The sequence below is a fragment of the Ursus arctos genome, unplaced genomic scaffold, assembly GCF_023065955.2.
Source record: "Ursus arctos isolate Adak ecotype North America unplaced genomic scaffold, UrsArc2.0 scaffold_23, whole genome shotgun sequence".
Taxonomy (NCBI): domain Eukaryota; kingdom Metazoa; phylum Chordata; class Mammalia; order Carnivora; family Ursidae; genus Ursus; species Ursus arctos.
Window position 1 is genome coordinate 41,385,649 of NW_026622908.1, and position 274,105 is coordinate 41,659,753.

Below are 274,105 nucleotides of genomic sequence, written 5' to 3' on the forward strand. Positions count from 1 at the left end.
GGGTGGGAGGGTGGGGGTGGCATTTTCCCGCCTTGTTCTCTTCTAAGTCTCACTTTTTTTTTTTTTAAGATTTTATTATTTATTTGACAGGAAGAGAGAGCCCAGGTAGGCAGAGGGAGAGGGAGAAGCAGGCTCCCCGCTGAGTAGGGAGCCCCATGTGGGACTCCTAAGTCTCACTTTTAATGGAAAATCGGTTATAACCTTACAGGAAGGGGAACTTCCCACCAGGAGGGGAAATCCTAACGTGACCCCAGAGTAAGTAACCCCCCCCAACACTCAGCTACCTCGAAGAAAGAGCCCTCCCCTTCCCTTCACAAACTCTATGCTCTGTCCAGAGAGCTATGCCTTTTGGACAAACACGCCTGATTAAATGGAAACAGTGGTCATGTCTCCTCACGCCCTCCCCACGAACGTACTAGACCGCTTCAGTGACGGAAAAAAGGGGGGGATGTAAAAAGGTTAAGAACTTGACCCCTCTCTCCTGGCCAAAGAAAGCAAGAGATATTCCCTGGGCATGAGGAATAAAAAAAAAAGACCTGGCTATTTCACCCTTTGAGTTACAGCTACCAGGCCAGTCACGAGAGGGGCAAAAAGGGGCGCCTGAGTGGCTCAGTTGTTAAGCGTCTGCCTTCGGCTCAGGGCGTGATCCCGGCGTTCTGGGATCGAGCCCCACATCGGGCTCCTCTGCTGGAAGCCTGCTTCTTCCTCTCCCACTCCCCCTGCTTGTGTTCCCTCTCTCACTGGCTGTCTTTCTGTCACATAAATAAATAAAATCTTTAAAAAAAAAAAAGAGAGCGGGGCAAAGGGGAGGCAGGGTGGAGAGCTGGGAGGGGTTTGATGGCTACAAGCCTAGTCCACTTTGTTTTTGTACTGGGAACATTTGTCGCGGGCTTCTGTCACTAGAAAGGGGGTCACAGTTGGCAGAGGGCGACGGTCTTCCAGGTAACCCTTCTCCCGGTTGACAGTCTGGGGAATGCGGATGTGGCCCCACGGTTGGGGTTGGCCGGCGGAGAGGTCGATGCTGTTGGCCGTCTCATGGGATCCAGTTAGGCGCCGGGCATTATGCAGGCCCCCTCGGGATTGTAGGCTCCAGTGTGGTACTGGTGCTCGGTTTCTCGATGGACTCCTCAAGGTACTTCCAACCGTTCTCCTCTCGCGTGGCCTTGGTGTCAAAGTTGGTGTGGACACCTGCACCATCCCAGTTCCCGGCAATGCGCTCAGGATCAAAGGTCGCTATCATTCCAAAGTCTTCACAGACTCGACGCAAGATGAAAAGGGCCACCCAGAGATGATCTCCCAGGTCAATGCCTTCTCGGGGTTCTGTCTGGACTTCCCCACTGGGCGGGCATGACCTCAGCATCTGTCCCAGCAATCTTGGTGCCGGCGTGCAAGCAGGCCCAGCAGAACCTCTACAATACCCCTGCCATAGGCTTTGTCGGCTCCCACGCCCCGGTAGTACGGACCTTGGGCCCTCCCCGAACATGCTGGATTGTGGTGCTGATGGAAACCACTTAAGGCAGCAAACGCATTTCCTTTTTTCCTACTTCGCTCCTTGATCCCACTGACGGCAAGAGTTCTCGGGTCCCTCCAGGAGCCCTGATCCATTGGCGCGAGCTCTTCCCATGTCCCCTCTCCTCCCTCTGGCCCAGCCCCTTGCAAAGCCTCCCCCCAGTCCTCTCTGCCTTGGCCACCTTCACTGGGAAAAAAAGCCAGACTCTCCGCCCACCCTGCACCTGTACCCTTGACCCTGAATGTGCCTGCAGAGTCACATGACCTCACTGGTCTTGCTGTAAATTTATGATCTCAAACCTCAGCACAGCCCAGCAATCCTGCTGTCTTTCCCCGTCCCGGCCTGCTCACTCTTCCACGCTCCTAGAGAGCAATTCCTCCGTCAGCTGCAGCTCAGGCTTCCTGGAACCCTGCTCCCCCAGCCCCATCCTCGGGGCTCCTCCCTCGGTCCTCCGCATCTTTGCTCCAGTGTCGCTTCTCCATGAGATTGTCCTGCTGCTTTACCTAAACCCTGTTCCTTCACCTCCCTCAGGCTTCCTCCTCCCTTTCTCCTTCCCTGTTTCTTCATCACATCTGTCCCCATCTGACTTACCCATTATTTCTCGTCTCCCCTCTGAGGATGGAAGTCCTACTGGGATAGGGCTCTTTGTTTTATTCACCGCTCGACCCCCGGAGCCCAGGACAGAGCCTGGCACACGGGAGACACTCAGCAAATGCCTGTCAAACAGAGGAGAAGCTGACTTGAACCAGCACAGCTCCCCTAGGATTTAAGGAGTGTCTGGGACAACCTCAAGGGATCAAAAGGTGGGCTCAGACCCCCGGGAAACAGCCCCATCTGAAGGAGCCCCGGCAGGACTGCTGAGCCAGCTGTGAGGGGGGCTGCCTAACACACGTGCCCTCCTGAGATTGTGACACGGGACCCAGCAGTCCTCTGGAGCAGGGTGTTTCCGGACGATGATGCCACGGCATAGAGGGTGATGCTGTCGGGCTGCAGGGGTGCTCCCCCCTCTCAGGCAGGGAGAGCAGCCCCTTTAGGCTGGGCAGACGTTGGGGGCCTGCTGGGGTACCCCACCCTACCCTGCGCTCACAGGGCCTCTGAAGCCGGGGCGGAGGCGTGGGTCGATCGCTGGCAGTCGGCTAACAACACTCACTGGCGTGCCAACCCCTGCGCGAGGCCGCACTAGGTCCCCAGGCCTCCGAACGGCCTCCGTGGTGGCCGCTGTGCTTAACTGCGTGTGACAGACAGAGAAGCCCACGCGCTTACTCAGTAGAGGTCACGCCGGCTGGCACCGCGGCGGGGCTGAGAGGAGGACTCAGGAGCAGGGCCTCCTGTCCTCAGAGCTGCGCCACCTCTCAGCGTCGGGGCGGGGAGAGGCATCCCGGGCTGCCCCTCACAAGACTCGGAGTCATGGGGACACAGGAGGCTGATTTGCGAACCGGGCCTCAGTGCCTCGATGACAGAGAGGGCACAGCTTGCGACCCACACAGTAGCCTGCTTTGACTAGCAGCTCTGGGGAAGTGTGTGTGTGTGTGTGTGTGTGAGAGAGAGAGAGAGAGAGAGAGAGAGAGGAGACCTGGTAGCACGCTGGGGCCCACACAGCTTTGCCGTGGGATCCCCCCCTTGGAAGGGCCTTCCTGACGGGGAAGCGGGACTGTGGGCTGCTGTGTCCACAGCAGTGGCTGCAGGGCCTGCGCTCAGGGCGGACGATGCCGCGGCCTCTGGGCCATCTGTCGGAGGGACGTCTGGGGTGGAGAGACCCCTCTCCTGCAGTAGTCACGTGCCGCGCGCTTGCTCCCTCCCGGGCTCAGATGGGACCCCGCTGACCACTGTGTTGGTAGAAGCCCTTCAATGGTCCCATTGATTTAACCCTTTCACTGTCTGTCCCACAAACCCCCTCAGTCTGAGGATCAGCTGATTCCCTTTGGGAAAATAGCAACAGGGCTGCTGGTGGAGGACTGGCCTCCAAGTGGGAGGTGGGGACTCCGGGAGCCTCCCGGCGGGGAGGGAGCTGCTGACGGGTGTGAGGGCAGAAGGATGGCCACTGTCCTTTCCGCGTCCGACTACAGGACTTCTGCCCAGGGACGTAGCAGCACCCTTAGGGTTTATGGGGCTCTGAAAAAAATCACTCGGGAGGATGCTGACCCCTTTTTGTCTAATTTATTTTTTTTAAAAGATTTTATTTATTTATTTGACAGAGATAGAGACAGCCAGTGAGAGAGGAAACACAAGCAGGGGAGTGGGAGAGGAAGAAGCAGGCTCCCAGCGGAGGAGCCTGATGTGGGGCTCGATCCCAGAACGCCGGGATCACGCCCTGAGCCGAAGGCAGACGCTCAACCGCTGTGCCACCCAGGCGCCCCCCTTTTTGTCTAATTTAGCAAGCTTATTTCAGGATTCCTTCTGTTTTCTCCCTTGACTGTATATATGTGTCGATGTCTCGTTGCCTCCATTAAACTAGTTCTGTCAGCTTGCTGGCGCCATCATCTTCCTCACAAAACAAAACTGAAGCACACTCCTTTGTTGTGTGGGAATTCTCTCTCTCTCCCTCTCTCTCTCTCTCTCTCTCTCTCTCTCTGGGAACTCAGGCAGCCAGCTGCCGTGGGCGGGAAGAGGCCCACTGGGGAAGGGGTGCGGCCTCCGGACTGTCGGGTGTTGGGTGTTGGACCCTTGTGGAGCTCCCACCAGCAGTCCCCACCCCCGCCCTTGACTTGACCTCCAAAGGGGAAGAGATTTATTCAAGGTCTCAGGGCGGCTAGTGGTTCTTACCGCCCCTCCCTAGTCTCCTTCTGCCCTTTGGAGTTAGACCAAGAGACTCCGTCCTGGGCGGGGGGTGGCCCCCTTCCAGTCCCTCCCCAGCGCTTATCACTGGGACATTGCCCTTGAGGCTGACACCAACCAGACGGGGAACTTCTGGGGTGGTGGGAGCTCAAGGAGAACCAAGGATTGGGGTGGGGGACGTCAGTGGGGGCCCAGGGACCAAGCTCATTCTGGAGCTGGTGACCTCCCGCGCTACCCAACTCCCAGGGCCTACAGACATGCAGCGAGCGACGGCTCAGCTTTGGAGAAGTTTATTTCTGTGACCTGGAGAGGAGCCGCTGGCATGGCTTCCCAGGGAGGTGTCTAGTCTCCAGCCTGGGGCGCGGCCAGGGCTGACGCTGGTGTCTGTGGGTCGGGGGAGCCCCAGGCTACAGGAGGAACAGGGCTGCCTGCTGGGAGCCGGGCTGCTACAGGCACAGGCTGCTGAGTGCATGGCTGGGGAAGGTGTGCCCTTCCTTGCCACGGGCCACGGTGGGGCTGCCCGTGCACCTGGAACAGTGCCACCCCCTGGACGGCCTGGGCATCCTCCTGTAGGGCCTGGGCATCCTCTGGGAAGACCTGGGCATCCTCGGGGAAGGCCTGGACATCCTCGGGGAAGAGCTGGGCTCCGTCTGAGACAGCCTGGGCTCCCTCCAGAACAGCCTTCACTTCCTCCTCGAGGACCTTTGCTTCCTTCCTTAGGCTCTCATATGACAAGGTCGGCTGGAACGAAGGGTTGCGAGGCCCGGAGGTGGGTTCCCGACCCCAGGCAGGACTGTCGGAAGTTCCCTCACTGGGCTGGGAGGCAGGGAGGAGGCACCACAAAGAAAGGGGGTCCTGGGCTGAGGGCCTTACCAGGTTTTGCAGCCTCTCCCCCAGGGCCCGGTTGTCTGCTCGGACAGAGCTCAGTAAGTCCCAAAGTCTAGAATTGAAAGAGACCCCTTCAGCCCGCAGCCTCTTGTCCGAAGCAGCTTCCTCCACGCCCAGCACCCGCCTCCTGTGTGAGCTGTGTGACCTGAACAGCCACCTGGGAGCAGGGTCCGCTCTCGTCATGGCAAAGCCACAGGAGGGGAGGGAATGTTCTTCCCAAGTGACTGGCGCAGGAGACCCAGATGGAGATGACATGTGTTTTTTCTCTTCTTTAGCAAGAGAAGGGCCGGCCGCTCTGGGGCGCGGGTTAGCCATTCCACTCTGTTGGGCTGGAGTGGGGACCGTGACAGAATTCTGTGTGGTTCCAGGCCAGCAAGAGAGTCAAGCCTGGAACCCGCCCTGCCTGAGTGCTCTGGGTGTGAACGGAAGTGCTGACCGCTCAGATCCATGCTATGGGGGCCCACGTGCTGCCCCGAGGGACAGTGTCACGCGCTGCCCCACTCCCTAATCTCTGGCTCCAGGCAGAGATCTGACCCTGGTGTCACTACAGAGGGGCCAGTGCCCATGGAATGTCGCAGACCTAAACTCCAGAGCCTGATATCCAGAGACCAGACCCCCCACCCCTGCTGCTCCACTGACCAAACTACCCTGTCAAGTTCTTCGGCAATTAAAGGGGGGAGGTCCCTTACAGGCGGCCTGTAGACTGCTTGCAGACCAGGTGTGTCAGCATGCAGTTGACTGATGGGAAAGAGCGGTGGCCCCAAGCCCCAAGCAGTGGGGCAGGTCCTGCTCACACAGGACACTGATGCTTGGGAGGGAAGGGACCTGCTGGCCAGTAAGGAGGTCACACAGAGCAGAACAGTGAGAAGGCATGGGACGGAGGGAAGGAGGAGGGGCAAGGAAAGGTGCTCACCCACAGCCATCAAGCCCCAGGCCCTGACCTCAGTGGGGGTAAACCCTGTCACCCTATCTGCCCCCACCTGCCCCAGCCCAGCCCAGCTCACCTCATGCAATCATTCTGCAAATGGCCGATTTCCTTTGAGGTCCGCCGGGGCCCCCAGTCTTCCTTGTCCAGGAACCGGCACTCCTGGGTCTCTAAGTCCCTGGGACGCGTGCACAGGGAGGGTTCGACCAGAGGGTCTAGAGGCTGAGGGAGGGTGGGGTGGGCAGCATGGGGGGGGGAGGTGGAGGCAGCCCGAGGCACAGGGCCTGCCCCTGGGTCTCCCCTCTCCCCACCCCAGGTGGAGCCCTGGCCCAGGTCTGAATGTTAGCGGAGAGAAGCCCCCTCTGCGCTCCTCCCCTGCGCACATGCACGCGGCCTTACTCTTCAGGGTCTTTGGACTCGGTGGGCTCCGCCGTGCTCAGGAGGGTAAACAGGAAGGTCACGGTGGGTTCTGTTTGCGGGTCCGGCTTCTGCTCTGGAGTAGACGGCTCTGGGGGAGGTGTCGCGGCCCCATAGCCCAGGCAATGCCACCCTTCCTGCCACCCCTGCTCTCTGCCTTGGGAAGCCCTGGGGCTTCCTGTCACCTCTAAGCCTGGCTCCCCGGAGACCTGAGGGTCTTCTGGCTTCGGCTTCTCAACACGCTCTGCCTCTGGCTTCACCACGGGCTTGGAGTGGGCTTTCCATCTGCCCCTGGGAGACTGAAGGACACGAAGCCCAGTTGGCAGGACGTGTCTACTGTCCTGCCGGTTTCCCCCTTGCCGGCCCTGTCTGGTTTTCCTGGGGCAGCCTCCGGTCTGGAGAGCTGCCACCCCCAGTTCTGTCCAGGAAACCAGACCCCTCAAGATAAGGGTAAGCACATTTAGCAACTAAAATACAAGGACACATGGAGCGATCTGAATTTCAGATGAAAACCAAGTACTTTTAAAGGTATCAGCATATGCCATGCAATGTTTGGGAAATACTTATACTAAAAAAATGATTCATTACTTATTGGAAATTCAAATTTCGCTAGGTGGCCTGCTTTTTATCTGGCAACATGCTACATGCTAACAATATTTCATGAACTAGACTCAGTTCGTGAACTTGCAAATGCCAAGTTATCGGGTATGGGGGCACAAGGGGCGCCCTGTTGAAAGGAATCCTATAGAACCTTGTAAAAAAACTGGAGAATCCCTCCCATTTTGGGTATAGAAATTATCAACTGGACACAGAGAAGCAAATAGTGAGGCATTCAAGCCCCTGTGTTATGAACACACCCTTGCTTGTAACCCCCTAGATAGTCCGCTGTCCCCGAACAGGGGTCTGCGCAGACCGGCCAGGAGCCTCGCTTCCCAACACCAGCCCGGTGTCCCCACCTCCACGCTCTTGCGCATGCTCTCCTCCCCTCTCCGCAGGCTGAACTGGACCCGCTCTTTTCTCTCCAGAGCAAACGCGCCTCCCCTGGGACCCCCTTGGCCAGGTTCACAGGGGAGCCAGAGCTGGGCTGAGCCTGAGGATGCGTCTGTCTCTACGTGGTGGGGTTAGATGTCCCACCAAGCAGGCTTGAAATAGCAGCTTCTCCCCACGTGGCAGAAGGTCTCAAGTCAATAGATGGCATCATCCCCATTTTTCACTCCCAGATTCTTCCGAATCTTGTACATCTGCAGGCCTAACGGTGGAGGACAATCCAATCAGACAGCAGGTAGTGACCTCAGATGTGTCCTTCACGCCGAGCTCCATCTGGCCTTTGGATAGGCCCGTGGGTTGCAGCAGGGATCCCATGTCATGAGCTCTCGGCAGTACATTGAGCCTTTCCAGGTGGCCTAAAATATTGTAATTCTTGTCCACACGATGGTAACAGGATCTTGGTGGCCGGCGAATCCTGTGGGGGTGGCGGAGGGTTGCCTAACTGGGGACTCACTGAGCTCCAAGGTAATACCAATGCTCACGTCACCGGGTTTGACTTGTCCCAGGGGGAGCTGGCAGTGGGTAACGACATCTACGGAACTAACCAGGACCTTTGCCCCTGGTAACATCACTTTGGTAACTAGGCCTAAAGACATGACTCCAAAGGAAATAAAAATAATTTACACAGAGGCCAGTTTACACCAAGAAGAAAAACTGGAAGCAGGCTAAAGGGCCCCAATATAAGAAAAGGTCAGTAAGCCATGGCATGAACGTGATCGAGCACAGTTCACTGTGCAGTTAATGGTTCCCGGGAAACGCTGGTTGACCAACGGCTGTCTGGGGGACACGCCTCGGCAGGGTCCTGAGAATACAGACAGACAGGTGAGCGTGACCTGGTTCTGCCCAGGAGAAGCTCCCAGGGCCGGGGGAGGGCCCAGGTTCCCAGGTGACCCCAGCGCAGGGAGAGGTGCCTGAACAGAAGCTGGTACAGACCGCCCCGGCCACGAGAGAAAGGAGCCACACGTTGGGCTCAGAGCTCCAGGGACTCCACCACGAACGTGCTGCTTAAGCATCAAGAAGTGGGGGATCCTGGCAAGAGGAGAGCAATCCAAAAGAGGGAGCAGTTTGCGACAGGCCAGTGCCAAAGGGCACTCCCGCTGGGACATAGCGTGAGGGGGCCTGGGCCATGGCCCCCAGGGGACAAGAAGGCACCGGCGAACTTTGTGTGTTTCTGTGTGGGTTGTTGGGGCCATTAACTGGGAGGGATGAGGGAGACACTGGGGGCAGGAAGCCGAAGATCGTGGGAATGGAGAGGCAAGCACACCCTGCTCCATGTGACAGGTGTCTACACGGTGAATACCAGGGAACATGTGCAGTGCAGGAGACGCGGTTACACCACAAAAGGAAGCCTCATGATGGTCTGTATCTCTTTGAGACCCTGCTTTCCATTCTTTTGGGTGTTATACCCAGAAATGGAATTGTATCGAAGGTTGTTTTAAGCAAAGGAGAAACAGATCATATTTTGTCTTCTAGGAAACAGTCTGGCCGCAGTGTAGACAGGAGGTGAGACGTGGCTAGGAGGCCAGTGCTGTCCAATGGCTGTGGGGCAGAGGGATGTTGAAGTTAGGGCTGATGGGACGGGGTGAGGGAGAGGGTAGGGCTGCGGACGACCCCTGGGCTCCCGGATTGTGCTGCTAGGTCAGCGGGGGGATGCCGGCGGCATAGGCAGCACAGGTGAGGCGAGCTGGTGGATGAGCTGAGTTTGAGAGGACTTCTGAGTTGAAATGTAGTTCTAGAGAATAGTTCTAGATTCTGGTTCGGAGCTCAGGAGGGAGGTATGGGATGGAGATCAAGACTGGCCATGAATGAGCAAAAGCGTGGCCCAGAGAGCCTGTCCTCGTCTGGGCAGAGCCAGCAGGTTGGAAAGAGGGCCCAGGACTGAACCTGGGTGTCCTGATATTTCAGGGGAAGTCAGAGGGGCCAGCAGTGCCATGGCTGAGAGTGTGACAGACCCTACCCCGTCTCACTGATCATCAGGGGGGATGCTGGTTGCTTCTGCCTGAGAAGTAGTGGGAGTGGCCTTGGTACCTATATCCCTGGGCCTCCCTGAGCCAAGTGGGAGAATTCCAGACGGAGGGGCTGGGGCTCCCCGGAGGCCTCCTTTGCAGGCAGCCCTACCTTGTGGGAGCAGATGGGACTGCACAGAAAAAAACCCATGTGAGGGCAGAGCAATGATCACAGGCTCCTAGAGGCCAGGCTGGTAGTGCCCCGTACAAGGGGACAACCCTAGTGACACAGCCCGAAGAAGGCTTGGCTTCCTGGGTCTCCCACCTTCGCCTCTGCCGCTGCCTCGATTAAAACAGTCTTCAAATAAGCAGAAACTTTTTAATCGGGATTTTTTTTTATTCAAACAACAGCAACACAATTTTTCCTTATATTCCACAGTCTTAATTTTTCAGGGACAGAGAGAATTTGCAACGATGACATCAACTCCACATCACCTGGTGACTCCTGACTCTGCAGGACTAGGACACTTCCCAGGAGTTCCGCCCCACCAGCCGGCAAGGACAAGAATTCTTCGGCTGTCCAACTCCGGGGCATCCGCGCCCGCCCCGGCAAGGGGACTTGCTGGCGGCCAGAGTGGGTTTGACAAAGCACGAAGCAACGAACAGGTAGCCCCGGGCTCCCAGGCCTTGCAAGGGCTTTCATTAGTGCCCGCCAGGCCTGCCCTGGGGTCTCAAGTCCCCTGACTGAGCACGAGCGCATCTTCCCCGACATTCTGCAACCCATTAGCCCTGCCGCGTTCCTCGCAGCCTCTGCTGCCATGACCCTGGGAACGTCAGGAGATGCACCGGCGTGGGGGTAGCTAGAAGGTCTAGGATAAGGATTAGGGCCGTACAACCCGTTTTCCCCTCTAGAGTGTGGCAGACTCTTGGTTTTATAAGAAATAGGTATGAGTGACAAGCAGGCACCTTGGGCCACAGCCCCCTTCCCTGGGCAGGTGTCTGGTCCAGAGGCCCGGGCCTCAGTTTCCAGCAACTGGCGGCCACACCCGGACACGCAGTCTTTGCCCCAAGCAGCTAGTGCCCCAGCCGCCTGGCGTTTAACCGAACGTCTCAACAGCGGAGCACAGTGATCAAACACAGCTTCTCCGAGTAAACGCTTCTGGTCGGAGACCCAAGTCAAGGCTTCCTCCCTCCTTCAACATGTAAAATTCTAGTGTCCAGTGTCTTCCTCTCACAGACAGAACTCTCCCCAGCCCACACATTCTCTCCTGGCTCATCTACAGAATCTAAGAGGGAATCCAAGCCTCTTTACATAAATAGGCTGGTGGCTGGGAACCAGGACCCCGATGGAAAACAATGCAGGGGGAAGGCCTGAGGCCGCTGTGCCTCGGGGCTGGGGTCTGGCTGGTGCAGAGTAGTCCCTTTCCCAGCAACGGCCCAGGTCCCCGCTCACCAGCAATCCCAGCCCTCTCCCCTCCTCCGGCTGCGCCAGCAACTCCTACGCCCTAGTGTTTGGCCCAGCTGGAAAGTGGCGAGGCTCTGCTGGGAGGCAGGGAGAGGCTGGTGGGTCAGGCCAGACACAGGACAGCAGTGCGTGGCCGGGCCCAGCGAGCCCCATTTCCTGAGACGGCTGTTGCCAGCGCACGAGCCCTCAGAGGAACGCAGGCCTCACGTAGCAGCAGCTTATGTACAGGGCACGAGGCCACGTGAGGGGCCCCAAGCATCTTCCCCATGGGGAGGAGGAGCTATGCACAGGGAGGGAGAGGACGGCCAGGGACATCCCCACATCTCATTCAACCAGGAGGTCGAACTGCTCAGCAGCTTCAAACTCCGCATTCATGGCCGCAGCCCATTCATCCAGCTCAGATTTCTAGGGGGAGAGAAAAAGGGGGCAGGTGAGTGAGAAAGGGGGAAGGGGGCACGCTGGCCAGAGCACTCGTACCCAGACCCCGCAGGCACTGAGCCCCAGGCCGGCCCAAGCCCGGCGGCCTCCCGGCACGTCTGGTGCGACAGCCGAGCAAAGCCCTGGCCCTCACTCACCAGGATCTCCGGCACCTTTCTCTTCTTGCGCTTCTCCTTCACGGCTGGCGGGGAGATTCCGGGGAGAGTTGTATCTGGGGCCCAGGGCTTCACAGGGACCCTGGGGGCCTCGGCTAACTTGGAACACACCACAGGTGAGACTTGGGCCAACTCTTCTGACCCCAGCAGCCCCTCGAAACCAAAGCAAGACCGGCGGCCCGGGGTGGAAGTGGAGGCGGAGCCGAAGGTCTCCAGCCGGCTGTAGGATCGCCTGACCTTCTTGGACATTTCCAAGTCCCTGGCGTCCAGCTCTTCTTCCCTGGAGCTGGACTCAACGTTCAGGGGGTGCAGCACCGGGGTGGTGGTGGGAGTGACGGGTAGGTCACGTGCCTTGAAGAGGTCCTCCTTAGCAGGCTCCTTGCTAGGAGGGTTGTTTTCCTTCTCCAAGAAAAAAGCAATCTGCACCGGGATAGAGAGAGCGCGCCTCCTTGTTAGTTAGTGGTTATTACTTACTTCCAGAAAGGTCTGAGGAGATTTGGAGTGGAAAGACCCATAGGACACTTTAAAAGGAAAAGGGAAGACAGATCAGGCAACAAATCGGACCTTGAGACAGATGCGGGGAGGAGAAGAAAAGAAGAATCTGTCCTTGCTTCTGAGCCCACTCTGGTAATGCAAGGAGACCTCTCACCACGGGATGTTGTCAGCTCTGCCTCCCAAAAAAAGGGACCAGAATCTAGCCTCCCCTGCTGACCTCAAGCCCCCATCACATCACCTAGACCTGACTGCTCTGCCTGCTTCCACCCAGGCCCTCTGGTCCACATGTCACACAGCTGGCAACGGCTTTCCCTAACATGTCCATCCAGTCAGCGACCACTTCCCTGTCACCCGCCCAGTTCCAGGTAGTTTCTAGGCACTGGGCCTACAGCCGGGAATAAAACAGCCCTGTCTCCAGGGAGCTTCCATTCTGGTGGCGGTAAAACGGGTAATGAACAGGGAAAAATCACGTAGCACGTTAGAAGCGTTAAGTGCTTTGGAAAAAACCAGAGCGATAGCACTGGGGGTGGGTTGGGATTTTAAGTAGGTCGAGATCGACGTAGGCCTCACTGGGGGGCTGTCTGAGCTAGAACTTGAAGGAGGTGAGGGAGTGAGTCACATGGAGGTCAAGTGTTGTAGGCAGAGGGAACAGAAGGTGCCAAAGTCCTGAGGTGCGGGTATGCCTGGAAAGGTACAGGAACAAGGCCAGAGGCGAGAAGAAGTGAGGAGAGGAACTGAAGATGGGGTCGAGAGGTAATGGGGGCTGCTAGAGGGCCTTCTGTAGGACACTGGAAGGGGAGGCCCATGGAAACCCTTGGTCTGAGACCCAGGGAGCCACGGCAAGGTTGTGAATGGGGAAAGGCCTAGTCTCACATGTGTATTAAGAGGTTCACATGCTGGCTCCTTAAAATTCCACTCTCAGTTCAAATGCTGCTTCCTCGGAGAAGCCATTTCTTACCACAGAACAGGGACCAGCCGCTCGGCCACTGCTCTTTACGTCCGCCCCAACCACCTCTCCTGTACGCTGGTCACCTATCACCCTGATGAGAACATGAGCTTCTTGAGAGCAGGAATCTTCATCTGTCTGGCTGACCCAGCCTCTGGCCAGCACCTTCCGCAGAACCCTGTGTGGGACAGGTGTTCAATACTCACTGACTTAATGTACCCAAAACGCGGCACTGAGCTTTCTGGCAACCAAGACACCATAGGCAACAGGACAAATTCAGTCACTCTTGTGGTCTAACAAGGAATGACGTTGGTTATCAAGAGAGACACTTCCTGGCTACAAACACGGGCAATCTGAGGCTTAGTAATGAGTCTGAGTAAAAGGGAAGCTGTGCAAAGCAGGGGTTAGCCCTGACGACCTCTTCCTCATCCCCTACAGCAAGCAGTCCCACAAGTCCTTTGCAGCTTCGTTTCCTCAAAAAGTCATCAAACTATCGCTCAACCCACAAGAATGAGTGATTACCACGGGAAGGCAGAAGTCCCTGCCTGCAGGACAACATGCGAGCATTCAGATTCAGAGAAGGCCTAAGGAGAAACAGGACAGTGACGGGGCACAAGTGGTCAGGGGAGCCTTCTGGGAGGTGTCCTTTCAGCGAAGTACTGTGGGATGGGAAGGTCATGTGATGAGGGGAAGGGCAGAGCATCACTCTGCCCTCACCTTACTTCAGGCCTCCGCCATCTCGTTGCAGGGTTCCTGTCCAGTCTCCTTACGTGGTCTTGGGGTCCTCAGCAGGCTGTTTCCACCCTAGTCTCCACCCAGACCCCAGAGAGATTTTTTCCGAAACACGCAAGCATGCCTTAGTGACTACCTGGTGCAAGACTCCCCAAAGGCTCCCACGGTGCCGGGGACGAAGCCCAAGCTCCTGAGTGTGGCGTTCACACCTTCTGGCTCAGCGTGCTCCATCCCCTCACAAGATCCGCCACAGACACACCAACAATCCACCGTCCTCCAGACCTCAGGATTTTCTTTGTGAATTCCAGGTGTCTGCCAACCCAGCTTCCTTTGCCCAAACACTACTACTTGTCTTTAAAGACTCAGTTGAAATATTTCTTCTTAAACAGCCACAGGGCCAGCTGGTCTGCGTTAGGGTGCCTTCATAATTCATAACATCAAGTACTTTCTTATTGCAGTCCTCAGCACGCTGTGCTGTTATCACTTGCTCATCTGTCTTTCTCCCCACTTGACGTAAGCTCCCTGTGCTTCTAAAAGGCAGCTACCATTTCTCACTTATTTTATCTGCAGGGACAGGTTTTCTGCTCACGGAATATTCTTTTCTTTCTTTTTTTTTTTTAAGATTTTATTTATTTATTCGACAGAGATAGAGACAGCCAGCGAGAGAGGGAACACAAGCAAGGGAAGTGGGAGAGGAAGAAGCAGGCTCCTAGCAGAGGAGCCTGATGTGGGGCTCGATCCCAGAATGCTGAGATCACGCCCTGAGCCGAAGGCAGACGCTTAACCGCTGTGCCACCCAGGCGCCCCTGCTCACGGAACATTCTTAATAACTTCTGCTAAAACAGTAAAAATGCTGTACACTTATCTTACAACAACCTGTTCTTGCAAATTGAGATGGACTAGAGAAAAGGAATACTTAGGACACAGCTCAGGTCTTATAGGAAGACGGTAGAGAACATCAGTACATCAAGACTTAAACTATAATATAATATAGAGGATATTACCATTTAAACTATATTATATAAACCTATAAATATAGGTTTATCAGGATGTACACCCCCCCCCCCCTCGGTCCTAAGTGGAGGAAGATCTGTACCTCAAAACTGCTCCCTGGGCAGGTGTGATCAGCCAGTACATCCTGGCCCATCTCTAGAATGCCCTGGATTTCATCCCCCTAAGCCGATAAAAATGAACTCACCCTTGGGCTCCTTCGAGGCGTGTGGACAGGCGGGATCTGTGGAGACAATAAGAATTGATAACATAGCCACCCCCAATTTTGGCTCCCAACCCACAAACCCTCTCTCAATCCTCACCTCTACAGAACGGGCTACAATCTTCTTCAAAACGATGGGCTTTCTGATTGGAGCCGCATGGGGTGCCTAGAAAAGAGGAGTGAATATGAGCTCCACGTTAGTCCAGCGGCCTCCGGGGCAGAAACTGAGGAAGCCGGGGCTCACCTTGGGCCAGATTTCAGGGAGGGTGCTCGGGAGATCAGAGCCTGATTTCCGCTGGGATCTCCGCAGAGACTGAGTAGGAGATGGGGCCACGGGCCCTGGGAAGAGAAAAAAGTTAGGACGTAGGGGAAGACTCTAGGCCTCAGAGTCTAGAGAACAGGTTCAGGAGTGAGCGAGAGAAGGTTCCCAAACAAGCTCCTTCCCGGGGGAGTGAGCCTCCTAGAGCGGTGGGGGAGGGCCTCCTCACGGGACTCCGTCCCTCAAACGGCCCGGCCCCAGGCCCCCACGCGCCTTCCGCTCACCGGAGCGCTGGGCGGCCCCTCCGGACCGCGTTCGCCTCTCGGACATGTTAGCCTTGGTCTGGATCTTGGCCGCCGTCCCTGCCGCCGGAGCTCGCGCCAACCCAGAGGGCCGACGGAGACCTAAACGTTCGAATTACCCGCTCTGCCTGGAGGAAGCGGAAGTGACGCAAGGCGGGCGGGCCGCTGTGTTCCGTTCACCGTTCAGCGGTCTTCACGTACAGCGTCACAGGGGCGGGGCCAGCGGCACGCTGTCGTCATCAGAGCGCGCCGCACCCGGAAGAGACGTGGCAGCGGAGGGATAATCGGAGCGGCCCGAGGTAGAGAGCGCAGAGCGGGAGCTCAGCTGAGCGCGTTGTCTGTCCTTCTGCGCCTCAGGCCAGCGCTCGCGCCCGTCGGGACCGGTGCGGCGGTCGATCGGTAAACACGGAGAGAGGGGTCTGTGTGGAAGGTGGGGGCGGGGCTTGGAGGGGGTGGGGCTCAGGCGGAGCCCCTGGGGGCGGGGCCGGTGATATGGGAGACTCGCTGATGGAGGGACCCGGCTGGGGGCGGGATCCAGGAGGAATGAGGGGTCACCGCAGGTGGGATTCGTTCGGGGGGCGTGTCCCGGAATGTACAGGGGCCGTGGGCAGGAATTGGGGGTTGGGGCGATTATGAGAGGTGTTTAGGGGAGTTAAGAGTGGAAACGATCTGGGCTTGTGAGTTTGTAGTGGGGGACACCGGAACCTGGCTCCCGGTCAACTCAGACCCCTTCCTCAGGGTCGAATATGGGACTTTGCAAGTGCCCCAAGAGGAAGGTGACCAATCTGTTTTGCTTCGAACACCGGGTCAACGTCTGCGAGCACTGCCTGGTAGCCAATCACGCCAAGGTGGGGCCTTCAGGGGAGGGGCTGAGCAGGGCAGTGGGTGGGCAGGTCGTATTGGTTTCCTCCAACTCCTTGAAGGGCCAGGGTTTGGAATGAAGTTCCAGGAGGTCAGGAACTTGGTATCTTTTGTGCTCGGCTCTATCTCCAGCCCTTAAGAGACTCTGGCACACTGTCGCTCAATAAATGTTTATTGATGGAACAAACGAAAGGGTGATTCTCCTCTGTGATGAGAGACAAAGAAGCAGCTGGGCTTTGAGGAGATGGGCCGGCGTTGTGACCTCTCTCTCCCACTCCAGTGCATCGTCCAGTCCTATCTGCAGTGGCTCCAAGATAGCGACTACAATCCGAACTGCCGCCTGTGCAACATACCCCTTGCCAACCGGGAGACAACCCGCCTCGTCTGTTACGGTGAGGCCTGCCCAGCTTGGTGACCAGTTTCCAGGTCCTCTCTAAGCAGCAGGGCAATGAGATCTCCCCATGCTTGGCAGGCTGGATCCCCAAATTCTAGTCCTGCTATGTTATTTACCTGCCGTGTGAGCTCAGGCAGGTCATTTTCCTAGGCCTCAATGTTTTTCCCTAAAAATTAAAGCTCCTAGTTTCTTACCTGCCCATTTTGAGGGTTGAGTGAGAGCCATTCCAACTTGTGGGTATCATTTTGGCTGTGAGCAGTAGCTGGCTGGACCAGTAGGGAGCTGAAGGCATGAGGCTTTGGACATCTGGGATCTGTTACTCATTCCAGTTGCACAGAGAGGAAGGGAGTTCCTCACAGGACAGTCAGTTAAGGGAAGTCAGCAGTCACCTATGTCATGACCTTGATTTGACTCTGGTATAAGAGACTTAACTCCATTTTTTGAAGGAGCTGGTGCAAAAGAGCTCCGTGTGTGTTTCTCAGTGTGATGAGCGTGTGCGTATATGTGCGTGAATTTAACATGTTACGACTTTACATGTGTTAATTAGTACCTTAGTACCTGTGGGTGAGTGAATGGGTAAATGTGTGTGAACGTACGAACACAGGTGTGTTGTGGGGTTGCAGGAGAATGTGTGGGTGACAGTGCTTGAGTTTTAGCAAGCGTAAGTGTATAGATGTGCATGTGTGGGAATTAGTGTGCCCACAAGTAGACGTGCAGGGGATGGTACTTGTGTCTGATTGTATGCATACAAGCACGTGTGCATTTGTGCTTGTGGGTGTGTACGTGAACACGTGTACTGTGTGCGCCTAGGAACTTTTTCTTTTTTTTAAAAGATTTTATTTATTTGACAGAGACAGCCAGCGACAGAGGGAACACAAGCAGGGGGAGTGGGAGAGGAAGAAGCAGGCTGCCAGCAGAGGAGCCTGATACGGGGCTCGATCCCACAACACTGGGATCACGCCCTGAGCCGAAGGCAGACGCCCAACGACTGAGCCCCCCAGGCGCCCCCCTAGGAACTTTTTCTGAAACTGTTCTTGATGAGTTGGTAGCCTGAGGAGCTTGTGATGAGTGCACATGTTCAGAGAGGACTCACGTTAAGAGTCGCTGACATCTTCCCATCCTAGTGGGCTTCTCCCTCCTACTGCACTGGGGATCTTGGTAGCATCTGCCTTGACTGAGTCAGGTAGTGGTGGCCAAGAAGGCTGAAGTCTTGGGGAACACTGGTGAAACAGACCTCAGTGAGGACAGGAAGGAGAAGGCTGTGGGCTTACGTGTGCGCGCGTGCACGTGTGTTCGCACGTCCATGTAGCAGGCTAGGGGCTGTTGCTGGGCTAGATGCCCTAAGTGTCGTCTTCCTCATGCCTCTCTCCCCTATTTCATGGGCCCTAAGACCTCTTCCACTGGGCCTGCCTCAATGAACGTGCCGCCCAGCTGCCCCGAAACACAGCGCCTGCTGGCTACCAGTGCCCCACCTGCAGTGGCCCCATCTTCCCCCCAACCAACCTGGCTGGCCCTGTGGCTTCCGCACTGAGAGAGAAGCTGGCCACGGTCAACTGGGCCCGGGCAGGACTGGGCCTTCCTCTGGTGAGAATCTCTCTATCTGACCGTCTGCCCTGGGTCCCACCTGGGCCAGATGGGTGGGTAGGGACCGCTCCAGGCAGGCTGGTGACATAGGCTCCTTCCTCCAGATCGATGAGGTGGTGAGCCCAGAACCCGAGCCTCTCAACACCTCTGACTTCTCTGACTGGTCTAGCTTCAATGGTAGGTGGGGGTTTGCACTGCCCTTGGGGGCCCTTGCCTCCCTCCTCTGCTGACCTCTCTCTCCTTGCCACAGCCAACGGTACCCCTGAACAGGAGGAGATAACCAGCACCTCTGCTGCCCCATCCTTCTACAGCCAAGCCCCCCGGCCCCCCGCTTCCCCGAGCCGGCCCGAGCAGCACACAGTGATCCACATGGGCGGTCCTGAGCCCTTGACTCACGGTGAGCCAGGGAATTGGCCAGTCTAGAGAAGGCTAGAAAGGGAGTGGGGTGGCTCATCGGGGGGAGCTCAGGGTTCCAGAGGCCCACCCGGGGACCCCACTCCTCATTCTTGACAGAGACATTACCTCCCCACAATTCTGAGATGTTCTGTCGGGCTGAGAGGGCAAGGAGCTCCCGCCCTCCCCACTCCCCACCCTGCTACAGGCCAGTTTCGCTGAGCCTGTGGATACCGGTGGCTCTGCCCCTGCAGCTTCAGCCCCGAGGAAGGTGTATGACACGCGGGATGATGACCGTTCACCAGGCCTCCACGGAGATTGTGATGACGACAAGTACCGTCGCCGGCCTGCCCTGGGCTGGCTGGCCCAGCTGCTCAGGTATGCAGGGCCGGGGGGCCGGGATGCCGGGAAGGGGGGGGAGAGGAAGCGAGAGCCAGCAGCCCCGGGCATGCTGATTGCATGATAAGAGGGGCTTCGTCTGGGTGACAGTAGTACCCGGTGTCTGGCTGTGCAGAGAGGCCTGAGCTCAGCTCTAGAAGTCTTGAGTCTGCTCCACTGTAGGGCTGTTTCCTCGCCTGCTAGGTAACTGAGGCTTGAGGTTGGGCTCTTTGAGGCCCCTTCCTGCTCTGACAGCACCTGAGCCTAGTGACTCTAGCGAGCCTGACAGATTCTAGTTTCCAGAAGACTTGTCGCCGCAGCTGGTTGGAGCTGCACGGTCCCCTGTGTCACAAGCGGGTGCAGGGACGAGCCCGCACACCCGAAGCAGCAAGGCTCGGGAGTGGTGGCACCAGGGCCGGAAGACAAGTGTCACGTCCGGGGTTCCTCTCCGGGCCGAGTGGCCGTCAGGGATTGGGAACCTGACCTGACTTTCCCCTCGTCCCCCCAGGAGCCGGGCTGGGTCTCGTAAGCGGCCGCTGACCCTGCTGCAGCGGGCAGGGCTGCTGCTGCTCCTGGGGCTGCTGGGCTTCCTGGCCCTCCTCGCGCTCATGTCTCGCCTGGGCCGAGCTGCAGCTGACAGCGATCCCAACCTGGACCCGCTCATGAACCCTCACATCCGTGTGGGTCCCTCCTGAGCCCTTGCTTGTAGCCGGGCCAGCCTAGGACCTGGGGCTCTGAGGTGGGGAGGTCTGGGGACTTTTTTTTCTGCTCCTCTTCTTCAAGCCTGAGACACTAAGATCCCAGGCCCAGTCAAGTCCACTAGTCGTGGCAGCTGGCTGGGCCTGGGGCCCCTGCAGGTCAAATGTTTGTGTTGACCTGCTTTCCCTGGGTCTCTAGCCTCCCACCCTCCTCCCCACGAAGGAGAGGACAGGTGGAAATAAACGACAGACTTTATTAAAACACCGAAGCCTCCTTTTCCTTCCCCCTTCTCAACCCAGTCTTCAGGCCTCAGTGGTTCTCCTGCCGGTACTGGATGGCCAGAAACTCAAGGGACAGGCGGTTGAAGAACAAGAGTCCATTTAGCGCTGGGCAGAGGAGGGAGCCCCTGTGAGCGTTCCCTGCCCACTCCCTGCCGCGTCTCGGGGATTCAAAGCTCCCCTTTCCCCCTTAGCACGACCCCCTCCCCCACTCACTTAGGATGGTCAGGGCAAAGCACCGAAGAAACTTGTCATCTGTCATCTCAGCGTAGAGTGACCCCATGGCGGCCCAGCAGATGCTGATCACCTGGGAGAACTGTAGGCCCCATCCGGTGGGAGAGTGGCCCCCTGAGACAACAGCGGGCTTTCCATCAGCCCCTGGGCCTCCCCTGATCGGCCCTTGAGCCCTGGCCCCAGTCTACCATCAGGACGACCGTGTAGCGGAAGCTCATGCGGTCATAGTGGTGGGTGATGCAGAAGTTGTACACGTCACTGGCAAAGACACCGAGGTGTATGAAGAAGAGCGTGAGGGCAGCCACAGTCAGCACCATGCCTTGTGGGAAGAAGAGCACAGCCAGCCGGTCCCGCCACCTCATCGTGGGGGCTGCGTAGACTCCAGTCAGACGGTGGAACCTGGGCAAGCCAGCGCTGTTCAGGAGAAGCAGTGGACCCCTCCGGTTCTAGAGTGAATGGTCTGGAACCGTGGTGGGATGCTAGAACCATGAGGACGTAGGAGGGGACAAGATTCTAGAATACGGGCAGGTTGCAGCCAATACAGGAGTGGTTCATGGGTGGCCAGGGGAGCTCCAGATTACAGAAGGTTGGACGGAGGGCTGAAGGTACGACCAGCAGGAGTGGTGATGAAGGGAAGGTGTACCTTCCTGTCCTGCCTGTGTGCACACTGTTCGCTCTCGTGCACGTCCTCTCACTGAGTCCTCTCGATGGTCCCACAGAAGAGGCGCTGTGGGCAGATTTCTACAGAGCGGGGCTCAGAAAAGTGGAAGGGCATGTTCTAGGTCCACAGCAAATCTTAGGCCAATGAGAGACTAGGCCCCAGATTGTAGCTGGAGGACATTCCCAGGCGAGGGGAGGCCTGGGCTGAATGGCAAAGTCCAGGGATTTGCTCTGTTCCCGAATGGAGAGGAATGAAGCAAAGGGAAGAGAGAAAAGCTTCCCCACAGCTGTCCTGGGACCTTCCCCATGCCCTCCCTAGGCATGGCCCAGAGAGCAACTGGCTTTTCCATCCTCCCCTAGAAGTCTGAGGACCTGATGCTGACCAGCTTTCCCCTCTCTGCCACCTTCAAGCACTCAGCACTTCACATCCATCACCCCTGTCCTTTCCAAGAGTCCCAGATGAGGTTGGTGGCATAAATCCCATTTTGCCCACAAATCTGAGGTACAGAGAGGGCGTGTCAGCCCAGGTGCGGCCGTGAGGGAGGGAGGCAGTACTGAGATGAAGATCCAGGTCTACCCAGGCTGTGACTGGGCAGGGACGCTTACAAGCAACAAGAAAACATTTCTTCCATATGTGGAAGAGGTGAAAACTCGAGGACTCTCAGTATCACCCAGAAAAATGGGCAGAGATGGGGTGGAGGGACACGAAACTCCCAGGAACTAGAGTAGAAGAAGGATAACTTGAACTCAGCCACCCCCATGGCGTCCTTCCTGTCTGCCTGCCCCAGAAGTTAGGTTCAAGGTCCGGCCAAGGCCCGAGGTCTCCTGCCGCATCCATGCTTGCTGCCCAGTGTCAGGCATCACAGTCCCTCAGACTCCCCATTCTGACACATTATAGGGGTGACCCCCCAGTGCTCAGCCATTGGCCCACTATTGAAACCATTGTTCGCACCTCTGTTCTCATGTGAATACAAATGAACTTTTATACATTAGGGCTTCTGGCTCAACGCCATTGAAAAATTACCCAAGTAGCGTATGACTAGGTTCTTGTAAAAGATTCGCATAATACACAAGCATACAGAGGACCTGGCAATGACCTCCCCCACCTCCTACCTACCTACCTAACAGGTAACCCCCTCAACAGTTTGGTGAGGGGGCATCTTTTGGGTCCCTTCTTGATGTCACTTCACGTACCCATGTGTACATACACAGGCACAAATTTAAAAAGCGTTAGCACCATCCCATACGTATTGTCAAGTGTAATTTGCAAAAAGTGAAAAACATGCTAGGTCTGGAATAAGCACGTAACTAAGATATATTAACCCATCAGTGAGGGGTTCCGCCTCAGTAACGTGGTAACGCATCTCGGGGACCCGGATATGGATAGGGATTTAAAGAGGAATGTTAGAGGGGCGCCTGGAACCTCAGTTGGTGAGGTGGCTGCCTTCGGGGTCCTGGGATCAAGCCCTGTGTCAGGTTCCCTGCTCAGTGGGAAGTCTGCTTCTCCCTCTCCTGGGCTCTCTCTTAAGTAAATAAAATCTCTTTGAAAAAAATAAAGGGGACTGTTAAGAGTATCATTCTAGGGGCGCCTGGGTGGCACAGCGGTTGAGCGTCTGCCTTTGGCTCAGGGCGTGATCCCGGCGTTGAGGGATCGAGCCCCACATCAGGCTCCTCTGCTATGGGCCTGCTTCTTCCTCTCCCACTCCCCCTGCTTGTGTTCCCTCTCTCACTGGCTGTCTCTATCTCTGTCAAATAAATAAATAAAATCTTAAAAAAAAAAAAAGAGTATCATTCTAGGTTAGACACAAAACTGGTTGATGTCCTACAGGACAATGAGACAGAACTTTTGTAGTTATTTTTTCCTTTTTTTTTTTTTTTTTAAGATTTTATTTATTTATTTGAGAGACCACAAGCAGGGGGAGCAGCAGAGGGAGAGGGAGAAGCAGGCTCCCCACTGAGCAGGGAGCCCGACATGGGGCTCGATCCCAGGACCCTGGGATCATGACCTGAGCTAAAGGCAGGCTCTTAACTGACTGAGCCACCCAGGCTCCCTGAAGTTATTCATTCCACCGGATACGTTTTGTATCTCTCCTGGCCAGTATCTACTTGTAATATCAGCATCTGAACATGTAATGGTAAATAGCAACATCAAATGTTCAAGGCCCCAGGATGGCACTAGCAGGACATGTTACACGCTTGGTCTTATTTCCAAATTTTGGATAATCTTTCTTGCCAATATTCTGCAATTTTTTTTAAGTTTATAGACTTCTCGGAGTAGATCTAAATCTTCGTACCCTCCATTTTCTTAAGATTATAGCATCATAGGCTGACACTGCATTTTTTAAACAACTTCTGAACATCCTTCGGAGCATAAATGGGACATCTGTGAACACAGATTTCAGGGGTCAGCAAACTCCTGTAAAGGACCAGATACTAAATGTTTTAGGTTTTGCCAGCCCTAAGGTCTCTGTTACAACTACTCAACACTTCTGTTGTAGGGCAAAAGCAGGCATAGATAATATATAAACAAATGGGCATGACGTATTCAAATAAAACTACAGGCACTGGAATATTTCATATAATTTCACATAATTTTCATATTTTATGAAAATTGCCTTTTAAATTGAGATAGACATTAACATTACATTATTTTCAAGGGTACAACATAATGATTTAATATTTGTGTATATTTCAAAATGATCACAATAAGTCTAGTTAACATCTGTCACCATACATAGTTAACAAAATTTTTTTTCTCCTGATGAGAACTTTTAAGATCTACTCTGATTATATATGAATTGTGCATAATTTTAACGTCATGAAATATTCTTATTTTTTTAACCATTTTGAAATGAAACAAAAACCCACCAGTCTTAGCTCACAGACCACATGGAAACAAGTGGTAGGATGTGTTTGGCCTGCAGGACCCCTGCCGAAGAATAAACAAGGTGGTTTCCATTCCAACACCCGCCCCGCCGCCAGCCCATCACAAGTAATGTTTCAAGGACCACGTCGATCAAGTCGTTTTCTCTATTAAAACTCATCGCATCTCGATTTGGTCTTCATTACCTGTCCGATGGAGCGCTGCACCTTGGTGAACCCCTGCGTTTTGTTGAAATCGGACACCTGAGAATTACCCTCCAGGTCTCCACCCAGCCCCTCACTCAGCACGGCCCACCAGTCACTGAAGATCTGCCGGGTCGGTCCTCGAAGCACCTATGTTGAGGTGCTTGGGGACTTAAAAAAAAAAAAAAAAAAAAAAAACCAGCAGCTAGGTCTGGGGGAAGCCCAGAGTCTGAAGGCAGCTCTGACCCGTGTCAGAGGACCGGCCCCGAGAAACCGTGTCCTAGAGGCCCCGCGCGCGCCGTACGTGCATCTACCCTCGCGGCCTCCTGTGAAGTCGCCCCCCCATATTAGGAATGGGGGAAACTGAGCCGCCACCCAGGTGACGAGCCAATGCCAGGATGTCAGGCACCTGCTCTCTGGCTCCATGGCCGGCGCTCCGTCCACGACGCCCCGGGACATATTTCAGGGGCCTCTGCCCGCGCGCGTGCGCGGTTGGGAGCCAGGACCCGCTTTCCTTCTGGGAGGGAAGCACCCGACCAGTTCCGCTCAATCCTTCCGCTCGAGAGGCTGGGGGAACCCAGGGCTCTCCCGGAACCTCTTGGCTCGGGGAGGAAAGGTACGGGGGAACGCTAGTCTCGAAGCACCCAGGGCTGCAGGGGGACGTTTCAGCTGAAGGACTGCCTCGTTACAACAAGAACTTTATGGCTCCCGGAAGTGCCTCCTCCCGGTCCCTTTCCCAGCCTCACGCCCGTGGGCTGCAGTTGGGGCGATGGCGGCGGCTGCCGCTGGGCCTGGCCCGGGGTCTGGACCTGGGGACTCTCCCGAGGGGCCCGAGGCAGAGGCCCCGGAGCGTCGGCGGAAGGCGCACGGGATGCTGAAGCTTTACTACGGCCTCTCGGAGGGGGAGACGGCGGGGCGCCCCCCAGGGTCGGACCCCCTGGACCCGACGGATCTCAACGGGGCGCACTTCGACCCGGAAGTGTATCTGGACAAGGTGTGTGTTTGTGTGTTGGGGGAACCAGGCCGCCGATACATTGCACCCCCAGATCACGCGTTTGACTTTGTTGCGGGGGTGAGGGAAGCAGGGGTTCCTAAAAACAAGACCACCCTCGGACCCGAAGCAGGGGCAGAGCTGGAGTCGAAGGGGAGCATGGGCAGATTTGCACCGTCCTGAAGAGGTGCGGAGTGAGGTGTCCCGGGCTGATGTTCTGATAGGCCCGGGGTAGGGGGCGTGGCCCAGGCGCTGACAGGCTCTGGACCGGGCCGTGGCTGAGTCTGAGCATGTCGAAGGCTGACAAACCCCCAACAGGGTCGAATCCAGCAGCTCCTCACCTATGCCACTGATAGGCCCCATGTCTAGGATTCCTAACAGGGGTGGGATGAGGGTTTTCTTGCACTGAAAGCCGACGAGCTAGGGACAAGCCAAGGGCCATGAGGGCCCCCGACTTGAGCATTAACACCCCGATTTCCTCCAGCTGCGTAGAGAGTGCCCCCTGGCCCAGCTGATGGACAGTGAGACAGACATGGTGCGGCAGATCCGGGCTCTGGACAGCGACATGCAGACCCTGGTCTATGAGAACTACAACAAGTTCATCTCAGCCACAGGTGATTCCCCCTGGGACACACCCTTCACAGTCCCACTTACCTGTTGTCCTGTGTTGGGGAAACCAGCAGGGGATTCAGGGGGAGGAGACCCAGATTCTAGTCCTTCCCTGACATTAATCCACTCTCACCTCTCAGAGCTTTTGTGGTCAAATGACTATAGAGGTAATAGCTGCTCTCAGAGTGTTTTCTGAGGACCAAAGGGGAGAAAAAACAAAATGAAATGTTAGACTGATATGGATTTATCTGAACCACTTAGAATCCCTGACACTAAGGATGTCTCAGGAAGGGTTCGTTTCTCTCATTAGTGGTAGCTTTTTTCTCTTGCCCAGGTCTGTCTTGAGGGTGGGCTTGTCTCTGTCTCTCTTTCTCTCTCTCCCTCCCTTCCTCTATCCCTTTCCCCCTTTTAAATTAAGCAAAGAGACAGAAAATTTGTGACATCAATGGACCCAAAGATCATGTAAAGGGGTTTTGTTCTGTTTTTCCTTCTTGCCCCACTTATTCTCTGTCCAGGACAGTGCTAGACAGTGTTGAGCTACTGCTGTCTTATGGGGGTGAAATGCACTACTCAGACTTTTGTGATAATTTTGGACCCCTGTGTACTTAGTCGTAGGGCAGATCTTGAGGGTCTGCCTGTGGTCCATGAGAATGTTGGGTGGACCTCTGTGAGGTTCATTCTGACACCTCTTACTCTACTAGTGTCACAGTGCTGGGAGTAGTCATTGTTCTTTTGTCTGATTTGAAGCAGGTCCAATGAGTAGGCACCTCTTTATTTGCTAATACCAGCATCAGCCAGCAACAAATCATAATTTCTAGGGGCGCCCGGGCGGCTCAGTTGGTTGAGAGTCCAACTCTTGATTTTGGCAACACTCTACGCTCAGTGGGGAGTCTGCTTCTCTCCCCCACCCTCTCGCCCTCTGCCCCTCCCCCACAATGCTCTTTCTCTCTAAAATAAATAAATCTTTAAAAAAAATCATCATAATTTCTGAGCTATGAAATTTCTCACAGGAGTTTTGCAAGCATTACATTTTCCATTTGTTAGAATTTGTATTGTTTTGACGTTTAGCTCTTGCTTAATCAGGATGGGTTGTTATTTTATCTTTTTCTTAAGGGAGAAAATTATAAAGTGAGTGTTGGAATCAGGGGTTCTAAATCTGTAAATACTGTAAAGTCTTCTATCCATTCATGAAGTATTCATTGAATGCCTCTTTTTTTTCCCTTTTCCTTTTTATTTCCTTCCTTCCTTTCTTTCTTTCTTTCTTTCTTTCTTTCTTTCTTTCTTTCTTTCTTTCTTTCTTTTTTTCTCTTCCTTTCTTCCTTTCTTTTTCTTTGCCAAGAGCTGCTCTGCATACGGAGGATACAGCAATGAGCCAGCTAGATCAGGCTGCTTCCTGCAGCCTGCAGTTGAGGAGACAGAGAATAAATGAATACACAAATAGAGGTGGTAGTAAGTGTGAGAAGAAGGAAATAGAGTAGGGAGAAAAGAGTAATGTGTGTGTGGGTCTGCCTTTAGCTAGGGTAAGTATGAGAAGGCCCCTCTGAGGTGGTGACGTTTGAGCAGGACCCTGATGAGAACGAACCAGCCCTGGTGGGGGAGGAAGCAGCAGGGGCAGAGGCTCTGAAGAGAGGGCATGTCAGGCATATTCAGAGTACAGCAGGGAGTTTAGGGGGAGCGAGGGAGGAGGAGAGTGGTAGGTGATAGGGTGGAGGGCTAGTGGGGACCAGATTTTATAGGAACTTGTAAGTGGTTATAAGGATCCTGCTCTTTACTCTGAATGAGATGGAATGAGAAGAATGGGGTGACCTAACTTTTGTTTTAAAAGGACCCCTCTGTCCACTCGGTGGGGAGTGGACTGTAGGGAGGCAAGGGTGGCCAAGACCCCCATCAGGCAGCTGTTGCAGCAGTCCAGGCAAGATGCCAGTGGCACGGACCACGACGGCCGCAGTGGAGAAGAGGAAGGATTCAAGATTGTTTTTGGATTGCTTTTTTGAAGGATCTGGAGTCCAGAGAAGGCCGGAACTTGAGGTACAGGGAATAAGAGGAGATCTCCCAGGGAGGAAGTATACAGAGAGAAGAGACGAGGTCTAAGGACTGAGCCCTGTGGCATCCTGACATTCAGAAGTATTGAAGAGAAGGAGGAGCTCACAAAGGAAGCAAGCATTTTGGGGAGGTTTGAGGACAATCAGGAGCATGGGTGTCTGAGCGGCCACATGAAGGAAGCATTCCAAGAAATAGAATCGATAAGCTTGGGTGAAACGTTTGTGCATGGAATGCTTATACATGGTGCCAAGAGAGAGGGAAGATGGCAGGAGCAAAGTCTTCAGGAAAGGGGAGGGGATAGAGCAGTGCATGGTTGAGGGGTTGGCCTTAGCCAAGGATCAAGAGCTCATCACTACAGCAGGGAAAGCTGAGTGTGGGCAGAGCTAGTCGGGTGGGCACGTGTTGTGGAGTTTAACCCTCAAGAGCATATGAAGGAACTTTGCCTTTTTCCATACTAAGCACTAAGCCAAGCAAGGAGTTCAGACATACGGGTGATGAGGCAGATTTGTGTTCTGGAAGGATCCCTCCAGCTGCGCTGGGAGAGGTGTCTGGAGGGAGGCCTTTTCGCTAGTCCAAGCCAGAGATTTTGGGAGCGTACGTCAGGTCGGTAGTGGTGGAGATGGACAGTGATGGGCAAACTGAGAAATATTTGTGGCAATATTGACCGGACACGGTGTTGAGAAGCAACAGCATGTGAAGAATGACCCTGAGGTTTCAGCTTGACCACAGGATGGTGGGTGTGGTGCTCAGGAAACTGCGAGAAGATCGGGTATGGGAAGAGGGACATAATGAGCTAGGGTTTGGTTTTGGCTTGGTTTTGTTTTATTATTATTTCTAAAGGGGAGCCAGGCATGAAGTGAACCTGGATGGTCTTGTGGGTCCAGATCACGGAGGCCCTTGTAGACCATGAGAAGCATTTTGGTCTTTATCATAGGAACTCTAGAGATCATGTCAGATAGTAACAGCATCTCCAGTCAGAAGGAATCTTGATGGATCTAGTCCACCCCATCTCTGCTTTCCTTAGAGTACCTCCAAGGAGTGGCCTTCTGACTGGTGCTGGAGGTGGGGAGCCTTTATTGATTGATTTTTTTAAGATTTTATTTATTTACTTGACAGAGAGAGAGACAGCCAGCGAGAGAGGGAACACAAGCAGGGGGAGTGGGAGAGGAAGAAGCAGGCTCCCAGCGGAGGAGCCTGATGTGGGGCTCGATCCTAGAACGCCGGGATCACGCCCTGAGCCGAAGGCAGCCGCTTAACGACTGAGCCGCCCAGGCGCCCCGTGGGGAGCCGTTATGGAGGGGGGATCTCGTAACGCTGAGGCCAAGGGAGTTAGAGTGAAGTGGTCTTGGAGGGAAGGTGGTGTCAGCATGACTGTACGTCCCTTTGACCGATTCATTCGTTTGTTCACTTACTTGCCAAATATTTGATCGCTTGTGTGCCAGGCACTATTCTAGGCACGAGGATGTAGCTGCAAGCCAGACAGTTCCTCAGCCGTCATAGAACATACGTTCTAGAGAAAGAGACAGATCATTTGGCTCAACGAGAGCTCTTGAAGTGAAACAGGTTACTAGAGCGAGAGTGGGCGGTGGGGCGTGGTGTGGAAAGGGTGGCAGAGAAGGGTTTCGTGAGGAGGTAACAATGAAGGTGAACAATGAAGAGCTGAGCGTGGGAGGATTTGGAGGCAGAGCGGCTCAGGCTGAGGAAACCTGTGCAGAGGCCCCGAAAACGCTCTGACCAGAGAAGAGCGACAGGATGAAGGGAGCAGGACCCGACTGCATAGGATATACATGGCGGGTGGCAAGCTTTTTCTGAGTAAAGTCCACATTTTCAGCTTTGTGGGCCCTCTGGTCTCTGCTCTTGTGGCCTGAAAGTCACTGCGGGCAGTAGGTGAATGAGTGCCGATGTCTGAGTCCCAGTGAGGCTCATTTACACCAACAGGTGTGACTTCCAGGGTGACGTCAGCAAAAATGGTGGAGCAAGTGCACTTGAAAATCTCCCTTCCATAAAAGCAACTGAAAAAACGGGCCAAAATGGTCAGAATCAACTTTTTTTCGGAACTCTAGAAATGAACCAAAGGTTTGCAACAATCTGAGGAGCCTTTATTTAAGAAAAACAGCTGAATCTTGGTAAAAGTGGCAAATTTGGTGGTGTTATTTTTCCCCGTAAAGATTTGTTTATGAGAGAGAGAGCGAGAGAGCACGAGCAGTAGGGGCAGAGGGAGAGGGAGAGAGAATCTCGAGCAGACTCCGCACCGAGCCCAACTTGGGGCTTGATCTCAGGACCCTGAGATAATGACCTGAGCCGAAACCGAGAGTCTGACGCCTAACCAACTGTACCACCCAGGCGCCCCTCCTGTGGTCTTTTACCCCACAATTTCCTCTCCAGCTCAGTAGTAACCTTGAAAAATACCCCATTATTTCTAATACTGGAGGGACCAGGATAGGGCTGGAGCTCTTTGAAAGCCTCATGCTGAAAGAACTGTCTATGTAACCTATCTGCTGGTTTCCTGAAAGACTCCACTCCCTAGGTATCTCTTTATTTGACCTGACCTTGAAGTCACCCAGTACTAAAAGCCTTTCACCAGGGGTGTTTGTCAAAAACAGTTACGGGCAATTATTGTGTCTGCCTGAAGTGATGGATAATACTTGGGGCAAACAATAGACTAACTTAAAAGCTTAAAAAGAAACGCCGAGGAGTGAGACCTCCATATTGAAATTTGAAGGTCACGTATAATGTAAGGTGGTACACGTGCTTGAAAGGCCTGAGGGGCGCCCGGGTGGCTCAGTCGTTAAGCGTCTGCCTTCGGCTCAGGGCATGCTCCCAGCGTTCTGGGATCGAGCCCCACATCAGGCTCCTCTGCTGGGAGCCTGCTTCCTCCTCTCCCACTCCCCCTGCTTGTGTTCCCTCTCTCTGGCTGTCTCTCTCTCTGTCAAATAAATAAAATCTTAAAAAGAAAATTAAGAAAGGCCTGAGAATGCTTTAAGCTCGCTCCCCTTCAGGCTCTGCGCCAGCGGTAAGCGAGGGCCAAGGTGGGTTGTAAACTGCCTGCTTGAGTGTCTAAGTTCTGCCCCAACACAGACGCGCGCGCGCACACACCCCCTCAGCAAAAACTAAAGAGATTTATTGATTCCGGGTATTTAAACAAAGCTGACCACTAAGCTAACCACGTAATGATTTCAGTGCCTATACACAAGGAAGCATACAAACTTTCTAGAATTGGTTCAGAGACTAATAGTAGAGGTTTAGTAACTCAGAAAAATAACTAAACAAGCAATAGGATTAAACAGCCACAACAACAAACTCTGGGCAGGAGAGAGAAGCTGACTTCTAGATTTACCATCTGATAGTATTTACTATGTCTGTTGTTCAACAGAACTTCTTGAGACCAGCAAATAAAGGAGAAAATCTGGCCAATACACAGGAAAAAAAAAATCAGTAGAAACTGTCTCTGAAGAAGCCCAGGCATTGAATTTACTACAGAAGGATTTAAATCTGCTATTTTTGAAAAATATTTTATTTAATTTATTTATTTGCTAGAGAGAGAGAGAGAGAACACAAGCAGGGGGAGCGGCAGGCAGAGGGAGAAGCAGGCTCCCTGCTGAGCAGGGAGCCCGATGCAGGACTCGATCCCAGAACCCTGGGATCATGACCTGAACCGAAGGCAGATGCTTAACCGACTGAGCCACACAGGTGTCCCTAAATGTGCTATTTAAAAAATATTATTTATGTATTTATTTGAGAGAGAGCGTGCATGTGTGCGCACAAGCAACGGGGAGGGGCAAAGGAAGAGGGAGAGAATGTCAAGCACGCTCTGCAGCCCAGCACAGAGCCAGATGCAGGGCTTGATCCCATGACCCCAAGATCATGACCTGAGCTGAAATCAAGAGTTGGAAGCTGAACCGACTGAGCCACCCAGCTGCCCCGGGGTAGTGTAGTCTTGTGTAACTAAGCCCTTAGCCCATAAGATCTGACACTAACTCCCAGTAAATAGTGTCACAATTAAGTTAAATTGTAGGACACCCAGTTGGTGTTGCAGAATCGCTTGGTGTGTGGAAAACCCACACATCTGGTGTCAGATGTGAAGTAGTGTTGGAGTGTTGAGAATGGAGGAGACACACAGTAGTGTCTTTTCTTCCTATAGACACCAAGAGCATAAGTAACCGAAGGAAAAACATAGGCAAACTGGACTTCATCAGAATTAAAATTTTGTGGGGGTGCCTGGGTGGCTCAGTTGGTTGAAATCCGACTCTTGATTTTGACTCAGATCATGATCTCGTGGTTGTGAGATAGAGTCCCACGTCAGGCTCCGTGCTTAGCATGGAGCCTGCTTGAGATTCTCTCTCTCCCGCTGCCCCTCCCCCTACTTGTACACACACTCTCTCTAAAAAACAAATAAAATCTTAAAAAAATTTGAAGTTTTGTGTTTTAAAGGACACTATTGAGAAAGTAAAGGATGACTCATAGAATGGGAGAAGGTATTTGTAAGTCATATATTTAACAAGGGTGTAATGTCCAGAATATATAAAGAACTTTTACAACTTAGCACTAAAAAGACAACCCTATTTGAAAATGGGCAAAGGGGGGCACCTGGGTGGCACAGTGGTTAAGCGTCTGCCTTCGGCTCAGGGCGTGATCCCACGTTATGAGATTGAGCCCCACATCAGGCTCCTCCGCTAGGAGCCTGCTTCTTCCTCTCCCACTCCCCCTGCTTGTGTTCCCTCTCTCGCTGGCTGTCTCTATCTCTATCGAATAAATAAATAAAAAATCAAAAAAAAAAAAAGAAAGAAAGAAAGAAAGAAAATGGGCAAAGGATTTGAATCGACATTTCTCCAAAGAAGATAGACAGATGACCAATGAGCACATGTAAAGTTGCTCAACATCATTAGTTATTGGGGAAATGCAAATCAAAACCACAGTGAGGGGCACCTGGGTGCTCAGTCAGTTAAGCGTCTACCTTTGGCTCAGGTCATGGTCCCAGGGTCCTGGGATCGAGCCCCACATCGGCCTTCGTGCTCATCAGGGAGCCTGTTTCCCCTCTGCCTGCCACTCCCCCCTGCTTGTTTGTTCTCTCTCTCTCTCTCTGACAAATAAATAAATAAAATCTTCAAACAAAAACCCACAGTGAGATACCACTGCCCACCCACTGGGATTTCCAGAAACTGGAATATAACACATGTTGGTGAAGACGTGGAGGATTTGGAACTCTCCTACATTACTGGTAGGAGTACAAAATGGTGTACCTGAAAATACTGTGGCCATTTCTCAAAGAGCTAAGCACAGAGTTAGCATAAGCCCCAGAAATTCCACTCATGGGAATATACTGGAGAGGACTGCCAGTGTGTTCACACAAAAGCAGGTCCGTGAATGTTCCTAGCAGCGTTATTCATAATAGCCGAAAGAAGCAATCCGAATGGCCACCAGTCGGTGGGTGGAGAAACAAATGTGTATCCACACAATGGACTATGACTCAGCCAAAAAAAAGTATGACATACTGATTCATGCTATAACGTAGAGAACCTTGAAAATGTGGTAAATGAAAGAAGCCAGGCACAAAAGGCCACATTTTGTCTAATTCCATTTCTATTAAATGTACAGAACAGGCAAATCCATAGAAATAGAAAACAGATTAGTGGTTGGCAGGGACTGAGGCATGGGGAGAAATAGGGAGTGGCTGCCAAGGGTTACAGGGCTTCTCTTTGGGCTGATGAATGTTCTGGAACAAGATCGTGATAGTGGTTGCACAATCTTGCGGGTATAGTAAAAATACTAAAAACCACTGAATTCTATGGTGTGTCGATTATATCCCAGTTAAAAACCAAAAAACTAAACAGGGATCAAGTCAGGTTTGGCCTCCAGGCTGTACTTTGCCAACATCTGGCCTCGACATTTAGTTTATGTAATAATGCATCTGTCTGTTTCAAAATTGAAAACGTCTCAAAGGTTGTACAGTGAAAAGCCTCTTCCCATTGCTCTCCCCAGGCAATGGCAAAGCAATCTTTAACAGTAAACTCTGTTGAGGATTCACAGACATACAGAAAAGTGCACGGGTCACAGGTGGACAGCTCCATGAATTTCCCAAATGGAACGTGTCTGTGCAGTCAGCACCCAGGCTGGCAAGGCCCCCTCCAGCCTCCTACCAGTTACCACCCACTCGTCTCCCAAGCTCGTATCTTGGTGTCCAAACAGTTACCATTTGCCCTACTGCAAGCTGCTTTTCTTAACAAGCTTGACATAGTTCAAGGGTATACAGTGTAGTCTTTATTACTCAGTGGTGTGGTTGTTGCTGTTGTTGTTTTTTAACATGGTACAACTTGTATTTCCATTTCAGTGGCTCTGTGCCTGTGCATTCAGCAACAATGACACCAGCAGTAGGTTTTCTTTTACTCTGTTTCAGTGACAACTTAGTTTTTGGATTTTTTTTTTTTGTTCCTTTGGAAGTCATATTCAAGTTTCCTTGAACCTAAGTGTCCCGGACCCAAACACGCACTCCAGAAAAGAATCTGCTCTTTTAATGGTATCTTTTGACAGATGTGGAAGGAGGTTATGTCAACAGGTTAAACTGCTTATAAGCGAAATCAGAATTTGGCGGGGGGGGGGGGGAGATGAAATGCCTCTTGAACTTCCTGGCTTCTCCATGACCATTAGCCCATGATCCGTCTGGTACCTCGGCTTCCATCTTCTGCCTTTGCTCTCCTTTTATTCAGTTTTTAACTGCAGGGCACTCTGTGTGCTGTGTTATTTAATTTCACTCGCCGTGGCTTGGCAATGCAATCATTTTCCAAAAAATACGAGCACCTCCAGACTGGGGCCCCACCGAGTACTATGGTCATCCCGTTTGTGTAAGCTTAGTTTGTAGTGACTTGCCTCTCTAGAGAATCATCTCTAAGAATAAGGGTGAGTGGGCTTGTGCCATGGACTCCGTTGCTAACATGAAAAGCTCGTTTCGCTAATTCACGGTCTGCCTCCTTGTGTAAATTTTTAAAATCCCTCATTGCTCCATAGATTTTAGCTCCATGGGTTCTTCTTGCGCATTTCCATTTTAGCTACTCTATTTTTCCCCTGCAACTTTTGTGTCCGTTCCCTTTTATTTTCCTTGTCATTGTCATTGATGTTTTTCTCCTCACCCTGCCTCTCTTGCTGTCTCCCCAAGCTGGGTTGCTGCCCCAGGCCTGCTTAGAGAATATTCCCATGGTCCAGGAGCCACACACAAACCAGGTATGGGTGGGAAGGCTCACAGATGACTGCACGTAGATGTTGCCAGATTCCTTTCCATAAATACCAGTTTGCACAACCACCAGCAACTAACAGAATAGCTCTTTCTAAACACCCTGGTCAACACTATTATCAACATTTTTCATCTTTGCCAATCCCGTAGGTGAAAAGTGAAAATCTCTGTGTATTTTCTTTTCTTTTTTTTAAGATTTTATTTATTTATTTGACAGAGATAGAGACAGCTGGTGAGAGCGGGAACACAGGCAGGGGGAGTGGGAGAGGAAGAAGCAGGCTCATAGCGGAGGAGCCTGATGTGGGGCTCGATCCCAGAACGCCGGGATCACGCCGTGAGCCGAAGGCAGACGCTTAACCGCTGTGCCACCCAGGCGCCCCGTATCTCTGTGTATTTTCACTTTCTCTTCTGACTGAGGTGGAACATCTCTTGCCTGTTTAAGAGCTGTTTGTTGATATCTTTGTCTGTGAACTATCTGTTCATGTCTTTTTCCTATTTTTCTATAGAGTTGTTGTTCTTTTCCATAATGATTTAGAAGAATTCTTCACATACTAAGGAAAAATAGCCCTATGTGAAATGACTTGCCGTTCTTTTTTAACTTTATATATTATTTTTTTTAAGATTATTTTTATTTGACAGAGAGAGAGCGTGCGTGAGAGAGAGCACGTGCAAGTGCACAAGCAGGGGGAGTGGCAGGCAGAGGGGGAGGGGAAAAGAAGGCTCCCTGCTTGGCCTGGATCCTAGGACCCTGGGATCATGACCTGAGCCGAAGGCAGACGTTGAACTGACTGAGCCACCCAGGCCCCCCCATAAGGGTAAATTCTGTTTTTGTAACAAATTACTCATTTCATTCAAGATTTTTAATTTCTTTACATGGAATTGAGCAAATAATTGTGATTATTCTAATTTGTGAATTGCACCCCTTATTTCTTATTTTTCCCCCTTTAAAGAAGTTAATTTAGCTAACATTTTATAAATTTTTTTATCCTTTTATTATTTTTTTTTAGTGACCCTGATCTTTGATTTATTAGTTCTCCCATTTAAAAAATGTATTAATCTTGGGGTGCCTGCGTGGCTCAGTCAGCTAAGCATCCAGCTCTTGGTTTTGGCTCAGGTCATGCTCTCAGGCTTGTGAGACTGACCCTCACGACGGGCTCTGCGCTTGGTGTGGAGTCGGCTTGAGATCCTTTCTTCCACCCCTGCTGCCCCCACTGCTCCTCCCCCCCTCCTCACACTCTAAATAAATAAATAAAATCTTTAAAAAAATGTATTAATCTCTGCTTTTAGCTTTACTTATTCCTTAATTCTGCTTTTTTAAAATGTGTAGTGTTTTTTCTAACTTATTAAGTTGAGTGTTTATTCTAATTTATTTTTATAAATATTTAAAGCTGATTTCCTCTGAACATTGCTCAAGCTGTGTTCTATACGTTCCGATCTGTAGTGTTTTCATTGCTGTTATATGCTGTTCTTTGTTTTGATTTCCCTTTTGACCCGATAGCTGATTAAAAATGAAGGTTTCTTTTCTCCAAATGATGGGGTCTCTTCGCTTTGTAGTTTTGTTATTAATTTCCAGTTCAATTGCATTGTGGTTAGAAAGTGAATTTCTTATCTTTGTAAATTTATTGGGATTTTCTGTAAGACCTAATATGCTGTGGTATATTTTATGGAATCTAAAAAGAATTCAATATAAATCAAATAGGTCGTCCATATTAGTTCTTTAGATCTTCTGTAGCCTCTCTTGGCTTTTGCCACTTGATCTGTCATGGATTGATAGAAGCGAATTAAAGTCGCCTATGACAGATATGTTTCTGCTTCATCCTTGCTTTCCTTCATGAATATATTTTTAAAGTAATCTCTATACCCAACATGGGGCTCAAAGACTCACGACCCTGAAATCAAGAGTCCCAGGCTCTACTCACTGAGCCAGCCAGGCAGCCCTCCTTAATGAATATTGATGATAGGTTCAGGAGTAGAGTTAGGGAAATTATTTGGGAAATGTTGGCTGTAGTTGGACAAGAGATAATGGTGGCTTGGAAACAAAATGTTGGAGGTAAAACTTACAGGACTTGCTGATGGAGTAAATGTGGGTTGAAGGAAAGATAAAAATTAAAAAATGACTCTGAAAATGGCCAGGAGCCAAGATGAAAAAATTTAGTGGAAGACCAGTTTTGGGGAAAGTCAAGAATTCTGTTTTGTTCATGTCATACTTTTTTTTTTTTAAGATTTTATTTATTTATTTGACAGAGAGAGACAGCCAGTGAGAGAGGGAACACAAGCAGGGGGAGTGGGAGAGGAAGAAGCAGGCTCCTAGCGGAGGAGCCTGATGCGGGGCTCGATCCCATAACGCCAGGATCACGCCCTGAGCCGATGGCAGACGCTTAACGACTGAGCCACCCAGGCGCCCCTGTTCATGTCATACTTGAATAGCCTGTTTGCCATCCCCATCAAGGTGTTAAATGGGTTGTTAGGCTGGACTCTGGTCAGACTGGAGACAGTAATGTCCACGTCACTACAGCCATGGGACTGGATGACACCCCTCAGGGAGAGGGAGGCAGAAGGCACAGATCTTTCCCCGTGCTCTGCAGATTTAGAGGGATTGGTGTTTGCTTGTAGCTTATTTGTAAAATGTGAAGCAGAGTCACCAATTGAGAGTTGGGGGCATGTATTGGAGTTTTAAGGACTCTGGAGAAAATGTTATTTTGGAAAATGGGAAAGCACAGGGTTTGGAAGGATGGGGGAACTTGAAGTCATAAATTTAAAGGAAGGCCAGTTGGCATGGTTTTATGGCTCAGTTTTAGCCGTTTGGGTGCATGGGGTGGGTGGCTGGTTGGGCTTAACCTGCTGTAAGGTTTCACTAGCAAGTAATGGAGGGAGGGGACAAGAGAGGCAAGGGGGCTTGTACATGCCCAATGACGAATGACCCTGGTGGCAGGTCAGAGATCCCGGGGAATGAGTAGGGAATTGCAGCTGTGAGAGGTGTCAGGAGTAGTGACACTGTGCTAGGGTCACTGGATCTGGAGTTCCTGGAGAGGCCAAAGGACTGTTAGAGTCGGTAGACAGGGTGAATAATCAGAGTTACAGAAGCTGAGGTCAAGGAGACGGTGGCACAGATGAGGCAGAGGCAAGCGTGCGTGGAATTGGGGAGGTCGTGAATGGAGAGTCAGGAATGTCCGAAGCGTCATCCATGTGGATGTTCTTGTCCACAAGGAGGTGACAGTGATCAGCAACTGGGAGGTGTGGCAAAGAGGACAGTAGAGATGGCAACAAGAGGGGTGTAGTTTGATGGTATGGTCTTCAAAGAAGCTGGGGTCCTAAAGGGAAGAAGAGTAGAAACTAGAAATGTCAAGGGGCCAGGCCCTGAGGTGCTGGGTGTGAAAAGAACTGTCTCCTTAGGCAGGTTTCCCTTAAGACAAAAGGGAAAAGACCCTTCAGAGAAGGTCGGCTGTGTTCCAGAAGGTGGGGTGAAAGGGCTCGGGAGGACTGGGAAGGACATAGGGTGTCTCCTCTGTGCCAGGCAGTGCGTTGGACACGGAGGAGGCCCCTCTGAAGGAGCACACAGGTTCCTGCCAAGCGCTCTGTGCCCTCCTTTGGCATCTTCTGAGCTCAGGGACTGTGGCTCCATAGGCCTCTCCCCACGCACCAGGACACGCAAGGGGTGCTCAGAAAATGTGGCCTTCCCTCTCATTTACTGTGACCAAGCACCATGGCAGCCCCTTTGGCACTCAGTCATCAATGTGACCCTTGAGGAGCTGGCTCAGGGGCATCTGGGAAGGAGGCGTGTGCGCGTGCACGTGCATGTGTGTGTGGCGGGGGGTGGCAGGGTGGGGGAGGAGCATTTGAGGGCTGCCCCCGTGCCAAGTCATCTCCTTTGCCCTCTCCCGCTCCCTTGCCCTCCCAGACACCATCCGGAAGATGAAGAACGACTTCCGGAAGATGGAGGACGAGATGGACCGGCTGGCCACCAACATGGCCGTGATCACAGACTTCAGCGCGCGCATCAGCGCCACCCTGCAGGACCGCCACGAGCGCATCACCAAGCTAGCAGGTGGGCCGGGTCCCGGAGCCGGTGCCAGAACGGGCCACCCGGGGCGCTGGGGCTCACAGCACCTGTCCCCGTCCCCCAGGGGTCCACGCACTGCTGCGGAAGCTGCAGTTCCTCTTCGAGCTGCCCTCGCGCCTCACCAAGTGCGTGGAGCTGGGCGCCTACGGGCAGGCGGTGCGCTACCAGGGCCGCGCGCGGGCCGTGCTGCAGCAGTACCAGCACCTGCCCTCCTTCCGCGCCATCCAGGACGACTGCCAGGTCATCACGGCTCGCCTGGCGCAGCAGCTGCGGCAGCGCTTCAGGTGTGGCCCGGGGACCCTGACCCACCCCGCCGGGGTCCCGGGCCTGCCGGTGGCGGTCCGTCTTCCCCACCCCCCACCCCGAATTCTGTCAGCCTGCCCTTCACCGCCACCTCCCACCTCGCAGGGAGGGCGGCTCGGGCGCACCCGAGCAGGCGGAGTGCGTGGAGCTGCTGCTGGCCCTGGGGGAGCCGGCGGAGGAGCTGTGTGACGAGTTCCTGGCGCACGCCCGGGGGCGGCTGGAGGCCGAGCTGCGGAGCTTGGAGGCAGAGCTGGGGCCCTCCCCTCCCGCTCCCGACGTGTTAGAGTTCACGGATCACGGAGGAAGTGGCTTCGTGGGTGGCCTCTGCCAAGTGGCCTCGGCCTACCAGGAGCTGTTCGCGGCCCAGGGCCCGGCGGGTGCCGAGAAGCTGGCAGCCTTCGCGCGGGAGCTGGGTGGCCGCTACTTTGCGCTAGTGGAGCGGCGGCTGGCACAGGAGCAGGGCAGCGGCGACAACTCGCTGCTGGTGCGGGCGCTGGACCGCTTCCATCGGCGCCTGCGGGCGCCTGGGGCCCTGCTGGCCGCTGCGGGGCTGGCCGAGGCCGCCACGGAGATCGTGGAGCGGGTGGCCCGGGAGCGCCTGGGCCACCACCTGCAGGGCCTGCGGGCCGCCTTCCTGGGTTGCCTGACCGACGTGCGGCAGGCTTTGGCCGCACCTCGCCTGGCTGGAAAGGAGGGCCCGGGCCTGGCCGAGTTGCTGGCCAACGTGGCCAGCTCCATCCTGAGCCACATCAAGGCCTCCCTGGCAGCTGTGCACCTCTTCACCGCCAAGGAGGTGTCTTTCTCCAACAAGCCCTACTTCCGGGTATGGCCTACCTCTGGGCATTTATCCCCCCCCCAACCCCCCTTATTCCGGGCACTCTTGTATACATCCTACAGTTTGTCAGCTATCAGGGCACACAGTCGTCGCCCAGGCACTCTGGATGTGGTTTCAGGCTGTCATAAGGAAGGCTGGCACAGCCTGGAGGGGAGGGGAAGGCTGGGAGGGCACCTGCAAACAGGGTCCCCAGCGCTGGCTTTGTCTCTTCGCACTCCACCCCTGCCCCCCAAGCAGGGGAGCTGCTCTTGGGTCCTGGAATGCAGGATGAAGCTGTCCCTTGGAGAGGGGCTAGGGCATTTAGGGTCCCAGAAGAGGGTCGCTAGCAGCCCCTGCCTGGAAGAGGGGACCCGCTATGGATCTGGGGCCCTCCTCCTCACAGGGCGAGTTCTGCAGCCAGGGTGTTCGTGAGGGCCTCATTGTGGGCTTCATCCGCTCCATGTGCCAGACGGCTCAGAGCTTCTGTGACAGCCCTGGGGAGAAGGGGGGTGCCACACCGCCTGCTCTGCTCCTGCTGCTCTCCCGCCTCTGCTTGGACTACGAGACAGCCACCGTCTCCTACGTCCTCACCCTCACTGATGAGCAGTTTCTCGTGCAGGTGAACCGCTGGCTCACAGCAGGGTGGGGGGGGGGGTCCGCCGTGGACAGTGCTGTCATGGTCAGACCCAGGCCAGCTGCCTAGGCCCAGCCCAACCTCCCCCTTGCCCAGCCCGTGCCCTGCTCCTGCTTGGCAGTGGCCCCTGAGCTGCCCCCAGCACTCACTGTCTCTCTGTCCTCTGCACCCCTGGCTCAGGACCAGTCTCCAGTGACACCCGTGAGCACACTGTGTGCGGAGGCCAGGGAGACAGCGCGGCGGTTACTGACCCACTACGTGAAGGTGCAGGGTCTGGTCATATCACAGATGCTGCGCAAGAGCGTAGAGACGCGGGACTGGCTCAGTACGCTGGAGCCCCGGAACGTGCGTGCTGTCATGAAGCGGGTGGTGGAGGACACGACGGCGATCGATGTGCAGGTGCTCCCCGCTGGCCCGGGCTGGCCAGGGGGGTCCTGATGCAGGCTGTGGGTGTGGGGGAAGCAACCCTCGGAGGATCAAGACATCAGTGCCTGCGTCTGTGGCCTCGTTCCTCCGCAGCCCTGACTTGGGGCGTCATTGCCCCCGTTTCACCTGTGAGAAGGCTGAGGTCTAGAGTCACCAGGGAATCAGGGCGGGCAGGGCTAGCACTGAAGATTGGGCCTCAGTACCAAATCTTATGTCCCGCCTTTGTCCCACTCCTCTGGTTCTATAAATAGTGACCAGGTACCAACCAGATACCAGGTCCCCACTACCCTGTGACTCTCATAACAAATGAGTTTGTAATTTAGGGTGTCCTGGGCCCTCACCCTGGGCACCTGGTGGGCTGGAGGCTCCCCTTGCTCTGGCCTCCTTGCAGTGCCTCCTTCCATCACCAGGTGGGGCTTCTGTACGAAGAGGGTGTCCGCAAGGCCCAGAGCAGCGACTCCAGCAAAAGGACCTTCTCTGTGTACAGCAGCTCTCGACAGCAGGGCCGCTATGCACCCAGCTATACACCCAGGTCTGGCTGGCCAGGGTAACCCCCCGGGGAATGGACAAAGGAGGATGGGGGTACAGGGTGGGCTCTGATTGCTTGTCTCTCCCACCATCCAGCGCCCCAATGGACACTAATCTCTTGAGCAACATCCAGAAACTGTTCTCTGAACGTATTGACGTGTTCAGCCCTGTGGAGTTCAACAAGGTCTGAAGTCCCCAGTGACCCCACCTTCCAGGGGCCCTTGGGAAGGTTGGCTGAAGCAGTCCCACACTGAGTCAGGGAGCCTAGGACTCTGTCCCCACCCAGGCTCTGTCTCTGTGGGCTGTTTCTAGGAGTGAATGGTCATCCAGAGCCCCACCATATCCCATCCCGCATCACCATATCCCACAGCCCTCTGCCCTGATCTTGGTGTGCTCCTAGCCTGGGTCTGGACGCGGATCTAGAATGCCTCTTTGGCTCTTGTTCTTGTCGTCACAGTAGTCCTGGGTCCTCCCCAGGGATTCCTGTCCACACCATAGTCTCTGCCCACATTCTAGGACCTGGTGGTCTTTTGCGTCTAACTCAGCGAGCCCCTCCGTCAGTGGTGACTCCCATCTCTGCTCCTCTGATTGTTGGGCCTTCCCTGTCTGTTCTCCAGATAATGGTGCCAACATTGCATCTGTCCCTCCCTCTTACGGGGGTCCTGGGACGTTTACACCCCATCGCAGCTCCCGGCCTCTTGCTGTCTCTCTGGCCCCTCAGGGACCCAGTGCCCCCTCCCAACACCTGCTGGCCCAGGGCTGCATTCCTCTGTCCTTGCCCGCAGGTGTCGGTGCTGACCGGCATCATCAAGATCAGCCTGAAGACGCTGCTGGAGTGTGTGCGGCTGCGCACCTTCGGGCGCTTCGGCCTGCAGCAGGTGCAGGTGGACTGTCACTTCCTGCAGCTCTACCTGTGGCGCTTCGTGGCCGATGAGGAGCTCGTGCACCTGCTCTTGGATGAAGTAGTGGCCTCGGCTGCCCTGCGCTGCCCGGACCCGGTGCCCATGGAACCCAGTGTCGTCGAAGTCATCTGCGAGCGTGGCTAGGCCGGACCGCTGCCATGCACGGGCTTGCACAGTCGCCCCAACCTCCCCATCCCCTGGTCTCCCGACGGTCCGCTGGCCCTGCCCCGCCGGCCTCAAGACCCGCTAATAAAGACGTGTTGTCTCCTCCTCCCTCTCTCTTGCGGGGGCGGGGCTGGGGGGGTGGAGTTGCGAGGTGGCTCCTGAGGCACGCGCGTCAGACCCGCCCCCCAAACCGATTGGCTGGATGGCTGGGCCCAGGATGGGCCGGGGGTGGGTCCACTTAAAGACCTCGGGACTCGAGCGGTAGTAGTCCGAGCTCAGGGATCAAGCAGGTGTCTGTGCAGCTGGCTGATCCGCGTCTCCAAGCTCATGGCCTGCGGGATGAGGTGGCCTGGGTTTCTCTGACGGACCCTTGTGTACCCTCACCCCTCTCCCGGTGGAGCGGAGACCATGGCCTCTCCTCAGGGCTCCCGGGCTCCGCTGGAATTCGGGGGACCCCTGGGTAATGGGGCGGGGGTGGAATCTGGGGTCAGGCTCCGCGAGGGCGGGGAGAACTGCAAACGGCGGTGGGGGTGGGGGTCGCAGAGGAGCAGGATCTGAGAATGGAAGGCTTTGAAGGGTCTCCAGAGGCAGAGGGATCTGGGGGTCCGGGGGACTGTCTGGGGAGGGGGCTGCGCACCGGATTTGTGGAGTGGAGGATTGTACCGAGAACAGGAGCAAGATCTTTGGGGGGAGCGAGGGGGTGGGGCCCAAGATGGAAATCAGGGAAGGGGCTGAGGGCTGACAACGGGATATGGAAGAGGGCGGTGGGAATGCTGAGGGGGCCCTGGAGACGACAGGCACCTGGGGTGGCGGCTCGGAGGGCAGTTGCGGAGGGGACGCCTGACGCCATCGCCCCCCGTCCCCAGGCGCCGCGGCGCTGATGCTGCTGCTTCCTGCCACCATGTTCCACCTGCTCCTGGTGGCCCACTCGGGCCCGGCGCGCCTCCTGGGCCCACCCCCCTACCTGCCCGGACCCGAAGTGCTGTGGAGCCCTCAGACGCTGCTGCTGTGGCTCGCCTGGCTCGGCCTTCAGGCGGCTCTCTACCTATTGCCGGCACGCAAGGTGTGGACGCGGCTCGCGGGGGAGGCGGGCGGAGGGAGGGGGCTCCGCGGGAGAGAAGACATTCTCACCCCTTACCAGAGCCGCTTTGTGCCCGCAGGTGGCCGAGGGACAGGAATTGAAGGACAAGAGTCGCCTGCGCTACCCCATTAACGGTGCTTGGACGCTGGGGGGTTGGGGGGGGGCTTGCGCTAGAGTTGCGCCAGCGGGGGTGGAGCTCTAGGCCCAGTGGAGATTAGCCCCCACCCCCAAGCTCCATTAGATGCCTATTTTACGCTCTGCGTCCCGGGTAGCCTCACTGTCCCTCTCCACAACCGTTGTTCCTCTACCCCCACCGCAGCATTTGCTCTTACACTATGAGCAGTGGTTGGGGTGACCCACTGAAAGCCAAGGGCAGGGTCATTGACGCCCCTGGGCTTTGGACTGTGTGTGTTGTTGGGGGGCGGAGTGAAGGGGAAGGGCAGAGGTGTAGGGGCTCAGCCCCCAGGACTCATTGTGTACTGTGGTTCAGGCTTCCAGGCCCTGGTGCTGACAGCCCTGTTGGTGGGCTTGGCTGTGTCGGCTGGGCTGCCTCTGGGGGCGCTCCCAGAAATGCTCCTGCCCTTGGCCTTCGCGGCCACCCTCACCGCCTTCATCTTCAGCCTCCTTCTCTATCTGAAGGCTCTGGTGGCCCCTGCCTCGGCCCTGGCACCTGGGGGGAACTCAGGTGAGAGGGGTCCCAGTAGGGTGCAGACGGAAGCAGATGGGGGTGCTGGCTTGCATCTTCAGCCTCCGTTATTCTGCAGGCAATCCCATCTACGACTTCTTCCTGGGACGGGAGCTCAACCCGCGCATCTGGTCCTTCGACTTCAAATATTTCTGTGAACTGCGGCCTGGCCTCATCGGCTGGGTATGCTGGGCACGGCTATGCGGGCCAGGAGGAGGGGTGGGATGGGTAAGCAGTGCTTGGGCAGGACAGGGCAGGGCCGCTATTGAGCAGATGCAAACTATTAATCATTCATCCCACAAATATTTGTTGAGTGCCCTGGGCACTACTCTAGGTATAAGGAGACAAAGGAGAAAAAAAGTTACAGGAAAGAAAAAAAAAAATCTCTGTCCTCATGAAGCCTACATTCTATTGGGAAAGACAGACAAAACATAAGTGAAATACATGTAGCATGGCAGGCGTGCTGCATGGTAGGGAGAAAAAGCATGGAGGGAGTTAGGTGAGCAGGTGCGACTTGAAATAAATCAAGCTCAATCTATTTTGAGGACAGGAGAGGCTGATGCTAGGCTGCCTGCTGGTCCTAGCAGTGCAGAACTTTAGACTGAGCATTGGGCGTAGCAAGCTGTCCATCACTAGTGGCCTTGAGGACATGCCAGCTGTGGTTTGGGGTTATAATCACCCATGCTGGACGGTGATCATGATTTCCCAAAGGGTCTCTTGGGCAAGGTCCCTCATGTCACCCTGGAAACTAGAAGGGAGAGGAGGCCAAGGGGCCACCATGGATCTGCACCCTGGCCTCCAAGGTGATTTCTCCGTGTGTGAAATGGGATAAAGTCAGAACTGCCTGCGAAGGTTGTGAGGATGAGAAGTGGTAACGCTAATGACAGCACCAAACCCAGTGCTACCAGGACAGGTTTACTCATGAGTATTTCCTATGTGCCAGACACATCCTGCTTTGTGCTGCCCATGCACTGTGTCAGCGAGTCCGCAGCTCCGTGAAGCAGGTCCATGATTATCTATTTTCCACAGGGGGTGGAGGAAAGGCGGGCGGGGGAGGCGGTAGAAGAGGGTAAGCACTTACCTTGAAGAGGGTAAGCAACTTGCCCAAGTGGCAAAGCGGAGATGCAAAACCAGGTCTGTTTTAATCCTCAAGCCTGAAATGTCCAGTGGCTTTCTATCTTGCTCTCCCCAAAGGAACATTACGCGACATGGTAAGAGCCCACAGGCAGGGAGCACCTCCAGAAGCATCTGTGGCAGGCTTTGCCCCGGGGTACAGGGGCTGGATCCACTCCGCAAAAGGCCGAGGACTTAGTGACTGAGAGCCGAGAGAGATAAGGGGATAGGCTGGCCACTGCCCCACCTAGGTGCTGCCACCTCCGTGGAGGCCGGCTGGGGACAGACTGCCATGTCCTCCCTCTTCCACAACCCCAGGTCCTCATCAACCTGGCCCTGCTGATGCAGGAAGCGGAACTTCGGGGGAGTCCCTCCCTGGCCATGTGGCTGGTCAATGGCTTCCAGCTACTCTATGTGGGTGATGCCCTCTGGCATGAGGTGAGGCTGGACTGTGGGAAGAGGCAGGGAGGGCATTTGAGGACCTCACGGGGACTAAGCTGGTGTGTCTGGGTCCCATCCCTGCAGGAGGCTGTTCTCACCACCATGGACATCACACACGACGGCTTTGGCTTCATGCTGGCCTTTGGGGACCTAGCCTGGGTACCCTTCACTTACAGCCTGCAGGCCCAGTTCCTGCTCCACCACCCGCAGCCCCTGGGGCTGCCCATGGCCTCAGTCATCTGCCTCATCAATGGTCGGTTAGGAGGGGGCTCCTCCTGCTTTCATTCCTTGTGTTCTGTTTCTTCAGCACTGGGGAGGTCCTAAGCCTCAGGCGCTCCTCTAACACAGGGCTGGGGCCTGGGGCCTGGGGGGTGGGGGAAGGACTGGGTCCTAGGCCTCCAGGCCGACTGGGCTGTGGGTGGATGGTCAGGGTCAGGTAGAAGGCTCTAAACCTCAACGCTGACCACTTGCTCGTGCTTTCCCCTAGCTGTTGGTTACTACATCTTCCGAGGAGCCAATTCCCAGAAGAACACCTTCCGGAAGAATCCTTCTGACCCCAGAGTGGCTGGTGAGCTGGGTTTCTAGGTGCCATGAGTGAAGGGGTGCAGCTGGGCTTCCTCCGGGTCCCCATCCCATTCCCTGTCTTTCCCCAGGCCTTGAGACCATCCCCACAGCCACGGGGCGGCAGCTGCTGGTGTCTGGGTGGTGGGGTATGGTCCGCCATCCCAACTACCTTGGAGACCTCATCATGGCTCTGGCCTGGTCCTTGCCCTGTGGTGAGTGGGTTGGGAGGGCACAGGACGGAGGCCACGCGACGCGTGTGAGGGACAGAGGTGGTGACCACAGGGTGCCCAGTCTGGGTGTGGAAGGGAGAACGGGGATGCGCCCCAGTGGAGGGAGCAGTCAGGAAGCTGGGAACGGACTCGGTGAGTGGCTGGGGGCAGACCTCCATCTGCCGAGCTGAGCCAGCGCTTTGCGGCAGACCTGGACCTTTCACCAGAGCCCCAATGTCCCTGTGAGCCATTCGAAGTGGAAACCTTCGTGAACTGGGGGCCTGCTGGGCGGTCACAGCCTCCACTTCCCCACAGGAGTGTCTCACCTGCTGCCCTATTTCTACGTCCTCTACTTCACGGCACTGCTGGTGCACCGCGAGGCCCGGGACGAGCAGCAGTGCCTGCGCAAGTACGGCCTGGCCTGGCGCGAGTACTGCCGGCGCGTGCCTTACCGAATCCTGCCCTACGTCTACTGAAGCGGCTCCACTGGCCCCCGAGCGGGGCACGTGCCCACCCAGCTGTCAGCGCAGCCAGCACCAGGCGCCTGGGCCCCACCCTGCTCTGAGCTCCAGCGAGCAGGGACCAGCAGCCTCAGAGAGGTGCTCTGGAGCAAGGAGAAAGGCAGCCAGTGCCCAAAAATGGGAGTGGAGGGGCTGCTCTGTCTCCTGGGATAAACGTCTGGAACCCGTGGTACCACTTCGCTCCCTTTCTGGGGCCAGGGTGTTTACAAACTGGCTGGGTCAGCTCTGATCCAGGACAAGCCGAGAGGTGGCTTGTGGGCCCGAGTCTGGGGGTGGGGGGGACAATAGCTGCTCCTCAGAAGCAGGCACTGCTGACAGGGCAGACCCGTCACAGCTTTATTAATGACAGATCCCAGTTCAGCCAGGGAGTTCCTCGATGAGAATTCTTGGAGCAGGTGGCAGAGGGCCTCCCCAAAGCTGCTCCAACTCCCGGGTGAGGGCTGCCACCTCATCGGCCGCCACAGCATGGGCTCGATGGGCCCTGGCACAGTCCAGGGCCAGGGGTGTGAGGGCCATCTCATTTTCATTGGTCCAAGCCAATAGAAACTGGCACTTCTTCCGCGCCCGGTAGAGGCGATCTCGCTCTTCCGTGGCCACAGCTTGCTTCCGGGCCCGGCCCAGGGTCTGTGCCAAGTGCCCCAGGGCTGCCAGCGTGTAGCCTTTCTGGTCGGTCGGGCCTCTGCCCATCAGGATGCGAGCGGCTTCGCGCATGGCACCCCATGTGCCCAGAGGCCCAGGCGGATGCTCCCCTGCTTCGAGCACCTGGGCTGCGGCCTGCAGGGCTTCCTCGGCAGAGGCGAAGACCTGCTGCGCACCCAGGGTTCCGGAAACACCTAGCAGCGTGGCACAGAAGTCCGAGAGCAGCGCATCGTCGCCGCCGTGATACAAGGCAAGAGTGTGCGCGTAGGCGAACAGCACGTTGGGCAGCTGGAAGCGCACGAGCGGCGAGGCCGGGCTGCGGCTCAGGCTGGCCAGCGTGGGGATCCGGGTGGGTACGGTGGGCGCACAGGCCTCGGGAGCGTCTTCGAGGAACGGCTCGGCGGCGGCCTCCTTCACGGGTTCCGGTGGCGTCCTCGCGGGGGTGGGTTCCAACTCCGCAGGGTCACGGCCCGCAGCATCATCCACCTCCTCCAGAAGCCGCAGCCCGGCCCCGCGGCCCCACCACCACGGCCGCCACGGGGGCAGCAGCCGCCCGGCCTCGCCACGGCTCAGCAGCTGCTCGAAGGCCGCCTTCTCGGCCGGGGCGAGCAGCTCCCAGAACCTGGTGAGGCCGCCTGGAGCCGGGCCAGGCTCGCGGCCTGCGTCCTCGGGGTCGTCCTCGGTCTCGCGTTGCTGACGCAGCCGCCGTAGGGCGCTGGCCAGGCGGCTGGGCGAGGCGCTGCGGCCGCGGAGCTCTCCCAGCACCTGGTCCCGGTAGAAGTCTTCGGCGCAGGTGCCATGCGCCCGGTAGCAGCGCAGAGAGCAGTAGGGCACGTTACAGCGAGGACAGGTGTAGCGCGCGGGCTGGGCCTCCCCGGCCGGGCAAAAACCACAGGGCCCGGCCGGCTCCATGGCGACTGGCGCCCCGCGCCACTTGCGAACGCTCACAGGCCACGCCGGCCAACTTCCGGTGCTAATCGGTTACTTCCGGCGCCTTGCGAGGCCGACGGAGCGTAGTCAAAATCCCGAGGACTCTCGGCAACTTCCGCCTACACTCGGAAGCCAAGCCCCACCCCTCTGTCAAATAGCGTTTGAGCAGGCGCAGGAGCGGTCGGGACGCACAGGCCCCGCCCTGCGCGGTGAGGGAGGGAGGGCGAGCGCACCGGGCCGGTGCTCCGCTGGTACCAGCTTGCCCCCTAGTGGTTCCCTTTTTAGCACGATAAAGGGCCCGGGCGGAAATCGATCTTTGCGAAGCACCTACTCTAGGCCCCTAATTGCGCCAAGCCCAAGGGGGATGAGGTGCATCCCTGCGCTGGAAGGGCAGCCATTCTACTAGGGGACACAGACAAACAAAGGGGAGTGTAGAAAAAAGGTGAAGATGGACTACTTGGCCTAGACTGTGTGTGTGTGTGTGTGTGTGAGGCATTTCCCCTCTTGAGAAGAAAGCAACTTAACAGATACCTGAGCTCGTTTGTTCCCCCCCCCGCCCCGCCCCAAATCTATGGTTCATACAACGTTAAAGTGCAGAATCCATACTAGGTGCCAAAAGCACATCAAGCAGCAAAGAGATGGGGTCCTTGCTGTCCTAATGGAGCTAAGTTTGTGGTAGAGTGGGGGTGATAATCCACACAAACCATGTCAAGAGCCCTGAGGACTTGATCCGTGGCACCCACGAAAGTGAGCTCTGGTTCTTTTACCAACCCCCAGTAAGTTCTGCCTTCACACACCTTGTATTTATCTCCATATGCATCATCTATTTCCCTATCAAGATCTGGGAGGATTTGATGAACTTTAAGTCTGCTCGTTTTCTACACCCCCATTATCCCTGGTGGTCTCAGCTACTAGTCCCTTAACTGGTTCCTTAACTTTCTTGCCAGCCACCCGGAAAAATCAGCCAGAGAAAGTATTGGATCACAAGTCAGATCACATCAGGCCCTTGCTTAAACCCTTCCCTGTACTTGGTGAGCCTCCATTGCACTTGGACTCAAACCGGAACTCCTGTCCATGTCTGACAAAACCACACAGCTCTGCATAGTTCTCTGGGCTGCACCTCTCTCATCATCCAGTTGATAGGTTTCAGGCCTCACACATCCCATCTTTAGAGACCTTCCCTAGGCTGTTATGTCTGCCCACCCCAACCAGCCCTCTTTCATTAACACCCTGCTTACTTTGAGGCTCTTAACACTTGTTAACTAACTAGCTTCCTCACTTAACCCACAAGAATCAGAACGCCTAGAAGGGCGTTTCTAAAGATTACTAGAGATAAAAATAGCCTATGCGCTTGCACACTTACTATGTGGCAGGTGCTGATCTAAGACCTTCACATCCTTTGTTTATTCTTCACAGCAACTCTCAAGACATGATGGCAGAAATTAAGTAATTTTAAGGTTGGACAGTCAGAAAATAAATGAAGCAAAGATTCAAACTTAAGGTAGTCCAAGTCTAGATCCAAGGTCTTCGCCTCATGTGATACTATATTCCAAGCACCAGCTGATTCAAAAATCTTCACAGAACAAATGGGCACCCATGTTGCTAGGGGAACCTTGAATCAGTACCAAAGAATTCCACTCCCAGGAACACTCAACCAACCCACCATCCTGAGCTGCGATTAGGTTAATGAAGCTAGCTAGCCAGGCGGAGGTACAAACAAGGTTACCACAATGCCAATGTAATCAGGCAATGCTTTCTGTAGAGGCCGCTTTTAGGCCACAGGCTTGGGCAATGGAAGCCCAAGTAAGTTCTTGTAGAAGGGCCCACAGTGACCACCTAGCCGAATGCAAACAGGTCCACCAAGGCGACCCACCTCAAAACAGCCATAAGCCCTCGCTGCCCAATGGGCTGCTTACAACCAGGCATGGGTACTAAAAAAAGGTAAAGTCCCACGTATTCCCCTACCTCCTCCCCCTTAACTACAGCCCCCCCACCCCCACTCCTGGCAGAGCCTCTCCTCTGCAGTCCTGCCCGCTGCTCCCTTGCAGTGTACCCAATAAACTTCCATCTCCTGTTTTGCCTCGGGTGAATTCTTTCAGGGCCGGCACTGCTGACCTCCACCCACTAGGGTCGCCCCATACTTTCCAAAGTAGGGACATACTAGACCCCTGCCCTGGGCGCCACTAAGGCTGGTCCCAAGTTCAGGAAAGATCAGACTGGCCTTCCCTGATAGATCTTCTACTCAAACTTCTCTACTGATGCCTCCACAGTCCTCCCACAGAGGACTCCTATCTTCTGTGTAAAGAACAAGAACGGGCGTGCCTGGGTGGCTTATTCAGTTAAAGGTCTGACTCTTGGTTTCAGTTCAGATCCTGAGATGGGAGCCCTGTGTGGAACCCCATGCTCAGTGGGGGTGGGGGGGGGTCCTGCTCGAACATTCTCTTTCTCTGCCCCGCTCTTGTTCTCTCCAATCAATCATCCAAAAAACAAACAAACAAAAAGAACAAGAACAAAAAGGGATTTGGGAATTATCAAGTTATTCGCATTGGGAAATTTCAACTCTCCCCCTGAAGACTTGCCATCTGGGGTTACCAGTTTTCATGGTAAGCCTTTTCTTGTAGTTTACCACTCCTTCCCCAACCCAGCTGAGGGCCCCTGCCTCTTCCAACCTGACAGCGCCAAGACCCCAGAACCAGGCCTCTGTTCTAATAAATACACCACCAGCCCTAGAAGCCGTGTATCTCCCTGAGGCCCTGCACATGATGATGAAGCAACGAGATGACTGAACTAAGTGGCTTTATTGGGAAGAGCCAGGATTACAACGGACTTAAGAGTTGGCATTGGGACCCTTCTTCTTGCCAAAAGTGGGCACGACGTTGACAAAGCGCCGGTTGTACTGCATCCGTCGCTTGGCTCGGCCTGTCTTCTTCTTCTTTTTTTCCTGTTTAGCCACCTGGGAAAAGGAAGGGATGATCAGACCTTGGTTAACCTCTTCCATGTCTTCCCTCAGTCTTAACTCCAGGGAGGGAGAAGGCAAACAGAGGAAAGACCAAAGGTCCTGGCTTAGCTTAAAAACAAACAAAACAAAGCCCGCACATAAAAAACAAAAACCCAAAGTCTAAACACCACCACTAATACTCTCACCTACCTTGGGAGTCTGCCCTCTTACTTTCCCAGCACGGGCCAGGGAACCATGGACTTTACCTGTGGTGGGAAGGACGTAGGTAGTTAGGAGAGCAAGAAGGCCCCACCTAGCAGAATCCTTTCTCCCTCAACTCAAGCCTTTAAAGATAAACAGGGACCATCACGGAACAAGAACAAAGTTGCAAAGATATGACCTCTGACCAAGAGTGTTTAGTACAGTACGTTCCAGGATTTCACTTCAGGATTTTCCAGATGGACTTTAAACAAGAACTGAAAAGCACCTTGGAGAATCTAGTCTGGCTTGATTTTAGTGAGCAAACAAGGGACTAGTAAGTAACTGAAACAGAACTAGGCTCTGGCTCAGTCTCCCATGGACCTCTTCATGAGGAAGGTAAACAGGAAGAACCACCCTGGGGTTAAGACACTGAACTCCACACTCCACACTCATTTTGAGCTTACAAACATTTCAAAGCTCCCCAACTCACCTCCAAGCATGCGGCCGGCTACTTCCAGAGTGGTCAGAGCCTCCACTCCACACTGACCTAGGGTAGCCTCATCCTCCAGGGGCGTGCCTGCCAGGAGCACGACCTGATCTTCTGGAGCGATGCCCTCCAGCAAGGCTACATGAGCCTACGGGGGGAAAAATAAGACTCATCAGCGTTCCCGCGGGAGGGGGTGGAGATTGAAGAACACCAGAGGACTGCGCCCAGGAAGCACCACGCAGCCTTACCTTGATCTGGGCGACCGTCTCCTGGCCGGTCACCTCGAGGGTGTGTAGCTCCTGGGCGCGGACAAAGAGCTGCATGTCGGCGACTGAAGAAAGAAAGGCTGGTAAAAGAATGCTCTGGGAGAGAGGGGGTCGGGGGAAGGCAGCGGGCGGCACCGATCGCGCCGGGATATAGGTGGTCGCGGGATCTCACGTGGGTAAGGCCAGGCCTGCCAGGGAGGTCGGCTGGGACCGGAAGCTGGCCCTCAGAACACACCCTGTCCCTCTTTTATTCTCGCGCCCTCTGACTTCGCAGCCAACCTGCTATTAGGCTTCCAGATCCAGCGGTGGCCCGAATCTTACCTGAACTGCGGGCACCGCAGCCCGTACCGCGAAGATGGAGTCGAGAAAGAGGAAGAAGCAAGGGCGCGCACGTCCTCACCGCCTGCTGCGTGCCACGTCACTGCTGAGCGACCGCTAGAGCCTTTGGCTTTTGTACCGCCCACGGCAGTCCTAGCTCCACCTCTTTACGCTCTGCGCAGGCGTTCTTTTGGTTCCGGGGGCGCGCCCAGAAAGGGGTGGGACCTGGCCGGCTGCGCGCGCAGACGGCCAGTGTACGGGAACAGTTCAAGATGGCTGCGGCCATGTTCCGGGCTGCGCTGAGAGGGTGGAGAACTGGCGTCCAGCCGGGCTGCGGGCTACGGCGGCTGGTGAGAACGCTGAGCCTGGAGGTGGGGGAGGAGGGCTGCGTTGAATCTCGCTGTTATTCCTGTAACCCTGGAGCTCACGTACAAGGTAGAGGCAAGGTACAGGGCCTGCAGTGCGCCTGGCTGTGTGGGGCTTAGAACCTGATTGATGGACAACTTGGGTTAGTCAGAACTGGGAAGGGCTGCACGTCGACTCCTAATTTTTTTTTTTTTAGAGGGATGCCGTTCCACAGGGCAGGGGTCGGCCTTAGGTCATTGGCGACACTAATGGGAACCTAGAGTTCTTATGTTATACGGGCCACTTCATTCTCCTTCCCTCTTCTCGTAACCCCGGGGCCTGTCCGGACTCCAGGGCATCTATTGGGAGAAGTGTCCAAGAAGGATCCTCAGGCTGGAGGATGGGAGGACAGATTGCGGAGAATTACCTTAGGTAGATTTTTTATTAATGTCTTAATTTTTCCTAGATGGAAAAAGGGGGTAATAAAATACCTAACTTGTGTCATTGTAAGAATTAAGTCAAAACAGTCAGTGCCCGTAATACATTTAGTCCAGTGCCTGGCAGTGTTTCTATGAGGCCAAAATGTTACACGTAAGCGAGGGTCATATCGGATGATTGTGAGTGGGATTATTACGATTGCTGAAAGTGCCTAATCCAGAACTAGACTGTTTCAATAGAATACTTAGAGGAAACTTTAAAATCCTGAAAAATGCTATGTCGGTCAGACAGTAAATTGACTTTGACTTTTGAGTCCCACAGACGTTCCGAGAGAGGCGAGCCTTTCAGAGTGCCTGAATTTATTTTCCAGACTCACCTCCACCCTGGCAAACTGAAGTCTGGGGCTTTTCTATCTCCAGGCTTTTATTTATGCCATTCTTTGCACCTGTAGTGTTTCCTTTTTTTACTTAAGTTCTGTCTCTTCTTTGTTGGGTGGGTGTGTAGTGGGTGGGCCGATGGGAGCAATGGTTGTTTTTGTTTTGGGCCTCAGAGCCAGACCCAGGGGCCTCCTGATTACCCCAGCTTTGTGGAGTCTGTGGATGAATACCAGTTTGTGGAGCGCCTGTTACCCCCTACCAGCATCCCAGAGCCCCCAAAGCACGAACACTATCCCACTCCCAGTGGTTGGCAGCCACCCAGAGGTGAGCTGGGCGATGGGGATGGCTTGAGGTTTACAGGGGGGAAACCTCTCTCTCCCTACTGGTCTACCTCACCAGCTGAGGCTCTAGATTCCCCAGTGGGTTTGGGACTTGTGTGGAGGTCTCTCAGGGCTTAGCATCTGTCTCATGTTCAAGGGAGGGCCTGGGAATGCAGCCCTGTTTTACTAGTACCCATCCAGCCACACTGGCGGGATGAGGTCTTCCCATTCAGGAAAAGTGAAGCATAGAGAGAAGAGCTAAGAGTGGGACCCCCACTCCCACTCCAGTAGGCCTTGTACCATAATTGAGAGCACAGCTTGGGAGTTGGGCAGTTCTGGGTTCAAATTTGGCTCTGCTTTTCATTGCCAGTGTGATCATGAGTTAGTCATTTAGCTTCTCCCATCCTCAATTTTTAGCAAAATGGAGATAATCTGCTCAGTACATAAAGCACTTAGCACAGAGCCCGGCATGTGGTAGGGTAGGTGTTCAGTGCTGTAAATCCCCATTTCTTTGCGCCAGAGATTGATAGTAGCCTCCCTGATCCAGGGGAGAAGTGCAAGGATTGGCCTCAGATGGGGACCTAAAGATCTAGGGAGGCATGGCCCTAACTTCATTTCTCCCTGAGCACCTTCTGCCGCCAGGCCCTGTGCTGGGTCTGTGAGGTTACCAGGGCAAGCCAACTGGTCCTGGCTTAAATTTCGGGAAAGAGCAGGTCTTCTGATCTGAAATCTAGAGGTGGCTTTACCATTGGGTGCACTGATTCTCTGCAGACTGTGAGGGGAAGGGCATCGGCTAAGGTGGCATAAAGCCTGGGGAGATTTGGCTTCTCACCATTCTTCCGTATAACAGACCCCCCACCCAACTTGCCCTACTTTGTGCGGCGCTCTCGAATGCACAACATCCCCGTCTACAAGGACATCACACATGGCAACCGCCAGATGACTGTGATCCGAAAGGTGGAGGGGGACATCTGGGTAAGTGAGGGCATGGGTCAGGGGCTGATACTGACCCTTTTAGGGCTGAAGGGATGGGAGTCTACTGGAGGGGGTGGTCTGACCAGGCTTGATTTGTCATCTTCCCCACCTCCCTCCCCAGGCCCTGCAGAAGGATGTGGAAGATTTTCTGAGTCCACTGTTGGGGAAGACACCTGTCACCCAGGTCAATGAGGTGACAGGTACCCTGTGGGTCAAGGGCTACTTTGACCAGCAGCTCAAAGCCTGGCTCCTGGAGAAGGGCTTCTGAGGCCCAGCTGAGCAGCCTGCATGACAGCATCCGCCACAGACTGGAGTCCAGGGGGGTCTCAGGAGGAGGGAGGTGACTGTTGGAGCAACTAGGACGGGAAGTCTAAATGTCAGGGCTAAGAGCTTGGGCAGGGCAGAGTCAGGGCTAAAGGGCTTCAGAGCAGGCCTCGCTCACATTAAGGGGGAACGGGACCCTCTCCACAGGGGCCAGCAGTGAGGGAGGGCTGTCTGACAGTGGAGACCCTGCCTTCGTGGGAGCTCATTGGGCTCAGCTGTTCAAATTCTGGAGGTTGTTGACTGGTGAAAGTAATAGCCCAATCCATTTTAGGGGAGGGTAGCACAGGGCAAACCCACTGAGTACATTTCTTCCTTGGCCCTCAGACCCCCACCACTGCAGACATTCTCAAGCCCTTGCTCCAGGCCGGACCTGGTTTGGTGGAGGCTATGGAGAACACAGAGGACTCAGGCATGGGTCCCGGAGGTCTTCAGTTCCAAGTGCAGTGCTGGGCACAGGCATAGAGGGCTCATGTCAGCCGCTGGGCTCATTCCTCTTACCCGTGGAGAAGTAGAAGGCCCAGTCACCTTGGCTCCATTCTAGGGGAGGAGTTGGGTCTGACTGCATTTCTAGCTCCGAGAAGTTAAGCGATTAGCTTGAGCTGGTCTCTTCACAAGGGGGTGCTCAGGAGCATCCAACAGAGCGAGCCTGCCTTCCCGGCTTGCTGGCCTGGTATCAAGGCTGGACAGGGGCTCTGCAAGAAGAAACGTGCTGGCCTTTTGCCCCTGCCATCCCGTCCCACCCCCAGCCAATGAACTGTTCCACTTGCCCCATCATTGGGAGTTACAAAGGTCAGAGGCCTGAGTTCCCACCCTTATCCCACCCTCCAGCTGGTTAGGGACAAGGTTCGAAGCCTGGCTCCCCTACTTGTCCTCTGACCTAAGGCAGGGAACTTAACCTCTCTGGGACTCAGTTTTTTCATATGCTAAATGGGGATCTCTTCATCATAGTTTAATGACTTGTCTAAAAAAACCCACACCCCTGGGGACTCTGAAGTCGGCAGCCTGAGCAAGAAAGAGCAGTTTGGCACGCGGATCCCGTGACTCCAGCTCCAGCAGTCGTTAATGCGAGTCTTTATTGGCTGTATATACAATTTAAGCTATTAAAATTTGTACAATATTTACAAATTAAATAATCATCTGAAACTGTCTCCAGCAACTCTTGTAACACAGAACCGAGGGAAAAAAAGACGGGCAGGCGGGCCTCGGCTCCTGTGGTCCCTGCCTGGCCCAGTGCCTTTTCTAAACTGGAAAGCCCAGGAGCATGACACTCCTGCTCCTCTTTCCTAGGGTCAAGCATTCAAGTTCAAAGACCATTTTAAGCCAAAAGACAACAGCAAGGAAGTAGTTCCAATACTTCTAAACCCCAGAGAAGTTCTGGAAGTCGAGAAGTGGCTTCCACGGACTCTGCGGCGTGCAGTGGTTCGGGAGCAGACACATGAGCCCTCAGCCTGGCGGGAGGCTGGGCAGTGGTTGCTGGGTGAGACCAGGAACGGTCCCACGGGACAGACAAACCACAGGGAGACGGTGGCGTGGGGGGAGGGGAGGGGCACCTCAGTGCTGCCCCCCTGCTCCTCCACCCTCGAGCCCCCCTTTCCCTGGGCTGTGCAGTTGCCAGTAAGACACGGAAACACCACAGGGCATGAGTGACACAGCCACCATCACAAAGGGCTTCTAGGGAGTTTAGGTAAGAAAAGGGACAGCAGTACCAGTCTTGGTGGGTGGCCCAGGGAGCAAGTTCCTGGCCTGCCTCCAGCCCCTTAAGTTCACACATGGGATCGGGGAGCTAATACTGTTCAGCACTGAAGCGACTTCACACACACACACACACACACACACACACACAAGTGGGGCCTGGAGGGACTGCCCCTTCTCCCAGAGAGGGGTGAGGGAGTAGAGGGCTTCTCAGAGACTGCGCCTTCCTGCCTTCACGGCCCCAGCAGAACAGGCTGAAGGTGGGAGAGAAAGGCTGGAACTGACCCAAGATCCCCATGGCTGCCCAGGACTGGAAGGGCTGGAGTCAACTGGGGCCTCAGGCGTCTTTCCACTTGGCCTAGGGGATGCCACCTCCTTTGTCTCAGAGCTGGGGGTCATTACTCCCTGGTGCACAGAGAGAGGGAGCGGGCACTTGGTGGCAGGACGTGTTACAGCAAGGGCTGCTCAAGAGAGTGGAGGCAGGGGTAGGACTGGGGTAGTGTCAGTGGGCAATCGGGGACTCCAACTTCTGCAGGCGGCGGCGGCGGAGCTCCGCTGCGTCGGGCTCCCCGTCCTCAGGCAGCTCCTCCGTGCCCACTGACTCAGGAGCTGGGGACAGAGTTCCGAAGTGGGACCGAGAGAAGTTCCTTCCCCATTCCCACCCTCCACCCCCAGGCTGACCGAGACTACCTGGAGGCTTTTCAGGCTCAGGGGCTGGCGAGGAGGTTCCAGGGGATGGGGTGGTGGCCTCGGAGCTGGGGATGCTGGTGGGGGAGGCAGCGGTGACAACTGCAGGGGCCGTCTCCTCAGTGGGGCTGACAGAGGTGGCAGGCCGAGGGGGCCTAGGAAGACGAGAAGGAAGGGGCAGGTGAGGACTTGACATCCTGGCGTGATTGGGCAGTTCTTCTGCCCCTTGGAAGCCTTGCGGGGCAGCGTCAGCACTGACGTCCGTCTGCAGCCCAAGTTAGCAGCGGACACAGGCGAGCACGTGTCGTGGGAGTCATCGTGAGCCCCTGCTACAGATGGGCCGTAAAGCACTCGCTGGCGACAACTGTTGGCCTTGTTCACTCTGAAACCACAGCGTCTAGTGGGGTGCCAGGCTCCTCACGGGGCGCCCAGAGACTTTCCACTGACCAAAACCACACTCAAATCTCAGACTCCAGCTCCTCTCCAAGCCTGTGCGGTCACTGCTGTGTGCCAGGCACTCTGTGCACGTGACCTGTGGACGGGACTTAGAACTCTTCTATTCAAATAAGGTGACCGTGCTCACCGAGCAAGTGAGTGGTGGGACCAGCACTTGAACTTAGGCTAGGCTGGCTCTCGGTGACTTTTTTATTTGCTGACTCAGATCAGGGTCAGTGGTTCCCAGGCACCGGGTCACCGTATGTGAGAAGGGTAGACATGTTGAACTAAAGCCCTGAGAACGAGGACTAATTTGATTTTAGAAAAACATAAAGGAACAAGATTGGAAATCAGCTCTCTCATGAACGTCAGTCCTCCTGGGACCCAGGCAGGCCTCCGGCAGCAAGAGACACAGGCCTCGAGAACCTGGAGATCCTGGTGTGTCTACGGACAGGCCGGCCTGAATCAACGGGCGTCACAGGCCGGCAGGAGAAGGACCAAGAACCCCGGCCGGGAGCCTTCCGCGGGCGGCCGGGCACGCGCACGTACCGCAGGGAGGCGCGCACGTACCCCAGGGAGGCGAGCACGGTGAGGTACTGGTTGATCTGCAGCATGGCGGCGTCCAGCAGCGTGTGGATGTTGCGCAGGCTCTGCAGCCGCGCCTCCAGGTGCTGCCGCTCGTGGCCTTCCAGAGCCCGCAGCTCCTCCGGGGTCAGCCCGGCAAAGCCCGCGGGGGGCACGGGCATCGGGGGGAAGGCTGGAGAGAGGCGGAGGCTCAGCCTGGGCCTGACACCCCCGACCCTGCCCAGCAGCCCCGAGCGCGGCTCCGCTTACCGAACGGCGGAGGCAGGGGCATGCCCATCCAGGGAGGAGGGAAGGGGAAGCCTGGGCCGGGGCCGGCCTCCGGGGCGGGGGCGGAGCCAGGGGCCGAGGCGGCGGGGCCCGCTGTGGTGGTGGCGGCTCCACTGGGCCGAGGAAGGGCCGCTGAGGGTAAGAACAGGAAGTTGGGGAGCGTTAAGAGGCCCCCGCTGCCATTCCTCCCACCCCTTGGCTGTCACGGTCCCCAAAAGACACTCACCTGCACTGGTGGATGGAGGAGCCACAGCCTCTCCTGAGCTGGGGGGAGGTGGGACAGGTGGAAAGGGGGCCATGGGGGGCCACAGCGGGAACATGCCTGGAGGAAAGGGAGGCAGGAGGCCCTGGGGGACTGCAAAGAGAGCACAGAGCACGGGGCAGTGAGAAAAGGTCCGGAGTGAGACAGACGCAGATCACACAGAAGGGGCTGGCCCTTAGGAACTCTGTCCCTGCTCCCAAGGGCCTCTCGCAGCTCAGCACGATATGACACATGACCACGACCCGCTTCCCCGCCCAGACTGAGCTTCTAGAAGACAGGGAGTCTGATTCACCTCAGTGTTTCCCATACCCAGCTCGGGGCCAGTACTCTACAGGGCGTGTTGGATGGCCAAGTGAGGGGGCCACTCACAGTTGGGGGGCTGCGGCAGGAGTGGTGGGGGGTGAGCGGCCGGCGGGGGCCCCTGATCTGCAGGTTCCGGGGGCGGTGGTGACTGGGTCGGCAGTGATGCCCGGAGGACATCCATACGGCACGTAGGGCAGGTCTGCTGCCGCTGGAACCAGGAACGCAGGCAGCTGTGGGGTCAACACCGGGTGATGGCTAGCAGGTCCCTGGGGGCCTGCCTTCCAGAGCCTCCCCCCTGGTGTCAGGCTCCCCAGGGCCCCTCCCACCTGGTGTGGAAAATGTGGTTGCAGGGCAGTCTCTTGGCACCAGTCACCATCTCTTCTCGGCAGATGATGCAGACATTGTCCATTGCCTGGAGTTCCTCCGGGGTGGCATCCGGATACCTAGTTAGGACAGGCCAAGGACAGGTCAAGACCAGAGGTGTCTTGGGGGAGCCCGGGGCAGAGCTCGGGAGCGCAGGCGGGCCACTCACAGTGTGTTCATGTTGCGGATGGCTCGGCGAGACATGATGGCGTCTGTCACAGCCTTCTTGAACTGCCTGAAAGGCCGGTGTTGGTGAAAGTTGGGTGAGGGCGGTGCGGATAAGGGCCGGGGCAGGGGCAGGCCGGGCCGGGCCGGGCTTACCTCATGGCCAGGTACATAGGCCGGATGGCAAAGAGAGGGAAGGTGTGCACCTTGATCATGATGGTCATGAAAGCCATGTACAGCAGAACCTTGATGAAGCCTGGGGGCAAGGGGAGGTGCAGAGAACAGCAGTCGCAGGGCCTGGGGGGCGGGGCCGGGGACGCTGGTCCGGTCCGGGGAGGCCCGGGCTCTCCTCACCTGTAAACAGCTCCGTGTAGAGCATGTACACGGCCTTGTTGTCCCAGGGGTTCTCGCTCTGGAGGTCCACGGAGTGCAGTACGTACTTGATAAAGATGGTAAGCACCATGGTCATCAGGATGGCGTACTGGAGGGAGAGGGGACGCAGGGGCATGAGCACACACCTCCCCCAGGCTGCAGTCACACTGCCGGAGCCCGGGAGTCGGCGGGGCGGGGCGCCGTGAGACCAACCCGGGCTCGGCCACAGCTGCGTCCTCCCAGCTCGTCCACTCCCCAGACCTCTCCAGCCCCGCCGGCCTGTCTGCCAAATGACAGAATTAACCGTCCCTTTGTTAACGACATGGCTTTGCCGATGAAAAGATGCAGGTCAAGTGCTCAGCGCAGGGTCTAGCATACAAGCGAGCACTCGGCCAATGGGAGCTGTTAGCACCGGACACACCTCCCCAGTTGTCCATCAAGCTAATTCCTTCCCACTGTCAAGGCCAGCTCCCCCAGGGGTCCATGTGCAGGAGGCCCTCCCTGAGTGCCAGGTCAGGACTGCTCCCCCACACGTGCCTCTCTGTGCTTCCCCTCCTCCAGGGTGTCTGTGTGTGGAGGGCGGGAGCTGAGACTGACTGATGGGTGCTCCTTGGTGGCCTGCACAGGCCTGGCCCCAGAACAGGTGCTCAGTAAGGGTTTGTTGGCTTATTGAAGGCACATTCGGTGGGCTTGTCCTCCCAACCTCCCAAGCCAGTTTTACCTCAAAGCCAAACACCAGCTGCACTGAAGCCCCACGGGTCAGGATGCTGTGATAGGCATGGCTGACGAAGAGGAAGTCCAGGATACCCAGGAGGAACATAAGGGCTGTGGGGACCCCCCAGATGGGGGGTTGGTGGGGTCAGCCCAGGGCCCAACAGCCACTTCCGGCTTTAAGACCCCTCCCTCACACCCTCAAGCCCACCATGGCCCTAGCCATCTAGTCAGGTGGCACACTCCATTGACCCCAGCCCCCTGGGAACTCCAGTTTTGCCTGGGAGGGTATTAGAGCGGCCCGAGCTCCAGGTGAGGAGGCCAAGAGCTAAGGGGCTGGGCAGCTGAGAAGCCCTGGAGTGGAACAGGGCAGAGATGATGCAAATTAACTTCCCAATTTATCTTTCCTGTACAGCTGTGGGTTGAGGGGGACGCCTGTGCTCTGGGGTAGAGGACCATGGTTAGTGACTTGTCATGTTCCAATTGTCCACGGTGCCTCTTCTCCCTCCAGCTCCCTCCTCTCCCCTCCCATGGATCTCACTCACAGATAATGCGGCAGTGAAAGAGCCAGGAGATATTGGGGCTGCGTTCCATCTGAGGCAGAGCAGAAAGGGGGCCCATCAGGAAGGCCGGGGCTCACCCCACATCCCCAACCCAGCCTTCACTGTGCAAGCCTACCCACCAAGCACTCCCTGGCTCCCATCTGCTTCAGAGAACCCCCCTGACCCAACTCACAAAATCCACACGGTCCTCAGCCAGCCAGTGAAAACACTTGAGGAAGAGAAGGAGCGTGAAGAGTGCAACAAAGCGGGGGCTGAAGTCGTCCCGAAAGACAGTGAAGGCCAGACAAGTCTCAGTGACAGCATACCAGGAACGTTCCAGAAGGTGCTGGGGGGTGGACAAGGAATGATGAGGAACCCAAGACATTCTGCTTGCCCAGCCCCCTGCCCCTCACTTCTGGAGTCATGAACCTCTTACCTCCATCTCTGCTGCCCTCAGCTGTCCAAAGAACACCTTGCCCATCACTTTGCCCAAGAGAAAGACAAGGACAAAGGCCTGGATGTAGAGGACCTAGGAGTGAGAAGAGGCTATGGTTTGAGGTCACTTTCTGCTCTGCTATGTCTGGGGCTCGTCATTCGGGAACCTCCCCATGGCCCCATCCCCAATTAATTCAAAGTCAGGCAGCTAGTGGGCTACTTCGCGTCTCTCCCACTTACCTGACCTCTAGCTCCGCCCCTGCCTCAAGCGGACTCCTCCTCCCCTCCCAGGGAGTCCCCCCCACCTTGAGCCCTGAACTCACTGCCATGCTGGGGCTGGACTTGGTCAAGTACACCACAGTGGGGTAGAACTGGTGCTTGAGGTAGTAGGCATGAGCCACCACGGCCCCGGTCAGCGCCAGGCTGGCCGCCATCATCACTGCGGTGCGGAACATCGTCCTGGCCTGGAGACCTGCGTGGGGACAGGGAAGGAATGACCTGTGCGGGGCGCACGCCGTGCAAACCCAGCACAGCGCCCGACACGCAGTGTCACCGAATAGGAGGGAAAAAAAACCCGCCTCACCTCACCCTCACAGTCGTGACGTCAAGAACAGCATATGCTCCCCCGATTTTACAAATAAGAAAATGGAGGCTCAAAGGGGTTACGAGCCCACTGACGCAAGGCCTGGAGCCTGGGTCCGTCTTGTTTCAAATCTAGGGCTTTCCACGCCGCCTGCCAAGCCGCCGCCTCTAGGGAGGCTCGAGGAGAGGCGAACGTGCTGGAGGAGGGGGAACCGCTACCACGGCCTCTAAAGTGAAGATGATGGGGAGGATGCAAACGCAGAAACCTCCAGAAGCAAGAACGTGCCGCCTGGACTGGGAGAAGCCAGGCGCTGGGGGGCGCAGCCGGGCAGGCGACAGCGCCGATGACAGCTCGGCCAGGGTGGGCAGCTGCGACGCGCGCCTCGCGGGAGCGGGCGGGGTACGTCAGCCTGGAACCCTGGCGTCCACCAACCCCCGGGGCAGTGTTCTCTCGGGGGCAGCGGAGAAACGGCCGATCGCCGGGATGCAGCGCGGCACGGAGAGGGACCCGGGGCGCCCCCGCACCTGTGATCGCCAGGAGCTGCGAGCGTCGCAGGCGGGGCCCAGCCTCTGGACAGCGGCCGCGCGGACGCCGGAGGTCTACGGCGAGCTGACAAGCCGCGAGCGGGGCTGAAGGGGAGCGCCGACCCCGGAGCCCTCCAGGGGAGGGCCCAGGTCCCGACTCCCAACCACAACCCGGGCCCGACCCCGGCCGACTCACCAGGAGCCCAGCGCCGCGAGCCCGCTCGATCCCCGCGACTGCGGAGGCGGCCCCGGTTAACAACACTCCCCACCCCCTGCGAGCCGGAACTTCGGGAGTGAGACACCTCACTTCCGGTGGGGAGCAGTGCGGATCGTACCAAGTGCACCCTTCCTTTGGCCGCACCGCGCACCCTCCGTGGTGCCGGGAGCGGTGGTCCCACCACCGGATCGAGGCTTCGTGCCCAAGGCCGTAGCAAGAGATGCGACAGGCGGTCGGAGCGGAATAGGGCAGCCCGGCGGCTGGTTGGAGTCCCCCCGTTTATGAGTCCCGGATGGTATCGCCTCCGTCTCCGAGTGGACTCAACCCAGCGGAGGACTCAGGCTCTCGAGGCGGGGAGGAAGGTGGGACTTTGTGCGGACCGTACCACTTGGAGGGGAGAGCGTGCAAGGGACGGACGTTCTGGGCTTAAGAGAAATAAAATGCTTTAGAGTATCATTCCAGAAGATTTCACAACAATTTGACAATTGAGATGCCTTCCTGGAGAACTAGATTCAGAAAAGAAAAATTTGCTCCTCCACGATCACCCCCAAATTGTGTGGGAGTATGTTGGGTCCCCGTGGCTGCTACTCATTGGCCGAGATAGAGTTACGCGGACCAATAAGAAAAAGGAAAGAAATTTGCGGTCCTATGGAAAGAGAAAAGCAGGTGAGCGGTTGCTAGGCACTAAAGGCAGCGTTGCCTAGGTCTAGGTCCAACCTCAGTGGGCGGACAGCCGCCGGAGGGGGCGGGGGGCTCTGCCATCCGTGGGCGGGTGATCTGTGTCTGCCCAGGGGGAATGTTTGCTGCGCCACGAAAGGGAGGCGCAGGCTGGTGTTTCTAGGGCTAGGAAGGCAGGTATTTAACACCGTCTAATCTTGGGCTGGTGTTCTATGCAAAGGGATCGACTTCAGCTTCCCTGTGCCTACAGCTTTGCCTTCCTTGTATAGTCCACTACCGGGCCACAGTCGCAGCTACCACTGGTCTTGGGCTGCCCAGTATTTCAGTTTGTGTCTCAGTCGCAGCCAAGCCAGTCTGTTCCTTGACAGAATGAAGCCAACACGCCCAATTTGTGTCTTACCTTTTCCTCTGTCTCGTAGCAATCCAATCACTGAAGTGTATGGGCTGGGGGATGCTATGCTCATTTTGTACGTGGGACAATTGAGGTTCAGGCATTTTACAAGATCTGTTCTAGGATTGGCCTCGGGTCTGTCTGACTCTAAAGTCCTGTCCTGTTGGCCTCAGCCACCTTCACCGCCTCCTGAATTGACCTGAGCAGTTTAGCTTGTAACCTGTCACAGTGTTGGCTCCCCGACAAGGCCATGTGTTACTTTCTAGTGACTTCATCCAGTGGTCAGCTTTCAGTTCTTGCCTGACTCGACCGACCTCGCTCCTCTTTTAAAAAGTCTCCTCCCTGAGCTTCTGTGATCCCACAGGCCTCTGCTTTTCTTTCTGGCTGTGCATTTAACCCCTTTCCTCTCTGTCTTTCCCGTCTATCCTAGATGTTGGTGTCCATGTTGGCCCCTTCTGTTTGTTTTCTCTGCATAATGCCCTCTGCTTCTGTGGATTCTGTACCCCCATCATGAGCTGATGGCTTTCAGGTCCGCTCTGCAGCTGGAATACCTCCTGCTTTTAAAACATTTCGGTGTTCTTAGTCTTCCACCCCTACCCTGGCTTCAGACACCGGGGCATCTTGTTCACCTGCTCCCTCTCCATCTGTCCCCACACCCGCACTGGTCATTAAATCATTTATTCAGTTGTCTACAAATATGTGTCGGATGCAGCCTGTTCTAGGAACTTAGACAAAATAATGATCTCTGCCTTTGTGAGGTCTTACCCTGGTGGATGTGATGGGGGATAAACCCTGTACATAATATAAGTGAATCTCTACTGTGTTGGGAGGTAACGAGTAGGTGCTAAGTGCTGCCGGCAAAAAAGAGCAGAATAAAAGGGGTCAGGAGTGTGGTAGGGTGCTTGAAGCAGGTTGCAGGATCCGTGAGAAGCTGAACAAAGACTTGAAGGAGGAAGGGGCATGAACCAAAGGGATTTCTGGGTAAAGAGTCGCAGCCGGTTAAGAGCTGACCTGTCCTGGTTTGCTGGGAGGAGGCGAGTGTGGCTGGAGTGGAAACAGCAAAAGGGTTAGCAGGAGGAGGAGGAGGAGGCAGACCCAGAAGGCATTAGCCAGGACAAGGACTGTGGCTTTTACTCTGAATGACATGAGGAGCCATTGGAGGTGCTGAGTAGAGGTGTAACCTGCTCTACTTAGGTCTAAAAGGATCACCCTAGCACCTGTGTTATTGAATGTAGTGGGGTGGGGGGCAGAGGTGGGAGCAGGGAAACCAGGTAGGAGTTCTTACAGTCTGTTACTCAAGAGATGAGGTCCTGTTGAGTCAACCTCCAAAGTGTCTCTAGAAGTCATTCTTTCTTTTCCATCTTTATCTCCTGGTCTTAGTCTAGACCATCATCTTCTCATGCCTGGGCCAGTTTAACAGCCACCCAACTGGTCACCTTTCCTATACTCTACTCTCCGCTTATTGTCCCCACAGTGGCCAGAAAGATCCTCTGCCCCCTCATCTCACTCCTGACCTCCCCCCCCCACACTCTGCCCTTCAGGCATATGCCCTGTATGTGGGGACCCCCGATGTATCATACATACAAAAAAAGGTTTAAAAAGGTATTTTCACCAAATCATTATATCTATTTCAAAATTAAATAAATTCATCACGAATTAGATTTTTTACAGGGTGGAGAGGGGCAGATGGAGAGGGAGAAAGAGAATCTCTGGCAGGCTCCATGCGCAGTGCAGAACCTGTCACGGGGCTTGATCTCACCCCCCTGAGATCACAACCCGAGCTCAAACCAAGAGTCGGACATTTAACTGACTGAGCTACCCAGGCACTTCAGGCACCCCACAAATTAGATTTTTAATAAGTTAGGTAACAAATAATAATATTTGATTGGTGAGGTTAAAAAATTTAAATACTGGGTACAATAACATGTAAAATGGGAAGGAAGTTGTGATAGGAGAGAAAAAAATCCCCACGTGTCCATCAGGAAGAGAATGGTTGGATCCATCTATTCCAATAATGTTTAATGCATTGAAAAGTCAGATTTAAAAGAAAATCAGACACTTGCATGATTAAAAATAACCAAAACTAAAGGGTTTTCTATATATAGTATCATGTCATCTTCAAATAGTGAAAAATTTACTTCTTCCTCACTAATTTGAATGCCTTTGATTCCCTTTTCTTACCTGATTACGGTGGCTAGGACTTCTAGTACTATGTTGAATAAAAGTGGCTAGAGTGGACATCCTTATCTTGTTCCTGATCATAGGGGGAAGCTCCGATAAATGAATTTAGTAAGGTCAAAGGATACAAAATGAATGTACAGAAATCTGTTGCATTCCTAGACACCAATAATGAAGCAACAGAAAGAGAAAATAGCAATCCCATGTAAAATTGGACCAAAAATACTAAAATACCTAGGAAGAAACTTAAGCAAGGAAGTGAAAAACCTGTAGTCTGAAAACTATGAAACACTGATGAAAGAAATTGAAGACGATTCAGGGGCGCCTGGGTGGCACAGCGGTTGAGCGTCTGCCTTCGGCTCAGGGCGTGATCCCGGCGTTCCGGGATCGAGCCCCACATCAGGCTCCTCCGCTACGAGCCTGCTTCTTCCTCTCCCACTCCCCCTGCTTGTCTCTATCTGGCTGTCTCTCTCTCACTGGCTGTCTCTATCTCTGTCGAATAAATAAATAAAATCTTAAAAAAAAAAAAAAAGGAAATTGAAGACGATTCAAATGGAAAGATGTTTCGTGCTCAAGGATTGTAAGAACAGATATTGTTAAAATGTTCATACTACCCAAAGGAATCTACAAACATAACTCAATCCCTATCACAGAACTACAACAAATAATCCTAAAATTTGTACGGAACCACAAAAGACCCCAAATAGCCAAAACAATTTTGAAAAAGAAAAACAAAGTTGGAGGCATCACAATTCCAGATTTTGAGTCATACTGCAAAGCTGTCGTAATCAAAAAGATATGGTACTGGTACAAAACTAGATACTTCGGGGGCACCCGGGTGGCTCAGCTGGTTAAGCATCTGCCTTCGGCTCAGGTCACGATCCCAGGGTCCTGGGATCAAGCCCCGTGTTGGGCTCCCTGCTCAGTGGGAGTCTGCTGCTTCTCCCTCTCCCTCTACTCCCTGCTCGTGCTCTTTCTCTCTCAAATAAAATCTTTTCAAAAAATAGACACATTGATCAATAGAACAGGATAGAAAGCCCAGAAACAAACCCACAATTGTGTGATCAATTAATCTTTAACAGAAGAGGCAAGAGTATACAGTGGGAAAAAGAAAGTCTCTTCAATAAATGGTGTTGGGAAAACTGAACAGCTACATGCAAAAGAATGAAACTGGACCACTTTCTTACACGATACACAAAAATAAACTCGAAATAGATTAAAGATCTAAATGTGAGTCCCGAAACCACAAAAATCTTAAAAGAGAGCAAAGGCAGTCATTTCTGTGACATCATTCACAGCAACATTTTTCTAGATATGTCTCCTGAGTAAGGGAAATAAAAGCAAAAATAAACTGTTGGGACTATATAAAAATAAAAAGCTTCTGTACAGCAAAGGAAACAATCAACAAAACTAAAAGACAACCTACTGAATGGGAAAAGATATTTGCAAGTGACATATCCAGTAAAGGGTTAGAATCGAAAATATATAAAGAACTTATGCAACTCAATGCCCCCAAAACAACCCAATTAAAAAATGGGCAGAAGACATGAACAGAAACAGGCATTTCTCCAAAGAAGACACCCAGATGGCCGACAGACACTGAAAAAATGCTCAAAATCACTCATCATCAGGGAAATGCAAGTCAAAATCACAATAAGATATCACCTCACACATGTCAGAAGGACTAAAATAAAAAAAAGAAGAAACAAGTGTCGTCAAGGATGTGGAGGAAAAGGAACGCACGTGCCCTGCTGGTGGGGATGCAGACTGGTGCGGCCGCTGTGGGGAACAGTGTGGAGGTGCCTCGAAAATAAAAAATAGAGCTACCCTATGATCCAGTAATCACACTACTGGGTATTTACCCAAAGAATATGAAGACACTGATCCAACAGGATACGTGCACCCCTCTGTTTATTGCAGCACTATTGACAATAGCCAGGTGAGCCCAAGTGTCCATTGATAGATGACTGGATAAGGAAGATGTTCTATACATGCACATGGAATATTACTCAGCCATAAAAAAGAATGAATTCTTGCCATTTGCAAGAACATGGATGGAGTTAGAGAGTATAATACGAAATGAATTAAGTCAGTCAGAGAAAGACAAATACCATATGATCTCACTCATATGTGGAATTCAAGAAACAAAACAGGGGCACCTGGGTGGCACAGCGGTTAAGCGTCTGCCTTCGGCTCAGGGCGTGATCCCAGCATTATGGGATCGAGCCCCACATCAGGCTCCTCCGCTACAAGCCTGCTTCTTCCTCTCCCACTCCCCCTGCTTGTGTTCCCTCTCTTGCTGGCTGTCTCTATCTCTGTTGAATAAATAAATAAAATCTTAAAAAAAAAAAAAAAAAGAGAAACAAAACAAACAAAGGGGAAAAAAAGAGACAAACCAAAAAACAGACTCGTAACTATAGAGAACAGAGGGTTACCAGAGTGGAGGTGGGCAGGGGGATGGGGGAAATAGGTGAAGAGGATTATGAGCACACTTATCATGGTGAGCACTGAGTAATGTATAGAATTGTTTAATCACTCTGTTGTACATCTGACACTAAGATAACACTGTATGTTAACTACATTGGAATTAAAATGTAAAACTTAATAAAAAATAAAAATAAATTTAAAAATAACCCAAACTAGGGGCACCTGGGTGGCTCAGTCAGTTAAACATCTGACTCTGGCTTTCATGTATGAAAAACACATATCTAACATTATACATAATGGTAAAAGACTGAATGCTTTCCTTCTAAGATCAGATACAAGAAAAGAATGTCCACCCTTGTGACTTCTATTCAGTATTATACTGAAAGTTTTAGCCAGGTAATTAGGCAAGAAAATAAATAAAAGTCATCTAATTGGAAAGGAAGAAATAAAAGTAGGTCTATTTGCAAATGGCAGAATCTTGCATATAGAAAACCCTAAGGAATCCATCAAAAAACTATTAGAGTTAGTAAGTGAGTTCAGCAAGGTTGCAGAATAGAAGATCAATATGCAAAACTCAGTTGTAGTTTTATTCACTAGCAATGAACAATCCACAAATGAGATCAAGAAAATTCCATTCACAATGCACGAAAAAGAATAAAATGCTTATGAATAAATTGAACAAGAGAAATGTAAGACTGGTACAGTGAATAATACAAAACATTGTTGATAGAAATTAAACATCTAAATAAATGGAAAAATATCTTATAACTATGGACTACAGAACTTAATATTTTTAGATGGCTTTGTCCCCAAAATTGAAATCTAAAATTCAGCAGTCCCTGTCAAAATCCCTGCTGCCTTCATTGCAAAAATTAATGAGGTGATCTTCAAATTCATGTGGAAATGAATGAGACCCAAAATAGAGAAAACATTCTTGAGAAGGAAGAAGAAAGCTGGAGTACTCATATTCCCGATTTTAAAACTTAGTACCAAGCCACAATAATCAAGATTATGTAGTACTGACAAAAGGACAGACAAATAAAGCAATAGAGTAGAATTAAAAGTGCAGAAATAAGCACAGACACTTATGGTCACTTGATTATCAACAAGGGTGCCAACACAATGCAGTGAGGAAAAAGTAGTCTGTCAGCAAATGATGCTGGGAACCCTACCTCACACCATACAGAAGCAATTAGCTCAAAATGGATCAAAGACCTAAACGTAAGACCTAAAAGTACGAAAGTCTTAGGAAAAAACAGGCATAAATCTTCATGACCTTGGGTTAGTTAGATAATGGTTTCTTGGATATGACACGAAAAGCACAGCCTTTTAAGAAAAGCTAGATAAATCAGACATCATCAAAATTTAAAACTTTTGTGCTTCAAAAGACACCATCAGGAAATTGAAGAGACAACTCACAGAATAAAAGAAAACATTTGCAAATCATATATTTGATAAAAGATTTGTATCTAGAATGTAAAAAGAACTCTTACAACTCAGTAATAAAAAGACAACCCAATTCAAAAATGGCAAAGGATTTGAACAGAAATTTCTTCAAAGAAGACATGGCCAACAGGCACACGAAGGAAATGCAAATCCAAACCACAATGAAATCACTGCACATCCACTAGGATGGTTACAATAAGAAAGACAGGCATGAAAAGAGCAACAATAACAAGTGTTAGCAAGGATCTGGAGATACTGGTACCTTTGTGCATTTCTGGCAGGAAATCTCAGTTCTCCTCCAAACTGACCTAAAATTTCAATCTAGATCAAAAGAGTTTTTCATGGAACTTAAGAGTTTATTTTAAGATACGTATATGTGACTCTTGATCCCAGGGTTGTGGTTTCAGGCCCCACGTTGGGTGTAGAGATTACGTTATAAAACAAAGAAAAAAATGTGGGGCTCCTGGATGGCTTAGTCAATGGAGCATCCGACTGGTTTTGGCTCAGGTCATGATCTCAGGGTTGTGGGATCGAACCCCGAGTCAGGCTCTGGGCTCAGCGAGGAGTCTGCTTGAGATTTTTTCTCTCCCTCTCTCTTTGCCCTCCCTCCTGCTCTCTCTCTCTAAATAAATAAAATCTTTAATAAAACCAGAACCTCTTCCTTTCCTAAGCTGGTGGAGGGCACATAGGTGTGTCTACTTTGTTTTGTTTTTTTTTTTAAGATTTTATTTTAAAGCAATCTCCATAACCAGTGAAGGGCTCAAACTCACAGCCCCAAGATCAAGAGCCCCATGCTCCACTGACTGAGCCAGCCGGATGCCCCAATACCAAGAATTTTTTAAAGTGAGAGGAATATATATGGTATATAGTATATCACGGATAAAACATTTAGATTTGTTTTAGATTTTATTTTTAAGCAGTCTCTACACACCATGTGCGGCTCGAAACCACAACCCTGAGATCAAGAGTCACGTGCTTCACCGACTGAGTCAGCCAGGTGCCCCTACATTTTTCTCTTTTTGTAGTCAGGAATCTTTCTTTAAGTAATAAGAATGAGGTAAGTCTACATAGCCTGATGTAGAAAAACTTCTAAGACATTTTATTAGGTTAAAAAAGTAACTTCCAGAATAATGTTAGAAGTATGGTCTCATTGATGTAAAGAAAAAATTAGCTCTGTGTGTGTATTTATATACATATTTTGTATTACATGCGCCTATTGACAAGGATTACACTTCCAAAGGGGACACCTAGGGGTGCCTGGGTGGCTCAGTCCGTTAAGCGTCTAACTTTTGATCTCAGCTCAGGTCTTGATTCCAGGGTCTTGAGTTCAAGCCCCATGGTGGGTTCCAAGCTGGGCATAGAGCCTACTTAAAAAAAAAAAAGAGAGAAAAGAAAAAAGAAAAATAAATAAAGGGGACATCTCTAGGGAAAAGAGGAGGAGGTGGGACGGGGGAGGAGTGTTGTGAAGAGAGATGTCTGTTTTTTTTTTTTTTTTTAAGGGGGAAAGGATTTTCCTCATTTTTATTTATTTATTTTTTAAGATTTTATTTATTTATTTGACAGAGATAGAGACAGCCAGCAAGAGAGGGAACACAAGCAGGGGGAGTGGGAGAGGAAGAAGCAGGCTCCCAGTGGAGGAGCCTGATGTGGGGCTCGATCCCATAACGCCGGGATCACGCCCTGAGCCGAAGGCAGACACCCAACCGCTGTGCCACCCAGGCACCCCGAGAGATGGCTGTTTTATCCTGCATACTTATGAGCAGCTTAAAACCATATGAAAGAGAATGTATTCATCTATTACTTGTATAATCATTTATAAAATGATTTTGAGGATTTCAATGAGTCAAAAAAAAAAAATGTGGACACCCCATGACCCAGCAGTTTCAATTCTAGGACTCCATCTTAACGAAGAATTCACTGAAGCACAGTTTGTAAGAGAGAAAATTTAGAAACAACCTACATGCACATCAATAGGCAAATGGTGAGATTTATATAACCTTACAGCAGAATGGTTAGAGTAGTAACCAAAGTTCGTCAAATGCAGAGTATATGCCAGACCCTACATTCGTGTGTTCACTTAATCCTGGCAAGGTAGACACCATTACTTCCCTCATTTTATAGACAAGGAAACGGAGGCTCAGAGAGCTTGAGCCATTTGACCAGTCACTTAGAATCGAAGTGGTAGACACAGGATTTGAACCCCGGGAGTATCTGATTTCACAATCATCCACCTTGACCACTGGGTCTCCTAAACGCAGGCATTAAGAAGGATGAGTTCAGATCAATGTCACTGCCACGAAAAGTTGTCTATCCTGTTATAGAAAAAAAAGATCATAAAATGGTTATACAGTAAGATTTCAATTTTGTGAACTGAAAAAAAAATAACTCGTAAAATATCTGGAGGAATATTCACCAGCTGTTACTGGTGGTTATGTGGGTAGGAGGTAGAGATAGGATTACGTCTGTGTTTATGGGTTATGTTAGAAATTTCTGTAAGTTTTGAGGTTTTCACCAAGTAAGGGGATTCCTTTCATAAACAGAAAAATAAAGATTTAAAAGTGAAGGCAGCAGCAATCCTGGGTTGCTGGGAGCTGCGTGGCAGGGTAAGCCCGAAGCTTCATGGAGCACCATTGGCTTTCCGGAGGACAAACAGCCTTCCGATCAGAGACCTGAACTGCCTGCCCGTAGGCACATCTGGCCCGTGGTCCAGTTTTGTTTGACCCGCACAGGACTGACAATGTTTTATCCATTAGTTGTCATTGCTTAAAATGTGTAAGATTTCACATAAGAAGTAAGGATGTCTGGCTCCTCCAGGAAACTTGACTGGCCCCACTGGGCCCACCTTCCTGGTAAGAGCTGCTTGGATGGGGCCAGTGCTTTTCAGTCCCTGGAGGCCAAGGTCACTCCCGCTCATTACCTGTCCCAGCTCTGTGGGCATTAGCTTTGCTACTTGGGGCACGCGTTGAAATGGAGACATGCTTGGCACTCCTTGACCAGCCATGCTCACCCCTTAATTCAGCGGGGTATTGGCTCCAGGAGCACATATCGGGAATTTGTCCCATCATTTATCTGACACACGTTTATTACATTGTTTCTTCCTAGAGTAAGCCCATGCTGGTGTGAAAATTGAGAAAAGGAAACCTCATTTAGAATGGAGCCAGGAGGCCGGCAGGGGGAGCTCTCACGCCCAGCCCTGGCTGTCTACCGCAGACCCAAGGGGAAGAGAGGAACCTAGCAAGGGGATACTCCTGCACTATTCCAGCAAGAGGAGGGAACATTTCTTCTTGCCCCAGCAACAGCCCAGCCAATGACGGACAGTCACAGCCCAGCCACTGAGAAACCGCTATACTTCAAGCTCCCAGTTTACTCCAATGGACTTTTAGTTTATAACCCCCGACTCCCCCCCTTTCCTCTATAAAAGAGTGGTCCTCTACTCGGTCAGGGAGTTGCTCCTGGTTTTGCTGGAGCTTGCTTGTCCCAGGTTGTAATTCTCGGCGATTCCCGAATAAACCCATCTGTTGCTTGTAAAATAACCGGCTGCTCCAGATGATGCCGCATGGAGGAGAAAAGAGCTCTCCGCGGAGGGAGCGCCTTGCCCAAATTGCAAAATTGTAAGGAAACACATGGTGGTTATTGTTGCAAACCTTTCAGTTTGAGGATGGTCTGTTTCTTAGCAATGGATCACCGAAACCAAAGCGGGCACGATGTCTGGTTTGTCTCACTGTTCCCAGCCCCAGGTCCAGGGTCTGGGACACAATACGAGTTCAGTGGATATTGAAAGAGTGAATAAACAAATGTTTGGATGGGGGAATAGATGGCTGGATATGGTCATTGACTCGGGCCTGACCGCCCTGGGGTGGTAGGTTTCGGCAGAATCAGGGACCTGGGGCAGCAGCTTCTTGGGGGACTGAGGGGACAATTCCTGTTGGGATTGGTTTTTTGTTTGTTTTTGCTTTTTTTGGGTTTTGTTGTTGTTGTTGTTGGGTTGTTCAAACTCATTTCCTGGGCAGGGTTCCCATCAGAGCCCCTGGAGGGGGCATATCACAACAGATGTTCCCGTGAGGTGGTGACTGCTGTCAGGGACCTAGAAGCTTCCATAGCACCGTGGTTCCAGAGCCGCACCATCCGTGCTGGAGCCACACCAGCAGAAGGCAGGCCTGGGGCTGGGGCGGGGGGGGGGGGGGGGCTCCATTTCACTCAGTTCCAGAGTTAAGTCTCACATGATTGCAGTTAAACAGCTGGAACATTTTTATTTTTCCATCCCAACCTTTGCAAGCCAGGAAGGCATCTGGGAGGGGGCTGGGTCGGGTGCCACGTGAGCCAGATGGCTACCCCACGTCCACTCACTGCTCTGCCGAAGGCCTTCCTCACTGGGTATTTGGATTCCTGCGTGTCGGCTTCAGCCTGCCGCCCCCACCGTCGTGGCCAGACTTTGTGTCGTGGCCAAACTTAACTCGCCCTCATTCCTCACACTCTGCTTGTCTCTTCAGCGTAGCTTTCTTCTCTGTCGTTCCTCCTTCGTGTGAGATGCTTTCCTCCTTCCGTTTGCCAGGAAAATGCTTAGTGCAGCTCCAGAGACACTTCAATGACTCTCTCCCTCCCCTTGGTGCCCGTGGCACTGAGCCAGTGGGAACACAGTCTCATCAGACCCTACGTTGTCATTACTCCTGTGTCTGTGACCTCTGTCAGGGCAGGGTTCGGAATACTAAGAATAACTCCTCTGCGTGTGGTGTAAATTGTAAGGTTGGCCACACAGCCCGTGTGTGTTGAGCTCTGACCGTACGCCTGGCTTATCACAATCCTACGGGCCAGGTACCATTAGCACGCTTCTTTCCTGGTTGGGGAAACTGAGGTAGAGAAAGATTAGGTAACTTGCCTGAGGTTTGCACAGCTAACAGAGAAAGACAAAGTCAGGATTTAACCCAGGCAGGGTGGCCCCTCAGCCTCTTTACTTTGCAACGCATGCATTTTCTCGATCCCTGTGACAAATTGCCATTTTTTTCCTGAAGTAAGCTGTAAGCCCAACGTGGGGCTTGAACTCATGATCCCAAGTTCAAGAGTCGCATGCTCTACTGACTGAGCCACCCAGGTGCCCCCCAAGTTACCATTTGATTGATGAGAAAGCCAAAGCTCAGAGAGGCTAGGAGACTTAGCCAGTCAGCCTGCTGGAGAGTGGCAGAGCTAGGACAGTTGTCTGGTTCCCCCACACTCCCCTGCACTTCTTGCAAGCCAACAGCCCCCACTGTCTGGACCTGACTCCCCCAGGACCTGTGGTGAGTTGCACCCCCAATCCAAGCAGTGTCTGGGGCTCAGTCATTACCCACAGTCTTTGGGCAAAGCCGGGGAGCAGTCACCACTGGGCTACACAATCTGAGTGTCCTTGGAGGGCAGAGCAGGGACAGGGAGCCCAAGTCTCTGCCCGCGGCAGGGGGCAGGTGGCCAGGGGTGAGGCCATGTCATAACTCTAAACGCAGACCCTGAGGGCATCTATGAAAGGGACAAAGAATACAGGGGTGGAATAAGGAAGGCCCAGAGACAGCACCTGTTACCCAAGTGTATTGTAAACAAAGAAAGTTGTGGGGGAAATAAAGTTGCTGGCTTGGGCAATCAGTTCACACTCAGCCAATCAACACACATTTACAGGGCCTGTTATGTGCCAGGCACGGAGCTGTGTGCTGGGGACTCAGTAGGGAGCAAGAAGACACTTTCTGCCCTCATGAACCTTCTTGCCCAGTGCAGGAAATGTGAGATACATACTTTTCATCCTGCCTCTTTGCCATTAGAATGGAGTCTCCCTGCTGCCCCTGATTCAGTCATTTCTTTATCCAGCAAGTGTTTTTTTTAATTTAAATTCAATTAGCCAACAGAGAGTATATCATCAGTTTCAGAGGTAGTGTTCAACAATCCGTGAGTTGCGTATAACACCCAGGGCTCATCACATCACATGCCCTCCTTAATGCCCATCACCCAATTATCCAGCAAGTATTTACCGAGTGCCCACCACGAGCCAGCCCTTGTGCTCATTGTAGAGAACGCATTCGTGAGCAGAACAGGTAAAAATCCCTGTCCTCCTGGAGCTTCCAGTCAACAGACAACAAATAAACAAGGAAACACATAGAGAAGTGTTGACGTTGGGGGATCGAGAGGGGAGGGGAGGGGAGGTGGAGAGGATGAGGAGGACTCAGAGTGTCTGAAGGGAGGAGAGACAGTCCTTCTGTCCCTGCGGGAGGTGTGCACAGATGTGGGTTCAGGTAGCTCCAGGAACAGGACAAGGGAACGAGTGTGAGAGGTGGGAGGAGCGAGGAGAAGTTGTGACCAGTCATTGCCGAAAGCAGGACCAGGATCTGAGCAGAGAAACACGGGAGAATTCCAGGAGGTGGGTGCCCAGGGACTCCTGCACCCCGAGGTCACGGCGAGACAGCCCTCTGGTTCTCTGATTTGCTTCGTCTCAGGGGCACGTACCACGTAGATGGATGAATGGGTTCAGCCGGGGTGCGGCGTTTCTAGGATATATCCATGTGCTCTTGATTCTCCTCTTTCCAAGAGGTGGCCCCTAATTCCCCCTCCTTGAGTGTGAACTGGGCTCAGTAATTCGCTTCTAATGAGTAGATGAAAACAAAAGTGATGGCATGACTTGTGAGACTTGGTCACAAAAGGCACTTTGGCTTCCTGCTTGCTCTGTGTCTCAGGTCACTCGCTCTGGGGAAGCCAGATGCCATGGCAGGGAGACAGGCAAGCAGCCCTCTGGATGGGACGACGTGGTGTGCAACGGAGGCCCCGCAGCCCCCAGCCATGTGAGTGAGCCCCCAAGGAGGGGGACCCCGCAAACCTCCGGCCCCTATCAAGCCTTCAGACGATGGAGGCTCTGGCCAACATCTTGACTGCAAACCTCAGGAGAGACAGTGAGTCAGAACTTCCTAGCTCTGTTGCTCCTGAATTTCCTGAGCTATGGAACAGGGAGGTAGTAAATTCTTTTTCAATTTATTTATTTTTTATTTTTTTAGATTTTTATTTATTTATTTGTCAGAGAGAGAGAGAGAGAACAAGCAGGGAGAGTGGCAGGCGGAAGGAGAAGCAGGCTTCTTGCTGAGCCAGGAGCCGGATGTGGGGCTTGATCACAGGACCCCAGGATCATGACCTGAGCCGAAGGCAGAACCTTAACCGACTGAGCCACCCAGACGCCCCTTTTTTAATTTAAACCACAACGTTCTGGGGTAATTTTTATACAACAAAAGATAACAAATACACCAGTGGCTTCGATAGAGGAGAAATTGGAGGGCAGGCTACCACCTGGTGATGCAAGAACCCAGGCTCCTTCTATCTTGTGGCTCTGCTATCCTCTGGGTGCCCTGGAGATCTGCACTGGGCTGGAAATCTGGGATATAGAAAATGAGGGAGATTGTTAGAGCAGTTTTCAAAGGCCATACCTGGTAACGAATAATAAAAAATAATGAAAAATGGGATGAGGAGGTCACATGTAAGATGGAACCAAAAGATGAGAGCGTAGGGTGGGTGGAAGGGAAAAAGGAATAAGGATCAGTAGGAAGACCCTCTGGCCTGAAAGTGTGGGTGTATTTTAGGAAACAAGGAGAACCCCTGAGTGATGAGCTGGGGGAGTGACGCTGAGAATGGCCGAAACGGACTGTGAAGAGGTGAGTGGAGACCGGGCACGCTTGGCCTTGTTAACAGCCGGACTAGGGTCCGTGGGAAGATGCTGCAGGGTCCAGGCCGGAGACAGGTGCAGGTCTGCCCTGGGAATGTCCTGAGGGCCGCAGTAGAGGGAGGGGCTGGAGGAGGGAGGGGGTAGCCGCTGGAGCAGGAAGAGTGGTCAGGAAGCTGATGCAGCCCTCAGACGGAGATAAAAACAGCCTGCTGTGGTCTGGGCGGGGTGGACAGACACCCTCCAGGCATAGAGAGGGCCAGGATGCGGTATTTGAGTAAATGGGGGAGGGAGAGAAAAAGGGAGAAGCCAAGCAGCCCCAGGCTTCCGTGGGGAAGATAGAATTAGTATCTAAGACGTGGAATCCCAGAGACTACGGGTTGAGAGGCAACCTGTTGAGTTCACTTGTTAAAATTATGAAATATTTGATATGTACAAAATAATCGATGTCAGATATTCGTAAGCAATGGAGTGAAATAATAAATTAAACACCCGGCTTGAAAAACACAACATCAGCGACATCTCTGTTTCCCCATTTCCTCCTCCCAACACATCTCCCCAGCCACCACAACCCTACTTTATATTATTTTTAAACTCATTACCTTGCTATCATTTTTCTCATAAACTTGAGCGGCTGTTTTATTACACATATGCTTACCAAAATATTCCAGTTAAGAATTGAAAGGATTTGCTTTTTCGGTATAAAACTGACCGCACGCCCAATCAAGCTCCCGATATCCAGATCCTGTTTCAACAACTGGCTCAAACTTTCTGCCCAGACACTCCCTCTCCTGTTGCTCTCGGCCACACATCCCTACTGGTGCGGTGTGCCCTTGGGGTGCGTTTCACTGGGCACGGCAAGATGCATTCTGTGCATTCGTTGAGGTGATGCAATTTTTCTCCTCTATCTGTTAAAGAGGTAAATTGCATTAATTATATTTCTCATTTCTAACTTGGCCTTTGGATTGATTGATTGATTTTAAGTAGGCTCCATGCCCAGCTCAGAGCTCAACAAGGGGCCTGAACTCATGACCCTGAGATCAAGACCTGAGCTGAGATCAAGACCTGAGCCGAGATCAAGAGTCAGACGCTTTGGGTGCCTGAGTGGCTCAGTGGGTTAAGAGCCTGCGTTCAGTTCAGATCATGATCCCGGGGTTCTGGGATTGAGTCCCTCATTGGGCTCCCTGCTCAGTGGGGAGCCTGCTTCTCCCTCTCCCTCTGCTGCTCCCCCTGCTGTGCTCTCTTGCTCGCTCTTTGCCAAATAAATAAATAAATAAATAAATCTTAAAAAAAGAAAAGAGTTGGACGCTTAACCGACTGAGTCACCCAGGCACCCCTAACTAACCTGGCCTTTTTAGAATAAATCCAATTTGGGCACAGTGTGTTATCTTTCCTGTATATTACTAGATTGAGTTTACTAATAATTTGCTTAGGGTTTTTGCATCTATGTTTCTGAGCCTGAAGAATTTCTTTTATAGTCTATTGGCTTTTTGGTATCAAGTATATAGTACCCTGATGATGTGTGGAGGATGGGCCCTCTTTTTTTATACTCTGGAATATTTGTATAAGATGCAATTATTTGTTCTTTGAATTTTAGTTAATCTTACTGGTGGAACCATATAGGCCTGGATTTTCTTTATAAGATTTTGTCTAATGATTCAATTTGTTTACTGTTATAGGACTAAGCAGAATTTCTATTGCCATCTGTTTTATTTTTTGTGAGTTATATTTTTCTATAGGGACTTATCTACTTTCATATAAACAAATATAAGTATATAAAATATGTTTCTTTTTTAAGATTTATTTTATTTATTTATTCGAGACAGAGAAAGAGTGCGCACGCAAGTGGGGGGGAGGGGCAGAGGAACAGGATCTCAAGCAGACTCCAAGCTGAGTGCAGAGCCCAATGTGGGGCTTGATCTTACGACCACGAGATCACAACCTGAGAGGTTTAACCGACTGAGCCACCCAGGAGCCCCAGTATATGTTTCATATATAAAGTATAAAAGTTGTCATAAAGTTGTTTGTAATATCCTCATATATTTATTTTCTAATATCTGTAGTTACAGCTCCCTTTTCATTCCTATTATTGTTAATTTGTGCCTTCTCTTTTAAAAATTATTCTGAATCAATCTTGCCAGAGGTTTGTCAATTTTATGGGTATTATAAAAGAACCAAATTTTGGCTTTTTAATTTTTTCTGTTTTATTAAGTTCTACTCTTTTATTCCTTCTGCTTTCATTAGGCATATTTTTGTTCTTTTTTAAAACATTATTTATTTTGAAATAATTTTAGGCTTACAAAAAATTGCAAAAACAGTGCAGAGAGTTCCTGTCTACCCTTCACCAAACTTCTCTTAATGCTAACATCTTACACAACCACAGGACTGTTATTGAAACCGGGAAATTAACAGCGCTGTAATACTATTAGCTAATCTATAGACCTCGTTTTAATTGTGCCAGTGGACCCATTCATGTCTTTTTCCTGGTCCAGAATCCAATCCAGGATTCCAAATTGCATAGCACTGGTATATTATTCATTGTTATGTAACAATTATGCTAAAACTTAGGAGCTTAAAACAACAAATATTTATTGTCTCATAGTTTCTGTGGGTCAGGAGTTTGGGAGCTGCTTAGGCGGGTTGTTCTTGGTCAGGGTCTCCGATGACGTTGCATTCATGACGTCAGCCAAGACTGTGGTCATCTGACGTCTTGACTAGGACTGCGGGATTTGTTTTCAAGATGGCCTGTTTACGTAACTGAAGAGGCTTCATTCAGTTCATCGCCATGTGGGTCTCTTCATGGTGCTGCTCGAGGGGCCTCATGACATGGCAGCTGGCTTCACCCACAGAAAGTAAGGCTGAAGTTGCAAAGTCCTTTATGACCCAGCTTCAGAAGTCACTCTGTGTCCTGTCCACAGTATCCTATTGATACACGGGTCAGCCCTGTTCCATGATCAGCAGCATCACTCAGAGGCCATTTTGGAGGTTGGCTACCATACTTGTCATGTCTCCTTGGTCTTCTCCAATCCGGGACGATTTCTCAGATTTATTTTTCTTCCATGAACCTGACACTTTTTTTTGGAGTATTAGCAGAGAGGGAGACTCTGAGCTAAGACAGAGTCTTAGACAGCAGAGCCTGACACAGGGCTCGATCTCAAGAGCCTGAGATCATGACCTGAGCCGAAAATCAAAGAGTTGGTCGCTCAACCGATTGAGCCACCCAGGTGCCCCCTCTTTCCCCCTTTTACAGCTGCACAATACTCCATTGTCTGGATGTACCAAATCCCTTCACCCAGCTCCCATGTATAATATAGTCTGTAAAGCTTGCTGCAGTTATTTGCAATGACAAACAATGCTTCAATAAATAATCTTGTGCGTATATATTTTCATACTGTCAGAAGTATATCATCGGGGGAAATTTCTAGATGTGGCATTGCTGGGCCACAAAGTAAGTACATGTGCCGCTTTGTTCGATGTTGCCAAATGTCCCTACAGAAGGGTTAGACCAGTTCCCACTTCCATTGGCAACACGAGAAGGTCTGTTTCACCACAGCCTTGCCAACAAAATATGTTGTTGTATTGTCTGCTTTTTACCAGTCTGATAGGTATTTCGGTGTTGACTTAATTTGATTTAAGTGAGTCTGAACTTTTTTCATACGTTTGAAAAAGATTGTTATGTCTTTTATTCGGTGAATTTTCTGTTCAGATCTTCTTCCCATTTTTTTTAAATCTAGGTTTTAGTCTTTTGTCTCACAATTTGTAATGGTTCTTTCTATGTTAAGGACATAAGTTGAAAAGTTTTCTCTTAGTTTGTCAGGTGTCTTTGTTAAGAAGCAGTTTAGCAGCTTTTGTTTTCTATTTTGTATACAATGTTTCTATTGCTGGAATGTTCGAGTATTAACATGAGATAATTTCAACAGCAAGCAAAAGGTTCCTCTTCTGAACGCTTTAAATTAAAGGACGTTTATTATTTCATACAACGGAGTAGGTGGTGAAAGCCTCCAGTAATTAAGTGGCTCGATGATGTCATCAGAGATCCAGGATTTTCATATCTTTCTCCTCCGACATTCTCAGCATGTCGATTTTTGTCTCCTGACCTGTCCTCCCTGGGTCCTAAGGTGGCTGTCACAACTGTTCATGGTGTGTTTGCCGTGCAAAAATCTTTTCTTCACTTGAGACGGTCAAATTTATGAATCTTCTCTTTTACTGTCTCTGGATTTTGAATCAGAGTTAGAAAGCCGGTTTCTACGCAGAGGGGAATGAGGAATTCACTCGTGTTTTCTTCCAGGGCTTCTATGGTTCTGTATTTGACATTTAGACTCCTGGTATACCTGAAGTGTCTTCTCAGGTGGAGGGTAAGGAATGGGTCTATTTTTTTCTCTGTCCAAACGGTTAGTGGGTGGTCGCACACCATTTATTATAAAGGTTACCTTTTCTCGGGTGGATTTGAGATCCGTCCTGTGTCTCCTGTCCTATACCAAATTTCCACTGTCCGTGGGTTAGGTTTTCTCTTCTATTCCACTGGTTTGTCTACTCCTGTACCACGACCATGCTGTGTTAATTGCAGAGGCTTTACCCGTGTTTTAATGTCTGCTAGGACTCGTCCTCTGTCTAGCGACCTATTGTTGTGATAGCTAGCTATCTCCTGTGTTCTAGCAGCTTCTGTGGGCACCTGGAATCTGGGAGGGGCCTCGTTGAGGGCTGTGGCTTGCGTTCTCTCATGAGCTAATCTGAATGAGTTAACTTAATGAGTTAAGCAAGGCTGCGGTCAACTCAAGGATCCACGGAGGCTGAGGCTTGGAGAGTCACCTTCTAAGCTCCCTCACGTGGCCGTGGGCAGGCCTCAGCTCCTCCCCAGCTGGAGACCTCACTTCCTTGCCATGTGGGCCTCTCCATGGGACTGCTCACAGCACAGTTTCCCTCGGAATAACTGATCCAAGAGAGAGAAAGTGAGAAAGGCCCAAGAAGGAAAACTTTTTTTTTTTTTAATAACCTAGGAACTGAGAATGAGAAGACAAGCCACAGACTGGCATTGCGTCAAATAAAAACAGTTCCTTCGGGCAGAACTAGAGAGTTCTTCCTCCTTATGACCTGCCTTTCCACCCTGGGCAGAACCTCTGCCTCACCCTACGGGACCTAGGGCTGGGGAGAGCAGCCCATTATCCTGAGCGAGGCCCTGGCTCTAGAAGCTGGTGGGGGAGGGGGACAATAGCCAGAGGTCTTCTCGACTTTCGCTCCTGGCATGGAATCCCTGCGCTAGGAGAAAGCTGGGGTGTGAGTCATGGGGATCCAGGATTTTAGGCCTGTCATGCCTGGAGTAGAGCTTCTTCCGACAAGCGTGGGTTGGGCGTGGGGAAAAGATGCCCGGTTCTTTTTTGCCGCACTTTCCCGGACTAGAGAGCTTCCATGACAAGGGGGTCACACACACTGATGGCTTGCCCCTCCTGGAGTGAAACATTCGCTCTACCCTGGGACGTGGCGATTGGAGTGGGAGAGGGAGGCCCCTGCTTTCTCGGCTGCAACGCCCTGAAGTAGAGCTTCCAGAAAAGACAGGAGGGGGAGGGGATGGGAAGAGAAAGGAGTGGGTTGTGGCCCGATGATGCCACAAGCTCTCGCTGTTCTTACTGAGATTTCCTTGAATGAATTCTTCTACATTTGCTGGGTGTGCCTGTAGGAGAATTTCCAGACATAAAATAGTTGGGTTTTCAGAAATATTTTTTCCCAGGTAAATGGTTGTTTCATTGCGGAGAGCGTGTACTGAGCTCCTCACTCTGACCTTTTGGAAATGAACCTTAAGATGTAAAAGTATTTCTTGGCCCACGGTTTTCCTCTTGTCATTTCTTATTTATTATAAGTGTGTTCTCCCCCCTTTTCTTAAACAAGGGAGCTGGTACTTTTTTCTATTTGCTAATTTTTCTGAAAATCCAAGTCCAATTTTTATTCTCCAGTCCGTTCATCTTTGTTTTTTGTTTTTGTTTTTTTACTGTTTCCCCATTTGTGCTTTCTTTGGGTTTACTTTATGGCTCTTTCTGTAGTTCTGAGCTGGGAATTACATTCATTTCTTTTCATTCTTTCATTTTAATGATGCAAGTGTTTAGTGCGGCGAATTTCCCTTTGATCGTTACTTTCAACAGATTTCACAGAATCCAATAGGAAGTATTTTCATTCTCATTATTTTTTAGAAATTGGTATTCCCGTTTATTTTCACCAAAATCTTTTTGGTTTTGTCTTTATTAATAATTTCTCATTTTATTATGTTGTGCTCAGACAATATTGTTCATAATATTTCTACTTTATTGAACTTACTGATGATTTCTTTGTGACCTGACGTGTGATTCATTCTTTTTTCGGGGGGGGTGGGGTATTTTTCTTTGGATTCATGGTTTTTTTGTGGAGGGAGATTTCTAGTTTGTGTATTTTTATTTTCCGATTTTTTTTTTTGTATGTCTGTATGTTTGTATTTAGTAAGCTCCATGCACAGCGTGGGGCTTGAACTCACGACCCTGAGATCAAGAGCTGCATGCTCTACCAACTGAGTCAGACAGGTGGCACCGCATTTTTTTTTTTTTTTTTGGTTTTTAATAATAACTCCATACAGATCTGTTAATAATCTTCTTTTTCATTTTTGTGGTCTGGGTGTTTTACACGATTCCTAGTTCAATAGCACTCTTATGTCAATAGAGCAAAGTCTACAGTTTAGTGGATTTTCATTTATTTGTTTGGTGAGGGGAGGGATTTGTGGCCTCCAACTTTTTTTGTTTCTCTTTTGTCTTGTAAGACCCTAAATTTTCCCCTTTTGTTGTTTACCCCCTTCACCACTCAATTGCTCAGGGATACCTCTTGCTCCTTTTTGCTTTTGTTTTCTTCTCCCGGAACCTAGGTGTTTTTTTAAAAAAGATTTTATTTATTTATTTGACTGAGAGAGAGCACAAGCAGGGGGAGGGGCAGAGGGAGGGGGAGAAGCAGGCTCCCTGCTGAGCAAGGAGCCCGATGTGGGGCTCAATCCCAGGACCCTGGGATCATGACCTGAGCCAAAGGCAGACGCTTAACCGACTGAGCCACCCAGGTGCCCCTATGCGTTTTATTTTATTTTTAAGTAAACTCTATGCTCAGTGTGGGGCTTGAACTCGTGGGGCTTGAATTCATGACCCAAAGATCAAGAGTCACATGTTCCACGGACTGAGCCACCCAGGTGCCCCAGAACCTATGCATTTTAAAAACTGACCCCCTCAAATCCCACCCACTTTGAAGTTCTTGCCTGTGACGCCAGCTCTGACCTCCCCAGACATTCTCCTAGTATCTTCGGGTTATAGGAAGACAGTCTTTCCCATGGAGGTTCTGAATCTACCTTGGGCCCTGCTGCAACCCCCTCTCCCTCCCTGGTTTCTCCAGGCACAAAGCCGGCTGGTGGTTGGGGTGAGATCTGCACTGCGATTTGGTGTGCTTTCTTTTTATTTAGTTATTTTGAAGGGTGAACACTGTCTACTTTTAAGTTACGTTGAGGCTGTGGTTTCAGCAGTGTTAGTCCCCACTCTTGTTATTCTGATTTGTTTTTGGAGGAAATGTTGAAAAATGGGGGCCCAGCCAGCTGCTATGGTCCCCAGCTACCCAGAAGTCCCCCAGCTCTTTTGTTTTGTAACTTTTTTTTTTTTTTAAGATTTTTTAATGTATTTGACAGAGACAGAGACAGCCAGCGAGAGAGGAAACACAGCAGGGGGAGTGGGAGAGGAAGAAGCAGGCTCTCAGCGGAGGAGCCCGATGTGGGGCTCGATCCCAGAACGCTGGGATCACAGCCTGAACCAAAGGCAGACGCTTAACGACTGCGCCACCCAGGCGCCCCTAAGATTGATTTATTGGGGCACCTTGGTGACTCAGTTGGTTAAGCAGCCGACCCTTGATTTTGGCCCAAGTCATGATCTCAGCGTCCTGGGATCAAGGCAGGAGGAGGAGGGGGGGGGCGCTCCCACCCAGCGGGAGTCTGCTTGAGATTCCCCTCTCCCCTTACCCCTCCCCCCACATGCTTGCGCACACGTGCGCATGGTCTCTCTCTCTCTAACAGAAACAAATGGGTATGGTTGTTTAACCAACTGAGCCACCCAGGCACCCCTCATTAGCCTTCACCCTTTCTTAGTTCCTAGTATTTGCATTCAAGGTCATAAATTCCTCTCTGAGAATTATTACCTGTGTCCCCCAATTTGGATAGACGATATTTTCATTATGACTTGCAATCTAAACAACACAAATCTATTATCTATTTTCTAACTTTTGCTGTGTTTTTTTCCCTTAGTTTCCAAATACGTACTTTTTTTTTCTTTCTGTTTATCTGTTTGTTGACGACGTTTAACTTAATTGCATTGTGGTCAAAAAACACAATGATTTTAATATTTTGAAATTAGTTGAGTTGCATTATGATTGAGAATTTAATCAATTTATTGGAAGATGTTCTGTGTATGTTTTTCTGCATTTAGGTGCAATGCTCCGTGTTTGTCCACTAGGTCAAATTCATTAAACACATTATTCATATCTTTTATACCTTTGGTAAATTTTTGCCTGCACATGCCACCAAATCTTTTTTTCTTCTTTTTTGACGTGCCATCAAATCTACAGCTGTGATTTGTCTGTTTTCCCTGTGGTTCTATCCATTTATATATATATATATATATATATATATGTTTTATAAATACAAATTTACATATTTTTATGGCTTTATTGCTATTTATTTTTCCTTGTGGTTCTACCTACTTATATATATGTATATACTTATCTTTATTGCTTACGGACCTTATTTTTTTTTAAGATTTTATTTATTTATTTGTCAGAGAGAGAGAGAGAGCACAAGCAGGGGGAGCGGCAGGCAGAGAGAAGCGGACTCCCTGCTGAGCAGGCAGCCCGATGCAGGACTCCACCCCAGCACTCCAGGATCATGACCCGAGCCAAAGGTGGACACTTAACCGACTGAGCCACTCAGGTGCCCCCACGGACTTTATTTTTAAGAGTAAGTAGGTTTTAAATTGCTATCTATTTTAGAAATCATTATGTACGCACCCTCTTTCTATCTAGTAATGCTTTAACCTGGAATTTATTTTTTTCTGATACTAATACAGCTATTTCATCTTCCTATTGTATTTGCCTAATTTTTTTCTCAATGCTTGTACTTCCAAATTCTTTATATCCTTTTTTTTTTTTTTTGAGAGAGAGAGAGAGAGCACGAGCAGTGTGGGGAGGGACAGAGGGAGAGAGAGACTCCTAAGCAGGCTCCAAGCCCAGTGAAGAGCCTGACCTGGGGCTTGATCTCACGGCCCTGAGATGGTGACCTGAGCCAAAATCAAGAGTTGGCCACCCAACCAACTGAGGCACCCAGGCGCCCCCATATCCTTCTGTTTTATGTGTGTCTTTCATAAATAGCATGTAGTGCTAATACATGATTTTAGAAATAGTGGATTCAGGAGCATAGCCTAAATTATGCTGTGATAAATGTGGTGGCCAGAATAGTGGCCTCTCAAAGGTATCCACATCCCAGTTGCTGGAAACTGAGAACCTTACCTCACATGGCAAAAGGTCCTTTGCAGATGTGATTAGTCTAGGATCTTGAGATGGAGAGATGATCCTGGATTATTCAGGTGAGCCCGATGTCATCGTAAGGGTCCTTAAAAGTGGAAGCGGGGTCAGAGTTAGAGATGTGAGGACACTGCGCTGCTGTCTGTGAAGACGGAGGGCGAGGCCACGAAGCAAGGGATGCAGGCCACGTCCACGCAGAATGCGACCTTACAGACACCTTGATTTTAACAGAGTGAGACGCATTTTGGACTTCTGACCTCCAGAACCTGTAGGATAATAGATCTGTATCGTCTAAAGCCATGCCATTTCTGGCAACTTGTCACAGCGGGAGACAGAGAGCCAATACAGTAATAAGCAACTCCACAACCTCCGTGGCTTTCAAAAACCAAAATTTCTCTCTTGCTCACATTCCATGCCCTTTACAGGTTGGCTCTGGATCCGTTTCATGTCTTTATTCCAGACTCCAGGCTAGAGAGGCCGCCCAGCGCAGGTGGAAGAGAGCAAGGGTAGAATCACTGTGGGGCTCTTACAGCTTCTGCTCGGATGTGGCAGAAACGTTTCTGCTCAAATTCAGTAACTGAAGCAAGCCACTCCGGTAAGTATAAAATGGGGGAGGGAGTAGAATTGTCCCAGAGGAAGCAGAGCAGTCTTATTGGGGGGGGGCTAGCATGTGTAAAGGCCCTGGGGCAAGGAGTGGGGGACAGAGTTCAGAGAAGAACTGAAAGAAGCCAGTCTGGCTGGAGCGTAATAGCTGGATTTCTAAGCGACAAATTTTAATCAAACAATCTTTACGGGAACTCTTTGTATAATGTGTTATATACTTCCGTGTCTAACTATGCTTATTTATTTGGTTTCCTTAGTCGTGTGGTTTTAATTTGCATTTCCCTAATGGCTAATGATATTGAACATCTTTTCACATGCTTATTTTCAGTTGTGGAGTATGTTGTTGCCCCCCCCCCAAAAGATATGTTAGTCACCCCTCCTTCCTCCATTTCCTGTGAATGGGATGTTATTTGGAAATCGGGTCTCTGCAGAGGTCATCAGGTAAAGATGAGGTCATACTTGATTAGGGTAAGCCCTAGCGCAATATGACTGGTGTCCTTGGAAGGGAAGAGACGCAGAGACAGACACACAGAGGAGAACACCAGGCGAAGACAGACACGTGGTTGTCAAGAGTTTATATGTAGAGGATGTCAGAATAATAAAAAAAATGGTGGAGAAGGTACATATCCATTTATAGGTAGAAATAACTAGCAAGGCGTGAAAAGAAAGAAAAAAAGAACGATAGGACTAAAACAAAGAATACTGACAATACCAAAATTGTCTCTGAAAAACAGTTTCACAGTCTCTTTTTTTTTTTTAAGATTTTATTTATTTATTTGACAGAGATAGAGACAGTCAGCGAGAGAGGGAACACAAGCAGGGGGAGTGGGAGAGGAAGAAGCAGGCTCCCAGCGGAGGAGCCTGATGCGGGGCTCGATACCAGCAATCCAGGATCACGCCCTGAGTCGAAGGCAGACTCTGCTTAACGACTGAGCCACCCAGGCGTCCCAGTTTCACAGTCTCTTATAAACTTAAACATACATTTACCGTATGAATCCTCCTAGGTGTTTATCCTAGAGAAATAAGAACTTATGTCCATGTAGAAACCTGTACACAGATGTTCACAGCAGCTTTATTTGTAATAGCGCATTCTGGAGACAACCCATTCCAAACCGTGGAATACTACTTGGTAATAAAAATCCGTGGTCATAAAAAGGAGTGAACCTTTGATACATGCAGCAACCTGGATGGGTCTAAAGGGCACTATGTTGAATGAAAAAGCCAGCCTCGGAAGGTCACTTACAGTACGATTCTAATTATGTAAAGTTATTAAGTGATAACAGGTGATGAATGGTTGCCGGAGGCGGTGGGTGGGACGGAGGGTGTGACTCTGAAGGAGTCAGAAGGGAGTTCCTTTGGGTGATGGAATTGTTGCGTATCCTGCTTGGGGTGGTAGGTACACCAATCCATGCGTGCGATAACATTTATAGAACCAGACACCCAAAAAAAAAAATCAAAAAGCGAGTGCTTGTGAAAACTGATGAAATCTGAATGAGGTCCATAGTTTTGTTGTACCAATGTCAATTTCCTGGTTCTCTCTGTTCTCTGGTTATATAAGATGTTACCATTGGGGGAAGCTGGGGGAAGGGGACACAAAAACTTTCCATACTTTTCCTTTTTTTTTTTTTTTTTACAGAAGCATGGGGTGGGGGAGGGGCAGGGGAGAGGGAGAGCGAATCCTAAGCAGGCCCCCTGGTCAGTGCAGAGCCCGATCTCATGACCCTGAGATCATGACCTGAGCTGAAATCAAGAGTTGGATGCTTAACCAACTGAGCCACCCAGGCGCCCCTCCATACATTTTAAGCAACATCTGTGTGGGTCTAAAATTCTTTCAAAATAAAAAATGAAAACATTCTCTCCATGTGGAGTGTGGAAGCCCAAGGCTGGCACTGAAGGGAATGGGCCTGAAGCCCACCTACAGGCTTTTTTGTACCCACCGAGGGGGAGAGGTTGAAAACACAGTTGCTCTGGGGGATTCATTTGTTCGTTCGTTCGTTTGTTCGTTCTGAACACCTTCGTTGTGTCAGGCTCTGTCCAGAAACAGCACTAGACCAGACAGCCAGGCCTCCTGGCTTCGGCTTCAGTGTGGGGCCTGGGCCAGACAGCCAGGTTGAAATGTGGCCCTCCACTCACCAGCTGCTGGCTCCTCAGGGAGCATGGGAGGTGGCCCCAAGGAGAGGACTCAGACCAGAGAGACTGAGACCAAGAAACGAAGAGATTCGGAGACACTCAGAGAGACTCAGAGACCCAGAGGTTCTAAGGCACTCAGGGACTGAGAGATGTCCAGAGACCCAGAGTGACCAAGAGATCCAGAGATTGAGAGAGCTCCAGAGATCCAGAGAGACACAGCCTGAGAGAGCCAAAAAGACCAAGAGCACCAAAGAGACCCACAGAGATCCAGAGACATGAAGAAACTCTGAGACACGGAGAAGCCAAGAGACCCCAAAACACCCAGATCCCTAGAAACGCAGAGAGATTGAGAGACACAGAGAGATCAAGAGATTAAGGGACTCAGAAACCAACAGAGACCGAGGGACACAGAACAGGAGGGGCAGGCCCCAGGAATGAAAATTCCCACGGCAGCCAGGGTCAAAGCCTGAGACTAGGAGTAAAGCAGAGACGGCTGCCGGGTGTCCAATCAGTGAAGAGCAGCCAGGTCACCGGAAGGAGCCTGCATCTGTGGTCCGGGGACCTGGGCTCCAAACCTGGCCCTGCACTCACCACCCACCTGGCCCAGCCTTCCTCCGTCATTCGGATGTTGTCAGGTTGAGGCCCCAAGTCTCAGTTTCCTATCTGAAAAAAGTCAGTGAGAACCACAAAACCGACCTCCCAGGGGCAGATGTGTTGGTCACACGACTTGAGCCTGCTTACGTTGTCACCAGTGGTGCGACTTTGAGCCTAAATACTTCAACTTCTTTCTGGCCTTCATTTCTATTAAATACATATTTTTTTTTATTTTTTAAAAAGATTTTATTTATTTGAGAGAGAGTAAGAGCAAGAGAGATCACAGAGGGAGAGAGAGGGGGAGAAGCAGACTCGCCGCTGGGCAGAGAGCCCGACGCGGGGCTCCAACCCAGGACCCTGAGATCATGACCTGAGCCGAAGGCAGATGCTTAACCAACTGAGCCACCCAGGCACCCCTAAATATATATTTTAAAAGTTACCTATCACCACTTCACACTCATTAGGATGGCTACCATCAACAAAACAGAAAATAACAAGTGTTGGCAACAATATGGAGAAGTTAGAACCCTCTTGGGGTGTTTGTGGGACTGCAAAATGGTGCTGTCACTGTGGAAAAGTTTGATGCTTCCTCAAAAAATTAAACATAGAATTATCCCCTGAGCCAGCAATTCCACTTCTCAGTGTATACCTAAAAGAATTAAAAACAAGGTCTTGAGGTATCTATACACCCAAGGTCATGACTGCCTTATTCCCCAAGGTAGGGAAGATACAGCCAAGACAGGGAAACAGCCTAAGTGTCCCGGGATGGATGGATGGATGGATAAGCAAACTGTGGTCTACACGCAGAGTGGAATATTACTCAGTCTTAAAAAGCAAGGAAATCCTGACATATGCCAGGGCACGGATGAACCTTGAAGACATGCTAAGCGAAATAAGCCTGTCAGGAAAAGACAACTCCTGTGTGATTCCACTTGTAGGAGGTCCGTAGAGCAGCTGAATTCACGGACACAGAAAGCAGCATGGTGGCTGCCCTGGAGTGGGGGAGGGGAAATGGGGAGCGATTGTTTAATAGGTATGGACACCCAGTTGTGCAAGATGAAGAGTTCCGGAGATGGACGCTGGGTGATAATTGCACAACAATACGAATGTACTTAAACCACCCAATTTTAGGGCCAAGGTCGTAAATTGTATGTGGTGTGTATTTTACCACAATAAAAAAGTGGGGGGGAAAGTGTCGTCTGTCAAATGTGGAAAGTAATGCAGGCGCTGACTGTCTCATAGGATTGTAGAGAGTACACGAACCAGGGCTGACGGTAGGGCTTAAGATCTGCTAGGGCCTGGGGGTGGGGTGGGAGGGGCTTGCTGGTCTCTGGCAAAGGCCTCCTCTCCCGCCTTAGAGACACTGGCTAGGCTCCCCCTGCCACTAAACCATCTTGGGAGGGAGGGGGATGTGGACTCTGGGAATTCTCATGCCAAGACACTGTCCTCTCTGCCTCCTAGGTTTTGAGGTTCCTGGATCTGAAACAAACAGACCCAGCCAGCGACCCTGCGGCACCAAGGTACAGTGAATCGTGCCCAGGTTTCGTTTCCGGCCCGCACCTTGGCTCTATACAGAGGTGGGGAGGGGACCGAGTCGCCATTCTGGCCCTGGGGTCCCGCCGGCCTGCCTTTACCCCTTTTGCAGGTGATGAAGCCTTGGAGGAGCTCTTAGCTTGGGGGGGCCTGCATCTGAGAGGCGAATGTGGAGACCAAGTTCACGCCCGGTAGAGGTGGGTGGTGATGGCCCAAGCCCCACCCCCTCCCCGGGAAGGGGCCTGATTGGTGGAGGGCTGTGGGGGCGGGGCGGCGCTAAGGCTATATAAATGCCGTCTAGCGGCCCTGGAGTCATGCTGTAGGTAATCCTCTAGCTCAGGTGAGGGGTTTTAGAGGAGGAGGAGGAGGTTGGGCTGCTTGTGGGAGCCTAGGTGAGGCCCCCACGTTGGCCACACGGTAGTGGGCAGCAACTTCTGAGCCCCTGGAGTTGGCGTCTCTCCCCGTAGCCTGAAAACTTTTGAGGTGGTCCCACCTCAACTGACTCTAAATGTAGGTATTTGTCTAATAACATCCCTCCTCTGGGCTTCAGTTTCCTGTCCATGAAGAAAGGGGTTGGTGGCCCTTCCAAGTATGTGGCTTTGCTGTGGGGTGAGGGGGTATTTGAGAGTTGGGGGGCCAGAGGAGCAATTAAACTCTTTGGCTTTGGGGGTCGGGCAGGCCCACCTTTGAGTGGCCGTGAGACTTCCACGCTTCAGCTTCCGTGTTTGCAAAATGGGGATTAGCCTAGACCCACCCACGGGATGAAGTGCGATAATGCCCTCAGGAATTGAGCACAGCTCCAGGCACTTAGGAAGCCCTCGTGGGGCCTGTTGCTGCTCTGCTTCCTCTCCGGCCTGGCCTGGGGTGCCAGGATGGGGGGGGGGGGGGGGGCTGCAGCCTCCAGGAACTCTGCTGCTTTTCTGGTCCTCTCACCCCGCACATAGGCCCGTTTCTGTCTGCTCCGAGCACCGCCCCGCCCCCCCCCCCCCCCCCCCCCCCGCCGCCCCAAGTCTCCACGCCCATCTCACCACCTTCTGGAGGTCCTCTGTCAGGCCAGCCTCATCAATGCCCTGTATTTGTGGGGGGCGAGGGGGTAGGTGCCAAATCCTGGGGCTGCTTTTCTCTACAGGCCGCCTTGCCCCGCCCACCTGCCCCCACCCTCTATGAGATGAGTGACACTCAAGACTTGGCCACTTTCCCCGCGGTTGCCACCCAGGTGAAGCCGGGGGGCTGGAGCCGTCAAGGTGGGGGGAGTGGGTCTGTCCATCAGCGCCGGCACCAGGAGCTCCAGGCCTTTCTTAACCTGCTGGGTGAGTTCACTTGGGGGCTGGCATGGAAGGGGCTGTGGGGCTCGCAAGTGAAATCGACCTGAGAGGTGGGATCTCACCTGCCCATGCGTGCATCTGAAATCTCTGCCCCTTCCCTTCTCAGGTGACCCCAGCTTGGCAAGGGAAAGGGAGGGGTCCTGGCAGAATGTGGGTTCAGTGGGGGCTCGGGCTTTGGAACTCTGATGCCACTCTTGTCTTGTGGGGGCTGGTGGTAACCCCACTCCACCATCTCTCTTCTCTACCCCAGAGCACAGTTTCCTCCAGGAATTCCTTTCCAAAGATCCCTGTTTCCAGATTTCGGATAAGGTGAGGTGACACTGGGAATAGCGGCTGGGAGTCACCTGGGTCAGTTTGAATGCGTGGGGCTTGAAGGCTGCCATTTCATTGGGCCTCCCAGTCTGGTGGAGGGCGCACCTCCCTTTTCCATCTTTGTTCCCCCCTCCCCCCCACCACTTCCCCTGGGTTTTCTAACTCACACCCCTGCTTCCTTGGGAGCAAGTGGGCCTGGCGCAGTCGCCTCTCCCCCCAGGCCCACCTGTAACTCTCCCCCTTTCTGTGTCTGCAGTATCTCCTGGCCATGGTGCTGGTCTACTTCCGGCGCGCCAGCCTGAGGCTCCGCGAGTACACCCACAGCAACTTGTTCCTGGCTCTGTGAGTGGCCATGGCAGGTGGGGGGGGGGGTGCTTGCTTACTGGCACTGTGGGATGGGGCAGGCCTGACGTTATGGCCTCTGCTCTCTGCACCCTGCCTCTATGGCCAGGTTTCTTGCAAATGACATGGAGGAGGATGTGGAGGACCCCAAATGTGTGATTTTTCTGTGGGCCCTGGGAAAAGATTGGCACCTCCAGGTGGCAGACTTCCTGCATCAAAGGGATAAGCTGTGGGCCCGAATGGGCTTCCGTGCCATGGTGAGCCGCGAGTGCTGTGAGGAGGTGAGGCCCCAGCATCATCCTGGGGTGGGGGGCACAAGGCTGGTCCTCCCACCCCCATTTACTATGCACTGTACTCATGCCAGGTCATGGCCAAGGAGCCGTCCCACTGGGCCTGGACTCGAGAGCGACGCCCCCAGCACGGTGGGGCTCAGAGGGGTCCAAAGGCCCGGGGCCCCCTCCCTGGGCCCCCCAGCCTCTCGCCACCTCACTGTTCCCTCTGTGGCTGGCCCCCTTCCCACAGCCACTGCCCCCACCAGCCCCACCCCTTGCCTGTCTTATCAAAGTGCCCTTCCCCAAACCCTGAGTGGCATTGCCCTCCCCTCCAAGCTTGTCTCTCAGTGGCTGAAGACCCCTTGGTGGGGGGCTTCCTCATCATCCCGCCCCCCCAACTGCAACTGGAGCCAGGCACCTACAGTCTCCACAGTGAGTTGGGGACAGCAGCTGGGCTGGGCTTGGGAGCCTAGGGGGCAGGTGTGGGGTCTGACAGAATGGGAAGGAGGGGGACCTGGGGACCTGGGGTCTCAGTTCTGCCACCTCCTACCCATCAGTACTTGGTAAGTTTCTTCTCTGAGCTTCTCTTTGTTCTTTCTCCCCAGTCCTCCCGAAGCCTCCACCATGCCCTGGACACTGACACTTGTGGGGTGAAGAGTAGCCCACCTGCTTACCTGCTGACCCAAGCCCCACTGGCTGCAGCCCCTACCCCAAGCCCTCTGTCTTACTGGCCTCAGGCTGGCAGAGCTGCCCAGGCCCCCTGTCACCTCCTCCCAAATGTACCTACTCTGACCCCGGCCCCTCTAATAAACTCGTGTCTATAGGACACCGACTATGCTTAGGCCCTGGCCTGGCTCCTTGACCCGGGGTAGGGGTAGGGAGGGAATGGGAGGAGAGGGGGGTCTGCCAAGTTTAGGTACCAGTGATGAGACTCATGAGTACAGGCTCTGTAATAACAATTCCCCTTTCCAATGATGACCAGTCATCCCGAGCCTCAGTTTCCCCTCTATAACATCACCTGTGAATGACGAAATCTACACAGTATCAATGAGGTTGAATGAGAAGAGGTGTTGTTTTTTTTTAATTTTATTTATTTGTCAGAGAGAGAGAGAGCACAAGCAGGGGGAGCCGCAGGCAGAGGGAGAAGCAGGCTCCCCATAGAGCAAGGAGCCCGAAGTGGGACTCAATCCCAGGACTCTGGGATCATGACCAGAGCTGAAGGCAGACGCTTAACCAACTGAGCCCCCAGGCGCCCCTGTAGTGCGGTTTGAGAGCGTTAATCCTAGAAGTGTTTGGAACTGTCTCAAACGTGGAGCTCAGATGCAAACCCTGGGGTTACCCGGTATAGGGAATGGTTGTCTAGGGAAAGTCTGGAGGGGAGGGTGTGTTTGGGGAGTGGCTGGAACTGAAGCTGGTGAAGCCCACCAGGGCCAGACAAGGGGATCTGGACACCATTCCCCTGCACACTCTCTGAGTGGCTCCCAGGAAGCATGAATGTGAGAAAGCCGGGAGATTGCGGGCATGAGAAGCCAAGACAAGGGCTGCGAAGTACTTTTGTTTTTCAAAGAGGTCATATATTCACGTGTACATTTTAAATTTTGAACCAGGGTTCACCTCTACCCCTGGTTTCCCTCCCTGGAAGCAGTAAAACTAGTAGTTTATGTCCTTCCAGAGAAAGAATATAAACATACATAACCAAATGTGGTGTGATTAAAAAAAAAAAAGTATGGATTTGGTCTTTGTCCCCGGTTCCTGGCACAGAGTCACTAAAACCCTTCCAATGTTCTGAGTCACAATGAGCCCCTTTGAGCCACACCTGAGTTCGTGCTAATGAAGTGACTCAGGGTGGGGCCTCTCCTGACCCCAGAAAGACCAATCAAGAGCAGGGACTTTCAGCTTCCCCACCTCCTCCAGGGAGGAGAGGGGGTCTGGAAATTGGAGCAGTACTAGATTGGTGGACATACAGGTGCTGGGAGGCTGGGCCGCCTAGAGAGGGCACGGAAGTTCTGCACCCCTCCCTGCCATCCCTCGCCCTAGACACGTCTTCTGTTTGGCTGCTTCAAAGTTGTATCTTTAAAAAAAAAAACAACTCATAAGTAAAGCACTACCCTGAGTTCTGTGAGTCTTCTACCAAAGGATCAAACCTGAGGAGGGGGTTATGGGCACCTCAGGTTTAGAGATGATTCTCTAAGCCGTATGTTCCTTTTGACGGCTGTATAGTATTCCTCTTTATGGCCGTACAAAAATGTAGTTCCTTATCCATTGACATTTAAGTTGCTTCCGGACTTCTGCTATTCCAAACAGTCCTACAGAGTCACCAAGACTTTGTAAGGACATCATTATTCAAATGTGAAAAGATATCCGTAGTAGGAATTCCTAGAAGAATTGCCCCAGCGCCATGTCCAAATGGTCATTTTTACAATTCTTGCCAAATGTCCCTCTATAGAGGCTGTGCCCATACTGACCCCTACCTCTAGCAGTACATGTGAAGTCTGTTTTCTAGAACATTCACCAATCGGTGACATACCAGAGTTTTTATCTTTACCAAACTGGTAAATGAAAAAAATGGTCCCTTGGTGAAGTTCTAATTTGCATGTCTTTTGAGTGAGTTCAAGTTTATATGATTAAGAGCTGTTTGTCTTCTTTTCTGTGAACAACCCTATTCTTTGCCCGTTTCTCCCATTTTTGGTTTCTGTTCGACACATAACGGTTTGGGGGGGGGGGAAAGCCCTTCAAGATGTCAATGGTATTTTCTTCAATTTATTGCTGACTTTGCTGGGCAGATTTTTTAGTGTAGTAAAATAAGCTTTTTTGTGGTTTCTGGGTTTTGTGTCATGGTTAAAAAGACCTTTTCCACACTGAGATGACTAAAGAATCTTCTCCCTTAGCTCTTGGCTACATTTTTATTTTTGTTTTTTTACATTCAAATCTTGACTTCATCTGGAATTTATCATATGCGAAATTCCTTCCCATTTTCCTAATGCCTTTTATTTAAAAACTCATCTTTTCTCAGCAGATTTGAAAGGCTACTTTTATTAAAAACTAAATTCCTGTGTGCATCCGGATCTATTTCCAGGTTTTTCCTTTTTTTAGGTAGGCTCCACTCCCAGCGTGGAGCCCAACGTAGCGTTTGAACTCAATGACCCTGAGATCAAGACCTGCGCTGAGATCAAGAGTCGGATGCTTCACTGACTGAGCCACCTAGGTGTCCCCTACTTCTAGATTTTTCTAACTTCCAATGATCTACATGTGTCGGTACCCCTCATGAATTATGACATCTAATTATTATGGATTTAGTGTGTTTTAATATCTGGTAGGGTTGGTCTCCACTGATTTCCCTTTGTTTTCAGAAGTTTCCTGGCTATTCTTGCGTGTTTAACTTTCCATATGGACCTTAAGTCAGCTTTTCTAGCTGCCCCGATCAGTTAGAATGAGAATTGTGATACATCCATAGATTGCTTTAAGGAGAACTGACATCTTGAGGAAGTATCTTGGTATCCAGAAATCAGTGCCTGTCCCCTGATCTCTGCTTCTTTCAGGTGGTACCCATGGCCAGTGACTCCCAAATTTGTACCTCTATTCTGAGAGCTGTTCCCTCCTTGGGCCCCTCTGCTTGGAGGAGGTGTTCCCAAATGTCTTCTGCTGCCCACCCAGCTTGGTGAGTCCCCCGTGCTCCTTAATCCACTCAGGTGGTCAAGCCAGATCAAAGGTTTAGAGTTGCCATATCTAACCCTAATTAAGCCCTATTCGTGTTGTTGGAATTTTTTCTTAAGACTGATTTTTTTTTTAGAAGGACTTTTATTTTTTAGGTAATCTCTATACCCCACGTAGGGCTTGACCTCACAACCCCGAGATCAAGAGTCACATGCTCTACTGACTGAGCCAGCCAGGCACTCCAAATCCTATTGGTGTTTTTAACAGGTTTATTGAGGTCTAGTTGACATACAATAAACCACACACATTGAATATATATATTTTTGTTTTGACATGTAAACATCCATAAACCCATATCCATAATCAAGATAGTGATGTCCCCCCCAAATTTCCTCAAGCCCCTTGGTATTCCCTCCCACCCTTTCCCACCTGCCAGCCCCCTCTGTCACGCCAGGTAACCACTGATCCGCTTTCTATCTCTAAATTGGCCTCCTTTTTCTAGACTTTTCATATATGTGAAGTTATATAATATGTACTCTTGTCCGGCTTCTTACATTTGTTATAACTAGTCTGAGATTCATCTGTTCTTTTTACTGCTGGATAGTATTCTCGTGTAGATGTATACCGCTGTTTGTTTATCTATTCACAACACGTGGATGAAGATTTGATTGGTTCTAGTTTGGGCTGCTATGACTAAAACTGCTATGACTAGCTTTCCGCTCTCTGCTCTGAGGCAGCCCGGGTGCACCTTCTTTGCTAGTCCTGAGTCTGGCTTCATCCAGCACCAGCTGCCTCCACCCTGCTACCTCAGTTTGACCCCAGGGAGATCAAAATCATATCCCTGAGATGCACGGGCGGAGAGGTCCCTGCCACGTCGGCCTTGGTCCCCAAGATTGGCTCCTGGGGTCTGTCCCCCCAGAAGACTGGAGATGGCATTGCCAAAAGCAACTGGGGATTACAAGGGACTGAGGGTGACAGTGAACAGACAGAACCAAATCGGAGTGGTTATCTTCTTTTTTTTTTTGGCGTAAAAGAAATTTTATTTAATTTAGTGAGATACATATAATAACTCAAATCAGGCTATGATGTTCCTTTGTTCATTGGTTGGGTGGTACCTTCTTCCTCTGCCCTCATCATCAAAACCCTCAAGAAACCACCAAGAGACAGAGCAGGAAAACATGAAGCACAGTGGAAACATCACTTTTGGTAAGATTGTCAAAGTTGCCAGACAGATACCCCACAGCGCTCGGGGATCATTACAGAGATCGTGGGGGTTGCCCAGTCTGTGGGCGGCGGGGTTGACGGCCTGCCACTCTCCTGACACCATAGATGACGTCAGCAGTGCTGCAGTGGAATGCCCAGCTACAAAGGAGATTACAAGAAAGGATCATTTGAGACCAGGAAAGAAAAAAAAAAAAAGCTATGAATATTCACGCAAGTCTTTGTGTGGACATATGCTTTTATTTCTCTTGGGTAAATGCCTAGGAGTGGAATAATGGGTCCTATATGGTGGTGTATGTTTAATATGGTAGGTGTATGGTTTTTTTTGTTAAGATAGACTATTTTTTTTTAAAGATTTTATTTATTCATTTGAAAGAGACAGAGTATGAGCAGGGGGAGGGGGAGAAGCAGACCTCCCCATGGAGCAGGGAGTCCTACATGGGGCTCGATCCCAGGTCCCTGGGTTCATGGCCTGAGCCGAAGGCAGTCACTTAACCGACTGAGCCACCCAGGCGCCCCAAGATAGACTATTTTTTTAGAGCAGTTTTAAGTTTACAGAAAAATGACTGAGAAAATACAGAAAATTCGCATATACTCCCTCTTCCTCACATTGTTTCTCCTATTATTAGTATCTTGCAGGAGTGTGGTATATTTGTTGCAGTTGATGAGCCAGTATGGATACATTATTATTATTAACTAGAGTCCGTAATTTACGTTAGGATTTACTCTTTATGTTGTACATTCTATGGGTTTTGACAAATGCATAGTGTCATGTAATGTATCTACCATTATAACATCATACAGAAGTTTCATAGCCCTAAAAACGTCCTTGTGTTCTAGCTCTTCATCCCTCCCTTCCTCCCGCAAACCCCTGGCAACCACAGATCTTTTTTTTTTTTTTTTTTAAATCTCTAGTTTTACCTTTTACAGAATGTTATATAGTTGGAATCCTATACTATAGTTTTTTTCTGGCGTCTTTCACTGAGCAGTAGGTATTCGAGATTATACCACCTTTCTGTAGCTTCATAGATCACGCCTATTTATGGCTAAATATATGTTTAACTTTTTAAGAAACTGTCAAACTGTTTTCCAAAGTAGTGGTGTCATTCTGGAATTCCCACCAGCAGCATTTGAGAATTTCAGCTCCTCCACACCCTTGCCAACATGGTCAGTCTTTTTCGTTTTAGCTCTTTCAGTAAATGTGTAGTGGTGGGGGCGCCTGGGTGGCATAGCGGTTAAGTGTCTGCCTTCGGCTCAGGGCGTGATCCCGGTGTTATGGGATCGAGCCCCACATCAGGCTCCTCTGCTATGAGACTGCTTCTTCCTCTCCCATTCCCTGTGCTTGTGTTCCCTCTCTTGCTGGCTGTCTCTATCTCTGTCGAATAAATAAATAAAATCTTAAAAAAAAATGCATAGTGGTGGTCCTTTGGTTGTTTTAATTTGCGTTTATGAATGTGTTGAGTTATGATAATGAATGTGTTGAGTATTTTTTCATGCCTTTTTTGCCATTTATATATCTTCTTGGGTGAAGTGTCTGTTCAAATCTTTCACCCATTTTCACCGGATTATTTTTTAAGTTGCAAAAGTTCTTCATATATTCTAAAGACACATCCCTCACCAGATACAATTTTTGCAGTAATTTCCTCCTAGTCTGTGGCTTGTCTTTTCATTTCCATCACAGTGCCTTTCAAAGAACACAAGTGTTTTATTTTGATGAAGTTCAATTTAATTTTTTTTTATTGTTTCTGGGGTTTTTTTGGTGTCATGTTTAAAAAGTCTTTGCTAACCCCAAGACCCATTGTTAAGATGTGTCCTGTGCTTTCTTCTGGAAGTTCTATAGTTTTAGGGTTTATATTTAGGTGTCTAACCCAGTCTCAGCTGGATGTTGATATGATGTATCCTAAACAGTCACCAGATACATCTACGTCTCTCTCCCACCTACCACTTCCCTTGTGTGAGCCACCACTCTCCCTGGTCTTTTATCTGCACCCCCTGCTTCCTGTCTTGCCTCCTCCAACCCACTCTCTTGCAGCACCTTCTTCATCTGAACAAATCTGAGCAGCCTTCTATCCCAAGTAGAATAAAATGGAAACTCCCATGGTTCACCTAGTGCTGCCATAACTCTCTCTCTCCGCTCAAGTAACACTATGCATATTTAATTCCCTCCACTGTGCCAATGCAGTTCCCCGACCTGTCATCTCACCTACCCCTTCATACCTCAGTGTCTGATTTATGCCTACTCTAACCCCTGGGCTAGACAGGGCTTAGCACCAATTCTTCCCAATTAATTATGGATGTCATAATTAAATCGATGTATACCTCCTTCAGAGGGGGTGAGACCATGAGTCTTCATCTTATGCTCGGGCGAGCACAGTGCTCTGCACATACAGGAAGTGGTCAGTGCCCATTTGGTGAAGAATCAAAAGCACTCAGTAGGAGTGATCGGTTTGTGAAGATGATTCTGGGGACTGTGGGGCACATAGGTAGAGCCACATAACCTCTCCAGAGCCTCTTTCTTCTTCCGGGCCCTTATTCCCTGTGATCTAGGTACAAGGAACACCTGCTGTTCCCCTCATTGACATGTGTTCTCCCAGCCTCTGGACCTTTGCACAAGCTGGTTGTTTTCTGCCAGGACACCCTCTCCAGCGATTCACTGCCTGTTAACTTCTACTTGGCCATCAGGACTCACCTTCCTGATCACCAAAACCAGGGGACCACGAGAGCCTGCTCCCCCAGCAGGGGCTGGTGTGTCTTAAGTCACGGGTCTCTGCTGTGCAGAGGCTTTGGCAGAAGGGTTTAGTCAAGATTGGACAATAAATGCTGACTGGTGAAGAGCAAAGAGCCCAGGCGCCGCTTAGGGCCCCGGGTGAAGGGGCTCGGCAAGTCACATCCTTCGGCCTCAGTTTTCCTCATCTGTAAAGTAAGACTGTGAATGAGGTCAGGTTAAATCAGTGACTCTCACCCTTCTTGGGGTCGTGGCTCCTAAAATCTAGGAAAGCTATGCACTGTTTCCCCAACAAGATGCTCGTGTATGCATCCTAGGAAAGCTGCAGCAGCTGCTGGGCCCGGGCCCCCGACGTCAGTGAAAAGCCCTGAGCTGGGGGAACGCCGCAGTCCTCCACTGTTGGGCTTCTGGGCTCCGCGACTTCTCCCAGCGCAGCTTGGGAGGCCGCAGGCAGGATCGGTCGTCTAGAGTGGGCCCGCCGACCTGCCTGCAGCCTCTGCCGCCCTCTCCTGGGTCAGGCGGCACAAGGGCGCTCCCAGGTGGGTGGGCCGAGGGCTCGGGGGGCGCGGGCAGGGAGCCCCACCGCTCGCAGGTTCCGGGTTCAAGAAATCCCAGAGCGCAAGGGAAACATGGGTTCCCGCAGCTGCTCGCCTCCATCCCATTCTCGGCGCACACACCCGGGAAACCGAGGCTGGGGCGGGGTCGCGGAGGGAGGACAGGGACTCGCCCAAGGTCACGCAGCGAGCCGGGGCCTGGCGGCGGGAGGACGCGCGGAGCCGCTAAGGCGGGGTGGAGGCGCCCAGAGCCCGAGCCCGAGCCGCGGGGGCGGGCGGCGGCGCGGAACCCGGGTGCGGCGGGGCCCGGGCTGCCGTGTGCCCAGCGGCCGGCAGGGGTGCGCCCGCCGCCACCCCGGCCCCTCCTCTGAGCGGCTGCCGCAGCCTGAGGTAATCTCGGTCCCGCGCTGAGGGCGCGCGGGGGCGGGGCGGGGGGAGACGAGGCGGGCCGGGCGGCCGGGAATGCCCTACGGGGGTGCCGCGTGGGGTGGGGCGGCCCGGCCCTGCGACTGGAGCAGCTGCCCCGGGTTAAAAATACCCCCAGCCCGGCCCTCCCCCGCGCTCCCGCTCCCCCTCCCCCTCCCCCGCGGTGCCCTTCCGTCTGGGCCGCAGCGGCCCCTCCCGGGGCACAGCTCTGCCTTTCACTAATTTGTCCCTTCGCGGAGTTCGCGGCGGAGGGAGGGGCGGGGAGACACCCGGAGGGAGATAGTCGGAGAAGGTGCAGCCGAGATAAGGGAGAGCGGAGAGGAAGCGGGGTAGGAGCCCGAGGAGGAGGAGGAGGGAGGGGGAGAGGAGGGCGGAGGGGCCGCGGGAGGAGGGCGGAGAGGAGCGCTCTTCCTGGTTGGGCCCTGCCCTGAGCCGCCACCCGGGAAGGCAGCCGCAGGGACTGCTGCGATCCCCCAAACACTGCTCCCCCAGGTAAGGAGCTGGGTGGCCGGGCCACTGGCCCGACCCCTGGCCACTGCCCTCGGGCTGAGGGGCTGCCCCTGACCCGGGCCTTCTGAGTGCCTGGGACAGGGGCGGGGGCTCGGGAAGCCGCGCAGCCCAGGCAGCCGGCCCAGCCTGCGCACACCACTGTCTCCAGGGGCTGGGCTGGGGCAAGGCCGGAGGGGAAGGGACGGAGGCCCGGCAGCCCCGGATCACCCAGCCCGTCTCAGGAGTCTGAGGAGGGGGGCCCTGGCTGCCTGGAGTTCTCAGCCTCCGAGCCAGGGAAAGGGGCCGGTGCCTAGGAGCTTGTCTGTTCAGGGGTTACTGTGTTGTTATCTCCAGGCTCTGCCCTGCCCCACCTGCCTGGCCGGCTGAGCACAGGACTGCAGGCCCAGGACAATGGGAGTCTGGGAAGGGAGAAGTGGGAGCCTTGTGTAGGGGTGGGGAGGTGGCCAGCACACCTAGGGATGGACCTGCCCCCTCCTGGTTTCTGGGGGCATAGGGAGGTGGCAGAGAGTCCTGAGTTCTGTAAGGCGAGCAGTGAGGTGGGGAAACCCCAGGTTTGGAAAGCAAGGGTGGTCAGCGGCAGGCAGGAGCCCCAGTTCGAGCCCTGGGAAGGCCTGGGTTCTAAGCAGGCTGGTCTGTCCTGCAGGATGGCTGAGGAGATCATCACCCCCGTGTACTGCACGGGGGTGTCCGCACAAGTGCAGAAGCAGCGGGCCAAGGAGCTGGGCCTTGGCCGCCATGAAAATGCCATCAAGTACATGGGCCAGGACTATGAGCAGCTGCGGGCTCATTGCCTGCAGAGTGGGGCCCTCTTCCGTGATGAGGCTTTCCCCCCGGTGCCCCAGAGCCTAGGCTACAAGGACCTGGGCCCCAACTCCTCCAAAACCTATGGCATCAAGTGGAAACGTCCCACGGTGAGAGAGACCCCCGTAGGTGGGACTCAGTTTAGCCCTATCCTGGGTGAGGAGTGGGAACAGGACTCCAGGTCCCTGGTGGGGAGTGGGGCCTGGGGTGGCTGGGTTCCAGTTTCTAGGAGGGCTGGCCCAGAGACAGGACTCTGGGTCTCTTTCAGGAGCTGCTCTCAAACCCCCAGTTCATTGTGGATGGAGCCACCCGCACAGACATCTGCCAGGGAGCACTGGGTAGGCCCGGGGGCGGGGGGGTTTCTGGCTGTTTCTTCCAGAGTAGTTCCCCATGCCTGTTCCTTCCGGCTCTGCCCTGACCCCTCCCTCCCTCCTGCAAGCTCAGGCAGGCTCTGGCTATCACTGCTGGGCTGGTTTGCCTAGATTCCTAGGTCTTTTCTCCTAGTGGAGGGACATGGCGCCCAGGGAATCCCAGGTTCTCTCCAGCGTGGGCATTCGTGCATCCCTGAGAGCAGATTTGCAGAGCAGTCCTAATGTGGGTCCCTCCCATCCCAGGGGATTGTTGGCTCCTGGCTGCCATTGCCTCCCTCACCCTCAGTGACACGCTTCTGCATCGAGTGGTACCACACGGCCAAAGCTTCCAGAATGGCTATGCAGGCATCTTCCATTTCCAGGTGAGGAGCCCCGAATCCACCTAGGACCAGGGTGTGGGGGAATGAGGGGTAGCAGGCACTGGGGGAGGTGAGGACCAGTGACCCACAACAGTCTGAAATTAGGGTGACTTAAGTCCACACCCTGCGGGCATCCGTCCTCCCTCAAGAAAGAATTTGACCTCTTGATGCCATCTCAGATCTATCATGTGTGAAACGGCTGGGCAGGGCAGGTATTTCAACTGGCAGTTTTCCTGTGTGATTGTGCGGATCAGGGACCAAGTGCTTGGAGGAATAGAAAGATCTCTATTATTTCCTGTGGGACAAACCCTTTTCCTCCACAGGGTCTCAGTTTCCCATCTGAAAAATAAATAGTGTTCTGCGGGGGAAACCAGACCAGCACAGGTGGCCATCCCCACCCAGGGCACAGATCTCCCCCCACAATCACCCCCAACTCCTCCTGCACTTTGACAGCCTCCAGCCTCTAACACAGCCCTGCAGAAAAGAAAGACAGGATTAAATCTGTTTAAACCTGCTCTTCCCTTTTTGCATTCAGGGCCCATTTCTCAAGTCACACTAAGGAATTCTCAGTGAGCTGATGTTGGGAGAGACACACCCCCAGCAACCCTGGATGAGACCCTCAGGCCCTAGTGGCCTCAGCCCTAACCCGGGGACTCATGGGTACTCTCTCCTGCCGTCACCTTCCCTATTCCATCCTGCCCTGGCCCGAGCAAACCGGTGGTGCCAAGTGCGGCACCTGCCCGCGCCGGTTTGCAGGGGCGTGGCCTCACTGCCCCTTCCCCCGCCCCCTTCCCTCGCTCCTCTAATCCGCTCCTCCCTGGCCTCCTGATTGGCCCGTTCCACACGCCCCACCCCCACCCTCACTACTTGGGCTCACCTCCTCCCCTTGTCCCATTGTTCTGTGCTCCTTCCCACCGAGTTAGGGTTCGTTAGGGTTGGTCGCTTGTGGCCCCAGCTCCTGACGCCTCTGGCCCTGGGAAACCAGCCTCTCCCGCCATCTCTGAAGCAAACCCCCACTCCATGCGGGAACCACGCCCATCTTGTGGTCTAGAGGCCACATTTTTGATCCACACTTTATTTACATATGTATCCCCCTACACACCCCCTCCAGATATACATTCTGACCTAGAATAAGCTAGAATGCAGAGGGGAGAGGTAGGGGTCTGGTTCCTCGAGAACCAAACCCCCAGGGCTTTCCAACCTCTCCCTGCCTGAGGAAGCACCTTGGTCTGTTCAACAATATCAGTAATGCTGCCCTAAAAGCTTTACCTTTGTGATCATGGTTGGTTTTCCCTTGAGGAAGGCCCCGCTGTTCCCTTTTATGGCTAGGGAAACTGAGGCTCCGAGAGGAGACCTCAGTCAGGCTCCTGGATTTAGGGTACATGATCAGGCACCTAGCAAATGGCAGAGCTGAGGCTTGTGCCCCGGCCGGAACATCCCACAGCGGGTGCTCGCTGTGCTCTCGTCCCCTCCAGCTGTGGCAGTTTGGGGAATGGGTGGATGTGGTCGTGGATGACCTGCTGCCCATCAAGGACGGGAAGCTGGTGTTTGTGCACTCCGCCCAAGGCAACGAGTTCTGGAGTGCCCTGCTCGAGAAGGCCTATGCCAAGTGAGTAGGGGCCACGGGCCGCTGTAGGCCACCGTGCGGTCTGGGGTCTTGCTTGCTGCCGGAGTGCTGACCTGGGGCTGCCCGCAGGGTGAATGGCAGCTACGAGGCCCTCTCTGGGGGCAGTACTTCAGAGGGCTTCGAGGACTTCACAGGCGGGGTCACCGAGTGGTATGAGCTACGCAAGGCACCCAGCGACCTCTACCAAATCATCCTCAAGGCCCTGGAGCGGGGGTCCCTCCTGGGCTGCTCCATTGACGTGAGTGCACCCAGCCCTGACCGTTCCGCCCCCACCTGTGACCTTTCTCCTCTTCCAGACGCTTCCTCTTCCAGCCCAGCCCGGCGTCATCCTGGCTGCAGGCTTGGCTCCAGACCCCATCCTTTCCCTCACCCCATCTCTGGATTCTCTCACCCAGCCTTGTTCATCACTTCAGTCCCATGTGCCTCCTTCATGGCTGGTGTCATTCCTGTCCCCCAGACCTCAGACGTCAGCTTGTTTTCCCGCTCTTCTGTTGCCTGGTCTTGTCAGCAAATGCTGTGCCCATCCCCTGTCCAGCTCCCCAGCCTCCAACGTTAGCTCTTCCCTAGCCTCAGCTCCTGCCGGCCCAGCCTCCTTCACCCCCCCCCCCATTTGCTGCTCTTCTGTTCTCACCACTTACCTTTTTTTTTTTTTTTAAAGATTTGATTTATTTATTTGACAGAGATAGAGACCAGCGAGAGAGGGAACACAAGCAGGGGGAGTGTGAGAGGAGGAGTGGGAGAGGAAGAAGCAGGCTCCTAGCAGAGGAGCCTGATGTGGGGCTTGATCCCATAACGCCGGGATCACACCCTGAGCTGAAGGCAGACGCTTAACCGCTATGCCACCGAGGCGCCCCTCACCACTTACCCTTGATCTCAGGCTCCTCCCGCTGCATCACTGCATCTTCAGCTCTAACCCCACCCCCACCCTCCACCTTCTTCCCCAGTCCTGGCTGACTCTAGCCTGTTCTCACCCCCTTCTCCGCCTCACTGCATCCCTCCTCGCGAGGGCCTCGGCGCTCTGGGGGACCTCTGTACCACTCTGTGTGTGTGCACGTGTGTGTTTGCATGGGCTCTGGCCAGCTCTGGCCAAAGCAGTGTCAGTGGGCTGCCCAGGCCCCCTTACCAGTAGTGCTGTTGGTGGAGTGACCCCCCTGTTCTACGGGCAGTGTATGTGGGGGCGTTAGGCGGAGTCAGGGTCCCTACCTGCCACTCCCAGTAGCTGTTGTCTGTGCATGGGTAATGTCTGGAACCTGTGATGCTGGGGGCTCACCTCCTGACTGGGGATGGGGATGCCCATGGTCCCTGGAACCTGGCCTCTGACCGCGGCACATGTGTCTCTGCAGATCTCCAGCGTTCTGGACATGGAGGCCATCACCTTCAAGAAGCTGGTGAAGGGCCACGCCTACTCTGTGACAGGGGCCAAGCAGGTACCAGCCCCCATGGGGGCCTTCCCTGGAGGGTGCTTCCTGCCTCCTTGCCTGCCTTTGCCCGTCTGGCCTGTGAGCAGGGCCGTGGGAGGGGCTGACCTTTTGATCTCCTGTGCCAGTCACTAATGTGTCTTGCGGCCACTAATCCTAAGGTGTTGATCTTACTCTGCCCTGATCATCTGTGGTCTGTGTGCATGGCTGCCTCCCTCCACGGCGAACTCTGGAGGAAGGGCTGTCCTTCCCCGGATGCGTGCCGGGAACTGAGCAGGGCTCCTGAGGGAGGGGGGCAGGAAGGGGTGTATGACGTGCATGCCAGAAGCAGGCGCTCACGGGAGCTCTGGGGACAGGTGAACTACCAGGGCCAGATGGTGAGCCTGATCCGGATGCGGAATCCCTGGGGCGAGGTGGAGTGGACGGGAGCCTGGAGTGACGGGTGAGGGGCCGGGGATGCTGGCCGGGGAGGCTGCAGGAGGCTGGTCAGTGCCGCTGCCATCTCTGCTGGGGCCATGCTCAGGACTGAGCAGGGGGGCCCTTCTCCACGTTACTGGGTCTCTGGGGGACTGTCCCGACACAGCTCAGGCCAAGCATCCTTGGAGCTGGCCCTCACACGACAACCCCTGGAACTGGGACCTCGGGCTTGAGCATATGGGGGCCTTCTGACCTGGGCTAAGGGAGGACAGGCCCCAGGGACTGAGGGTGGCCGGTGAGTTCCCGCCAGCGCCTGGCAGCACCCTTCTCCCCCCAGCTCCTCGGAGTGGAACAGTGTGGACCCTTACGAGCGGGAGCAGCTCCGGGTCAAGATGGAGGATGGAGAGTTCTGGTGAGCGGCCCCTCCCCCGTCTGGCCCCTCTCGGGGCTTACGCCCCAGCTCCCGATCCCCACGAACCCCACACATGCCTCCTCCCTCTGTGCCCTGGCTGGGGACCGTGGCTCACCTCTGTTCCGGGACCCCAGGATGTCCTTCCGAGACTTCATGCGTGAGTTCACCCGCCTGGAGATCTGCAACCTGACGCCCGACGCGCTCAAGAGCCGGTCGATCCGCAAATGGAACACCATGCTCTATGAGGGGACCTGGCGGCGGGGGAGCACCGCGGGCGGCTGCCGGAACTACCCAGGTGACCTGACCTCGCGGCCCGCAGGGCACCCAGGGGTGACGTCTGGGCCTGGCTGTCTCCTGGCTCGCGGGCCTCGCCCCCCGTGCATTTCCGCCCTGAGCCTCGGTTATTCTCATGGTTGTACTGACCTCTGTAATTTGCTTTGAGGAGTAGAAGGTTGAATATCTTTTACTCCTTGTTCTGGAACCTTCTCTCCTGGTCTGCTGTCTTCTTGCCTGGGCCTCTGTCACCTTTCTCTGGGCTTCTGAATCCATGCGGGTGACTTGGGCCACAGCCTGGGCTCTCGATTCATCCCTATCCTCGCCTACAGTGACCTTTTCTTCCACCTTAGTTCAGCCGCCCCCCTGAAGGCCCACCGGCACCCGGCCAGACGTTGCAGCCTGACCTCTGTCTTGACCCTTTGGGCTTCCTCATCCCGCAGCCCTCAGCCTTGTCTAACCATCGGGTCCGTTAAGCCCACTGTTGCTCTGTCCTTCATGTTTCATTGTGTCTTCTCTTCTCCCCAGTTAGAGTCATCATTGTAATCGTGGCCCCGCAGACACTCTGGCTCCTGTCTGTCTCTGCTGCTCCTCCCCCGCCCCCCGGCACCCGCAGAATCCTAACTGAACCCTCTCCATCAGCTCCAGAACCACTGAGTGGGGCTAGAGGGAAAATCACGCAACGGGGGCAGCATTTCCCTGGTATTTTCACAGCCGCACCCCCCAGAGGACCACATTGCGTGGTCCCCAGCAATTCCACTGCCGATTAGGACCGTACCCACTCCCTCAAACCTGCCTCCGTGGTTACTCCCATCTGCGGACCCGGCCTTGCAGACCCTTGAGAGGTAGCTGTCTTCAGCAGGGCGCCTCTTGTATCCGCCCCGCCTGTCTCGGCCCGTGCCTGTCATTTCTGCTTTCTCCACGGTGACAATGACAGAACTGTCCGCGCCTGTGGGGCCCCCTCCTCCCCCCTGGCCCCCTTTCTCCCATGTGTCCGAAAGCCTTTGGCTCCATCATCCGTCACCTCTGGCTCCTGTTCTCCATTATGGGGAACCCCCTGTTGTGGAGCGACTCTCTCGGGACCCCACTTCCCTGCTCATCACTCTGCTCCCCTTCAAAGCAAAAGGTTTCAGCTTGCCACACTCCCTGCTTCCTTTCCCGCTTCTAGTTCAGTTTTTTAACCCCCGCGGTCCAGCTTCCATCCTTAACCTGTGACCGTTACTGCTCTTTTAAGGGCCACCCACATCTCTGGCTTTGCCAGACCCCCCATGCTTGTCCTCACGTTCTGCGTCCTCCGTGTTCCCAGCATGGCTCACCGTCCTGTTTTGAAGCATTCTTCCCCCTCCGGGGATCGAGTTTCAGTTTTTCCTCAACATAGATAACAACTGTTCCCTGTATCGTTTGTGGAGAAATCCGTCCTTTCCTCGCTGCCTTGAGTGACAGTTCTGTCCTGTAGACCCATGTATGTGTGGGTCTCCTGGGCTCACCATTCCATCCCTCGGGCTTTCCCTCTGCTGATAGCACGTTGATCTCCTTGCTAGAGATTTATAAGAAGTCCTGCTTTGTGGGCAGGGCGAGTGCCTTCAAGAGTCTCTTAGCTGTTCTTGCCCTTTGTTTTCCTGTATGAATTTTAGAATCAGCTACTAAGTCTTACAAGGAATCATTTTGAGACTTTAATTTGGGATTGCGCTGAAACTATAGATTGATTTGGGGAGAACTGATGTCTTTACGGTTTTGAGTGTTATTATCTAAGAATGTGGTATATCTATTTTGGTCTTCTTAGTGTCTTTCAGTAAAATTTTATAAATTTTCATCTAAAGGACTTACACATCTCTGAGATGAATTACTAGATGCTGTATCATTTTGTTGCTGTTATAAACGATATCTCTTATATCTTCCAAATAATAGTTGCTGATACAGTAACATGGCAGTTGACCTTTTAAATTTATTTTGTATCCAGCAAACTTTTTTTTTTTGAGAAGAGAGTGAGCGAGTGTGGGGTGAGAGGGTAGAGTGGGAGGCAGGGACAGGCGCAGGGAAAGAGAGAGAACCTTAAGCAGGCTCCACCTGGGTGTGGAGTGGGTCTGGAGGTAGGGCTCGATCTCATGAGCCTGAGGTCGTGACCTGAGCTGATCTCAAGAGTCAGACACTTAACCGGCACAGAGCCACCCCCCTCCCCCCCCAAACCTTTTAAACTATAGTTAATGTTTTTAGAAGATTTTATTTATTTGAGAGAGGCAGAGATAGTGACAGAGATAGCTAGAGAGAGCACAAGCTGGGAGGAGAGGGAGGAGGAGACTTCTTGCTGAGCAGGGAGCCCTACACTGGCCTTGATCTCAGGACCCTGGGATTATGACCTGAGCCGAACAAAGGAAGACGCCTAACTGACTGAGCCAGCCAGGCGCCCCTGGGCTGTTCTTTCTGTGTAAACACCTAAGGTGATACATTTCCCTCCAAGTGCAGCTTTGAGTGACACAATTTTGATACGTAATGTTTCAAAACCTTGTGATAAAATTCACACACTGTAAAACTCACTTAATGTGTACTGTTAGTGGTTTTTAGTATACCTGTAATGTTGGGCAGTGACCCCCACTGTCTCACGCCAGAGCCTTTTCACTGCTCCCCAAAGAAACCTCATATCCCTCTCTCCCTCTGTCCCCCTAAGCCCCTGGCAACTGCTAGTCTGCATTTTGTCTCTGTAGGTGGTCCTCTTCTGGGCATTACCGTAGATGGGATCATATAATACGTGGCCTTTGGTGCGTGACTGCTTTCCCTTTGTTGGAACGTTTTCAAAGTCTGTCCATGTTGTAACCTGTGTCAGTGCTTGATTCCATTTTTACGGCTGAATAATACTCCACAGTGTGGATAATACACATTTTGCTTATTCATTCATCAGTTTGATGGACTTTTCAATTGTTTCTAGTTTTTGGCTTTTACGAGTTAATACTGCTGTGAACACTCATATACCTGTATTTGTGTGAGGGGATGTTCTCTTGGGTCTCTTAGTAGCTCCATGTTTAACTCTGAGTGACAGCACCATGGTACGTTCCCGCCAGTGGTGTCTGAGTTCCAGTTTCTCCACATGCTTGTCAACACTTGTTGTTGCCCCTGTTTTTTATGATCGCCGTCCTGGTGGGTATAAAATGGCATCTCGTTGACAATTTGCATTTCCCTAATGGCGAATGATAAGAGTGTCTTTTCATGTATTCATTGGCCATTTATATATATATGTTTTTCAGAGTTTCTATTCAAATAGTTTGACCATTTTAATTTAATTTAATATTTTATTTATTTATTTGACAGGGAGAGAGAGAGAGGGAGCATAAGCAGGGGGAGCGGCAGGCAGAGGGAGAGGGAGAAGCAGGCTCCCTGCTGAGCAGAGATTTTCCCCATGTGGGGCTTGATCCCAGGACTCTGGGATCATGACCTGAACCAAAGGCAGACGCTTAACCGACTGAGTCACCCAGGCGCCCCGAGTTTGCCCATTTCTAGATTGGGTTGTCCTTTTATTGTTGGGTCATAGGTGTTCTTTATACATTCTGGATGTGATTTTATGAGATTGAGGATTTGCATATAATTTCTCCCATTCTGTGGGTTGTGTTCTTTTTCTCAATAGTGTCCTTTGAAGCACGGAAGTTTTTCATTGTGATGATGCCCAATTTTTCATTTTTTCTATTGTTGCTCATGCTTTTGGTGTCATATCTAAGAATCCATTGTCAAATCCAAGACCATGATGGTTTATCCTTGTGTTTTCTTCTGAGAGGGTGACAGCGGTAGCTCTTTTTTTTTAGGCCATTGGTCCGTTTTGAGTTAATTTTTGTAGAGGCGTACCTCGGGGATAGATACTGTGGGCCCATTCCCAGACCACCACAGTAAGGCAGATACTGCAATAAGGCAAGTCAGATGAATATTGTGGTCTCCCGGTGCATATGAAGTTATGTTGGCTGTGTTGTATTTTAGTAAGCGCGCTATAGTATTTTTTCTACAAAAATGTACATACCTTAATTTAAAAATACTTCATTGCTAAAAATACTAACAGCCGTCTCAGCTTTCGGCAAGTTGTAATCTTTTTACCGGTGAAGGGTCTCACCTTGATGTTGATGCCTGCTGACGGATCAGGGTGGAGGTTGCTGAAGGCTGGGGTGGCTGGGGTGGTTTCTAAAAACGAGATGACAATGCAGTGTGCCTCTCCTCTTCACGAACCTCTTTCTCTGCAGCACGCGATGCTGGGTTTGTTTTTGTTTTTGTTTTTTGAAGATTTTATTTATTTATTTGACAGCCAGCGAGAGAGGGAACACAAGGAGGGGGAGTGGGAGAGGGAGAAGCAGACTTCCCGCTGAGCAGGGAGCCCGATGTGGGGCTTGATCCCAGGACTCTGGGATCATGACCTGAGCCAAAAGCAGATGCTTAATGACTAAGCCACCTAGGCGCCCCTGCGATGCTGTTTGATAACGTTTCACCCTCTGTAGGATTTGCATGAAACTTGGAGTCAGTCCTCCCAAACCCCGCTGCTGTTTTATCAGCGAAGCTTCCGTAGTATTTTAAATCCTCTGTTGTCATTCCAGCAGTCTCCACAGCATCTTCACCAGGAGTAGATTCCATCTCAAGAAACCACTTTCTAAGCAGCTCCTCATCCATGAGAGTTTTATCATGAGGTTGAAGCAACGCAGTCTCGTCTGTAGGCTCCACTTTGGATTCTAGTTCTCTTACTGTTTCTACCACATCTGCGGCAATTTCCCCCACTGAAGTCTTGAGCCCCCAAAATCATCCATGAGGGCTGCGGTCAATTTCTTCCAAACTCCTGTTAATGTTGATATTTTGACCTCTTCCCCTAAAAGTCAAGTGTCCTGAATGGCATCTAGAGTGGTGAATCCTTTCTAGAAGGTTTTCTTTTCTTTTTCTTTTTTTCTTTTTTATTAAAAGTTTTTATTTATTTATTTGAGAGACAGCATGAGTGGGGAGGGGGGCAGAGGGAGAGGGAGAGGCAGACTCCCTGCTGAACAGGGAGCCTGACCAGGGCTCGATCCCAGGACCTTGGGGTCATGACCTGAGCCGAAGGCAGAGGCTTAACTGACTGAGTCACCCAGATTCCCCTCTAGAAGGTTTTCACTTAACTTTGCCATGATCCATCAGAGGAATCACTATCTTCCTTACGAAATGTATTTCGTAAGTAGGAAGACTTGAAAGTTGAAGTTACTCCTTGATCCAGGGGCTGCAGAATGGGTGCTATGTTAGCAGGCATGAAGACAACATTAACGTCATTGTATGTCTGTTTCCATCAGAGTTCCGGGTGACCAGGTGCATTGTCAAAGGCAGTCGTATTTTGCAAGGGATCTTCTGAGCAGTAGGTCTGAACAAAATGTTCAGTAGACCATGTTGTAAATGAGCATGCTGTCACACAGGCTTTGTTATTTAAAGAGCACAGGCAGGGGCGCCTGTCTGGTTAGGTTGGAGGAGTGTGCAACTCTTAATCTCGGGGCCGTGAGTTTGAGCCCCAGGTTGGGTGTAGAGATGATGTGAAAAAATGAAAAAATGTGGAGAGCGCAGGCAGAGTGGATTTGGCATAATTCTAAAGAGCCCTGGGAGTTTTGGAATAGTAAACGAGCACTGGCTTCAACTGTTACCAGCTGTGTTAGCACCTAACGAGGGAGTCAGCCTCTCCTTTGCAGCCTTGAGACCAGGCATTGACTTCTCCTCTCTAGCTATGAAAGTCCTAGATGGCATCTTCCGATAGAAGGCTGCTTTGTCTACATTGAAAATCTGTTGTTGAGTGTAGCCGCCTGTGTGAATGATCTCAGCTCGAACTTCTGGAAGCTTGCTGCAGCTCCTACACCAGCACTTGCTGCTTGCCCTGGCGCTTCCTGTTACGGAGCTGGTCTTGCCTTAAATGTCATGAACCAACCTCTGCTACCTTCACACTTTTCTTCTGCAGCTTCCTCACCTCACTCAGCCTTCATGGAATTGGAGAGAATTAGGGCCTTGGTCTGGATTAGGTCTTTGCTTAGGGAATGTTGGGGCTGGTTTGATCTCCTGTCCAGACCACTAAAACTTCTTATCAGCGATAAGGCTATTTGACTTTCTTACCGTGTGTGTTCACTGGAAGAGCGCTTTTATTTTTTTGAAGATTTTATTTGAGAGTGCAGGCATGCGTGCATGAGCAGGGAAGGGGCAGACTCCTTGCTGAGTGGGGGCCCGATGTAGGGCTCAATCCCAAGACCCCAAGATCATGACCTGAGCTGAAGGCAGATGCTTATCTGACTGAGCCAGCCAGGTGCCCCTGGAATAGCACTTTCAGTCTCCTTCAAGAACTTTTCCTTTGCGTTCACAGCTTGGCTGTTTGATGCAGGAGGCCTGAGCCTTCTGCCCCTCTTGGCTTTTGACCCGCCTTCCTCATTAAGCTTAATCATTTCTAGCTTTGGATTTCAAGTGAGAGACATGAAACTTTGATTTGAACACTCAGAGGCCATTGTAGGGTTATTCATTGGTCTCATGTCAGTATTGTTGTGTCTCCAGGAATAGGGAGGCCCCAGAAGAGGGAGAAAGATGGGGGGACAGCTGGCGGGTGGAACAGTCCGAACACCTGCAGCATTTATGTAAGTTCGCTGTCTTACGTGGGTGCAATTTGTGGTGCCCCCACACAAGCACAATAGTAACAGAAAAGATACTGATCACCATAGCACCATATGTGGTGTGAGGTAGGTGTCCAACTTCATTCTTTTCCATGTGGAAATCAGTTGTTTCAGCATGATGTGTTGAAAAAATTATTCTTTCCCCAATGGTCTTGGCACCCATGTCAAAAATCAATTGGCCGTCGATGTATGGGTTTATTTTTGGACACAGTTCTTTTCTTTTAGTTTTTATATCCTTTTTTAAAAAAGACATTGTTTATTTGTTCATTTGTTTGTTTATTTATTTATTTACTTACTTCGACAGTGTGAAGGAGAGGGAGGGGGAGAGGGGGAGAGAGTCCCAAGCAGACTCCATGCTGAACGCAGAGCCCAACGCAGGGCTCGATCTCACAACACCGAGATCATGATCTGAGCTGAAATCAAGAGTTGGACGCTTAACCGACTGAGCCACCCACATGCCCCCCCATATATCTATTCTTATGCCTGTACCACACTGTTGTAATTACCGTAGCAATTACTGTAGCTTTGTAGTAAGTTTTGAAATCAGGAAGTGCAAGTCTTAGAACTTACTGGGGTTTTTTTTCATAATCATCTTGACTTCTGGGCCCCTTATAATTCCACACGAGTCTGAGGATGTGCTTTCCCACCTCCGTGAAAAAGGATGTTGGAATTTTGATAAAGATCACATTGAATCTGTAGATCACTTCTGGTAGTGTTGACATTGTAATCATATTAAGTTTTCAGGGCACCTAGGGGCGCCTGGGTGGCTCAGTCGTTAAGCATCTGCCTTCAGCTCAGGGCGTGACCCCAGAGTCCTGGAATCGAGCCCCATATTGGGCTCCTCAGCTGGGAGCCTGCTTCTTCCTCTCCCACTCCCCCTGCTTGTGTTCCCTCTCTCGCTGGCTGTCTCGCTCTCTGTCAAATAAATAAATAAAATCTAAAAAAAAAAAAAAAGTTTTCGGGACATCTGGGTGGCCCAGATGATTAAGTGTCTACCTTCAGCTCTGGTCATGATCTCTGGGTCCTGTGATTGAGCCACACGTTGGGCTCCTGGCTCAGTGGGGAGTCTGCTTCTCCCTCTCCCTCTGCCTCTCCTCCTGCTCATGCTTTCTCTCTCTATCACTCTGTCTCGAATAAATAAAATCTTTAAAAAATAATAATATTAAGTTTTCTGATCCATGAACATAGGATATCTTTATCTTTTCATGTCTAATTTCTTTCAGCAATGTGTTGCAGTTTTCAGTGTTAAAGTCTTCCAACTCCTTTGTTAAATTTATACCTAGGTATTTTATTCTTTTGGATACTATTGTAAAGGAATTGTTTTCCTAATTTCTTTTTTCAGTTGTTCATTGCTGGTGTGTGGAAACACATCTGATTTTTGTGTCTTGAGCTTGAAACCTGCAGCTTTGCTGAATTTGTTATTCTAGTAACTTTTTTGTGTTTTTCTTTATACAGGATCATGTTATTTGCAAATAGAAATAGTTTTCTTCTTCCTTTCCAGTGTGAATGCCTTTTTTCCCCTTGACTGATTGCTCTAGCTAGAACTTCCCATGCAGTGGTTACATAGCAATGGTGTAAGCAGGCATCTTGTTCCTGATCTTAGGGTGAAAGCTTCAGTCTTTCACTACCAAGTATGATATTAGCTGGCTTTTCCATAAACATACTTTGTCATATTGAGGACCTTCCCTTTTATTCTTAATTTTCTGAATGTTTTTATCATGAATGTGTGTTGGACTTTGTGAAATGCCTTTTCTGCATCAATTAAGATGATCATGTAGGTTTTTTTTCCCTTTGTTCTATTAATGTGGCACATTACACTGATTGATTTTCTTATGTTGAACTATCCCTCATTCATGAAATCCTATTTCATGGTGTCTGATCGTTTTAAAATACTCTTGGATTTGATTTGCTAGTATTTTGTTGAGGATTTTTACATTTATAAGTGATGTTGTCCTGTGATTTTCTTGTGAAGTCTTTATCTGGCTTTGGTATCAAGGTAATGTTGGCCACATAGAATGAGTTTACCAAAAAGAAATGCTAATGTAAATGAGAAATCATGCAGAATAGTAATAAAACACTACGTGCCTATATTAGAAAAGAAAGATCTGAAATCAATAACCTGATATTCTAGCTTAAGAATCTAGTAAAAGTAGGGGTGCCTTTTATTTATTTATTTGACAGAGAGAGAGACAGCCAGCGAGAGAGGGAACACAAGCAGGGGGAGTGGGAGAGGAAGAAGCAGGCTCCCAGCAGAGGAGCCCAACGTGGGGCTCGAGCCCAGAACACTGGGGTCACGCCCTGAGCTGAAGGCAGATGCTCAATGACTGCACCACCCAGGCACCCCAATAAATAAAATCTTAAAAAAAACAAAAACAAAAGAATATAGTAAAAGTAGGGGCACCTGGGTGGCTCAGCTTTTAAGAGTCTGCTTTTGGCTCAGGTCATGATCCCAGCATCCTGGGAATGAGCCCTGTGTCAGGGTCCCTGCTGGGTAGGGAGCCTGCTTCTCCCTCTCTAGCTGCCCCCCTCTGCCCCCCCGCTTGTGTTCCCTCTCTTGCTGTGTCTGTCAAATGATTAAATAAAATATTTAAAAAAAAAAAAGAATCTAGTAAAAGTGCAAACTAAACCCAGAGTAAGCAGAGGAAAGGAAATAATAAAGACGAAAGTCCAAAGAAATGAAATAGAGAACAGAGAAAGAATAGAGAAAAATCAGTGAGACCAACAGTCAGTCCTTTGAAAAGCTCAGCAAAATTGGCAAATCTTTGCCAAACTAAACAAGAAAAAAGACAGGGGACTCCAATTACTAACATCAGGAATTAAAGAGAGAACATCACTACCAACCCAACAGAAACAGTTGGGTTATAAGGAAATACTGTGAATAGTTGTGTGCCAACAAATTAGCTAACCTAGATGAAATGGACAAATTCCTACAAAAAAACAAGCTACCAAGATTGACTTAAGAAAAATAGAAAATCTGAATATACCTGTAACAACTAAGAGATTGAGTCAGTAACCAAACCTCCCAGTTATAACCTGGTAATTATTGTTTTATTGTTGATTTCTAACTTAATTTCCTTGTAGTCAGAAAACACAATCTATATGAAATCATAGCTTTGAGATAACCGTAAGCTGGTTCTGTGGCCCAGCATGTGGTGAGTTTTCTTCAGTTTCCCCCCATTCTCGAAAAGACTGGTCAACACTTACCTATTGTGTATTATATGCCAAGCATTTCTCTAAATAGTTTAAATATAATAACTTGCTTAACTCACACTGACTCTATGAGATAGGTACTATTATTATACCTGTTTTACAGTTAAGGGAGGTGAGCCACTAATCTAATAAGTGACGGAGCTGGGATTTGAACTCAGGATTTTACCCCTGCAGTTTGTTCTCTTGACCATTACACAATTCTGAGTGTTAAGAGGAACATTTTGTAATTGTCCACCGTATCAAACTTAATATTTTGTCTGCTTAATTTGTCAATTACTGGAAGAGGGAGGATAAAATCTCACACCCCCTTGATGGTGTTGGCAGTTTCTCCTTTTATATCTATCAATTATTTTTCTTTGCATATTTTGCATTATGATATTAGGTATATCAAGCTTAGAATTGTTACAAGTTGCTAGTGAATCGAACCTGTTTTGTTGTTATTTAATGGCTACCTTCTTCGGTAATAATTCTCCTACTTCTGAGTATATGTCAGTTGATGTCACTATAGCAATTCCAGGTTTCTTTTTTTCTTTAAAGATTTGCTCTTTTTTTTTTTTTTTTTTTAAGATTTTACTTTATTTAGTTGACAGAGAGAGAGACAGCCAGCGAGAGAGGGAACACAAGCAGGGGGAGTGGGAGAGGAAGAAGCAGGCTCCCAGCAGAGGAGCCTGATGTGGGGCTCGATCCCACAGCACCAGGATCACGCCCTGAGCCGAAGGCAGACGCTTAACGACTGTGCCACCCAGGCACCCCGCAATTCCAGGTTTCTTTTGGTTAGTAATGTAGTGGTATGTTTCATTATACTCTTTGGTGTCTAATCTTTCTATATGTCAGTGTTTTAGTTGTTATCTCTTGTGAACAGCCTGTAGCTGGCTTTTTAATAAGCCATTTGAAAAATTTTGCCCTTTGATTAGAAAGTTTAATCCACTTACATTCACAGTGATTACTAATAACTTTGTATTTATTTCAGCAGACGTAACTGCACATTTTCTGTTTGTCCCTCCTGTTATGCCTTATTTTGGATTGAGTTCTTAAACTCTACTAGCTTTTCGATCTATGAGTTTAGAAGATATAAGTGCTTTAATTAATACATTCAAAAATTAGTTGATCTGTATCTTTACCCTTCTCCTAAACAATGTAAAGACCTTAGACTGCTTAACTTGGATGACCCCCTCCCTTTGTTTAATATGCTGTGTTTTTAATTCTAAGCACTTTTCTTGCTGCTGTGAGTTAAGTATCATCATCATCATCATCATTGATATCGCTTATAGTCATTGGATTGTCCACATAACAGTATTTTTGCTCACCATTTTCACAACTTTGATCTGAGATCATTTTCCACCTCCCTGAAATATACACTTTGATATTTCTTCTTCTCCTTCACCTCCTCCTCCTCCTTCCTCTCCTTCTATAAACTTTCTCAGTATCTCTGTAAAATGCCTTTATAGGGTACTCATTCTTGACAATTCTCTGGATACACAATTCTGGATTGTGTTACTTTCAGCTCTTTATTCTGCTTCTCTTGTTGCTCTGTGAGTCAGGACTCTGTCTCACTCCTGTGATGCTTTGTCTTTTCTGTTTTAATATTGTTTATCTTTGATGCTCTGTCATTTCACCATGCTGTGTTGGGGTGTGGATTTCTTTTCATTCTGCTTTGAATTCATTGGGCTTTCTCGGTCTGAAATTTATGGATTCGCAACGACTCTAGAAAATTTTCAGTCATGATCGTTTGGATAGCAGCTCCTTACACTCTTCATTTTCCCCTTTTAAGATTCCAATCTAAAGGAAGCTGGAACTCCTCACTCAGTCCTCTGTGTCTCTTAACATCACTTCAGTTTTCCATCTAATTTCCCTGGGTTGCATTCTGGATCGTTCTTCAGATCCAGTCTCAGTTCACTAATGGTCTTTCTTGCTGCATCAAATCTGTTGGTTAATCCTTCTAACAGGTACTTAATTTCATTAAAAAATGTATGTCTTGAAGTTCTAATGGCTCTTTTTCTAACCTTTTCACTCTTCCTCATATTTTCAAGCTTTTCATTTATTTCTTTAAATAGAATAAGCCTAGTCTGTTATATTCAGTGTCTGATTTTTTCAGTATCTGAAGTGTTGGTGGGTTGGTTTTTGTCGATTGTGGCTGCTGGTTTTCACTCATCATACCTTCTTTCCTTGTGAGATTTGTTGACCCATTTGGCCTATAAGTTTATCGATGGGAGTTCTTTGAGTCCTGGCGTGAAGTTCGTTTCCTCCAGTGTTTCTGTCAGTCACCTGGGATGCTGCCAACCCAGGACTGTTTCAAAAGTCGTTTCTCTCCTTAAGGTTTTCTTGACGTCACAGGCAGCATGAGTTGAAACTGGAAGCTCACGTGAAGGCTCATGGCTATAAATTCTCCAGAAGATTTGTTTCCCTTCTTCCCAATGGGGTTTATTTTCCTTTCACACTTAACGCCGTTGGCATTCCTCATCGGGGTCCCAGCTTTATCATAAGGATCTCCTATTAGACTTTATCTCCTGTCCCCTTACGCAGAGCTCAGGGTCTCTGGGAGTCAACAGAAGTCCTTTGGCATGGCTCCTAGTGTCTTTTTTTTTTTTTTTTTTTTAAGATTTTATTTGAGAGAAAGCATGAGCAGGGAGAGGGGCAGAGGGAGAAGGACAAGCAGACTCCCTGCTGAGTGGGGAGCCCGACCTGGTCCTGATCCCAGGACCCCAAGACTGTGACCCGAGCTGTAGTCAGACACTGAACCTTCTGAGCCACCCAGGTCCCCCTCCTAGTGTCCATTTTTCAAAAAAGGCCTTATTGAGATGTAATTCACAAACAGTACAATTCACCTACTTAAAGTACGGAATTCAGGGTGGCTTTTCATACATTGTGCGTCTCTCACCACATCAATTTTAGAACATTTTTATTATCCCCAAAAGAAACCATACACCTTATAGCCGTCACTCCTGAGCCCCTCCTCCTCCTCATTCCCACGTAACCACCAACCTGCTGTCTCCGTGGGTTTACCTGTGTGTGTGCTTACCCACGTTAGAGTATGTATCAGTACTCCGTTCCTTTTTGTTGCTGAATAATACTCCATTGTTTGGTTACACCACTTTGTTTTTTTTTAATCCATCCCTCGTTCGATGGACAGTTGGGTTATTTCTACCATTTGGGTGTTGTAAATAATGCTACTAAGAATATTTACATACAAGTTTCTGTGTGGACCTATGTTTTTGCTTATCCTGGGTATATACCCACGAATGGAATTGCAGGGCCGTATGGTAATTCTGTGTTTAACCATTTGGGGAACTGCCAGACTTTTTCCAAAGTGGCTGCACCATTTTACATTCCCACCAACAGTATATGAGGTTCTGATGTCTCCACATCCTGGCTAATACTTGACAGTATCTGTCATTTGGGTTAATGTCCCCTTGTGTGGGGGGAAGGGGGTGCTCTGGCTTATTCGTGTCTCCAGAAAGCGGTTTCGTGTTTCGTATCCAGCACGTCGTTGTTTTAGGGGTTGTGGGCGCAGCTGAATCACCAGACTACCAGAAATGTCTTTGTCACCTTGGCAGCTCTGAGGCCTCCTATCAGACCCTGCTTTCTCTTTTTCTTTCCTAAGTCATTGTCCACTCAGCAGTTCTAGCTGCCTTAGCAAATCCGAATCCATTCGTGCCCCTCCTGGTGCAAGCCTGTCGGGGCTGGGGAGGTCCTTTTGCTCTGTGATTCAAACCACGCTCCTGGTCACCCACCCTGCTCCCGCCCCTTTGCCACTTTTCTGGATCCCCGGTGCTCGTGCTCGCTGGAGCCAGATGCTGCATTAGACCCTGGCTCTCCCCTCATGTGTGGGGCTCTTGATTCTCTCTCCTGCTGCCCGGGGTCTTCGCAGGGCTTCTCCTTCCGATCTCTCTCAAATGTCGCTTCCTCAAAGACGCCCTACCTGACCAGCTCCAGCTTGCTTATTCTTCGTAACTGTTCTGTTAATTACACTGACTTGCTTATACTTCGCCTCTCCTCCTGGAAGGTGAGCTCGTGAGTGTAGGGACCGTGTGTGTCCCCACTGCATGGACACTTAGCAATGTTTGTGGGATGAATGAATGAACAGACACGGGGGAGGGAAAACCTGGAGAGGGGGGAGGGACTACTCTGCCCTGTTCCTCCTCTGATTCCTGCCCATAATCCATCTCCTGCAGCCACCTTCTGGGTCAATCCCCAGTTCAAGATCCGGCTGGAGGAGACCGATGATGCGGACGATGACTACGGGGGTCGCGAGTCAGGCTGCAGCTTCGTTCTAGCCCTCATGCAGAAGCACCGTCGCCGGGAGCGCCGCTTTGGCCGCGACATGGAGACCATTGGCTTCGCCGTCTACGAGGTGAGCCGGGGATCGCTCAGGGCGGGGAGAGCCGGCCTCCCGGTGCACTGTAGGCGAGCCCCCAGTAGGGGGCGCCGGAGGACACTGCCTCCATAGCCCTCAGGCATGTGGCCCTGGACACTGTTCCCTGGAGGCACCTGCTGAGGCCGCTGTTGTGCAGAGGGATCTGGCTTAGTTGACAACTGGCAGGTAGCTTCTAGGCGACAGACTTGGGCTCAGCTTCAGAAAGAGGTAGGCAGGTGCGCTGTCCTGGAGGAGTAGTGAGCTCCCTGTCTTAGATGTATGTAAGCAGAGGCTGGCCTAGGAGGGCCCTGCTTCATCCTCTGTGTTTAAGACAGAAACTTCTAGACCTTCTGATGGGTACAAAGAATGGCCACAGTCTTGGCCCAGGCCCAGAGCTCCAGGCCACAGACTGGTAGACCTCTGATGTCCCTGGACTTGGGGACATTGCAGTTGGCCACTCTGGGGGCTGTCCTGGGTGCTCTGATTCAGGGCCAAGGCCTAGGGTGTTCTGAGGATGGAGAGGACCCTCCCTGGGCCCCCTTTCCTGAGGTCCTGAGGTCCTGAGGTCCCTGTCCGGTGTGAAGACAGGTCTGGATCACCAGTGGCCCAGGGCCCTGCCTCCTGGTCTCTTCATCCCATCGTTCTTAAGAACACAGGGCCTCTGCCCAGCGCACGCTGCACCCCCCACCCCTGGGCCAAGCACACATCTCTAACTCCTCCATCTCTCCGGCAGGTCCCTCCGGAGGTAGGTGTGATGCCCGAATCACCTGGATTTACATACCCTGAACACAGAGGGCCTGACGGTGCTCAGAGGGGAGCGAGATGGCAGCAAGCCAGCACGTAGAATTAAGAAGTCACCTCGTTGTACTGCCCACTAATGGCTCTCCTCCCCCACCCGGGGCAGGGGGCAGACCCCGCTGTCCGCGGGACTGGGGCAGGTAGTGAGGGAGCTGGATTTGAACCCTGGCCCTCCGAGCCCTGCCCCAACCTGAGGCTCTTCCTGTCTTGCTGTTTCCACCGAGTAAGTGCTGGCTGCATATTCCACGCCCTGGAGCAGGCCGCCTGAGCTCTAAGCCTCCATGGCAGTGTCTGTTAAATGGGCACAAGAGCGCCTCCTCACAGGGCTGTCGTGAGCTTTAAACGCGGGGCCCCATGGAAAGTACCCTGAGCTGGGTGATGGCGGCGTGATTTCAGTGGCGTCCTAGCACCTCCATCCACCTCCATAGTGTCTCCTCGCCTCCGCCCCGTGCGGTGGGCAGGGTTGTCGCCTTCACCTGACCCATGAGGAAACTGAGATGGCATGATTTGTCAGGGTGGCGTGGCCTGCGGGTGACAGCCGTGGGCAGCTCTCCAGCGCCCGGGCGAGGGCTCGGAGCCCGAGGTCTGGGTCGCTGGGCAGCTCCCGAGGGGGGTGCGGAGCGGCCAGCTGCAGCCCCCGCTCCCTCCTTGTCGCCCACCAGCTGGTGGGCCAGCCGGCCGTGCACCTGAAGCGGGACTTCTTCCTGGCTAACTCGTCGCGGGCGCGCTCGGAGCAGTTCATCAACCTGCGTGAGGTCAGCACGCGCTTCCGCTTGCCGCCCGGGGAGTACGTGGTGGTACCCTCCACTTTCGAGCCCAACAAGGAGGGGGACTTCGTGCTGCGCTTCTTCTCCGAGAAGAGCGCCGGGACCCAGTGAGTAGAAGGCCCCTCGCCAGGGCCCGCTCCCCACCTGCCGCGGGTCCCCCAGCACGCCCTCCTGACCGGCCCTCTCTCTCCCCACCTCTGCAGGGAGCTGGACGACCAGATCCAGGCCAATCTCCCCGATGAGGTGCGTGCCCTGCCCCCCCACCCTGTGCTTTCCTGCTCTGCCTCGCCCTGGGTGTATCATGGGGAGCTGGGTGTCCTGGCTCCTGGGAGGAGCCATAAGAGGAATCCTAATCCCTCATCTGCCCAGCACTTGACAGTTTGCAAAGGACTTTGAGATAATAGTGGTGTGAGGTCCCTGAGCCCTTGTCTCTGCTGGGTCTGTGCTGAGCTCTTTACTTGGTCACCCCGTTAGCTTCGTAACAACCCTGTCAGGGTGCCGTCACCATCTCTCCCTTTGGTGAGAAACTCAAGTTCAGGGAGGTTAAGGAACTTGCCCAAGGCCCCACCCCCATCACAGAGCTCCTCAGGCCACAGAGCCCTGGGCGGGAGGACAGTAGGGTCTAGATTCCCACTTTACAGGTGAGAAGAGTGAGGCTCAGAGACTCGATGAGGCGGGCACGTGGCGACGAGTGGTCCCAGCCTCGTCCCAGCTACTGCCATGCGGGGGCGGGGCTGGAGCACCCCTGACCTGCTGTCCCCCTTCTCTCTGTCCAGCAAGTGCTCTCAGAAGAGGAGATTGACGAGAACTTCAAGGCCCTCTTCAGGCAGCTGGCCGGGGAGGTAGGCTGGGTGTGCTGGAGCGAGGGGCGAGGGGGCACCAGGGGACGGCCTTTCCCCAGGGCAGGTGCCATCTTCCCTCCCCCCCCAGGACATGGAGATCAGCGTTAAGGAGCTGCAGACCATCCTGAACAGGATCATCAGCAAACGTGAGCGTCCCGGCAGCCCTCCCCCGTGTCCTCATGTCCTCCGAGCTCCAGAATCCAGGCTTCTGCTCCCACGTTGAGCCAAACTGCAGCCCTTGGTCTTCATGGGCGGGGAAGCCCCCACTGCCTTTCTGAGCCTTGCTCACCCCCCCTTTCCTCCCAGACTCCTTCCACCATCTTGCCTGACCCTGTTCTCTATGCCCAAGTGCTGGGACCCGGTGTGCTTAGAAGCCGAGCTGCTGACAAGCACCATAGTACGAAGGAGCAGGCCCCCTTCCTCCAGAAGATACACCCCAGGGCCGGGCTGGGTGGCTCTGAGCAGAACGAGGCTGGCTTCACCCCCCAGTGTGCACGGCCAAGGGCAGCCACCCCCCGACCTTCCCTTTGCCCCTACTTCTGACCTCCTTCCACGCTGCTCCCTGAGTCCAGAGCCCTCTGCTCTTGCCCCCCTTTGGGGCCTGCGGCAAACCCCAGTCCTGCCGTGGCCGCCTTGGCCTCACGTTTCTGCTGCGTTTGTCCCACTTCTGTTTGGCCCTGACTTCCTTTCATTCGCGGCTCTTCCGTGGCAGGGACACAGCTGCTGGGACACTGGCTTGCTTGCTCAAATACTTTAAACTGTGCTAACGATAAAAATGATCTGACACACCCACTTTGCTAGACTTTACGCACCGGCGCCATGGACCGGTGCTGCCCCGTCCCCGTCCCCCCGGGGCCCCGCCCCGGAAGCTCGCTGGTTGAGGTGTGGGGACGGATTTTCTTGCAGACAAGGATCTGCGTACCAAGGGCTTCAGCCTGGAGTCGTGCCGCAGCATGGTGAACCTCATGGACGTATCCTTTGCTTTGTCTCCTGAGGCTGCTTTGGTTTGGGGGATGGACGCCCCGTGACCTCTCCCAGGAACAGTGCAGAGAAAGGCACGAAGCTCTGTCGAGTGTGGACGGCCAGTTCTTTTCCTGGGCAACTTCCCGTTGATTGGGAGGGGGAAACTGAGGCCCGGACTCTGTGTTGAGAGAGGTAGAGCAGGGCCTAGCGCCTTGAGAGACCTTAAGGCTGGTGCTTTTTGCACCCGTCCAAGCCCAACCCACCTGGCTGTGCGGGCGCCTCCCCCTCCCGCTCCCCTCATCTTGAGGTTGGTCTCCCCTTCTTCCTGGTTGCTCCTCACCCTGTGCCTGGTTTAAGCTTCTTTTTTTTTTTTTTTTAAGATTTTTTATTTATTTATGTGACAGAGAGACAGCCAGCGAGAGAGGGAACACAAGCAGGGGGAGTGGGAGAGGAAGAAGCAGGCTCCCAGCCGAGGAGCCCGATGTGGGACTCGATCCCGGAACGCCGGATCACGCCCTGAGCCAAAGGCAGATGCTTAACGACTGCGCTACCCAGGCGCCCCCTAAGCTTCTTTTTTAAAAAGAAAGACTTTATTTCTTTATTTGAGGGAAGAGGGAGAGAGCGAGAGCGCGCGTGCACGAGCGGGATGGAGGGGCAGAGGGAGACTCCCCGCAGAGCAGGGAGCCCGATGCGGGGCTCGATCTGGGCCGAAGGCAGATGCTTAACCGACTGAGCCCCGCAGGCGCCCGTGGTTTAAGCCTCTTAACAGTAGCCCCCCAGCGGGACGGCAACGGGAAGCTGGGCCTGGTGGAGTTCAACATCCTGTGGAATCGCATCCGGAATTACCTGGTAGGTGGTCCCTGGGCCCTGCCGGGGCCTCCCGCCGCGGGGCCCCGCGGGCTAGGCCCTGCACCCTCAGCCAGCCCCCACCCTGGGGTGGATCGGAAGGCCTGGGGGCCTCCCTTGGCCTGGCCCTCACCCTCTGCTCCCCGCTCCAGTCCATCTTCCGGAAGTTCGACTTGGACAAGTCGGGCAGCATGAGTGCCTACGAGATGCGGATGGCCATCGAGTCTGCAGGTGAGGCCTGAGGGCCAGAGGCGGATGGCCCCAGGCCGATTCCCTCCGGGGACCCAGCTCAGCAGCCCATCCCGCCGGGCCTTGTCCTGGGGTGCTGATGGTGATGGGGTGTGGCAGTAACAGCCATCTTGTGCCTTCTTCCCATGGTGACGGAGCTGCCGTTGGCCCTCCTTGCAGCCTAACCCGGAGAGAAGGTCTCTCACGATCTCTGCTGGACACAGAGGAAAGTAGGGCTCAGAGAGGGAAAGCGACTGGCCTGTGGCCACGCAGCCAGGGAGGAGTGGGGCTGGGCTCCAGAGCCTCCAGTGAGAGAGGTGCATGTCAGGATGAGGCCAGGGCGTTTCACACAAATAAAACTGGGCCCCGGGCCCTCCCTGGCCAGCCGATTCCGTGGGGCCGTCGGGCCCTCGCTCCCTCTGGGACTGGCACTTGCGTGCACAGCCTCTCCCGGCGCCAGGCCCTACTCAGGAGGTCTTCAGGCCTCAGCTGCAGGCCTCACCCCCCCAGTCCCCCTCCCTGTCCCCTCGGGCCAGGCCACACCTCCCTGGCCCTTACCCACTCTCCGGGCCCAGGCTTCAGGCTCAACAAGAAGCTCTATGAGCTCATCATCACCCGCTACTCGGAGCCGGACCTGGCCGTGGACTTCGACAACTTCGTGTGTTGCCTGGTGCGCCTGGAGACCATGTTCCGTGAGTGCCCCGTCCGGCTCCGGCCTCTGGTTCTGTCTCCCGTCACTGCGGGGGGAAACGACAGGGAGAGACAGGACACGCGGGCCGTGGCGTATGCCAGAGAGGCGAAGGTCTCTGCCCTTGGGACCCTGAAGGCTGAGTGCCAGGAGGCTGGGGGAGCGGGGGCCTGGCAGCAGGGGGGGCTCAGATGGCAGGAAGGGCTGTTTCCCGGCAGGGGCAGGTGAGGGCTTGGGGTGCTCTGGGGATGTGGGTGGAGGGGCAGGGGGCAGGGTGGGTCCCGGCCCCGGATAAAGGTCCCACTGGGTTCTCAGTACCAAAGCATCTTCTTTTGAATGTAGGGTTTTTCAAAACTCTGGACACAGATCTGGATGGCGTCGTGACCTTTGACTTGTTTAAGGTGGGAACTCTGCTTGGCTGTGGCAGGGGAGGGTGTTAGGGGTGGTGGAGCTTTCTCACCTGTCTGGGGCAGGAGCCTGTGGCCTCAGAACCAGCCCCAAGTTCTGAGGGCCTCCTGAGTCCTGGAAGGATGGGGTGGGGTCATCTGGGTCCTGGGAAGGGAGCAGGAAGGGAGGGCCAGGCTTCCGGAAGTCTCCATGGGAGTCAGCACCCTGGTCCCCCAAGGGTTAGAGGAGGTAAGAAAGTGCCCTCCTTCCCCCAGAGGGTCCCCTGCCACCTGCCCTCAGTGGGTGAAGCGACAGTGGCTTCTGGGCTGGGAGGCTGGACTCCGCGTTTCTCCCATCGCCGGCTGACCTGTCCCTCTCTCCTCTGCAGTGGTTACAGCTGACCATGTTTGCATGAGGCAGGGGCTCGGCCCCCTTGCTGTGCTCCTCTCCCTCCTCTGCCAAGCCACGCCTTCCCGCCACGCCACCGCAGGCCACACGAGCTGCAAGTGCCTTCCTCGGAGCAGGAGGCGGCCTTGTCCTCCTATCCCCTCTCCTCCCTGCTGCCGCGGTTCCTCTGCCCTGCGCAGAGCCGTGTGGCCTTCCCTGCCTTCGCCAGCCATGATGGGCTCGGGGGGGGGGGGGGACGCCCCCGCCCCTCGCGTCGCCAAACGAGGAAGGCAGCTTTTGCTTATTCCCGCCTCAGGATGGGGCTCCAGGGGTTGCCGATGGCCCCAGGCCTCCCGGCGTCCCGATGTGTCCTCTCCCCTCGCTCCAGAGGCCACCCACCTAACCTCCCTGCCCGGCCTCACCTGCAGACTGTAAAACAGAACCACTAGCTCTGCACAGTCTACGATCCAGATGTGCAGGGGAATGCCCGTTCCTTCCTGTGCAGACGCCAGAGCCCCTCGCCTCCGTGGCCTGCCCCCCCCAGCCCTGCCCCACCTGCCAGCCAGGAGTCACCTGGACTGAGGGGTCGTCAGGTGCTCCCTCCCGTGCTCCCTCCTTTTTTATATTGGTGATTTTAAAGGGGACTCTTCAGGGACTGGCGTACCAGTAACGGGTGCCAGAGGTACCTGGGGGTGGGGTGGGGTGGGGTCTCACGTTTCCATGCCGAGAAACCCCAAACAATAAAGGAAAAGGTCCCATACTGTCTCTGGAGTATATTTCTGCCCAAAGCCACTGCCCAGAAGGCATCAGCGAGCCTTGGCCTGCAGGGACAGCCCGCCCCCCCCCCCCAACCCTGCCCTCCATCTCCTTCCCTGATGCCCTGGGGGCTCTCACCCCTGCTGGAGTCCTGGGTATCTAGGAAGTTGGGGAGGATGGGGCCCCAGCTGCAGGGACAAGGCCACAGTGCTGAGGTCCGTGTGACCCCACTGGTCCTATACGCCCTCCTCGCAGCCCCAGAGGCCTGACCCCTGCCCTCCCTGTAGCCTCTGGCCCAGGAGGCTCTGGCTGAAACCCGAACTCCTACTGAGCACAAACCTGACCCCCCAGGAAGCTCCCAGAACACAAAAGCCGCCTTCACCTAGACACCTGCCACTTGCGTAAGCGGCTTCAGCCCCTCTGGGGTCCTGGCTTTTCTTACCAGAGATTAAGAGTGGGTTGAGGTGAGGGTAAAAGAGAGAATAGTGTTTGGAAGCGGGGGCGGGGGGTGGGGAGGGTAAGCCACAAACTAGAACAACATCTGCAGGGCAGAGGCTGATGGAGCCGAGGTTGGGGGTGCAGGCTGCCCTCAGCTGCTGGGAGCCCCAAGTGGCAGACCCCCCCACACACACACACTGCTCCCTAGCCTGGAAACTCCTCCCCCCACCCCCGTCCTGAGCCTGCATTTTGCCCTTGGGAGTCCTAGAGCGGGTCCTGGGCCTTGGCGTCCTGTCAGGGGGGGTGCCCATCACTTCCTGGGAGTCTGGGCTGGGGTGGGAGGGTGGGAGGGCTGGGAGGGCAGGCGCCCTGGGCCCCACCTGCTATTTCTCTGTATTGGGGTTCTGGTTGATGAGCGGGTTGGAATACTGAGCGGTCTGGATGATCCGGTGGACCTACCCCCTCGCAGACCCCCACGCTGAGCCTGAGTGCCTGGGACGGAGGCAGGGAGACTGGGGCCTCCCCTTGGCTGCCCTGCTTGAGCATTGTTAAAGGACTCCCCCCTCCCCCCACCCCAGCGGCTCCTGTGCAGCCTCTGACTTCCTGGGGGTTCGGGCACAGGGACTGGGTCCCCTGTGCTGAGGCTGGATCGGGCTCTTGAAGATGCCTCACGATGGCCTCAGGATAAAGGGGAGGGTGATGACGGCACCGCAGTGACTGCTGGGGTCCTGCTGGTGCGGGCAGCGGTCGGCGGCTGGGCCTGCAGATCTGGGCGGTGGGCTGCGAGGCAGTGCTCTGGGACCCCTGCTTTTCTAACACGGAGGGGAGATGGAGAGAATTGAGCAAGGCCCTGGAGGAAGGGGGAGCCCTGCAGGTATGGGGATGCCCGAGGCCTCCCATGAGGTGTAACCAGACCCCTGCGACCTGTCGGACACCGGGGTGTCTGCGGTCCTGACCCCCGGCCTGTTCCTCCACCTCCCGGGGCCCCGTCCTTTACATAAGGCTGCGGGAGGCTGGGCCGTGGGCCAGGCCCATGGCCATGGCCTTCACGGAGCTGCTGGACACCCTGGGTGGTGTGGGCCGCTTCCAGCTAGTCTACACGGCCCTGCTCCTGTTGCCCTGCAGCCTGCTGGCCTGTCACAACTTCCTGCAGAACTTCACGGCCGCCGTGCCCGGCCACCACTGCCGGGGCCCCGCCAACCACACCGCGGCCGCCGCCAACCACTCGGGGGCCTGGCTGAGGGCCACGGTACCCCTGGACCGGCTCGGGACCCCTGAGCCTTGCCAGCGCTTCACGGAACCTCAGTGGGCCCTCCTGAGCCCCAACACCTCTGTCCACGGGGCGGCCACGGAGGGCTGCAAGGACGGCTGGGTCTATGACCGCAGCATTTTCCCGTCCACCATCGTGACGGAGGTCAGCAGGGGGCCGGGGCGGTGGCAGGGAGGTGGGGGGGGTGCTGCGGCCCGAGGCCGAGGCTGGAGCGTCCCTCTCGCTCCCCTGCAGTGGGATCTGGTGTGTGAGGCCCGCCCCCTCCGCGACCTGGCTCAGTCCATCTACATGGCCGGGGTGCTGGTGGGCGCCGCCGTGTTTGGCGGCCTCGCGGACAGGTGAGCCTTGAGGGAGGAGGGCCCCAGCCACCTGAGCCTCTTCGTTTTACTTGATTGACGTTGATTTGTCTAGAGATAATACATTCGCATGGTTCACCATTCTGGAAGGTGTGGGAGAGTCTGCAGGGAAGTGTCTGTTCCTGTCCAGTGATTTCTGGAGGGTGGTCTGGTTTCTGTGTCTCTTACCAGAGATATTTTACGATTTTATGTAATCCAAGCCCCGGGTACATGTGCTCTGTCCCACCTTTGTCACACAGATGGTGGTGCACCCCACGCCTGGCTTTTACTCTCCCTTTGAGGCTCTGCATGTTCCTTTAGGAAGAGCTTTCTGGTCCTCCCTACTGTCCCTGCCGAATTCTGTTGTACAGATGACCAGAACTAAGCAGACTGGCCCCTGAGGATAGCCGCCAGCCCTTCTAGAGAGACCCCGGGAAACCCAACATGGCGCTTGGCTCCAATGGAGTGGGCTCCACACCTCCTCCATCCTCCCCTTCTCCCTCCCCCTCTCCTCTCCCCTCCCTGCCAGTTCCGGGGGGCCCTCCCGCACCCTGGAGTGCAGACTGCCCCCACCCCACTCCTGTGCTGCATGCCTCAGGCCCCTCGTGGGCAGCTCTGTCATGACCCTGGTCATAGTGGGTCGCAGCACAGCGTGGCCTTCCCATGGACGAGCTTGTCTCTTATCCCTGGTGTCATGTTTGTCACCAGCCCCCAGTGCAGGACGGTTACCTAGAGGTGATCGAGGCATGTTTGCGTCACAGAATGAATGAGTGAACGAACGAGTGGATCACGGGCTGGGCAGTCTGTGGCCCCCTTCCTGGCCTGCTGCCCTCCCGGCCACACTAGGGCTCTGGTCCTGGACCCTCACAAATGGGGCCATGCCCAGGCCAGATGGGGTTAACCCTGCTACCCTGAACCCTGCCTTTCGACCCCTTTGTGGGGTAACAAACCCCCGCCCCACCCTGACCTCCCCAGCATGACCAGTTCAAATGAGGACTTGACGCTGGGGTCCTGCTCCCACTGGCCCGGGAGTCCTGGTGTGAGGCCTCTGTCCAGCCAGAAGTTCACTCAGGGGACCCTCTCGCCACCGGCTCTACCTGCCTCTGGACCTTCGCAGAATCCCTGCATTTCCCCAAGCCCCGAAGAGTAGGAGCTGGGTCAGGGGGCCAGAAATGCTCCTTGAGTGAAGGAACAAAAGAGAAAAGACATCTCTTTGGGTCTGGTTTTGTTCCACACCACGCCTCTCCCTCCCTGACCAACCTCAGCCGCCAGTGCCTGGGTCCCAGTCACTTCTGTGAGGAGGGCCTGGCCTGGGGGGCAGCTTCCTCCGCCCTCCGTCGGCAACCCCCATGAGGAATGCGGCTGCTGCCCCCGGGAGCTAACCCCGTGCCCGGCGCCCGGCTCAGGCTGGGCCGCAAGGGCCCCCTGGTCTGGTCCTACCTGCAGCTGGCAGTCTCGGGTGCCGCCACGGCCTACTTCGGCTCCTTCGGCGCCTACTGTGTCTTCCGGTTCCTGATGGGCATGACCTTCTCCGGCATCATCCTCAACTCCCTCTCCCTGGGTGAGTCCAGCCAAGGAGGGGCCTGGAGGGGAGGAGGGCTCGCGGAAGTGGGGGTGGCGCCCTATTCGTGGACGTCTTTCCTGTTGTGTGTTGGGATTCTCGTCCAGTGACTTCCACTCAGAACCCCACCGCGGGGTTCTTGGGTGATCTGGGCTCTCAGCCGTGGACCCTGGGTTGCAGTGTGCCCCTCTGTGCGCTGAGAGGGTTGAACTATTTCCTGTGTGCGATAGTCCACAATAAGCACTTAGTAAGCACCTCCTGTATGCCAGGCTCGGTGTGGGCTCAGTGTGGGGACGCAGAAGGGAGCTGAGACACAGTGGTCCCCAAGGCTGTAGGCAGCCTTAAGATTCTGTGGCTCCAAAAAGGGCAGGGCTCACCCAGGCTGCAAAGGTGGTGACTCCTTAGCGCCATGGGGAAGACCCGGCCCCCTGGAAGCCAGGTGGGAGTGTCCCCCACTCGCAAAGTGACAGGGTCCGTCCTCACTCCAGGCTGGGTTCAGGCAGCTGCTGGGAGCACTGGTGTGGAGCGCTGTGAGGCAGTGGAAAGCCCCCGTGCGCACAGGCCTGCCGCCTGCTTGTGCTAACGGCTTAGTTTGCACCTGGGACACCTGGGCCGCCACCAGGCTCAGGGAGGGTCTGAGGGACCCAGAGACGGCTGCCAAAGATGGAATGGCTCTTTCATTTCAGGGATAGGGGGGAATCTTTGGGCTGGAGAACCAGGATGTACCAGGCTCGCACAGCTGACACCCCCCTCCCTGAATCAGGACACTGAAGGCTGTTGATCTCACGCACGATCCCAACAAATCCCAGCCCACTCGCCTCAGTCTCCAGGGCGGGCGTCCAGCCGCGGCTCATGGGGCCAGAAGGCAAAGGCAGGTGCTTAACCAACTGAGCCAGCCAGGCGTCCTGAGGAGGGGGTCTTGTCGCTGGAGCAGAGCATGGGGTGGGAAGCGGGGAGGGGAGTGGTGACAGATGAGGTCAGGGAGTTAGGGGTGCAGATCCTTAGGCCCTGTGACCACTTATGGACTTTGGCTTTGACTCTGAGCAAGACAGGAGCCATTGGAGGATCCCGAGCTGAGGAGAGGCCTGACCTGGTCTGACTCAGCATTTGCCAGGGTCCCCGTGGAGGCCAGTTCCGGGGCTCCTGCGGGTCACCAGCCAGCGGCAGACTGGCTTGAGCTGAGGGGGAGCAGGAAGAGGCGGAAAAGGCTTGACTGGATTCTGTTGGTCGAAGCAACAGGATTTGCTGACTGACGGGACACACGAGCTGGCTGCTCGTGGGACAGAAGCGTCCTCGTTAACGTGCTACTGTTGCCTTGTGAGAGAGTGCGGGATTCCTTAACCAGCCCCATGCATGGACAGCAAGGTTGCTTCCAAGCTTTGCTATTTACAAAAAAATCATGTAATTAAGAGCCATTATATTTCCTTTCCTACCAACCCTTTACATCTTTTGCCTGTTTTTTTTTGTGGGTTTTTTCTTTTTCTTTTCTTTTTGTTTTTTCTTTTCTTTTCTTTTCTTTCTTTCCTTTCCTTTTTTTTTTTTTTTGCCTTTTGGTCGTTTTCCTATAGATACGTAAGAACCCTTCCAATATTAGGGAAATTCACCCTTTATCTATAATCTGAGTTGCAAATTTTTTGTTTGCCTGTTTTTGCTGACGTTCGACTTGACTTATGGTGTTTGCTTTTGTTGTTAAAGACAGTGAAGGTGTTTGTTTTATATGCAGACACTCTTATTTTTATAAAGTCAAGTTTGTTGACTTTTTTGTTTTGTTTTGTTTTTACTCTTTCTGAGTTTTGTGGCATTCTTAGAAAAGACTTTCCTGACTCTAAGATTGAAAAAAGAAATTGCCATGATTTTTTCTAACATTCTGGTGGTTTTATGGGTTGTATTTAGTTCTTCGGTGCACTTGTGTCTCAGGAGGTCTCTGGAAGAATTTCAAGTGGCCACGGAGTCGCCCTGAAGGGCACAGGTGGATTAGACAATCGTGGGGGCTATGAGTCCCACTGATCCTGTCCTGATTTTCTCCGCAGTCGTGGAGTGGATGCCCACGCGGGGCCGGACCGTGGCGGGGGTCTTGCTGGGGTACTCCTTCACCCTGGGGCAACTCATCCTGGCCGGAGTGGCATACCTGATCCGCCCCTGGCGGTGGCTGCAGTTTGCTGTCTCTGTTCCTTTCCTCATCTTCTTCCTCTACTCGTGGTACGTCCCGACAAATGTGACTTAGCCTCACCCGTGACAATCTGGGGCTCTGCAATGACTGGGACTTGTTGGACGTGTTGGGGACTTGAAAGAGGCTTAATGCTTGTGGGGACCACGGGCTCACGGGCACTGCCCCTGGCTGTCGGGAAGCTCTGATCAAATCCTTTCCGTTAGTGTAAGGCTCCAGAACGTTCGCGTGGTTTTGCCTCCTCAGTTCCTTTGCAACTCACAACAGGAGGGGAACTGAGGCACAGCCCAGGGAGGGCCCACGACTCATTCAAGCCACACAGCAGGGTCAGAACCGGATTCAAAACTGGATCTGTGAACGTTTCTAAGTGCCCTTCGGTGTTCCCTGCCTGCTGTGCTTTGGGAAAGGGAAGCCGGCGTGTCCCCCAGGCTTCTTGAGTCTGCAGGCAGCAGGACGGTGTGCTTTTTTAGGGTCTGAAAGAAGGGGAACGAAGGTGTACTTGGGTTTGGAGAATGGAAGGAGCTCGACTCAACCCCGCCATCCTTGATCCTTCTTTTGGTGCCAGGTGGCTGCCGGAGTCATCCCGCTGGCTCCTCCTCCACGGCAGGTCGCAGCTGGCTGTGCAGAACCTGAGGAAAGTGGCCGTTATGAACGGGAGAGCGGAGGAGGGCGAGAGGCTCACCAAAGAGGTAGGCGTGTGGAAGAAAGGGGGGGACCGTCTGCTGGCCTCAAGATGGGCCGGGACTCAGCAGCTTCCCAGGACGCACCCACCACCCAGGTGAAAAGGGAAGAGTTCCGGTGAGGCAAACAGGTAGAACCACTGAATGGCTGTGTGATCGGAACGCAATAATTTAACTGTTTGTTCATCAGTCCATCCATCTGTGCCGTGGGGAAATGACCCCTTCCCATTGACACCTAGCCGAAATTTAAATAAAATAATAAAGTGACAATGTTAAAGTAGAAATCATAAAATGAAATTATCAAAGAATCAGTAACAAAAGTACCCTTTACGATAAATACCAGCATAAGATAGTTACCAGTTAGAAGATAGTTACCATTTATTATAAATAAGGACGGTTTCTCAAGCCCCGTGCTGAGCGCTCTGCTAAGGGCTTTACGGACATAATCTCATTTCATGTGTTACTTTTGTGGTTGAGGAAACTGAAGTTTGAATGGGCCAGGTCATTTGCCTAAGAACACACAGTGGGAAGTGGCAGAACCACTCAGAACCCCTGCCCTCCACCACTGCCCAAGCCTATCTCAGCGTCTCTAGCAGGAATGAGACGTGAGGGTCCCTCGAGAACCACAGGTGGTAATTCCAGCCCAATCACCAGGCAGCCCAGGAGCCTTGGGGCTCACACTGGAACTTCTCTGCTTCATCCCGAAGCTCTGGAAGCAATTCGTTGAGAGCCATCCGTCTCAGGATGGAGAGACTAGAACCAGCCATCTTGCCGGGGAACCCCAACTTTGACCTTCCTCTCCACAGATGAAGGGACTCCTCACAGGAAAATAGGGTCCCAGATCCTTCCCTTCTGCTGATCAAACTTTCCTTGTCCAGGTGGTGAGCTCTTACATCCAGAGTGAGATTGCGAATGTCCGCACCTCCAACTCGGTCTTAGACCTCTTCCGAACCCCGGCCATCCGAAAGGTCACGTGCTGTCTCATGGTGGTCTGGTAGGTGACGTGCTTGAGCCCAAGTCTTTGACCCGAGGCAGGGACACGCCTTCTATCCCCACTTCCAGACTCTGTTCTCAGATACTCTTTTTAAAGATTTTATTTATTTATTCGACAGAGATAGAGACAGCCAGCGAGAGAGGGAACACAAGCAGGGGGAGTGGGAGAGGAAGAAGCAGGCTCATAGCGGAGGAGCCTGATGTGGGGCTCGATCCCAGAACGCTGGGATCACGCCCTGAGCCAAAGGCAGACGCTTAACCACTGTGCCACCCAGGCGCCCCTGTTCTCAGATACTCTTAATGCAATGAGCAGGTGAGCCTTGTGAATTCAGTCTTGTTCCCTACCCTTTCTCTAGGGGCCTCTGGCCCTCTGCTCAGTGCTGAGATGCGGTCATAGATGAGCCATCTGTGCTGACCTAGGGACCCCACATCTGGACAGTGGGTCTCACCTTAGTGGGGGGGTTACCCATTGGAATCACCCACAGAGCTTTTCCAAATTACACCTCATCCCAACCTGATAGAGCCTTGGGGTTTCCAGGAGATCTGGGAAGTGTCGCACTCTGGAGAAACACTTGTGGGTCCAGAAGGGACAGACAGGAAACAATAACGTCTATGAGGTATGACAGGTGTCCTTATGGCAGTTCTCCTGACTGGGGCTGCTGAGGGCTTCGTGCAGGAGATGACATCTAAGCGGATTTTACAGAAACGGTTGTGGAGTTTGCCAGGGGACAGGAAGGAATTCACAGCAGCCACATAGATAAACAGGAAGTGTAAAATGGATAAAAGCACAAGCGCTCTCTGTTCCCATTAGCACAGACTGGCAGCTGGCAAATCCTCAGATGAGAAACTGTTTGATTTATTTTTTTAAAAAAAGATTTTATTTATTTAATTGAACGAGATAGAGACAGCCAGCGAGAGAGGGAACACAAGCAGGGGAGTGGGAGAGGAAGAAGCAGGCTCTTAGCGGAGGAGCCTGATGTGGGGCTCAATCCCATAACGCCGGGATCACGCCCTGAGCTGAAGGCAGAAGCTTAACCGCTGTGCCACCCAGGCGCCCCAAGAAACTGATTTAAAAAGGGGTTGGGGGGGCACCTGGGTGGCGGAGTCGTTAAGCGTCTGCCTTCAGCTCAGGGCATGATCCTGGCGTTATGGGATTGAGCCCCACATCAGGCTCCTCCGCTATGAGCCTGCTTCTTCCTCTCCCACTCCCCCTGCTTGTGTTCCCTCTCTCGCTGGCTGTCTCTCTCTCTGTCAAATAAATAAATAAAATCTTTAAAAAAGGGGGGGGGGTAGGGGGTCATTTTAATTGCACTTGACGGGATGTCCCAGATACATAAATAGTAAGGGTTGCTATTTGTAAAGTAGGGAACACGGGCTATCGGTTATCTGTTCTCTGGAGGAGACCCAGCACTCTTGTTTTGTGGTTACTGGCCAGGCTGTGGTAGAAGACCAGACTACCTGGGTGACCTTGAGCAAGTCAGCCGGCCTCCTGGTGCCCCAATTTCCAACTTATATACCTAGCCCTAAGGTCCTTTTGAGGACTGAATGCTTAGACATGTAACCCTCCCAGACCTGGCCGGGGTGCGTGCTCTGGTAGAGTCTGTTCTCTGACAAAGTTCGGAGCTGTGTCCCCTGCACACTGGAAATGTGGGATTGTCCACCCCTCTGGACCTTTAGAGGGCTTCTGCCCTGGGCAGCCAGAGAGCTCCTCAGAAGCCAAGTCAGGAAGGTGACCCTCTCCCACCAGCACCCTGCCGGCCCACAAGCCCCTACCTCGCTGTCCTCTTCCCACCGAGAAGCCATATCACGAATGAACAATTCCACGCTTGAAAGTCCCCTCTTCGGTCCTTCTGGAAAGAATAAGCTAAGGCCCATTTCTGTTAAAAGGAAGTAATTCGGGCAGCTAGTGACTGGGTCACCCAGACGGAGTTTCTGCCGGCAGGTGGGGAGATTTGGGAGGAAGGGGAAGTATGAGGAACTGGTAGACGTTCACGCACTTCTGTGGTAAATGCTTCCGTTAACTTGCATTTCTTTTTCTCTACTGGTTTTTTCCCCCTAAATTACAAAAGCACTGCATACTCATTGAAAAAAAAATTATTTTTTCAAACAACCCGGAAACGTATAGGCAGGATGGCGTCTTGGTTGTGAGGCAGAACTCAACTGTACTTCAGTTTAAAAAAACAAGACAAAACCAAAGGCAGGATTCTGGAACCTGACTGCTTGGATTTGAATCTCAGCTCTGCCACTTATCTGCCAGCCCTGTCTTGATCTTGGGCGAGTTACTATCCTCTCTGTGCCTCCGTTTCCCCAACTGTAACATCGGTTTCGTAAGAGTACCTACCACGTAGGGTGGTTGTGAGGATGAGAAGCATTAATGTATGTGCAGCCGATAGAACAGTGCCTGACACTTGAAAACTCAAGATGTGACCCTGCTACCCCCGTACGAGAGGAAAGCGAACGCCCCCCTCCCGCTGCTCCCCCCAGCCCCAGCAGCAAGCCCTGCCAAGCATGAGCCTGTATCCTTCCAGACCCTGGTACACACAAGACACGCACATGTAATCTTACAAAAATGGGTTAATACCATACATATCTGCTACTTGCTTCTAATAACTTAATCGTACCTGTAAATATCTTTACAGTGTTACATGAATCCAGACCTGCCTGGGGTCAATAAGAATTACTGTATCACCTTTCTAGAAATGTCTTCTCTTTTTCTCCATCCCCCTGACTCACAGAGCTGGGGTAGGTGGGAGTGATGGTAGGCGTTTCTTAGTAAGTGCTAAGGGGGCAGAGGATGGGTCCTGCTTGGAGAAAGCCCCCTGCCAAATTCCATTTTCCCACCCCCTTCCCCCATACGTTCCAGAGCCCGTGTCTGCATGTGGTCTTGCAGGGACATGAAACCAGGCCGACCCGCCGGGGTTCATGAGGGCCAGTCCCATGCTTTTATTGTTCAGTGGGAGAAATGACACACGACAGAAAGTTCGGCATCGTACTGTTGATAACCGTGCAGTTCGGCCGCGTTCGGTGCTGATTCTGTCTGAAGGCTGAGTAATTACCCCCGTGTACCACATGCTGTTTGTCCATCCATCAGTTGACGGACACTCGGGGTTGCTTCTCCCTTTCCGCTCTTGTGAATAACGCTGCGATGAACACGGATGTACAACTCTTTGAGACACTGGCTCAGGGACATGTTACATTTCTCTGGAGACCCCCGCCCCCCGCCCCGTGTGAGAACTCCAGACCTTTGCCATCAGATTGACCGTAAACTCCGTTGGCAGAAGCAGCCATCTGCGGGAGCAGATTTCTCAGTAAACGTTGGGAGACGCTGTGAGGGTCCAATGGGGTCTTGGCCTGGTTGGAAGGTTCTCGTTTTCTCCTTCCAGCTCTTAGATATGAAGCTCAGATCAGCCACTGAAGGCTGCAGGTGAAGGGGCTAGAGCAGAGCAGATAGGGAAGACATTCCCACTTCAGAACGCATGGATTTGGACTCGGGGGAGCAGGTGGTTAAGCAGGGACAGGGAGGGAGGAGCTTGGGCTCTAAGAACCAAGTCAGAGACCTGGATTTGGCGAGGGGTATGGCAGGCAGGTTAAATCCAGGGGATTTTAACTCTCTGAGAATGGCGTCCTATGTCGTTCATCCCGTGTACTGTCCCCTGAGTCCAGAACCGTGGAGCCTGGGCTGGAGCAGGACTGTTCTGCTGCCTCTTCCAGGTTCTCCAACTCCATGGCTTACTACGGGCTGGCCATGGACCTGCAGAAGTTTGGACTCAACGTCTACCTGGTGCAGGTCCTGTTCGGGGTCATAGACATCCCGGCCATGTTGGTGGCCACCACCACCATGATATACGTGGGCCGCCGGGCCACCGTGGCCTCCTTCCTCATCCTGGCGGGGCTCATGGTGATCGTGAACATGTTTGTGCCGGAAGGTGAGCCATCTGCTTCTGCCATGACCGCCCGGGAGCCTCTGGGGTCTGGGGTCTGGTGGGCAATGACTACAACAAGGGAACAAGGCTGAGGGATGTTCTTCTGGATCTGGAGAGGAAGTGACCGTCCATTAGCAGAGTTTTTACTAAGCACTTAGCGCTTGGTATCAGGGTCATGGTGGAGAATTGGCAAAGACATGGGTCTTTGCCCCCAAAGCATTTACCATCTTGTCAAGGAGATCAGGTTGACGACCTTTGAAATTCGCGATGCCCAGGGGCTCCAGGCCAGTGCCACCAGTGTCCGGGAATGGGACCCAACTGTAGGTGTCCAAAGAACAGTCCAGTGATTCCAGCAAGAAGCCAGCGTTGAGTATCAGAGTCCTAGAGCTCGTGCGAAGCCGAGGGCCCATGGCCTTGGTCAACTTGTCTGATTTCTCGGTGCTTTATCGCCTTCCTGTAAAGGGGATAGGTTATTATTATTGGTAATAATTGGTATTTTGACATATTTTCTTCCAATCTCTTTTCCTTTTTGTAGATTTTGTATTTCACATAATTGAGATAATATTATATAATGTATATACACATATAAATAGGATTATATAAGTATGTATGTGTATGTCTTCTTTATATACATATATAATATATCCTATTTCACTATGTTATAACATAAATATGCTTTTTCATGTTATTTATTTATTTTTATTATTATTATTTTTGAAGATTTTATTCATTCACTTGAGAGAGAGAGTGTGTAAGTGCCCGGCAGGGGAGGGGCACAGAGAGAAGGAGAAAGAGACTCCCTGCTGAGTGGGGTCAACCCCAGGACCCTGAGATCAGGACCTGAGCTGAAGTTAGACTCTGAACCAACTGAGCCATCCAGGATGCCCTATTTTTTATTATTTTTTAAGTAGGCTCCATGCCCACCGTGGGGTCCAATGTGGGACTTGACCTCATGACCCTGAGATCAAGACCTGAGTTGAGACCAAGAGTTGGATGCTTAACGGACTGTGCCACCCAGGTGCCCCAAGAGGCTCGTTCGTGTTCATACAGATGTTCCATGGCCCTGATTTTGTATTACGATGGAATAATTCATCCAGATTGGTGTTTCACAGCTCTGGCTGCACGTTGGAATCTCCTAGGGACCGTTAAAGAAATACCCAAACTTGAGGCTATCCCCAAGAGGCTTTCATGTAACGGAGAGGGGTAGGGCCCAGGTGTGGGTGTTTTATAAACCCCCCTCCTGGATCCAGTGTGCAGCCTGGGGACGTACCACCGTTTCCTTGACCATTGCTTCAGTGTCTGGCGTGTGCGTTGGGGTTTTACTATCATAACCGAGGGCAGGACAAGCCAATGATGGTAACAGCAAACACTGAGCGAGCGCAGAGCTCCTTGCACTCACGACATCATGGAATCTTAGGACAGCCCTGCAAAGCAGGTGCTGGTGTTTTCCTCATTTTACAGTGGAGGACAGGGAGGCTCAGAGAGATTGAGTGACAGAGACCGAGATCACCCAGCTGGGTCAGAGCTGGGATTTAACCCAGGCCTAACTCCAAAATTTGTCCTGCCTCGGGAAGGGGAAAAGGAGGCAGAAGTGAGAGAAGGGCAGTGCAGGGCATTCTGGGGCCCCGGTGAGAACGCGAGGTAGTGGGAATCCCAATCCCCTCTACCCATTTCTCTGCCTCTCTCCTCCCTTTTCGAGCTCTGAGCCTCAGCCTCTGCCTCTTCCCATATCCCGTCCCTTCCTGAGCACCCCTGCTTCCACCACTACCCCTCTGCCTCCCCGATCGCCTTTGGGCTTCTGAGCTCCCCCTAACCCCCGGCTCCGCCTACCCCCCTGCAGACATGCAAACCCTGCGCACGGCCCAGGCGGCGCTAGGCAAAGGCTGCCTGGCCAGCTCCTTCATCTGCGTGTACCTGTTCACGGGAGAGCTGTACCCCACAGAGATCAGGTGGGTGCACGGGGGGAGCACATCAGCCCCTGCCCCGTGGGAGGCTCTGGAGCTCCAGGTTGATACCTGCTGAGCTTGCTGAAGCAGGACCCTTTCTCCTTTCTGTCTGTCCCCTGACACCCAGGGCCTGGCACTCCCGGCCCTCTAGGCAGCCTGGGCCATGGCCACTGACCAGTCCGCACTTTTTAGGCAGATGGGGATGGGCTTTGCCTCGGTCAATGCCCGCTTTGGGGGTCTGGTGGCACCCCTGGTCACCACGCTCGGGGAGTTCAGCACCATCCTACCGCCTATGAGCTTCGGGGCCACTTCGATCCTGGCCGGGCTGGCCGTCTGCTTCCTGGCTGAGACCCGCAACGCGCCCCTGGTGGAGACCATCGAGGCCATGGAGAAGAGGTAAGGAGCCTCCGGGCATGGTGAGGGGGGATGGCCAAACGGGCTGCAGGTTCCCGTGAAACAACTCGGGGCAACGAGGGTCCTCCCGCTGCTGTTACAATGTCATGGTTGGTGGGTGGGAGCGGTGCCGGGAACACCAGCCTCGTCTACCCACGTTTGTCTAAGAGGCTTGGCTTTCATCAAGGACAGACCCAGCCATGAATGGTGAAACAGCATGAAGGATAAACTGGAAACCAGGCAAAGCAGGAGCATGAGTTGAAGTCAAGCCTGGCAGAGAGGTGGGGATGACGGTTTGTGGGGAGGAGAAGTGCCATATTCTCAAGCAAAGACAGGCCCGTGTGGCTGCGTTGGTGGCCTTCAAATTTGGCCCAAGCTTCCTGGCAACGGAAAGAGACCCTGTTAATGACTTTTGTCATATTGTCAGAGAGAAAAAGGGCTACCAGTTCTCTGGGGAAAGTGAAACTTTCCTCAACAATTAGCACTAGAAGAAATTTCTCTCGTGGATCTCCTTAGGGAGGCCACTGAGTAAGGTGATGTCCTTGATGATGTTTCTAAAAGTGCCAAGCGGACTCGTTGCATTTCTCAGCAACAGTGGGGTCACTGAAGCCCCTTGGTTGTGGGGAATGGGGCCGGGGAAGGGAACAGGACCCAGGTCTGTAGCTTTCTCTGAGTCCAGCTTGATCCCACAGCTGGAGCCATCTATGCGCAGAGAACTGTGAGGTGGACCATGTTTGAAATCCTTGAAATAATCCCCCGTGAGCATCCTCCATCTAACCTGAGCCATGGACTAAGGCTGGACTCACATAGATCAAGGACATTTCCTTTGGCAAGTCCTGGCAGTTCTGCCTCCAAAATATATTTAGAATCTGTCCGCCTCTCTCACCCCTGGGACCATCCCCCTCCGAGTCTGGACAGCTCTAAAAGCCTCATATCTCCCCTGTCCCTTCCACTTTCTTCTTTATACAGCAACTAGTGTGAAAGGCTTGCCATGTAAAGAATCACATCACTCCTTGCAGCCCTTCCCTGGCACCCTCTTATGTTGAAGATAAAATCTGAAATCTCACAAAGCTCCCAGGATCTGGCCCCTGCCAACACCAAGGCTGCTCTCTCTGTCTGGAACATTCCTCCCCGTGCTCTCTGCCCGTTTAATTCCCATTCATGCCACAGGTATAGGGCTAGACACCCCAGATGCTGGGTTAATCTTTGTCAATAACCCGATCCGGAGCCTGCTTGCAGGTGCTCTGAGACGTTGCCTGAGGGACCCAAGTACATGAAGAGACAACTGGAGGGTGTGTCCCCGCCCGCCCCGATATTACTGTAATGGTTCTGGCCTGCGCCTTTTTAAAGTCACATTTTGCTTACCTGAACTACGGGAAAATCCCGGTAGTGACAAATGAAATTTGAGTTTTGGGTAACAGAGCTTCCTTTGATCCTGCCGGGAACATTTATTATAAAGCTATGGTAGGTTGTACAGATGTGACCCAATTACATGATGGAGATGATTTACTAAAAACAATTTAATTTAATTTAGTTTAATTTAATTTAATTTAATTTATTTACTGAGAGAGAGAGTGTGTGCAGGGGGAGAGGGAGAGAGAGAATCTCAAGCAGACTCTATTCCAAGCACAGAGCCAGGCATGGGGCTCGATCTTACAACCTTGAGGTCACGACCTGAGCCGAAATCAAGAATCTGATGCTTAACTGACTGAGCCACCCAGGTGCCCCTAAAAATAATTTTAGTTTTTAAAATTGTTGAGGGGTGCCTGGGTGGCTCAGTCGGTGAAGCGTCTGCCTTCGGCTCAGGGCGTGATCCCAGAGTCCTGGGATTGAGCCCCACGTCATGGGGCTCTCTGCTCAGCGGGGAGTCTGCTGCTCCCCCTGCTTGTGCTTTCTCTCTCTCTGTCAAATAAGGAAATAAAATCTTTAAAATAAAATAAGATAAGAGAAAAGAGTTGGGAACAAGCCATTCTTTCTCACAACAGTTTGCTGATTGGATCTAACCTAGCTGGTCCTGTTAGGAGTCGGTGGGTCCCAGGGGGTGTGGACCAGCTTGCCCACGCTGGGAAACTAACTGATATCCCGAATGCAGAAAGCTCTCTGAAGTTCCCCAAACGTTGCAGAGTAGTCCCAGACTTTGCATTGCTTTTATTGTTTATTTTTTAAATTATGTATGTGTGAGGACATCTGCGTCCGCATCTCTGTGTTCCGTGCGATCCGGGACAATCCCAAACTTACACTCCTTGTCTGAACCCCCGGAGAGAAAGTTGTTGAGACTTCTCTGCCAGATGCCCGACGGTGCGATTCTGTCAAACAAGGGTGTTCTGTTACACAGCCTCAACAGAACCATCACAGTTAGAAAGCTAATGTTGATACATGATTTGCATTTAATCCTCCCTCGTTCAGGTTCTGCCAGTCTGCCCCACCCCCACCTCCCCGCGCCCCCTGCTCCCCCGCCCGCTGACATCCTATAAAGCAAGAGGATCCGGGTCAGAATCACAAGTGGCATTTAGATGTTGCACTTTGTTCAGGCTGGACTAGGTCCTCGGGGGTTCTTGGACTCTCTCGACTCCAATGGTTATACAAGGTTTTATAATAGGAAGGCCAAGCATGAGTCCACAAGCACCTTGTATAAGGCTTTCAGGAGATGAGGAGGAAGAAAGTGCAGGCGAACATCAGGAAGGCCCCGGGCACGCAGGTGCACCGCCCCGGGGTCCTCTCTGCCCTCGGTTTGGTCCCTCACGCGGGCTGTCAGCATGAAAGGGAGGCATCTCAGTCTCGGGGCAGCCAAGGCATATGTCTGCCGCGGGGTTTTTTTTTGGTATCCTGTTGGTCCCAGCGAAAATCAGTTTGTAGAACCAGGTAAACTAATTACAGACCAGAAATCCATAATTCTCAACAAACAATATTAAACAAGCTGGGAGAGGCTGCCTCCAGAGGGAGCGTCACACTCACAGCACATGATAAATTCCTGGCTAGTCCGTTTCACCCTTGCTGTGGTTGATGGTCCGTGTCTTGGCTCCGACGTCTCTGAAGGTGAACACGGCGCTGCCGCGGACCAGCTGTGAGTTAACCATGACCTTGACTGTTTTGAAGATGCCGACCAGTTATCCTGTAGATTTTCCCTCGGTTTGGCGTTTTCTGATGTGATAGGTTGTAGCTTATAGCGTCTCTGGCCGTGTTACCGCAGACGTGAGGCCGAGTCCTGCTCATGGTATCCCATGAGCTGGCACGCGATTCTGATCTGTCCCCTGATGGGTGATGTTCCCCTCGATCCCTTAGTGAAGGAGGCACCTGCCCGCCTCTTGTGCTGGAAGGTTCCTTCTTCCCCCTCTGTAACTAACAAGCGTTTTGTGGTGAAGTACTTTACACAGTGGAAGTATCCCCTTCCTTATCACACTTCAACCTATTATGTATGCGTTTGTATCATTACGGATTCATAAATCCTTATTTTTCAATGTATTATACACTGCTTATTTTGAGGCTCAATTTGTCCTCAATTTGGCCAGCACGACCCTTTTGACTTTTGTATTGTTTTAAAATTCTTTAAGCATGTCCGCGTTCTCTGCTGCAACCACGGAGTCCAGGCTCATTTCCCCGTAGCGGTCTTGGCAGCTACCGTTTCTCGGGCTGTCTTGGTTCATCTTGGTAGAGAAGGGTATTTAGAAGCCAAGATCCTTGGGGCGACTGGGTGGCTTGGTCGGTTAAGCGTTGCCCACCTCTTGATTTGGGCTCGGGTCGTGGTCTCAGGGTTGTGAGATAGCCCCCCCCCCATTGGAGCTCTCTCTCTCTCAAATAAATAAATAAATAAATAAATCTTAATTTAAAAAAAAAGCCAAGATCCAGGTGTGAGGGGCTCATTATGATGGGGTTTTCCTGCTCTCAAGCCTTCTCAGCGGATAGAAGTAGGGAGTTTATGAATATGCATGGAGACGCACAGACCCATACATCTTTTTTTCTGTATCCATAGATGATACTGAAATCCCTGAGTCACACCACTACCTCCAGCTCCAGCCCAGCACCACCCACCACCAGGTTTCTCCTAGTTTGCTCCCTTTTCATATTTAACTCCCTTCTCTGACAATGAGAAATCTGCCTTCCCTCAGCCTTAATGTATTTGCCTGTTTGATCAACCCCCCAGCATGTGACCCATCCTCACCTTCACGGACCCCTCCGCACCCCACCTGGGCTCCAAAACCCCATCCTGGGCCAGCCCTCCATGTGGACACCTACCTTGCTCTGCCCCATGTAATGGCTTTAAGACCAAATTGTTCAGGAAGAGAAGGGAAGAAAAGTTTTCCATATATTTTTGATGACACAGGTTGTCATTCTCATAAACAGATAAAGGACAATCCCCTTGACCTCCCCACTCCTCCAACCTCACACCCCTCTAGACGCCCCCTTGAGATTATAGCAAGTGTAACAATGCCAAAAGGTAGACGAGCCTATTTGCATCTCATATAAACTTTTGCATAACAAATTTAAACCTGTGACTTATTTTTTTAAAAGACTGTATTTATTTATTTGAGAGAAAGAGAGAGAGCAAGCACGAGCAGCGGGAGGGACAGAGGGAGAGGGTGAAGCAGACTCCCCACTGAGCGCAGAGCCTGAACGGGGGCCCGATGGGGCTCGACCCCAGGACCCTGAGATCATGACCTGAGCTGAATGAAGTCAGACGCTTAACTGACTGAGCTCCCCGGGCGCCCCTAAACCTGCGACCTATTAAGGAGGAGACAGACATGGTGCTGTTTTAGCAAATAGAATGGGCTAACATCTTGGGGAATAAAACCTACTTTTGGGGAGACACCAGGAGAAGCTCGTCCAGATGGAGCCTGCCACGAGTGAGCTGATAAACGTAATGGACAGTGCTCAGGGAGCTGTGGCCAGGTTCTGGAGGCCAAGGATTTTACCTGGTGTTCAGTTTAGCCTTTTTGAGATCTAATCGATGTATTAAATCTAATCTATGTATTATTATTCATGGAGTTGCTACAGTGGGTCAGACACAGTGCTAAGTGTGGGGTGCAGAGTCGACAAGACAGATGTGATCTCTGCCCTCTCGGAGGTTACAGAGGAAGACAGGCACAGAGAGAACAAAGACACAGAAATAAATGTGTAAGTAAGAGAGAATCATTGAGTGGTTGGGGATGCCTCTAGACTTAAAGGAGGAGGAGAAGAAATTAGCCAGGTTGAGAAGGGGACAAGTGTGTCCCTGGAAAAGGGAACAGCTTATGCAAGGCCCCCTGAAGTCCCAGGGAGCTGGGAGGAGCTGAGTGATGGCCAAGCGTGAACTTGAAAGATGAACCTGGAGAAAGGCAGGGACAGCCCTAGAGACCACTCTGAGAATTTAGGCTTTTAAGTCGATAGAGAAACCACTGCAGGACTTGGAGGAAGGGATTGATGTGGTCTGATTTTTAAAAACCCTTTCTGTCTCCTTTGCATTAGTAAATCTCAGCCTAAATGGGGCCTTGGGTCTAGGAATTTAGAGCAATTGCTTTAGAACAGTTTCTCAGCTGTTTTTCATTATCACCCCTCCCGTCCCCACTGCGGGGACCTTTCTGTATATAAATTTTTTTTCCCTAATCACACCCCCACCCTCCCGATAACAGTTTAATACCACAGATACACTGTGTATCTGTTCATGTACCATGGCCCTATGGAAGGCCACAAACCATTGTAATATCTCGGATTTTTTATCCCCCCCCCTCGCCAAGAACCAGTTTTCGCCCCCCTGGGGGCCATATCACCCCCATGAAGAATGAGTGTTCTCCAACAATGATTACCTGTTCCAACAGCCATAGGACCTCTTGCAGTTAAGATTTTTAGAGCCTCTGAGGGGCATATAATGAGATACACATTTAATATGCTCATGCACGATTCTCGAGTGTTCTGGTCCATGGGCTTCTTCAATAACCTCTCCGGGGTTCTTCTTGACAATTCCCTTCCAACCAAATATGAGACAGAAAAGACTCAACTTGTTTTGGTTTGGTAGGAAACGGCGATGTTGGGGAACAGGAGGCAAGAAACGTCTCTCTCATGAGTCAGTTGAGTAGAGTTTTTGATATCAGAACAATAAGAATTCAAGAACTCCTCAGCCCATTTCATTTTTCTCCATTTCTAAAATCACCAGATAACTCTGAGTGCTAGCCCCGGGCCTTGGGTGTCAAAGATTAAGATGAGAAGAAAATGGCTCTTTCCAAGTTCCCGTTACCCATCTCCAAGATGGCCGCAAGCCAAGAGGGATTAGCTGTAGCACACCTTCGTCCACTGGTTCCTGGGTTGCGTAAAGACGTAAGGGAACTTCCTCCATATTTATTTCACAGGCTGACAAAAATCCATTTGTTAATAAATTATGTCTGTGTAAATTGCTCCTATCCTTCATTAACCACAAGACCAGATCCTGTTTCTCCAGAATGGTCTATATTGCCTGGTGTGGGGCCACATCAGCCTCCATGACCCAATTGGGCTTATGGCCCAGTTTGATGGAGCAACATAGCAAAGGAGGAGTGGACTAGCCCTGCTCAAAAAATCCTTTTCTGTAAGAATAGAACATTCACAAAGGAGGAAATGCTGATAGAAAATGAACAGAGGACAGGTATTCATGTCAGTCAGAATCAAAGAAATGTAAATTAAAACAGGAAAGAGGTCATTTTTAAATATCCAATAAGGAAAACATTTAAAACATAGTAGTAGTCAATAAGGATGTATAGACAGAAAGGAGGAAATTCCTGAAACTTTCTGGAAGTTTCATTGGCATTACTGATCATGAGATGGGAAAATTTTCATATTCTTCTAAGTGGCAACGACATTTCCAGGACTCCACCCTAAGCAAATAAGCTGAAATGTGGACAAAGTTTATTTACAAGGATACTCATCACCATGCTTAATATGCCTGGGACAAAATGCAATCTCCAGATTGCCAACGACTTGAATAAATTATGACCTACTGCGCAGTAGTAAAAAGTTATGTTGATGAAGACTTCTTTTAGGGCACAGGGAATGTTTATACTATACTGTTAAATAGTATATTAATATTAATTACGGTATTTCCCAATCATGTGAAGAAATAGAGACTCAAGGGGCACCCGGCTGGCTCAGTTGGTGGAGCCTGCAACGCTTGATCTTGAGGTCATGAGTTCAAGCCCCACGTTGGGTGTGGAGATTACTTAAATAAATAAATGAAATTAATAAATAAAAATAAACTTAAAAAAAAGAACTAGAGACTCAAAAGAGAGAAAGAAATAAGTTAAAACGGGGACAGTCATTGCCTCAAAGTATGAGTGACATTTAATTTTTTTCCCTGGATACTTTCTATTTTAAAAATTATCTCCAGGGCACTTGGCTGGCTCAGTTAGAACGTGCAACTCAGTCTTGCAGTCCTGAGTTCGAGCCCTGCCCTGGATAGAGATTAGTTAAATAAATAAAACTTAAAAAAATTAATATAAAAATTATCTCCAAATTGTCTATATTAAGCAGCTTTTCTTTGGTAACCAAGTGGGAGAAGCACAAGATGAAAGCAATTATAAGAATTCAATTAGGTCGTTTCCCAGACACAGGGGAGCCCCTCTCAAGGCCCAGAAGCTAGGGAAGGGTCTGGGAAAGCCTGCCGAGATGGTGGAAAGACCCGGATGAGAGGCAGCAGGGTCTGGACAAAGTTGCGAGGCTCCATTCGGTGAGCTCCCATGGAGTTCCTCCCACTGGTAGTGGGGGCTTAGAGAGGTGAGGGGTGGGGGATGGGTTTCAGCCTTTCAGCGCTCCACCAAGGTCAAAGCCCAGGCCATTAGTCAGCTGGGACCTCCTGCCACCCTCTCACCGCTGGTGAACCCCAGTTTCAGGGCCGAGCCCAGCCTGTTTCTAATGCTTATTGTATTATATTTCGAACATTAAAAAAAGAATACCATGGATTTCAGGTCACACAACAGGCCTCCTCTGGTCATCTTTGCTCGTATGATGAATTTTAAAAATGGTGTGGAGCAAGCCTAACCATTGTAGCAGCTGAATCTGGAGAATGTCTGCCTCTGGGTTTTTAGGAATCATCTTTCGAAGGCATGGGGAGTCTACAGGCAGGAGCTGGGGAGAAACAGGCAGCTGGGACAGGCTCCTGTCCCTCAGCCCCCACCCCGCAGGCACACAACAGGTGAAACCAATAAGCTGAATGGACCCAAGGGACAGAGTCAAGATGACTACAAGGCTTCAAGTGCAGAAAAGAGAGACACAGAGGACAGTCAATCGAGAAGAAAGAAACATTTCTTTGTGATTATGGGAAGAAATAATCACACACAAAAATGGCTTAAACCTTTGGACTAAAAGGTTAGAAATAAAAGAGTTACAAGGTAAGGATACAAACTCTGATCAAACATTTGGAACATTGGAAAACGGTCTCAAACTGTAGCCCCCGAAAAGTAGACCAGAGAAACTGACAAGAGGTGTAAATGATGAAAACGAGAAGAAAACGAAGACTCACATAATTACGTAGAACAAACCATTCTCAGTCTGCACAATTCCAGGATGAAATGAAAGAGACTAGAACACACATTATTTCAAAGATAGAGGGATACAAGCGAAAAAGGCAAAACTGCACCTGTTCAAAGGACAGAAAGCCCCACGGGGCAGCCCTCCCACTGGAAGGCTATTCCAGATAATTTCCCTGCTGTCTCCCAGCCCCTGACTCTCCTCCCTGCTCCTGCCTGGCTGATTCTCTACCTGGGGCAAAGGGAGAAGGGCCCTGGCAGTACCCAGTCCCCCGGGGGTGTCTGCAGGTGCCCCTGGTCCACAGGGGAGCGAGGCCCAGCACCAGTAAGTTCAGGGAGCCTGGTGCCCCATTCACCAGCTGAGTGACCTTGAGTGCATGTCTGGCCTCGGGTCCTCATTGGAAAACTTTTTGACCTTGCAGTCTTTCCCTAGGTGCCCCCACGAGAACTAGGGGAAGGGCTGCTGTGGCTTCTACCATCCCTGGGGGTTTGGGGATAGTAGAGACACATGTCTTGAATGCTGTGCACACATGACCTGCTTCTCACCACGTCTTCTCTGCCTTTCCGTCTTATTTTTCCATTGGCCTTTCCATTGCAACAGAGTCAAAGGAGGTCTTTCCAAGAAGGAGGCAGAAGAGAAGAGGGAAGAAATTTCTCTCCAGCAGCTGGGATCTTCTCCCCTCAAAGAAACCATCTAAGCTGCCACAAACCTGGTTCTGCTGGTGGCACCTGATCTGGTGTCCCGACACCCCTGGGGCTTTTCCTGATACTGATGGGGGTGAGGTGGGCCAAGGACGGCGGTGGCTTTTCAAGTCCATGACAAAAGAGCTACCCACAAACCAGGGCTGTGGTTACCGGAAGAAAACTGACCACTGGCAGCCAGTTGGTGGTCAAATGTGTAGAAAGTCAGGGCGCCTGGGTGGCGCAGTCGTTAAGCATCTGCCTTCAGCTCAGGGCGTGATCCCAGCGTTCTGGGATCAAGCCCCACATCAGGCTCCTCTCCTGGGAGCCTGCTTCTTCCTCTCCCACTCCCCCTGCTTGTGTTCCCTCTCTTGCTGGCTGTCTCTGTCAAGTAAATAAATAAAATCTTAAAAAAAAAAATGTGTAGAAAGTCAAGAAAAACCATGTCCAGGGACCAAAGGAGGACCTCTTTCCCTTTCCCATCCCCAATCCTGCCCCCTTAAAACCTCTGTTCATTCTTGTTCCACTCCAAACATTGTGTCATTGCAAGGTTAGAGTGGCAGACAGTTGTGCCCCTGGTTGTCCCGGGACAGCCCCACCCAGCTTGCCCTTGAGAACTCATTCTGCTCCACCCCTTGGCATTTACTCTGTCTTGCTGTATATACAATTAAAGCTCTCTTCCCCTAGTTGTGTATGACTTACTTTCTCAACTAGCAAATGTGGGATTTGCACACGGCACGTGTGTAGTAAGTAGTTGGTAAATATGTGATGAAGCCAGACTCAGGCACTAGATGGAGACCTCTGCCCCTCACTGGCATCCTGGCAATACCCCCTTGCAGAAATGAAATGGGGTGTGGCTTGGTTCTCCAAACGTCTCACAGAGAGACGAGTTCCTGGTGCCCCTCTGACCTCAGATGCTTTTCCAGCCCGGATGTTGGACATGTGCCTGCATCCCTGACCTTGACCCTCTCTGTAATTCAGATTAGATTCGTGAGGAATCCAAATCCTGGCTCACTGAGTTGTCTTGAGCAAATTTCCTCGTCTGAGCCCTTCCTCCTGGAATTGTCAGAGAATCGATGAGATCAGTGCTCCGCCCCTAAAGCTCAAGAAAAAAGCACAATCTGGGAAAAAAGTAAGAAATCACAGTTTGGGCAGGAACCACTGCAATATGGCATTTTTGGAGAATTCTCCAAAAAGCTGTCCCAAGGCATGAGGCTTGATGCACCAAATCCTCAGTCCTCCCATAGATTGAACCTCTTATTCAGCGATCTTTTATGTGGGCTTTTCTATTTGAGTGGTTCTCAACCCACAGCCCTCAGCAGATCCGTGAATTTGAAAGGCAGAGTGCTGCTGTCATACTTGAAGATTCACCCTGCGAGCGGCGCCTGGGTGGTGCAGTCGTTAAGTGTCTGCCTTCAGCTCAGGTCATGATCTCCAGGTCCTGGGATCCAGCCCTGCGTCGGGCTCCCTGCTCAGCAGGGAGTCTGCTTCTCTCTCCTTCTGCCTCTCCACCTGCTCATTCTCTCTCTCTCTCTCTCAAATAAATAAATAAATAAATAAAATCTTTAAAAAAAAAACAGATTTTGAGTAAATTTGAAGATCTAATCAACTTCAATCAACAATTCGTGAATCAGGCAACAGCTTATCCAGAACGTAGAAAGGCGCTCTGAGCATCTATACGAAATGGAACTTTTATGGACAGAAGAGGACAGGGATACGGAAGTCATAAACAAAAGAAAGGATTATTTCAGGCAAGGTCACCTTCCTTTAGGCGAAGGACAGGGGGGTCTTTCAAGCAGATGACCCCACTAGGGTTGATCAGGAAATTTCAGACTGGTTTAAAATTCCACTCCTCGGAGAGGCTAAAACTGCAATTAAGTCTTGGTTTGTGTGGGGCTTAGCATAAGTGACTTCATTTTGGGATGTTGTTTCTTTTTTTAATGATTCCCCCCTTTTAATTAGACTCTCAGCCCCGAGAGATGTGATTAAAATTTAAGGCATTAGTGCCACTCTCGGCTACTGTAGTTCTCACAGCGTTTACGAGTCCTCTGGGTGACGCAGAGGTCACAGGTCAGGATAGGTTTTGCAAGGTTTTTTGCTGAATCTCTGTGGTATTCGCAAGTCATGACTTCCGGGTTATAATTTTTTAGTCTTTATTCCTTTCTGATGTTCTGGTCTGAAATCATTTCCATGGTGGTTAGCAGCTGCCAACATGCATTTTTTTTTAAAGATTTTATTTATTTATTTGACAGAGAGACAGCCAGCGAGAGAGGGAACACAAGCAGGGGGAGTGGGAGAGGAAGAAGCAGGCTGCCAGCGGAGGAGCCTGATGCAGGGTACCCAGGTGCCCCTGCCAACATGCATTTAAACGTTCGAGAGAATACAACATGCCAGGGAGATTAGTATGGTTATTATAAACAGAATAATTTCCAATGTCTGATGCACACTTCAGAGCCATGGTCCCCAAGACCCAAACCAATAAAAATCAAACGAGTCAAAGACCCTTTTGAAGGAGCCACCTTTTTAAGCCAAACAGCTTGCTCGACGTAGTTTATGTACAATTGAGTCGATGTAATTGGGTTTCAACTTCCCCACAAGTGTTAATCCAGGTGTAGCAGGTGGTGTCGGCCACAGCACAGGCACCTTGCTCGGCTGAAACATTGTGAAGGGTCCTCCTATTATCAAGAATAACTTGGTCCAGAGAATCTCAGGATTTTTGTTGGGCAGCAAATTCTGCAACATTTTCAAGAGTTAAGAAGACATCCCTGGGGCACCTGGGTGGCTCAGTTGTTAAACGTCTGCCTTCGGCTCAGGGCGTGATCCCGGCGTTCTGGGATCGAGCCCCACATCAGGCTCCTCCGCTAGGAGCCTGCTTCTTCCTCTCCCACTCCCCCTGCTTGTGTTCCCTCTCTCGCTGGCTGTCTCTATCTCTGTCAAATAAATAAATAAAATCTTGAAAGAAAGAAGAAAGAAAGAAAGAAAGAAAGAAAGAAAGAAAGAAAGAAAGAAAGAAAGAAGAAAGAAAGAAAGAAGAAAGAAAGAAAGAAAGAAAGAAAGAAAGAAAGAAAGAAAAGAAGAAAGACGTTCCTGATCATAGCCTCATTTACATTTACCCCTAACCAGGGAAGTAGGGCCCTGCCAAAGAGCATAAGTGAGTCATAAATGCCTCCTGGTAACTGCTGCTAGTTCCGGACTGGAAAGGTAACATGCACAAGGCCAGGAAATATTTAAAGGGCTACAGACCACGCAGGGAGTTTTCTTCCAACTACCTTCACCTGTGTCCCTTTGTTTGCATACAGCCTAGACACGGAGTCCCCCAAGTTTGGCACCGTTAACCAGCAACAGCGAAATGGACCAGGGGGTCTCTGACATCATGGATAGGTCAGAGTTTTTGATGACAGATCCAGCAGAAAGATGACCCTCTTAGTGATGGCCTGGGAGATACAGATGATGGTGTTATCTCTCCAGGCCAACCCCAGAGTAAACGAAAGAAAAGAGGAAAGGATTTCGTGAGTTAAAGTTTGAGGGTTTTTTTTTTTTTAAGATTTTATTTATTTATTCGACAGAGATAGAGACAGCCAGCGAGAGAGGGAACACATGCAGGGGGAGTGGGAGAGGAAGAAGCAGGCTCATAGCGGAGGAGCCTGATGTGGGGCTCGATCCCAGAACGCCGGGATCACGCCCTGAGCCGAAGGCAGATGCTTAACCGCTGTGCCACCCAGGCGCCCCAAAGCTTGAGGTTTTGACAGAGCATCTTGGGTAGAAGCACTCAGCGTCAACGGCAGCTGCTTCTCCTCCCGGTCAGTTTGGCTCAGAGGTTCCCCGGGTCTGCACAGGACCCTACGGACCAGGGAGGGTCCCTTTGAAAGAGATTCGAGGGTGGTTCTTGTTCTTAGCGATTCCAGATCAGAAGGGTAGGAGAAAATTAGCAACATTTGGGGAGTCATAGCCAGATATTTGAGGAAACTAGAAGAATTCAGGATTGAGTCCTGCTTACAGGTATGGCCCCAAACCCCAAAGACAATGAACAAGATCAGAATCTGGTATCTCTACAAAGGGCAAACAGAATTTTTCTCTCTACAATCATTTCTGCCCCTTTTATTTTTTTTTACCAAAGATAATCACAGTAAAACTAATTGATTTGCATTAAACTTGGTCTGATTATTTACACAAGTGTAGCAAGAAGAGCGATTGACCATATAAGCTCTTTTTATGGCACCTTTATGGGAACTTTTTTTTTTAAGATTTTATTTATTTATTTGACAGAGAGAGAGACAGCCAGCGAGAGAGGGAGCACAAGCAGGGGGAGTGGGAGAGGAAGAAGCAGGCTCCCAGCGGAGCAGGGAGCACCATGTGGGACTCGATCCCAGGACCCTGGGATCACGCCCTGAGCTGAAGGCAGACACTTAAGGACTGAGCCACCCAGGCGCCCCACTTTATGGGAACTTTTTATAAGGAATCTCAGATTGAACTCTTTAAAGCCTGAGGCCAGGAAGCCAAGCCAAGATTAAAGCACTTCCTTAAAGCTGTCTGGTCATATCTGAGCCTTGTGTATCTCTCTCAAATATGACATTCCAATCAAAGCTTTGGTAATATAACCAGAATCTCCAACTGTGTCCTGTTACAAAGAGAATAGATTCGTATGGAACTTATGCACATAACTAACCATATTGCCTTGGAAAGAATACTCAAGAGTTGCTGGAGGGATCAGGTAGGGCGAGAAAATTAATGTTCCATCTTCGTTTACAAAGGTATACCTTACCAAATTGTTATAAGCCATAGTAAGAGAAAAGAGAGCAAAGTGCTCTTAAATCTGGGAAAAAAATGTTAAGGAACCAGCGATGTTTCAAACAAAAAGTCATAAAAATTATAATCAACCTCATCAGTTCATTTGGTCCCACTTTATTAATTCTCGTTCTGCTTGAATCCAGTTTTTTCCATTAGTGCTGGAAATTCTTACCCAGTTCGGTTTTATGACCTTAAAGTTATTTTAAAAAGAACACCAACCCTGTATTGTAGAGTACTTTCCATGACTTTCCTTGAAGATGAAGTGTTTCGTAGGAACACTTTTGTAAAAGCATCAGAGTAGAATAATAACTCTGTAAGTGACAAAGATTTTTAAATGTCCATTATTGGGGCACCTGGGTGGTGCAGTCGTTAAGCGTCTGCCTTCGGCTCAGGGAGTGATCCCGGCGTTATGGGATCGAGCCCCACATCATGCTTCTCCGCTGGGAGCCTGCTTCTTCCTCTCCCACTCCCCCTGCTTGTGTTCCCTCTCTCGCTGGCTGTCTCTCTCTGTCAAATAAATAAATAAAATCTTAAAAAAAAATAAATGTCCATTATTAAAGATCTGATGAGAGTTCATTATAATGGAATTGATGAGAAAGTCTGGTTATTGACACAATATTTTATTTTATTTTATTTTATTTTTAAAAATTTATTTATTTGAGAGAGAGAGGGAGGGGGGAGAGTACTAATGGGGGTAGGGGCAGAGGGAGAAAAGGAGAGAGAATCTCAAGAAGACTCCCTGCCAAGCACGGAGCCCAACATGGGGCTCGATCTCAAGACCCTGAGATCATGACCTGAGCCAAAATCACAAGTTGGCCACTTAATGGGCTGAGCCACCCAGGTGCCCCTTAGTATAACTTCTTACTTGACAATGTTTCCTATGTAATTTAACATGTCAAATCAGCCTGATTAGTTTCACATCTCCCTTCTTATAAAGAGAGAGAACAAACCTTTTGAGATGTTCCAAGGACCTCCGAAAAATCCCAAAGTTAGTTTGAGATCAAACAGACTTCACTGGGGAGCCTGGGTGGCTCAGTCAGTTAAGCATCCGACTCCTGATCTCAGCTCAGATTTTGATCTCAGGGTTGTGAGTTCAAGCCTGGAGCCTGCTTTAAAAAAAAAAAAAAAAGACTTCATTTAAGAATTTGATTCTGGGGAAGTTTGTCAAAAATATCAAAAGTTTTTGGAACGCCTGGGTGGCTCAGTTGGTTACACATCTGACTCTTGATTTTGACTTAGTTCGTGACCTCTGTCTTGTGAGATCGAGCCCTGCATTGGGCTCTGTGCTGAGCGTGGAGCCTGCTTGAGATTCTCTCTCTCCCTCTCTCTCTGCCCCACCCCCATACACATATGCTGTCTCACACACATGCTCTCTCTCTAAAAGAAAAAAAATCAAAAGTTTTTAAAACTTTTGGTCAAATGGGATCATGGGTCACTGTAAAACATTACTTAATTATTTGTTTAACCAAAGTGACAATTAAAGACTTCACAGGCAAATCTAGACAGTTACATAATTCTGAGAAGAACTTAGTTCTGTTAATATTGAGAGCATTAGATTTACGTAATCAAAGACCAGAGGAAGACAGCAAACACAGGAAATAGTTTTGATAAAAAAGATCAAAGGTAGGGGTGCCTGGGTGGCTCAGCTGGTTAGGCACCCAACTCTTAAATTAGGTTCAGGTCAGGATCTCAGGGTCCTGGGATTGAGCCCTGCATCGGGATCTGTGCTCAGTGGGGAGTCTGTTTCTCCCTTTACCCCTCCCCCTGCTCGTGCTCTCTCTCTCAAATAAATAAATAAAACCTTTAAAAAAACAAAGGTAAAGAAAACCTGGTGCGCCTGGCTGGTTCAGTCAGAAGAGCATGTGATTCTTGATCTTGGGGTTGAGAGTTCAAGCCCCACATGGAGTGTAGAGATTACTTAAATAAATAAACTTAAAAAAAATAAAGAAAACCCAAGAAAATGTGTCCTTTTAGCGGATGAAAGAAAAAAAATTCAGGTTTAGTTTCACGTAAGTATGCTATTGATGTTACAGCTTTTTTTAACCTTTAAATTCACTTAGCCTGCCCACGCTACAAATCCTTTCCCAAGATTCCTTTCCACAAAACTTCCGCAACTTTGTTTCTTACATTCAAATTTGTCCTGTGTTTTTCCTCTTTCGACAAGTAGCCTCAGATTGGGACAAAATTACTTTGTTTTCCCTCAACACAAAAACATGCCTCCAATCCTTATACTTTCTCTTACCGAAAACACACGTCTTACTTTCCTTGTATGTGGAATATTTACCTTATTATTTCTAGTAGCTTACATGTTAGAATTTTTCATTCTTGAAAGAAAGAGAAGCAAAACAAAGAAAAAGAAGCGAACAATGGGAAATGTGACTCTGGCATTCTCTAGATTGGCCACTTAACGAATACATTTAGATTCTAGACAAAGTCAGTGGTGCCTGGGTGGCTCAGTCAACTGAATGTCTGACTCTTGGTTTTGGCTTGGGTCATGATCTCGGGGTGGTGGGAGCGAGCCAGGCTCCGTGCTCAGTGTGGAGTCTTCTGGAGATTTCCCTCTCCCTCGTCCCTTGCCCCTCCCCCCAGCTCGCACTCTGGCGCATGCTCTCGCCCTCTAAAAATAAATAAATAAAATCCTTTTAAATAAAAAAATATTCTGGACAGTCAGTCATTGTCTCGAGGTCTTTCTCCTGCTGACAATTTCGTAAGCAATAATAGGAACTTACCAGGCCTTTAGTAAGCCTCGGTGGAATAAAAATACTATATTCAATGCTGAGGACTCGAAGGACACGGCTGCGTTGATTAAACCAACAAGCTTAAACTAGCTTTAATACCAAACATTTCCCCACGTCACAGGACCCTGAAATTCATCGGGATTAAGTTTCTTTTTTTAAAAAATATTGATTTATTTCTTTGAGAGAGAGTGAGTGTATGAGCTCACGGACGTGGCAGGGAGGGGCAGAGGGAGAGAGAGAATCTCAAGCAGACTCCCCGCTGAGCTCGGAGCCTGACGCAGGGCTCGATCCCGCGACCCGGAGATCACAACCAGAGCCGAACCCAAGACTCAGATGTCCCACCAACTGCACCGCTCAGGCGCTCCCATCTGGATTCCGTTTCTATTAGACTTCTGAGAATTGAATGCATATAAGCACTTAATTTTCTTTAAGCCAGTTAAGGGGAGCTCTTTAACAAATTAACTTTGGCAATGCCGTCCGGAGATAGACAATGCCACACAGCTACCACACACGCACACACATGCGGACCCACGTGAACGTGCGACACAGCGAGGCCTCGTAGCTTCCACTCGCAGATTTGCACCACGAGACGAGCGTTTGTGCAGAAGACGCTCAAAGTTGCCATTGTTTTTTATTTGCTTAAATTTCAAATAACCTTTCCTTCTTTTGCTTTTCTTCTGGTAAGAATAGACAAAAGTTCCTGGAGAGGACCAGGTAGCACCCTTACGTTTCAGAGGCACAGGGACAAGCCTTTGGAGATAAATAGGGGAGGTTTGGGGAATTGGTAAAAAAGACTGGCAGACTTTGAATTTTCTGCAGCCACGCCTGAGTCCTGTAAAGACTCAAGGTGCAAAACAAGGACAGCTGTTTTTAATTCCTCAGGGAGTTGGACTGCCACCTAAAAGACAGCAAAAGACTGACACACCCATCCATCTACGTTGGAAAGGTTTTCTGTCCCTTTGGATACATTTAACACAGGGCTGAAGGCCAAAAAAAAAAAAAAAATTCTTATCAGGCTCTGAATAACAGCCAACAACCTGTCCAACTTCTAACCACAGAGCTACTTAAAAATTCTTTTAAATATTCTGTCCGTTTCAGCTAGGACAAACAGCAAATATTTCTGGCAGTATTAAACAACCCCGGGGGCCCAAGAGTCCTCCTCAGGGAGGGTGAGAAAGATACTATCTTCACAAGATCCGGAGTCACTCCCGAAAATCGATAACCATTGGCCTGGATTGGGAAAGGAAAGGAGAACGTGGCTCTGGCTCTCAGCTTGGCCTTTGATTCAGGAGCACGAGATACCCAAAGAGGGTCTTCTGTAGCCTTGAGTGGTCTCATTTCAAAAGGCACCTGCTTACCAGTCTCTCCCGAGGGGACAGGCAATTCGGATGGGATTGGAGAGGCTCAGAGTAGGACTGACGGGAGCAGGAAGCTGGCTTGCTTCGGCCTTACAGTCTTTTATTCTAGGTACCTTTTACATCTTTAATTTTTCATTAGCCTTTTACCATAAATCGTAGCCTTTGGGGGGAAAAAAAATCTTAGCCTTTTGGAGGTTTCTGCATGCCGACTAAAATGGGTATCCCGTTGTGCTTGTTTAATCTGAAAACCTTTACGTTCAAGTGCACTTTTAAAAGAACCAGCTTACCTGTTGGAACGTTCCCTGTAATGACCATTGTAACTTCCGAGTGTTTTAATTAATTAATTTATTTATTTTTAAAATTTTTAATTTTTTTGAAAGATTTTATTTATTTATTTGAGAGGGAGAGAGAGAGAGCAAGAGCAGGGGGAGGAAGAAGCAGACTGCCTGCTGAGCAGGGAGTCGGACTCGATCCCAGGACCGTGGGATCATGACCTGAGCCGAAGGCAGACACTTAACCAGCTGAGCCACCCAGGCGCCCCTAAAATTTTTTAATTTAAATTAAATACACTACAGCTTACCTGTAGTGTATTACTAGTTTCAGGGTTAGAATGCAGTGATTCATCAGTTGCAGATAACACCCAGCGCTCATCACATCACGGGCCCTCCTTAATGCCCATCCCCCCGTTACCTCATCCCCCCACTAACCCCCCCTCCAGCCCCTCAGTTTGTTCTCTATCGTTAGGAGTCTCTTATGGTTTGTCTCCCTCTCTGCTTTCATCTTATTTTATTTTGCCTTCCCTTCCCCTATGTTCATCGGTTTTCTCTTAAATTCCACATATCAGTGAGATCATATGATAATTGTCTTTCTCTAATTGACTTATTTCGCTTAGCCTAATACCCTCTAGTTCCACCCACATTGTTGCAAATGGCAAGATCTCATTCTTTTTGATGGCTGAGTAGTATTCCAGTGTGTGTGTGTGTGTGTGTGTGTGTGTGTGTGTGTGTGTATCACACCTTCTTTATCCGTTCATCTGTCAATAGACATCTGGGCTGTTCCCATAGTTCGGCTATTATGGACATTGCTGCTATAAACATTGGGGTGCATATGCCCCTTCAGATCACTACATTTGTATCTTTGGGGTAAATACCCAGTAGTGCAAATGCTGGGTCGTAGGGTAGCTCTATTTTCAGCTTTTTGAGGACCCTCCATACTGTTTTCCAGAGTGGCTGCACCAGCTTGCATTCCCACCAACAGTGCAGGACGCGACCGGCTTATCCTAACAGTCTCTGGGTTAGGCGGCAAGTGTTCTAACAGCTTTTAAATGCTTTAAATGAAAAATAATAATAATTTAAAAATAAGTAAGTAAATAAACAAACAAACGAAGGCTTTAACTGCCCACCAATTTTGGTGGACTTTTTTGATTTCCGGAGTTCTCATGAGCAACAGCCTTTATCGATACGGGACAAGACAAGGAAACACGTGCACCTTAATAGATGAGCAGTAACCGAGACACGTTACTACGTCCTGGCCCAGCCAATGGCCTCTGCACAGCCCCAACAATTCCCTTGGAACCTCGAACTGGGGAAAGAACCGAAGCAGCAGACCCCAACAACTGGGGACTGGGGACTGCCACTAACAGTTCCCATGTGGATCTTCAGAAAGAATTAAGGGCAGGGTGTGTTCCACTCGAAAATCTGGGAATCGCAGTCTAAAAGGCTGGAGGCTCGGCTCTGGGCAGAACCACCTGTCAGCTCAGGCTGACCTGTCCCGCATCTGAAAGCCGATTAGAGCAGGAGCTCAGAACCAAGAGGAACTTACCCATAGCGTCAGAAACAGCAAGAAAGAGAACTCAAAAAAGAGGTTTTAGGGTACCACCCCCATGTTTCTCATTGTCCCCAAATGGCATCAGAAGTTTGGTTTTGGGGATGCCAGGCTGGCTCCGTCAGTAGCGTCCTGTTGCGTGGAGCCTACTTAAAAAAAAAAAAAAAAAAAGGCGTTTGGCTTCGGATCCCGTCACTACTGCCAAATTAAATTTGAAGATCTAATTGGCTTTATTCAATGATTCAGGACTTGGGCGGCATCCGGCCTGGCAAATACAAAGGAGCTCCAAGGAGCTGTACAACATGGAAGACTTTTTAAGGCAAAAAGCTTTTTTTAGGCAGCAACATGGAAGTCAGAGACGAAAGAAAGGATTATTACAGTCACCTTCCTTTGGGGGGAAGGACGGGGGTCTGTCTAGCAGATGACCTCACTAGTGCGATCGGGAAATGCCACTCTGGTTTAAAATTCCACTCGTAGGAGAGGCTAAAACGGCGTTAGGTTAGGTAATAAGTCTTGGTTTGCTGGTGTGGGGCTTAGCACAAGTGACTCTATTTGGGGAAAGTTGCTTCTTTTTTTTTTTAACAGTTTTAAAAACAAATCCATGATAAACACCCATATTTTTTATTTTTAAAGAAAATTTAAAATTGTGATTCTCAATCCTGGAATCACTTGCATGCTTTTAAAAAATATCAGTGTTAGGTCAGGCCACTCCCAGGGATGCTGATGTCATTATCTGGGGTTGAGAATCACTGGTCTAGAAATAGTTTTCCTAGCCAGCAAGAAAACGTATAAAACTTGAGCCAGTTGCGAGGGTTAATTATGGCCGTACTCTGAACACCTGGTTGGTGGAGTAGTTACCATGGGTTGGGCAGGACAAAGGCAATACATAACTTCAAGTTGTTTTTCTCTAATAAACATCCTAACAAGGAAGGTTCCTATGAAAAGTAAGAATAATCGTGAGGTTATAGGTCACAGTCCATGGGAAACAACCACAAACCAAAAATACTGGCCAGAAACTAAGTGACGACAAGTTCTCGATGATACAAGAGTGAACTGTTTAAACAGGATTCCATTTGCCTGCGGTCCCCTATAATCATCTTTACGGTGACTGGCAAATAGCCCCCAGACTTCTCTACCTTAACCTCCAAAGGCACTGACCAGCCAGGGCACTAGTTTTCAAGAGCCTGGGACAACAGTCTTCTGAGCATCTCTAAGTCGTGGCTGCAGGGAGATGGTTTGCGAGGTGCCCGGGATCCGAGTATCAAGGATCGCCTGGGCAGGGCAAGATCAGGAAAGGTCAGCTGAGGGCAGATCAGCTATGGTAAGGGCTGATGGGGTCCGGGCCACTGCTGCTGACAGTTGTACCTGGGAAGGGAACTTGGCTGTCTGGGCAGAGCCGTGGGCTGTGGTGCGGCCCCGGAAAGCAGCCCCCACAATGCACCTGGTTACATTTTCACTGACCCGGGGGCAGTCAGCCTGGAGCCTGGCAACGGGAGGATCGGAAGACGTCACCAGGCCCACAACCCCGTCTCCATGACCCACACGCAACATGAACTGGATCAACGTGCTGATACTGCCTGGGCTGCCTGGCGGCAGGTGCCACCAAAAAGTGGGCTTTAAAAGAGACACTGGAAAAGGCAATTGGATGTCCGGGGTTCGGCGCCTGGGGCAGCGCACCCAGCTTTAAATTCAGTGGTTCCCCCCAAAGAGTTCCCTAGCTTTAATAGAGTGCTTGATTTTGAAGTTGGGGAGGGGCGAGGAGGCCCAGACTGGCTCTAAGAGGCCAAACCACATAATGAACCTGCCACCTTCTACTTTTCCCTTCGCATGTCCGGCCCTGGGCACCCGGGCTGCTACCATTTGCAAGTAGCACAGAAAGGCGGTGGGGATGGGGGACTGTCACCTGGTGCTTCTTTTGCGGCCACTATGCTCACTGGTTTGGGCAATTAATAGTGTTGATTCTGATGCTAATGGCCACAAATGAGAGGTGGAGACTCCTAAGGTGACCCAGCAGGGCCCACGAGGCGGGCGGTGGGAGATGATTTAGGATGGTACAAGGGACAGGAGGAAACCGCTGAGTCCCCTGGGGACAAGCCTGGGCAAATGGTAAGACATGGAGAAGACTGGAAAAGGGCGACGTGATTGTTGAGGGACCAGGCATGGGGGTGGCGGGACTGTGGGAGGAAGGGAACACCTTACATCTGGAAGGTCATGTCACAGATAGGGACGCTAATCTCTTTCTCTCGGCTCTTGTTCATGGGACATCCGGCCAGTTTAACCCAGCCATTCGCTGCCACCCTCAACTGGACCACTGACTAATAAAGAGTCTTTTTGGGGGTGGGGGGAGGAGCAGAAGGAGAGAGAGAGAGAATCTTCAGCAGGCTCCATGCCCAGCATGGAGCCCAACGCAGGGCTCGATCTCATGACCCTGAGATCATGACCTGAGCAGAAATCAAGATTGGACGCTCAACCACCCAGGTGCCCCTAATGAAAAGTCTTAATCAGACACCTGCCACCAACTACTGAATCCAAGAGGGAGCAGCCTCCATCCAGGAGGACAGAACAAGACGAACTTTCTGGACATCGGCTTGGTCCCTTTGGTTTCCTCTTGTTATTGTTGAATGGGTTTTTATGTTTCTCACAGACCGGTTGCTCTGAACTCTCCAGCACAGGTGGCAATGGGCAATCACATTGCCCTGCACTTCCTGTGGGCTTGTCAAGGTGAGGTGTGTGGCTGCAAGGCTCTCTTGCTGCATTATTTGTTCGATGACCTGTTTGCTGGCTTGGCTGTGAATGGGGACTGGGCTATGTAGGCCTGGGCAGCTCACAGAGGGGCAGCCGTGCCTACTCTAGTCTGATGGTTTCTCAGACGAGGAAAGCAGAGTTGGTCCATGGTAACCCACAGAATGGGAGAAAATATTTGCAGCTCATATATCTGAGGTGGGATGGATATCCAGAATAGATCGAGGACACCTAAAACTCCCAACAAAGACAACACAATTCAAAAATAGGCAAAGGACTCGAATAGACATTTTCTAAAGACAGACAAATGGCCAATAAATGAGCACATGAAAAGGTGCTCAACATCAGTGATCATCAGGGGAATGCACGTGGAAACTACAATGAGACACCACCCAACATGCATTTGACGGCTGCTATCAGCAAAATAAAATAACAGGCGTTGGCGAGGATGTGGAGAAATTGCAACATTTGCTCACTATTGGTGGGAACGTAAGATGGCGCGGCCACTGTGGAAAGCGGTATGGCGGTTCCTCCAAACATTAAAAATGGAATTACATAATGATCCAACCATTCCACTTCTGGGTATACGCCCCAAAGAACTGAAAGCGGGACATCCAAGAAATATCTCTATATCCAGGGTTATTGACAGCATTAGTCACAAGAGCTAAAATGTGGAAGCAAACCACGTGTCCATTGATGGATGAACGGATAAACGGAAAATGGTATAGACAGACAACGGAAAATTATTCAGCCTTAAAAGGAAGGAAATTCTGAACACGCTACAGCGTGGATAACCACAAGGACATCATGCGAAGTGAAATAAGCCAGTCACAAAAACCCAAATCCGTATTCCTCCGTTTATATGAGGTGCTTAGAGTGGTCAAAATCATAGAGACGGGGAGTAGAAGGATGGTTGCCAGGGGCAGGGGGTGTGGGGGATGGGGAGTTAGCGTTTCATGGGGACAGAATTTCAGTTCGACAAGGTGAAGAGTTATAGAGGTGGACACTAGCGATGGTTGCATAACATTATGAATGTACTTAATACCGCTGAACTGTGCATTTAAACATGGTTAAGATGGCAAATTTTATGTGTATTTTATCACAATTTTTTAATCACAATTTTAAAAATTGAAAAAGTACTTGGTTCAAGCCCCTATCCGTACAATTAATTTCAGTCTCTGATGGGGTGGCCTCGGCTGCAAGTAGAAGGTCGGGGGTGGAGTTTTGGGGGAATGTGTTGGCCATGGCCCCCTGGTGGCCCCACACATGTCCACACAGGCCCCGCAGGCAGAAGCTTGAACCACAGCTCTTCTGATTCTGGGGAAGAAGCTGTGGTCCTCCGGGACACCAGAGGGTGGGAGTGGGAGGACTGTGGGAGCCACCACGTGGCCATCTGCCCCTCCCCCACCTATGTACCCGGAAGCATCATGAGACTTTCCTGTCGCCTCCGTGTGCTGATGTGGTCTGAGGCCTCTGACCACCCCCCTCAGGAGAGAGCTGCAGGATATAAAAGCACTCAGCCGTCGTCTGGAGCAGGCTTCTCAGCTGCAGGGCACCCCACAACTCACCTTGCAGAACCCTGACCCCCTTTGGTTTCAAGGTCATTCTTTTTGATACATAGGACAAGAGCCTCAGGGAGCTGACACCTTTGGCTTATTCGCTTTCTCACTGTCTGTGTAAGTGATAAACCTTAAATCTGAAAGTGGCTCCTTGTGTCTTTACCAGCCCAATTACTCAGGCCTTGACCTTGGCCTGGCTCTGTCTCGTGTGCGAGTTTGACCCTGGCCCACGGTTTTGCCTCTCATCTTAACCAAGGCTGACTCAGAATTTATCACTTTTTTAAAAAGATTTTATCTATTTATTTGACACAGAGAGAGAGAGAGCACAAGCAGGGGGAGCAGCAGAAGGAGAAAGAGAAGCAGACTCCCCACTGAGCAGGGACCCTGATGCAGGGCTCCATCCCAGGACTCCGAGATCATGACCTGAGCCAAAGGCAGACGCTTCACCGAGTGAACCTCCCAGGCGCCCGAAAATTTACCACTTTTTCTTGCCACACACACGGCCGTAATGATGCCTGTGAGCCTGGGAAGGGTAACCAGTCCGCAGGTCTTCCGTAAATATTGACAACCGACTTATGCAATTAAGACGCAGGGACCGTACCTGGAAGGCTTCCATTTAAATGGTCATGTGAAAAGTTTATTCCTTGAAGAAATATTTTTATGTAGAAACATCTTATTTCCTGATGGAGGACAAATAAAGTGTGATGATATCATGGCTCTGGAGAAACGCCCGGAAGCTCTTTCCCAAGAACCCACTAGAAGGAGGTGAGAGAGTATATAACATAGGCCATGAGCGTGTGTGTGGAAATGTTCTGTCACAGCTGTGGTGGAGAGAGCACCATGGGGTTCTCGGAGTTGCTCCACACCATTGGCGGCATGGGGAACTTCCAGATCTTCCAGACTGCTCTCCTTCTGTTCCCTGCCGTCCTGATCGCCTGTCATAGCTTCCTGCAGAACTTCACAGCCATGACCCTAGGCCATCACTGCCGGCCGGCCAACTGGACCAACGGGTCTCATGTCCCGGGCGGTGTCGGCGAGGGGGACCTGCTGGGAGCCTTCATCCCGCTGGACAAGGACCAGAAGCCGGAGCCGTGCCTGAGGTTCTCTGAGCCCCACTGGCAGATCTCAAGCCTCAATGACACCTCCGCTTTGAGCTTGGACACCGAGGCCTGCCTGGATGGGTGGGTGTACGACCGGAGTGTGGCCTCCTCGATCGTGTCCGAGGTGAGGTAAAGCTGCAGCTGAACGCTGGGTCTTCAGATGATTTTTTTGTTTTATTTTAATGGAGATATAACTTATTCTGTTAGATGCTCAAAGTAAGCGTGCGGCTGGATGGATTTTACAAATGTAAACGCCAGATCGAAATACAGGGTATGTCTAGAACCCCTGAAGGCTCCCTTGTAACCTTCTGCATCACTCCTCCCCCCCCATTCCGAGTATAACCACCATTCAGACGTCTGTCACCATCACTTGGTCCCGCTTATGCTTGAGTTTTACACGAATGGAATCATAGAGTATGTGTTCTTCAGTGTCTTGGGATTTTTTTCATTCAATAGAGATTTTTAAGAGTCATCCATGTTGGTATATGCTTTGGGACTTGATATTTCTCAGTGCCGTGGAACATTCCATTGCACGAATATGCCACAGAGTATATGTCCGTTCTACCGATGAAACGCACCTGTGCTGTTTCCGGTTTGGGGCTCTTATGAATATCATAATCACGCACCTTCTTGTACATGAATTGGGGTGGACACAGGTGTTCGTTTCTGCTGGGTGCACGCCCAGGGGTGGGACTGTAGGATCACAGAGTGGCCCCAGATTCTGCCCACCAGTTTTCTGTGTGTGTAAGATGTTCAGACATGTTTGGTTGCTCCGTCCCTCACACCCCCTCACTTGGTCTGATGGTTTTATTTTGCCCTCACTTAGCTATTTGCAAAGCAGTCAGAAGAATCAACATGACATCCATTTTCTTTGTTTCCTTTTTTTAAAGATTTTATGTATTTATTTGACAGAGAGCAAGAGAGCACAAGCAGGGGGAGGGGCAGAAGGAGAGGGAGAGGGAGAAGCAGGCTTCCCGCCGAGCAGGGAGCCCGATGCAGGGCTGGATCCCAGGACCCCGGGATCATGACCTGAGCTGAAGGCAGACGCTTAACTGACTGATCCACCAGTCATGCCTGTTTTCTTGTTTTCCCCCAAATTTCTCAGACAGCTGAATGAAATGAGAGCAGAAAGAAGGAAAAAATGAAGCATTTCAAGTAAACTGGGTCTAGATTTGTCTTGGTCATCTTTTTTTAGGGTAGAGGTTTCCTAAGACTTGGGACCATGGGTTTTATAAAACATCTGGGATAATGTGCTTCATTCATCACGGTGACATTGATATAGAGGTTTGTGCCATTTAAAATAAAAGAGCCAGTGCTCATGACGTCAGCGTTATGGGCTTAAGGGCGAGCTGTGGGACTGTCAGCGTGTACGAGGTGACGAGGCAGCTCTTAGGATTCTCTGGAAGCCACATGGTGAGGCTGCACGAGCCACCTGCTGACACTTCTCTCTCTTTCCCCCAGTGGGACCTGGTGTGCGAGCACAAGTCACTGAAGTCCATCGCCCAGTCCATATACATGACGGGACAGCTGGTGGGAGCCATCGCCTTCGGCATCTTTTCTGACAGGTGAGGGGAGGAGGCCTGAGGAAGTTTCCAGAAGCTTCCAACTAGGCTAGAGTTCACGCTATCCCCACACTATCCTCAAAGTCTCAGGACTCCACTTGAGAAGACCCCCCATTTCCTTCTCCCCGCCAGACAGCCAGGGTGCCATCCAACACTTCAAACACAGGGGCCAGGGTAGAGCACTCACCCCTCCCTGCCCGGGTCCTGGACACCCCACTTTTCTAGAAGACAGTCCCTGGCCATGCACCCGATGTGGCTCCCTGTTTTGTTCTGCAGTGAATTGCAATCATGAATCTCAAATTACTCTCTGCTTGTCACGTGGCAGAACGCCTTCGTCGTGTGAAAGGTGATGAAGCTGGGTCCGTGGTCTCATTTCTGCCAACCACGATTTCCCCGCAGGTCTGCCTCCCCAGGTCGCTTCCCCAGGGAGCAGGAGCCCCGTGATGATCATTACTGTTGTGAACAGCTAGTTCTCCTGAGCGCTCTCGCACATCCTCCCAACAGTCCTGGGGAGCTGCTCCCATTTTACAGATGAAATGAGGCTTAGCGCCACTGGTCCTCTGGAAAACTGATTCCAGCTCGGACATTTAGTCAATGTTCTCGGAAGTGACGATGATGTTCCCGTGAGGAAGGAGCTCTGTGCTCGATGCCACATCTGGACAGATAATCCTGGTTAAAGCTGAACAGACCAGGGCACATTTCTGAGAAAGCCAGCCCTGGGTACCTCGAGCCTTTTATCTCTCGTGATTTTTGCCAGCCTGCTGGATGCGTACTCCCCCCACCCCGCTGCGGCAGAAAGGATTTCAAGAGGACATCAGCGGAGCTGGGCTCTCCCCCTCTATGAAACCGTAGAAGATTCACTTAGCTCTTGGGCCATTTCTGTACAATTGAGGGGCTCTCCCAGTCACCCAGCGGCCCCAGTCGCCCCTGTGCTGGGATGCCCAGCCTTAAGCTTTGGGCAGGAGGGACTAGTAAAGCAAAGGCCTTGCTCATTGGAAAGGAGGCCACCTGGAAGCCCCAGGCTCTGTCCTCACCCCGACCCTACCCAGAGGTGAAAGGAGGAAACTAAGTCATCTCCATGGGGCTGGCAGGGAGCTCTTGCCTTAAAAGCCAGTCCCCAGTAACAAGGGGCCTGCAACCTGGCCAACTAGTATCTTGTATTCAGACAGCTGAGAGCCACAGGGCATCCAGGGTAGAGCTCCAGGTCCATAGCACCCACCTCTGGACAGAGTCCAGGTAGGGGGTGGGAATGACCTCCAGACTGTGTGAACCCACCTCTTCTCCTGATCCCTTTTGAGACATTCCCTTGGCTCCCCCTCTCCCATCCCTTCCCTCCCCCACCTCTCCCCTCCTCTCCAGTACAGCAGCAAACCCTGTTGGCTCCGTCATCATCACAGACCAGGACCCACCTCCTCCCTTCGCCACCCCCTAGGCTACCATTCTGGGAGCAGCCTCGTTCATCCCGCACCTGGCTGGCTGAACACCCTTTGAAGGAGCCACCCTGCTTCTTCCTACCCTTGACCCCTTCTGTTACCCTCAAATCGATGGGAAGAGTGATCTTGTTCGATACAGAACAGATCCTGGTCCTCTTCTGCTCAACCTTCCCTGGCTGCAGGTGTGGGCGCAAGATGGCGCTGCAGAGCGGGACACTGCTAATGATCACCATGGGCACCAGCGCCGCCTTGGCGCCCAGCTTCCCCGCCTACTGCGTGCTCCGCTTCCTGAGCGGGATGGCGATGACCGGCATCATTATCACCAGCCTCTGCCTCAGTGAGTGTCCCTGGGGAGCCCCGGCTCCTCCACCCACCGCTGTGCGACCTGGGGCGGGGGGTGGGGGGCACTTCCGTTAACCTGCCTGGGCCTCAGTGTCCCCATCTGTAATATGGGTGATAATGATAGTACCTTCCTCCTCCCACACATACTTACAGAATGATCCCTGGCACCCACGAAGACCTCAAGAAACGTTAGCTATTTTAAGGTAGTGGCTTACGCACCCCAGGCTCAAATTCCCAGCCCCAGTGACATGTTCCTTGCGTGTGAAGGGGGAGCAGCTGCATAGGGGGTCTTACGAAGATCAAACGAGATGGCAGAAGTTGCTCGGGACCGTGTGTCCTGTGTGGCACCGAGCACGATCAGAGCCCACCCCTCAACTGGGTTCCTCCGGGGAAAGTTCCACAGGACCACTGCCTGCGGTCCCTGTCCCTGACTGACCCAGGCTGACCTCTGTCCCCGGCCCTGTGGAGCTGATTACCAGCAACGCCGAACTTGTCATCCCTAGCCATGGAGTGGACCCCGACGCACAGGCGGACGCTGGTCAATATCTACGCCATGTATATGATCACACTGGGCCAGGTGGTCCTCTCGGGCCTGGCCTACCTCATCCGGCAGTGGCGCTGGCTACAGGGCACCGTATCCGTCGCCTACGTGATCATTCTTCTGTATTCCTGGTACGTCAGCTCCCAGACGCACAGCGTACTGGGCACGCTTGCCTTGTCTGGTCTGTCTTCGTGGGAAGTGTTTGCTGACCTCAGAGCTCACTCCAGCTTGGGTCTGCGGAGATCTGACCTCCTTAAGGAGAGGAGGGAGGACCCTTGGTACATGAGGTGTCTTCATTTGATTTTTCTCTCCATACCATCCTTGGTGAACAGTCCTGTGCCACTTGGCTTCTAAGTGGCTTCACATTTGACCCCGTACCAAATTCACACCTGAGCGAGCGTGAGGCCCCTCATAAGCCCCAGGCTCACTCGGGTCTATGCAATGCCTCATGAGGTCAGACTTGAAGATTTCTGGCCACTCCACTCAGCCAGTGAGAAGAGGTTTACCATATAAATCCAGAGCCACAGTGACAGTAAGAACTCTCACAAAAATGACAACGAGGGGCCACACTAGTGCCGCAAGAGACACTGGGAGTGTAGCATTAACTGAGAAATGCAGGTAACAGAAGATGCGTCCAACTTGGGGATAGTTTTGCAAAAACAAACACGTGCCTGCGTCTGTATCCTGTGATGTGACAAAAAGGAAAATGGGGGAAACAACCCCTAGCCCGTTCACAGTTGCTCTCCTTATTCCTCCCATTTTGCTTTTTGGGATTTTCTCTTGGATCTCCCTGTTTTCTAGTGGGCCAGCCCTTGACCTATGGTGATCGGGACAGTGAGCCCAGGACTTGTGTGTGTACCGTGGGTGGAGATCCCGTGGCACTTCCCGCCGGTCAGGGTTAGGGGTGGGCAGGAGGCTGGGCCCTGTCTGATCACGCCTCCAGATCACTCCTTCCCTCACCCCATTCCCTCTCACTATTAGGGGCCTGCCAGAATCAGCTTGTTGGCTCATCACCCACAACAAAATTGACAAGGCTGTGAAAAATCTGCAGACTGTGGCAAGATTAAATGGCAGAAAGGAGCAGGGGAGGAAACTCACTCCAGAGGTATGCGCAAAGGGAACCCACACACTACCTGAACCCTTCCTCCGGACCTGGTGGTAATTCTCAGGGAGGGCTTACGTTGGCCTGCCGAGGGTGAACAAAGAGGTAAGTTTCTACATCCAGAAGTAGTAGCTGTCACCATCAGATAACCAGAGGACCTGTGGGAAAATTGTCCTGTTACGCCCTTTCTCAGAAGCTACCGCAGGGTACATTCCACCAAAACAAGAATGTAAACCAGGGAATCCAGGAAATAGAAAATCCGAAATAGGAGAAAGGGAAAGAGGAAGGGAAAGAGTTGTATAGAGAACCTAGAGAACAATCAGTCTGTACTGAAGCAAAAGAATAGACATATGCCGGAGGCCTTTCGTGAAGAAAAAATTGATGCTGGTGGATTGTTTGTCATACTTAATCTTACTAGCAGGAGTTTTGTGTTCTATCGAAGAATTTGGGGGTAAATTTGTGCAAAGTACTTAAGAAATCAAGAATGTAAGCAAGCAGGGGCGCCTGGGTGGCGCAGTCGTTAAGCGTCTGCCTTCGGCTCAGGGTGTGATCCCGGCGTTATGTGATCAAGCCCCACATCAGGCTCCTCCACTATGAGCCTGCTTCTTCCTCTCCCACTCCCCCTGCTTGTGTTCCCTCTCTCGCTGGCTATCTCTCTGTTAAATAAATAAATAAAATCTTAAAAAAAAAAAAAAAGAATATAAGCAAGCAAATGCACAAAAGAGGCAATTAGTAACTCCAGGAAAATCAAAAAGTCATGTCACAGAAATATTATCAGAGTACACTACATGGTTCAACTCTGAATGAGATTTACATTGGGAGAATTACAGAAGGGAAGGTATAGGTCAGAGGTGGTAGAGTAAGAGGGTTAAATCCTCATTCTTTCTTAGTATAAATCAATCTAAAGTTGGAAAATTGAGCCATAGCAGTATAGCATTTTATCTGGAAATAGGAGATAAATATGAGAAGAAACACCTAGAAGAGTAGAAGGCAGTTGCTTCTGGAGAGTCAGAATTGGGAGTGGTGCTAGAGAAAGGGAAGTCAGGGACCTTTCTAACTATGAACATGAAGAAGCAAAATAATGGCTAAGATCCCAGGCTTGGGGCTGTTCACCTGGGTTTGACTCCCAGCTCTTCACGTATAGCTCTGTGATCTTTGGCGTTATTGAACCTTCTGAGCTTCAGCTTCCTCATCTGTAAAAAGGACAATAGAATCTCCCTTACATTAAATAAGTTAGCTCACATCCAGTACTTAAACCCCCATCTGGCACATAACAAGTGCTCAATAAATGACAGTCATTGTTGACCATCAGAAAAACTAGTTAAAAGGAGAAGTTGCTACCTAAGAGAACACACACCCAGAATGTGAAGCCCTCTATTTTTCCTTGGAGGTGTGTGTGAAGGAATTGGCCAATGCGGGAGGAATCAAGTAACTGTATGGCATCAGAAAGTGGAAGGACTAAGGGCCAGAGCCCTTCCTCCCGGCATCCCCACTCTGCTCTTTTCCTGCCAGGTAGTAAGGATCCACGTGCAGGAGGACATGGCCGCTGTGAAGGAGTCCCCATTCTTCCTAGATCTCTTCCGCACTCCGGGACTCTGCATGACGACTTGCTGTATCGCCCTGGGATGGTGAGTGGGGCCCCAAAGAGTGACCCCGAGGCATTCACCTGATACCTGCTCCTGAGTTGTCATGCCCTGTTGCCCCACTGGCTTGAAACAGAGATGCAGGTAACAGATCGTGGCTAAGCCATCTGAGAAGGTGGGGAAACCTGGCAAAGTCTGGAACCCGAGAGGATTTGGTTCTAGAATAGGGTCGCCTCCCATCCGTGGCCGAAAGGCTGGAGAGACTCCTTCCATTGGAAAGAAAGGCAAACCATGGGCCACCTCTGGAGTATGAAGTAAATTGCTGGCACCTTCTCTCTTCCAGGTTTTCTGCAGGCTTTTCCTTCTATGGGCTGGGTTTAGATGTGCAGAAATTTGGGTTCAACATCTACTGGACCCAAGTGGTGTTTTCAGTTGTGGATATACCCACGAAGCTGCTGACAGGCCTGAGTATGGGCTACTTTGGCCGCCGAATCACCACTGTCTCCCTGCTGCTGGTGGCCGGTTGCGTGATCCTTGTCACCGCATTTCTTCCTCAAGGTGAGGTTTTCTTCTGGGTCTCGTGAAAATTCTCTTCCGATATGAAGGACAGCATGGTCGGGTTTGATGATTCAGAGCAGACTAGAGAACCAGATGAACCTGTTTTCAAGTGGTTTCCAGTGATCGTGGACAAGTTGACTCACTTACCCTCAGCTGACCCTCAGAGTTGTTTAGGAAGAATAATTAAGTGGCCCTTTTTTGGGATGGACTGCATGCCAGGCCCTGCGCTAGCACTTCACATGGATCAACTCATCTGATCATCCCAAGAACTCCATGAAGTGCTTTTATAACTGAAGCATAAATAAATAAAGCACAGAGAGGTGAAGTGACTTGTCCAAGGTCACACAGCTAATAGGTGTTAACATTGGGGAAAACAACATGATGGCTTCATGGGTGTTTTTGTTATATCAACCTCTATAGTTTTCCATATGTTTGCAATAATTTTTTTAACAAATCATAAAAGATCATGTGTAAAAGTTCTCATCCCAGTGCCTGGCTCATGGCAAACGATGAATAAGTTTTAGTTGTCATCATATATGTACATTTATAAAAATATAAATTCAACCTTCTGGGATCTAGTAGCAAGGGATACTAACCTGAGATGGTCGTAGGAATCACAGAAATCTAGAATCCTGCAAGTGAGAGGTGTGTTGAAGACTGGCACATCTATCATTTTACTGATGAGAACACTCTGTCCGTGGGGCAGTCACCTCCCCGACTCCCCAGGACAGGGCTAATCTCAGCGTCCCTCCCTCCCCAAATCCCCCTTCCTCATCTGAAAATACCAACTTTGTTTGGTTGTTACTTATTCACAGCTATTTCTTTTTTTTTTTTTAAGATTGTATTTATTTATTTGACAGAGAGAGGCAGCCAAAGAGGGAACACATGCAGGGGGAGTGGGAGAGGGAGAAGCAGGCCTCCTGATGAGCAGGGAGCTCGATGCAGGGCTCGATCCCAGGACCCTGGGATCATGACCTGAGCCGAAGGTAGACGCTTCACCGACTGAGCCACCCAGGCACCCCATAGCTATTTTTTTTTTAGATTTTATTTATTTATTTGACAGAGATAGAGACAGCCAGCGAGAGAGGGAACACAAGCAGGGGGAGTGGGAGAGAAAGAAGCAGGCTCATAGCGGAGAAGCCTGATGTGGGGCTCGATCCCACAACGCCGGGATCACGCCCTGAGCCGAAGGCAGACGCTTAACCGCTGTGCCACCCAGGCGCCCCTCCCACAGCTATTTCTTGAGCACCTGCCTACCCTGGGCTCAGACCAGACCCAGGCTCAAGGAGCACAGAGGGCTCAGGGAGACAGACGGTACCCAATTGCTTCATTGTATCAATTGCATTTGGTATCTGCCTCCGAGATGTCTGGGGAGTCAGGGAATATACGGTGGGCTCCGTCCAGTGAACGGGGTCAGGGAAACCTCTTTGCCAAAGTTGCATTTGAGTTGAGATCTGAAGAAGGATGAGAAATAAGCGGGTGAATAGTGGGAGAAGAGCACGCTGAGGAGCGAGAACGCGAATGCAAAGGCCCTGAGGCAGGGAGGGGCTTGACACATTGAGCTGTCAGAACAGGTGATTGCATTGACATTTCATTAACTCCCTTTTGTCTACACCCCACCCTCTGCCTTCTCTCAGATATGAATACCTTTCAGATGATCCTCTGTTTATTAGGAAAAGGGAGCCTGGCCGGCTGTTTTACTTGTCTCTACCTCTTCACCATGGAGCTCTTCCCCACCGAAGTCAGGTAAGAAGATAGATCGGCGTCTCTGGGACCAAGAGGGCGGCCTCTGCCCCTCAGAGCTGGACCACTTGGGAAACCAGCCTCCATTCGGAAATGGTTTTGTGGTGTCACATCTCAAAGGAGCGGGTTCATGTCACTATTTTATCGTGATTTTGGTTATCATAGGACTTTGCTCTTGGAATAGTGACTGGAGCTTGGCAGGCACTCCATAAATGGTCTCATTTCTATAACTTGAGAAAAATGTAAATATCCTAGATAGTGGCAGGAAATCAAGGAGTTGAGGATGTCGAGTGCTGGAACCGTGCCTCGCACAAAACACGTGCCCAGCAAATGTTAGCTGTCAGTTTTTCCATTATTATTGTGGTTCCCAATAAGCATCCTGCAGGGCCACGTCTGAGATGAATGTTCCCTTCCCCGTGATGTGCCCCCACATGGCCCCTACCAAGATCTGGCCCTTTGCCACGCAGCCTTCTTATCTCTCATGGGCATGCAGGGTCCCAACCCTTCCTATGCTCTCTCTCACCGCAGGCAGATAGGGATGAGTGCCGGGATCTTCAGCACCCGCCTGGGCTCCCTCTTGTCCCCCCTGGTCTACATCCTAGGCAACCACAGCCCAGGGCTGCAGCCTGTGATGTTCGGCCTGGTCCCTCTCCTGGCGGCTGCAGCAGCCTCCTTCCTAGTGGAGACGAAGAACCAGCCATTGCTGAACACCATCCAGGAGACAGAGCAGAGGTAGGACCCTTCCTGCTCATCTCAGAAAGTCCTTGGAGCAGGGGGAATGGGTCTGCTGGGGTGCTTGCTGCCCTGATAGGAGTGGGGCACCCTCTGGGCCCATGTTGGGGCTCGGGGAGCTCCCACTGCCCCTGCCCCTCCATCTGTCAATGGAATAATGGCTTCAGGTGTATTAAACTTGGAGGGGACTGTCTGGGAGCCTGTTGAAGCATTTGGAGGTAAGTCACGCGGGAGGCCATCTACAATGCTGCCAAATTCTCCTTTTATTAAATACATCATCACTTTATATGCGGAGGGGACCTGTCACCTGGCTAAAGTCCCTCCTCTCACCTATATCCTATGGCTGCAAAACCACGTGGTGGTGACCAAGTGAGGTCAGTCTGTTCTTCCAGAAGAATTTCAGCCATGCCTTCTCTTTTAGAAGGACAACGGTCATCTGACCTACGCACGGAACACTTCTTTGCGAGTGGTTTCCTTGTCTGTGGCTTGGCGGGTCTGGGCTGGGCTTGGGTGTGTCTGCAGGCTGGTGGGGCTCTGCTCCAGATGGGCTGGGCTGGCCTGGGGGCAGCTCTGCCTCTCCATTTCATCCTCCTTCTGAGATGAGCAGGCCCCTCCTTCTCAGGGCAGTGACAGAGACCCAAGAGCCCTTCCACCTAGGAAGCTCTCGCTTTTCTACTCAGAGCATGTTGTTCTATGCCTCTCCTTGCCCAGAGTGAAAATGGCTCGTGACAAGCAAAGAAACATCAATGAAAATACCACCAAGAATGGATTGGTCTCACTTCTCCCAGAAAAGCCAAAAGTAGAATGCACAGTGTGATTTCCCTGGACCCACACTGAACGACCCCGCCTCTCTTCCCAACTTGCGGGCATTTTGAAATGTGAAGGGTCTTGCCAAGGAAATGCTGTGGCACTGCACTTGACCATCTAATGGAAAAAGCAAAGATAGTGCTGCGATCTGGAAATATTATAAGGTAGCTAAGTCATTTGACTTAGAAACCAACTGAGAAAAGACATGTATTGGACAATCAGGGACATCTGAATATGAAGAATGAGCCTTAAATAAATATGAAGGTATCTGCTGATTTTGCGAAGTGCCATTAGGTTATGTAAGCCAATGTCCCTTTTTAAAAAAGGAAAAAGATGTTAAGTGGAAATATTTAGGAAAGAAATGAAACATTGGGAATGTGCTTTAAAATACCAGAAACGTGCACAGAGTGAGTGCCAGGCTTGAAGCAGGGGTTCACTGTACGTCCTACTTTTGGATGTTTGGAAATTTTTATGATAGAAGTAGTTCTCAAGTCTAGCCGCTTTTTCTATGGTTAATCTAAAACGATGGCTTGATGGCTGACAACATCGCCCAGGCTGCCTCCCCAAGGGTTTTGTCTCCTCTGCGGTGGCTCTTGTCGGACCACGTAGCCCTTAGTAGCCACAGGTCAAGGCCACATCCCACACTGCCTGTGGACAACCCAGCCAGCCCTGCGGTGTGCAGCCCCGGGCCAGCTGCACCCACTGCCCAGATCACGGCACAGGTGCCTGAGACTGCGAAAGGCCAAGAACCGAGCAGAGCTCCCGACGGCAGGTGGTGGACAGGTGCGTCCAAGCTATGGATTGCAGCGCTGTCGACATAGCACCCTCGCTAGTCACTGATACTGCTCCTAAGTTTGGTAATGGTCCTTTTGATATATAAGGACACGTGCGTGAGACCACGACCAGAAAGCCCCCGCAGGGCTACTGTATGGAGAAGAGCCTCCTGAATTTCTGGAAAGTCACGGGGTCCGTTTGTTATCACTGAGGTTCTCTGTTCAGCATGGACGTGTAAATGTATATTTTCCTCCACCACCTAAGTTTTTCTAACATAGAAGACATACGGGATCCTTGCTCTGTTCATGTTTTTGTTACTAGCATCTGATGTTAGATGTTAAATAGAATATAATAAATTTCGCTAAGTTTCTCAATTGCTAATTCATATGTTGTTATTTGTTTATTATTATTTGTTTACTTATTTATCAACTTTAACTATTAGCAATGAGCCCATATCCGATTCTTGTTTGAATTATGATTATGAATTATAATTATATTATTGTTTGTTTTTAGAAATAAAAATCCCTTTTTTAAAAACAGATAATAATTGAACATAATTGGATTAAAGTAGTATATCACAGTGGACTATAACCCTTGACTGCTTCAGAAAATCTACGTTTAGAAAGATTTTGGTCAGGGGCACCTGGCTGGCTCAGTCAGTGGAGCGAGCAACTTTTTTTTTTTAAGATTTATTTATTTATTTGAGAGAGAGTGAGAGAGAACACGTGCACATGCACACATGTACACACACACACAGACACACTCACGGGGGGAGGGGGAGAGGGAGAGACAGAATCTCAGGCAGACTCCCTGCTGAGTGTGGAGCCCAATGCAGGGCTCGATCTCACGACCCTGAGATCATGACCTGAGCCGAAGTCAGGAGTTGGACACCCAACCAACTGAGCCACCCAGGTGCCCCATGAGTGACTCCTGTTCTCAGGGTGGTAGGTTTGAGCCCCACATTGGGTGTAGAGATTACCTAAAAATAAAATCTTTAAGGGGCACCTGGGTAGCGCAGTTGTTAAGCATCTGCCTTCGGCTCAGGGCGTGGTCCCGGCGTTCCCGGATCGAGTCCCACATCGGGCTCCTCCGCTGGGAGCCTGCTTCTTCCTCTCCCACTCCCCTGCTGTGTTCCCTCTCTCGCTGGCTGGCTCTCTGTCAAATAAATAAATAAAATCTTTTACAAAAAAATAAAATAAAAAAATAAAATCTTTAAAAATAAATAAATATTTTGATCATACCTGAGTTCAAGAATAAGTCCTATATAAATATGATTTCACCTATCATATGAATTTTTCAGAATTTTAATGAATAACTTTAGTATTTCCTATTTTGCTTGTTCAATGACTTCAAAATCTGTACGACGTTTATTTTTATTTTTTATATATTTATTTTTGGTGGGCAGCAGGGCAAGGTTTATCGCGCGATAGAAAAGTGATGGTACAAAGCTCCCGAGAAGGGAGGGGACCCGAGAGGGTTGCCACCAGAGTCTGTACGTCTAGGGGTTTGTACGGGCTTGTTGGCGGGCTGTTTTCATCTGATTAACCCTCCCTGCGCCTGTCATCCAATCAGATTTCTGTCACCTATCTGTCATATGGGAAAGGGTGGAGGGCTCCTTCCAGGGCAGTGTAAAATCCTTCTAAGGGAGGTTTCCTCTTAAGGTGGGGGGCCCCTTGTCCCTGCCTGCCTGCCTTCCGATTACCCTTCATCATTCCCCGCTCTGAGGAGGTAACCCTAACTGCTGTTCGGGGAAAGGGCGATGACCGATCATAGCTATTTCCTGCGGGTCAGGGGTATTGGACGGGGCGGCCGTCAAGGCTCCTTTCGTCCAGATCTATCAAGGGGTCCCCTGCAGGCGTCTGGTTTGCCTTCCCTGTGAGGCTCCGTGTGAACCACCACCATTGGGAGTTTGATGACCTTTATTCTGGAAGATGGAAAGTGGGCTAGGGCATTTAGGAGGCAAGGCTCAGAGCACAACGCAAGACCGACTGCAGCCAGGGGTCCGGCGGGAGACAGAGGATGTTTAGTGAACGCCCCACACACTGTGAGGAGAGGGCAGGCAAAAGGCTGATCTGTGTCTTGTCGTTTCAAGACTAGTCTGAGGTCCTCTCTGGGTTCACAGAGGGATGTCAGGCGTCCAGGCTTCGCTGTCAGGCCCTTCGCTGTTGGAGTTACTCAGTCACTGTATGTGGACCTTCCCAGACCCGTTCCAACAAGCGCTTGGCCCCCAGGGTGCAATGGGAGAGGTTGGTTACTTGGGGCTGGGAGTTGCAGGAGGGATGAAACGATTTATTACATTAAAGACTTCCCTATCAGCAGGTCATTTACAAGGAAGAGTCTCCCGTATAAGGCAATGGGGGTAGAGACACCCAATTTGTACTTGTTTCTTGTGCTACTTTTTTCCTAGGATTGAGGTCTTCAGGCACGGTGTGTTAGATAAAGCCCCAAACCTCGGATACTCCCCTGTTATCACTCCGCGGTGCCTGGCGGAGTCCACACCAAGAGGTCTTCTGAGGCTTCTTGGTTCTACAGGGAAGGCCTTAACTCAGTGCGTGAAAGTATCTACCCAAACCAGGGGCACCTGTCCCTTTGCCAATCTTCCCCAGGCTAACGTCCTACTCGCTGTATGCCTCTGGGGACTTGCGAATGGAAGAACTGGTTATTCTTCACGTTTTTCCTGTCCCAGAGTTAGTTTCACGGCTTCAGGAATCAAGAGAGCTGGCAGCTACGGCTGCCCCTAAGGCATGCTGGCCAGCCACAAGCCCCCAGATCTGGCTCTTTGCTTAAACAGCCCACTCGCTGTTGAGCTGGCCCCAGGGCCTGGGTTGGGACGCCCAAGGCCATTCCTGTCACATCCCTCATGGTAGAAAGACTTAAGCTGGGGCACTGCGCAAGGCTCTCTTGAGATTTTTTTAAAGCTTTTTCTGACTCTAGATCCCACATTAATAGATGGGCACTGGCTGTCTGGGTGTCTTGATGAATCGATAGAGGGGGCATGCTCTTTCTCCATGACAGTTTCCTATTATGCCCAAAAAACCTTTCCCACAAGGACAGTTGTGGGGTCCTTAAGGTGTATGGGAACGGGAACTGCTGTTAAGGCCCGACCCACTTCAGCCTGAGTTGCCCAGACCTGGGAATTAATATCAGTCTCTATGCTGGGGAGGCAATTGCTAGTTTGCCCAGGGGCTATCAGTCTGAGAGTTAATATCTCTACCTAAGAGAAGTGTGGGCTCCCAGGCAGCTCTTCCTGCCCCTGGGTCCTGTCCCCGTGCTTTATTAAGCCCCTTTTTGCACCAAAGACTTCTCAAGAACAGTAGCTAGCCCCCTCAAGGTCCTGGAAACCTTGCTTCCAAAACACACTTACGCTATCCCTAACCCCCTCTCAACTAGAAAATATATAATGGGCCACTTCTCCTGACCCCATTGCAGCTCTTTCTGCCCGCAGGTCCTGTCCCCGTGCTTTTATAAAATCACTTTTTTTGCACCAAAAAAAAAGGGGGGGGGAAGAGTGAGAGAAAATTAGATTTCCCCAGGTGCATCCCAGAAGGCAAGAAAAAAATGTGGCTAATAGGTCGCCCACCCAGTGACACCTTTAACGACGGCACTGCAGTCAAGCAGTTGGCCCAGGGCAGAGAGTAGAACAGAAAAGCTGGCTCCAGTATCAAGAAGGAAATCGACTGGTTTTCCTTGTATTTCCAAAATTAGCCGAGGCTCTGGGCTCCCTCTGGTGAGCTGTTTCAGAGAAGCCACCATGGAGAGCCCCAGGCCCCATCAATCCTGATCAGGGGCGCTGGCCACCTGAGCCCTTGAAGACTGAGGTCCCCAAGGGCATTCAGATTTTCAGTGTTCACCACCGTCGGACAAGGGTTACAGGGCCTTGGTTTTTGTCATTGGGGGCACTCTCATTCTCATGGCCACAGTGATGGCATTTGGTGCCAGAGCCTGGGGAGGCCGCCCTGGCACCGGCATGCAAGGCGGTAACCAAAGCCTCAGGCTTCCTCTTTAGCTTCTCTTCCTCACTCTCCTCTTGCTCCCAACTGTAAAAGACCCACTGGCAGCTCATTAGAGCTCTTCTAGGGCCCCCTCGGGGCCAATAGCCAACTTTTGCAGTTTCTTCCGAATCTCTTGGCCTCAGGAGAACTGGCGGAGATCGCTGTGTATTCAATGAGAGCCTCTAATCTGAGAAAATTGTTCTGTTTTCTTCCTGGGTTTGGGTTGACAGTTAATTTACCAACAGACCCAGATGTCCTTTACCAGAGACTTTGAAAGCCACCTCCTTAACAATTGCCCATGAAACCCTTGAGACAGACAAGATTAACCGCCATTTTTTTACCAACAGACCCAGATATCCTTTAAAAGCACAAACCTAGGGGCGCCTGGGTGGCACAGCGGTTAAGCGTCTGCCTTCGGCTCAGGGCGTGATCCCGGCATTCTGGAATCGAGCCCCACATCAGGCTCCTCCGCTGGGAGCCTGCTTCTTCCTCTCCCACTTCCCCTGCTTGTGTTCCCTCTCTCGCTGGCTGTCTCTATCTCTGTCGAATAAATAAATAAGAAATCTTTAAAAAAAAAAAAAATAAAAGCACAAACCTATGTCCGGTAGTCAATGCTTTAGCACTTTATCCTATTTGGAAAAGACCTGGATGTAATCCCATTGATCATCCAAGTAAAACTTTCTTAACAATTGCCCACGAAACCTTTGAGACCGAGAAGATTAACCGCCATTTTAACTCGAGCTTATTTGACCTTCAGCAAACCGAGATAGAATCATTCCCGGTTCTAAACCTCATCAGTTTGGACAGATGAGTAGATGCCATGCTTTTTTTCCACCAAAGTGGAAATATGCAGTCCATGTCAGGCTGGAGAAGACAGAATTTCTCCCAAAAAAGGCAGTTTCAGCAGCTGCTTGGGAATATTCCTTAACATTTCCGTCCTGTGGTAGACTAACCACAGTTGGCTCCAATGACAGCCATTAACCTGGGAAATGAATGAGGGAGAAATCCCCAGTACTGCTCAATCCCTCTGTGATTCGAGCTTGGAAGAGACGGTGATACCAATGTCCAAGGGGATCATTAGGATCTTAATTGGGGTCTTGAGAGGATCCCCAGTTGGGGTCTTGAGAAGGTACAGCTGGGGCTCCAGTTGGAAAGTGAAGCCACCCACGGGCCCACCCATCTCTTGATCCCCGTATCTTTCAGCAATGGCCAGAACCCCACATTTTTCTGCTTCGGAGAGGATCTGATTTAACAGAGCATTACATCCACGTTTGGAAAACTTTGAGGTCCCCCTTTATCTCAGGTCTCTCCTTGGTCCCCCTTGGCACACCACCTGTTCTAGCAGAGGGTAAAGCCCTCGAGCACCAGCAGGGGTTCCAAGATAGGGTGGGAGAGGGAGGAGACAGTGATCTTATCCTGGGAAGGATGGTACCTGGATGGAGATTCCCCTGCAGACTCCACTTGCCTAGCTACTTTTGATGTGGATGTGATGTTTCTTTGTTCCTCCCACCTCCCCACCTCCGGGGGGCGGGTCCAGAAGAGAACAGCCAGGAGGCTGGGATCAATCCTACGTTGCTGAGATCAGAACAAAAGAAAATGAGCCACCTTTTTCCCAGTTAAAATCAGGAAGTCAAAGTCCCTCAGGTGGCCACGTCTCATCCTCCAACCCCAGAACAAAAGAAAATGAGTTGCCTTCGTCCAGTTAAAACCAGGAAGGCATCCGAGTAAACGATATTGAGCGATTTACAGGTCTGATACTCTTCCTATAGCCTATAATGCCAGGAAGGGGCTCTAAAAGTGTAAGGGTCTTGGTTGGGGAATTACCTATCTACAAGCAGAGAGGAAAAGGCGTCCCTTCCCTCAATTTTTTATGGTTGATCAGAGAGACTGGGGAAGAGAGAAAAAGGCATTCTCCACCTCAGTTTCTCCTCATCTTTTCTGGATGTGTGGCCCTAGCTACTCATGTGACTGACAGTCAGAGCGGGTCCCCACCCCCACCCCATCCCTCCTCTCTGCCAGGTGCTGGGAGGAGTCGTGCTTACCAGGCTTGGCCCTACCTCTGGAGAGCGACCCTGGTTTCCCTGCCCTTAAGATGCCCTTGGAAGTCAGTGGATACTCTAGACTTTTTAGTGGAGTTGTTCGTCTGGCATAACCACCTAATTATCTGGTCATTTTATTTTTTATTTCAAAATAAAATGACCATATGATCCAGAAATTCCACTACTGGAAACAGACCCAAAAGAATTGAAAGCAGGGACAGGAAGATGGATTTGTACACCAACGTTCTCAGCAGCATTATTCACAATAGCTAAAGCATGGAAGCAACCTGGGTACCCACCGGTGGATGAGTACATACATAAAATGTGATTTGTACCTACAATGGGATCTTACTCAGTCTTAAAAAGGAAAGAAACTCTGACACATGCTACAACATGAATGGACCGGGAGGACATGATGCTGAATGAAACGAGCCTGTTACAAGAGGCCAAATACTGTATGAGTCCACTAACAGGACTTCCTAGAGTGGTTGAATTCATCGAAACAGAAGTAAAGTGGTGGGTGCCAGGGGCTGGGAGAGGGGAGGTATGGGGAGCTAGTGTTTAATGGGGTCAGAGTCTCAGTTTTGTAAGATGAGGAAAGATCTGTGGATGGATGGTGGCGAGGGTTACGTAACAATATGAATATACTTAATGCCACTAAAATGCACACTTAAAAATTGTTACAGTCGGGGCGCCTGGGTGGCTCAGTCAGCTGAGCATCTGCCTTCGGCTCAGGGCGTGATCCCGGGACCTGGGATGGAGCCGAGTCAGGCTCCTTGCTCAGCGAGGAGTCTGCTTCTCCCTCTCTCTCTGCCTGCCGCTCCCCTTGCCTGTGTTCTCTCTCTGTCAAATAAATAAATAAAATCTTTAAAAATAAATAAATAATAAAAATGGTTAAAATGGTGCATTTTATGTTATGTCTCACCACAATTTTTAAAATAAATAATTAAAAACAAAACAAAGCTAAAGGACTAACTAGGTCTTTTTAATTGGTAGCCTCGTGTGGTTCTAATGACAGCTCTATTGAGATATAACGCACAAAACCATAAAATCTAACCTTCTGAAGTTCATGATTCTGTGGTTTGTCGTATATTCACGGATCTGTGCAACGTCACCGCTGTGGAATTTTAGAACACAGTCATCACCCCACGCAGAAACCCAGTACCCATCAGCAGGCACTGCCCCTTCCCCCCTTGCCCTGGCACGTGTGGACCTACCTTCTGCTTCTGCAGATTTGCCTAGTTTGGATATTTCATATGAATGACATCATATAACACGTGGTCTTTTGGGTCTGGTTTCCTTCAGTTAGCATAACGCTTTCACGGGTCAACCGCGCCATAGCACATGTCAGTGTTTCATTCCTTTATATGCCCAAATAATATTCCCTGGTATGGCTCTACCAACCTGGCTATCTGCTCATCAACTCTTGGTCATTTGAGTTGTTTCCACTTTGGGGCTGTTGTGACTTGCTTTGCTATGAACGTCAGTGTCCAAGTAGTTTTCTGAATATTCGTTTTCAATTCTTTGGGTTGTATATCTACGCGAGGAATTACTGGGTCATATGGTAATTTTTGAGGGATGGCCAGATTGTCTTCCACAGAGAAGGCACCGTTTTATGTTCCCACCAGCAAGGCAGTGTCTGAGGGTCCAATTTCTCTACATCCTTGCCAGTCCTTGTTATTTTCCATTTTTTTAATTATAGTCATCCCCGGGGGTGTAAAGTATCATCTCACTGTGGTTTTGATTGGCATTTCGCTAATGACTCGTCTCGTGAGCATCTGTTGCAAGCCTTTCATTAATTTCGATTCATTTGCAGAGTTCCGAAAAAATTGATTTTTATATCTTTCCTAAGTGTTCCCATTGTTTTGGGGGGTGGAGATTTGTGGAGCTCCTCACGCCACCAATTCAAAAGTGCCACGGCCCCAGCTGACTTCCTGGTAGACAACATGCATCCCAGTACCATCATCATCCTGTCCTAGGGTCATTTCTACAACAGACAGAGTCTAACAGCATCATCGGAAAAGGACGAAATAAGCTTGAGGTCTCATCAGCTCGTAGATTCTCTAATTCTTAATTATTGTTCCACATCCTGTCTCCTCGTCGATACAAGCGTCTGGCAGCAGGAACGGTGGGATGCTCTGGGGCCCTCCCTCTGGTTCCCAGCACCGTGCTGTGCCTGCACTAGAAGACTCGAAGGTTCACTAGCCACAATCCAAGTGCTCAGTAAACACATGCGGCTAGTATAGGGGACTGCAGAGATCTAGAACATTCCACCACTGCACTGCTCCAGATACTTCCTCTCCAGCTGTCTCTGAGCACATGACAGGTGTTGGAGTCCAGGGGCTGAAGAGGCCCCAAGTCTCCTTCATTTGCAAACAGGCACCTCTCCTAATGGGTGCTGATTACTTTTTTTTAAAGATTTATTTGTTTATTGGGGGGAGGGGCAGAGAGAGAGAATCTTCAAGCAAACTCCCTCCTGAGCACAGAGCCCAACCTGGGACTCGATCTCATAACCCATGAGATCTAGACGTGAGCCAAAATCAAGAGTCAGACACGCTCAACCAACTGAGCCACCCAGGCGCCCCGGGTGCTGATTACTTTTAATAAACAAGGTAATATATGAAGAATATGACTTTTCTGGGTCATTTCCTACTACTTCTAGATAGAAATTTCCAGAGCAGTTCTGTGCAAGAGAAGATGCCTAAAGAAAATACCCCCCAAAATATCTTAAATAATGCTACCGTTATTATTGGCTCCCAGGCCCCAGGGCCTTTTCTCTCTTTAGCAAGCACTCACTCAAGGGCAATCCAAGGTCAGCTGTCGTCTAATCCTTGCCAGATCTCCTGGTTCCCCAGCCAAGGCTGTCACTATCATACCCTCCGCCTCTCATAGACCAGCAGCTGGTCTCAGAAAGATTTAGTTAGGATTATAATATAGACCCATTGAGCAGAAATGGAGCAGCTGAGAAGCCCAAGTTGAGAGAAGGGCAGCCAACCGCACGGTCCAGGCCCACTGCTGGCTTCAAGCAAAGGGACCCTTTGGCATTAGCTGAGAATGACGAACACCAATTTCAAGCATTTTTGAACAATGTTCAAACTCTGATGACAAGGGTTTCTGTGTTGTAACTTTGTTTCACCATAATGTGGACGGTTTACTCTCTTCCCTAACTTTTGCCTACCTTCGTGTAAACGGGTAAAAACTAAGAATTAAAAAGACTCCTTAATGTCAGAGTTTCTCTGAAGAGTCATGTTCTTGCAGGAAGCAAGCGTTTACCCCTCTAACGTCCCAACGCCAGCCCCCAGCCCCAGGCAGCGCTGCAGCTCCCCGCCCACCACGCTTGGCTCCCGCTCTTCACGCAGTGCCCCATTCAGTTTCTCCTCGTGTCCCTTCTCTTGCTCACAGATTAACACCTTCCATGGAAAAGGCCTGGCTTTATGAGGGTGGGACCAGCCACATCATTTGAAGGGCCCGGGGGTAAATGAAAATGCAAGGCTCCTTGTTCAAAAATGCTTAAGAATTTCAAGATGGTGGTAGCAGAGCATTAAACCAAATGGGGACTCTCCTGAGTGTGGGGACAGGTTGCACACCCTTGACTTTGGCTTGAAATTGGTGTTTAATAAACAAGAATAGGATGTGAGAGTGAGCTCATCGTAACCGCGGGACTAATTGAGTATCTGCTGTTCAGCAAAATCGGGTGAATTCCCAGGTAAACGGAGCTGAAAATGCCGCCAGCCTTGTGGCCGCTTGCTAACTATCTGCATACAGTCAGGGCATTGGCTTTGTTCACCAATAAAAAAAAAATCAGCTAATTCTAAAAACAAAAAATGTGCGTCCTTGATAGCTCCATCTTCCGGGCCCACCTGACACACCATCCCGTCTGCCTGAAAATTGACGCCCTCCCCAGGACAAGCCAGAAGAATACTTAGAATACTTGAATTTATTAAACTTGCCGGTCGGTTCGGCCCAAGGAAGCTAGACTGGCTGAGCCAACAGCACTCCTCTGACTGGATCTGAGGGCGAAGCACCTCAGAGGGTGATCGGCCCCCCACCTGGGCCACCACCCCACCCACTCACCAGCCTTGAAGGAGACGAGCGGGGAGAAGCAGCTCTTCTTTGAAGGGGGGGCGGGGGAGAACACGGTGAAAGCAGTCACCTCGGGACGCCTGGGTGGCTCAGTCGGTGAAGCGTCTGCCTTCGGCTCAGGTCATGATTCCAGGGTCCTGGGATCGAGCCCCACGTTGGGCTCCTTGCTCCATGGTGACCCTGCTTCTCCCTCTGCCTGCCGCTCCCTCTGCTTGTGCTCTCTCTCTCCCTCTGTCTCTCTCTCTCTCTGACAAATAAATCAATAAAATCTTAAAAAAAAAAAAACCAGTCTCCTCAAGTTGCCCTTCAAGAGAGTGTTTGCTACAGAGAGAAGCAGAGTTCATCTCGCATGTTCACATGATCCTTGGAGACGCAGGCCAGCTCCCACAACGTCACCTGCAAGGACAAGAGAAACAATCCAGACTAGGGCCCCGGCTCAGTCGAGCCCTGGTTCTGGAAAGACAGTTAACATCGCACCCTACGGAAGAACGTGCAGGGTTGGGACAGTGGAGAGAACGGCTGACGTCATTTCCACCTTTTCCTGTTCATACACGATACTCCCCAAATACCCAAGCCCCCTTTTCTTCCAAAATTGCTACAGCAGAGTGGGCTTGATTCAATTAAAATGTGCAAGTGGGCTGACCATAATCCCGGGGCCACCTAGCCCGTACACCATCCTTGAGTGAATTTGAGAAAGGTACTCCCCTCTGGGCTGCTTCCTGGGCACCCAGCTTGATGAGTGAAGGGTGCCTTGGCACATGCTGGAAAGATCCCAACCCCTCCCACCCTGGGGAGATATGGCTTCACAGCACGATGCCCAGCTTGGCCAGCAAAACGTGCGCTCTATTTCACCACCCCGTCCCCACCCATTTGGCTAGGCCCCTTGCTCAGTGAACAGGCTGCACGGCTGTACCCAGGGGTTCTGCTCAATCACTAAACGTCAAGCTGCTCTACAATAGGGAGGAAAGCAATTCACCTGGCCTGATTCTTATCATGTGCAATCTACTGATAATTCTTAGAACATCACAGCAATAACTATTTTTTTTTTAAAGAGGAGGCCTGTTGACTCAAGAGAATCTCAGGAAATTTTCAGGTTATATAAAAGGAAGTGAAAAAAACTTAGATAAAACTCAGAAAGACATTTGGGCCTTTGCCCAACCGCAGAGGAATACATGATGTGGTCTGTATAGTCAGCTGGAGGTGAGTTCAGTTTCTGGCCGCATGACCCTGGGCAAGTGATTTAGCCTCAGTCTCCCCATCTGGAAAATGGAGATAAAAATGTGTACCTCAGGACACCTGGGTGGCTTAGTCAGTTAAGCATCTGACTCTTGTTTTTGGCTCGGTCATGATCTCAGAGTTGTGAGAGCAAGCCCTGCGTGGGGCTCCACGCACAGCGGAGGGGAGGTCTGCTCGAGATTCTCTCTCTTCCTCTCCCTCTGCCCTTCCCCCTCTAAATATAAATAAATAAATAAATAAATAAATAAATAAATAAATAACTTTATTTTAAAAAATGTGTACCTCACAGGGCTATTCTGAAGATTACAAAAAGTAATGTTCATTCAGCTAATACTTACTGAACACTTCTGACATGGCAGGGCCATGGCAGGCACGGAAACAACTGTGAATTTATAGACAGGGTCCCTACAGTTTAGTATGGGGTCAAAAATAATATAAAATTTACATTAGGATAAGAGTTATGAGAGGGTATGGGGGGGGACTGACCTGGTCAGGTGGGTTGGGGATTGTTCCTAGTTAGTCTGTGGTCTGAAAAAAGAGTAGAGGCTACCAAGCAATGTGAGAGGTGAAGACAGACCCAATCAGACTGGAAGGGCATGTGCAAGAGTCCTGTGGCAGGAGGAAGCTTGGCTCCATCATGGAAGCAAGGCCACTGGGGCTGGAGCACAGAAATTAGGGAGTAATATCAGAGGAGGCTGGAGGGAGGTAACTGGGGCCAAACTGGGCAGAGTCTTGAGGATGCAATAAGGATAGGACTCTTCATCCTATGAGCAATGGGAATTGAAGGTTGAGTCTTACGCAAGATGGGGCAAGAGGTGAGAGGAGGCAAGTGTGATAGGATTACATTGCTTTTTGAAAAAAATCACACTGGCCATGGAGTAGAAAGTAGATCGGAAGAGAGCCAGAGTGCTGTGGGGACCAACTTGTAGGTCACTGACGACATCCAGGTGAGATAGGGTGATGCCTGGATTCAGATGGAGGTAATGGGGAGAGGAAAAGGGGTCTCACCAGGGAAGAAGAAGGAAACAGACTGGATAGGCAATGTGGCAGGAGGGGCCAAGAGCTTCATCCAGGCGACCCCCAGACCTGGGACATATGGTTCTAGATGGACGCTGGTGTCATTCACTAGGACAGGCAACGCCAGAAGAGGACCACATTGTAGGGGGAGGTTCTAATTTAATGTAAGTAATACTGAATTTAAGATGTTTTGTCTCCAAATAGAGGCACCAAGAAAGCAGTTGTGCCCGCACCTCTGATCTCAAAGGAAAAAAGCCACTACAATGTGCTACAGGTGAAAATCCATGAGCCATGTGTGTAGAGGGGGCACCTGAAGCCATAGTTGCGGATAAGGCCACCTCAACACTGCTTGGATCATTTGTAAACTTAAAAAAATTATTTACCTGATTGTGTATTCTTGTTTTATATTCAAGTCAAAAATAAATATTTTTTATTTTATTTTATTTTTTTTATTTTATTTTTTTTATTTTATTCTATTTTATTCTATTCTATTCTATTCTATTTTATTTTATTTTATTTTATTTTATTTTAAAGTAATCTCTACATCCAACGTGGGACATGAACTCACAACCCCGAGATCAAGAGTCGCGTGCTCTTCTGACTGAGCCAGCCAGGTGCCTCCAACAGATACATATTTTAAACTTTGTATGCTGTTCCTAAAGATTTTATATCTCTGAAAGTATGGCAAGACGACATCCATCATCTGGCCATGGAGGACATGAGTTCAAGAGAAGCTTCAACACCCAGAAATCTCTGGAAACCTGAATGTATTAGTCATACATGGCCGTGTAACAAATTATTCAGAAATTTAGCAGCTCAGAACAACAAATGTCTTATCTCACAGTTTCTGTGGGTGAGGAATCCAGGAGCCACTGAGCCAGGTACTTCTGGGTCCGGGTTCCTCATGAGGTTGCAGTCAGGAGGCTCTGGGGCTGCCGTCACCCGAAGGCTGCACTGGGGCTGCTTCCAAAAGACTCTCATTCACAGCTGGTGGCGGGAGGCCTCATTCTTTGCCACGTAGACCTGTCCACCAAGCTGCTTGAGTGTCCCCACCACATGGCGCCTGACTTCCCCAGAGCTAGTGATCCGAGAGAGACGGTGGAGCCACAATGGCTTTTATGTCCTAATTTCAGGGGTCACACATAGGCTTTCCCACCACATTCTATTCACACACACACACACACACACAAAAAGAAAAAGAAAAGAAAAGAAAAAAATGAGGCACTAAGTCCAGGCCATGCATGACAAGAGGGGAATTAGGCTTCATCTTTTGAAGGGAGGAGTATTGAAGAATTGGTGGACATTTTTTAAACCTCTTGCTAAAATTACATAATTAAGTTCTTTGACATGAAACAGCTCCTTCCTCCAGGCTTCTCTGTGGCCTTCCACTTTCAGAGGGGGTGGACACTGGACCCACGTCTGCTGCTCTCCCCGGCTATTATACTCAACTGTTCTTAAGCCCAGAGCTTTCACTGCATCCCTCTGAGAGCACACAGGGTGAGGTTCAAGTTGACACCGATGAGGGCCTGGCTGTCTACACTGGTTCTCCATGGCTTCCTCTACCTTCGTCCTCTGGATTCTGGTCCTCAGTCTGCACATCTGGAAACAAAATGCCATCACATCCTCAGAGAGGAACCAGGCTCTGGTGATGTAGTCCCCACTGAACTCATTTTTGAGAGTCTACTTTACAAACACCTAGACTAATTTTTAAACCAGGACACCGATGTGCTTGTGGCCACAATCCTCGGGCCTGAGGAACGCGGGTCCATTCAGAGCTATACTGAGCCCTGGGCAGCTCCAAGGGGTGAGTTGCATACAAATACCCCAAGGTATGCCTTGTATTCCCTTCCTTGGGAAACAGGACAAAGGAGTAGAGGTGAAGGCCTTCGGAGAGGCCATGTGTCCCTGCCTGGCTTCCACCAGCCACACTGAGGACCTCAACACACTAGCTCGGTCCTGCCTGGCTCTGGACCATTCTGGACCAAGGCAAGTAGAATATTTATACCCTTCAGGGTCTGGAATTCAGCTGGTCATGGGAATCCTGGTATCCAAGGCGCCAGCTTGGACACTCTCTGGGCCCCAGAGCTGTATTAGTTAGACTACAGAGCCAAAATAACAGTGGCTTTGATATTGGCTCTATGCCCAGCATGGAGCCCAATGTGGGGCTTGAACTCATGACCCCGAGATCAAGACCTGAGATCAAGACCTGAGCTGAGATCAAGAGTTGGATGCTTAACCGACTGAGCCACACAGGTGCCCCAACAGTGACTTTTAAACAATTAATTTCTCTCTCCTGTTATAGGCCAGACATAAGCCATCCAGGCTGGGAGGAATGTGTCTCCACAGCATGAGAGAACTAAGAGTATTCTCTTGTAGCTCTGTCATCCTTTGGGCATTGCCTTTGTCCTCACAACCCAAGATCTCTATCATCATGTCTCATTACAGCCATCGGGAGGTGGGGGCCTGCTGCTTCTTTCCCTTAAGAACATAGCCTAGAGGGTACCCACTTCCCCGTGACTCACATCCTATTGGCCAGAACCTGGTAGACGGCCACACCTGGCTGCAAGGGAGGCTAGGGGGTGTAGGCTTGATTCTGGGTAGCCACTGGCCCAGCGAAAAAGCCAGTGTGTCTTGGTATAAGAAAGGAAATATGGGGGCGCCTGGGTGGCTCAGATGGTTGAGCCTCTGCCTTCGGCTCGGGTCGTGATCTCCAGGTCCTGGGATCAAGACCCAGGTCAGGCTCCCAACTCAGTGGGGAGTCTGCTTCTCCCTCTCCCTCTGCCTCTCACCCTGCTTGTACTCTCTTTCTCTCTCTCTCTCAAATGACTAAATAAAATCTTTAAAAAAAAAAAAAAAAAAGGAAATACAGGTATAGGGCAACCAGCAGTTTCCACCATCAGAATGTTGTTTACTCCTTGCCATCATCACAATAAGGATAATTTACGTTTATCAAGGGCATTCCAGGCACGAGGCACCGTGCAAGGGTCTGACCAGCATTCTAGCCCAGTGTGCACCACAAGCCTGTTACTATGCCTGCTTACACAGGAGGAAACCGAGATTCAGAAATCTCAGCAACTCTTCCCAGTTCACCCAGCTGGGCAGCTCAAAGCCTGCATTTAGACCACCGGCTAATTCCACATCAACACGTGACCTAGAGCAGCCGTCTGCAGCAACAGAATGCGAGCCACATATGTAATTTTAAATTTCCTAGTGGCCACATTTTTTAGAAGTTTCAAAAAAATTAATTTACGGTATACATCATAATAAAAGATATTTTATTTAACCCAGTGTATCCCAAATATTATCATTTCAACATGTAATCAATATAAAACAGTTTTGCTGAGGGCACCTGGGAGGCTCAGTTTGTTGAGTGTCTGCCTTTGGCTTGGGTCATGATCTCAGGGTCCTGGGGTCGAGCCCTGCATCAGGCTCCCTGCTCACTGGGGAGTCTGCTTCTCCCTCTGCCCCTCTCCCGGCTCGCTCTCTCTCTCAAATGAATAAGATCTTTAAATAATAATAACAACATTATTAATGAGACCATTTGCATTCTTCTGTGGGTCTCTACCAGCACTCTAGTGCCTAGATGCTTCGCATGTCTCAACTCATTTCACTGTCACAGCTGACCTGGGGTCCAACAGTCCTTCCACATAGTTTTCTTCCTTTTTTTTTTTTTTTTAAGATTATTTGTTTGAGAGAAAGAGCGAGAGCGAGTTGGAGGAGAGGCTGAGGGAATCTCAAGCAGACTCCCCACTGGGGCTCGATCTCACGACCCTGAGATTACAACCTGAGCCAAAATCGAGAATCAGACACTCAACAGACTGAGCCATCCAGGCACCCCCTGGCAGGGTTTTATATTCATTTGACAAACTAGGAAACCGAAGTGCAGAGGTCAGGTAACCTGCCCAAGGTCACAAAGGGCTCAGAGCCGACTTGAGTGGACAGAGAACAATTCTGCACCGAGTCTAGCTTGGGATCTCTACTGGCTGTGGGACCCTCAGCAATCCCGGCAACCTGCAGCTCCTTGTTTCCTTTGTTCATTCAGCAAGCAGCACACGTCATCTGCCCCACGGAGCTTACAGTTAAATGCGCTGGAGAGATATTTACTAACCTAAGACCGACAGAAATGTCTGTGAAATGAAAGTTGTAATGAGGGTCACAAAAGAGAGATCCTGGAGGTTAGAGAAGACAGCCCTAAGATGAAACAGGAAAGACTTGGGGTTAGCTCTGTGAAGAGGGGACCAGTCCAGGTGGTCCGGTGGGGGGCCCAAGTGTCAATGAAAGCCCTAATGGCAAGCTGACAGTGTGGCGGTGTGGCTGAGGCTGCAGAAAGAACAAAGGGTGAGTAAAGGTGGGGGTGGGAAGGTCAGGTGCAACGGCTTGAGGAACCCATTGAAAGTGTTCTCAGCCCAGGGTGGGGCTGACATGACTGTATTTGAATTTCAAACAGATCACAGGAGCGGGATGGGGAGGGCACTGTGGGGAGTGGAGGAGGGTAACAATAACAAACCGCACAAGGTTAAGGAGTGCAGATAACACAGAAGAGGCCCCGCTTGGTGCCCAGCCCCTCCTGTGCAGCAGATCCCAGCTGCTCTTATTATGCTCTTATTATTAGGTGCTCCCAGGGTTTACTGTCTTTGAAGCCCATCTCCCTTTCCACCACAGATAGAATCCAGTGCCTGAGACATGATGGTAACTCAATAAACAGTTATTTGTTCAAGGTTCGTGGCTTTGTTTTGTTTTGTTTTTAATTTTGCCTCCCTCCTCGGCACCCCCATCCAGAAAGCCCTAGTTTCACATAGCAACGGACAGGGAATCTGGGAAGGACCGTTTGACTAACAATCCTGGCCTGCGCCACTCTGCCGCCACCTGGTGGCAGCATGCCTACAGCACAGAGCAATGGCTCTGGGCAACATCTGTGTCAAAAATAAATGAGAGATACACTACTGAACAGTACACTTAAAGATGGCTAAGATGGTAAATTTTATGTGATATGTCTTTACCACGATTTAAAAAATAATTAGTTAAAGTGTAAAATGAATGTAAAGGGTAAAACTAGTCCTTTCTCACTTAGGATATCACATTGCTTATCTTGGGATTATGTTGTAGCACTCTCAAATTTTATTTCTCACTTAATACAAATAACATCATGACATGACAGTTCAAAGTATTTCCGTCCTATCTCTGCACTTCCCTCAAGCCCTTTAAAATTTCTCTTTGGTATCCTTGGAGCAGGGTTGTGATGATATACTATCACACATGTGTTATTAATTATGCTACGGATTATAAATATTACATATTATATTTACAAATACTGCTGCTATTTGACTCAATCCTCTCAAAGACACCCTTTACTCAGTTTGCAGCTTCCCAAGGTAAAATCTCAACACCACGTTCTATCTGATCTGTGTCTGCTAGGGTACAAATATGTGACCTGCCCACCCCGTGTGTTACCAACAGCAGTGTACGACTGGCCCTGACCTTAACCCTTTCTATCATTTCTAACAAATGTGAGGTCCTCGTGGTCCCCGTTTGCAGTCCAAGTCCAGGAAAGCAAAGACGGGAGCTGGTTTGAAGTCTCCCCTCATTGTTCCCCGAGGGCTCCCACAATGGTTTCTCCACGCCCACTCACGGCCACAATATAAAAGACCCAGTCCACAGTCTACTCTGCTCCTTACCAGCTGTGTGACCTCCAGCCAATCACCTAACCTCTATGCGTTTATGGAGTCCCTCTCAGTAAAATGGGATTAACAAGGTCTTTCTCACGGGAGGATGCTAAAAACCAAATGACAACGTATACAAAAATCACCGTCCACCGCACGGCACTGTGCAAATACTGTATTACCCCCATTGAGGCGATGGTTGTTTGACTGTTCGTTTTGGCTGCAATTAAAACGTGGACGTGGGGTGGAGACCTGGGCTGGATTGGGGTCCGCATTTGCCATTTAGCTGAGAACTTTCCCTGGACTTCTCACCTCCCTCTCGGAGCTTCCGTATTCACATTTGGGAAATAGAAGTAACTATTCCATGAACTCAGGGATTGTGCCATCATTACACGACATAGCAAAGGTCAAAGGGCTGTCCCAGAGCAAGGGTGCAGCACATGGGACCCAAGAGCTCTCTCAGAACACAGGCTGTTCCAGAACCTTCCTGGAGAGTAGCCCATCCCTGACCAACCTTGGCCACATGGACCAGGAGGTGCCCTGCCCTGCACCGTTGGCAGCCTGGGTTTTCACCCACAGATTTGAGCAGGTTGCTGCTTGAGACATTGCTTGTATCTTATTCCCTGACTATACAGTCCGTTGAGACGACAAGCCACTCAAAAAAGTAGTGACAGACACTCCTACCCCCTCCCCAGCCCTTCAGGACAACAAGGTTTATTCACAGCTTAACAGGAATTATATTAATTATATAGTATCTCAAATTGAAGAAAATTGTGGACATTTATATTAGATTATATTGCTTATAACACACATAACCTTGTTTAAAATAAAAGCTTTATTGGGATAATTCACCCTATAAAAGGGTACAATTCGGGGGTTTTTACTATATTCACAATGTTATATACTCACACTGTTGTGCAAGCATCACCACTATCAAATTTTAGAACATCTGCATCACCCCAAAAAGAAACCCTATACCCATTAGCAGTCACTCCCTCCCCCAGCTCCTGGCAGCCACTAATCTATTCTCCCTCTCCATGAATGGATTTGCCTCTTCCGGACATTATATATAAATGGAAGCATACACTATGTGGCCTTCTGTTTCTTCCTTCCCTCCTTCCTTCCTTTCGCTCTTTCTCGCCTTACTTTTTTTTGAGAGCAAGGGAGAGCGCACGCTCAAGGAAGGGGGGAGTTCAGGAGGGGACGGGCAGAGAAAATCCCAAGCAGACTCCCACTGAGCACAGAGCCCCTACGCAGGGCTCAGTCTCACGACCCTGAGATCATGACCTGAGCCAAAATCAAGAGTCGGACACTCAACTGACTGTGGCAGCCAGGCGCCCACGCATCTTTATTACAGCTTTCCCGGGTGTGAAGTGACCTGATTTGCATCTTCCTAAAGACGGGAGGGGGGAGCGTTGGGGGGGGTTGTTAAGCATATTTTCATGTGCTTATGGGCCATTTGTGTATCCTCTTTGGGGAATGTCCATTCAAGTTCTTTGCCGCTTCTAAATTGGGTTATTTGTCTTTCTGTTGTTGAGCTGTGAGAGTTCTTTATGGTTCCAGATACTAGACCTTTATCAGATATATGATTTGCAAATATTTTCTCCTATTCTGTGGATTATCTTTTCATTTTCTTGATAGTGCTCTTTGATGCGCAAACATTTTTAATACATGATCTTTTATCTTTCATTTTAGTTTTTAGGGTTTTTTTTTTTTTTTTTTTTGACAGAGAGAGAGACAGCCAGCGAGACAGGGAACACAAGCAGGGGGAGTGGGAGAGGAAGAAGCAGGCTCCCAGCGGAGGTGCCAGATGCGGGGCTCAACCCCAGGACTCTGGGATCACGCCCTGAGCCGAAGGCAGACGCCTAACGACTGAGCCACCCAGGCGCCCCCTAATACGTGATCTTTTAAAGTGAATGTTTGATTTACTATAAAAGTGATGTATTTTATTACATTCATGAGTTAAAAGAGAAAACCATTCTCTTGTGCTTGGGTACAATTCAGCAGCCATTCCTAAAAAACTAAGTAAAACAGAACTGGAAGAAAACAACTAAACCCTGATTAGGCATTCTTAACAAAACCAGTAGCAACCACCAAAACACATGAGGTCATGCCGATGCCACAGCTCCTAGAAACAGCAAAAGGGCAAGATGCCCATTGTGCTTCAACTGTGATTTTTTTAAAGATTTATTTATTTTCTTATCTGAGAGAGAGTGAAAGCGAGAGAGATCACAGAGGGAGAGGGAGAAGCAGACTCACCACTGAGCAGAGAGCCTGATGAGGGGCTCAATCCCAGGACCCTGAGATCACAACCTGAGCCAAAGGCAGATGCTTAACTGACTGAGCCACCCAGGCGCCATCAACTGTGATTTCAAGGTTTGGATCAATGCACTGAGACAGGAAAATAAAAGTATTAGTATCAGTATTTGAAAAGAAGGGAAAAAATATACCTTTATCTGTAACAATATAATCTAGAAAATCTGAGGCTTTCCTAAAACATTAAAATTAATAAAAGGATTTGGCAAAAATGACTGGTTTCAAGAAATATGTACAATAAACCAATAGCTGGGGCACCTGGGTGGCTCAGTCGGTTGAGTGTCCAACTCATGGATTCAGCTCAGGTCGTGATCTCAGGGTTGTGAGATCGAACCCCTCATCGTGTTCCACGTTCAGCGGGGAGTCTGCCTGAGATTCTCTCTCTCTCCCTCTGCCCCCCCCACTCTCTCTCTCTCAAATAAATCAAAAAACAAAACATGGGGCGCCTGGGTGGCACAGCGGTTAAGGGTCTGGCTTCGGCTCAGGGCGTGATCCCGGCGTTCCGGGATCGAGCCCCACGTCAGGCTCCTCCGCTATGAGCCTGCTTCTTCCTCTCCCACTCCCCCTGCTTCTGTTCCCTCTCTCGCTGGCTGTCTCTATCTCTGTCAAATAAATAATAAAAAAAATAAATCTTTAAAAACAAAACAAAACAAAACAAAAAAACCCAATAGCTTTTCTTTGAACTGGCAAAGAACAAAAGAAATCAGTGTGGGGAAAAGTATTCCATTTACAAGAGTAACAAACACTATTGTGTCAATAATTTGAATTAAAAAAAAGGATCTATATAGGGGCGCCCTGGTGGCTCAGTTGGTTGGGCGTCTGCCTTCGGCTCAGGTCATGATCCCAGGGTCCTGGGATTGAGCCCCATGTTGGGCTCTCTGCTAGGCAGGGAGCCTGCTTCTCCCTCTCCCTCTGCCGGTCGCTCCCTCTCCCTCTGCCGGTCGCTCCCCCTGCTTGTGCACTCTCTCTCTCTGTCAAATAAATAAGTAAAATCTTAAAAAAAAAAAAAAAACAGGATCTATGTGGAAAAAACTAGAAAGTTGTATTTAAGGACATAAACATAAGGCCTAGAAAAATGAAGAGATATCAGGATCATGCTTGGAATGCTTTATATCATTAAAGTATCAATTCTTGGGGCACCTGGCTGGCTCCGTCAGTGGAGTATGTGGCACTTGATCTCAGGGTTGTGAGTTCGAGGCCCATGTTGGGTGTGATTACTTAACAATAATATATTTTTATTAAAAAAATGTATCAATTCTTCCCAAGTAAATAAAAAAAATTTAAATACCTCCAATCAGAATGGCCTGGGATGGGCTGGAAAACATAAAACGATTTCAAAGTTTAAAATTGTTCCTTAAAAATTGTTTCAAAAATAGCAAAATGCTTCAACAGCTTTTAAAAGTAACTATAAAGTTACTCGGGGCAAAGACTGCTAAGTGCTCAGCCAGCATTAACTCCCTCCTTTCTTACTAACAAAACTTGTATATTAATGAGGATAGCAATGTGTCACCACCATAATATTACATTATAACTTATGAACTTGCATTTCCTAGCCTCCCTTAAAGATGTGGCTTTGTGACTAAAAGCTAAAAGTTGCTGGGAAGGGTTTATAGAATGACTCCTTCAGAGAGGAATAGATGAAGGTTTGGAAAAGTCTTTCCCCCTTTTCTTCCTACTTGGAATATGAGTGTGGTGGTTGGCATCCCAGAAGCCATCTTGGACTCTGAGCTGACCTTAAGCTAATACGAGGATAGTGGAACAGAAAGATGGAAGGATCCGGGGCGCCTGGGTGGCTCAGTCGTTAGGCGTCTGCCTTCGGCTCAGGGCGTGATCCCGGAATCCTGGGATCGAGCCCCACATCAGGCGCCTCCCCTGGGAGCCTGCTTCTTCCTCTCCCACTCCCCCTGCTTGTGTTCCCTCTCTCGCTGGCTGTCTCTCTCTCTGTCAAATGAATAAATAAAATCTTAAAAGAAAGAAAGAAAGAAAGAAAGAAAGGAAGGAAGAAAGAAAGGAAGAAAGGAAGGAAGGAAGGAAGGAAGGAAGATGGAAGGATCCAGTCGCTGATGAACACAAAGCCACCACATCAGCCCTGAGCTGCCCATTTCTGGAATTCTTTTATCTGACAGAGAAATAAACTTCTGTTTTGTCCAAGTCACTGTTATTTTAGGATTTGGCTGTATGTTCCTGATCCAAAACCTATTTGACACACTACTATAATCAAAAAAAGTATTATCCTGACACAGAAAAGGCAAAGAATAAATCAGTGGAATGGGAAAAAAATCCAGAAATAAATCCAAGTATTTATGGAGACTTAATACATGAAAAGATCACAGTCAATTCATTTGGAGAAGAATGTTTCATTTACTAAGTTTACCTGACATACTGGCCTGTTTAGAAGAAAACAAAGCTAAATCCTTCCTCACATCATAAATAAAATTAATTCCAGGTGGAGTGGAGACCTAAAGGTGAAATGTAAAACAATTAAATTAATAAAAGAGAAGTTAGAAGAATATTTGCATAAAAGAGCTTAGATTGGGGAGACTTCATTATGCAAATCAGGGAACCAAAAAGCCATAAAGGAAAAGATAGACATAAAAATGGTAGGGGCGCCCGGCCGGCTCAGTGGGTGGAGCACATGACTCCTGATCTCAGGGTTGTGATTTTGAGCCCCACGTTGGGGATAGAGACTACTTAAAATAAAAACTTTTTAAAAAATTGTAAAACTTTGGTAGAAGAAAGTGCAAAGTTAAAATACTGGTTGGAAAAAGTCTGGGTGCGACACACTTGCTAGACAGTGGTTATCATAAAATCTTTTTAAAAAATTGTAGAAGAAAGTGCAAAGTTAAAATACAGGTTGGAAAAAGTCTGGGTGCAACACACTTGCTAGACAGTGGTTATCCTCTCTGACGGGTCTGCAAACATCTTCTGTAAATGACAGATGGTAGATATTTGAGGTTTAAGGGTCATAAGGTCTCCGTCACAACTACTCAAGTCTGCCTTCGTAGCACAAGCTCAGCCATAGACCAAAAACAAATGAGCACGGCTTCTTCCAATAAAATTTTATGCATAAAGAAATTTGGATTTCATATCATTTCCATACATCTCGAAATATTCTTCTTCTTTTGATTGTTTTCAACCATTTAAAAATGTAAAAAATATTCTTAACTTGAAGGCCTTACAGAAACAGACAGCTGGCCAGTTTTGGCCTGAGGGCCATAGTTTGCGACCTCTGGTCTATGATATACGAAGAACACCTGCTACTTGGTCATAAAAGGCAAAGGACAAAGGATGTAGACATGGTAGCTGCAGAAGAGGAAATCTAAATGTCCAGTAAGCATTTGTAACAGGATGTGGAATGAGATTTTTCCTGTTATCTGAGCACAATATATAACACATAATCCCACATTGTAGAGAGAGAGTACTGACATGCTCTTGAAAGCTTTCTATAAAACACCAGCGCCAGTCTGTTGACAATCGGCCCCCATCACCCACCTCCAGATAGTAACAGGCAGCTACTAATTCAGGAAAGGACTGACAGGGGGGAGAGTTGGTGTCAGACCTAGTCTATTTGACACTCAGAGCAGATGATTTAAATCCTCCTCTTCTCTACTACATTATTTTTAGCATTTATTTTTATCATGAAATGAAACTATACCCAACATGGAAGGCTTTACATATTTCAAAATAGTTCTAGACATTCGATAACTTCCTCTTTTGCTTTTTATTTTTCTTTCTTAGGCTCTACTGAGTCAATGTCTTTTCACATAAGGACAGTGCCCCTTGGCACTAATCTGGCACTGCTGTAAAGGTATTTCATGGATGTAATTATAGTCCCAAATCATTTGGCCTTAAGAGAGGGAAATTATTTGGGTGGACTTGATCTAATAACACAAGCCTTTTAAAAACAGAGTTCCTCTGGCTGGTTGAAGAAACCCCTAGAAAGGAATCCAGCTCGGCCAACACCTTGATTTCAGCCTCACCGAGCAGGGAACGAGACATGGAGACACGCTATGCCGAGTCATCTGACCTAGAGAACCTTGGGCTAATAAGTGGATATTGTTTCAAGCCACTAAATTTATGATAAATCATTACGTAATAATAGAAAACTATTAACACCCTTTATTGCTTGTACCCAGGAGGACCACTCCTACTCTCTGTCCTCGGTACCCACCAGTAAGAGGCCTTAGGGGAGGGGGAGGGTTTTCCCTCTCCACCCAGCCCTTGAATGGGGGAGCAGACAAAACTCTGCTCCAGGTTGCCTGACTGAGGCTAAGACAGGGTGCTCTGGCTCTCTGCGTGGCCCCTGTCCCTCATCTCATTCCCTAGAAGACTTTGGCCTCTGGTACAGTCTTGAGAATCAATGCTTTGTTAAAACCCCATACTTTCCTTAGTCCCTACCTTTGGATATTCAAACAAGTTCCATTTTTAATATTGTAAATGAGGCTACCACAAACATCTTTGTGCATAAAACTTTGTCTGGATTTTGGCTGGTTTTCTTGGGATAAGAAATGCGGTATCAAGAGTAAATGAACATCTTTAAGGCTCCTCATCCATATTGCCAAACTTTTCTAGGAAGATCCTCAGTCTACCACTCCATTAGGGGAGTATGATGTCTAAGGTTATTGATCCAAGCTGAGCCAACAGATGGTGGCTCAAAGACTTAGAAAATATTTCAGGGGGAAGGCCACCTTTTCATTTTACTTCTACTCTCTCCCTCTTAGTGAACCACCTTCACTCCCAAGTTTCCAGTCGCCCACTGGGAACTTCTACCGGAAAATCCCAAAGGCACCCAAACCGAACGTGTCCCAAATTAAGGCATTTCTCACCTTTCCACCCCTTTTCCACCAAAACGCCTGATTTTGAAAACACTGGAACCAAGCTGATAACCATTGATGATAACCAACTAGACTCCCTAACGACAGCACGCTTTTAAGATAAGCGAGGACACGCCACGTGCAAAGATGACGACGGGGACAGAAAAGGAACGTCTTGCGCTGGCCACAGAAGCTTTGGGAGGTTTGCAGGGTGTATACACAACAGCGCCCGCGCACCAACTCACAGGACAAGAGGGTGACGAACAGTCGTCACGGAGCTTCGCCCAGAACGCACTGCCCGAAATACAGGTAACCCCGGCTGGCACCGAGATGCGATTTAGGTAGGCGAGCCAAGCACGTCGCGCCCCACAACCCAGCTTTCGCGCCTTACGAGACACAACTGCGCAGCCGCCATAGGGTAGGCGGACCGCCGGGCGCGGCGCCGGGCGCGCTAGAGGGCGTGTGGGCCTTTGTGCGCACGCGCCTTTGTGCGCACGCGCCCTTGGACGCGCGGGGGCGCGCGGCGTCTGGGAACAAGAAGGAAGCAGAGGGGAAGGGGTGGCGTTGAACCCGTCCCGCGCATGCGCGCGCTGTGCGAACCGTTTGGCGGGTTTTCTCTAGTTGCTCTCTTCTGTTCCAGTCATTGAGATGGTCCGCGCTAGCTTTTAGGAAGCCGGACATTCTCCCCAGAAGAGCGAGTTAACGAGACTTCTGCTTTCTTCCTTCGGGCGTTTGTGGGCTCCTCCCACAAAGAAGTGTTTCTCCGTGACTGACGCAGGGGGCCTTCTGACCGCCTGAGGGCTTGGGCCGTTTGGTCCTCTTCCGGCTCGGTCTCCGTGAGGGTGAAAGGATCCGAGGAACCTCGTCCAGCCCGTCAGTCTCCACGCCGTGGGTTCCTTGAACTCGGTCCGAGCTCGGTGGGCCGGGGCCCCCGGCCTCCCTCCTGGGTCACCATGAGCGTGTCCGCCCAGCGCCTGGTGGAGGAGTTGCAGATCTTCGACGTAGAATGCGAGGCGGCTCTGACCGAGAAATGTGAGTCCCTCGACCCCGACCCCGACTCCAGCCGAGGTCCACACTCCCGCTCCGTGTACCCAGTCGCCTAGAACCCAAAAGGGAACGCTTCCAAGTTTCTCCCCTCCACTAGATCAGACCTCTTAGTGTTTGGGAGATGAAGAATTAAACAGAGTTTTGAGATTTGGGATGTAGGGACTTTGAAATGTTTGCAGTGTACTGCTTGGATCCAACTCAAGAATAAGAATATGTAAATCAGCGCAGTTTCAGGAAGGTGGAATTGGGACGTGCCAGGTTCAGACCAGGCCCGGTGGCGCGAGTTGTGAAATTCTTTAAGCCCCCTAACGGTAAGAGATGTGGGGGTTTTGAAATGTAGCTTTATATTTCTGGCTCTTCCCTTTACAGTCTACACTTTAAACTTGCTGATCCGTCACTTCTCATCAAAGCTGTTGGTGGTCTGTGCAAATATGAACCCTTGAGGTGGATTCCCAAAATTGAATTTTAGCATTGACAAAAGCTTTGGGGAGCTTGTCAGCTGTTTACAGAGGGAGAAAACGACAAGGAGACCTCTGGTCTGTGAGCCCCAGTCTCCTTCCTCAAGTCCAGCGCTCCCTCTTACTGCTCAGGCTGTGGGGCAGGAGATGTTTGAAGCAGTGTCTTGGGAGATGTAGAGGTCTCAGTTTTAGGATCAGGATGAACGTGCACCTGCCTTAACCACTCATCAACACTTTGAACTTCTTTTTTAATGTATAAAACCAGAATGCGAACACGTTAACTTATCTTGAGATACCAAAATACTCCAAGTTCTTATGACCAGTGCATTCCTTCCCAAAATGCTGTTGCTGCCATCTCACAGAACTACTTTGGCAGAGGTGTTAGACTTCTAGGCTTTGTATTCATAATCACTAGCCTCAGTGGGACTTCAGCTTTGCCACCTTCTCCTTTAACATCCTTCGGTCCCACTCAAAGCTGATGAACTTCTTGTCTCACCAAGAAGGTAGAAAACTTCCATAAGAAACAATTAGAAAACTTTCACCATTACTTCTTCCCACCTACCTCTCCTGCCGTCCTATTACAATGAATAAATTCTCCATATTCCTAGCAAAATCCAAACCCTCCACTTGAGTCCTAAATCCCATTCCTTCTCGAACCTTCTTAAGAACATCACTCCAGTAATTCTAGTCTCTTACAAATTTTCTATTTTCCTTGCTGTAAGAGTTTTTCTCTTATACTCTATTGTGGGCACCTAGGTGGCTCAGTATGTTAAGCGTCTACCTTTGGCTCAGGTCTCGATCCCGGGGTCCTGGAATTGAGCCTCCCGTCGGGCTCCCTGCTCACTGGGGAGCCTGCTTCTCCCTCTCCCTCTGCCTGCCGCTCCCCTTGCTTGTGCTCTCTCACTCTCTCTCTCTGTCAAATAAATAAATAAAATCTTTAAAAATAAATTAAAATAAAGTACTCTATCGAACCCACTCCCTGTTCCAGTTTCTCTCCTCCCCAATACAGCAAACCTCTTCAAAAAGGTTGTCTATATTTGCTGTCTTCAAATTTTTCCTCCTTAATCCCATTTCAGTAAGGTTTTTCATCCCCAGTGTTTCACTGAAATTGCTCCTCTCAAGGTCACCAGTGACCTTAACCTAGCTAAACTGTGATGAATTTTCAGTCCTCATCCGGAATTAGCAACATTTGGCACCGTTCGTCATGTCCTCTGTGAAACATGTTTTTCTCTTGGCTTCTTAGACACTACACCTCGTTGTTCTCTTATCTTGCTTGTCACCACTTCTCAGGCTCGTCCTGAGTCCCAATGCACACACTTCCTTAGGGATCTCACCCGCTCTCCCAGCTTGTCATCCCCTGTGTTGCTGATGATTCTGAGCTGGACGACTTGCTAAACTGCAAGCTGGTCTGTCCACCTGCTAGTTGGATATGTAATTGGCACCTCGAGCTCTATGTGTCTAGAAACTAAGCTCCTGTGCGTCCTCCCTCTCTTCACAGTACTTCCTTCTGCCTCTTCCCTGCCCTTCTAGGTGCTCAGGCTGAAAACAGCATCATCCTTGACTCCTTTTTTTCTTCCCATCAGCAAATCCCACTGGCTTTACCCTCAGGATGCTTCCTATCGGAGGTCCAACCACTTCTCCCCCCTCCACCGCCACCACCTTGATCCAGGCCACCGTCATCTCTCACTTGCGCTTTGCCATGGTTCTCTTAATTGGTCCCCTGATTCTGCCCTTGCCCCCTTCATTCAGTGCTTAATGCAGCATCCAGAGTGATCCTGTTCAGTGGAGGCTGGATCATGTTACTGTTCTGTCCAAACCCTCTAGTGATTTTCTAAGTTGCTCAGAGTACTAACCAGGATAATTATAGTGGCCAACAGCCTGTACCCCCTTTACCCTTGAACTCCTCTTCTGTCTCCTTCCTCACTGTGTTCTAGCCATAGTGGCTTTGCTGATCTTGCTTCAGCTTCAGGATCTTTGCTTGAAAGCTCTTCCCCTAAATACTGCACAACTCGCTTCCCAGTCTTTCACCTTCTCAGTAAAGCCTTCCCTAATCACTGTATTGAAAATTACCAACCCCCTGATCCCTTCCCCACCTTTATTTTTCTTTTCTTCTTTTAATCTTTTTTTTTTTTTAAGATGTTATTTATTTGAGAGGGAGAAAGAGACAGAGCAAGAACAGGGGGAGGGAGGGATGCCTGGGTGGCTCAGTCGGATAATCGTCTGCCTTAGGCTCTGGTCATGATCCCGGAGTCCCAGGGTTGACCCGTCATTGGGCTTCCTGCTCAGTGGAGAGTCTGCTTCTTCCTCTGACCCTCCCCCATCTCGTGCTCTCTCTCACTCAAATAAATAAGCAAAGTCTTCAAAAAAAAAAAAAAGGTACAAGGAGAGGGAGAAGTAGACTTCCCGCTGAACAGGGAGCCTGACCTGGGGCTCAATCCCAGGACCCTGGGATCATGACCTGAGCTGAAGGCAGACGCTCACCGGACTGAGCCACCCAGGCGCCCCCAGCTTTATTTTTCTACACAGCACATTTAACCCTCTAACCTACCAACAGATTTTCCTTTCTTGTTTTCTGTCTCCAGTAGTCAGCTTCGTGGAGACAAGGATTCTTCTCTGTGTTGTTCACTGCTATATTCTCATGCCTGGAGCAGCGCCTGGCACTTGTGGGTGCTGAATAAATATGGACTGAAGAAATCGAAGATTGTTTTCACCTTTCGCAGGGAAAGCTGCAAGAGATGAACTGAGTTCTTACCTGTCCCCTTTTCCTTCCTGCAGTGGTGGAGCTGTGCATTCTGTATGGACAGAACGAGGAGGGTATGGTAGCTGAGCTCATAGCCTTCTGCACCAGAACGGGGAAAGTTTGCCTCACCTCAGAGACCCTGAACTCTTTTGAGCACGAGGTAAGAACAAAATGTAAGGAAACTAATGATGAAATTCTGCATTTCTGCTCTTAATGGGAGGCGTTGTGATGTAGTGTGAGAAGAGTGTGGGCTCTCGAAACAGATCCGGACTCTGGTCCCAGTGTGCACTTGGGCAGACTACATAACATCTGTCCCTGAGCCTCCGTCTCCTCTTCTGTTAGTGGTTCTAACAACCCACATTTTTGTTATGGTTATTATAAGAATTAAATGAGAGTGGGTTTAAATCACCTAAGACTGTATATATCGGGTGGTAGGGCTTCAACAAATCATTGGTGGTGGCGTTAGATTTAAGTGTTTGCAGACAAACGGTCACAGGACAACTCTTTGTTTTTAGCCTGTCGTGCATAGTCTTAACTTAATTCTTACTTGAAGGAATTTTATATAGTAGATTATATTTTGAATGGCTGTGGAAAACACCTCCTCTGTTACTTGACTGGAATAATGTGTTCATTATCTTTTACTTCTCAGTGTCTGAGCAAAAAATTGTCCAGAGCGTCCAGGGATGGTGGGCACGCAGGAGCTAGAGACATTGTTTCCATCCAAGAGCTGTATCCTTTCCTGCTGCAGGTTTTTGTATAAAGCCAGCAGCTGTATTTTGTAATTGTGTAATTTAAAAACAAATAATGCAAGTACCTACTCTTCAGATTTCTTATTTAATCAACCCTTGCCTTAGATTTTGGGTGGAAGTCTTTTTCTTGAGCACTGTTTTTAGAATCGAAGCGGAGGAAGAAGAAGAGAGCCTCTTGAACTCTTACACCACACCCTCTAAGGTGAGTCTATGTTTGGACATGGCTTTCTAGGAGTAGTGGGTTTTTTTTTTCTTTATTCTAAAAACATTGTCACAACATTTGAAGTTCTGAGGGAGAAAATTAACCCCCAATACAATTCCTACTATGTTTCCACTTACGCGTTTTCCTTTCCCATCACAGACATGGCTGTGTTTACATAATGGCGGTCCTTGTAACCATATAGTTATCCTGCTTTTTTCAGTTAGCATAAATAGCATAAAATGTTCATAAGGATGGTTTCTCCATAATAACTCTTCGTAAAAGTTGCAGAGTGTGGTATCAGGTGGAGGTACTATAATTAAATGATCCAGTCCCAGCCTGAGAGGTAGGGTAGGGTAGTGGAATAGTATTGCCCTCAAAGCCTGAGTCAAATACCCAGGTGGCCCTAGGTGAGTTGTTTTATCCCTCTGAGCTGCAGTTTCCTAATCTCTAAAATCCCGGTGCATTCGTTCATTTAATGAGCAGCTGCTGTGTGCCAGGCACTGTACTGGACACTGGGTGAACAGTGGTGAAGGAAACAGGCACAGTGGGGCTCTGCCCTCAAGAAGCTCGAAATAAATTTGTAGGAATCCATAAACGTGGAGTAAGCCTTCATTTTTCAAAATCCGGTCACACTGAGGTCTGTCTGAGTTCATCCCACTCCGTTGTCCACTTCCCGCTCCTCCTCAGTCTGGTGGTCTTACTGTTCTTCAAACACACCAGACATGTGTCCACCTCATCTGTCCCCTGTCTGAGGGAACAAACCTGCCTGCAAGAGCAAACCCCTCCTCTTTCCCTCCTTTATTTTCTTCTCTTGCTTTTCTTTTCCCTGTGGAACTTACTACCATGAGACAGGTTATATATTCACTTTGCTTCAGTCCGCCTCCCTCTGTTAGAACCGAAGCTCCTTGAGGGCAGAGACGTTGCTATGTTCTCTGCTGTTCTCCCAGAGCCTGGCATGTTAATCGCTGTTGAAGGACAGACCTTCTGAACACGAACGGTTGCTTGGCTCCCTAAGTACCATCAACCAGGATTGCAGAACCTAGTGGGGCTGCCTCATGTCGATCTGATTGACAACCTCACAACTCCGAAATTTGTGATTTGTCTGTATATCCAGAGTCGATTGTGTTTGTGGGGACTGGACTCGTGGTAATCCAGCTCTCAGTAGACTGACGCGTAGGTCAGATGCACATTTACTTGATTTCCTATGGAGGTATGTGCCCTTCCAATGACGGAAATACGGTCCTGAGGACGCCCAGTCCTGCCACAGAGGTATTTAGGAGGCTCAGTTATGAATCACAGGTGGTGACCAGGGAATCAGAGTTAAGCAAGTCAGACTGAAATGAGCAAATACGATGAACTACGTGTCTAAAGCTCAGAGGCGACACCACGTGGGTCTGGCCTAGAGAAGTGGATAATACTCAGAACAGTACCTATCACATGGAAACTGCTCGATCTTCGTTAGGCCATACATCAGTGGCCTCCCAACAAAGTAGTCATAGAGCCAAACGTTGGCCTTTCCCACCCGAACAGTGCCACGGCGAGGTTGCCAGGCCCTTGTCGAGTCTTCAAGGCAGGTGTGCCTAGGGTATAGGTCCGAGTGTCCCGGTGGCCTTACCTGATCATTATGAAATATTTGATTTGTGCAGTTGACAGCGTTTTGCTCCACGCTTGCCGTAAATCCCCTGGTGACATGGAGGGAATGTGTTAGCCTGCGGATTTGAAGTTCCCATGCCGCCGGCGTTATATTTCTAGTAAATAAACTGGCAACCGGGGCTATAATTTGGGTTTCTGTGTGGTATGAGAATGTGCTTACCCCGGAATGTGAGAAGATGGTATCCTCGGTCACGGTATTGCTCACTGCAAATGAATAGGCCCGCAGCGTTAATAGCAGATCTCATGAGTGTGGTTAGAGTGAGCACATCCTTGAGAAGCGTAACTGGAGTTGGTCTGTTGACACCATCGGGTTTCGCCGTGAGGGCTGAGGACAAGGGCCGTGAAGCTGCCCCGTCTCCCAGTGTGCCGTCCTCTTGCCATGTCCTGGGAGACGGACTGCCTCTCTTGAAATACCCCCACACAACCTTGGCCCTAGAGTTCGACAGCCCCTGTGGATTACAAGAGTTGTTTAGGAAAATAGTTTGAGAAAATACACCAAAACCGTAAAATTTTATCCATCCTTTGGCCCAGTAGTTGTCCCTAGTCAGACTCTCTCCTAAGGAAGTAATCCAAATTATGGGAGAAGCTATCCGTGTGAAGATGGGCATCTCAGCGTTTTTTATGATCACTCAAAATTACAAGCATCCCATATATCCAGTGGTAGAGACGTAGTTATGTCACCTGTTGTGTCAGTTTAATCACAGCTACTAGAAAGGACAAATGTGGTGACGATGTGGGAAAATGTTCATAGTTAATATAGCGTAAAAAAAAAATCAGTATATGTAATATTCAAATAAAGGTTTATATTTAAACTAAGATTGTGAATATTAGAAGTTATATATTTTTTAAATTGGAAAAATATGAAAATACCAGAAAGGAGTATTAAAAGATGGTGGTTGTATAAGAGCAGTAGCATCAGGGTCTTCTTAAAACCTGATTTCCATCCTGGCTACTTGATGATGGCCTTGCGTCCGGTCTCGTGTTCAGTCCCCAGTCGTCCCCCGCAGGCAGCTGTGGTGGCATAACTTCAGCGTGCAGCCAGGAGGAGCCCACGGGCAGGGAATCCTCTGCAGACCGACTGGCCTCCTGCTTGTGGTCCCAGCGAAGAGTTTATCTCTGCTCTGCCACGGTCCGCGACCCCAGACTCTGGGGAGCAGTAGATCTCTGAGCTGTGGGTCTCACCCCCCCATCCGGGGCATACCTTTGGATATTTGTTGATGAACAAAAGCCAGAAAACAGAAGAGACCATCAGTGAGGCATTTGCTAAGTAGTCAGGCTGAGAGCTCAGCCGTGTGATCTGCCTGGAGTCATTCCCTCCCCTAATTTTGAAAACGTGCAGGGGACTTTGCCAAAACGGGTAGTAACGCGGTCCCATCCCTTCTCAGGAAGATGTGTCTGTGCGGGTCAAAACTCCCAGCTGTTGTAAAGCAAAGGGGTGGGGAAAGAAAGTGACCACGTGAACGGTTTGACAGGACAGATTGCCTGCTTGGCAGTCCTTTCTGGGAAACGTTGATACTTTTTCATAATTGCCTTCAAAAGGGGGCGGGATTCCGGTGGATTTGGTGATAGCTGCTAAAGATTTCTCTATGGGATTATGCCTGGAGGTGGGGCCTTAAGAAGGGAACCAGCCCAGCCCTACCTTGTGCCCTTCACTTGGGCACCATGCTTTTCTTCCCACGGGGTGAACCCTCAGGTAGCAGCTTGAGTCCACAGTGACTAGGATCTTGTTTTCTGTTTTGTTCTAGGGTTCTCAGAAGCGAGCTATCACCACCCCAGAAACGCCCCTAACAAAAAGGACTGTGTCTACTCGGAGCCCCCATCAACTCCTCTCGCCGTCGAGTTTCTCTCCAAGGTACAGATCAGAGTGAATCCAGCTGCGGGACTGCCCTCCCCTTTCTGTGGTTGTCAGGGGGCTGACCCTGCAGAGTGACGGACTCAGTGCAGGTGGCAGTGTGCCTCTGCGGTGCCTGGCTCCAGAGCCTATTGCTCTCTGCCCTCTCTTCCTGTGTGGAAAATTACCGTGTCTTCCAGTAGTTAAGGAAACTCACTTTCCACCCACTTTTCTGGGGCTCATTTCCTAGATCAGGAATTGATATCTTCTCCAGAAAACAGCCTGTCTATTCAAAAGTCCAAGAGTCTCAGGAGTCTTGCCAATAGAGACAAATAGGTTTCCACCTGCCTCTCTTAGTTCTGGTGTTGTTAGGTTTCTTCTCTTCTCCTTCTTTTCATCTATAGTATCTTTTTTTTCAAGATTTTATTTATATATCTGTCAGAGAGCATAAGCAGGGGAGTGGCAGGCAGAGGGAGAGAGAGAAGCAGACTCCCCGCTGAGCAGGGAGCCCGATGTGGGGTTCAATCCCAGGACCCCGGGATCATGACCTCAGCCGAAAGCAAACACTTAACCGACTGAGCCACCCAGGAGCCCCCACAGTATCTATTTTTTAAAAAGAAAAGCACGTATCTGTGTTCATCCTGTTGTATAACCTGTTCATTGTTCCTCTCTCGGGTTACAACTAGTTTCTGAGAGTTTGCGTGTCACTGTGAGTCTACACGGACTTAACTGGCATTTTTATCCCGGCTGCCACCTCTGCACATAAATCCACAAAGATCACATGTGATTTTTTTTGAAATCCGTAAATGACATGTCTCCTACTAGAGAATTCCATGGGTGAGGGCCCTGCCGAGTAGAAGAAAGGCTTGGTGCTGCCCCGTCAGGATGAGGCTAAGGACCCATCACGTTAACCATTTAGGGAAATACGAACTGCCCGCTCTGTGGATCCCTTGTAGACGGAGCAGAGCTTAAGATCGTCCAGCTCTGGGGCGCCTGGGTGGCACAGTGGTTAAAGCGTCTGCCTTCGGCTCAGGGCGTGATCCCGGTGTTCCGGGATCGAGCCCCACATCAGGCTCCTCCGCTATGAGCCTGCTTCTTCCTCTCCCACTCCCCCTGCTTGTGTTCCCTCTCTCGCTGGCTGTCTCTATCTCTGTCAAATAAATAAATAAATAAATCTTTAAAAAAAAAAAAAACATCGTCCAGCTCTGTCGCTTGAGAAAGGAGGTGATGGCAGTCACTCCAGATGAGCGGTCATGGGACTCAGAAGGACAGTTTCTCTGAGGTGGTCCCCTGCTGCTTTCTGTAGTTCTCAAACTGGTTTGGGAAGCGAGCTTTCTAGACGTACAAGGGCGTCTTTGACACTTGCTGGGTAGAGACGGTTCTCATCAGCTGAGCCAGCACTATGACAGCAGTCACATTCTCTAAGTAAGCAGGCCCTCGAAGCTCCACTGCACTAAAGGGCCGGCCGCACTGCCGGTCCCGCGGAGCGGCGCGGGGAGGAGCTCCGAGAAGTTGGCCGTGTGCTGTCTCGGCACGCTAATAAAGCTGACATCAGAAACTGGTTTTGTAATTTATGAAAGTAACTTCTAAATTACTCAGGTAGAGGCAGCGCGGAACTCGGGATCATTAATTGAGCTCGTTTTCCGTGGCCTCTGTGGGAAGAAGGGATGATGGCACCAGTCGCCGTGTGGCCCACATAAACCTGGTTCCTGCAGGCTTCCAGTGCCCACGTGCGGACTGTTAGAAAGTGGCCTCTCTGCAAACTGTGTTCGCAGCTGGGGGGTTAGAGGCCCTCGTTGGCTTCTGAGGAGCTCAGCGCTGTACGTGTGTTTGTTTACCAGGCAGTGCATGGAAATGCGAGAACTTGGCAGTGAAGCCTTAGAGAATGGGAATGTTTGTTCACCAGCTGACTGAATTTATTACATCTGCACCTCCACACACACGGGGGGAGAGCTGACTGATTCCTCTTAACTTCATTTTATTGTGGTGTCTACCTTGAACTATGTTGTGAGGAATTGCAGACGCACAGCAGCTTAGGGCTTATCCACAGCCAGGCTCTAGTGGTATTCCAATAAGTGCTAAAAATAAGATAAGAGGGGCGCCTGGGTGGCTCAGATGGTTAAGCATCAGCCTTCGGCTCAGGTCATGATCTCAGGGACCTGGATCGAGCCCCAGATCGGGCTCTCTGCTCAGTGGAGAGTCTGCCTCTGCCCCTCCCCGGCTTGGTCTCTCCCTCTCTTTCTCTCTCTCACAAATAAATAACAAATCTTTTAAAAAATTATAAGAAAGAAAAGAAAGTGGTACTTGAAACTTGCTTTTTAATCAATCCAGAGTTTGGTTTGGTTTTGCTTTGTTTAGTTTGTAAGCCAGGAGAAAACCTTTTAAAATATGTCTCTGTCTCTAAATTTATCCTCATTCCTGAGATTCCTTAAGGGTTCAGGTACGTCCAACCCCATTGAGCTGATTAGATTTATAAAATGTGAGGCCAGGTTGACGTTTCTCCAATCCCCATTTCCAAAAGGTAACCTCATTTTATTCGTCTCTCTTTTTAGATGGGACTACAGTAATGCGTATCTGTTTTGCTTCCAATCAGTGCTACTCCCTCTCAGAAATACAGCTCGAGAAATAACCGAGGAGAAGTGGTTACCTCCTTTGGCTCAGCACAGGGAGTGTCTTGGTCTGGAAGAGGAGGGGCCGGTAACATCAGCCTGAAGGTCTTGGGGGGTCCAGAGTCACTCACCGGGAGCTACAAGTCAATGTTTCAGAAGCTTCCAGATATTCGAGACGGTAATTGTTTTTCTCTTTGCGATTCTGGAGAATATAAAACCACCCGGAAAGGTGTAGAGTAAGTAACAAAGCTTCAGCTAGGCTGGTAGAACAAGTTCCAAGGTTGCCTTTGAATATAGAAGTTGGTAGATGTCCTCTGGATGCCCCCAGCAGTAGAGGGACATGCGGTAACACTCAGCAATTCTCCCAAGTCCCTTCGCTTCCCTAAAGAAAAGGCACATAACCATTTCCCAGTGGCAGCCATTTGAACTGTGTAAAAGAAGCCAATTAAAGTCAAAGACATTTATGGTTTCTTCCTTGTAAAGAATGGAAGACTCTGGGGCGCCAGGGTGGCTCAGTCGTTAAGCATCTGCCTTCGGCTCAGGTCATGATCCTAGGGTCCCAGGATCGAGCCCCACGTTGTGCTCCCTGCTCAGCAGGGAGCCTGCTTCTCCCTCTCCCACTCCCCCTGCTTGTGTTCCCTCTCTCGCTGTCTCTCTCTGTATATCAAATACATAAATAAAATCTTGAAAAAAAAGAATGGAAGACTCTCCAGGTTGGACTTGACTCCCCCTAAACCTCACTGATGACCGGAATGAAGGAAGGCTGGGTTGTGGGCATCCGTGCTGAGCCTCAGGGATTGTGCCACATAAAATTTCGGCCATGAAATATTGGGAAATTGGCTGGGTCCTGGGCACCCTCCTGCTTCTGTAAAATGACTGACTTCAAGATTTTACAATGCACTGTATCTTCTCCTCTTGACAAGTGAAATGTCCTAAACACAATACTTTTTCCCCTTTGGTCTTTCAGTTCTGACCTGTAAGATAGAGGAACTTGGCACTGAACTCAAGGAACACTACAAGATTGAGGCTTTTACTCCTGTTCTGCTCCCAGCTCAAGTAAGAATTGTTTTAATAGTCCTTCCTAATTAATATTGTATATTTAAACTGATGGCAAAAAGACATCCTTGCTTCCTTTTTTACTTCTTGTCTGCGTTCTAGTTAGAACATCTGTCTTGGTCGAATTTGATACCATGGATCCTTCTGAAGAAAGACTTAGAAGTGCTCTCTGGTTTTGTGACCAGAGATGGGCATTTTCTTTGCACTTGGATTAGGGTCTTGGACATAAGCAAAGACTGAGGCCTTTTCCTTTTTAGTGGTGAGGCAGGTAGCCCCCTGGAGATTTCCCACGAATAGAAGTGTTCAGTGATCAGGATATGAGGATAGCAAAAAGGATAGGGTTTCCAGGAACGGTGACCCATGGTCTCTCCCCCAGTTTGGTCTCTGTCCTTATGGATCAACTGGTGCCAGTAGTATCTTTAATTGTGGTTTAATCTGGCACATGTTCCAGTGCTTTCTCTCTGAAACATTTTTTAATCTAAAGGGAAATGTGTTCTAGAAGATTCCTTAAGGCACCTCTGTCATTGTTTGCATTCAGAGAAGACTGACCAGTTGGAGAAGATATGCAAAACCATGTCATATAAGGAAGTTTGAGAGGAAGTAGTGGAGGGGAGGCAGGGATGCACGGTCTTGTGGGGAAAGATTAGACTTCCTCAGTGTTCCCCCAGGAATGGGAACAGGACAGAGGAAGCCACAGAGAGAGAAATTTCAGCTTAATTTAAAGAAGAACTTCCTGTTAAGAGACAGTATGGTGTGTGGTTAAGGATATGGCTCTGGAGCCAAACTTCAAACCCAGACTTGACCCACTCTTTGACCTTAATTAAATTATGTAACCTGTTGCTGATTTTTCTCTTTTGTAAAGTGGGTCCTATAATAGTATCCACTTCAGCATCGTTGTGAGGATTAAACGAGTTAATACACGTAAGCCTTTAGAACAATGCCTGGTATTCAGTAAGCTCAATAGATGTGAGCTATTAATGGTTAACACTATCCAGAGATGCAGTGGGCTGCCTTGGGGTGCGGGGACCGAGCTTGCTTCACGACAGATGCCCAAGCTTAGATGACCACCCACTTAGAGGGGCTCAAGCATTGCGTGGGTGGGCAGACCAGATGCCCTGAGAGTCACTGATGATACTTGTCAGTATGGTGCCCCTACCAAAAAATGTTTCCTGCTTGGGATTTGCTGTTCATTCTGTTGACCCCGGAATCAGCTCCTGTCCCCAAGACTGTCATTCTTATGTTACACCTTCCGTAGGAGCCTGTCACTCTGTTGGGCCAGATTGGCTGTGATACCAACGGAAAGCTGAACAGCAAGTCAGTGATTCTTGAGGGAGACCGGGAGCATTCCTCAGGGGCTCAAATTCCAGTGGATTTATCTGAGCTGAAAGAATATTCTCTGTTTCCCGGACAGGTAAGATCGGATGCACGCCTGCTGTTTGCTCTGTAGTGTGTGTGGTGGGCGGTGGGCGGGTGAGCAGTGCCTCGCCGGCTGCCTCTCACTTTCACTAGGTGGGGCGGGAGCTCCGGCTCAGGAGCAGATGGCAGCATGGGGGTTCCAGCTTTCCCCGAAGGCTCTGACCTCAGCTCTGGGACCTACTGCCCAGTTCAGACTCCAGCCCCACCCCAGCGGGAGAGCACCCACGTTCCTAAGCCAGAGTGCCTTCATCTCTAAAATGGGAATAATAATTCTTACCTCATAGGATTGTTACAAAAAATTAGATCATCCGTATAGAGCATAATTATTATTACTAACTCAACTCCCTTAATTTGTTTCTAGAAAAATACTCCCAAGTTTATAATTATAAAATGAGATAGATGGACTTAGTACTTAATAGACTTTTATTAATAAAGTACCCCCAACGTGGGGCTCAAACTCATGACCCCAAGATCGAGAGTCCCATGTTCTACCCACTGACCTGGCCAGGCACCCTAGTACTTAATACTTTTTAACTATATCAAAATAGTTGTATTGCTGATCTCTTGTTTCACTCCCGTTCTGCTTCTTGTCCTTCAGGTTGTAGTTATGGAAGGAATCAACACGACTGGTAGAAAATTTATTGCCACCAAGCTTTACGAGGTATGACGGTCGTTGCCCCGCATTCCCTCCTGCTTTGCAGCAGGCACAGTACGTGTCGTTCTGTCCGTCCTGGAAACTCAGGAGAACCTATTTGTTTGCTTCTCCATCCTCTAGCTATAGAATGGGAGGCTGCCTCTGGGCCCCCTTGCAAACCATTTCTGTAAAGGTTTTACAGGCCATATGGTCTCTGTCACAGTGTCTCGGCTATTGTGGCTCAGCTTGCAGAGCAATGAGTGTGTCCGCGTGCCAGTAAAGCTGGATTCGTGAAAGCAGGCAGTAGCCAGATGGGGCCCCCGGGCCCTAGTTTACCTAGTACCCCTGCTCTAGGCGGTAGTCCTCCACAGGTTTGCAGGTAACACAAGCAAAAGTAGCAGAGTCCCTGCTCTCAGGTCCTTGCGTAGGATACTGGTACTCGGGGCACCTGTGCTCTCCCACCTTTTGCTAGGTGGTCTATTATGAGTGTGGCCATAATGTACCTCCTGTTCCCTGGGTTTCTTTGCGGCTCTCCCATATAGAAAAGCGGCAGGTACCATCAGTTCTGTGAGCTTTTAGCCCCAGGGAGCAAGACTGGGGCTGCTTTCTTCCTTCTGCATCTCAGCCCTCCCCCACCACCCTCCCTCCCCACCTGCCGATGCTGTGGTTCCCCACCCCTGTTCAGGGCCCACCCCCCCCTTTTTTTTAACCAAGAACTCAGTTTAGCTTTTCTCCTGTTTTTAAAAGGGCGTGCCACTTCCATTTTATCAGCCCACCAAAGAAGATGAAGGTAAGTTTGGGTCCAAACCTTGTTTTGCTAACAGTGAGGATGGTGGATGAGGGTCCAGGTTCCTCAGGCCCTGGGAAAGCTGAAGAAGCTGCATGGGAGCACCCCAGTGGAGGCTAGTGAGTACAGCGGGTGGGTGGCTTCATGGGCCCTTGGTGGAAGGCCAGGGTCTGAGCCCAGTGAGCGTGGCCACCTGGATTCTGGCATGCCATCTGTATCTGGAAGTTACTTTATAAGAGGCAAAATAGAAATAGTTTTAAAAAGAATTTTTCACTGCACTGTGGGATCCTGGATGGGATCCGGGAAAAGAAAAGAGACATTAGTGGAAGAGCTAGTGACCCCCAAATAGTCAGGAGTTAACAGTAATAAGCCAGCAGTAGTTCCTTTGTTTTGTTTTTTAAAGATTTATTTATTTATTTTAGACAGAGAGCGCGCACGCAGCGGGGTGGGGGGGAGGCAGAAGGCACGCCTGACACGGCTCGATCTCATGACCCTGAGATCACGACCTGAGCTGAAATCCAGAGCCGGACACTTAACCGACTGAACCACCCAGGTGCCCCTGGATTCATTTTGACAAATGCACCGTAGTCCGGCAGGGTGCCGGCATACAGGAAATTGGTATTATCTTCGCAACTTTTCTAGGTTTCTAAAGTTATTCCAAAATAAAAGGTTTATTAAAAAGTTAGACAAATTTCTGGGGCACCTGGGTGGCTCAGTCACCTAAGCGTCTGCCTTCAGCTTGGGTCAGGCTCTCGGGGTCCCCGCTCCCTGGGAGTCTGCTTCTCCCTCTCCCTCTGGCACTGCGACCCCCCCGTGCTCACACTTCCTCTCTCTCTCAAATAAATAAATAAAATATTTTTTTAAAAAGTTAGACAAATTTCTAAGGAAGCCTAGAGTTATTTGGTAACGAATCTAGATAGGAAAGGACAAAAAGTTTAACAGACTGCTTCAAAATAATTCAGAGCATTTTTGAAAGCAAAGCAGAAGACTGTGGAGGACTCGCAGTGAGATGGCCGACTCTAGGGTATTGTCAGCACCCCGCGCACACTAATGGTGTGTGATGAGGTCGTTCTTGGAGGTAACGTAGAATCAGGAATGAAATTTAGGAGTTTATGACATTGCATATTGCATCAGAAGATCCGTGTTTCTGGCAACGAAAGGAACGTGGTGGTATGAGATCTGCTTCAGGTGGCAGAATGAAATTGATGTGGCTGAGATGCCCGGGGCCTGAGCTGTGTGCCATGAAGCTTCTGGGAGCAGTTGAATAAGTTATTAACATTTTTGACCAAGGTACTGAGCTGGGCACTCATGGAGACACAGAATAAGGCGTGGCCCCTCCTCTGCGGGCACTTGCTTTCCTCCAGGGCTTACATCTCCTATAGGCTCCTCAGAACCAGATTTAACTTTGTCCCTGCCCTGGCACTGCGTGAAACAGACTCTTCTCCCTGAACTGTCATCTCGCTTCATGGTGTTCCTGCTCTGGTAGAGGAGTAACGGCCTAATCCCTGGAACGTGGACTCTGTTGCTTTACATGGCAGAAGGGACTTTGCAGGTGTCCTTCAGTTAAGAATCCTGAGTTGGGTATTGTCCTGGATTGTCCAGGTGGCCCCAGTGTAATCACGAGGATCTTTCTGAGGGGGAGGGCAGAACGATCCGCAGCAAAGGTAGAAATGGTAGGCTGCTGGCTATGAGGATGGAGGAGGGGTCATGAGCCAAGAAATGCAGGTGGCTTCTAGAAGCTGGAAAAGGCAAGGAAACATTCTGGTCTGGAGCCTCCAAAAGGAATGCAGCCCTGCCAAAACCTTGATTTTAGGACTTCTGACCTCCAGAACCATCATCATAAATACGTGTTTGTTTTCGGCCACTGAGGTTTTGATAATTTGTCACAGCAGCTGTAGGAAACTAATACAACTCCATGTGAAGTCAGAGATCTCTGGGTTTTGTTGGTGTAAGCTACAGAAACTGGTTCGGACTAACTTAAGAAAAAGAATTTGTTAGGGGAAATCCAGCTAGCTCACAGCGAGGACAGGGAGCTAGAAATGCAGACTTAGAAGCAGATAAGGACCTCACAACCGTAGGTGTCCAGTTAGCAGGAATTCCCCAACTATCTCATCCAGTTACCTCTGGCTGGAATAGGTCAGCTCCACCCTTTTTTCTGTTCTTGAATGATTCACCTCGAGATTCCAGAACCAGGGAGGAGAGTGTGGGTGGCTTAAACTGGTCACACGCCTGCCTCTTGGCTAGGGGACGTCATTACACCTGATTTACAGCCCCGCGGACTGCCTTGTGGAGGAGAGGGCTGGCTCTCCCAAAGGAAAGCCGATGCCGTGAGGAAAAGGGCAGTGCGAGACAGGTGGCCAAACAGCACGCCTCTGTACCCCTCACATAGGAATCCCATGCCAGGCCTCACACCCAGCCTGTCTTACTGGACTCCTCACTGGGCCACGTCCTCCAGCCACACTGGACCACAGATACTCCCTCACGCCGAGCATACTCAAACCGTACACTCTCCAAGACCCGCCTTGCCCTTTGCCCCCGGAAAATGCTACTCACAAGCATAAGCAAAGCGAAATAAACCAGTCACAAAAAGATAAATAGTGTATGATTCCACTTACATGAAATACTTAGAGTAGCCAAAATCCTAGAGACAGACAATAGAATGGTGGCGGCCAGGGCCTGGGGGAGGGGGAGTTCGTGTTTAATGGGGACAAGAGTTTCGGTTTGACAGGATGAAGAGAGTTCTGGGAATGGATGGTGGTGATGATTGCACAGCATTCTGGATTTAGTGCTGAAAATGTACACTTAAAAATGGTTATGATGGTAAATTTTATTTGTGTTTTATCACAGTAAAGGAAAATAGGGGAAAGACATGAGCAAATCTCACCTTGATCAGATCTTTCCTGACTGCTGCTTCCTCCCATCGCTCAGTGTGCTGCTAGCAGACTGCCTGTCACGCTCTAGTTATTCGCATACTTCCCTGTCTCTAGCAGCTGATGGAGTATTTGAGGATGGGGATGAGATCTTGGATTCCAAGGGTTGTACACATAGGGAGACTCTCAATTAATTGAATCCTATGGCATCTTCCCCTAATTGTTCTTTCTCCCACCATCCCATTGTCTTCTAATCAATACCTTATGATCCTTTCTGTCTTAGATTTTGAGCAAAACATGGTCTTGGTGGCCTGTGGGCCATACACCACATCCGACAGCATCACCTACGACCCCCTGCTCGATCTGATTGCCATCATCAACCGCGATCAGCCAGATGTCTGCATTCTGGTAGGAAGCTCTCTTGGGACAGCTTTGCTGGGGGAGGCACCAATGGGAAAATGGGAGGAGACCTGAGAAAAAGGCCCAGGGGCTCCTGGGTGGCTCAGTCAGTTAAGCCTCCAGCTCTTGGTTTTAGCTCGGGTCACGATCTCATGGTCGTGGAATTGAGTCCCGAGTTGGGCTCTGCTCTGAGCATGGAGTCTGCTTCAGATTCTCTCCCTCCCCGCTCTGCTCCTCCCCCAACTTGTCTCTCTCTAAAATAAATAAAGTCTTAAAAAAAAAAAAAAGGCCCAATGTTGTAGGAGGCAGTACACCTGGTTAGGGAGCTCTGGCAGCCTCTCTCCATCCAGGGTCACAGCCTTTGCCTGTGACACTGGCTGGGCCACCAGCCCAACCCCATCTGCTACCTGGAGGGACAGATGGACCCTGGGCAGAGAACACTAGGAGAGGGTGTGTGAAGGCGCTCACGGATACGGGTGGTCCTGATAGCTTTGTTTCTCTTATTTGCAGTTTGGGCCTTTCCTGGACGCTAAGCACGAACAGGTTGAGGTAAGTGACAGGCCGCGAAGGGGAAGTGCCGGAGACTCGCATCGGGTTGAGCCCCCGCTCTTGTTTCCATAGTTTGGAGCTTATTTGTAACAAACCTAAATTAATCCCTGTGGCTAATCAGAAAAACATTGCAGCAGGGCATTTTTATAAAGATACTGGATTTGAAGGCTTCATGTCCCCAGAATACAAGGCCGTAGGGAAGCGGGGGGAGGGGAATACACGTCTGCGAGGCCAGTGTCCCCCTGTGATGCTCGGTGTTGAGGCACCAGTGCTCTCACACACATGCAGGTGTCTGTGGCCCGTGGAGCTGCCACCCTTGGCTCCAGGACCCACATGTTGCTGTCCTTTGATGCAGAAAACACAGAAGGCCCTTCCCAGGACATCTCCATGGCCGAGAGTCAGTCTCCTGACTCCTACCCTTTTGTCTCAGGATATTGTACCTTCCACAGAAAGGATTTTAGAATGCTCTGGCTTCTAGTCTTTCGCTCAGCTTACATTCTAGAGGTTGAATTCCTTCCACATCCCCTTTCCTGCCCCCAAGACTCTGCTCCTTGAGGACAGAGACCACGAACATGTGTCTTTCATCGTTGTGTGTCCTCCAGCTTCTCGCTCAACGGCTGGCCCCCAGGGTTGATCAGCAAGCTCGGCCGGTGAATAAAGGCCAGCGTCTGCCCTCTGAATCGGTCTCCTTCCTTCTCTTGCAGAACTGCCTGCTCACAAGTCCATTTGAAGATATTTTCAAGCAGTGTCTGCGGACAATTATTGAAGGGACGCGCAGGTCAGAATTCAGACTGTTGGACAGAACCTTATGCTTCCCGGGGAGAAGCTAAGCTGTCAGGAAGTAACGGTAGCTCCTGCCCCTTCATCCTTTTGAACTCCAGAGATCAGATCCACCTCTTGACCCCCAAGCGCACCTACGCCGGGTTAAGAGGCATCTCTAAAACAAAGATAAACACACTTGACAGGTTGACAGGAAGAGGCTGCGCAGACTTTCCCTCTTCCCTTGCTTGCCCTTCACTTCTTTCCTTTTCTCACTCCCTTTTGTATAAACTCTTACTCCCTGGGAATCTTCCCAGCTGATTCTGAGAAGTGTTTGATGAGTTCCCCAACAAAATCCCTGGGGGCCCCAAACATCTCGCTGCTTGAGTGATTGTTTTGGGGTGAGCCCAAGTCCTTCCCCAGGGTCAGAGCTGCCCCAGGTTTCATGGGGCACTGCTGACGGCCGAGCAGGCTGTGGTGGAAGCGCGGGGGCGGGGGCGGGGGGGGAGGGATCTTGGATCCTTGCCATAGACCAAGGGACAGGAACTGAGGAGAGATGTGCAATTCTAATTTGAGAGAAAAGGCACTATTCCAGGAAGAGTCTCGAACTACAAGTAGGAAGTTATTCAGGAAGCTGACAGCCTCACTTCCTCTCCCTCTTCCTCCAGGGCCGGGGGTTTGAAAGGAGTTGGTATAGGTGACGGATCTTCTCGTCTAGGGATTTGCTTGCCTGTGGCTGAGCTCATAGAAAATAAACATTCCTGAGGCTAAGCTTTTAAAAACAAGTCTGTAACAAAGGTGGTTTTTAAAACAAGATGTATAATCTTCTGCCCATTCGCCGTGAGAACTGATCCCAGAGTCGATTAGTCGTAATACTACCTTCTTGTGTCAGCAGCATGGCCGGTCTGGCAGGCCTCGGGGGCTGGGGAGAAACACCCCTAACTTACCTGGGAGTTGGGAGACTCAGCCTGAGCCTGGGTCTGCCCCTTCCCCGCTCCCTCCCTCAAATGAAGGTAATACCAGTGCCTCCCCTCCCCTCTTGCCCTTTGCTGTGACACGGGCCAGACTTGGGGAGCACCTAGTGCTCCTCAGAGATACCTCCCCCCACTCCCGCCCCGCCAGGAGCAGAGCTGGTGTCCCTGTTTGCTCGGGTCCCCTGGGGATGAGCAGGGATCGCGCGGCTGTGCCCCAGAGGGCCGGGTGCTCTCAGTGCGACTTTGGGTTCTGTTTTTGGTTCCTCGCCCCATGTGGTGGTGACAGCAGTGGGACAAACAAAGAACAAACCAAGCATTGTTACTGTGGGGTGAGCGCCCAGCGCTGCCAGGCACTTTCATCGGCAGCCAGCGTGCGCCTCGGGGCAGGGGGAGCTGCCCCGCCCTTCCCCGAACAGTATATAAGCGGTCCGTGCTGGGGGATTTATTTTTATTCCTGAGAGAGCAGACATGCCGAGCACAAAGCTGATTTATCAGTAAAAGCCAGAACTCGAGGAAGCGCCCCCTCCACAGAGAGCCCCGCCGCAGAGCCGCAGAGGGAGCGGCTGTAGGGACCCTCCCACTGTGATGCACGAGGTTGTGCAATGCTCGGCATAGTTGGAATTTTCTTTCAGATCCCTCCCCCTACAGCCACTTCATAACCATGAGCAAGAGGGCTGTTTCCTCCTTAACCGTTGCTCTTCCAGCACCTTCGCTGAAACAGCAGCTCCACGTCTTTACAGTGGCCAGCGCCACCTCTGCCCTTTGTGTCCGACCCAGACTGAGCCTGTGGGGTCTGGAACGGGGTCTGGAACGCAGCTAGTCAGCCATGGCTTTGGGTAACGATCGTGTCCTGCTCCGTGTCACAGGGACTGTGGCTAATGTGCAAAGTGGTCTCAAGATCCTGGTTTTCTGTTGCACGAGTCTCAGTCCACACTCTGAGCAGGTATGACAGACAAGTGACAGATGTGACAACAGTCACCAATACCTTTATCCCATAGGAAACACAGATAGGGAGCTGTACCTGCATCTGGGAGGGCCATCGATTTTAAGCAAGAGAGGGAGCTGGCAGTGAACGCTGTTGGTGGGTTTTAAACATGCCCTCAAAGTGACGCTTAGTGCCTCTGTGGTTTGTAACAGGCCCCTTTGCCAAGCACCGCTGAGGGAACAAGGAAACGGGACTTTTTTTCCTTTCCTCTTTGTGTGGCTGAGGAGGATACACAGTTGGGTCCTAGAGTTAAAGGTTTTTCTTTGCTTACATGTTGCACCCTGGAGATTCCCCTTCTGCCTCCATCAAAGGAAATCTCTGTTTTTACTGTTGCTGTTAAATATTCCTGTCACTCTTGCAAGACGGTCTGCTGAGAAAAACTTGGGGCTTCGCTTCCCTATGCGAGAGTGAAGGGAGAGGGGGCCAGGTGCATTCTTCCCCATCCCTCGGAAGGTGTCCCTGTCCATTGTTGTAAATAAGACCCAGTGTTCTGTTAGGGGGCTGCAGTCTGGCCCTGTGCGCATGAAGGCAGCGTGGGTCCGGTCAGACGGCTGATCTCCCCCTGGACGAGAGCCCCCGGTCAGGTACTAATGCCGGTGCTCCACATCTGTGTGCACAGTGTGAAGAGTCAGAACTTTGGTTCCATATCTGGCTGCAAGCTCTGATTCTTTGGTCAAAACCTTGTCTTTCTAGATTTTTCTATATCCCAATTTCTGCTCCCCCTTTCCTACCAAACAGCCCCGTCCTCTCCCTGGTGGAACACCACTCGGGGCCAGGAGAAAGCATGTCCCAGGTGACCTGAGCCTCGCCAAGGTAGGTGTGTGGAAAGGAGAACAAGTTGTCTTTTGCTCACAGTGTCCCCTGGGAAACAGCACCTCCTCATAGAATTCAGTTCGGAAATTCCTCCCTGGATGGAGGCACTCGTTGTCTCCAGCCCTGACATTTTCCGTCTGTCGTCCAGCTGTTCTAACTCAGCTGTGCTCATTTTTCTCCCTCTTCCGACCGTGTTGTGACAAAGTAGCTCTGGCTCCCACCTCGTCTTTGTCCCATCCGTGAGGGACGTGCACCGCGAGCCCGTGTACCCGCAGCCACCTTTCAGCTACTCCGACCTGTCTCGAGATGACAGAAAGGTACGGCATCCCTGCTCTGGCCCCTGAGTGGAGGGTGGAGATGCCTTTTGGGGGCATGGATAGGGCCTGAATCTTAAGCACCTTTTTTGAACGGATGGATGTATTTGTGATTTACTGTCCGTCAGTTTGGCCCCCCTTTCGGGGGTCTCCCTACCCCTGGGCACCCCCCCACACTTTCATGGGGAAGAAGGTTCTAGCTTTGGTGCACAAATGCTTGTCTCACCCCTTCTCGTTTTAGCGAGTGCAGTTCGTGTCTGAGCCCTGCAGCCTCTCCATAAACGGAGTGATCTTTGGCCTGACGTCCACGGATCTGCTGTTCCACATGGGAGCCGAGGAGATCAGTAGGTGGGAAGCAGTTCTGGTCAGCAGGCAGGACGCTGGCTCTCTGGACCCTGGGCCTTTCTTCCAGGCAGAGCCTTGACCGGGAAGTCCTTAGAGCAGCCTTTTGTGCCAGACCCCTTGGCCGTTCAAGTTTCTCTGTTCCCAGAGGGAGCGACGGGATGCGTTTGTTTCTGCTCATTCTTGTCGGTAGAGTTGGAGACCCCGAAGAACCATGGCCATGTGTCTTTGCGCTTCATTTCTAACCCTAGAAGTTCATCTCCTTTTCTTCGCCTCCCACACTCGTGAGCTACACGGGAGCGGGTGTCCCTGCTTGCGGAGGCTGAACTGCAGAGCTGCTCAGCAGGGCGTCGGTCTGCAGAGAATCAGACCCAGCCTGCCTGCTGATGTAGGCCCGGCAGTTCCTCCAGCGCCAGAAGGCGTGCGGAGCCATGCGTGTGTGAGGCGACACGGGTGCGTGCTTGTGGGCTGAGGTCTGAGGTGCCGGGGTCACCCTGACTACACGCTCACCGCACGCTGGGGCGCTCCTTGCACAATTTTGCACACTGCAGTTCTAGCCAACAGCCTGCCATGGTCTTGAGCTCCCGGGATGCCTGCTCTTTCCCTTCGCAGCCCGGTGGCCTGCTCCCCTTCTCAGGTGGGAACAGACCGAGCTCTTTGGGGGGGGGTGTCTTTCGACTTCCCCAGAGGTACCCTCTCATCACTGTGTGTGGGCCATGTAGCTTCTCCCCGGTTTATCGAATCCTCAAGTTCCTCCCCAAAGAGACACAGGAGCTGAGGAACGAGGCTCTGCATTCCATTTCTTGCTTCTCTTGCGTCCCCAGTGCTTCTGGAACTTCAGACAGACTCAGCCGAATCCTCAAGCACATCCTGACCCAGAGGAGGTGAGCTCGCTCGTGGGAATGACTGACCAGGACGAGTGCGCTTTGGGGTCCGGTGCTCTGACAGATTTGATTGCGAGCACCTTCCTTGGGCCACTACCAGGGAACTCTCCCCTGTGATGACAAGCCTGCCTTCTGTCCCCCAAACACAGGGAGGAACAGGAGAGACAGTCTGTGACAGCTCGGAGGCCATGTGGAAAGAGGGGGCCCCGGCTCAGCCACTGCTGTTTCTCTCCGTCTCTGTAGCTACTACCCGCTCTACCCTCCCCAGGAAGACATGGCCATTGACTATGAGAGTTTCTACATGTATGCACAGCTGTCCGTCACCCCGGACGTCTTCATTATCCCATCAGAGCTGAAATACTTTGTGAAGGTAGGTTTGAAGTCTGTTTTTTCCCAGAAACGCCAGGACTCGTCTGACTTTTCCCTTCTAGACCACTGGTCCTCACTCCTCATGCTGGGGATGATGGCCTCGTTTCTTTGGGAGAGGTGATAAAGGACTAGACAGCGAATCTGTTAGTAAAACAGCCTGTGTATCCCCCTGGTGCTCAGTCAGCCAGCCTGGGAGCCCCAGGGGCGGGTAGGAAGGCCCTCAAACAGTGGTTGTCACGTGGGGCCATGTCAGGGTGGCCTGGGAACCTTTCACACGTGCACTTGCCTGCCCCCCTCCCCTGAATTCGGGTGTGACCTCCGGGGGGGGGGGGATTCAGCCGTAAGAACTTTGATGAAGCTCTTGGGTCATTCTCATCTTGGCCCCCTGAGGCCCTGCCCCCCCGGGGTGGTCCCTCACGGGGGACCCACCCAACCCGTAGCCCTCTTGCTGAACCAGAGCTAGTTGAGCCTCAGGAGGTAAAAATGTGTTCCCGTGTTGGAAAACAATAACCAGGTCAGGTTTGTCTCCGAAGTCTGGGAGCTGATTGTTACCCTGCTTTGTTGTGTTTCAGAGGCTCAAAAGGAATTCAGGGTTTTCCAGTAATAAGTTAACAGATTAGACTTGAGATGTGTTCGGTTCCCTTCCTTTCCATTTTATCAACCTCTCTCTGGGGTCTGACTGTTAGGTGATTCCAGCTTTCTCACATCGGCCCCTTTCCTCTCCCCAGGACGTCCTCGGCTGTGTCTGTGTGAATCCCGGGCGCCTCACCAAAGGGCAGGTGGGGGGCACCTTCGGCCGACTGTTCCTCAGGAGGCAGCAGGCCGCGGGCGGGGAGGGGAGGCAGAGTCCATGCACTGCCGTCCAGGTGGTCAGGATCTGAGGCCTGGGCACTTTATCGTCCCCGTCGTGTGGTGCTCGCGGACATCTGAGAGCCCAGGAGTGGCCCTCTGACGGGAGCCCAGCCGTGGAAAGGTAGAGGCGAGGGGGCAGCCAGCTGGAGAGGAGAGGCTGCGGGGCGCGGGCCCAGCGGGCAAGGCCTTGTGCAGCTGGACCCTGAGCCTGACTCGAGCTGCTCTGGAAGAAAGCTGTGGTTTCTTCGTGGACACACAGAGTCGTCCAGGGCCAACTGGCTGTGGATATAGCATGCTCAGAAAAGGCAAGAAGAGTGTGATTTTTCGACATGAATCAGACACAGAAACAACTTTTGGAGAAATAAAAGTAAATTCGGAGGGTGGCTTCTGAGTTTAATTCTTCTTCCGCTCTTTCTTTTTCCTGGCAGTGAACGAAGAACATTGCCTCCTTGACCTGTGCCCAGCGAAGGCAGAGCATCTGTCATGCTGGGTTTCCGTCCAGCCGCAACCCTGATCCTCCCGGGCCCCCGTGGCCTTTGTGCTGAGGAGGTGTGCTGGGCCGGAGCCACGGAGCCCGCTGCAGAGCGAGCAGCTGGCTGTGCGCCTGGCCCTCCCGGCGCAGCCCTCGCCGGCGTGCTGTGGTCCCAGCCTGACCTCTCCATCTGGAGGGGGCGGCCTCCCGGAGCCCTGCCAAGGCTGGAGTCCCCGGTGCTGACCCTGCCGAGCTGGCCGGCACGCGGGGCTCGCCCGCAGCCCAGAGCACTTGGCCCGGCAGGGCCCTCTAGGGTCCGCGAACAGCCCGTGTGTCCCGGCATTTGGGGAAAGGCTGTCACTGGCTGAGCGTGGACTGGGTTTTTGCCCAAAGCTGGCAGGCTCTCCCGCCTCCTGTGCCAAAGCCACGCCCGAAGAGCCCGACTCCTGGGCTGAGGGACGCGTGCGAGGGAGCGGTGGGTGGGACGACTACGCCCTGAGTCAGAGATAAATAGGTGACAGAGCGGTGTCCAACCTTCGCCTCCCCCCTCGGACGGTGAGGCGAAATCCACAGCAGATCCAACCGGGTTCGGGAGACACTGGTCTCCCTTTGAAAACAAGCAGCTGCGGTTTCGTCTCGTTCATTTTATAGGCGCCTCTTCTGAACACCAGCACCAGAGACAAGCCCCAGCTTGGGGAGCTGATTTTCCCTCCTGAAGATCCCCCGCACGTGAGGCACCCAGCCACTTCGTCCCCGGGTGTGGCGTTTTGGGAGTCCAGGCCTCTCTTCCACAACCTGAAACAGCTGTGGTCCCCCAGTTCAAGAATAGCCTTTGTAGTTCCACTGGCCCCAATGTCCGCTAAAACCCTGCCCCCCACACCCCACCCCTGCCTTGGAAAACTCTTGCCTGGGAAGATCAGCCAACAGCCCTCGGCCACGATAAACCAGGCTCTGGGCCCTTATCGCGTGAGCCTATGCGGGGCTCCTAGGGAGCCATGGCTCTCGGCCATTACGCTCATGTTGCTGCTGAAGCAGCTTTGTGGGGAGTCATCGTGTCGTGGTCCCCCCTCCTTGGCAAGATCCAAAGCCCCCTCTCCCCTTATGACAGACTCTGCAGGATCCAGAGTCCCCGGGGGATGGGGCACTTGGCAGAGGGGGAGGAAGGTTCTGCATCCTGGGGGGAGGCGTGTGCAGGGCAGAGGGAGGCAGTGGCGTGCAGCCTCCGGGTGAGAAAGCCAGAGCTCAGCGTGAATGGGAGTGCGAGCCCGTTGCCTGGAGACCAGTCGTGTGACTGTTGGAAGTGATCCTGGAGGGCCGAGCAGGCATTCAAAACTCACAGAGAGCAGGATGCGAACCCCAGATTGCAGACAGCTCGGGCGGGCGAGCGCCACTCGGATCAGGAAGCTGGTGCCCAGTGACTGCCAGCTGGCTGCTCCGAGACCCCTTTTCAGCTGGGTCACTAATTTCCTGAATGGCTGTCCCTCTTGCTCATGCAGGGCTCCTGCTCCCCGCCTGTGTTGGGGCACCAACCTCTGGAGTAAGGCTTGGGGAGGGAGGGTGGAGGAAGCCCGAGGAGCCGGGGCTGGCCCAGGACTCCTGGGACCCTCCTGCTTCAGAACCCCCTTTTGTGCGGTGGCATCATCCCCGGTCCTGGTCATGCCCATGCCCTTGAGACGCACGCCTGAGGGTGGAGCCGATGGTTCTGAGTCCCCGCGCTCTTACCAAGTTCCACGTCTAGATGTTGCAGCCCTCGTGCCCCCGCAGGGTCACCACCTCTTCCTCAAATCTCTGGTGCTGGTGGAGCCTGAGGCTGCCCCCTTCACCCCTGCATGGCCACCCTTTAGGATTCGGGCTCTGCCTCCAGGAAGGTCAGGGGAGAGCTGCTGAGGGGGACCCCAGTGGGTTCTAAGAAGGGAGCGGGGGATTGGGGCGGTGGGGCAGTCAGAGGGGGGCAGGGCAGGGCCAGGCCTCTGCCCCTTGGGGCCTCCATCCTGCTCTGCTCTGCAGCTACTTCGGGTTTGGCGTTTCCTTTCCCTTGACCTGGGGTCACCCTGCCTGGCTCAGCCCGTCCTGCAGCTTCCCCTGGTGCTGGGAGTCGCCTTATGGGCTGATTTTTCACTTCTGTTTGGTACACGTTTCCTTTCCCCTGACCCTGGGGCTCTTCGCTGAGCCCCCCGAGAGCCAGTCCTGGTTGGCCACGCAGGGCGTCTTCCCCCACACTTGAGCCTTCTAACTAGCTGTGGAGGGCCCTGACTGACTGGGGCAGGGGTGGGGGTAGATATATATATATTTTTAACACTTTAAAAATGAGTGGAAGATGTGACCAGCATCAACGTTACCCTTTTACTGTGTACCATTCAGTGGGTTTTAGTACATTCACAATGTCGTATAATCATCATAACAGTCGAATTCCAGAAGATTCTCCTCCTCTCTGAAAGAAACCCCATCCCCATTAGCAGTCACTCCCCACTGCTCCCCCCCACACACCCTGGAAAACACAGACCTACTTTCCGCCTCGACAGACTTGTCTGTTCTGGGCACATCACACAAACGGAATCACACAATACGTGGTCCTCTGCGGCCGGCTTCTCTCTCGGAGCAGCATGTTTTCAAGGGCCGTCCACGTGGTCGCAGGCGTCAGAACTCCGTTTCTTTCTCCCCCTGTTGAGTACCCTTCCCCTGTGCAGAGAGACAGTGTTGTCTTTCTTCACTCCTCAGGGAAGGGACACGGGCTGTTTCCACGTTTTGGCTGTTGTGAACGGTGCAGCTGGGACTCTGTCTTCAGTGCTCTTGTTACATCCCCCGGCGTGGTGGGGAAGGGACTTGAGGGTTGGGGGGGGAAGGGAATGCAAGGAAAGTGGGGGACAAGAGGAGGAAGGAGAGGGGCAGAGAGGGACAAAAAGAAGTGATGGGCCAGGAAAGGAGCTCTGGAGCCAGACTGTGAAGACAGGAGTGCCTTGCAAAGGAGTTGGACTTGATTCACCCCCAGGGAACTTTTGGAGGCTTCTGAGTAGAGTAGAGGGACAGTATTCAACCTGTGTCTTAGGAAGGCCTGGCAGTGGCAGAGAGGGCGGAGTGAAGCTGGGAGAGGCTGGAGGCCAGAGACACTCGGTACCCACTTTCTGTTCCCATGGACACAGTACCCCGGTTTCCCTGTGGGGAACCACCCCTCCTCCACACTCCTCTCTTGCCTAAACCAAGCAGCACATTGCCCCTCCCTGGCCTTGGTGAACGGCCAGGGATAAGCATGACCGAAGACCGTCCAAACACCATGACTCCAAGACTTCTGTAGGAGTGGTAGAAAAGACAGGGCCGCAAGGGTGGAGCAGCTGCAGCCATCTTGCCACAATGAGGGGAAACCCATCCTGAATAGAGACTAAATTAGACGACACATTGCCAGGAGCTAGGGAGAGGTCAGCACCAGGCCACATTGTCTGAGCTCTGATGAAGCTAGCCCCCACCCCTCAAAATCTAAGCCATAATTACCACCCCCTTCTTTTTTCTTAAACTAGTTGGAATCGAAGTTTCTGTCATTTGCAACCAAAACGATGAGACGGCCTGATCCAGGACAGCAGGATTGGGATGACTGCCAGGGGACAGACGGAGAAAACACAGCTCAGGTAAGAAGGCAAGGGAGTTAACATTTCTGAGGACGTACCGTGTGCACTTTGACATAGAGATCACATCTGACTCTCCCAACAAACCCTGCTGGCAGGTGCTAAGAGGTTGGAGGTCACCGGGCTAAGTAAGCGACGGAACTGGGATTTAAACTCCAAACGCTTTGTCTCTCCACCCTGCACGCTGACCAACTTGGTACACGACAGGGACAACTGAGGAGTTGCTGGTAGCAGCCCAGGTGCCCGGGAGCACAGGGGAAGGCAGTTTTGAGGAGAGGTGTTCGAGGAGGTGCCTGGGACTACTGGGGGGAGGTTGGGGTTAAGGGGGCACCGAAATGGCTATTGGGCTGGGCTATTGGGTGACAAGAGCAGCCCTCTGGGGAGGGGTGGGGACTGGACTGGTTGATCTGGGAGTGGCCTGCATAAAGCTCACTGCACTCAAAAGCTGGAGAACTGCGAGGTCCCGGGGTCTGGCCTGAGGGTCCGGCGGAGGAGGGGGGAGCTGGAGGTGGAGCTGACACTCCTGGCTTCCCAGTCTGGAGGTCACTGAGGTTGCTGTCCCTGAGGTGGGACTCAATCAGCTGCACTCAGGCTTTTGGGTCCTCTTCACCCCTCGACCCCTGAGCAGCCAGGCCTATCTGCCCCCTCTGGGTCTGCCCTAGAAATGCCAAGGGCCCCAGGGGCCAGCCTGCCCTTGGAACCACCTGGGCCCACAGCCAGTTCCCGATTCCCCCACCAGACCCACCCTCCTCCTCACGTTCCGTTCCTGCCCTCCCGGAGCCCGCCTGACAGCTGAGCGGCCAGCAGCTGCCTGGGCCAAGGGGCCCCTCAGAGGTCTCTGGGACAGCTGCGGCCCCATGACCCTGCTGACCCCTGATCCCTGCACGCCGCTCTCTGAGGGCCCAGCCGAGCCCCGTCTCCTCTGCCCGCTCCATCACTCCCAGATCTTCCCAGGGTCTGAAGCATCTTCGCTGAGAAAGACCTCAAGGGTGGAGTCAGCAGCCCCCCTGGGAGAGTGGGAAAGGGGAGATGCTGGGCTAGCAGAGGAAGCAGAGAGCAGTACCCTCCTGGCCTCTCTGCTCCAGGAGCAAGAGGAGAACTGGGCCAGGATCTAGAAGGTACGGCCATTCCTGATTCCCACAGGTCTTTCTCAAGGCCCACGTTCTCCTTGAGGACTCCATCCCCTTCAAATGCTCTGCCCCTTAGAACACTTCTAGTAACGGTGGTTTGCTTCTGGAGACGTGTGTGGAAGGGCTAGGGGTCAGGAGAAGGACTCGGAGATTTCATTGTCATGTCCGTGCTCATACCGCATTTGAAATCTTTTGCCATGTGCATGGATTACTTTAAAAGAAAATAAACACAGAGCAATCTGGCCCCTGCACTCTGCTCTCCATGTCCTGACCCGTGGGTAACCCCCTCCCCTGAAGCCGTCAGGATGCCTGCCTCCTGAGAGCAGGGAGCCTGTCCTGACCCCGTAGAGGGCACCGCGGGCAGCAGGCCACGGGAGACCCCTGCGGACGGAATGCCTTCCCTGCCACCTTCCCAGACCAGCGCCGAGAGAGGAGGAAGCAGGAGGGCCTCTGCCTCTGGGGTGCGGACCTGGGGCCTGAACCCATCACTTCCCAGTCTTGCTCCTGTTGGCAAACACTCGCTGTGGGCCCACTGTGTCGGGATGGGATCAGGATGCAGATGGGAACTGAAGAGACAATGCCCGCTCCCCCCAGGGCTCCGCCCCAGCGCCAAAACCGCAAACAAGCGAACACCAGGCACGGATGCAGGCGGATGCTGTGGAGAAAACCAAAGGCGGGCCCAGCACAGAGGGGGCGCCAAGGCGGGGCAGCAGAAAAGTCCCGGCTCCGGGCTCTTACTTCCCAAACCCAGTCTCCGACACGCCCCCTTCCTGCGGTCCCCAGCCTCGTGCCCTTCATCCACTGATCTGTTCGTTCCTTGTTCATCAGGTACCTGCTGTGTTGCCCGCACTCTGGGGAGACGCTGGTGGCTGCCGTCCAGTGGGGGATGGGCGTGAATCAGTTGGCGGTGGCACAGAGGGGACAGTGGTCCAGAGTTTCTCCGAGGGTATCACTAGGGGACTTGCCATCAACTGGGGGTGCGTAAAGCTTCCCTGGAGGACAGACGCCACAGCTGAGAGCTGCAGGATGCGCCCCAGGGAGGTGGCCAGGTGAGGCGAGCAGCGGAGCAGGCGCAAGGGGGCTGCCCCTGCTGCAGAGGGAGGGGGGGCAGTGGGGGCCCTGCCCGGGGATTGTGGACCCAGAAGCGTGTAAGCAGGGGCATGTGGGGTGGAGAATGGGCAGGAGGTACATCATCTTTACCCCCAGAATCCTCCACCTCCCTCGGTGGCCCCACCGTCCTCCCTTCCCTCCCCCACCCACTCCAGCCTGAGTCATCACCCTGGGTTGGGCTCAACCCCCCTTCTCCTCCCTCCATGGGCCCCGTAGCTGGTCTGTCACCAAATTCCAATCTTTCTACTTTATTATCTCCAACTCTGGCTTTTACGCCACAGCTGAGAGCCAAGTTCTGTCTCTTTCCTGAACCAACTGTCCCCAGAGTGGCCCCTGCCTCTGGCCAGGCCTCCCTCCAGGTCCCCCTGTCCGAAGCAACCTTTCTAAGCAAAACTGTGCAGCCAGTCCACAGAGAAGGAACGAGGAATGACCCCGAAGCCAAGGAAAAGACAGCCAAACTCAGCCTAGGAGAAACACACAAAAGCTACACTTTGGCTAGGTTTAGTCTTCCCTCACAGACTAGCAGAGATCAAAGAGCTCGAGAACCAGGTGCTTGGGGAGGCTGAGGAGAGAGGGGCCCCGCGGTCTGTGCAGGGACACGGTACCCCGCACATCCCCTGAAGGACCAGCACACAGAGCTGACCAAATGACAACTGCGCGTGTCCTTCCCCTGCCTCCCGTGCATGGCAATTATTCCGCAGCTGTGCTCACGTGTGTGTGAATGCGCGGCGGTACAAGGTGACTCACGCAGCCCTGCTTGTCATAGGAAAGGGCTGGGAGCAAAGAAAAGGGCCACCGGCTGAGAACGCCTAGGTACACCATGACACCCTGGAACGCTAGGCAGCAGCAAAAAAAGGGAAACTGAGGACACTTCCTGTGTACTGATAGGGGATGGTCATACATGTAATGTTAACTGGAAAAAAGTGAGGTGCAGAACAATGAGAGGAGCAGAGGCTCAATGAGACGCGGTTTCCCAGACGCCCTGTGGAGTCACCTCCACTGCCTCTGACAGTAGAGCCTGTCCTCCCCGCCCCCAACTGCCACGAGGACCTGCGGGACCTGGGGGGCCCTACTCGCCTCGATACTGCCATTTGTGTAGAAAAGATGGGAGGGGCTTTGCTTGCACAGGCAGAGTATCTCCAGAAGTGTTTACAAGAAGCTGATAATGCTGGTTGTCTGAGGGGAGAACGGGTGCCTGGGGGACAGGGGTTAGAGGGAGCCTTTTGCCTTGGGGGGTGGGGTTAGTCATACTGGAGACTCTGGAAAACTGAGTGATGGTCCCCAGAGTAAGAGGGATGGATGCTGGCCAAGGAAGACCGTGCTCACCCACTACCCTCTTGGACTTTCCCCCTCCTCATGCCATGGTCTACTGGATGGCTCTTGTGTTCCCGATCACACCACGCATCTACACGTGCTCCTCCTGCCCTTTGCCTTTGCCTCTGCCTGCTCCCCCTGGAACGTCCTTCCCTTGCGCTGTCTGGCGAACTCCTATTCATCTGTTAACACCCTGCTCAAATGTCACCTCGTCCTTGAAGTTTTCTTTTTTTTTTTTTAAAGATTTTATTTATTTATTTGACAGAGATAGAGACAGCCAGCGAGAGAGGGAACACAAGCAGGCGGAGTGGGAGAGGAAGAAGCAGGCTCATAGCGGAGGAGCCTGATGTGGGGCTCGATCCCAGAACGCCGGGATCACGCCCTGAGCCAAAGGCAGACGCTTAACGACTGAGCCACCCAGGCGCCCCTCTCCTTGAAGTTTTCTTAACACTCTTAACACCCGTCTTCTTCCTCACCTCTAGCAAAACAAATCTTTCTCATTTCTGTTCTTTTTATTTCTCGCAATCCGCAGTCACTGAGCACCATCCATGCTGGCCTGGGATAGGTAGAGGTGAATCCGAGCCAGCCTCTACCCTGGAGGACCTCCTTTATGGCCCAGAATGTGCTATTTTAGAGTCAGTTCTTTGTTTCATTTGGGGTATCTGCTCCCTGCAAGCCGGGGACCAGCCTTGGCCACCTGCGTCTTCGCTAGTCCGGCACACCCGTAGGCAAGAAGTAGAATCAAATATGAGTTTTCAAAGCGAACAGTGACAGGGTGTCTTGAGGAGATGGGAAGTGTTGAAGACTGCCCCTGCTGCCTCTGTGTTCTCCAGGCCAAAGGACAGCCATGCGGCTTGGATGCTCCCAGAGGCCTCTGGGGGAAGTGCCTGGGCTGGTCCCTCCTAAGACAGAGCTGTCACCACTCTGGAAACCCCCATGGCTCTAGGCCTGGGGCCAAAATCCAGACCCAAAGGAAAGTCCCCCCGCAAGACCCTGACACCGAACTCCCCAGGAGGGGTTCAAGACTGAGGCAGAAGCTGGGGGCAGCTCCAAGAGGACTCTCATCTGAATCCCAGCCTCTGGTGGATCAGAGTTCTCTAAAGGAGGGTGAAGAGCGAAGAGGGCAGGGCTGGAGTTGGCAGGAGCCCAGGGGAGGAAGGAAACAAGAAACAATCAAGGAAAAATCCAACCCAGGCCTGGGGTTGGCCGAGGCCATGGGGCCCTGCAGGCTGAGCTCAGGATGGCGTGGAGGAGGCTTCCTAGGGGCGGATGGAGCTCCTGACCAGCTCCCTGCTGCCCTGTGGCCCTGGGCAGTAGGGGTGCTGAAACCCCTTCCAGATACTTTGTCTCTTCTCACTGGCCTCCTAGATCCCCCCAAGATTATCACTACCCTTCCCTTGTGACCCTCTGCTCCCAGACCTGCCCCCAGACTCCTCCTGGTCACCATCATCCCACCTGCCTCCCAGGGCCCTAGCTTCCCTGGTAGGTGGGGCTGTAGAGAGTTGGCTCCAGCCTGGGGGTCCTTCCCTGCCAACCCCTCCATCCTCCCCACTTAACCTTGGAGGAGGGGGCTTCCAACTCCCTCCATGGGAGCTGGGGCTGCCGACGTAGATGATTTCCAGGAAGAAGGGGCTGGGAGGGGAAGGAAGGGCTGAGTCAGTCACTGTGCGGTGATTACAGGGCCCTGTGGGGGAGGGGAGGCAGCCAGGGGGTGGGAGAAACCAGCTAGACCCATCTCAGGCCAGGGAGAGCTCCCAGCGGAGGAGAAGGAAGTTGAGTAGCCCATTCCAGGCATTTCTCCATCAGAAGGCTTCCTTGCCTCTAACCCTTCCCAAACGCCCTTCAGGGTCCCGCCCCCTCAGCTGCCAGGGTTTTCCAGGAGCCCTTCCAGTGAGAACAGTCCAGGCCTTGGCTGAGATATTAGACCCTGGACATGGGATGCAGGCGGGGCAGGGGGCAGGACATTTGACCTGAATGTCTGTTGAGTCAGAAATGCAGGACACCCTGGCTATCCCCTGGCCCAGGATCCCAGCCTCCCCACCCACACACAGGCCCTTACACACAGCCTGAGATGTTGTGTAAAAAAGGCCAATTTTAGCAAATGAAATCCTGTTTCATAAATGTGCATTAATTGCAGGGCTTCCACAGCAGCTGGGTGTGTACTCAAAGCTTCTGCCTAGTCAGCAAAACCTTCTTGAGGAGAGGAGCTGTCAGTAGGCTCAGGGATTCCTCTAGCCCAGCCAAGTGACATAACCTCATCCGTGCACGGAGAGAATGAACCGCTCACCTGAGTGCTGTGGAAGCGCAGAATGCACCACCAGGCCCCAATCATGCCTTGGATGTAGGCTTTGTGAGCTCCAGCTCATGGCAGGGGTATATCGAGCAACATGGGGAGCCAGCACTTAGCTGGAACCTTGTCACTTCCAGGTGGACTTAAAACAGTCCCCCGAGCACAGCTGTTCCCAACTCTGGGCCCTGGTTAGAAGTCCTGGCCTGGCAGCCAGGCTGGAGAGATTACTCACTAGTCGTTGAGGGAGGGGAGCATGGGCTAGGGCCAGGCTGAGGGGGCCAAATGCACTGCTCTCTACCCACCCCCCGGTGCTCCCCAATAGCCACCCCACCCCCACCTCTCCAAAGAGCTCTGGAACTGGTTCCCAGCTTCATGCCGCCTTGGGTGAGTGTCTTTGCCTGTCGAAACTTCCATCCCTGCAACTTTCTGTTTTGTCACCAGCTCTGAATGGAACCCTTGACCCTTCCCAACCTCCTTCCCCCAAAGGAGGACTCTGAGCAGATGGGCAGAGGGTAGGGGGCTGTGCCTCAGCCACATTCCTGCAGGCTCAGGAGCTCTCATCAGTGGAGTCATTCCAAGTCAGGGGGCGAGACCAGCCTGCTGTCCCCCAAAGCGACTGTTACAATGTTTGCATGAAAGTGCCCCCTGTGGGGCCTGTTTCTTGTTTGGAGACTCATGCAACTCTCCTTTTACAGGCAAAGAGGCTCAGAAAGGGACTGCCCTTTGCCTGTGACCACAGAGCAAGTGGGCAGCAGAGCCAGCTCCGCACCTGGGTCCACGGCTCAGAGGCAGTGCTCAAGGCTTGGCACAGAGCTGTGGTCCCCTCCCAGGGCTGTGCTGTGGGAGGGAGGGGAGGGGAGGGAGACAGTGGCTGGGTGAGAAGCCTTAGGCAGGAAGAAGGCCCAAAGACCATAGGACTTGCACTTTTAGGCTCAGTAGATCACCATAACCCTGAGCTTCAGTTTTCTGTCTTTCCTAGGGCACTGAATTCCCAGCGACAAGAACAGCGACAAGAACACCCTGTTAGATGCTCAAGTCTCTGCTGAATCACTGAATGGAGGAAGGGCAGGTTCCTTCCGCCTATGTCCAGCGCCCTGTGCAGGGCCTGCCCTTCAATAAATGTTCCAGAAATGAATGAGTGAATGAATGAATGAAAGTTAGAAGGAGTCAGTATGGGTTCCACCCCCGCCCCGGAAGCCACCTAGACTGATGGCAAACGGGGCATACCCAGGCCACCCTGCCCACACACCCTCAGTGCTCCCTTTTCTAGGGGTCGGTAAACTCCTTAAAGCTCTCGCAAGTTTGTTAATATTTTTACTCCGGTGCCTCCAAGGCTTCATTCATTCCTTTAGTGGCCACTGAATACACTTGTGCTGGCGCCTCCCCGGACCCAGCCCTCCAGGGAGGGAACCGGTCCAAGGACGCTCGGTGAATTCGGAAGAACTATAATTCGGTCTTCCGGCTGCCGCCCCCCTGCCCTTCGAAAACCGAGAGTTTTGGTTCCGACAGGCACAGCCGGAGTCCGCAGAGTCCAGCCCGGGCACCCGACATCGCCTGGCCCGCAGCCGCCCGAGCCTACACTGGACCCCGCGCCCGCGTGGCTGCGGACCTGGGCGCCAAGCCACCGAAGGGGGAGCACAGGCGGGGCCCGGAGTGGGGCGGTGATGTGGGCGTGGCCTATTGGGGGCGGTCCGGGCATTGGCTCCGCGGTCCACGGGCGGGGCTTCAGGGGCCACGGACCTCACTGGGAGTTCACAGCCGGGATCGCCTCCCAGAGCCGCGCCGTCCAGCTCCCGAGCTTTCGCAGCCCGCGAGTCCGCCGCCCGCGCGCCTCAAGGTGAGTTCGGGCCGGGACTGCAGCCCGTCCGCGACTCCCAGGGCGCTCCCTGAGAGGCCCATCCCCGCGACTCCCCGTCCCGGCTCGCGCCCCTGCCTCTGTGTCACCCCCACGCAGGTCCTTTCCCGGGAGCCTCGGGCTCCACGGTGTTTCCCGCCCGCGTCTCGGTCCAGGCGGCCACGCCCGCGCCCTCTTCGCCTGCGAGGCGCAGCACATCCCGAACAGAACTCGTGGTCCCTCCCTGAACCCTCGCCTCCGCCCCACACCCGGGACGCGGGAGTGCCCTCCCGCCGCCCAGCGTCCCCGCCCGGGCTGGGGGTCGTATTTTTAGTTGATGGTGAGGTGTCCTCCTATCTTTAGCCGCGGCCGCGAGTGTCCTGAAACGGATCCGAGCTGGGCCCTCGGGCAGAGGGCGGGGAGGGGTCAGCGCCGGAACCCGAGCTAGGGCTGAGGAACCGGACCCGCGGGAGTCAGGGGTGGGGGCCTGCTCGCCCGAGCTCTGGCCCTGCGCCGAGCGGACACTCGGACATCGCCCAGGCCGGAAAGCACGGGGAGGCGCCTCCCAGAGCTTGGAGACCCTGGCAAGATCCCCAATCGTCCCTTTCCCCCCCTACTGTCTGGTTGTGAGACCAGAACACCCCAAGGTAAGAATATCCCTCAGAAGATCCGCATCTGATACGCGAACGTGCCACTCCTTGGGGGGCCCCTGCCTAGAGCCCGAAGCGCGCTCGAGACCCTGGTGCGCGCCGTGACTCCTCTGAGATGTGGGGCGACAGAGCACGCCACCTAGCGGGCACCTAGCGGCCACGGAGCCGAGCGCCGCCCCGCGCAGGGACCCCGGGAGACTCCCCGCGGCCCGTAAGCGGGGCTCTGCGCAGGCTGCCTCCAGGGCAGGCGGGAAAAGGCGGTCGCTTGGAGGATAGAGGCATTTCTTTTTTGGTCTTGTTCGGAGCACTGTCCCCGGATAACCAAAATGCTTGAGGGAAGCCTTACGCTCCTTGCTGAATGAATGACAGGGCTGACAGGGACCCGCTAACCCTGTCTGTCGTGCATCTGCGCTCACTTGGTCTCTGCCGATGGGGTCTTCCAGTAGCCCTCTGGTGGTGGCTTTGTCAGCCCATTTTATAGATGGAGAAGGTGAGGGCCAGAAAGGAGAAGTGTCTTGCCCAAGGTCACGGAGTCCCAGATGGAGATGGATTCAAGGTCCGGCTCCTGATTCCAAGGTCAGGGGGTGGCTCTTTGAACACCGTTGGTGGGGAGTGGCCTAGTACTCCCAGCGACAGAAGGGGCTGTGCCTCCCGGAAGTCATTCTCTCTGAAGGAGGCCCAGGGCTCCTGTCCAGGACAAGCTCCCATCTGCTCCTCCCATTTCTGGGGGAAGCCACCCCTCCTGACCCCCCACAGCCTTGTCCTGATGGAGAGCTCATTCTCCTATCTCTGGATCCTTGCAAGTTGGGGGAGAGGGGCAGCCAACTGGATTTAAATGGAGGAGCTCTGGGGACCAAGTGGCCCCAGCCTAGCTGGGAGCCTGTTTCTTTCCTGCTCCCCAGTTTTCAGAGGTTGGGCGGCCCGGGGCCACAGGGACCTGGCTGTGTACTGGGGCCCACTTTTCCTCTTCCCAGCTGGGCAACCTCAACAACATTAAGGTCTCTGAGGTTCAGCTTCTGCCTCTGTTAAAGCCGGTGGTGACACCCACCGTGCTGTGCCTGGGAGCTTTAAAATGGGAACCGTGCAAGGGCAGCTGGAGCCTGGGGTCTCACGCTTGCCAAATCTGAATACTTGGGGCTTGATGATTGCAATTCCCAGCTCTCCCCTGGGTGGCTGACGCTGGCCCAGCCCTTCCCCCCAGCCTCAGTTCTCCCCACATCTGGAACTGGGCGGGTACATCTGGCTCAGAGTGAGACAGCTGTCAGGGACGCCCAATTTGTTGTGGAAACACTCAGGCTGTCTTGGCGCCCTGTGTGATGGGGGGGTGGATGACAAATCCCACCAGTCTGCCCCACTCTTCATGAGTGGAAAGGAAAGAAAAGCTGCCCCAGGACTGCTCGCCTACCAAGGAGACAGGTGGGATGTGTGTTGGCATGCCCCCAGGTCTGGGATGGTGGTCTCAGGTAAATGTCTGGTTCCATGAGTGAGGGATGGAATTCCAGGACCTCAAGGCACCCACTGCCTCCCCCGCCCTCCACCCAGCTCCTTCCAGGCTTAGCTGGAATTCCGCCATTGGAGAGTCATTCCTTTGTTTCCTTTTAAACTGCAGGTGCTCAGGGAGGGGCAAGATGTCCGGTCTCTGTGGCTCAGTGTGACTGACCTGGGCTGTCCGGTCCTGGGGTGGGGTTTCCGGAGTGAGCGCCTGGGCTGGGAGTTGGGACTCTGCCTCTCCTGCATCCTCCTTCCTCCTTCCTGCTCCCTCCTGCCAGCCCCTCATTCTCTCCTCACCCTGCCCAGGATGGAGAATGGGGCCTAGGACCTGGCCAGGCCTCCCAGCTGTTTCTCCTCCCCTCCCTGGCTGATTTCCTACCTGCTCAGCCCCTGGCGGGCTGGGGAGGGGGCTGTAGGGCAGGGGGGCTCATCTGGTTACCCTCTGGATAACCTTGGACACATTTTTTTCTTTGCCTTTTGTGCTCCGAATCTACATCTGGGCTGTCTCGTATCCATGTATGAGGCCAGTCCCCCACCGTGGGAACGCCAAGGAGGGCCTGCAACGCTTCCTTTTTCTGTTAAACCAGTATGACACCCACAAGAGTGCGCTTATTTTTTCCACATTAAAAATAGCTTTATTTTTTCTGATTACATAAATAATATGTGCACCCAAGGAACACATGCTTATTATTAAGATTTTGAGTTTATAAAAGTACGAAGAAAAAAGGCAAAGTCATCTGAAATCTGCTACCTTGAGAAAACCATTACTCACATTTGGGCAATCGTCCTTTTCACAGTTACCTATATCATTGTATAGGAACAGTACCAAACATTACAGGTGATTTTTATCTAGGACACCTTTCCTCCCATATCACAGACCCATACCCCTTCCCTGCCCCCCACCCCAGTCTGCATAGCCCATATGACAACCCAGTGCTGGCCTTCCAGGTTCTTCTCTCTTTTTATGTAGGATACAATCCTATGAGGACCTATATCTGTAGGTACACATACACGCATGCATACACGGGGAAGGGGCAGAGGGGAGGGGAGTTGGTCACTGCTGTCAGAAATGGAATCTTTTTTTTTAAAAGATTTTATTTATTTTAGAGAGAGAGCGCGCGCGCTCGAGTGGGCAGAGGAAGAGCGAGAATCTCAAGCAGACTCCCCACTCAGCACGGAGCTCGACACAGGGCTCTGTCTCACCACCCTGAGATCATGACCTGAGCCAAACCAAGAGTCGGACGCTTGACAGACTGAGCCACCCAGGCGCCCTAACCCTAACCCAGAAATGGAATCTTCCATACTATGTTTTTGCATTGTGCTTCTCTCCCTCGGCAATGCCTTGTGCGAATCCCTCCAAAATGTGTTCTGGCTCAGATGTTTAAATGGGGATGAGAGGAGGGTAGTTGCAATGATTAAATGAGATGCATTTGCAAAGAACTCAGCAAAATGCCAGGCACAGAACAGAACCCCCCAAAATATTGGTACCCTCCACTTCATCTTCCCCTCAGGTGCTGGGCAGGGTGGAGGGACAGTAACTACGTCAGACTCGATCCCGGAGCTAGGAGCTGCTAACCTGGAGGGAAAAGGGGGACTCCGACGTGACCTCACTTCTGGGTGGGACGAGATGGGGCCGATCAGAAGGTGTCTATCATTCGGCCCCGTTGGCTGAACACCTGCCGTGTGTCCAGGCCTGGCAGAGACGGGTAGGCAAGACAGAGGTTACGAGATCGCTCTCCTTGGTCAAGTAGGGGATTGAGACAAGTCTGTGAGACGCCCCCACACAAACTTGGCACTTGTTACGTCTTGGAGCACAGTTGATGTGCAGTCAGGGTTGCGTACCCAGGCCTCGGTGATAAGCAGAGCCGGAGACCCAGGGCAAGAGACCAGAGCCTGGACTTTGGATATGATTCTGGGCCTGTCACCCAGGTCTCTGGGCCTCAGCTTCCACACCGATCAGGAGAGGGGCTCGGTGCTAGTGATCCAGGCTCCAAGGGGCAGTGAGTCTGTAAACAAACACGGGCTTCTTCCAACATGGCTGCCCCCGGGGAAGCGGCCCCACCTGGGCTCCCGGGGCTGACGCGGGGGGGTGGGGGAGGGCAGAGGTGACGCGGATGCCTCGGCCTTGTGTCCTTCTGTCCCTGACTTATGCCTTTGGTGTTTCAGCTCTTCAGCCCCCTGGAGACACTCGCAAGAACAAGACCGGAGAGCGTTGCTGCCTACAAGAGCTCCACATTGCTGCTGAGAATTTTCCAGAGCATTTTCAACTCTTTTGGGAGAAAGCGCTTTTTGTTGTCTCAGCCCTCTCACTTCACCGGTCATTAATCTTTCTTTTTCTCATCCCTTGGGCCAACATCGGTCACATCCCACACCGTAGTCTTTGCCTTCAGCAAGGCTTTGGTGTCTCTGGCTGCAGCGGTGAGACGAGGCAGCAGGAGGCTGCGGTGCCCGCAGGTGCACTGTCCCCAGCACCAGCGGCCAGGCCTGGGCACTGAGGTCACGATGTCCACCAAGGTGCCCATCTACCTGAAGCGCGGCAGCCGCAAGGGCAAGAAGGAGAAGCTGCGGGACCTGCTGTCGTCGGACATGATCAGCCCGCCGCTGGGGGACTTCCGACACACCATCCATATTGGCAGCGGCGGGGGCAGCGACATGTTCGGCGACATCTCCTTCCTGCAGGGCAAGTTCCACCTCCTGCCAGGGACGGCAGTTGAGGGACCTGAGGAGGATGGCGCCTTCGACGACCTCCCCTTCCAGTTCACCCGCACCGCCACGCTGTGCGGACGGGAGCTCCCCGAAGGGCCGTCGCCTCTGCTCAAGAATGCCATCTCCCTCCCTGTCATCGGTGGGCCCCAGGCCCTCACCCTGCCCACAACCCAGGCCCCACCCAAACCCCCTCGCCTGCACCTGGAGACCCCACAGCCTTCCCCACAGCCTTCCCCGCAAGAGGCAGGGAGTGTGGACATCTGGAGAATTCCAGAGGCTGGCTCTGCCCACAATGGGCTGACCCCCGAGTCAGGGGCCGAGGAGCCCTTTCTGTCCCATGCCAGCTCCCTGCTCTCCCTGCACGTGGACCTGGGGCCTTCCATCCTGGACGACGTCCTCCAGATCATGGACCAGGACCTGGGCCACATGCAGATCCCCACGTAGGACAAAGGCTGGCCAGGCCGGGTGCTCAGGATGGAGTGAATTCTGGGAAGCGGAGCCGGGACGCTACCTGGCCTAGAAGTTGGGACCCCAGGTCCCACTGTGTGGTCGCTGGCCAGTGATTTCTTTCTTTGAGCCTTTGTTTCCCTTCCTCCCAGCCTCTCCTTAGGGGCAGGGTGTGCCTCATTGCTTTCCCCTAAAACCCACTAGGGACACCTGCAGACCAAAGTGCCCTGAGCATCTTGGGCCAGCTGGACCCCCACCGCCAACGGCTCCTCCTTCCCTCACATCCCTTGGATGAAGGCTCGGCCAAGATGAATTTCCCTTTCCACCTGCCTTCTGCCTCAGCCCTGTGGGATGCCCTGACTGGGGGCGGGGAGGAGTTGGGGGGGAGGCACGGCACGGCCGACCAGAACTTTGGCTCCGTGTCCTGGACTGGGAACATGGCATCGGTGACCAAATGTCCCTCAGCCCCATCCCCCTCACAGGACCAGGAGATTCCAGTCACAATAAAACTTGCTGCTGCTGGTAGTTGGGCTCCCTGCACCCTGGACCTTGGTTCCCTCCAGAAGACAGACTGGTCTCTGCGACCTGGGCTGACCCTGGGAGACCGCACTCCCAGAAGGCTTCGTGCCCTTTGAAAGCTTCTACCTGGGAGCAGGAACCGACCAAATGCCAACTGAGGCTATTGCAACATTGCTCCTGGTGTTTACAGAGATGGCTGAGCACTGGTGTAAGCAGGCGCCGTGCCCAGGCTGCTGGGGTCTGTTGGGGGAGACCCAAGAATGAAAGCATAACCCCCAGTGCAAGGAACCAGCAGCTTCTCCAGCTGCAGAGGACTACGGGAGCACACAGGAGGGAGGGCCGGGCCTGGGCCGGGCGGGATCCGCCGGTGCTTGTCAGCGCGGTCTAGTGAGCATCAACAGGGCACTGAAGCGTGTTCCAGGTATCAGACAGACGCAATCCCTGCTCTCCTATAGCTTATATTCGAGTGGGAAAAGGATACTGAATTTGTAAGCAAGTAAGAGGATTTCCCGCCGTGTTGAACACAATGAAGAAAACAAGATCAGGATGCCTGGGGTAGAGGTGCAGCCGTGTCCGGGCCCATTAGGATGGTCAGATGTGATTCTGAGCCGAACCCGAAGGCTAAGATATGCTCGTGCATAAGCAAAGGCACTGAGGCACCAGAGTGAATGACAGAGGAGCCGCCAAGTGGTGAAAAGAGCACAGATCTCTGAGTCTGACCTAGTCTGTGTGCCATTCAGTTTCTCTATCTCTAAAATGGGTCGACGGTACCTACCTTGCAGGGTTGTGGGAGAAATTAGGAACATTTATGAATTGGCACATGGAAGGTATTCAGAAGTGGCTAACGACATAAAGGAACCCGGAGCTTGGAAAGGGCAGGACTGTGAAAACAGGTTGGAGTCAGCTGGGAACAGCTTTGCTTGCAAGGCTGAGCCAAGGCAATGGGGAGCTGCAGAAGGATTTTCAGCGGAGAGACACGTGGTCAGATCCAGGTTTTAAAAGGGTCACCACCCGGGGCCAATGGAAGATGGACCGAAGGTCAGAGAGGAGGAAGCCATTGCAGGATGAGGAGGCCTAGATGGGGCAGGGACAGTGGAGAGAGAGGAGGGGAGAGTGCTAAGGTGGGGCTTGTGTCTGATTGGCACAGACCAGGCAGGTGGCTGGAGGTAAATTCAAGCGTCTTCCATTCTCTGCTGGTTCTTCTCCATCCTTCTGACCCTGTGGATCCCAGATTCCCGCCTCACCCCCAGCCTTTCCTGCCTCTGTTCCCTGTGTCAGGTTTCAGAGCGGGGGCGGAATTTGACCAGGAGTCGTTTTGCTTGGCCGCAGGGCTGTGTGTGTGTGTTGTGTTAAAATATATACAATATGAAATTGACTCTCTTCACCATGTTTAAGTGTATGATTCAGTGTCATTAAGTACATTCACATTATCCTGCAACCATCACCACCATCCATTCCAGAACTTTTTTCACCTTCCCAAAGTGAAACTCCACACCCACGAAACACTAACTCCCCACTCTCCCTTCCCCCAGCCCCTGGCAACCACCATCTGCTTCCTGTTTCTATGAATGTGACTGCTCCAGGGACCGGATGTAAGTGGAGTCACAGTGATTGTCCTTTGGTGATCGGCTTATTTCGTTTATCCTGACGTCTTCGAGGTTCATCCACGCTGCAACATGTGTTGAAATTTCCTTCTTTTCAAGGCTGAAGAGTATTCCATTGTCTGTCTATCCCACATTTTGTGTATCCATTCACCCATCAAGGGACACCCGGTTGCTTCTACCTCTGGGCTATTGTGAGCAATGCTGCTATGAACATGGGTGTACAGATATCTGAATCCTTGCTGTCAATTCTTCGGGGTATAAATGCAGAAGTGGAATTGCTGGATCATATTCTGTCATTCGATATTTAATTTCTTGAGGAACCACCACACTATTTTCCATAGAAGCTGCATCATATTACGTCCCCGCTAAACTTTATCTTTTTAATTTGAAAATTTTGCCATCATTAGAGATGAGGGGTTTCATTATCAGAAGTGGGATTTTAACCCAGGTCTGTGAGACCCTGAAGCCCATACCCGACTGCACCCCTCTCCCCCAACACGGGCTCTGCCTCCGACCCTGGTGAAGTGTGAAGGTAAAGGGCGAGGAGAGGAAGCGCCAGCAAACTCCTTGCCTCTAGACTCCCTGTCTGTGCTTGAAAGGCTTGTCCCTTCTGCCTTGGAAAGGGAAGACAAGAAAAAAACAAACCTTCCTTAGAGATTTCCCCAGCTGGAAGGCCACACCTCACCCAGGACCTGAGCTGGGGTCAGAGTAGCCATGCCTGTCTTGGGTCCCCTGGAACTGCTCCCCACTCCCCCTGCATCAGGCACCCGCCCAAGGGCCCTGGGAAAACACTCGGGGGCTGCTGTGTCAGGCTGGAAAAAGGGAATGAGGCAGGACACCTGAAGCGTCAGATTAACTAAACTAGGAATATGTGCTTGTACCGAGGTAGCCGTGGGTGAAGAGAAGGACCTTTCCTCTTCAGCATGTATGATACTGCTCAGGCACCATGCCCTCCCAACACTACCCACAAAAAGGAATTCCCCAAAATAGGAAGAGAAGTTGCTGGCAGCCAAAGAAATGACCAATGTCCCTAGCGTCCACTGAGATGTCCCAACATCCATGCATTACTTCCTGTAAACGTAAGATAATATAAGCCTCCCTAGTTAAATGCATCTGCTCCTCTTTCTGTCAAAAATATATTCACTCTTCTTCCAAAGGGAGGCAACTCAAAATCTTGTCAATGATCACCCCCACTTGCAAGGCCGGGATGCCCAGATATTCATTCCTCCTGCAATTTTTTTTACCAGCCCATCTCAATGTTTTGCAAACTATGAACTATGCTGTAAAGCTAATTACCACCAATACACCCTATCTGCAAGAGCAGAAAGAAGGAGAGAAGAATGCGAGAAGTAAAAGATGTAAAAATATACTTGACACAGCAAGAAGAGAAATGTATGTAGAAGCCACAGACTTTTTCTACAAAACTGTAGCTGGTATGAATAACTTCCCCTCTTTCACTATCCAGGTCATATTCCCTTTGCCTTCAAAGATTTTCTTTTACTTTTTATTTATTTTTTTAACATAATCTCTACCCTCGGCATGGGGATTGAACCCACGACCCCGAGACCAAGAGTCGTAAGCTCTACTGACTGGGCCAGCCAGGGTCCCCCTCCCCTTGCCTTCAGCCTGCATCTTGGTGGTTCAAGATTCTTTACCAGGTTCACGTAGTCCTAGACTTCCATTTCTAAAAAATCGTAGTCCTTGCTGGATCTCCCTGTATAGAATTGAACTTTTTCCCCAAAGCTTTTATTCTGAAACATTTCAAACCTACAGAAATACTGAAAGACTAGTATAATGTACATCCATATACCTTCATCTAGCTTTGCCCATTTTTTTTAAAGATTTTATTTATTTATTTGACAGAGATAGAGACAGCCAGCGAGAGAGGGAACACAAGCAGGGGGAGTGGGAGAGGAAGAAGCAGGCTACCAGCAGAGGAGCCTGATGTGGGGCTCGATCCCAGAACGCCGGGATCACGCCCTGAGCCGAAGGCAGACGCTTAACGACTGAGCCACCCAGGCGCCCCTAATTTTGCCCATTTTTACCATTTTGCCTCATTTGCTTTATCCCTTTGCCTATAAAAACAATTATCCTGACCTTTTGAAAATAAGTTGAGGACATTGTGACACTTCATCCCAAATACCATGAGGTATTTATTTAGCTCATTTCAGTCCTATTTGGCTTCTTCAATCTATGGATTCATGTCTTTCAGGGGGCCCTGGGTGGCTTCGTCAGTTACGCGTCTGCCTTCAGCTCCTCTCATGGTCCCAGGGTCCTGGGATCGAGCCCTTCATCCGGCTCCCTGTTCATCGGGAGTTGGCTTCTCCCTCTCTCTCTGCCCCTCCCCCCTGCTCATGCTCTCTCTCACTCTCACTCTCTCTCAAATATTTGACAGAGATAGAGACAGCCACCAAGAGAGGGAACACAAGCAGGGGGAGTGGGAGAGGAAGAAGCAGACTCATAGCGGAGGAGCCTGATGTGGGGCTCCCTCCCATAACGCCGGGATCACGCCCTGAGCCGAAGGCAGACGCCCAACCACTGTGCCACCCAGGTGCCCCTCAAATAAATAAAATCTTAAACACGTCTTTGAGCATTATTGGAAAATTATCAAATATTTTCTCTTTAAACATTGCCTCTGCTCCTTTCTCTCTCCTTGCCCTCTTGACACTCCAATTAATATTAGGGGGAATCTGGGTGGCTCATTCAGTTAAGCATCCGACTTCTGGTCTCAGCTTGGGTCTTGATCTCAAGGGTTGTGATTTCAAGCCCTGCATTGGGCTCCACGCTGGGCGTGGAGCCAATGTCATAAAAACATTTTTTTTTTAATGTATGTTAGATCTCTCTCTATATATCTATGTTTCTACTCTACTTCTGTATTTTCTATTCTTTTGCCTTTCTACGCAGTGTTAAGGACAGTATGAAGCTGCCTACCTAGCTTCTATGTTCTCTCTTCAACTACGAGTAATCTGCTTAAAGGATTCACCGTGTTCTTAATTTTGGCTATCTTATTGTTCAGTTTGAGTTCTATGTTGTTCTTTTAAAATTCTGTTGTGACACTTCTTAATAAGTACTTGCCCCCTGCAGATGTGTTCTGTTGTTTTTTTAAAGATTTTATTTATTTATTTATTTATTTATTTATTTGACAGAGACAGAGAGAGAGAGCACAAGCAGGGGGAGTAGCAGGCAGAGGGAGAGGGAGAAGAAGGCTCTCCGCTGAGCAAGGTGCCCATTGTGGAGCGCAATCCTAGGACCCTGGGATCATGACCCAGGCCTAAGGCAGAAGCTTCACTGACTGAGCCCCCCAGGTGCCCCCAACAGATGTTTTTATACTGGTTTTTCACTCCTTGAAACACAATAAGCAATGCTATTTTATGGTCATTATCCAACAATTCCAATATGTTAAATCTTTGTGTGGGTCAATTTATGTTTTATATTTTTTGTATTGGCTCTTGTGCAAGGTTTCTTTTTACTCTGTGTGCCTGATTATCTTTGACCATGGGTTGCATGTCATATCTGAAAAAAAATATTTTTAGAAATAATTTGGGGACTAGGGTCACAGTACATTCCTTCATAAAACCTATTACTCAATACCAAATATGCTTGCTTCTGCCAGGTGCCCCGGGGCAGTATAGAGATGGCTCTACTTTAATCCAAATTCAAGGCTTAAGCTTCCCTGAACCACCCAGGTATGATTCTGGGCTACAAGTCCATACAAGTTGGGATCCCATCTTAAGGTGTGTATGTGTCCATGGTGGGGTGTCTATCTTCCTACCTTGGGTGGGCTTTGGATTTTGATTTTCAACCCTTCCCTCCAAAAACCACCAAACAACTCAGTTTCACAGTTATAGCTTCCAAGATAGATCAGTAAATGTCCCCAGGACAAAAACTGCTTCGAATTCTGGGCTTACATCTTTGGGTTTTAGCTTCCTAAATATAGGTCCAGTTATTCTTCACTATGTCATTAATGCTTTTAAGATTTTTTTTTTCATTTCCTCTGTTTTTTAGTTTGTTCAGTTGGTTTGGATTGGAATTAAATACATAACTAGGAGCTTCTCTCTCATTAACTACCCAAAATGAATATTAGGGAGATCCCCTGGGTTTCATTTCTATTTCTTCCTGCCCCCACTGGATAATAACAATCCTATTTCACCTTGACAATTAGAATCGATCACCCCATGACACCTGGGCGGCTCAGTTAAGCGTCTGCCTTCAGCTCAGGTCATGATCTCAGGTTATGATCCCAGGGTCCTGGGATCCAGTCCCACATTGGGCTCCCTGCTCAGGGGGAGTCAGTTTCTTCCTCTACCCCTCCCCTGGCTTGTGTGTGCGCGCGTGCTCGCTCTCTGGCGCTCTCTCGCTCTCTCTCTCTCGCAAATAAATAAATAAAATCTTAAGGGGGAAAAAAAAAGAATCAATTACCCGAGCCAACAGTAGTACTCCCTTTCTACTTTCTTGCCCAGTGGCAAGCAGAACAAAAAATAGCCCATTAGCATTCTTAGCTCCTAATTTAGAGAAATCATTATTGTGCCCCCTGGTGGAAGCATTTCTCCTGTGGATCAGGCCAAACCCAGAGGCCCAGGAATAGGAAACATTTTGCAAAAGAGTCATTCGTTGAGATTACAAAAGCCTGCACCCCACTTCCACTCCTTGGTTCCTTCCTGTAAGAGAAACACTGTATATACTGATCACCGGTTCAGAGCATCTATTGTTCAGTGATGTAGCATTTCTTAGAAGAAGCCTAAAAGAACCGAAAGGCATTGATTCTGGGCCCATAAACTACCTTTCTAATTATACGGAACTAGCCTGTGTATTATTTCTAATATTTTTTATTTTAAATTTCTTATTGAAATAGGCAGCAAAGAGCCCAAATTTCGTGTAGTTCAATCAAATTGTATAAAGTGAACAAACCTATGTAGCCACTACCCAGGTGAAGAAAAAGAACATCACTAGCCCCTCAGTAACCACCACATGCCCTCTCTTGTCACTATCCTCCAAAGATAACTACACTCCGGAGGTTTAGCCCCGAGATTAGTGTCTGTTGGTGTAACTTTATATAAATGGAATCCTCCCATATGTCATCTTTTGAATCCAGCTTCTTTTATTCAGTATTAAGGTTTTGAGATTCATTCATGTTGCAGAACAATAATTTGCCCTTTCCACTTTGTTTAATCTACTCCATTGTGGCGGGCATTGGGGTTTTCTTCCAGTTGGGAACTATTACAGTGCATGCTGTGCTGTCCGTACTTGCACATGCTTTTTGGTTTATAGACCTGCAAGCGGAGTCGCTGGGTCATAGGATCTCTGTCTGTTCAGCTTCAGGGATAGCACACTGCCTCAGCTGGGGTCCTACAACAAAATATCACAGATCGCGTGGCTTAAACAACAGACATTTATTTCTCGCCATTCTGGACGCTGGCAAGTCCAAGATCAAGGTGCCAGCAGTTTTGGTGGCTGGCGAGAGCCCACTTCCCGGCTTGTAGGCGTCTGCCTTCCTGCTGTGACATCACATGGCCTTCCCTCAGGGAGGAGAGAGCTGTCTTCTTCTTATAAAGGCACTAATCCCATCATGAGGGCCCCACCCTCATGACCTCATCTAAACCTAATCACTTCCCAAACGCCTCACTTCCATATACCATCTATATTGGGGGTTAATGCTTCAACATATGAAGGGGGGAGCACATTCAGGCCACAGCACACACTGTACTTTGACTCCTGCTTTGGAGACACCTCTCATACTCTGTCCGCACAATCATTTGGTTCCTAGGGGTAAAAGAGGGTGCCAGTATTGCTTCTGGGTTTTTCTTCCAAGCTGCTGCCACCTATTGTACAAGTTTAGTGCAGGGTAGGCAGTGACAAATACCCCAGAGCCCCCATCTGCCAAAAATGATTTTAAACACAGGGATGGTAAGATGTCGCCTGGTTCTGAAACATTAAACTAGGGGAGGGGAACAGGGAATATGTGCATCTAGGAATTGATGGAATAAGGTATATGGCAAAGATCAAAGACCACACCGTGAGGACTGTGACATTTAAAAGTGGAACAAAGGACAGAATCGGTAAAGGAGGCTGAAGGAACTGCCAGTGTGTTCAGAGCACAGTCAGGAGAATGCTCATCTCAGAGACCCTGAAAAGAGCTTGAAAAAGGAGGGAATGTGGGGCACCTGGGTTGGCCGGTGGGTTGAATGTTGCACTCTTGATTTTGGCTCACATCATGATCTCAGGGTCATGGGATCGAGCCCCCCCCCCCCAGCCCCCATCGGGCTCCACACTCAGCTTGTCCCTCTCCCTCTGCTTCTCCCCTCCTCCCCTGCGCATTCTCTCTCTCTCTCTCAAATTAATTAATTAAATCTTAAAAAAGAGAAAGAAAAAGGAGGGAATGGTCAGTAGTGTCATGGTGTCTTTGTTAGGACCTGTTTCAATGAACCAGTGGGAACAAAACTGCCATTAAACTGGGCAGAGAGGGACTTGAAAATAAGTCAACAGAGATAGGGAGTATAAACAGAAACTCTGCTTTGAAAGGGTGGAAAGAAATGGGGTGATAATCCAAGGCAACTATGGGCTGAAGGAAGGGCTCTGATTTTTTGAGAGGATATTAAGCCATGTTTGTACACGAATTTGCATGATTCAGCAGTGAAGGAGAAATGAGTGGTACAAAAGATTCACGGATAGTTGCAGGAGGGAAGTTCTTCAGAGCCTAAGTGGAGGGACAGAAGTAGGAAGCAAGGGAGGTGGGGATCACTGAGGTTGGTGGCTGGGTTTGGTGGCAGGAAGGGGAGGTAACTTTTGCCAAGACTCCAATATTCAGGCAAAAGAACTGCCCAGTTCGGGACGTTAATTTTCCTCTCCTTGAAAGGACACTCGATTAGGGGCCCAAGCGGATCGTGCATCACTCTCGTCTTCTGCTACGACCAACAGCTCCCTCCCCGCGCCCATGAGTGGGGGCAAAGGATTAACCAAGGTCGCTGAGGTAGCAGAACGCATATGCTCCATCTCACCCATCTCTGGGCCTCCAGTTTTCAACATCTTCATTTCATCAGTCCTCTCATTTCGCCAGATCCTCCCTCTCTGGTCCCGCCCTCCCCACGCAGGACCCGGGGCTCGGGCAGGAGCCTCGGGGCGCGCGCCCGTTTCTGTCGCGCCTGCGCATTGGGCTCCCTCGGCTCCCTGGCCCAGGTGGACAGTCACGAAGCCTGTTCTCCGTGCCTCGCTCTCGGGCGCGCGCCTTCGGGCGGCGCCTGCGCAGAGGAACGAGGAAACCGGTTCCCTGGTGCGGTCCCGGCGCCTGCGCGCTGAGGGCTCCGGGCCTCCCGGCCTGAGGGAGAGGAGCAGGGAAGATGGCGGCTGTGGTAGAAAATGTAGTGAAGCTGTGAGTAGCCGTTTCTTTCTCTCCTAGGCCGGGAGGTCTTGTAATGGGCCTGCGAGTAGGGGGCGGTGCGGGAGGGGACGAGGCGGAGGGAAGGACGTGCCCGAGAAGGCCTTGTTGCGACTCCTAGTAGGGAGGGCAACAGGAGACTCCCAAGAAGACGTTGCGCTTCTTTGGAAACTTGTGGAGGCCCTGAGGGGGGCACACGGGAGCCCCTTACGGGCAGCCTCCCAGCGGGGCCGTGCGGTCTGAGCGCTCCTTCGGGCTTACGGTGGCCTGAGTATGGCGCCCTCGTTGCGTATGAGAAACACAGTCTGGGTGCGCTCCCGAGACCAGACGCCTCGGTCCGGAGGGGCCGGGCCGAGGGCGGACCCGGGACCGACCCGTGTCCCCGAGAAGCCCGGCGCCGACCCCTCCCGATCCGCTGCCCGCGGCCGGTCCTGGAGCAACAGGCTCAGCAGCCCTTGTGCGGTTAAGCACCGCGGAGCTGTTTTAACAGCCCCTTGACGTTCGGGGGGGGGGGCGGTTGGGGGTTTTGAGTATCTGATTCCCAAGACCAAAAACATTATTGGGAAGAATTTGTTGAGGAGCAGATGCAGAAGGGTAAGAACTTAAGGGGAGAGGGCCTTCGCACCGGCCAATCCAGCCACCAAAAAACGGGAACTGGACGGAAGCGGTCCAGGACGCCTCTGCAGCCTAGAGGGGCGTCTAGGTCGGCAGGCTGCGCGCTATGCAGTCCCCTTGTGCTGGTCAGGTTTCGAGCAAAGTTAAAGTTAACGGTTGTTGGGAAAAATGGAGAGTGGTCTGTTTGGCTTGAGTTAAAGATGCTTTGGGACTTGATTTAACCTAGCCTCCTCCCTGAAGAAGATTGAAATGGGTTCATGCCCGATGGGCGAATAGAGCAAGCTCTTTTTAGTGGGTAAATTGGGCTTGGTTCAGAGGTAGGAAAATTGAGAGGTGAGTAGTTGTTCAGGCAGGGCTTTTGGATTTTGGCCGGATGACAAGGTAAAGGTTTGGGAACTATTCTAAGGGACTCACAGCTTCTCATCTGCCTTTGTGGTGGGCTGAGCCCCCACTCTTCCCAAGAGCCTTTTTAAAGAGTACTTTGCTTTGCCCACCTCCCCCCACCCCACCCCGCCTGGAGCCTTTTCTTTGAGAATGCCTTCCCACTTCCATTAAGCTAAGTGCCTTCTTCTCCTCTTGTGGGTTTTTTTTTTTTTAACTTGCTTTCAGCTCCATCCTGCCGCCTCTTTCAGCTACCCCTCCTCCTAACACTATTATCTTTCTCTCTGATCTGCCCACTCCAGTTTCCCCCAGCTCTTTCTTCAGGCTGACATTTCCCTCAATTTAGAAATGTCGCTGTTGATCTACCATTTATATAGTTATCCTTCCTGACTCAGATGTTCTTTCTTTGTTTCCCTGCCTTTCTCTTTGTTGACTACCCCCCCACACCCCAATCCCATTGTAAAGGGAGGTTTTACACAGGTTTCATGCTTCCCAGAAAAAAAATCAGAGCTTCTGCCTTGGAAATCTTATTGTATTGGGGGAATGTCAGACTTCCCTAGGTTTTGAGAGTTAATAGTGACTTTGTGTTGGAGGACTTTCTTCAGGGAAATAGAGTTGCCAACCCTTTCATGTAGTGCTAGAAGGGAGGAGTTGCCCATTTCAACAGAGCACGACTTATTTCTCTTAAAGGAACTACAGAGATTGTGAGGGTCACCAGCCACTGGTTCCTGAGTACTAGTAATGGGAAACCAACTTTCTCCTCAGTTCTAGCTGCAGAGGGCTGTGGACCACAAATAATACATTTCCCTACAGAACTTGACCTTTAAGAAGGGGCTTCCGTTCTTCCTGTACCATTCTCACCCAGGAGAGAGAGACTTTTCTGGAGCTTCTCTTGTTTGTGGTGTGCCTGCTTTTTGAACAGTTGAGGTTATATATATATATCGAGGGCAGGACTACTAACTCATCTTTTCTGACTTGCATCTTGTTCTGGGAGAAGAATTTTCCTATTTATAAATTCTCTCATTCTCTCTTAGTCTCTCCTCATCAGATCCTCTCTCCCCTTAACTTAGGTGTTTCATTCCCAGTTCTCTGACGAGACAGTTTGCACCGCCTTCTGAAATCCCACTTGACTCACAAGAAGTGCTGTGATAGAACGTCTCTCATTGTTCCCCCCAAAACCCATTCTGACCTCCGCGCTCTGACTTTGCAGCCCTCAGCCCATCTTACCCTTCCTTCCATTTGACTTCCAGTGTCAGTATCCATTCCCATCAGCAGAAACAAAGGAGCTGCTGCACTCGGCCCTGTTTATCCAATTTTCCTCTGTGTGGTGAGGACATGGCTGCCTCCTAAAGGCCAGCTAATGTGAGCCGGTTCCTTTTTTTTCACTCTCCAACACAAGATTCATGCTTACCTCAAATTACAGTCATTACCACTCATTGAATCAAGCCAGGCCGTCTTGTGTTGTCATCGCCTTGTGTGTGGTGTGTCTTTTTCAGTTGCTTGGGAACATACTAAGCAATGCCTCAGTGGTCTATTGTGACTGCTCTGTGAAAGCCCTCCTCGGATTCCAGAGCACGGTTTGTTGGTGTAGCTTGAGTTATGGACATAAGCAACAGAGGCTCACTTTGTCCAGCTTCTCATGCTAAGGGTGTCTCTCATGGAGAATATGTTAGAGCTTATCTAGTCTGTCCTCCCCAGTCTAGCAGAGGAAGCTGAGCTCCACATGGGCTGACTAAATGTCCACATTCGTGTGGTGCCTTGCAGCCATGCAAGGTCTTTTTACTCCCAAGTCAAGTCAAGATGTCCCAGACACCTTCTTGGGTACTGGGGATACTATGGGAAAGAAACCACCTCTGCCCTCAGTTTATTTAAGATCGATTGAATATATAAATATGAATCACTATGGTTCCAATACTAACATGTTTGTTAAACCCTGAGGATGAGAGCAAGGTTGGTTTTACATACATGCTTAGAACCAGGTAACTCCTGGCACTGTGTAGTTTTCCATCTTTTCAAAGTACTTAAAGGTTTGCTCTTGATTTAGATTTCAAACTGAGTCTTTTGAGTGAAAGAAGGTTCTTTCCTATATAATTTGATGGTGTGAGAATGGAAAAGGGCCTAGAATGGACCTGTGAGGAAACAGGTTTTATATCACTCTAATGGCACTCAGGAAAAAAGTAGACTTCAAGGAATTTCAGGTATTTTCAGACGGTTTCCATTGACTTTAAAATTAGCATATAGATTTAATTTAGTTGGCTAAATACAGGTCTCCCCCCACTGTCCAAAAGTAGAGTGTTCTTATGAAACTGTTCACAAGCCAACATGGCATAAAGCAAAGAAGCAATTGCCAGTTCTTAAAAGCGAAAATCCTCTCTGGATCTCTTTTGGTTAGTGAAGACAGGTACTTATGTAGGTCTTTTATAAAAAAGCGAAGTGGCAGAAAGCACACCGTCAGATAGTGGGAGAAACGTGTATCTAATGCAAAATTCAAAAGATATAAAATGGAATCTAGGAGAAATTCCCCCCCAGTCACCCAGTTTTTCTCTCTGGAGGCCTACAGTTTCTTTTCCACTTCTTTTTTTTTTTTTAAGATTTTATTTATTTATTTAGACAGAGATAGAGACAGCCAGCGAGAGAGGGAACACAAGCAGGGGGAGTGGGAGAGGAAGAAGCAGGCTCATAGCAGAAGAGCCTGATGTGGGGCTCGATCCCAGATCGCCGGGATCACGCCCTGAGCCGAAGGCAGACGCTTAACCGCTGTGCCACCCAGGCGCCCCTCTTTTCCACTTCTTGTTACATAAATGGTAGCATCCTATAACACTTCTTAGCACTTTACTTTGCTTTTTTTCCTTGTCATCTTGGAGATAGTTTGATATCAGCACATGAAGAGCTTCCTTCTTTTTTTTATGGCTTAATAAAAATTAATTGACGTGCCGTAGTTTGTTAAATATATTTTAGTAAGGGCCCCAGACCTTGTTGAACTCTTCCTCTTTTGTGAAAAGGAGCTAATCTGTGCTTCTTGAGAGTCATGAGGGTTAAGAAAAACAGCATCTTGCCTGGCACAGGGTTGGACTCAAGAGAGGCACAGAATGAACATTAATTTCTCCCGGTCTTTGTGGGTTATGCTTAAGTCTGAGTCGACACATGAGAGATCGTGTGTTCCTGATGATAATTTATTTATAAAGTGCCTTTCCTCATAATGGCTTAGTGAAGGGGTGTGGTGTCCCATGAGGTAGAAATGGAGGCAAATAGGACTAAAGCCACAGTCTTCCGGTCCCTTGAGCCTTCTAAAGAAGCAGATGGCAAGGCAGAGGGGTAGCTCAGCGCCCTGTGCTCTGCCCCGCGCCAGCACACACACACACCTGGTCTTTGTGTCTTCCGCAGCCTCGGGGAGCAGTACTACAAAGATGCCATGGAGCAGTGCCACAATTACAATGCCCGCCTCTGTGCCGAGCGCAGTGTGCGCCTTCCTTTCTTGGACTCACAGACTGGAGTCGCCCAGAGCAACTGTTACATCTGGATGGAAAAGCGACACCGGGGTCCAGGTGAGGGTTCAGACTCAGGAGCCCAAGGAAGAAAGAAGCTTCCTCATCTTAAGTGATGAGCCAGCTGAGAGGGTTTTACTGCTTTCCACGCATGCGTGAATACGGTCTTGCCTTGATTAGAAGCCCAGGGAGGATGAAGCAGACAGGTTCATACCAGCATCTTTTTTTTCTGCAGGGCCACCCTGCTGAGGCTATCACCGGGCTTCTGGGGAGCTATGTGTTAGCCAAGGCCCCCGAACTTACATCTGTTTTTCTTTTCCATAAACTGTCCCTCTTCCTACCCCCAGGCCCTCACTGTCCATATTCCTCCCTGACTAGAACTCGGTGGGCAGGGGGGTGGGGGGCGGGGAGGGTGCTACTCCTCTAGAAAGGGTTTGATATTATTGCCCAGGACTAGGTTAGGGTTTGACTTCTCTCTCACAGGATTGGCCTCTGGGCAGTTATACTCCTACCCTGCCCGGCGCTGGCGGAAAAAGCGGCGAGCCCACCCTCCTGAGGATCCAAGACTTTCTTTCCCATCTATTAAACCAGGTAAAGCACACCCATCCTTGAGCAGGGGTATGGCCTGCTGTGTGAAAGGCCTGTTAGTCACCTGTTACGTACCAAGCCCAGTGCTAGATCCTGAAGACGCTAAAATGAATAAGATGCCATTGCTTCCTTTAAAGAGCTCGGTCTAATAGAGGAGACAGGGAAACAGATAAGTTACGGTGCCAAGTTAACTGGGGTGTCGTGGTTCCTGGCCAGCCAGAGACCAAAAGACAGTGACTAGCCCATGGCTGGCCTAGCACTGTGTAGACCCGGAGCGGTCTGCTTTCAGCCCTTCTGAGCCTCGCCTCATCCTGACCTTGCCTGCAGACACAGACCAGACCCTGAAGAAAGAGGGGCTGATCTCTCAAGACGGCAGTAGTTTAGAGGCTCTATTGCGCACCGACCCCCTGGAGAAGCGAGGTGCCCCAGATCCCCGAGTGGATGATGACAGCCTGGGCGAGTTTCCTGTGACCAACAGTCGAGCACGGAAGGTACAAGATGAACACTGTGACTAAGGGAGCTTTGATGGAAACCAGCCTCCTCTTCATCAGAGGCCACCCAGTAATCGGAATGGAAGCAGAAGCTATGGGCCAGGAGGCAGGCCCGGGGGTTCTGTTGCCGCTCATTCCCTAATTAGCACTGGGTACTGACTGGCTTTGCTATTTAGTATCCAGTTTTTCCTGTTCCTTTCCAAGTACAGACCCTCCCTCATTCATCTTTTGTCACAAATGTTTTTTGGGGTTACATGGGTGAAGCAGACCTGGTCCCTACCAACAGGGAAGATAAAACTATACACAGAAATAGTAAGAGCTAAAAAATATGGCAGGCACTGTGCTAAGAGCTTTTCCATCATTTTCTCTAGTCTCTACCAGCTAATGAAGTAGGTATTGTGGCCCCCGTTTCCCGTATGAGGAAGCTGAAGCAGAGCAGTTAAAAAAAAAAAATTTCCTATAAGCCCACACAAGTAAGCAGCAAAGCACTAATTTTTTTCAAGATTTTATTTATTTTTTAGAGAGAGAGAGAGAACACAAGCAGGGGGAGCAGGAGAGGGAGAAGCAGACTCCCCTGCTGAGCAGGGAGCCGGATGGAGGGCTCGATCCCGGGACTCTGGGATCGTGACCTGAGCCGAAGGCAGACGCTTAACTGACTGAGTCACCCAGGCGCCACCCAGAGCTCTAATTTAAATCTAAGAGGTGGGGTGCCTGGCTGGCTCAGTCAGTAGCGTATGCTACTCTTGATCTCGGGGTCATGAGTTCAAGTTCCACATTGGGTGTGGCGATTACTAAAAAAAATAAATAGACTTTGAAAATTAATCTAAGAAATGAGGTGTCAGAAGGGAACCACTGGTAGTCTGTTCCTGGGGCAGCAGATCAGAGGCAGGAGAGGGCATGGCTACTTGGGGTACCGGGGAAGACTTTATGAAAACATGGCATTTGAGTCAGCCCCTTGGAGGTGGTGGGGAACGCACTCCAAGGGAACAACAGGAAGAGAGGCACAAAGGAAGGAAAGCCCAAAGCACTGACAGGAGAAGGAATGGGATTCTGGGGTGTTGAAAGGCAGCAGTGAGGAACGAGGCCAGAGGGGAGGGGCAGCTCACGGAGGACGTTCTGGGTGGCCTGGCCAGGCCCGGCGCAGGGGAGCTTTTGGGTGTACGTTGTATCTGCCCATCGTAATCCTCCTGTCCACTCAGCGGATCCTAGAACCAGATGACTTCCTGGATGACCTGGACGACGAGGACTATGAAGAAGACACTCCCAAGCGCCGGGGCAAGGGGAAATCCAAGGTGAGGGGGCAAGGCGCTGCCTATGGGGGAGCCTGCAGAGCCCCCTGCTATTGCTTGTTGCCATTTTCCCTCTCGAGTGAAATTAGCAGCCACTTCCAGGAGAGCTTAACTCCTCAGGCCTAGACATCTGAATAAGGGCATCTTTTTGTTGTTTTTTTGTCAGGGTAAAGGTGTGGGCAGTGCCCGTAAGAAGCTGGACGCTTCCATCCTGGAGGATCGGGACAAGCCCTATGCCTGTGACAGTGAGTGCCTAAAGAGTGGGTGGGTAGTCCCTGCCTTGGACCCAGCCCCTGCTCAGGATCTGAGAGGAGGGAGGGTTGTATTCTTGCTCAGAGTGATAACAAAAGGCCTGAATGCTTTCTCCTGCCTGCTGACTGGTTCCCTCTGAGACCCTTGGGAGGCCCCAGCCTCTGCTACCCAATGGGTGGGACCTGCATGCTCTGGGAGAGGTTTCTGCTGTCCCCTGGGGTGGGGTGCTGGGGCCAGGGGCACACACAGCAGGCAGAATTGGCCCCTTGATAGACCGCATCCAGGTCTGCTGGCCCCAATCAAGCCAGGGCCCCCAGAGTCCAGCACCGAGTTTTTCAGTGTCTGCTCCCCCCTTTTCTCTGACTCGCCCCACTTCTGTCCCTCCGCCCTGGGAGCACCACCGCCGCTGGTTTCTCTCTCGTTTGCTCCGCTTCCCTGCTGCTGCCGCTCCTGTCTCACGTGTATCAAGGCCTTCTTCTCATGACTTTTCTTTCTGTCTTTCAGATAGTTTCAAACAAAAGCATACCTCGAAAGCGCCCCAGAGAGGTAGCTCTCTCAACTTTTCAGACTTTTGGTTTTCCTATCCCTTTTCCCTCCTCCCTTGTTTCTCCCACCTTTCTCATCTCCTGTGATGTTAGTGTAAAAATCTCTGTAATGGCATGGGGATAGGAGCAATGGGCTTTCTGTTGTACTCCACTCCTCACAGTCCTGGAAACTGCCTTTACCACTGCTTGTCTCCCACAGACTTGCTCCTAGGGCTGCTCGGCCCCGCTGCATGGGGTGGCTTCAAAAGCGTTCTAAGGAACTCGCTACAAACAGATCCCTCTGCTTCCCCTTACCCAGAACAGACACTTGGTGGTCAGCTAATGTTTCTCACCATCCCGCCACCTCCTCCCATCCTTCCCCCATTCCTTCCTGCTGGCCCCCTTGCTCTTCTCGGTATCACTGCTTCAGAGTACGAGATGCCTTGTGGAGATCTGCTTTCCTTGCTGGTTGGCGGGGGTTGGGCAGGGCGCTGATGTGGGAGTGTCTTCGAATTGCCTTGGGGGCCAGATACCCCAACAGACTTACTGATAGGTGACCCACCCCCTACTCCTTTATCCTCATTGGGCAGAGATGAGCCCTGTAGTATACATGGAGTAGCTTGAGCTTCCCATGTTTACTGAGAAGTAAAAAAGTTTGGAGTCTCTTCCTTACCTTTTTTCCTTCCTGCCATTTTGCAAGATTTTAGAAATTCCCTTCCCTTCCTGACCTGGAGCTCCCCAGACTATTCCCAGGGCAAGTGGTAACGGGGTCAGAGTTCAGCCTCCCAGACAACCAGTGTGGAAGAGCGGAGGTGGCCATGGGCTGGGGTGTGACAGGGAAGAGCCATGGAAACTGGAGAGCCCCAGGGCCTGATGCTCCTCACCGAGGGCAGGTGGCCGTCACTGAAGGCCTGTCGCAGACAGAGCTGATGGGCGCAGGTGGAGCCCCACAGCTGGAGGGGGGCGGGGGTGTGGCACTGTCAGATCCCAACACCTTTCTCTGTCGTCTTCTCCCCACTCAGTTTGTGGAAAACGTTACAAGAACCGGCCAGGACTCAGTTACCACTACGCCCACTCCCACTTGGCTGAGGAGGAGGGTGAGGACAAGGAAGACTCGCAGCCACCCACCCCGGTTTCCCAGAGGTCGGAGGAGCAGAAGTGTAAGCTGACGTGTGGGAGGCGGGGCAAGGGGGAGTCGTCCTGCTCGCGAAGAGCCCTCCGTGCAGGGCTGCGGGGTGCCTGAAGGCCCCCTGTGAGCCTTGCCAGAGCTCTCTTCTCTCTGTAGCCAAGAAGGGTCCCGACGGACTGGCCCTGCCCAATAATTACTGCGACTTCTGCCTGGGGGACTCCAAGATCAACAAGAAGACGGGGCAGCCCGAGGAGCTGGTGTCCTGCTCGGACTGCGGCCGCTCAGGTACCTCCGGGCCAAGGGCCTCCCCCGGAGCCCCCGCACACCCCCCGCCGCCTGTGTGACGCGCCCCTTCCCCCCACCCGCAGGGCACCCGTCCTGCCTGCAGTTCACCCCGGTGATGATGGCGGCCGTGAAGACCTACCGCTGGCAGTGCATCGAGTGCAAGTGCTGCAACATCTGCGGCACCTCCGAGAACGACGTGCGTGTCCCTGCGCCGCCGCCCCTGCCCCTCCATGCTGCCTCCCAAAGGGGAGCCAGACTCTCCCCAGCGCCCCAGGGAGCCCTTGCCGGCAGGTGTCTCTGGAGCACCAGCTTGGCGTCAGACGCTGTTCCAGGCACTCAGGGCGCTAAACAAGACCAGTGGGATCCCCCCCTTCATGGAATTACCCTCCTTGTGGGGAACAAGCAGCGTGTAAGGAAAGCGACGGTTTCATGGCATGTCGTGAAGGGAAGGACGGCAGCGGTGTGGCAGGGTCACCGGGTACCTGAGTAGATAGAGCTGGCCTGTCCGAGGAGGTGGTGCTGGTGGTGAGATTCGGATGATATGGAGGAGCCAGTGCAAGGTTTGCGGGCACAGCGTGCCCAGGAGAGGAGCAACAAGGGCAGGGGCCTTAAGACAGATAGGCCGAGTGCACCGAGGCAGTTGGGCCGGCTGGGGCCTCCCTGCAGTGGGAGCTCAGTAGAAGGGATTGGAAGGCAGCCATCGCCAGGTCTGAGGGTTTAATTGGGAGTGACGTGCTCTGTCTTAACGTTTTTATTTATTTATTTATTTTTAAGATTTTATTTATTTGACAGAGCACAAGCAGGGAGAGTAGCAGGCAGAGGGAGAGGGAGAAGCACGCCCCCTGCAGAGCAGGGAGCCCGACTCGGGGCTCGATCCCAGGACCCTGGGATCACGACCTGAGCCAAAGGCAGACATTTAACTGACTGAGCCACCTAGGCGCCCCTGCCTTAACATTTTTAAAAGAGAAGTTTGCTCTGTGAAGAATAGAATGTAGGGGACAAGAGTGGAGGCCATGAGCTGAGTTCGGAAGCTGGTAGGGTTCAGGTAGAATGACAATGACTCACTCGGTCGTGGTGGAGAATTTCCTCTCCAGAAATTCCTGAGTCTCCTCTTCCTGCCACCTGCCCTGCCCCTCCGGGAAGGAGCAGCAGTATCTACAGAAGCTCCCATCCCTGCCCACCCCCCAGTGGGCTGCCTGAGGCCCCCCAGTCACTCACCTGCCCCTTCTTCTTTGATCTTGCCTTTTCTAGGACCAGCTGCTCTTCTGTGACGACTGTGACCGTGGCTACCACATGTACTGTCTCACCCCGTCCATGTCTGAGCCTCCTGAAGGTAGGTTGCCCTGATCTCTTGCACAGAACAAGTATCTTATTAGGAACTTGGAAAATCACTTGTACAATAAGTTATCTGTTCTTCCAAATTTAGGGAATAGACATTTTGCCTTCACTCAGAATGCTTTCCTAGCATTTTGGCTTCGAGGGTTTAACGTTTGCACGTTATCACCAGATAGATTTAGAAATGCAGAAAATCAACAGCCAAAGAGAAAACTGGTGCTGAGCGGAAAACAGTTACCAGAAGGAGTGGTTTGCTTTCCTCTACCCAGTTCAGGAAACTCAGTTTGTAGTTTGTGTGATGCGAGGCTTTGGTGTCAGTTCTTGGAACGTGACAGGTGTAAGTGTCCCTTTCTTCCCTCTTCCTTGCCCACTCCGGAAAGGTGTTGAACCTGGAGCCTGAATGGGTCAGTCTGCCCCTCCAGGAGTTTGCTTAATAAGGCTCCAAGCTCGTGGAAGCTCTTCAGCCAAACCGGTGGTGGCACCAGAAAGTGGTGGCTGTCCTCTGAAGGTCCCCCTCCAGCCAGATCTGTGCCCAAACCCCTCCTTTGTAGAAATTCGGGAGCTTCCTCAGGAGGATCTGAATGCCCAGTGGCTTTTGTGCACAAAGGATGTGGGCCAGCATCACAGACGAGAGAAAGTGGCTCACTGTGTGGTTAGGCTGACTTGTAATGTAGGTCACACTGCTGTCACCCCCCTGGGGAAAGAGACACGAACAAAGTCTGAGAGTCCTTTGGCGGCTGCAGGGGAGCACACAGCCCTTGTCATCTGTCAGGCCCAGTTTATAAATCTACTTTGGGGAGAAGTAGTGTGTTCCGTCTTTTATTTTTTAACCATAAAATACCAATTTACAGATAAAATTCTACGTGAACTGTAGAAGGGCCTCCCTATTGAAGTGCTTGCTGTTAGAGGCTGAGGTAGTGAAGAGCTGCAGGCAGCCGAGGGAGAGTCTTCTAGAAGCCATGGGTGGTCTAGGCTCTTAAGTCAAGGGTTCAGCAGACTACAGCTCATACGCCAGATCCAGCCGTAGCTGGTGTGTATAGCTCATAAGCTAAGAATGGTTTTTACATTTTTAAAGGAGATTTAAAAAAAGAACATGGGACCAAGACTATATGTGGCTCACAAAACCTAAAATATTTAACATCGGGGCTGGCTGTTTACAAAGAAGCCTGCCCGCCCCTGTGGTATTGACCTTTGGGTTAGAAAGGACCTTCTTACATTTTGAGAGCCCTGTGTCTCTGAAGAGCTCATGAAAGCTGTGGATTGTTCCCACACACACGTCCACGTACGCAGGTGTACAGTTACACTTACAGTTTTGAGGCATTAAGGGCTAATTTTGTTTCTAAAAACACACACACACACAGAAGAATGCAACCATAATATTAATAAGCAAAGTTTTAGACTTATTTTTCTGGCAAGGGACATTTTCCCCATTTATTCTAAGAGAGAGATCATAACACACTGGGTTGTCAGAGTTCACCCCCTTTTCCTGTTACTGGTCCTCGGCCTCTTCTCAAACACCTAGTGATGGTGGAGAGCCCATCTCATCTTTCCATGGTTTTCCCAGAAAGCTATCTTATGTGGAGTCAAAGCTGGGTTCTCTAGAACCACTATTCATGGTCTTCATCCTGACCTTTGGGGCCATGAGAACAAAGTCTGGTTCTTCTGTAATCACAAGTCTAAAGCTGAGATGCTTTAACAAATTCTGTCTGCCCAGGCCCTCCTAGAGATTCTGATTTAAGAGGACCGAGAGGGCCTTAGGAGTCTGTATTTGGAAATAGTTCTCCAGGTGATTATTTTTTTCATCACCATTGAGAGTCATTTTTCATAATATCTGAAGCCGTGAAGATTTCTTCTAGCTCAGGATAACTGTGAAACTTTGCTACCGCAGAACATCTCCCAACCTTCCTGTAGCGGATCCTGCTGCTGGGAGTGAGGTGTGGGGAGTGGAAGGACAGCACACTAGGCTGGTACGGGGCCCATCCTGACCCCTTTCTGCTTCTCTGCAGGAAGCTGGAGCTGCCACTTGTGTCTGGACCTGTTGAAGGAGAAAGCTTCCATCTACCAGAACCAGAACTCCTCTTGATGTGCTCCCCCCCCCGCTCCCCCCATACATCTAGGGCTGTTTCTCTCTTCCTCTCTTGTTTTTCATGCCCACCTTCCCCCTCCTTCTCTTTCACAAGTCCAGAGAACCTCGGGTGGTCGTGCCAATCTGCCTTTGGCAGCAGCAAGCTGGGGTGGCAGCTCTGACTGCCTCTGGCCCTAGGCCCTCAGGGAGAACGGAGCAGCACACTGCCCCAAGGCATACCCGTGGCCCAGCTTCTCACTGCTTTCCATGAAGTGCATTCACTCTGCCTGCCTTGGGCCCCGGCCCTGGCGATCACAGGGTTCAAACAGTGTCCTCCGAGAAAGAGTGGGAGAGCAGCTCACTTTTCTCAGCTCTGCCTCCACTCTGGTCCCCAGGGTTTACCCTTCCCCTGGAGGCGAGCCAGACCAGGGCCTCTCTGCCAGGAGCAGCTGGGAGTGAGCAACTGAGCAAGCTGAGGCAACGCTTGCAAGGAGCTTTCCAGGCCCTTTGTGCTGCTTAGCCTCGCTGCCTCCTTCCCCCAGAGCCGCTCTCTGCAGCCCTCTCTTCCTGCTACCCAGGATCCTTTGCCCGAGCCAGGATGCTCTTGGTCACTGTCCTTGCTCTGCCCTGACCCGCTCCACCCCACCCCAGGGGGAGTCGCAGCTTCACCTGATTCTTGCTTGTGCTCACCTGGCTCACTCACAGGCGGTCTCTTAATGACCGAAGCATTCCCCGCCCTTGGAATTTCCTGTCTTCTGCTTCCCCTCCTTATTCCCTTTGGTTTTGTGGGGAGAGGGGAAGAATCGGGGCCAGGCCAGCAGCTTGGGGGCCACAGGGAAACGTTGGATAATGTGCCTGTTTTTTAACTCGATGAAAAAAGCCTACCTCCGAAATCCCCTTTTTGTTCTTCCTGGACCTGGACATTCAGCTCCTGCCCTTGACTGAATTGGGAGCCTCTGCCTCCTGCTCTGTGTATCCTGGCCCCTGGGTCACAGGGAAGCCACATAGACATCCCTTTCTTCCCTTGCACGCTCGCTAGCAGCTGGTAAGGTCTTCACACCCTGATTCTTCAGTTTTTTGCCTGGTGACACTGACATGAAATAGTGGGGGGAGATAGTCCGTGCCAGCACCCCCTGGAGTGGCCTTCCCCTTGGCTGTGGGCAGGCCCTAATTCACTGTCGCTTTGGAGTTGAGGTGTCTTTCTTTCTTTAGTTCCTGTATTCTAAACATTAGTACAAATAAACGTTTTTACACAGAACTCCCTGCTGGATGGTTTATCTCCTGACTCCCTTTCCTAGTTGAGAGTCATTTCATCCTAAAACTTTCTTCCTCAGGGCAGTGGTTTTTAAGTGTTTTTTTTTTTTTCTTAAGTGTTTTGAAATACAACTTTTAATCCCAAATTAAAATTTTTATAAAGCCCAGTATGTAAAGCAGATATAAAATTGAGTACTTTGTTCTGATTTCTTTTTCTGTTTTTAAGATTTTATTTATTTGAGAGAGCAGGAGTTGGGGGAGGAGGAGAGGCAGGGGGAAAAGAATCTCAAGCTGACTCCACACCCAGCACAGAGCCCAACGTGGGGCTTGATCCTATGACCCTGAGATCATGACCTGAGCCGAAATCAAAGAGTCTGAGGCTCAACAGACTGAACCACCCAGGCGCCCCGTTAGTTCTAATTTCTTCATGTAAATTCGTGTTCTAATAATTCTTGTTATAAAGGATAGAGAAGTTGTTTTGATTAATACAAAACTTGGGTTAAAATCAACTTTAGCATCCTGTCTATTTTGATTGGTTGGAAGGTAATTCTGCAAGACTTTGGATATGCCGGTGGTGACAGTTTTCCAATGGTTGATTTTGGGATTTCAGATACTTAAAATGGTTCAGAAGCTTAATTATTATATAAATGCAAAAGAAGGACAGAAAAGAACATCACGGTGGGACATGTGAAAGCTTTGTTCATGAGCATAGAGGCCCCTCGACCTTGCTCGCCTGGCATTCCTTCCTTTCTGTGCCGTGTGCCGTGTGCATGAGCTCCACCTGCACGGCCACCTTCTTTGGGGAACTTTTATGGGCACAAAAAATGACTCCTTGCAGCCAACAATTGGTTGTTGGCAGCTTCCATAATGGGATCTTCTGTATCTCACTTAAAAGTGTGTTTTGTAGTTCTTAAACTTTCTAAGATTTGAATCAATCGATTATGAACGCCCTGAGGTATCCTTAGAAGGGCTTTTTGAAATGGTCTGACAGCCACTGTTACCCACTGGGAGCCAGTGGCCTAGGCCTTTGCATTCAGTAAGTAAGCAGGGTGCTCTGAGCTGGGAATTTTGTTAGTAACAGCACATCTCCTGTCCTCAGGATTTTACATGGAAGTAGGCCAGAAGCAGAGGGAGTAAAGCAATGATCCTTGGTGGCTGAGTAGTCTAGGAGCCAGAAAAGAAATGAGAAGAGAAATGTAAAAAAAAATGCGTAGCAGGCCTAAGAAGAAATTTGGGAAGGGTTTGCAAGAGGTGGGGTTTAGGATGGGACATAGAAGGGTGGAAGAATGATGGGCCACGGATTGGGTTGGGGAGGGAAGCTGTGAGAAAGGCAGAGAGATGGGGACTGTGGCCCTGGGCTTCCCATCAGAGCTGGGAGTGGGAGAGGAAAAACAGGCTGAAGTTGAGGATGCCGAGCACAGGACCGCAGGTTAAGATACCTACATTCAATGGCTAAGAACAGGAAGGACTGAAGGTTACTAAGGAACGGACTGGTATTAGATCTTGAGTTTAGAAACTTGAATCTTGGGGCGCCTGGGTGGCTCAGTCTGTTAAGCGTTGGACTCTTCATTTCAGCTCAGGTCATGATCTCAGTTGTGACACCCAGCCCTGCATGGAGCCTGAAGTCCACTCTGCATTGGGCGTGGAGCCTGCTTAAGATTCTCTCTCTGCCGCTCCCTCAACCCTCTCTCTCCCTCTTAGAAAAAAAAAAACAACAAAAAAACTTGAATATTGCCAACAGTTACCAAAACTAATAAAAAGTAGTCCTTACTTGCCCTAAATCAGAATTGACCATGGGCACCTGGCTGGCTCAGTCAGTAGAGTATGCAGCTCTTGATCTCGAGGTCGTGAGTTGGAGCCCCGCGTCGGGTCTGGAGCCTACTTAAACAAACAAAACCACAGAAAACCGGGCGCCAGGCAAGGAGTTACCCTAGCTGGACAGATCAACCTGAGGCCAGCGCTGTCCATGGTAACAGCTTTTGTGTAGCCTAAAGCTTTCTTCCATTTTCCTCACAACCACTCCGTGAGGGGTATTAGCCCTGTTTGGTAGATGAGACAGCTGCGACTGCCTAGGTCACGGCCAGGAAGGCCTTGAGATGCCAGGTCTGCTCTCCGGCCC

General features: G+C 51.3%; 16 protein-coding genes and 1 long non-coding RNA gene across 34 annotated transcripts; 11 read left to right on the plus strand and 6 right to left on the minus strand.

Annotated features, from left to right (window-relative positions):
* Nucleotides 1-9,884: 9,884 nt before the first annotated feature.
* Nucleotides 9,885-15,929, minus strand: CDCA5 (cell division cycle associated 5). The gene is made up of 6 exons (XM_057317365.1): nt 15,496-15,929; nt 15,197-15,291; nt 15,053-15,118; nt 14,938-14,973; nt 11,549-11,986; nt 9,885-11,378 (listed from the first exon to the last, which is right to left on the minus strand). Exons 1-6 carry the CDS (start codon nt 15,539-15,541, stop codon nt 11,298-11,300), a joined length of 762 nt encoding a protein of 253 aa, XP_057173348.1. The 5' UTR covers nt 15,542-15,929; the 3' UTR covers nt 9,885-11,297.
* Nucleotides 15,930-15,985: 56 nt separating this feature from the next.
* Nucleotides 15,986-20,085, plus strand: ZFPL1 (zinc finger protein like 1). The gene is made up of 8 exons (XM_026483273.4): nt 15,986-16,073; nt 16,252-16,361; nt 16,655-16,766; nt 18,159-18,352; nt 18,457-18,529; nt 18,603-18,749; nt 19,000-19,123; nt 19,632-20,085. Exons 2-8 carry the CDS (start codon nt 16,260-16,262, stop codon nt 19,816-19,818), a joined length of 939 nt encoding a protein of 312 aa, XP_026339058.1. The 5' UTR covers nt 15,986-16,073; nt 16,252-16,259; the 3' UTR covers nt 19,819-20,085.
* Nucleotides 20,059-20,796, minus strand: TMEM262 (transmembrane protein 262). Its single transcript, XM_026483274.4, has 3 exons — nt 20,523-20,796; nt 20,317-20,416; nt 20,059-20,208 (listed from the first exon to the last, which is right to left on the minus strand). Exons 1-3 carry the CDS (start codon nt 20,694-20,696, stop codon nt 20,132-20,134), a joined length of 351 nt encoding a protein of 116 aa, XP_026339059.3. The 5' UTR covers nt 20,697-20,796; the 3' UTR covers nt 20,059-20,131.
* A 3,807-nt stretch (nt 20,797-24,603) lies between these two features.
* VPS51 (VPS51 subunit of GARP complex) lies at nt 24,604-42,865 on the plus strand. The gene is made up of 10 exons (XM_026483261.4): nt 24,604-25,054; nt 25,536-25,665; nt 38,827-38,973; nt 39,053-39,272; nt 39,397-40,114; nt 40,509-40,724; nt 40,920-41,138; nt 41,576-41,697; nt 41,790-41,877; nt 42,479-42,865. Exons 1-10 carry the CDS (start codon nt 24,830-24,832, stop codon nt 42,737-42,739), a joined length of 2,346 nt encoding a protein of 781 aa, XP_026339046.3. The 5' UTR covers nt 24,604-24,829; the 3' UTR covers nt 42,740-42,865.
* Nucleotides 42,866-42,995: 130 nt separating this feature from the next.
* Nucleotides 42,996-47,546, plus strand: TM7SF2 (transmembrane 7 superfamily member 2). Of its 2 annotated transcripts, none has more exons than XM_026483267.4 (10): nt 42,996-43,220; nt 43,627-43,823; nt 43,921-43,975; nt 44,332-44,526; nt 44,606-44,709; nt 45,958-46,077; nt 46,165-46,333; nt 46,568-46,648; nt 46,734-46,856; nt 47,169-47,546. In XM_026483267.4, the coding sequence occupies exons 1-10, from the start codon at nt 43,169-43,171 to the stop codon at nt 47,327-47,329; spliced, it is 1,257 nt and encodes a 418-aa protein (XP_026339052.1). In that variant the 5' UTR covers nt 42,996-43,168; the 3' UTR covers nt 47,330-47,546. The 2 variants fall into 2 exon arrangements, with proteins under 2 accessions (XP_026339052.1, XP_057173344.1); XM_057317361.1 differs by having other exon boundaries at nt 43,014-43,104.
* ZNHIT2 (zinc finger HIT-type containing 2) lies at nt 45,431-51,624 on the minus strand. The gene has a single exon (XM_057317362.1). The coding sequence runs from the start codon at nt 48,923-48,925 to the stop codon at nt 47,732-47,734; it is 1,194 nt and encodes a 397-aa protein (XP_057173345.1). The 5' UTR covers nt 48,926-51,624; the 3' UTR covers nt 45,431-47,731.
* Nucleotides 51,625-51,722: 98 nt separating this feature from the next.
* On the minus strand, nt 51,723-53,274 carry FAU (FAU ubiquitin like and ribosomal protein S30 fusion). The gene is made up of 5 exons (XM_026483271.4): nt 53,157-53,274; nt 52,818-52,900; nt 52,573-52,717; nt 52,092-52,147; nt 51,723-51,896 (listed from the first exon to the last, which is right to left on the minus strand). Exons 2-5 carry the CDS (start codon nt 52,890-52,892, stop codon nt 51,771-51,773), a joined length of 402 nt encoding a protein of 133 aa, XP_026339056.1. The 5' UTR covers nt 52,893-52,900; nt 53,157-53,274; the 3' UTR covers nt 51,723-51,770.
* Nucleotides 53,275-53,373: 99 nt separating this feature from the next.
* MRPL49 (mitochondrial ribosomal protein L49) lies at nt 53,374-57,075 on the plus strand. The gene is made up of 4 exons (XM_026483270.4): nt 53,374-53,503; nt 54,487-54,637; nt 55,484-55,608; nt 55,730-57,075. Exons 1-4 carry the CDS (start codon nt 53,426-53,428, stop codon nt 55,874-55,876), a joined length of 501 nt encoding a protein of 166 aa, XP_026339055.1. The 5' UTR covers nt 53,374-53,425; the 3' UTR covers nt 55,877-57,075.
* Nucleotides 56,988-64,297, minus strand: SYVN1 (synoviolin 1). Of its 3 annotated transcripts, XM_057317360.1 has the most exons (17): nt 64,055-64,137; nt 63,859-63,943; nt 63,075-63,223; nt 62,753-62,845; nt 62,510-62,662; nt 62,320-62,368; nt 61,785-61,888; nt 61,046-61,172; nt 60,848-60,947; nt 60,696-60,761; nt 60,490-60,606; nt 60,230-60,393; nt 59,825-59,953; nt 59,581-59,730; nt 59,317-59,503; nt 58,315-58,466; nt 56,988-58,233 (listed from the first exon to the last, which is right to left on the minus strand). In XM_057317360.1, exons 3-17 carry the CDS (start codon nt 63,204-63,206, stop codon nt 58,127-58,129), a joined length of 1,830 nt encoding a protein of 609 aa, XP_057173343.1. In that variant the 5' UTR covers nt 63,207-63,223; nt 63,859-63,943; nt 64,055-64,137; the 3' UTR covers nt 56,988-58,126. The 3 variants fall into 3 exon arrangements, with proteins under 3 accessions (XP_057173343.1, XP_026339049.1, XP_026339047.1); XM_026483264.4 differs by lacking the exons at nt 63,859-63,943; nt 64,055-64,137 and adding an exon at nt 64,194-64,297; XM_026483262.4 differs by lacking the exon at nt 63,859-63,943 and having other exon boundaries at nt 64,055-64,133.
* Nucleotides 64,298-64,381: 84 nt separating this feature from the next.
* On the plus strand, nt 64,382-96,366 carry SPDYC (speedy/RINGO cell cycle regulator family member C). Of its 2 annotated transcripts, none has more exons than XM_057317363.1 (13): nt 64,382-64,741; nt 74,298-74,806; nt 77,885-77,989; nt 78,776-78,847; nt 87,675-87,850; nt 88,839-89,008; nt 93,202-93,470; nt 94,403-94,583; nt 94,849-94,907; nt 95,167-95,252; nt 95,362-95,533; nt 95,617-95,956; nt 96,130-96,366. In XM_057317363.1, the coding sequence occupies exons 7-13, from the start codon at nt 93,441-93,443 to the stop codon at nt 96,162-96,164; spliced, it is 903 nt and encodes a 300-aa protein (XP_057173346.1). In that variant the 5' UTR covers nt 64,382-64,741; nt 74,298-74,806; nt 77,885-77,989; nt 78,776-78,847; nt 87,675-87,850; nt 88,839-89,008; nt 93,202-93,440; the 3' UTR covers nt 96,165-96,366. The 2 variants fall into 2 exon arrangements, with proteins under 2 accessions (XP_057173346.1, XP_057173347.1); XM_057317364.1 differs by having other exon boundaries at nt 88,874-89,008.
* Nucleotides 96,367-103,969: 7,603 nt separating this feature from the next.
* Nucleotides 103,970-131,149, plus strand: CAPN1 (calpain 1). 3 transcript variants are annotated; one of them, XM_044378405.3, is made up of 22 exons: nt 103,970-104,068; nt 105,258-105,525; nt 105,684-105,753; nt 106,030-106,148; nt 107,621-107,754; nt 107,842-108,010; nt 109,116-109,199; nt 109,547-109,632; nt 109,945-110,019; nt 110,154-110,314; nt 124,304-124,482; nt 125,219-125,230; nt 125,946-126,157; nt 126,254-126,293; nt 126,827-126,892; nt 126,981-127,038; nt 127,799-127,863; nt 128,636-128,704; nt 128,854-128,932; nt 129,505-129,621; nt 129,960-130,018; nt 130,393-131,149. In XM_044378405.3, the coding sequence occupies exons 2-22, from the start codon at nt 105,259-105,261 to the stop codon at nt 130,417-130,419; spliced, it is 2,148 nt and encodes a 715-aa protein (XP_044234340.2). In that variant the 5' UTR covers nt 103,970-104,068; nt 105,258; the 3' UTR covers nt 130,420-131,149. The 3 variants fall into 3 exon arrangements, with proteins under 3 accessions (XP_044234340.2, XP_026339042.2, XP_026339041.2); XM_026483257.4 differs by lacking the exon at nt 103,970-104,068 and adding an exon at nt 104,257-104,433; XM_026483256.4 differs by lacking the exon at nt 103,970-104,068 and adding an exon at nt 104,469-104,596.
* Nucleotides 131,150-132,006: 857 nt separating this feature from the next.
* LOC113244123 (solute carrier family 22 member 20) lies at nt 132,007-154,778 on the plus strand. The gene is made up of 10 exons (XM_057317367.1): nt 132,007-132,999; nt 133,090-133,193; nt 134,597-134,751; nt 136,782-136,950; nt 137,484-137,607; nt 138,477-138,592; nt 142,303-142,517; nt 144,355-144,463; nt 144,653-144,856; nt 153,923-154,778. Exons 1-10 carry the CDS (start codon nt 132,619-132,621, stop codon nt 154,017-154,019), a joined length of 1,674 nt encoding a protein of 557 aa, XP_057173350.1. The 5' UTR covers nt 132,007-132,618; the 3' UTR covers nt 154,020-154,778.
* On the minus strand, nt 141,511-206,939 carry LOC113244122 (uncharacterized). 10 transcript variants are annotated; one of them, XR_008961089.1, is made up of 5 exons: nt 206,458-206,909; nt 195,105-195,254; nt 194,498-194,817; nt 191,394-191,798; nt 141,511-142,968 (listed from the first exon to the last, which is right to left on the minus strand). It is a non-coding gene; the product is annotated as an uncharacterized LOC113244122 (long non-coding RNA). The 10 variants fall into 10 exon arrangements; XR_008961087.1 differs by lacking the exons at nt 141,511-142,968; nt 195,105-195,254 and adding exons at nt 169,474-175,249; nt 176,205-176,284 and having other exon boundaries at nt 206,458-206,883; XR_008961085.1 differs by lacking the exons at nt 141,511-142,968; nt 195,105-195,254 and adding exons at nt 181,962-182,443; nt 185,655-185,820 and having other exon boundaries at nt 206,458-206,923.
* Nucleotides 169,610-181,669, plus strand: LOC113244125 (solute carrier family 22 member 20-like). The gene is made up of 10 exons (XM_048217647.2): nt 169,610-170,235; nt 171,573-171,676; nt 173,289-173,443; nt 173,952-174,120; nt 174,971-175,094; nt 176,604-176,719; nt 177,018-177,232; nt 178,870-178,978; nt 179,504-179,707; nt 180,419-181,669. The coding sequence occupies exons 1-10, from the start codon at nt 169,801-169,803 to the stop codon at nt 180,522-180,524; spliced, it is 1,737 nt and encodes a 578-aa protein (XP_048073604.2). The 5' UTR covers nt 169,610-169,800; the 3' UTR covers nt 180,525-181,669.
* Nucleotides 206,918-232,120, plus strand: POLA2 (DNA polymerase alpha 2, accessory subunit). The gene is made up of 18 exons (XM_026483247.4): nt 206,918-207,477; nt 210,726-210,850; nt 211,340-211,419; nt 211,584-211,641; nt 215,040-215,146; nt 217,719-217,912; nt 218,702-218,790; nt 220,046-220,201; nt 220,805-220,867; nt 221,588-221,630; nt 224,781-224,905; nt 225,407-225,445; nt 226,150-226,223; nt 229,185-229,293; nt 229,532-229,638; nt 230,457-230,516; nt 230,760-230,886; nt 231,614-232,120. Exons 1-18 carry the CDS (start codon nt 207,399-207,401, stop codon nt 231,764-231,766), a joined length of 1,788 nt encoding a protein of 595 aa, XP_026339032.1. The 5' UTR covers nt 206,918-207,398; the 3' UTR covers nt 231,767-232,120.
* An 11,230-nt stretch (nt 232,121-243,350) lies between these two features.
* Nucleotides 243,351-250,701, plus strand: CDC42EP2 (CDC42 effector protein 2). Of its 2 annotated transcripts, none has more exons than XM_026483246.4 (2): nt 243,351-243,507; nt 247,812-250,701. In XM_026483246.4, the coding sequence occupies exon 2, from the start codon at nt 248,148-248,150 to the stop codon at nt 248,793-248,795; it is 648 nt and encodes a 215-aa protein (XP_026339031.1). In that variant the 5' UTR covers nt 243,351-243,507; nt 247,812-248,147; the 3' UTR covers nt 248,796-250,701. The 2 variants fall into 2 exon arrangements, with proteins under 2 accessions (XP_026339031.1, XP_048073612.1); XM_048217655.2 differs by having other exon boundaries at nt 243,383-244,151.
* A 7,438-nt stretch (nt 250,702-258,139) lies between these two features.
* Nucleotides 258,140-271,990, plus strand: DPF2 (double PHD fingers 2). 2 transcript variants are annotated; one of them, XM_026483244.4, is made up of 12 exons: nt 258,147-258,287; nt 262,674-262,834; nt 263,258-263,365; nt 263,690-263,853; nt 265,053-265,145; nt 265,309-265,387; nt 265,899-265,940; nt 266,941-267,078; nt 267,204-267,332; nt 267,416-267,528; nt 268,584-268,665; nt 270,674-271,990. In XM_026483244.4, the coding sequence occupies exons 1-12, from the start codon at nt 258,256-258,258 to the stop codon at nt 270,748-270,750; spliced, it is 1,218 nt and encodes a 405-aa protein (XP_026339029.1). In that variant the 5' UTR covers nt 258,147-258,255; the 3' UTR covers nt 270,751-271,990. The 2 variants fall into 2 exon arrangements, with proteins under 2 accessions (XP_026339030.1, XP_026339029.1); XM_026483245.4 differs by lacking the exon at nt 265,899-265,940 and having other exon boundaries at nt 258,140-258,287.
* Nucleotides 271,991-274,105: the final 2,115 nt, after the last annotated feature.

Coding starts and splice junctions, on each gene's coding strand:
- CDCA5 (XM_057317365.1), bottom strand. CDS start 15,541: ATGTCCGAGAGGCGAACGCGGTCCGGAGGGGCCGCCCAGCGCTCCG. Junction 15,292..15,495: donor AGGGGCCGCCCAGCGCTCCG/GTGAGCGGAAGG, acceptor TTCTCTTCCCAG/GGCCCGTGGCCCCATCTCCT. Junction 14,974..15,052: donor TTGTAGCCCGTTCTGTAGAG/GTGAGGATTGAG, acceptor TTGTCTCCACAG/ATCCCGCCTGTCCACACGCC.
- ZFPL1 (XM_026483273.4), top strand. CDS start 16,260: ATGGGACTTTGCAAGTGCCCCAAGAGGAAGGTGACCAATCTGTTTTGC. Junction 18,353..18,456: donor CAGGACTGGGCCTTCCTCTG/GTGAGAATCTCT, acceptor TCCTTCCTCCAG/ATCGATGAGGTGGTGAGCCC. Junction 19,124..19,631: donor TGGCTGGCCCAGCTGCTCAG/GTATGCAGGGCC, acceptor TCGTCCCCCCAG/GAGCCGGGCTGGGTCTCGTA.
- TMEM262 (XM_026483274.4), bottom strand. CDS start 20,696: ATGAGGTGGCGGGACCGGCTGGCTGTGCTCTTCTTCCCACAAGGCATG. Junction 20,417..20,522: donor GCTACACGGTCGTCCTGATG/GTAGACTGGGGC, acceptor TGGGGCCTACAG/TTCTCCCAGGTGATCAGCAT. Junction 20,209..20,316: donor CTTTGCCCTGACCATCCTAA/GTGAGTGGGGGA, acceptor TCCTCTGCCCAG/CGCTAAATGGACTCTTGTTC.
- VPS51 (XM_026483261.4), top strand. CDS start 24,830: ATGGCGGCGGCTGCCGCTGGGCCTGGCCCGGGGTCTGGACCTGGGGAC. Junction 25,055..25,535: donor CGGAAGTGTATCTGGACAAG/GTGTGTGTTTGT, acceptor GATTTCCTCCAG/CTGCGTAGAGAGTGCCCCCT. Junction 25,666..38,826: donor CAAGTTCATCTCAGCCACAG/GTGATTCCCCCT, acceptor TTGCCCTCCCAG/ACACCATCCGGAAGATGAAG.
- TM7SF2 (XM_026483267.4), top strand. CDS start 43,169: ATGGCCTCTCCTCAGGGCTCCCGGGCTCCGCTGGAATTCGGGGGACCC. Junction 43,976..44,331: donor CCTGCGCTACCCCATTAACG/GTGCTTGGACGC, acceptor ACTGTGGTTCAG/GCTTCCAGGCCCTGGTGCTG. Junction 46,857..47,168: donor GGCCTGGTCCTTGCCCTGTG/GTGAGTGGGTTG, acceptor ACTTCCCCACAG/GAGTGTCTCACCTGCTGCCC.
- ZNHIT2 (XM_057317362.1), bottom strand. CDS start 48,925: ATGGAGCCGGCCGGGCCCTGTGGTTTTTGCCCGGCCGGGGAGGCCCAG.
- FAU (XM_026483271.4), bottom strand. CDS start 52,892: ATGCAGCTCTTTGTCCGCGCCCAGGAGCTACACACCCTCGAGGTGACC. Junction 52,148..52,572: donor AGCCGGCCGCATGCTTGGAG/GTGAGTTGGGGA, acceptor TTCCCACCACAG/GTAAAGTCCATGGTTCCCTG. Junction 51,897..52,091: donor TAAGAGGGCAGACTCCCAAG/GTAGGTGAGAGT, acceptor TCCTTTTCCCAG/GTGGCTAAACAGGAAAAAAA.
- MRPL49 (XM_026483270.4), top strand. CDS start 53,426: ATGGCTGCGGCCATGTTCCGGGCTGCGCTGAGAGGGTGGAGAACTGGC. Junction 53,504..54,486: donor GCTGCGGGCTACGGCGGCTG/GTGAGAACGCTG, acceptor TTTGGGCCTCAG/AGCCAGACCCAGGGGCCTCC. Junction 55,609..55,729: donor AGGTGGAGGGGGACATCTGG/GTAAGTGAGGGC, acceptor CTCCCTCCCCAG/GCCCTGCAGAAGGATGTGGA.
- SYVN1 (XM_026483264.4), bottom strand. CDS start 63,206: ATGTTCCGCACCGCAGTGATGATGGCGGCCAGCCTGGCGCTGACCGGG. Junction 60,607..60,695: donor ATCCGCAACATGAACACACT/GTGAGTGGCCCG, acceptor TGTCCTAACTAG/GTATCCGGATGCCACCCCGG. Junction 58,467..59,316: donor ACCGTGCTCGCCTCCCTGGG/GTACGTGCGCGC, acceptor TCGTCTTCCTAG/GCCCCCTCGGCCTGCCACCT.
- SPDYC (XM_057317363.1), top strand. CDS start 93,441: ATGTGGAGACCAAGTTCACGCCCGGTAGAG. Junction 93,471..94,402: donor CAAGTTCACGCCCGGTAGAG/GTGGGTGGTGAT, acceptor TTTTCTCTACAG/GCCGCCTTGCCCCGCCCACC. Junction 94,908..95,166: donor GTTTCCAGATTTCGGATAAG/GTGAGGTGACAC, acceptor CTGTGTCTGCAG/TATCTCCTGGCCATGGTGCT.
- CAPN1 (XM_044378405.3), top strand. CDS start 105,259: ATGGCTGAGGAGATCATCACCCCCGTGTACTGCACGGGGGTGTCCGCA. Junction 105,754..106,029: donor CATCTGCCAGGGAGCACTGG/GTAGGCCCGGGG, acceptor CTCCCATCCCAG/GGGATTGTTGGCTCCTGGCT. Junction 110,315..124,303: donor CGGCTGCCGGAACTACCCAG/GTGACCTGACCT, acceptor CATCTCCTGCAG/CCACCTTCTGGGTCAATCCC.
- LOC113244123 (XM_057317367.1), top strand. CDS start 132,619: ATGGCCATGGCCTTCACGGAGCTGCTGGACACCCTGGGTGGTGTGGGC. Junction 134,752..136,781: donor CCTCAACTCCCTCTCCCTGG/GTGAGTCCAGCC, acceptor TTTTCTCCGCAG/TCGTGGAGTGGATGCCCACG. Junction 138,593..142,302: donor TGCTGTCTCATGGTGGTCTG/GTAGGTGACGTG, acceptor TGCCTCTTCCAG/GTTCTCCAACTCCATGGCTT.
- LOC113244125 (XM_048217647.2), top strand. CDS start 169,801: ATGAGCGTGTGTGTGGAAATGTTCTGTCACAGCTGTGGTGGAGAGAGC. Junction 175,095..176,603: donor GGAGGAAACTCACTCCAGAG/GTATGCGCAAAG, acceptor TTTTCCTGCCAG/GTAGTAAGGATCCACGTGCA. Junction 177,233..178,869: donor CACCGCATTTCTTCCTCAAG/GTGAGGTTTTCT, acceptor GCCTTCTCTCAG/ATATGAATACCTTTCAGATG.
- POLA2 (XM_026483247.4), top strand. CDS start 207,399: ATGAGCGTGTCCGCCCAGCGCCTGGTGGAGGAGTTGCAGATCTTCGAC. Junction 211,420..211,583: donor ATTGTTTCCATCCAAGAGCT/GTATCCTTTCCT, acceptor CACTGTTTTTAG/AATCGAAGCGGAGGAAGAAG. Junction 217,913..218,701: donor GCTTCCAGATATTCGAGACG/GTAATTGTTTTT, acceptor TTGGTCTTTCAG/TTCTGACCTGTAAGATAGAG.
- CDC42EP2 (XM_026483246.4), top strand. CDS start 248,148: ATGTCCACCAAGGTGCCCATCTACCTGAAGCGCGGCAGCCGCAAGGGC.
- DPF2 (XM_026483244.4), top strand. CDS start 258,256: ATGGCGGCTGTGGTAGAAAATGTAGTGAAGCT. Junction 258,288..262,673: donor GTAGAAAATGTAGTGAAGCT/GTGAGTAGCCGT, acceptor TGTCTTCCGCAG/CCTCGGGGAGCAGTACTACA. Junction 263,854..265,052: donor CCAACAGTCGAGCACGGAAG/GTACAAGATGAA, acceptor CTGTCCACTCAG/CGGATCCTAGAACCAGATGA.